The sequence below is a fragment of the Xiphophorus maculatus genome, chromosome 20 (genome assembly GCF_002775205.1).
Source record: "Xiphophorus maculatus strain JP 163 A chromosome 20, X_maculatus-5.0-male, whole genome shotgun sequence".
Taxonomy (NCBI): domain Eukaryota; kingdom Metazoa; phylum Chordata; class Actinopteri; order Cyprinodontiformes; family Poeciliidae; genus Xiphophorus; species Xiphophorus maculatus.
The window spans coordinates 30,308,372-30,547,869 of NC_036462.1; the positions used below are offsets into that span (position 1 = coordinate 30,308,372).

Here is a 239,498-nt window from a genome sequence, read left to right on the forward strand (position 1 = left end):
GTCGATATTCTGCTGTTGTCAAAGAAACACAATTTTGCAATTGCGGTGTTTCCGTTAAATAAGAAACGCAACTAAAATCACCTGTGAATATGTTTGTTCACAAGACAAGTCACTAACATTCTGCGCCATGATCCTCCAACTGCTTCCTGTCGTCTTCATGGTTTGTACCAGTGGCAACATGCAGTTGTTGATCATGTGACTCATGTGACACAAAGTCTTTCCATTGCAGTTTTGCAAGCTAAACCAATTTTGATATGACCAAAAAAAGGCCACCTGATCCTAATACCAAAACTTTATTGACAAGTTTTTCCAAAATTGGTGTTTCCAAGACGCGAGTTTATTTCCAAAATGTCATACGGTCCAAATGTTATACGGTCAATGGAAATGCAACTAGTGATATGACGTAACAAAGCTCTTTTTAAACGGGTTTGACCAGAGGTTGAACTTCATCAGTAGTTCTATAAATACTGCTTTATATAAATTTCACAATTTTGTTGTATTTACTGTTGACCTTAACTTTAACCAACTGTTAAAGGTCCTAGTGACGTGTGTTGCAAATTAGCCAAAGCTGCACACATTGTGGTGCAGGCATTGCATATTTTGTGTATCTGTCCTTACCAAAGAAACAATAAAATAAAAAATCACAAGTCACAAATCATAAATTGGAAAAATAATTTTTTCGCCATGCAGAAAGTGCAATGGAAGAACCGTCCTATCTCATTAGGATGTCGACATCGATTTGAAATGATCTGCGCAGTATTTGAAGGCCTCCCTGTAGTGGGGTTTTGGTGTCAGACCCTCACAGAGTCTCGCTTTGCCTGCCTGATTAATGATGGGAAAGGTCAGCTAAACAAGCTGCGCAGCTCTCCATTTCCAGACAACAAGCCGAGGTGTAGGGTTCGCTGCTTTCAATCAGATTTATCAGGACCATGTTATCGCCTCCGCCTGCTGCTTGCAGGTCAATGAAGTGGCTCCAAATGGAAACCATAAATGGGCCTTTAACGTAGAGCAAAACGGCTGGCTTGACATTGAAAGAGCTGGCCTTAGTGTCCAGTCCATATAATGTGATGCCAAGTGTTGAATAAATTTTATATGGTTTGCTTCTGACCTGAAGGAAAAGGTTTTCTGTGACTTGTGTTAAAATATTTAAAATCCAACTTGGAACCTGGAAAGCAGGAACAGTTAAGTATTTGTGAATTTTAAGCCAGGTGAATAAAAACTGTCTTCAGCATTTTCTAATGTTTTTATAAATCAGGTATTCATGTTATAATGTGTCCTTTGGAACGTCCCAGGCGGGTCGCAAAATGAGACCATGTGCATCTGTGGCATTTACACCGACTATGAACCGGATCTGGTCGTCTTGTAAAGACGCATTCAGATGACGTTTGTTGTAAATTGGCGCTATATAAATAAACTGAAGCGATTTGGCAGTAATTCTCCTGGTGCATTTAGAATATGGGGTGTTTTAAATATTTCAACTTCCTATTTTTTCTAACATCACAAACTTCCTAATCCCTACTTAAACAACTATCTGAAAAGATTCACCTCTGACTGGTTCAGTTGGTGTTTTTATGAACAAATATGGTATGTTTCCAACTAAAATGACTGGAATGCTATGAAATGTCATAGAAATGCATATAAAAAAACATGTTAAAACCACAATACACGATCCTCTATCAATAGCAACAATTTCAGGTATTCCTGTCTTGAAATCTGCCGTCTTCTAATTTCTAGAGCAAGCTCTATTTAAAGTGTTCAGTAGCGCTTTTAATTAGTTTTCCATTTCTTTGAAAGACAAACTAAGCTATGAAAAAGTCATTTTGAATCCCAGCCAGTTCCATTTTCACCTTATTTGTTAGGTAAATGTCAGGGGGTGGAGGGAAACCAGCGCAGATAGCAGTCTAATAGGAAACAGGTGTAATGAAAATATAAAAGGTGAGCTCTAAAGATGATATACTGTGTAGCAAAACCCTGGTGAATCCATCGGACTCACAGATCTGGTTTCTCAGGCACATAACGGATTGGCTGTGATGAGGCCTGCAGCCTGATCAGGGCTTTGGTCAGTCAGGCTTCATCAAGACGCGGAGCTCTCCCAGTACCAGGCAGGAGAGCAGATATCATTAGGATCCTACCATAATGATTCACGATACATGTACCTGCAACTGTATACAGTGTAATGTACATGTATTCATGTCGTTGGAACTTTTTCACATGTCGTGTACGTCCACAAACATTACTGCATTTGTGGGTTTTTATTCTTTAGCTTTTTTCCCTTTTCTTCAGTAGCAAGTTTACATCAGCAACATACGGCATCATGAAACTGTTAGATTACATTTACATGGACTATGTTTGAAAATTTGTTGAAATGTAAAGGTAATTGGTTGCCCATGATTTTATGTAGGGGTTTTATGCACTTTGTTTTCTGATTTATATTGGTAGAAAGTGTTAAAAATTACACTTGCTCAACATCAGTGATCATCTAATTTGTGTTTGTCTGTCTGGTATGTGAAATCTCAATAAATCCAAGTGAATGTTGTATTTATATGACAAAATGTAAAGAAAATAAATAAAAACAACAACAACAAAAAAGTTTAGATATGAATGCTTTTGCAAACTTAAGACAAATCACGTAAATTCACTTGTTTCAACAAAAACTAACCCCAAAGCTCTTCAGAAATTGTTTTTGGAGAATAGGAAATAAATACATTTCTTTGAGTTTACATTTTGAGGTCACTCTAGCCACATTTTCACATCTCTTATTTTACGCTTTGCAGAGAAATTCTTAATGGCAATGCTGAAAGCACAGCAATTCTTCTGCAAAAGGCAATTGAGCGCCGCAGCCACAACCCACAAGTTATCGAGAAGATCTAACTTAAATACCCCTATTCACCGTCACGGAACAACAAAGGGCTTTCCCATCAGTCACTTGTTCTTCCATGCAGAGGACTCGCGTGAAAACGCCTCGGCCCACAGCGGGACCGCGCCGTTGTTTTTACATACGTCTCCCTGTTGTGTGTTTTTATTTTTTATTTCTTTGAAAGTCTAGAGATTAAAGCTGGTCCTGAACAAAGCCGGTAATGCTCACAGCGATAAAGGCAATTAAGGCAATTTAGTGATAAGATCAATGAATCCATGAAATATGGTTGTTCAGCGCGAGTCATCGCTGGGGGACGAAACCAAAGAACTCCTGAGACATGCAGGTAATTAACAGGCCAAGATGGATGTAAACACGGAGCTCTCGCAGGGGAGTCATGCTCAGATGGAGTCTTGTTGTTTTTCCTTTCTTTCTTTTTGCTTTTTTTTTAAAAATTCATTCTCACGAGCAAAAATTGCGCTCCGACGCTGGGCAAACTCCAGACACAGAAGATCACCACCAAGATGCTGCACAAACATTCACGCAACTGCCAGGAAAGACGTCTTCTGATTCAGAGGAACAAAATTTTTAGATTCATGTCGCGTTTGTCAGATTTACCAATTTATGAACCCTTGACACATCTGCTCTGAGAAAAGACTCTTCCCTTGATCAGATGAAATGATGAGACTTCACCAGATCTTCATGTTTCACATTACGTTGGTTCTAGTTCCTCTCTCCCAAGATTTCATCTAATTTAAACTCCCTTCTCCCTTCTTCAGAATTCTTCGTCCTCCAATAAACGTACATCATAACACAAAGCAGGGCTTGGCACAGGGAAGCTTAGTTAATAGGACTCTGGATGGAGCAAAATACGGGACAATACTGGAGGAAAACCTGCTACACTCTGCAAAACAGAGGGAGAGGTTCACTTTCCAGAAGAACCCTGAACACACACCAAGATCTACAGTAGACTGGTTTAGATCAAAGCATGTGCTCAGTCAGTAGCTGTTTCCTTTGACCTTATAATTGCACAATTTGACATTTCAAAAATAAATTTCCTTAATGGAAACATGCAAAATTCGAAAAAAAACGTTTCTTTTTTTTTATAAGATGTTTTGCCACTATATGAGCTGGGTTTTTTGGCCTCATTGAAATGGGTTTATTTCACAAAACTGCAATGGAAACACTTTTTTCACACCGCACGAGTCACATGATCAACAACCAGGTGTTTCCACTGGCGCAAACCACGAAGAAGACGGCAGTAGGAAGTAGTTGGAGGCTCATGGCAGGGCATGTTTTCAATGACTTGTTGTGTGGCAAACAGTTATTCATATGATTTTAATCGTTTCTTATGTAATGGGAATGTTGCAAATGTGAAATTGTTTTTTTTTTTAGTCCATTATTGACAAAGTTTTACACACATTTGCAATGGAAACACAGGTAGTTTCTAGACCAAAATTTGATGGACAATCTGTGGGAAGTGAAATTCAGAAACTTAACTCTCTAGCTAAGATTATGTCTATTTAAAGAGGAATTGACAAAAATGTAATTCCTTTCAATTACATTCTACAGTGTAATGCACAATGTGAAGGACTTGCAGCTATAGTTGCACACATCATGCTAGAATACACCTGCAGTTTTCAGATTTCTGTTTGTAAAACCATACAAATGGTTCTTTCACGTCAGTATTACACACTGTCGTGTTAATGTCTCGCATAAAACTCCAATGTAAAGGTCACTCACTGACTTTGTATCCAATCTGTTACGTATAAAAAAAATTAAAAAACACTAATGAATATGTCAACCAGTGGGTCTGAGTGATCGTTGCATGCTAGATGGGGTAAACATATAGTAGCGTGCCTTGGATTCAGAATGAAATTGTTTTGCCTTCAGGACATGGCTGACTGATAAGAGCTGAGAGATGACAGCGGCGATAGCTGGCGACTTCACAAGAGCCGCAGGGAGTCATCTGGAAACGGTGCGCTCACTGACTGTCCTGCCAAATGTGTTTCCAAAATGGCATCAGAGGTCAGTTGAAACCAGAAGCTTGCATACACCGAGTAAAAAGACACGTTCATGTGTTGTTGGGGTTTTTTTTGTTTTGTTTTTTCTCGCTGTCTGAAGTTGAATCTGACCAAATTTCTCTCGTTTTAGGTCAGATGGAATAAACAGAAATATTTCTATTTGCTAAAAGGTGGCGAGAAAATGTTTTTGAGATTGAGAAGTTGTGTCTTTAAAAACCTCAGACACACTGACTGTCAGATTTGTGTCAATCGGAGGGTTTTCCTATAGATGTATTTTAAGGCATCTACATGATGGGGAAAGTCAGTGGACATTAGGAAGAGAATTGTGCAGCTGGTTCGCCCAAATACGTGAAGATGCCACAGTAATCTATCAAACACTTATATGCAAGCATAGACAAAATGGAAATGTCCAATCATACTGCTCAGGAACTAGACACTGCTGTGTCCCTGACCGTGGACGCATGTCAATCAGTGGGTCTGAGTGATTGTATGGACAGCAGCCGACATCAATTCAGTCATGTTTTAAGAGGCAGTATTATGTAAAAATCGATTTACATAATTTTAGAGCTTTACATTGTGTTCTAATGTTATTCCCTCATTAAAAACATACCTGCAGTAAGAAAGAGAATCACCAAAATTGCAATATTTGTTTTATTGAAATAAATATTTCAATGAAAATGAAGCAAATATTGCAACTTTCGCCCCCAATCGAACAAAGTCTGCCAGTCTATCAGGTGCGAAAACGCCCTAAATGTATGCGACAGTCAAACCAAACCAGATTTTAGTCTGGACTTGAAGTGTGCGGCTTAAAAGCAACAAAAAAACTCTCCGAAGGCTACAGCCAAGTGTCAGTAAACTGTAATATGATTAACTGAAACCTTCTCTGAACATAACACCGTTTGCGTCTTCTGTTGGGCAATGAAAGTCGTCCAAATGCCAGGTCAGACCTTTGCCATCAGTCTTGTTTTTCCACTTGTCCCATTAACTTGGCTCAATTTCCTAAATTTCCCTCCTTAAAGTAATTGCGTTGACCTTCTGGTAGCGTGAGTCTATTGAGACTGCTTCAGGTGGCACAGTGCAGGCCGCATCACACGTTTTACTCGACTCATCAGAGACTCCTGAATGCTAACTATCCTTTAAAAGGTTCCAAAAAGCCCTCATGTTCTCATTTATTCCCTCTGGTTGAACACGTCTGCCATTAATGTTTCCTACATCTGTTACTGATTCCCTGGGGAGAAGAGGGGTAATAAATTATTTTCTTTCAGGAAAGATTTCGAGGGACATTGTATTTGAGAGATGAAGGGTTTAGTATCAGATCAGTCCCGTTAAAGCATTTCTCAGTGAGAGTAAAAGAATAATGTCTCACTTTCAACCATTACTTCATTTTTCTGGTCCAGAACCAGAAGTTTCAAAGAAAGTTTCAACGTTTTAAATTATTTTGTCGTCTTACTGAAATGCAATGTCATGACATCATAAGCGATATTCATATACAAAAAAAGGCTCAGGTTTATTTATTTATTTTTATCGGGCATTTATCGTATAGTTCATTTATCGCGATAATTTTATCATTGTGATAGGAATTTTGATTTATCGGCGTCACCATAAATCCCAATAAATGTTTAAAACCTCCCAAAACTGTCCATGTTGCTGGGCTTGTTTTCTATTGTCTCCCGTGTTTGTTCAGTGAGAGTACCAATAAATATCAATAAGTTAGAAAATAATGGCAGACATTGTTCGTAGTTGGTGATGCAAATCACACTTTATTTTTTTATTTCTTTTATGGGTCTGGTGTCCTAAAGAAGAATTGATATGTTTAGTTAACTATTATTGGTAATGTAGGCAATAAAAACGTAAGATTCTGTTTCACTTTTCCACACTGTAACATGTTTACTGAAGAATGTTGGGTGGTGCTTTGTTAATAAAGGCAGTTTAATGAGATTCAAATTATCCCAAGTGCAAAGAAATTTATAAAGTATCCTTAACTACCCCTGGAAAATAAAACATCTAAAGCTGTACACAAGTTCAAATTTATAATCCACAGAGTCAAAGATATACACATAAACTCATAATTCAATCCCCACTTAAATTAGATACAATCCACGACTTTTACATGGGGTTTAGATCAGGGTAAGCCTGATCGCCGAGCCACCATAACAAACTAGTTAGCCTACTTACATTTTCCCAGGACCTGCATTTTTATGACGGCTAAAAATGACCCAAATTCATACTGTCTTGCGCAGTAAAGGCTAACATGTCACCAGAGCTTATTTGACATTGACGTCAAATAAGCTCTGAGATCTTAATGATCTGAGATCATTTTGAGTTTACAGGCAGCAGGCCTGTAAAGAGTTACACTACATTGTTCCAATTAAGACTAAAGCAAACAGTCTGTGGGAGTAAATTGCAGGCGGTAAGTCGGTTCTTGTTTTTGGAACTTGATCCGGCAAAGGGCATAAAGCATTTTCGACAAATCTTTTGTGCATGCGCACACACAGCCTAAATCCCTGCTGACAATGCAAGCTTCTTCATAATGAGGCGATTACAGATAATTAAAACATTCAGTTTCCATTCAGACTTGGCTAAGCGGTGTCAAGTGGATTTGATCTCCCAAACCTGAGTCATTGTAACTTTGGCAGAGAAATATGAAATGTAAATAAACAAAAAGTAAAAGAGTAGATAAACTACATCCCACGCCTAGCTTAGCCCAGGATTATCCACCTTTCTCTCTACGCACTTTCAACTGAATTCGTGGTGCATCAACTTTAGCTTTGAAGTGGTAAATTAAGTTTGCTCTCGTTTTGTGAATTGGAATCAGAACTGAGGCGGTGAGACAACTAGTAATGCTGAACCTCTGGAGAACAATGCACAATATGCGACACCTAACTGTAACGGGGGAAAAGTCATGTAAAAAGGCTTTGTTGTTTTTTTTTTGTTTTTGTTTAGTTTTTTACTACTGGATGAAACTATTAGCGTCTACATCTGGAAATGTAACATTTATGGATATTGATCTGGAAATGTCAAGATCTACATTTCCATATCTACATCTGGAAATGTAGATTCCAGATTCTACATCTGTAGATACAAATACTCCAGCACAATGCTGGAGAAAATACTTCTTTTTTTTTTTCTTTTTTACTTGCCGTCCATAGCCTCGCTGCAACGGTAGAACAATTCCACTCACAGAATGAAACCTGGAAATGTAGGAATTATTACGTTAATTCCTTGTTGCTGAAAGGTGCTATGCAAATAAAATTTGATTTGATATTAATTTAGTCCAGTGTGCCACAGCAAAGAAAACAATAACGCAGAGAAAAACCATCAAAGAACAACTCAAAACCTCTTGTATTCTTCTTTTGTCACGCTCTGTGTCAGCTACGCTACACACCGACCCGTTGCCAAAGCAACTGACCGACACCACTACTCAGACACCATACGTAACGCACGTATGTTGCAGCAATGACCTGGTAATAGACGCTACTTAACCTCATTCTACGCCACGCATTTGCTTGCTTTGTCTGCACTTATGTCCTCAAATCAGCAGGTCCAATTCTCAGAGGAACTCCAACTGACGGCAGCCTGACTTACATTCTCATTATTCCTGCTCCATAGTTTTCAGCTGCTTCAGCCACTCGGTGTGTGAAGTAGATGAACTTCCATCCCTGGATGGTCAAATAATCAGTAAGCATGATGCAAAATTGTTTAAATATATTTGCTTCTAGTGAACACAGATGCAGCATTCAGCTTCTATGCACCACAAATATGGAACAAACTTCCAGCTGAGTTCCTTTAAATCAAAACTTAAGAACCCAACTGTTTCTAGAACTACCTTTGATTAATGAAACATTTATCAACATATTTCTGTATGATCATTTTAATGATGGCATTTGACAAAATGTAATGTTGACTGCTTGTGTCATGATTGGTGACTGTATGATGGTTTTATGATGTAAAGCACTTAGCACTGCCTTGTTGGCTTGTTTATATCCTACTGCAGTATAACACCAAATTTTACAGCCTTTGTGCCTGTTTGCATGCAGTACATGGTCAGAAACGACTTGTACTACTTATATGTGACAGGATTACATAAAACATGTTAGTTGCTATGTGAGCGTACAACTTTGTAGTAAGTCATACAGCAGCTTTAGAGTGACTTTCGTGCATTCCTGGTCTGTGCCGCTATCGGACCAAGTGGTCAGACTTACAAAACCAAAATCCAGTTTCCACCTGATCGCGTCCGCGTCTCTAAACGTTAGAGACGGTTGAGGAAGATGTCTGTTATCGATTCTAAAGAGGAAGAACGTTCTCACAGTTTAGTGGAAAGCATGTGCTGACCTACACAAGGCGTTTCCAGATGTGACACTAATGGCTGCATTCATCCTCTGGGCGAACACGTGAGAGATGCTCCCCTTGTTTTGAAGTGTTGGTGGTAGAGTCGTTCAGTCACTGAAGGTCAAAGTAATTACAGAGTGGCGGGAGGAGAGAGGTCAGAGAGAAGTGTCTGGATTGGTTTCAGATTACTACCTGCTGCTACAGCGTGAATGTCACTGTGAATGCTGAAAAGGCCTCCGTATCAGACAACAAACACTTGAATACAATATTATGCATGCTGACGAGGTGAAAAGCCAATTTTATTTTTACGTCTTGCGTTACCCATTTGCTTAATTATTACTTTTTCTGTTCTTTTTCAGTAATAAATCCCTGGTTTGTGAAGTTCCAGTCTCGACATTAAGCCTCCCCTTTATTACACAGTGCACACCAACTTGGTCAAAATTACGCTAACGTTTTCCTGCTTTGCAGTTAGCTGAGGTGCTGGGCTAACATTAGCATGTTTGCCCCATTTTGTTGACTCATTAATAGTGTGGCTTATGTACTTTTATTGCGGTTTCAGTTCATTATTCTTGCTCAAAAATCTGTTCCGCTCCATAAACGTTGTGCTTTATGCGTCATAAAGTGCTACGACTAGTGTTCCTGTTGCCCGAACAGCCTCTGCTTCACTGTGATTCTCATCGTAGATGGTTAAAAACTTTTCAGCTCGGCTGAAAACTAAGATTTATCACATAAAATATATAAAGTTCACAGCTTTTATGGTACAGTTTTGTAAACTCCTTACTCAAAATGTACTGCTACCTGACTGGCGCTATGGTTACGAGATGAAATCACAAACAAGATTTTGTAGGGACTAAACTCAAAAAAAGGCTGAAAACCTATTTAAAAACACAGTTTTGGCTTTAATGTATGAACAAAAACAGCTCATTACAAAACTGTACAGCCTATAATCTGATTAAAAATCCACAAAAAGGCAGATCGGATTTTTTTTCAAATGCAAATGTTGATTCTAGGATAAACAAAAACAAACATTGTCAAGCGGTATGAAGAACAAATTGAAGATGCTGAAAATAACATCTTCTTGTCCAATAAATTAAACATTGCTGCAACTACAAAAACATCTCATTTTCCTGCATCGTTTGCTTTTTTTCTTGGTGTCCAAGCTAACGGGATTTCAGAAATTGATAACGAGACATAATATGGGGGAATAAAAGGGAATTCTATTGACTTTTATTATTCAGACTGCTTATTATGACACAGGGCATGCTTATTTAGGAAGGTATGCACATTTTTTCCCACTACGATGTGCATGGAAAGCTGGATGTAAGCGTGTGGGCCCGCATGTCAGTTGTCCATGTTACAGTCCTGCTGAGCGTGACGGAGCCGCTGCTCCACAGCTGTCCTCTGACTCACTCATTTATGAAGACGTCGTCATAAATGACCTCAGCGTGCAGCGCTGTGGGAAAGCACGGGAGCTTCAGCGAAGCAGTATTAGTAATGTTCTCTTTGTTGCATTTAATATTGGCATGCTAAAAATTCTTTTAGAAATTCCTCTAAAAAATTGTTTGCGTGACATGTCAGCAATGAGAGAAGCGACCGACTCATTTATTTATTTTTTTCCCCTTCCAGTTCTCCGTGTGAGGTGGAGGTACGTTGAATGAAAGAGCCGTAGATAAAAGGAGATGTCAGTCACCATCTGTAGCGAGGCTGCCCACCTGCTCTGAATACCACACAGCCCGGCGGCTAATGAGATACCCGGGTGGATAGGCGGAGGGATGCGGGGATACAGTATTTCATTATGAGCCGCCGCCAGTTGGTTGATTCCTGCTCGGCTCTGATAAAGAGTGATGGCAGGACGAGGCTGCAGGAACAATGAGGTGATTATCTGAAGCTGCCAAATACCGGCAATGCCACGAAGACCCGACTGATATCAATTACTGGGATCTGGGGCTCAACTTGACCCAGGTGGAAAATGCATACCAAGCTCCTGTTGGACATTTTCAGAAATATATATATATATATATATATATATATATATATATATATATATATATACATGTGTATATATGCTCTGCATATAAGCATGCTCTGTGTCATAATAAGCAGTCTGAATAATAAAAATCAATAGAATTCCCTTTTATTCCCCCACATTTTGTCTCATTATCAATTTCTGAAATCCCGTTAGCTTGGACACCAAGAAAAAAAACAACCAAAACAAACAATGCAGGAAAATGAGATGTTTTTGTAGTCGTAGCAATTTTTAATTTATTGGGCATGAAAAAACCCCCAGTTATTTTCAATATCTTCAATTTATTCTTCATACCGCTTGATAATGTTTGTTTTTGTTTATCCTAGAACCAACATTTGCATTAAAAAAAAATCTGATCTGCTTTAATGTGGATTTTTAATCAGATAATAGACTGTACAGTGTTGTAATTTTATCTCCAAGTTAAAATATTGTGAAAAGTACATTAGTGTTCACATCCTACTTCACTAATGAACCACACAGTCATGGGGAAGACGACTGTCACTGAGGGGAAGCCACAGGAGGACATTACTAAAGAAGCTGCTTGTTCAGAGTACCACATCCAGGCATGTTCATGGGAAGTTGAGTGGAAGGAAAAAGTGAACCGGCAACTTCCGTTCAAACATTTATGGGAGCTTTGCGAAGAATTCTGTGAACACTATTTTTAATGATGAGCCTTAACTAACTTGTAAAGACAAGAAATAGTTAATTTTCTCCTGTTTATTGTCATTTGTTGTGAAAATTAGGAACAGTTGCTCATGGCAGCATTTTTCCCACAGCAGAGAAAATCGTATTTTATTTTTCAGGGATTTAAAAAAAAAAATTATTATTTCTCTACTTTGGATTATTTGATTCGTACATCTATAATCTATTTAAATCTCTCAAAAAATTAAGATTCAAATGAGTGCTGCTGTATTATTTAGTGGTAACAGCAACCCTGTCACCACTAAATAACTGGCACATGGACTAGCAGTCAACATTACATATTCCATTAAATAGCTGGTGGACAAAAATATTCACTGTAATATTACACCTTCATATTTAAATATTGCAAAAATAGAGTGGAGGTTCTTTGGTAGATGCTTCAGATCATTTTGTCAAATACCACGAGAGATGGTTTTAAATTCTTTTAACTTCCTTTGTTCTGACAAAAAAAACCCATCTCTACAGTCCGTTTGATTTTGGTCTCATTTATGCCAAACATCAACAAAAGAAGCCCGCTGTTCCTCGTACGCTGGTTGCTGTGGCAACCGCACAATTAAAAGGGAGGCAGAGTTCGAGTGCTGCTAAGACTAGCATTAGCATGGCTCTGATCTCGCACATGAAAGCGAGACGCGCCAGACTCGCCTCGGTCGACTGCTGGTTCCTCCTGAGTCTAGACACACACAATGCTTGGCGGAGAGTCCCTCCGCTTAAGTACGGGATGGTCGCCATGGATACCACACACTAAACACCGTCTTCTATTCGTCTGCGCGTGAAGGCCACGCCACCTCAGGAATCCAATACAAAAAGCATCAGAAATAAAAGCTGTGAATCTTCCTGGCAGGTAAAAAAAAAAAAAAAAAAAAAGACAGCGGGGGGACGAGAGCAAACTGACTTTTTATTAACCTTCTCTTATCAAACATAAGCCACACCTATGGTTTCAAACGTGGAGAAAGCTGAAGGTTTTATGAAAGTGTTTTAATTTTGGCTTGATTGGGAACAGGCTAACATTTTCATTTCTGAGGAATGTGCTATTAATTGAAATTTGAAGGCAACCCCCAAACCTTTGGATATTCTTTTTTGCTTCAGTCTAATTGCTGCAGCTTTATGCGTTTTCCTCCCTTTCCATCAAACGGTCTGATCTCTTCAGCTGGAAGCTCCAAATTACCTCCTCACCTACGGCCGACGTTTGCGTTCTCATTTCAAAAGTTGGATTGGTGTGTTATTTATTTATTTATTTATTTTTTTTGAAAATGTCAGATAATAGGTTAATTCCAAAAACACTTAAATTGGAGGCTTTTCACAAGGCGAAAAGTTAAGTAGCGTGGCAGCCACCTTATCAGTAACTGGGGAGAAAAACGGCCTTCCCTCCCAGAAAGACTATTGAAAGGATCATTTTTGAAGTGAGGTTGTGCTAACTTATATGGAGTTACTGTACCTGCAGTAAATACTGCTGCTGGTGTCTTAATTTAGCATTTTGTTTAGTAAATTAGCTGGTTCTGGAGATCGAAGCCAACGAATGATCCAAGAGGAGCCATGACCAAAGCAGACTTGAATAGTCTTAAAACTCTGTCCACATAAAAAGAAAAAGAAAAAAGAAATTGTTTTATGCCGTTTTATCTGTAAACAGCTGTCATGTCGGCATTTAACTAGCCTGGTTAGAAACTAGTTCCTTGATCTACGCGTTGCTTCATACAGAGGGTTTCAGCCACTGGCAATTGAAACTTTAAGGTTCAAATAACTGGATCTAATTTCGGCCAATCGCTAATGTTTAGTTGTGACGGTAATGAGCTAGCTTCATCATAGCGAAGGAAGCTACCTTATGAGACTTACCAGAAATGGCGTGCGCTGTAAACAACCACTCCCCACTGCGAAGAGATAAAACTTCCAGCAATAAAACGTCCTAAGCGTTCCTCTTGGTCTGACTTTGATCGCTTAATATTTGCCAACACAACCTGAATGGCTCCATTCACTTCCTCTGCTGGCATAGCTGAAACTACAGGCAGACTACAGTTCAAAAACAGTGCAGAAAATTAACATCGTTCACAACTTCTCCTTCTGTTTGCTGATTGGCCTGGATGAAATTAATCCTGAGAAATCAAGCTCAATGGGAGAAATTCCAGAGGGAGCACCAAAGGGAGATGAGAATCGAGAGGCATTGCGTAGGAAGGGAATTATTATAAGTCACAAAAAAAACGTGATCATTTCATGCTAACTGGTGCTAAGCTATAATGGTAACATATAAGCTGTTGGTATAAAAATGCTGAAAACCAAATTAATTAATTATGAGTAACTTGATATTTTTCCCTTTTCACACAACTCTTACAACAATCAAGGCAGTTTTTTTTCTTTTTGCCCTAATTTCCCATTAGACAAAAACTCTGATCAGAAAAGTTTTGTGTAATTTTTCACACAGAATTATGTGATTTCGTGTGAATATCAACTCAATGCAAACATGATGGAAGTTTAAAGGTTCATAAAATGGTTTTAAATTGTAAAAAAATGAGATTTTGAGAGTGAAGTAATTCTACAATGCCAGCAGTCTTTTTTTTCTGCTGGCCACTGCAACGTTGGAAAAAAGAAATGAAAAGTAAGAAATGAACCTCTTTTGAGATTTGTCTTCTGCTGACAAACTTACAACCTTTTTAACAAAACCTCAGTTCAAAAATCATTAACTAAGCATAATTTATGTATGCTGCTCCAATAACACATCACTTCCTACTGCCGGGTATGTATCCTTGTGAACGGATTACCACCACCCTCTGGTTTGTGGTGTAAATAGCCGCAGTGGGAAGCCCTGGGGCCGGGATGCAAGTTGTGCTCCTTTGTGTTTGTGTGTGCTGTAAAAAGGGCCGATGTGGGATTTGAGAGCATGTGTTTGCATAAATGTACATTTAAAAAAAAAAAAAAAAGCAAAGACAGACACCACAATAACCATCAGAAAGATTGGGCAACAGGTTCACTGAGCAGCCCACACACTACAGCCTCGGAGGAAGTCTACTGGCTTCGGTTCAAAAGGCAAATGTAAACTGTAGCGAAGCTTTGCTTTCTATTTTTTTCCCTGACTCATAAAGCCTAATCTCTTCAGGCATTGTTGGATGTAATTACGTGTTGCAGACATTGCCTAAAGGACCATTTATCTGCTGTCTGAAACCTTGATTTCTTTAATTTTCTGTCACTGCTTTGCGTTCAGTCAACAATACTTTAGTATCAGTTTGAATTCAGTCTGACTGGAGTCTCTGTTTCAGTTGTAAACGAGCAATGATATTTAATGTTCTGCTGGTATTTTTTTTATAAAGGAGGGTTGGAAAAACTGTCCCGAAATAGGAAAACATTTTAAAGGACAAATAAATGTCTTGGCACAGATACATTTAAAATGGGATTTTATACACTTTATAAACACCGATATACTGGAAAAACTGATGGAATATTCAGATTTTTCCTTTTTGACTGATGAGGAGTACTTTGTCATTTTTTAAAATTATGAACAAATATCACACATGGGGTTCCTTGAGGCTCCATTCTCATCCCACTTTTATTCCCTATCTATAAACTTCCTCATGTCAGATTAGGGTGTAAAATATATTTTTCCGTACAGCAACATACAGTTTTATTTTTATGTCGCCACATGACCACAGTCCCTGAGACTCTAAATAGTTGTGTTCTTAATATAGGAGGTTAGACTGGTCAGATTTTCCTCTGGTCACAGAAAATGCAGAATTTATTGATTTTTGAAAAAAAATGTTTTGGTTCCAAAAATGCATCAGGACTCGACTCGATTCAACAACTTCTGAGAGCAGCAGAAGAATAAATGTTGTTCCACTTTGATCTTAAAAATTTTGTCAAAATAAAAGTTTCTTTTTTAAAACCAGACACATACACACGCCCACAAAGAAAAACTACAACATGCTTTTATTTTCCGAAGGTTAGACGACTGTGATGAGATCTTTGCAGTTGATCCAACATGCTTAGTCACACTCAGTGGTATGATGTAATTACAATGCATCCTCCTGAATCCTACAAATGGATCGGAGTCTCTTTGGTTTAGAGGGATTTCTGTGCGTACCTTCATTGATATGTTTATGTAGGCTTTTAAAAACACGTGACAAGTGCCTATGTTCACATTCATCCTTCAAAATATTCTAAGGAAGTCAGAGCCAGGATTTCAGAGCGAGAAGAAAGCTGACATGCCCACTGCGTCTGCTTGCCAGGGTGGTCGAGTTAGGTGGACGCACATGTGCCATACATTAACATTTGACTCTAGGCGTGCCAGGAATCCTATTAGCAAACCTTACAATGAGTCATTGGTGCCTGCTCTGCTACTTTAACTTCAACTTATGTCGACTTCCTACCACAAATAAAAATGAAGTCATAGGAACAGTTCCGAAACATTTAATTTCAAGTGAACGACGAATGAGACCCGACGAGGTGAGATGTCATTTCTGTGTGTTTTATCAAGATTTCATCTGATAGACTAAAATTGTATTTGCATTTACTTGAGTGACTTTTTTTTCCAAACAAATGTACTTTAAAGAGTAGTTTTGCAATACTGTACTTTTAACCTTTACTTGCAGAACAACAAATCTAACCAAATTTGTGAGACACAGACTTGCAGTTTGTGTTAAAGAGACTTATTGTTTCTGCTTTGTTGTTGTAATGTTGTTTTCCATCTGTTGATCCCATTTGGAGATCACTAAGATACAGTAAATTACTATCTAACATATACATCTTACCTACTGTAAGTATTAATTTTATGCTTCTATTTGAATGTGTTTTGTATTTTAGTAATTTTGTGTTATTTAGTCTTCAAATTGCCAGAATTTTCACAAAACTTTACACCCTTGTTTGATTACAAAATTGTCAGATATTAAATCAGATTTTAGGATCAGTCACTCAGTACTTTAGTAGCCAATTTGTTTTACTCTTATGTGATTATTATTGATTTTATTTTATTTTTTTGGATGGCTATGTTTTATTTGTGTAAAAATATGTTTGAGTGCTACCTCTACAGAACTGCAAGGGCTCGACGACAACAGCGTTTAGTTAGGAAAGCAGTCAAAGAATCCTAGTGTGACCTTGGAGGAGGAGCAAAGATTTTGGAATTGCAAGATGCTTTACCATGTTTATTTACAAACAAAAAAACAAAAAAAAAAACCCATCAAAATTCATTTATTATATTTCCCTGTTATTTCTGACTTTGTGTTGGTCTTTCACACAAAATCCCAGTAAAACGCATTTAGATTTGTGGTTGTGACAAAATGAGAAATGTTTAAAATCTTGCAATGCTAGATTAGAAAAATCCACCAGCTCAACAGGTGTTCAGTGTTTAATGCTTACAAAGTAAATGCTATTCAGCAACTTAGATGGTTAATATGATTCACGTTATCACCAAAACATCCTCTCAAGATAACATCAGCAGCCAAAGCGGGCTTCGCCAACGGCTGCTTGTTTTGTTTTCAAGCCAGCCATGCTGGATGTACAAAATGCAAAATCTGATGCATACTCAGATGTACCATTCTTGTTCCGGATTATTCTGATTTATTTGTTAATCATTTATACAGAGCGTGTCACAATGATTTAAAAGAAAAGTCGTAGTTCCTAATGCCAACGCCCCTCCCGCCCCGAGTCTTTTGTCGTGACAGAGTATGTTTAATCTCCATCTGTCCCGTCTCATCGCTGCGCTGTGTGTTGCTATCCGGACCTCCATCAAAGCGATGCTTGCTTGATACCTGAGTGTGCAGCTGGGGCCGCCTGCTGGGATACGGGGATTATCTGATCGCCTGTTCCACGTTGCATTCCCTCGCTCCGGCTAGTCGACCCGCAGGAATTAGCATCAGGTGCTGCTTTCCTTCTCTGTCCTTTTGTGTATATGTATATTTAGTTTTGGTCACCTGACTACAATTCGGCACAATATCCAGAGAGTCACCATTGCAGCCTGCCGTTGTAAATTTTAACGGCTTTTTTTTTTTTTACGTAAAGGGAAGATGTCCCTATATGTGGTCCTATAACCAAACAGATCCCATAATTCTTTCTAATTCACAAGGAAAGCCATATATGCTATACATATGCTAACATGCTGCCACAATGCATCACTTCCTGCTGTTTTACGTGCCATAAAAACCCAGATTTAGGCCAGATGGCGCTTTGTCTTGACACTCTGAGTCCTGTCCTTTATTTCCATTTAAAATGTTCTTATACATTTCTCATTCTGAGATTTGGACAAAAGAGGGTTTTTGGTCTTTTCAGTTATTGAATTTGAAGAACAATATAAACATTCCCGTACACCGCAGAAAATGATAAACACTTGATGGAATTGCACGGACATATTTTTCTCTGAATTTTTTGCAGTCATTGAATGTTGGCAAGTAAAATTACCCCGATATTGAGCAACCAAATTAGTTTATAAATTTACCGACCTGTAATGGTCACATTTTAATAACCTAAGTCTGTCGACTTCAGGGGCAAATTTTACCAAAAACATTTAAATTGGAACTTAAATGAAGATGTTAGTCAACTTTATTCACTTTTGACTTTAAACATTTAATGTGTTTTTTTCCCATAAGAGCCCGAAATATGGAGTAAGTGGAGCAACTTATTTGATCTATAAAAAAAAACCTGAACCATCTCTCTGTGTTACAAACTTCTCATTAAGGAAAGCAGCTATTGGCCTCCAGAATAAACCTGTCAGAGTATTCAAACATAATTTAGCTTTAAACTCTTTAAATGATTTTAAGAAATACTTAGTTTTTTTTCCAAAAGTTATCTCACATTTCATACCATAATCGGGCATCCTTGGTTGAACTTAAGTGTCACTTGACAAAGCAGTTTTTACGTCTTGGCGCTTCTCCAGTTTGTAGCTACTTTAGCCACAATGCTAATGCTAAATTCAAACTTGCTACCAAGATTCTAACACTTGATAACAGTTGTGGGACTTGTTAGCTTTTGTTTCCAGGGTGAAATGTTTGCATGCCACTTGGACTATATTTAAAACTTAATGACTTCTTCAAAAAAATTTATTTTTAAATAGACGACACAATAAATGACGGCAAAAGGTCTTAGTGACGCGTTATGGAGGGTCAGGAAACAGATTAGCAGGTCAGAAATAATTTTTAAAAAATTAACATCTAAGTTGGAAAGTAATCTCTGTAAGTCACTGTACAACAGAATAGCTGCGACATAAGTATTTATCTTGTACAAACTGAGTGAAGTTGTTTAAAAAAAAAGTTAAATCTAATAATTTAAGTTTTAAAAAATGGTTGTAGTTCCTAGTGTCTTCAACTAGTTACAATTTCTTCTTTGGATTTTTAATTCTTCTCTTGACCCCTCTATGGGTCATATGAGCCGAGAAAGAAGTAGAAATCCAGCCAGTCCTGAGAACCAAAACAGTTCAGAAGGTTCATGCAGACGGCAGTTTAATGAAGCCTTCGGCGTTTAGGTGTAGTGGGATTGGAAGCCATCATAACTTTTCAGCACTTTTTTTTGCTAACAAGACTGCAGTGCTAATGCTAAGCTGAAGCCTATTGAAGATCATGACACATGGTATTTAGGAGAGTCTGTCCAACGCAGGCATTAGCATAACCTGCTCATATAACCATCTGTAGGGCGCGTTATGCATTGGCACCCATCACCATTAATTATTAGAAGTGTGTGAAACTTAATGGTTTGTTCATGGCTTTAACATGTGTACCATGCAAACAGGGGATGATACCTGATCACCATGGCTTCTCCAGCTGTCTGCTTAGTCCTCAGATCACAGCTCAACACGTTTTTTCACACTGGCTCTTTGTTATTGCAGCTGATAAAAGCTATATATTTATTTCTGTCTGGAGAAGCCTGCTTAAATATGGAGATCCTTTTCATTCAAAATTAAAAAAGTACTGTTTTTAATAAATTATTAAATATTTAACACAATGAATGCATTTTTCTATGAAATAAAACAAAATAAATATTTAGAAAATAAAATTTGACAGTCTCATTCGTTTCATTTATTTCAAGATGTATTTATAATAAGATTTATTGATTTCACTTTCATTTCATAATGTTTTTTTGTGACATTTTAATGTTGTAAAGCTACTTTACGTGTTTCATGGACGTTTTATTTGAGAAAAGAAGTCAAGATTTGCACAGATTGGTCATCAGCAAAAAATAAATAAATAAATAGTTGATTTGGGGGCGAGTTTCACTTTAACCAGACTATTATTGTTACTACTTTGTGTAATCCTGCCATCACTTTAATGCAGCCGATGCATTCAAATCTTTTTAGAGTACAATTAATTAGAATCTTGGTAGACTTCACAATCAGTGCATGTCTTTCGTTTAAAATGTAAAATCATTGTGATCCTCAAAAAATTGAGGGAATAACGTTAGACACCTTTATATGAAAGGAGCATGTAGTGAACTGACAAAATTAACGTTGGTTTAGAAGAAATTGGCTCAGATATTTTGTAACTTGCAGTGTGAAAACGTGTAGCTCCTCTGCCTTCTCTCAGTACTAACTAGAAACAACCAATCAGAGCCTGGAGGCTTACAGCTGTCATTCCCCCTCCCCTAGCGCTACTCATCACCTCCCTTGTTCTGGGCTACGCTACAACTTCCTAGCAAAGCCTAGGAAGTTGCAAAGCCTGCTATTAATGCTAATGCTAGTTTGCACAGCTACCGATGACGGCGGCCAAACAGTTTTCCTGTAACGGTGAGTCATTTCTCCACCATTATCACATTTAGTAGCGTGTTCATGAGGTTGATAGACAGCGCTAAGACCCGCCTCCTCGCTCTGATTGGTTGCTTTTCGGGGTTAGCGGTGCATTTAAGACGGCAATAGCAGCACAGGGAGGTGGAGGAGACCGATGTTTTCACAGATTATCTCTCATATTCAACACTGTCATGATGTTACCATTTAACAAACATGCAAAAAAATATTTTTCCTTTTAATAAAAGTTACATACTGCACCTTTAAGCTAATACAGTTCTGACCTATAGGTAGTCTGCACAGATTGACACGTAAAAAAGTGGAAACTGTTAAGTGATTTGTTCCATGTGGTTTCACTGGGTTTCCCCAGAATGACCCCAGTGTTTGTTTTATCCACTGACCTTGTTAAATTATTTTACATAATTCATTGAATCAGATTTCCAACCCGTCAGGTTGATTGCACAGAGAAAAGGAGACAAATTTTCCATTTCCTCTGCCAAATTAAAGTCTCTCTTGGTAATTTGGTCAACAGAAACATCATCCAGTTCATTTTTATGTCGTGGTTAGTAACCCTAACACAGGCAACTCTGTGTTTATTTTTGACATTTCTTGCCTCAAGATCACTTGGCACATTTGACATCACCACAGACCGGCGTTCACTGAAAACATCCCAGAGGCACTGGGTGTTCACAGCCCAGCAGCCGCTCCCTTCACATCATGCAATCCCTTCGGTTTAGTTCACACCCAAACGCAGCAACGGATTGGCGAAGACGTCGAGAGGAAAATGTTCCAAAAGTCTGCTTTACGAGTTGGTGATGAACACAAATATGAATTTTCACGCAAAGGTGTTTTGTGTGGCGCTTCGCTCATTTACCAGTTATTCAGTTCCCAATGCAAGCCAACACGTTTTAGTGTTCCTGCTGTCGAGTCTAAAAAAATAATAAAGAATGTGAGCAGCCTGGGCATGCAGAGGACCCACAGGCCCTGAAGCATTACGGCAGACAACACAAGACTCGCATAGAGGCCAGGAGTTGTAACACAAGGTTACCAAGTCTCCAGTCGGCCTCAGAACTGCCATGCAGGCATGTAGCTCCACTTTGTTGTACACTTCAGGGGAATGGGGGGTTATTGTGCTGAAGGACATCAAAGTGTTCGCACATCCTGATATGCCACAGTTGCAGATGGCTCTGCGATAGTATTGAGCGCAACCTTGCACATCCGTTTGTTCAATCTATATTGGAATCTTGCTAAGATATTTGAAGGAGATACCAAAGTGCAGGTATGTGTGAGTTTCCTCTGGTTCACGCCTACAGAGCAGCAATCACAGAAGCTCACTAGCAGAAACATGAGTCAGTCATGGAGGAGATGAACACCAGCTTCTGAAACGTTGCGTCTGATCCTGTGCGAAGTAAAAAGTTACTTCACTTCCTGGTTGGGTGGTTTGTATGGAGGTTTCACCCACGAGTGTTTCGTTACACACACAGCCTTTACACCTGAAACTGACACAAAAATCTCAATGAAAAATCCCCTGCTTCTTTGCTATTTCGGTGCTTATCTTAAGGAGTTAACTCTCATACTGTAAAAATCCTAACACTGTGGGTACAAGCATAAAAATTAGCATGTTCACTCCTCAGGTTGTATGTTTTTCATATTTCATGGCAGCCATTTTCCAAGATGGCCACTATTTTTTTTTTAAACCAGTTACTGACACAACTTGTTACCCAGTTTTATGTTTGCATCTTTGATCATTCTATTCATACAACTTTAAAGTAATGATAAGTCGCAAAATCACAGGACTTTGCTGTTTGCGAGTTTTATGCCAGTCGTAAAACGGAAGGAGATGAACATGGGTGGCAGACTGAGAGCCACTCGTCTTAATATTTAGTGGTGGCGTCTGCTAATTCTTTTGTGTGTTTAGCGGCTTAGTGCTAGCTTCTGCTGATTTATGTGTTTAGCATTAGCGGAGCTAAGATTCTTGTTTAGTTATTTAGTGGTTAATGAACCTCACTTTTTGGTTATCTGTGGCGATAGTTAGCCATTTTTCATTACAACCATGGCAACCATTTTAAAAATGTCCACCAGAAAAAGGAAACACAAGAGCAAGAAAATAGACTGGTTTGTCACCAAATTCATTCATCTAATTTTCTATGAGAACTATAGTGGTCAACTTGAAAAATCAAAAAATTATCAGTACCCGTGATTGCTGTGGGTCCAATTATGTATGATTTGACACCAACAGTGTTCATTTGTGATAAATATAGGCAGTTCTAGTGCAATAATAAGCTTTTCTTGTTGACCATATGCCCTGCGACAGACTGGCGACCTGTCCAGGGTGAACCTGGCCTCTCGCCCGGAACGTTAGCTGGAGATAGACACCAGCAACCCTCCCGATACCATTAGGGACAAGGGTGTTAGAAAATGGATGGATGGATGTTGACCATGGTGGCCATCTTGAATTTTTCAGTGGATGGCATTTATTTTATTTTATTTTCTTCCAATAAATCAAACCTCTGAGAAAATCTGTGCCATGTTAGGTTTTTGTATTTGCATGTGAAAGATTTAGCTAAAATATTCAATTATCTGCTGCACTATTAAGTGGAGTGGAAACAAAATGGACTCAGGTTATTTTCTTCCCATGGTGATGTGACCTCAACAATCACATTTCACCATACCAAGACCATTCGGAGTCTTGCTGTGGTTGAGACTCCACACCACTCTAGCTGAACTCTAGAGTGGCTTGTTTGTTGTGCGAACATCAACCCGGCACAGCGACCAGATGTATGCTGCAAGCCAGAGTACCCAGAGAGAACTTGTGGATGCGTGGGGTTGCCGTGGACAGACTTTCACTGGACTGATTGGGTTGGGGGAGAGGAAGTAAGCGTGTTATCCCTACTGATAAAAATAACGGTTGCCGGCCACTTCATGATTACTCTAGAGTCTGGGCTGTTGTACCTCATACATATTGTGTACATCATGTATTGACACAGAAATGTCTGCTCAAAAGGAAACGAGTGGATTGCAGACGGTTATGCTCAATACTGTTGCAGTAGTTACTGTTTTCACATGGAACTAGTTTTAAAACTCAGTTGAAACATTGTTTAGGTTAAAACATGTTTTTCCAACTTGTGTGCTTAAAGTTCTTGTTAAGCATCGTCTGTATGCGTTTCAGTTCAATCTGACACATTCTTGGAGGCTTACCTGTCTTCACTCACTGTATCCAAGATCAACAAGACGGGAAACAGAGGTTAAAGTCACCCAACAGGTTTTAAAAGTTATGTTTACCTCAACTGAACACGGCGACCGGCGCTTAGGCGAACCTGAGAACGGGTTCAACAGATGAGGTCAGCGCCTCATTGTCCCGTTGCAATGCAGGAAGTGAACAAGATTCCAGGGGAAGTGTTGCACTTTTACCCTTCACAAGTCTCATGACATTCTCAGGAAGCATCCATTGCACAGCGTTAGGGCCACCACAGATAGCAAGTGAGCCGCAGAGAGTGCAAAGTTTAGATTGTCCCTCATATCTCGCCTCCCACCAGCATCTGTGTACACTTTAGCATTTCCACTATTGGCATCGATGTCGGAAACTTTCTGCTTCTGAGATCTTTTTGAGCCGACTTTCGCTTTGAACTGGAGGGGTTTTTTGTTGTTGTTTAGAAATAAAGCTGTTGTATTTCCAGAGAATGTTTTTAGGGAAATAAAAGTTTTTATGGAGAAAGATGTTGATTGGGGTTTTGGTAGATGAATGGGTTTTTGGAAAACCAACTGCTGGAATAGGAAGGATCAATGTCACATGGTTTGCTTTTCGATTGAAGTAGTCAAGCAGACCCAGCACAAACAATGCAGAACACAACTTTGACTTAGTATGTCAGACTTAATCAAACAACCTGGAGTGCAACAAAAAGCACAGAACAGATTGAACTACTTGCTAAGTTGTTGAGTCTAGGTCTCCCTGTCATGACATGATTTTGTCATGTTACACCTACAATGTATATTATTGGGATTTGTTGTCATTTTAAAATTTTTTGAGTCAGTACCTTGATTTACACCATGCCACTACAAACTGTATGTTGGAGGTGATTGTCCTTCTGGGAAGTCTCAAGTCTTCTGCAGCCTTTATCAGATTACCTTCCATGATTGCCCATTTATTTCCCTCCATCTTCCCATTAGCTACTTCTATAAGTTTGCTGTGTCTCCTACATGGATTTTGTCAAACTGCAAATGGGACTTCTCATGGTTTTCTTTCAGAAGTAGCTTTTTTTTTTTTCTTTCACTGCCTTGTTTGGGCTGACGAAGTCCAGCTGTTGGTGTGAAGGACAACAAGGACAGAGAATCAATGAGACTACTGAGACAGGATGCACAGTGAAGTGGGGGATTTGTTTTTGGAAGACGGTCACCTACAGCCAAACTACAGGCTTTGCCTGGAGGAGATTCCACCTTTTTAATAAATAAGCTAAACTGAAAGTATGTTAATGTGCTGACTGCCCAAGGAGGGATGAACTGAGCTGTTTGGGTTACAGGAGAGAAGCAGCTAAAAGAAAAATGGAAGTCCAGCTGACCATGCCATTGTTTCACAACCCTGCTGAAACCAAGCCTTTGTTTCCTTGCCTGTTTCCATACAAGATTTTTGGCATCATCCTTCTTTCCATTAATCTGTAACGATCTCTCTTGTCCCATTTGACTTGCTGTCTCCCAGTTGTTCTCACATACAGTTGAATTTTCATAAAAAGTACTAAATAAAATGCATTCATTGCTGCAACAATAATAGGACAGCATGTGGGGAAACACATTTATATGGTTGGCGCAGTGTTGGCTACAGTCATGCTGTGACTCTATGTAGGTCAGCTTGACCTATACATATCTTTTGTGGGTCAGTCAATAGTGATTGGCTTTCCACTCATTCATGTTACTAAAGATATTGAAAACACTGACCTGCACCATGTGTAACATGAACTGTGTGTATTTTCACACATAATTGTCTAAAATTATTTTACAGTTTTCATCTGGTGGAGTTCACTGTCACACTGCACTGTGTCAAAGGAACCAAACCGTTTGGAAAAACATGTTAACCCCCCTCACCTGTGGTGGCGCTGGATCAAGAACTACTGAATTGGAAATGACACAAAAAGCCTCAGAAGGCAACATGAGACAAGGAAACAACAAGGAAGTTGTTTTGCGAACAACTTCCTTGTTTGCAAAATGGAACGCTGTCAGACATTATGGATTTCTCTTTTGTATTCAGCGAAAGACCAGGAGTAATTTCTCCTGCTAGCGCTAAACTAGTGTGTTTGTTTGGTTGTATTTACCCAGAATTCTCTGCACGATGGTTCGCTTCCTGCTTTTGGGGCGGTTTCTGGTCCGCTTGGCATTCACATATGCATTCAAACCGCGCTAGACTTCACTTCAACCAAACTGAGGCCCAGGTTTTTAGGCAAAACAGAGTTAAGTTTTTTTGGTCCACATCAGATTTTGGTTGTTCGCTCTCACCTCCCCAAGCGACCCGGATTTTCTAGACAAACTAAAACTACGTTAAAGTGGCCTGAGCAGAGCTGGTTTGAATGCACACTTGGTCTTATCTACTGTTCTCTTGAAGACCTGACTCCCAATATTCCTCAGACTTTTATTTTTATGTTCTTGAGGAAAGCTTTGGATAATGCTTAAGCAAAGTATTTTTTCTATTTAACTTCACGCACTATTCTTCAAACTGTCTGAGATGCATGTTCCTCAGCTGCATCACATGAATTCAACATTTGCTGACTTATGCTCTGCACCTTCAGCGCGGTCAAACACACAACCGAAGCAGTGTGTGAATGAAAATTATTCCGACTGCATGCACAACAAAATGTACTGGTGTGGTTGTTGAGTGATGTCATCACACTTTAATTCTCCGATGGATCGCAGCAACACAAAATCAACTTTGTCCTAGCCTGGTACCTCCCAGAAAGTTGGTGTGAAAAGGAAGCATGACGCACACTACTAGAGCGTGACTCAAACGCGACCCACCTCAAGGACTTGGCCGCTGGTGTTTCGTATGTATATAATCAGATCGACTCGTTCCTCCGCTGAATAAAATCACCATTCAGACTTTGTTAGACTGATTATTTGTCAAGATCCTCTTGCTCAGGTTTACGGTGACAGCTGAAAAAACTCCAGGCCGCCTTCGTTGGAGAACAGAGGTGTATTGAAAATCTGAAAGCGGACCAGTTTCTTTTCTTTTCCTTCTGGACTGATGTCTGGGCTGGGATTTTATTCAGTTACAGACTATTTGCCTTTCACATTAAGTCAACACTGATGTAGAGCAGTGGCTGGAAAACGTACTCGCCTGTTAACGCGGCACGAGCGTAAGATGCTGTTTAGCACACAGGCTCACGCGGCGTTCGTTTCTTTTCGCGGCTCAGTCGAGACTTATGGAAGGTCGTCGTTCCTTTGGCCACATGACGTGTGAAAAGTGGCAGAAAATCAAGGCGGTTTCTCTGCTGTGGGTAGTGGTTCCTTCAGGCAACTGGGCCGATACTGGCAGTTAAGTATTGTTGGGCCTTTAGAGACTAAGAAATTTATGGAGCTCCACGTTTGGCCAAAAACAACAGAGGAAACTTTTGCTCAAGGGCCCCAAACGCAGGTGGGGGCAAAGAAAGGTGGTCCAAGCGCTTGATTGCTTCGAGAAGGCATTCAATGTGAAAAGTATTCATATATGTATATAGTTGGTGCTTTATTCTTAATGTCCTATTATTTCTTCCTCTTTTCCTTTCGGCTTTTTCCCTTTAGGGGTCGCCACAGCGAGTCGTCTGTCAAATATTATTTCTTCACCCTTTTATTACGCCCTGTAAAGTTTTATCTAGCATCTGAAATCACCTCCCCATTCCCTCTCTCCTTATTTCCTTTCTAATCTACTACAAATAAAGTTCACAAAGGCCAGAAAACCTTTAAAGAAGATGATTGAGTCTTTCTTTTCAATTGTTGCCACATGCATGCTTACTCTCAATTTGGACTGCTTGCGTCTCCGCTCTGCTCCGTCACGAAATGGACTCTGCAGTAAATTTGCAGCCATTATCGTCAATGAGAGCGTTTAAACCGTCACCGCAGCACCTCAATATGTCAGGTCTGCTTTTCCCGGACGCCAGAGCAAAGATCATATTGCAGCAACTGCAAAATGAATGAGAAATACATTTTATCCAAAATCCTGGTTATATTAATAAAGATATAGTTTTATATACATGTATACTGTAAAAGTGTGTTATGTATAGCTATATAGAGACACATAATGCAAATAAAACATGGATTTTTTTTCTGAAACCAAAGTGGACTCATTATGCAGAGTTGACATTTTTTGTACTTTCATTTGGATTTCTACTGCCTCTAAAGGCATCCCCAGTGCTTAAAAGAACCACCCAGCCATTTTTTGGTCAATAAGTTAATGTTTTTTGGTGTCTAGAAAAGGAGCCATTACAAAAAGGTTCTGATTTAGTCACATTTGACAGGCACTGCGCCGTAACCTGGCAACCCTAATGCCATAACCTGACGCAAGCTAAGACCTTGCCTGTTTGGTCACTGTATAATGGTAAAGCCATTCTACAGTTATACATTACTTTGTTTTTGACTTACCATTCAGAAACCACTTTCTGCATCCTCGTTGTTTGTGGAGGAGACTCCACTTCTGCTCTTCAGAGATGTACGGTTGGGTAGCTGTGCATCATTTTGCAGCCATTTTTATGACTCAACTCAACCAGTGCAAACGTTGAGTTGTTGGGCCGTGGCCAGCAGTAGCTTATTTGGATTTAAAGTGAGAAGACTTTAAATCTTCTCTCTAAAACGGCTCAAAATAGGCACAACTGACCAGACTTAACTCCCATTATCAAAGAATGATTTTGTATACAATATAACAAACTTGTTTTGTATAGACCTATACTTTTATGTACAAGAAACCATAATGGGTCACCTTGATGTTGCACTGAGCACTCCTTTCCTGAGCTGAGACGTGTGCTGGTGTTATCATGCTGTGGGGATGCTCTTCTTATCCAGGGACAGGAGAGCTTGTCAGGGCTGATGGAGAGATAAAAATACAAAATAGCTAATTATAGATACCTGCCACCCTTTCCAGAGTTTATTTATAAAAAGGTCCTCCATCATTTTCCTACCTGTTCACATTTAGACTTGGTCTAATACTTTATGTTTGTGATTGTGAAGTGAGAACATGCGGGGGGGGGGGGGGGGGGGGGGGGGGGGTTGAAGGGGGCACACACTCATGTAAGGCCCTGTAATGCGCTTGTTGAACTGACTGCACTCAATCAGGACGAGAAGAAAGTTTGTTCTGAACAGATGAGAAGTGTTGAACAAGTTCTCCACTCGTAAAGACTTTTTCTTTTTCTTTGCAATCTAGATGGGACACTTTTCTTTTCTCATTTAAATGCTAATAGCTTTGAGAACACCATTGACGGAGAGAGTGCTGGGAGCGAAGCTTTGCTCCTATCTGTCTGCGACACAAGGTGAGCACCTGCCTGCTCAATTCAAAATTCAGCTAAATCTTTATTGGAAAAGCGAAGCGGTCGCAGCTTTGTTTAAAGGACTTGTGTGCGTTTGTGCCCACGAGCATTTGATTTTGTTTATCGGCATGTTTGGAAGCGGCAGAATTAAACCTTTCCGGGATCAAAGTTATTCCTGGCAGTGAGATGAGGTGAAACAAAGAACTTTATAGCCAACAGATTATATATATATATATATATATATATATATATATATATATATATATATATATATATATATATATATATATATATATATATATATATATTTTTTTTTTTTTTGTCTTGCAAAAAAATGTTAGTAAGAACATTTTTACTGATTTTATCTAATGAGAATGTACATATGAAATATTAGAGGGCAATAAGGGATCTAAATATAGTTTTAACTTGTTTTAAAAAATATTTCTGGGTTTTTAGATCCGTTTCCAAACAGATCTGACATAAATATTATCACAATGCGAATTAGCTAAAGTTTATAACCCTCTAAAAGCGGTAAAAATAACAGGTTAGTATAAAACTACTATTTATTCTATATTTATATTGTTAGAAATAGATTTGGAATAATCTTGTATTCAGAATTCAGATCCCACTGAAGCAGACTGTAGACTGAATTGTACATTTTCATGTAAACTTTTAAAGGAATTTATTTTTATGTTTTCTATTCAGTTTCCTAATTATATATTGCAGTGTCTTTAGGTGAATGCTAACATTTCATCTTTGCTAAATGATGTTCGCAAGAAAGAATTCAGTTGTTCCTTTCGAGCCAAAGTTGACGTATGATTTGTAGCATCTGAAGAGGTGTTTCAGCTTTTTAACCATAGAGTTGGAAGCTTCAGATCAGATGCTAACTTCAGTGTTTGCCACTTAAAACAGATTGTTTGTTGCCAAATACAAGATACTGTCCCGAATGCTTATTTGACAGCATTTCCTCTGTAAATGAACCAAAGAGAAACGTTGACAGGTCAAAAAATTAAGAATTGTTTTCAAAAAGCACATAAAAGCTGTTATCACTATTTCACAATCCTATTTATGTATTGTGTTCTTTAGACGCCAGAAATGGCAGTATTACATCTCAATAGTTAAGCATTTTAAACCTGAGTCATCCTTTCCTCAAAGTATATATTTTTTATCTTGTTAAACAAGATTTCAGTCACTTCACTGAAATTCAATGTGATGGCAAAAATCTAAAGCGAGTAACATCTGAACACTTCTTGTGTGCGGCAACACAGCCGTGCGCTTGATGGGTTCTAAAAAGAGGTGAGAAAAGCAGATGAAGACTTGTGAAATAAGCGTAACGGGGTGCAAGTTCATCACTTCGTCTTGAACCGAGAAAGAATCTCGGCTACGTTTCACGGTTCAGCGCAACGCGACAACCATGAAGCACGGAGTTCGGCGCGTCTCTCTGCAACTGAAACTGGGATTGTATTTGCAGGTGATCTCTTGAACTGTATAAGAATCCCAAATGCAGTTCAACACCTGGCATTCATTCACGCCCTGGAGGCAGAGCCAGAAGATAGCAAAGTTCACACTTCAGCTGGAATGCAGGCTCGTTTTGCAGAATGTTACAAGTTCATACACCACTTGGATAGATGTCGGTGACAGTGTGGTATCATGCACTCGCAAGATTTTATCAGAGATAATGGTTCCGGCTCACTAAAAGACCAAGAGATCCACCTCTAATATAACATGTCTTTAGATTCCCATCAAGCAGAAGAGTGTTTAAATAGAAATGCGCTCTTGGCTGATAGCAAAATATTTAGTTATTTTACTAAATACTGGGCAGGAGAAAGTACAAAGCTGTGAAAAGCTATACACCGCCTCACAGATTTTGTTTTATGTCTAGATTATCACACAAATTTTAACATCAAATATAACTTCATTCAATTTAACATATGATTTTCAAATGACCTTATTTAGAAGAAAAATTTATCTGAAGCAAAATGGCCTCCTTGTTAAATCATAAATTGATTATAATTACTATGTTTTTGGGGAGGTGAGTTCAATGTCAGCAGCGTGGTTAGTATCTGGCCGGTAGAATTAAGAAGTGCCTGTCTGGCAACATGAAGTAGACTAAATCAGTGTTCAAAGTGGAGGCCAACAGGGGGCGCTCAGGGAGTCTTAAAGCTGGAAAATTAAAAAAAAAAAAAGTATAAATGAAATTAAAAGTTATAACCATGAATTTTTAATCGTATATATTTTTTTGTATCATAAAATCTGTTTCTTAATCTGTAATCTCAAATAATGTATTGAAATTTTATCTGCCGTGCTCATTTTTCTGATTGGCAGATTAATCAAGCTGCTATGCTCCACAAGCTAGAGCAGCAAGGTAAAATGGACTGAATGACCCGGCGGACACTGCTCCGAGAAAAAACCCGCCGAAGAACTCCTGGCCAAATAAAATCAGAAGATATGAAGCAGCATTTATGGTAGACAAATGTAGTAATTATTGAATAAAAGTGAGAATAATCATTCTAAAATACCTTGATTTTCCAATTCCAACAGAGTCTAATTTCTTTTAAGTCATACTTAAATAGCATTTTTATAACAACTGAAGATGACATAGTTACCGAAGTATTCAATGAAATGCCTGTAAAACACATATTTCTGCCCCTTTAAAACATTATTTTACAACCTGAAAGGTGTAAGCAAGACAAAAACGTTTTAAAGGAAAAGATCTCCAAAGCGACACTGAGAATCTGCTGTATCTTCATTGAATAGAAAGATGACCACTTGAAATCAAGTTGAAGCTATTCGACCTCTGCCAAGTCCCTTTGTGCTGAATCAGGCTGCAGAGTGCTGTATACGTTTGGAGGAAAAGTGAAACCTGGCAGCTCCTTTTGACCTCATTGAGCCGACAGCCAAACACATCACGAACTTTCCCTCCACTTCTCCCTGACGGGCTTAATGGTGTTTCGCCACCAAGACTCCAGAATGAATGAAAGGCAGATAATGTAGGTGCAAAGGGAAATTGAATGGAAAATGATTAAAATTGAGGGGAAATGTTTAATTTTCTCAATGAGCTTTAGAAATTCTGCCTGGGCCCCAACTCTGACTCTCAAGCATCCAATCAGTGTTTGAATAGCTGAACAAATTAGGAATTTTCATGTCATTTCCTGCGTGCCATCGAACGAATGATGTTTCTGCTCCATTTTTCCCAAATCACCGGGGCACAAATAAGATAAGAGTTTTAATTTGTGATAACTCTGACCTAGCAATTGTTGCATTGTCTGCACTCCAAGTCATTAAACTAAACCTGACAAGTCAAACATTCAATAGAAAGAGAAGTCGATGTAATGCTGCGCAGACCTTGTTATGCATGAAACTCTTAGGTTAATGGAAGTTCTTTTTATCTTTTTTAATACACACCTTTTTGAAAGTCTAATTAATGCACTGCCACTCACTTGGTGGGGTTGGGGAGGGGGGACTCATGTCAGCACCAGTTAGGCCTGTTCTTGTAGGAGTATGTTCAATCCTCACCTTGAGTGTGGGTGGCAGATGGTAATGCATTGGTTGTCACGGAAATAGACGGTGAAAATACAGGCGAGTGATTTAAAGTAAACGGCTCTCCTGTCAAAGACGATAGCAGAGGGAGGAAGGAGAACTAACAGAAAATTAATGAATCCAATAACTACTGTAACATGTTGGTGTTTGTATTCTCATCAGCATAATGCATAATTGTGAAGTGAAAGAAAAAGAACACAAAATTTGTTGAAGGTAGTCACTGTACAAAAAGGTTTGGTGTGCGTCTGTGTTCTCTCTGCTCTGACGCCTCTAAATAAAACCCAGTAACAGAGGTGGTGGAGTTTAAAGCCAGCCTGGTAACAGCCAGACCCTGGTTCTACACTTTGCTTCGTCCGGAGGGTCTGGACACTCGGCTATTGAAAAACAGTTGCTTGCTGGAGGCGTGGACTCTGAAGTTTTAAATTTCACCCAGTCGCTAATGCACTAGTTCGATGTTATGAAGCTTCCCGGAAATCGCCTGCGCTGTAAACAACCATCCTCCACTGCAAAGAGATGAGTGCCAAGCCAAACAAGATGGCTGTTAATGTTGATTCAATATTTGGAAGCGTGGCCAACATGCTTTGTTCGCTTCCTCTGCTGCCACTGCCAAACTACAAGCAGACTACGATTCTAAAACAGCGCAGAAAATCAACATTGCCGTTCACAACTTCTCTTTCTGTTTGTTCATTGGCACAGTTGAATTTCTACTAGAAAAATCCAGTTCAATGGGAGAAAGCCCAGACAGGGCACTGAAGGGAAATGAGAATCGAGTTGAATTCCGTAGGAAGGCAATAGCCAGGATAATTCAATCTAGAATTAAAGTAACCACCATTATAAAAAGAACACGTTTTCTTACCCAATAAACTTTATGCTCACAAACAGCTGCAACCAAACTCAACTAAGTGCACTTAAACATAAACAAAGTAAATCTAATGTGTTTATTACTGGGATGTATGAAGACTTTATTTCTTTAGAGTTCCCAGATGTGCACCTCACATGGTAAAGAACTCTCCAGCTAAAAGACTGGCATTGCATTTCATCCCATCTGGGTTTTAACATTTTTTAAAAATTATTTTAACATTGACTGCACTAGTAAAATAGCAACAGAAAACAACTTCAGGGTGCAACAGACAGTAAAGTAAGTTACATTTCTCTTATCAACAAAAAATGTCTTCCTCCAGGGTGGCATTTTTTCCCGTTAAATCCAAGACTTCAATACTTAAACTTCAGTCAAAACGTGTTTTCAACAGAGACTCCTTTTCCATGGAGTTTGCATCCAAAACTGCAATTCCCAATCATCAGCCATCTTGCAAATATGGTACTCGCTTCCTGTTACGTGTTTAGTTTCAATCACTTTTATTAAGATTAACGATGGAGAGGCTGATCATTATTTGTGTTTCATATGTTCAATACTAGTTGGTCAAAATGTGATATTTGCCTTTTAAGAAATTACGGTTTTCAACCCATTTCTAATGATCAGTATCTGCTGCCTAGTGGAGCAGATAACCTGACTAGTTAATGTGGTAGTAGTTTAACAGGGCAGCAAAAAGTATTGTTTTGCTTAAATGCACTTGATACTACAGCATTTAACATGTTCATATTTTATGCTAGCCAAGCACCGAATGTACCTAAAAGTAATGTTCTACTAAATAAAAACAATTCATATTTTTATAACTAAAATAATGAAGAAGTCCATTCTTCAAAAGCGTTTAAAAATAAAATTGGGACATTTTATTGTAAATACTCTGAAAGTAAAGCACTTCTATTTAAAGGTAACAAAGCGAGAATCATTGAGCCAGTATTCATTTATTTAGCCTTCATCAATGTGAGATACACGTGAGGCTCAACATGATTGGATCCCTCAGGTGAAGATGACTTTGACTTCTTCTCTGCTGCTCTCGGCTCGCACGCGCTGCTCTAAAGCCTGCGGCGGTGAATCGCGTAGCTCCCCGGCAGACCGAGACCGAGGGGCGGCTCGGTACGCTCCAGCCCGCCCCGTGGGTGTGTTCACAGGCAAATGGGCCTCCGCATCCACCTGCTAGCGCCCTGCCTCTCCCCCACAGGCACACAGGAGCTTCCAACTTTCCAGCGCGCCACGCACAGCGCGCTGTCGGACCTTATCTCTCACCGCGGGGACTTTTTTTCTTTTACCTTTTCTGCTCGCTTTCCTCTTTTCCACTTCTCCCACGAGATGTTGGCTGCGCTCGTGCGAGGAGAGCATGTATTCGCCTCGCGCTCTCGGACAATGATGAATTAGAGAAACATTTTATGTTCTCTCTCCCTGACTGCTCGCGGACAACTCCGGGGCCAACGCGCGCGCGCTCTGCGCAGGTACACAGACGGCCCCGCCACCGCACCCCTGAACGCAACACGGGCCGCTGAAGAGCCGCGCAGGGATTTTCTATTATTATTGATTTCAGCTTAGAGAAAGAGAGAGAGAGTGTGTGTGTGATCGATCTGTTGGGATTGGCTTTTTCAGTGGCTTGCAGGGTTGGATCTGAACTTGTATTACAAGAAAGCTGTGAGGTAAGACTGATTTTACTTCTATTCACTTATTGTTGTAATTATTCTCTTTTGGTATGGATTATATATAATATGAATTAAAAATCAATAAATGCGTATAAAACACCGACTTGATTAAAAAATATATTTGTTTTATGTTTTCCAATATGTCATAATCTCATTCCATAAAATAAATAAATAAATAAATAAATAAATAAGAGTATGGATTCTGATCAATTTCTGAATGGATTCCCACAAGATAATTTGAGAGTATTTGTTGAATCGCTCTGCAGTCTATTGTGCGCTCTAATACCACACCAGACTGTTTACAGTTCTGCCTCCCATGTGTGGCCAAGGCTGCCAGTCTGTCACACTCTGATTTCAGTCTACAGCTCTTATTTCTCAGGAACACTGAAACATCCCGCCTGGTTTTCTCTGTGTTTTTCCTATTTTAGTTGCAAGTGAAGTGCTGTGAATTGTCTCTAAAATTGGAAGCAACTCTACCCACCGAGCATTGACCAACCAACATGTTATTTGTCTCAAAATAACTTAAACAGGCAAAATGAAACGATATGAAACATTGATATGACAAATGTGGTTTTTAATGTGCTTTGTAAATTTGATGGTATATTTTCTGAATGCATGGTACTTTCTGAGGGAGGAGATACGGTTGGCTTTGTGGTATGATGTACAAGTGCACCAATCAGCCTTTTACCGGCTGATACCGATTTCTGATTACCTTTAGGTCTGACCTTCTGATTTCATTGTTTTTTTCTTAGGACTATGATAAATAGACTCAGAGTTAGAGGCGATAGTCTTAGAGAACTGCTCTACAGAGCAGATGTTATGTCTTTTCTGCAAATATTATATATTTTTCCTATTAATATCAAAAAAGTGTATAAAAACTATATGGTTGCAGACGTGTTTAGAAACTGGAAATTGTGTGAGTTCTTACTTTTGATGCATTTAACAAGCAAAACAGAAATCCTAATTTTCAGTGTTTGCCCTGCCCATCGGAGTCGATACGGAAACAAAATTGGTCGATACCAATCTCTGGTGCATCTCTACTAAAATGCAAGTGTGTGTGTCCTTTACACAGTCCACGGTGTCGTTTTGGGGTGCAGCGCCCCGTTTGATGTTGTGTGCTTGTGTGAATAAGGACTTGGCCTCTGTCTCCGAATAAACAGCTGGACGGTTAACAAATTGTCGGTAAACAGTTGAGGTTTAAACAGCTGCAGCATGCTCATAAATCGACCCACGTCTCTGAGGCCCACGCAGATCTGCCAGGGTCTATGAAAGTGGCTCCAAACACTGGAGACTGGATGAACCCAATTAGCCCTAACCCCAAGAAGTTTAATCAAGGACAGGAATGGAGTCTTTTTGTTGATCTATGAGTTATGAATCAGCAATCATCCCTCGTGTCCATTAGTCATTCCCTGAAGATTAATTGATGCTCCCTTCTGAGTTGTTTTCAAGACTATTGAGGCGCGCCGGTCAGTTCTTTCATCATTTATAACCCAGCTATCCAGTTCTTTCTGCAACAAGTAATATTTATTGTCTTGATTGCACCAATCAGAACATTTTAGAACAAAAATTCTATCTTTCTAGTAATCTCAGTTGTAACCTGGCATTAGGTAAACCTGTAATCACAGGGCAGGAGCGGCAGAGCACGTGTGCTGTCATGAGGCAGGAATGCGTTCTGGACGGAGCGGGGAGGAGAAGGCTTCTCCCAGGAGAGTCGGCGCGCTCTCTCTCCACTGGTTTGTCACACTCTGGGAAACAAACATAATTTTTCCCAAATGGAAGTGCAAGCACATCGCTAAAAGCTTGGCTCCCCTTTGTCAGGGCTCATCAGTTTTTATGGTGCCTCCAAGAAAATCTGGGCGTCATTCCTGCACCTCAGCTCTCTCGCTCTCTTTCTGCCGCCCAAAGCAACAGTCGATGGGGCCCCTGGGAGCCGCTGGTTTGACACATCGCATAAATTGATAAACAAAACCAGACTTTCTGTGGGAGATTTTATGGAGCACTTGGTTGCGCCAGCATCTCCGCTTCTCACATGTTTGTGTTTGTCTTTGCAGATTTAAAGAGAGAGCGTGCTGTTGGAGGTTTGTCCACCATGAGGCCGGATGACATGTGGACGGTGCTCGTCCTCCTGGTGCTGTCCAGCTTGACTTCGGGGAATCAAATCAGCAGTAATGAAGTAGTTGCCGCACCCAGAGTCTTTATCTCCTTCAAAGGTAGGAATCCAATCTTCTTCCTTCTCTGTCCTCAACTTTGCTTGCTTCAGGTATGCCTTATAAAAGTATTTATACCCCTTAGGCCTTGTACCTTGCTACCATACGACCACAAATTAATGCACTCATAAAATAAAAACCAATAAATGCTTTTGAAGTGGAAGTAAATGCAAGATTTGTGATCTTTCAGCTTCTGACAGGTTTTCCCTACAGCGTGATTCTGCTCACATCAGGTTTCAAAGTTGGGGTTGTGTGCATTGTTTTTCTGCAAAAAAGCCTCTATTTCTGTCTATTTCTCTCTATTACCTTCTTCTTTTGCTTTCTTTCAACACGATGGTCTTGTAACCACACCAAGGTTCACATGATAGTTGTACTTCGACAGACCTTCCCACCTGAGTTGTGGATCTCTGCAGCTTCTCCAGGGTTACCGTGTCATTCTTGTTCTGTCTGTGATTAATGCTCTCCTTGCCCAATCTTTCACTGCAGAGGAACAGCCGTGCCTTTGGGCTTAGCAGTTATACCATACACTTTCCATGTCCACATGATGGATTGAAACTGTTCTGTGAGGTGTTTCAAAGCTTGAGATATTGTTTTTTTTTTTAAAATCTAAACTTGCTTTAAACTATCCTGACCATTGCCTTCTGACACACTGCCTTCTCATCTCCCATCAGTGCTATGTATGGAATTTGTCCCGTTGATCTCGAATTTCTCAAGTTACACTTTATCCTGGCCAATCAGTGAACAAAAGGAGTTTTTGAACAAGAATTTCTGCGTTCCTTTAGATTTGTAGTCTGCCTAAGGTTGTAGTTTGGCAATGGAGAGAAGCCGCGCAGTCCGTGTTGATCACGCTTCCAAATGTTGAGCGAATCAAGTTGGAGCAAGAGGAATGTTTAAGACATGTTAATGCTGGCCAAGATGTCACAGTCCTACTTAGGACTCTGGACTTCTTTCTTTTCAGTGAGGGATGGCTGATTACAGTGCACGCAATTTCCAGCAAGCTTTATAGTGTAGCTTCCTTCGCAATGAAGTTTGCGCATTACATACAGTACAGACCAAAAGTTTGGACACACCTTTTAATTCAATGAGTTTCCTTTATTTTCATGACTATTGACATTGTAGATTCACACTGAAGGCATCAAAACTATGAACAACACATGTGGAAATATGCACTAAACAAAAAAGTGTAAAACAACTGAAAATACCCCTTATATTCTAGTTTCCTCAAAGTAGCAACCTTTAGCTGTGATTACTGCTTTGCACACACTCTGCATTTTCTTGATGAGCTTCAAGAGGTCGTCACCTGAAATGGTTTTCACTTCATAGGTCAACCTGCCCTGTCAGGTTAATAAGTGGGATTTCTTGCCTTATAAATAGTCATGAAAATAAAGAAAACCCATTGAATTAGAAGGTGTGTCCAAACTTTTGGTCTGTACTGTATGTCATGGTCAACCATTGGCAATTGGAAAAAATCTGATCCAATCGTTTGATGCGTCAACAGAGTGCAGCAAACAATCATTTCTCAATAGCCGATGGTTCACACGCTCTGGGTGAAGCAAAGCTTGGAACAAGAGGCTGGTTTTTACCAGGCCAGCTGTAAACTTTGCCACAATTTTCTCCGTCGTTGTGAAGCCAACAACCTTTATTTGGGTTTTATTTAGAGGCACGCATGTCAAACTTCTTTTTTTTTTTCCAGAGTAACCATCTTCTACAAATTTTGCATTCTTTTTCTTTCACTGCACAACTATGCACTGCTTAGTTTGTGTCTCTTGAATAAAATCCCAATTAAATACATAAAAGTGACAAAATGTGAAAAAGTTCAATGGATTGTGAATATTTTCAAATGTTTTTCAAGCGTTTCCATCTGTTTGCTGCTTGAATGAGTGACGATACACATTGCCTAACTGCAGAGTCTGTGGCTCCAAGTTGTGATGGGTTTTGCGTGGGAATAGCTTGTACAGCCTCGTCGGAGCAACACTGAGCAGACCGCAAACAAATCATTAGATTCCTGTAAGGCCCCCATCGTCACCACCGTCCCCCTACTACCCAGACCTCAGGCTCTGTAATAACCACCAGATGCTTCCTCTGGCTTATAATCCACAAACAATTAAAAAACACAATGACCAAGTAGACACAAAGGCGATTGTGTATGACTCCTTAAGATTGTGAATATTCTCTCTTAGAGAATATTTGTGACGATTATTGTTATTGTTGTAAGTGCAGCAGCCTTGCACAAACCAGTACTTGCACCGCCAAGGTTGGCGAGTCAGCAAGGAGCGTGCGGCGACCCGCTGGGCCTTTATGTGTTCCCTCCGTCAGGCTGAGGCAAATGTGTATTTCACGTGTCTGCGTGGGTGTGTGTGCATTTCAGCGGCGGAGCAGATTAGAAGAGACACATCGCTGGGGGGGTTCTCCGGAGGTTCTCCAGGGATCCTCCGGGGGTTCGCCGTGACGCGCGGGTGAGGGTTGGCATTACTGAGAGCATATTGCAGGGATCCGTCATGCAGAGTGTTGTCCCCAGGACACCGATCGAGTCTTTGATTAGCATCCAGAGAAAAGGCAGGAGCGCCCTGTTTGCTTTGCTCTCCGTTTCCCAGAGCTCCCTTGGTGTAGTGCAAGTTGACTTAATTAAGTGGACTGGCACAGCTCATTGTTAAAGGTGTTTTCCTGCTTTAATCAAGTGGGATTTAACACTTCAGTGAGCACATGTCCAGAGCTCAGCAGATTTCAAACAAACCAAAAAAAAAAAACAGATATCATTTCTGCCTAATGCAGTGTTTATCTTACAGAGATGGGTTCTATTGCCCTTTTTTTTCTTTAATCTTTGAGCCATCTGATTAAAGGAGCTGCAATTTTGGTTGATGTCCAAAATCATTCTGAATATACCTGAAAGCAGCAGACTATAGTGGTGGACTAAAGAAGGGGGAAATAAAGCTCCACTCTGCTGCTTACCTGTGTGTGTTTGCCTCTCTAGTCAATATGAATTTCACAGTCTACTGCTGCTGCTTCTCTCAGAGGAATACTCCCTGCTCTCCATTCAATAAAATGGCTCTCTCTGCCTTAATTGCTTTTTGAGAGGCCCGTGTTGTCCTTAGCTTGGCAAGCTTGCTGCACTTCCCCTGATGCAACTGCGAGGTGTTAAGTTTAGTTTATTTTTTCCTCTTTGCTTGAGCTGTTTGGGGGAAAAAAGGCGGTCTGAGGTGGAGCTTCAATGCAGTACAACATGAAGACGAGCATAGCACTGTAAATGTGGTGGCATTTACACAAAAACAGAAGAAAAATGTAAAACAGGAGCTACCGTTAATTTATTACTGAATAATTGGTAGCCAAGTAAACAAATATTGCTTTAGATTCAAGCAAAAACATATAGAATTGATATCTAATTTTACAGTTTGTTCTTATTGCGTGGAATATTATAACCTTTTACTGCTCAGCTCATTGTAGGATAATTGCTGCACAATGCTGGTCAGCTTGCTGAAAGAGGGCTTCTACATTTTTCATTTCTTTACAAAAAAATATAAATTCAGCTATATAGAAATATTTTAGGTTGAGATAGATGTGGAAATGCATGGTGTGGAAGCCAAATGAGCGGCACCCATCACTGGTAAAGCAACAGTTGGCGAGCTGTGAGCAGCATGTTCGTTAAGTGGCCATCTGCAGGTTGGCAGGGCTCGTTACGCTGCGAATATCAGCAAAATGTATATGTTACTTTATAAAGAGCAGATCAGCTAAAAGGGTGAGTTAGCACTTGAAAGGTAGTATTTCATTCAGATGGTGTTAGTTCTGCATTTCTGCTAAGGTTTATGGATCAAAACAACAACAAAAAAAGCAATTTATGTTAAAATATTTTTGAATAATACAATTGTAAACGTGATAGAATATATCAATAGCGGGAGGAAGATGTGTGTCTTTAAATGATCCGCATCACTCTTTAAATTTTTTTTAAATGAGGTGTTAATAACGTATCGTAAGTATTTTTCACTCAAGGTTGTTGCATAGAGTCTAGATCAGGCCTACAAATAGAATAAAATAGAATATAAAAGGTCGACCCGAACCGACCTGAGGCTATTGGCTTTGTGTCTGAGCCCGATCCGACTAATTAAGATTAATAATAGGCCCAAGTCTGAAGTAAACCCGACATATTATTTTAAGTGACGTTTCACTGCTTTTGTTTTTAGACCATTATTTAAATAAGCGGTGTAACTTCTAAGCTGCACGCTCCTCTATTTAGACTTGTGTTAACCAAGTAGATGACTTTGTTGCACATTCTCGTTTCGGTTTCTATGCGCTGGATGTACTGTATGCTTATTAGACGAACCACAGAAGCTCAAGCCAATCATCAAGCAAACAATTTGGCCCAACTCATCCTGAATTTCATTTTGAGTTTGCGTCGTACTCGTACCATAAATGTAAACTTTATCATATCCTGAGAATCTCAGACCAGCTGATCCCTAAAGCTGTTTTTGAACCTATTATTATTATTATTATTATTATTATTATTATTATTATTATTATTATTATTATTATTATTATTATTATGTTTTTAAGCTCGTATACTGGATCTTGGTTATCGGTTCACAAGTTTTCAGTCAGTCAAGATTGATTGCTCTGGATAGAAAAGGCAACAGTTGTCATTGTGAAAGTTGCTTGTGCCACTCAGGGTTGTTTTGAACACATGTTCCAAACTGATTAACTCGGTAGCTGAGGGATGAGGTTAAGAACCGTGACCTCCATCTGGGAAGCCCTCACTTTCCTATTAAAAGCAGGCAAAGTAAATCATGAAGCCTAATTGCTTTGCTTTAACTGCGCAGGCTTTGTTTTATGACAGGAAAACACCTTTTATTATTTACATAGAACCACCACCCATAAAAACCCTCAGCGAACATAGGAACCGCAATAAAAATTTGCCTGTTTACGCTCATTTTAATGAGATTACGTGTTTAAAAAGTGACAGATGAATCTTGGAACTGGACTTTGTTCAGGCTTATCACGTCTTCTGTCCCAATAAGCTGAGGGGAGAGAGAACAGGCTTCCTCGGTTTTAAACAGTGTTTCCAATAAGCCGAGGGAGCGGAGCAAACTCACAGAGAGGTCCGCTGTCGCCAGGGACCTGCAGGCCTCTCATATTAAAGAAAAAAACCTACCTGGACCCTGCAGAGGGCTAACTAGTTTTTCCCCTTCAAAAAGACAGTTTAGACTAGAGCAAACTCGATGACCCTCCATAAAGCTTTGTGCCTTTAAAATCTTTTTTTTTCCTCTTTAAACAAGCCAATTAAATCCGTTCCCAGTGTCAGCCATGATGTGTTTACCGTCGGCATGCTGGGGGCTAAAACAAACACGGGGATTACCCTGTAAGCTCCGGCGCCAACGGATGGCATTACGCTGCTTCCTGTTGGCTTTAACAGACCTCGGTTTCTGAAAGTGAACCAGTTATCTCACACAGGTAAAATTGATCAGCCCTGTTGTTTTTCTTTGTTGTTGTAAATATTAGGTAGTTAGTTAATTAATGATTATTGAGCTGTGCCCAGTCTTGCAGCTAATACATATCCACAACTTCTGCAAAGTCAAAGTAATGCAGGACCATCAGTTCAATGCTGCTCAAGCGCTTTTCTGCTGCACTCCGTCGTCAAAACGCTGCAGAAGGTGAAAGCTGTTTCATTGATCAGAGTAAAAAAAAAAAAAAGCAACTTTCTAGAGAAACCATTTGGGCGAAAAACAAAAAATGCAGTTTTAAAGGCTTTAAAAAGTATTTATATCCGTGGAGAAGTTTTCCATTTTATAAAGCGAGTCTCAAACATCAGTGGATTTTATTGCGATTTCATGAAATAGACCAACACAAAGTAGTGCATAATTGTGCAGTAAAAAGAAAAGTCAGCATTGTTTCTGAAAACGATTTTGGTAATAAAATCCTAAATGTGTGGTGCGCATTTGTTCTCTGCCCTTTGGAGTCATTGCTTTTGTAGAACCACATGTCGCTGCTGTTAAGCGTTGCGAGTCTTTTGGGCGCGTGTTCCTACCAGGTTTGTGCATCTTCAGACGAATGTGGTAGACAGTTCTGCTTTTAAAACAGACGAATCTCAGTCAGACTGGCTGCGGAGTGTCTGTGAGCAGCAATTTTAGTGTGTCACAGCAAATTCTCAATTTGACTTTGGTCCATTGGATATGGATATGCTTTGATGTAAGCCAGTGGTGTGCAGACTTACTAAATTAAGTTTTGTTTTGTTTTTTTTACCTGCGCAACAACTGAGCTTGTAATCATTTAATTAAACAAATAAAGTAGTCAGTAGTTTGTTTGGAAAGGACTGATTGAATCATTGCAGATCTGAAGTTTAAATTGATTTTGCATGTTTTCCTTATTAAACAGAGGCATCCAGTTTGCAAATTATTTTGGACTCGACTGAAAAAAAAATAGAAAAATGATTGTAAGGACTGCTTTGGGTCAGTCTTTCTTTGAATTAGAAGCAGTGACACACTTTGGCGATCCCAAGTCATTCCACTGCAGCTCTGGTTGTACGTTTATGGTCATTATTCTGCTAAACGTTGAACCTCTGTACCAGTCTATAATCTTTTGCAACCTCTAATAGTTTTTTTTTTGTTTCTTTTCAAAATGCCCATATTTACCTCCATCCATCTTCTCTGATGAGCCCCATTGTACCTTCAGAAAACCATCCCTATATCATGATGCTACCACCATGTCTTAACTGTGGGGTAGGTATGTGCAGGGTAGTGTGGAGTCTTTCTTTTCTGCGTTTTGCATCCAGGCCATAAAGTTCAATACTGATCTGATATGACTAGAGATTGATAGTTTAATTTGTTGTAACCGGTTTCAGACAGAGAATGGTCACCGCTAGAAATGCACCAATCAGATATTAACATCTGTATCGGTCCCCATGCTGAAAAAAATTCTAGATCGGGTATCTGTGACGATGTGCCCATTACATAAGGACACATAAGATAAGATAAGATAAGATAAGATTTATTTGTCATTGTCATCAACAGATTACAATGAGATTGAGATTTGCTCGACTCGAGTTAAGATGCAGGTTATGTGTATATACATAAAATACAAAGATAAAGAAATGAATAGTACAAAATAAGAAATAAATAGATATCAGAAGATGGTTGCAGCGCCTGGAGGTGTCGCAACAGAATTTACATTTTTAACAAAGTGGTGTCAAGAGCAGAAGTTCTTATGCCTTTGAATTTAGTGCCATGATTGCCATCGGGTAAAAACTGTTTTTTAGGCGATTTATCCTGGTTTTTATTGCTCTGTATCTCTTGCCTGATGGCAGCAGCTGGAAGAGACCATGGCCAGGGTGTGAAGAGTCATTTAAAATGTCCAAAACTTTCTTGTGGAGCTTGGAAGTGTAAATCTGTTCCATAGTGGGGAGGGGGCAGCCTATGGTTCTCTCTGCTGCCCTAACAACCCTCTGGAGCGCCTTCTTGTCTGCGGATGTGCTACTGCCGTACCAGACACACAGACCGTACGTGAGCATGTTTTCCTCATTAGACATCTACTCAGTCTAATTCTATGCTTTGTGCTCTGAGCGATGTCATGTTTCATTATTATACATCGTATTTGGAATTCCTATCTACACTTTCTGAACCAGTTGGAAGTAGGTTTGTTGCATTTATTTTTGCATGTTTGATGAAGGCTGTTAACCTATTGTTTTTGTCAGCTTCAGTTTTTTTATGATCTATTTTTCATTGGCTTTTATACTCCTAATTGAGCTGACTGAACCAATTAAACATCTGTTGTTTTTGTTGTTTTACAAGTTTGACCAAGCTTGTGAAGGTATTGGTGTATTAAAGTGTGTTGTATGCAGAGATAAGAAATGAATTTGTAATTCCATACACTTATGTCTGTGTTTAAAAAAAAAAAGAAAGTCAATTCAGCGCTGTTATTCCATATCGGACCAGTATTGGCCAATACTACATCTCAGATATTGGTATCGGAAGTGAAAAGAGTGGATCGGTGCATCCCTTGTCACCACCAGTTTATACATAATATATTCATGTGTTGTAATGTTTTTTATGACTTTACCAGGTGCCTGGAAACGAGGTCAAAATTTCCTCTCAATTATGGTCATTCTTTCTGCTCTGTGCCCCGAAACAGAGCAGTAAAGACATCACTCTTGATTTAATTTGATACAAATTTAGAGCCACCAGATCGTCCCACTTTGTTTCGCCTCCCATCACCACAGTGAATCGCTGAATTAACATGAGAAAGGCACTCGCCTCTCTGGGACTCCCCAGTCATGCAGGGGTTGTTGTAGCATGGCTCCATTACGTGCTTGACTGATTTACATGTGCCACCTTTTCTTTTTCTGTTTTTTTATTCTCTTTTCACATTCCTCCTCATGGATCACACTGTGAGGCAAAGAAAACATGACATTTTCTAAATGGGAAAAAATAAAAAATCGCTCCCCGGGGGGAAGTTTTTGCCATGCCAGGTTGTGTGTAGAGTGTGACATCATTGCTCTTGGCCCACATTCCAGCTATGACATATGCGACTTCGTGCATTAAGCAGATTTGAATCTAAATCCACTATTATGCCTCTGCTATTGTAAGCTTTCTACCTCGCATGAACCCAGTGCCTCATCTGGACTGCCAGGAGTGCGATTCCACTCCCAGTGCATCCACTTTGTGCAGCTTAGCCTTTTGGAGCTGTTTACATAAATGCCTTCAGCGTGGAGCTTTTCACACTCCGCTTAGACAAACGGGCAACAGGTAAGCACCAGTTTAGAATAAACAGGCACAGGATCATGAATCTCAGCAAACATAAAATATCCACTCCGAAAAGCCACAAAGACTAGCTCTATAGCCGAGGGTGGAGCGGCGTCCTGCTCCACAAAGAGCACGGGAGAATTAACGCTGTGCTCTTCTCCCCTCCCTCTGGCTTGGTGTTAATAAAATTGGAAACGACTTCATTCACAACCACAACCATGAAATCATGGTTTTGTCAGTACAAAGGAAAAGTCCTTTAAATGCCATAACATCAGAAGGATTACTCACATCCTCTCCTCTTTCTCCTCCTCGTCCTCCGCCTGGTAACCAAGCACACGTGAGACCAAAATCCACTGGGATGACACATGTATGTGGGTCAGCACATGGCAGTGCAGGTGGCAGTAAGAGAAAGCAACCATGGCTTTATTGGTATTGCAAATATTTCTAATCCCATCCATGTTCCCTTTTTATGAATGGTTGCTTTCTATTTTTACCCATTGACAAAGTCTGCAGTTTATTGTCTTTTCCAAACCTACTGCAGCCAGTAGGTTTGGAAAGTCTTGTTTCTAGAAGGCTCTGCGTAAATTTTTAAATAAAAATAATCACTTAATTTTTAAGAAGTAGCTAAATGCCACAGAATAACCCAAATATGGGTCATTTGAAGCGCCATCTAGTTGATGTCAGGTCTGGTGAAGAAGTTTAAACATTTATTATGAGCCCTATATTGAGACTGGTGTGGGCCAGTTATCAAGGGGTTTAAAATTACAATTTCAAAAACTCAGTTTTTTTGTCATGCTTGTTTGAAAATCCTTGTGATGAGTGAGAAACCAGAAAGAGTTTTGTCTGGCCGTACCTGTTAGCTAGCTCGTCCCCACCTGTTGGTTAGCTTGTTCCTACCTGTTGGCTAGCTAAAATAAGGATGCGACAATAAACATTTCTCTCATAAGAAATAGGCCTTCGGGATAAACACACACTCTCATAGTGTCCCAACCATCGCTCCTTACGGATTTAACATCATCTTAAAGGCTATTCTTTTTTTAAAACTACAGTTGGCAAGCAAGTGGCAAACTGCAAGTTAGCTACCTCAAGCAGATAGCCTGACTAATTATCTAGCAGTGTTATTATTGTGCTACACGGAATGGCAAAAAGCTAAAATATTGTAAAATGACAAAATGATTCAAAAAAATGAAAGGAATTTTAAGTACTGTGAGAATACCACAACAAACCATGAGCATCTAATAGAGCGAAAGTTAGCATGTGCTTCAAAGCTTCCAAATGGTGTTAAGATTCAGATATTAAGACTTTTTATGAAACTGGCTGACAACACAAAAGCCTCCAGAGCTTTTAAAATATTTTTTTCTTAAAACAACCTTGCTATTTGCTAACTGTTAGCCACTAGTAGAGATTTGTTCAAGCTTTCTGTCTTTAAAAATGCTGTTTTATATTTTTATGAGCTTAGAATCCATTTGAGCATCTTTAGTTCATAATTTAAAACATCTATGAAATAATTATCCAGTTCAGGTTTGATTGAAGAGTATTTAATGTTCGGTATAAATTTTTTTTGCTAAATGTGAAACTATAAAAATTTGCCTTTGAAGTTTGTTTTTTGGCAGTAGGGTCACCTTAAAATTACATAATCTTAAGAGCTGCAATATGTAGAGAGAACAAATATCAACTGTTCTTAACAACGTTTACAGATTCTTTAAAATTAATTTGAGATTTACTAAAACTTTTTTTCTTTTTATGAAAACTAAAAAAAAGGGGGTTTCTAGGTTTTATCAAAAATTATAGAAATAAATGGATTTATAAATAGTACTGCTTAGTAAATAATTGTTGGTGAATTCAGCTTAGGGTTTGGCCTTTTTACTGCCGCTCTACGACATGCAGGTAAATGTTTAAACAGTTTTTACTGTTGTTTTCTCAGCATATATCCATGATGTCACTTTTGCCTTTGTTCGGAGGTTCACATTAGCCCCGAGCTGACCTTAACGGTGTTGACAGTATGCAGTTTTGAGGCTTAAGTCTTGAGTGTTTACTCTGTATTCACTGTCTGACTTCAGAGTGAGAAACACAATTGTGTGTATGTGTGTGTTTTGCATTCCTGTCGCAGCACTTAAAAGCAAATGCACTGTCATTAATGTGCACTCTTTAACCTCTGCTCACCATTTCTTGTGCAGATCTCACCACACTGAATCACTATTATTTTGGTTCTGTTATTCCTGTATTGTATGACCAAATGTAAAACCTGTCAAACCACCGCCCCGGCATTTTGGCATTACCGCTGGTGATTGGCTGTAATTTCTATTTGCAAGGTCAGAGACGGCGTCCGTACAATAGAGAAGAGTTACGACTGAAATCATTGAAAACCTCTATTACTCTGGCCATGTCCCAGACCTCAGTGTGTCTAGCAGCTAAGCTGACTTATTTTTAGCATTAAACTCTCTCCTCCCTCGGTGGGTCCACAGAAGTCATTCAGAGAACCGCGGTTAGCCACTGAAAGCAATCGGCAGGGTAGTGAGGGTGATTTAAGTGTAAACGCAGCTTGGTCCCCAGCAGCTTGCACTCTTCTGTGACCCATCTGTCTTAATTGGAAGGAGCTGGACGGCCAGAGGCCATTTTCAACTGCGAGACTGAAACATGTAGAATTTGAGTGGGTGTAGAGAGGAGTGTGCGTAAATCAAAAAAAGGCTGTGCTCCAATCTCCAGTCCGAAACGCACTCTATCTTCTGGTGTACACAACTTGAAAGATGCCTTTTGAAGAGTTTGGAGGTGTTTATGAGTCTTTATTCCAGTTTTAAACAAAGGTGTTTTGATCAAAACCTAAACGTTTTGAGGTTTTCATTAATTTTCCCTCAAATTTCCTTAAGATAAAGTGTGAGGTTAGCGAAGACCAGACGTGAGTGAATGTTCAGTCGAGCAGTCAGAGGCAATCTCCGAACAGCACACATTGTATGTCCAATAGCCACAGCGCGACAGGTCAGTAATCGGGGATTGATTATCTGTCTCCCTGTGAGGCCCTGTTTGCTTTCAACTCTGCCCCCTGCTTTGGTGGGAGACTGATAGGACCGTGATTACATTTTATTTCCAGACCAGTTAGCACCTTGTCCTGATTGGGATGAACTGAAAATTAAAAGTAGCATTGCATTCAAACTGCAAGTTCTTAAAACCTTGCGAAGCTATTCAAAGTCCTTCACCTCTAAAATAGGGAACTTCTGAATGCAAGTGGTTTCACTGGCTTTTATTTAGGAGCATCAGAGTAAAGGGAGGTTCACATTTGTCCAATTTTTTAATTATGAAATTCTGAAAACAAATATTTTCCTTTCACTTTCAAGGATTTTCTACTGTGTTAGTCACAAAGTGACTAAACTTTGTGTAGTCACATGAAAATTTATTAAAATCCATTCAAGTTTGGATTTTAATGACAGAATGGAAATATTTACATGATATAGATACTTATATGAGCTTCTGATTGTTGACTTGAAGGTTTTTCCATTATGTTTATTGTACAAGTTGCTCAACTACATTTCATCTTTTGCTTGACCTGATATAAAAACAATGACTTGCTTCTAACAGATGGATGAATTTAAACGAAGACAAACGATGATCTCCAATGAAAAATGATTCATCCCATCCAAAGGTGCCAGTTTTTCTTTGGAAATAAAACCACGGTCATCTCATTGCGATGTTGTCCAACCTTTACCTCCGCCTGCACCTCCCACCTGACGCGGTGAGGCTTTACTTTCTCCTCTCCGTGGTCGTTAAGCACACACAAGCCTTTCTTTATAGTGGTCCATGAATTGAGACATTGTTTTGCTGGTATAGAGTGCAGCCACTTGGCACTTTGCTCCGATTGCTTCCAATGCCATATGGCAGCAAGGTTGTAAAGTGTATCACAGCTTGCTTGGGTGGTCCTAATGTTTGATAAAAGAGGAAGTAGTATCAGTGCTTGGATTGCCTTTCCCCAACATACGGAGAATGGAGGCGTTATAGTTGTAAGCACGCAGGCTCTTATTCTCACTCATTGTGGAATGAAGAAAACTGAACCCAACAGATGAAATTACCAACCTTTTAATCAATATTAATTTCCTTCCTTAATGGATAAACAATTTCTCAATAACGGGTTCAAAAGTTCTAAGATGGGAACTTCCAAAAATGATGCAAACTTTGTGGTGACATAAATGTGTCCAAAACCGTGTTGAGTAAAGGTGTGTTTTCACCTACGGTCCCTTGACTGAGTGGTTTTATAAACTATCTGTTATTGATACATCTGACCCTCAGGGCATAGACCTTACCTACCCTTACATAAGTCAGTGTTTATAGTGCTGCCTCGGCAGGTTAACTTCATCGTCTCTTCTAGCTTCAGACCTATCGGAAATCACAAAGACGGTGAGAAGGCATCCGTTTTGTGAAAGAGGCTGACAAGACATATGCCTGCCTAATTTTTGCTCCTAAGGTAAATACTCCAACTGCAATTCTGTTTTCCACTTCCTAATGATTCTTCCTTTTCCTCTGGCATCGGCACATCAGTAACTATACAGAGATGTTGGTGTCTGGAATTCCTGGCAAAGGAAATCCGCGATCTCTCTCCGGACTCTGTAGATACAGGGTTATGTGGCGATGAGAGCAGGATCTTCCCTTTTAGATGATAGTTTCACCTGCTGAACAAACTCCTGAGTCAGGTTTCAGGGTGTCGGTGGCTCATCAGTGGAAACCGGAGTCCCCTCTCAAGGAGACACAGGACCCAGTGTTGTCTGTCCATGTAGACCTTCACAGGAATGTCGTTGCATCTGACCCACCCTCCCCCACCCTCAGTTGGAAAATACTAACCAAATGGCTCAAGATATATGTTTTCTATCCTCTGATCCGGCAACTTTTGATCCGTCATTTCTCATAGTCTATTGTACAGTTTTGTTCCAGTTCCGGCTCTTAAATAGGAAGCGAGAACTCATTGTGTACTACACACCTGCCATTCACTAAGGCGGGTCGGCTTTTATTTAGACTTCCTGCAGGACTTTCATCTTGTCTCACCTGTAAAGAAATGGGGCATTAGTGGAGACTGGCTGAACAGGTTGATGTCTCAGCCTGGCTTTGTGTCTGCTCTTCCCCTGCTGTTGGACATTGTGTATTCTTAGCACTCGAGTTTCTTTTGTGGCAGAGTAGGGTGTCAGAGTCAATAATAGACCAGATGGATTACGTGAACCATTGTATCCGGTTCATACCTGCACCCGTCCTCACAGAACATCTACGCTTCATAGACAGCAATGTCTTGTAAATTCTTATGCAAAGCTGCACCTTAGATAGTAGGAGAGAGTTAATTTTTCTTTTGTGTACTTAATGAAATGTGAAATTTTGGGATGTAACCATTCACCTACATTCTTCTTTACTGTACTTACAGCTCCGTCCACTCCCACTATCCTCCTTTAAGACTGGTTTTTAATCTTCATTATCCACGGAACTGTAAATTCTCTTGGCATCTAGTAGAAAAATTTACTACCTTGGAACCTCTCTACTTCCATGTATGGATGTATGCAGACCCTCGCTTTGAGGTTTCTAATTATTCACAGCAAACCACTCACACTCATTGCTAATAAAACAGAGACCTCAAGTCTTGACTGGAGTTGTTACAGTCAAATACCTACATTTTTCTGACCTACATATCAACCATGAACAGTTCAGAGCTTATAGCAAGTCATTTGTTGAACTGGCCCAGCAGGCTAAATCACAGCGCTAAACTTAGGTAACTAGAGGAGACCAGTCAAAATACACATCTCTATTCCTCTGTTAACCCACTTCTTGTAAAGAGTCACAGCGAACATTTTGCTTAACTTGTCAGTCCATTCCTGAGGGTTTTCTGAACGTTTTAGACCACTTATGGGAACGTGGTTTTAGCTTTGACTGAATGTTGCTGGTGGTGGTGCTGTTCATGTTTGTTTGGACCACACCAAGTGAATTTAAAAGATGTAGAATGTGAAACCACCACCATTTATTGCATTTGATATATTTCCAAATGCTCATCCTCTTTAAAAGACAAAACAATGTTCATCCATCCTTATTGATTCTGCCCCACCCTCTCCAAAATGTATTAAGAATCCTGGAGAGTAAAAAGTCAATGTCTGCCAACTCTAATGATGATGATCTATTGCACATAGGTTTAGAATTGCTTTGGACTTTTTGGCGCTTGAAAAAAAATTGCTCAGTCTTTATTACCTTTTTTGGTAAATTCATCTTCATTTTAAATAACGTCTTGTGCAACTTAGCTGGAATACATCACAAAACTTTAAGGAACTCCCCTCCTCCGTCTCCTTTAGCCATTAGTAATTTAAAGCTCGGTATTTAAGCTGCAGTTTAAGCTTGCCTTTGAACGTGTATGTCTGCCCTGCCTCCACCCCGCCCTTTACCTTCAGGCTCAGGGCCTACAAGGTGCTTGGCTCAGTCTCAACCACAAATAGCCAAGTTCTCACTTGTTTGCTTCTGTTACTTATTTTGAGTGTCAAAATGGTTGATTGGTAGAGGCACTCCCTTTCTGCAGCCGGAGGCCTTAAGGCCATCTATCTCACATCCCTCTTCACTCTTTCTGTACATATTTTGCCAACACGTTTAATCTATGAGATGACAATTCTTTATCACTTTTAATGGACCTTTTTAAAGCTTGTGAAAAGAACTCAGTGTCTTAGACACTGAGTTGTTCTGGTTAAGCGACTAAGTCAACCAGATGGGAGCCTTTCAATTAGAAGATATAGAACCTCAGATCTTTTGAGTTAGATACTAAAGAATTGTGAAATCCACTGCCCTTGTATACAAAAATACAGTTAGTGACACACTAAAGGAACATGTAATGGTCAGAAATTCAACTAATTATACTTAAAAGTCCATCACGGGTTGTGAATGGTTGTGACTTGTTGGCAAGTCACAATTATTGCAGAATTGTGATGAGTGCGTGTTACGCCTGAATGATGTACTCGCTGTCAAGCAGAAGTACTTGTAGTCGTTTGTTTAGGGCTTTTCTCCATATATGTGCTGATCCCTGCAGACATTAAGTATAGGGGAGTTCCTCAGAAAGGTCAAGTTAGGAGGTCAGGTGCCTGACTGAGGAGGTCAAGGCCACGGCCCCCCTCTGGTCTCTAACGTGAAGGTAATTTCTCACCCTCTGTCACTTGGGGATTGAGTTTCAGAGATGTCTCACTGCCTGCACCACTCACACTTGTGCACATTGACATGTATTTAAGGTCACCGGGAAATACACTTGGTTTAGTGGGGGGTGCGATGAGTTCATGGGAGGAAAATCATTACGTTTACGCACAATAAATCTATGAACAATAAATGCACTTGGCATGTCATAAATCTCGTCTGACAAAAATCCACACTCAGTTGTAACGCCATCATGCTATTGAATATCTGCCTTTAGTTTCAATGGTGTCTAGCATTGCCTTATTTTGCAATTTAGACTGTAGTATAAACGATTTGATTAGCACTTTGAGTTGCATTTGGCTGAAAGGCGCTATATAAATAAAGTTGCCTTGCCCAGCATATTAGAAAGACTGACCTGGATTTTTTGGACATCACAAAATTTCCTTTCATGATATGGAAGCTCTTACAGGCCATCTTTACATGCAAACACTACACTCACCTGGGATGCTAGATGCTTGAAACAGGCAGTCATTCAGGGTCTGATCAATTCAACTAATACTTTTTCATGACATTGTAAAAACTAACGTACCTGATCATGATGGAGCAGATGACTGTGAATTGGGGTATTATCGATACGGCTCAAAGTTGAAAAGCATACAAAAGTGACATATACTTCAAAAATGTGGCATAACTTTGTTCCAGAAAATCCCCTTCATTTTCTCATAATCAGACCCATACACCATTTTTTCAAATCACCATTATACATGGTAAGATAGGAATATTGTAGCAGCCTTTTGTTAGTTAAGAGTTTACTAAAAATGTATATAAGTCCTTTAATCAGGAAAAGCACTTTTATCAACAAAGAAAAAAAAATTTCAGGGCGTGCTGTGGTGGCGTAGGGGATAGCGCAACCCACGCTTGGAGGCCTTGAGTCCTCGACGCGGCTGTCGTGGGTTCAATTCCCGGACCCGCCGACATGTCTTTACCCCTCTACTTCCCCCTTTCCTGTCAGCCTACTTTCATATAAGGGACACTAGAGCCCACAAAAAAAAATCCAAACTTATTGGTGCAGTCTGTTTTATAAGACGCTTTTAGGCCTTGCCTGGGACATTTTTTTTGTTTGGAACCGTGGCATTTTTACCTCAGATCATCGTAGTGTAAGAATCTCATGCTGCCTTTGATAAATTTGGAAGATTTCATTGCCGCTTAATCTTTGTCATATTAATCTTGGTAAGATTACATTATTAAGCAAACACTATGTCAAGCTTGTGATGTTAATTTGCTGATATGTGGATGAAGTCACTGTTGGCAGGGCTGTGTGTGCTTAAAGCTTAGAGCAATAAATGGCTGCTGTACAACAGCAAAACCCCTAAAATGAATGAACTTCTCAGCTGGGGCTTGTTCTGCATGCATGGTGCACATGGCTGCTAACAGTCAGTGGTTAATGTGCACAGTGGGTTAGGCTGAACAACATGGGCCACTTAGAGACACTGGCACTGCTCAGAAGCAAACTATGTTGGCATTTAGCTTTTAAATACAGAGTACTATGACTTGTAAAATGACTCGAACTCCTTGAACTTTTCCTCAATTTGTCTTTGTTTACAAATTCCAATGTATCTATTGGGCCTTTGTTATAGACCGGCACTAAGTAGCACGTAACAGTTAAGTGAAAAGTAAAGGCTATATGTAAGTCCTTTATAAAATACAAAACTTAGTTTGGCATGCATCTTTATGGAGTCCCCTCTACTCTGACACCCCTAAATAAATCAAGTCCAAACAACTGACTTACTCAGTATGAATCCAGTTGTTCTTTAAAGGACTCAGAGGTTTGCTGGAGAACATTAGTGAGCAAACGGCATCATGAAGACCAAGGAGCAGACCACACAGGTCAGGGAGAAAGTTGTGGAGCAAAAGTTGTTCAAGTGAAGCTCAGACAATGGAAAGTGTATTTCACAACTCCAAACCTACCAAGACATGACTATCTACCTAAATTAGCAAACTGGAGAACAAGTGTATAAGCAGTCAAAACTTCCAAGGTAACTTTCCAGAGGACTTTTATCTTTTTGGAATGTACAATAAGAAAGTCTTTGTTGAAAGGAAGCCAATTTTTTTTTCCACATTCAGTTTGCCATATAGAGGCTACAGCAACTATGTGGAAGAAAGAGCTCTTGTTAGAGGAGAAGAAAATTTAGCTTTGTGGCCTACATGCAAAACACAGCGTATGTCGGAAAGCTAACGCTGTACATTACAAAATATCATTATGGCCTGGTCAAAGTTCAGATCAAAATCATCTGAAGAATCCTTAAGAATTGAAAGTTGTTGTTCACAGACGGCCGGCATCCAATCTGATTAAGTTTGACTAATTTTGGAAAGAACTGTGGGTGAAAATTAGAAAATTCAAGCCATAGCTGAAGTGAAACGATGGTTCTACTTTCCTTTGACGTCCCAATATGAAGATCAACCACATAAAGTCCCCATAAAGTTTATTGATTTTTGAGGTTATGCACTTTCTTCGGGGTAAAAGGAAACAAAGTTGTGTGAAAGAGGGACTGAAGAGTTCAGCCATCGTGAGCATTCAGCCTGTGAACAATGCACTTACTTTGATGTCTTTGTTGCGGTCCGGTTTTTATAAATGCTGATTTGAATTTTTCTCTTTCTGCTGCCTTCTGCATGTTTGGCGGAGTAGGTGTTAATTGCAATGTGTGACTTTTTACACCCACTGAAGGCCTGTGCAGGGTCAGTGGTGCCCTCCCAAACCCCCTACAGGGGCTGTTTTTGTCAACAGCCCATCCTTTCAGGCGCACTCCTGCGGTGGTGCTTCCTCCTGATTGGCGAAGGTGGGGGAAAAAAAAGAAAGAAAGAAGACGGGGGGAACCCTGGCATTCAGTGCGATTTCCCCCGTGTTGTTGTTGTTGTTTGCCGTTGCCCACACACTCCGTTAGAGTCCTATAGCCACAGGGGCGTTTGTGTAGGTTTGCCTCCTATTCACAGAAGTTCATTCACATTCTGGGAGATCTGGGGGTGGGCATCAAACTTGCATTAGGCCTTTTTTTTCTCTTCTTCTTCTTCTTCTTCTAATGAATGCAGGGCAGAGCATCCTGCTGGCCTTTCTATGCGCTGCCTATAGATTCCTCAGCGCAGGTCCAAGGAGCACGACAGAGGAGAAGGAAGACAGCGGTGGAGAGTAGAGGTGAAAAATTAGATTCTTGGATTGGGAAAATAAAAGTCCAATAGGAGCAAAGATGAATCATCCGTTCTGTTCTGGCATTCTGCCATCGCAGTGTATTGTAATATAGGAGGATTAGAGGCATGCGGGGTTTATTTGTGACACTATTTGCTAATGCCCCGATGTTGCTCATTATGTTCAATCACTTCCATCCCTTTGTTGGTTCTCTGATCGCTCTCTGCGTGTCTGAGCAAGATGTACACACTCTCGGGCTCTTTGTTTTCAAGTCCCCATTTAACTTCTTAGCTTAGCTGCTTGTTTTCCTGCTTATCCCCTCAATAAGAGGGTTAATGAATACTTTATTGCCAGTTTAAGGCGAGGATCTTAGCTGGCTTATTTAATTTCAGCCCCCCGCTCCTTGTCTCAGAGATGTCCCGTGGCGTTTCCCAGAGTTTCGAAGCAGCCTGCTTTGCATTTCCTTTCTGTTTCTGAGACAAACGGACCAAGAGTCCAAGGCCGAAGCGCTTCAAGAGAGGGAGGGTGAGACACAAGAGACGAGAGTGAGGCAAGGCTGCAGGTTAGGGTCTCATTCCTATTTTGGTCCCTCCAACCTGTGAATGAGCCGCTCTCACGGGCTACACTCTGCTTGACTTGTCCCTCCTCCTAAAGTCCTTAAATTGATTGTAATTACATCATCCAGGGTGGAAATAAATGTTTCTAAAAGTGAATGGAGATACGATTTGCTGAATAAACTTTTCAGTAGGAATGTAACAAGATATCTAGCTCACCAAACGAGAAAACAATCAAATGCTCTACATGCTGGAAAGTCGAGCAAGATGAGATTTTAACAACACTTTAGGAAAAATTTATAATCCGCCTTTTTTATTTTGTCAGGGAGCGAAGAGGTAAGACAACATATGCTATGTAATCAGTGTAGAGCAGGGGTGCCCAAAGTGGGTCCTCGAGGGCCGGGATCCTGCACGTTTTAGTTCTCTTCCTGGTGATAGTAACAACCTCTTCAGCATTAAATGTTCTTCTTAGGCCTTCTAACGAGCCATCATTTGATCCAGGTGCGTTAAACCAGGAAGAGAACTAAACCCTGCAGGATGCCGGGCCTCCAGGACCGACTTTGGGCACTGCTGGTGTAGAGGAATCTGGTTGTTCAGTTTTGACAAGTTCATATCATTGTGTTTTTATACTTATCTAATTTTAATAAGATAATAATTTTTTTTTGCCTTTTTAGTTTTCACAGAGAGATTAATGCTTTCATAGATTTGAAACAATATTTTATGCTATTTAAAAAAAAAGGATTATGACAAAATTGAAAAATGATTAGTGGAGAATTCAGCCCTCTTATTTTATTTTTCATTTGAATGTTTGACAAAACTGTAGACAAGGTAACTTAGTATAAGGTTCTTGCTCCTATTGAAGATTTTGTTTTTTATTGCCAATATGAAGGAACTAGTAAATTCTCCAAAAAACCATTTTGTGTTGAATGCTTGTTTACCTGGATACCCTACATACTTAGGTTTCCTCGTGAGACCTTGTTACACTCCTGTTCATGTTCGCCTGCAAAAATCTGCATTCTGCATTAGTAAATACTGGTTATTGAACGTCATTGCCAATCAAAAACAAACACTCTCATTTCCAGGGCCTATAACAGGCTGAACGTACTTCATCAGACAAAGTTACGCAGAGAAACTTTAATTTGACAAGAAATGTTGAGGCCTTTTAATGTTGTAGTATCCTCTGCCACACCCCTACTTTCCAGGAAAGAAAAAACCCAAACTTTCTCAAAGAAGTTTCTGTCTGCAGCTTTTCTCCATAACGCATGCACCGTTTTTCACTTAACTAGAGTAGTGCTCCAATGGTGCGCAATCAGGGACCCATCTGTGCATTTGTCATCATCGCGGTTGTATTTACGCTAGAATAAACTTGCCAGCCCCACCTCAGGTGGTTAATGACTTATACAGTCACCCACCTTTTTCAAGGGGTTCTTTTCCTATCCTCATAAGTCTGTCAGACACAACTCAGAACTGCAACTGGACTGTGACGATTGTTTGCTGTTTTAAAGCCTGTAATTAAGTCGGCCAGCCTCCCTGTTCTTTTTTTTTTTTTTTTTTCCATCAGATCTCCACAAAACACAGAGAGGTTCCAGAGGGTCCCGGTGCCCACCTCTGTCACACGCAGGACCCCCTGGTGAGCAATGGCTTTTTAATGGAAGCCTCCCCGCGGAAAAAAAAGGAGCTAGTGGAACCAACCCCAGGGAGTATTTAAAAAACTGGCAAAAAAAAAGAAAGAAAAAAAAAAGAGCAGTAATGAATAAGCAGTTCTTCCTGTTTTCTTAAACGTGGAAGCAGCATTGAGTAAAGGTAATTGATCGGAACTAATTAGCAGTGGAGAGATAAACGATGGTTAGGTGAGATGTGTGGCTTTTAATGGGCACCAGTGGGGAAGGAATGCTGGCTGGAATTAACTCTTGAGTGACTCTCCCAGCGTTTAGTCCCGTCATGTTTTGGGGTTTTCCCTCCGTGGTGCTTTGGTCTGTGCTTTAAGCAGCATACAGGATTTTTAAAGTTAGGTTCTGGTAAACAGTCAAAACCCTACTTACAGTGGATTATTCTTTTTGTCTCATTATTAAACTAACCAGGCCATGTTTGTTTTTGCCATCGCGTACCTGAATGATTTGGGTATGAAGAGTTTTGTGCTGACCTTGTGTAAGTTTGAACCTAATGAGGGACAATTCAGACTCACTTTGACATTTGATAAGTTAAAGTAATTTTTACAATCTCCTCATATTCTACAGTAAGGAAAAGAGGCTTATGCAAGAAGTAATACCGAGGGTTATTCTCTTTGATTATGGGCTATAAACTGTCATAATTCATTGGCATCAAGAGGACCGAACTGGATCAGAACCAAGATAAATGACAATGAGATCTAAAGCAATTATGATTGAAATTTGTGCATTTTATGACACTTAATCTCCAGTCATGAAGATAAGCTGGTTTGCAGTGATAATACCTGGGTTCAAATGCTTGGTTTACTGGTTTCAAATGGAAGTAGGAAAGCATAAAATGGTAAAGTGAAGACAGAAAATATTGGTACAAATTAGGATAAAATTTACTTTGATTCAGACAAATAGGACTTTTACCATTTCAATAACAACTCCGTCCTCAAGAATGTGCTAGCAGCTTTTGCAAACTGTTTCAGGAGCCTTAAACTGTTGTCATGTTTCCATTGGACGGTCCTAAGAAGCAAATGATTTGAAATGAAAATCTAAATCTGTCAAAACTAACAGCAAAGGGTGGTTAATAATTTTTTTTTTAGCTAAATGCTATTTTATGGTTTATTGCAGTGCCTTACATTTCTAATAAGTTGTTGCGTTTGCTGGAAAGTCTGTTCCATTCTCTGTATCATACCGGAAGACCATTTTCGATGCGTTGCCTCCAACCTCAATTTCTGTGTAAAAATGCAACGGTCATGCAAACACTGTCATGGTTTGAATGTTAATAAATTATCCTTAGGCTGACCTGAGTGAACCCAGGTAGTAAATACTCTTTTATCAGAGCACAAAGTTTACATTTTACTGTTCCGCCATGTGATGCTGTAGGTTTTGTTGTCAGTCTTGACTTGGGTCTTTCTCTCAACAGTATATATTTTTCTTTCTTTATTTTTCCATCACATAATCTGTAACACACACACAACCACAGCAAAGTTCGTCTGACTGCTTCATTTGATTTGATTTGTGTGGCTCCTGGAGAAGCTCGAGCTTGTTCTGATTGGAGCTGAACCAACAGTGTGCGTAAGCTTGGCGAATGACAGTCAATATCTCCGCAAGAGACCATGAGATTTTTCCCAAAAAATAACACCCACCTTAAGTACATAATCCCAGTTCATCGTTTCTGCCCTGACAAAACATGACAGGAAGGAAAGTGGAAGCAGCAGAAAAGAACATTGTGTAGAATCCAAAAAAAAACTAGGTTGCTTCAAGTTCTGGCAAAGTTTTTTTTTAGCATGCCGACTTCGGATTGGCTGAGAGATAAAAGCAGTGATGAGTCTTTTCACAGCTGGAAGCGACCCCTGCCTCCCTACACTCCCAGGTTTAACACGTCCGCAGTTCTTTCTCTCCAAGCAGTGTGCTGTAGCTGCCTGGAGGGCGGCGGCTGCCTCTCGAGATGTCAAGAAAATCCACTTTCATGTGTTAAATCAGGAGGGTGGAAGTCTAACACACACCTGAAAAGAGCTGTCATAACCCCAGACAATCACTGTTGCACCTGATGGTTTACTCGTCAAAGCATTCTCACCTCCAACTCTTTCTACTCTGAGGTGCTTTCATGGGATCTCATACCTGTGGATGTGTCTGAGCCTCAACACTGGTTGTCTCAAAGCTGAAAGGATGTCAATAATGTCCATTTAATTAACAAGAGTTATAGGTCTGTACCTGCACCTTTAATTACTCATTCTCTTTAATTTGTCCTGTTAATAAGCTGGAACATTTTAAGTGGTGAATGTAATGAGTGTAAAGATTTCTGCTAAAAGCTTTGATCCATTCATATGGGAATGTTTTTGTTACTAAATGATTTTGGTCCTTGTGTTCACAAGTAACTGGAATCTGAGGAACTCCGAAAAAAAGCTTTATTATTTTTATTAAAAAAACAGAAATGTCTATTTTTTCAATAATGTTTGTTACTTCATGTAACTAATGTTGCATAAATTAATATTTGCTACATATCAACATTGATATGTAACAAACATATCAACATTTGTCATATGTAAAAACAGATATGATGTTTGTTACACACGTAGCACATGTAACGCTTTTCTCGTGAAAAGTTTGTTGCAGTCACTATCTGACTGGATAACTAATAAAATTCTCTGTGTGTCCTCTAAGTTCAGTTTTAAACACTTCACTGATCCTGAAAATCGTTGACTTTGAGTTTGCTTCTCTCAGCAGCTGCATACACACCAAGATTATGGTTGTCGGCGCAACCTAATTGACAAAAGATAGGATTTTTGAGTTTTATTTCCTCGGTTGTGACCACGTCCATTTAAAACTTGCGTGGAAAAAGCAAAAACTCTTGAAGCTGATTCTTAATTCTGTCCCAGATATTGATGGTTAAGAAGCTGGGCATGCTCTGAATAGGTCAGCAGAGCATGCCCATTATTATTTAACCCAATATTTATGTTTTTGGATTATGTGAGAAAGCCACAGTGCTTTGAGAAAGATCTTGCGTGTAAAGAGAAAATATCCAGACTTCACACCAAAATAAAAACCGAGTCAATAGTAACAACCTAATCCACCATGCAGGCCAATTATATAAACAGTGAAAAGGAAAACATAGTTTTAGAGGGCAATTTAATGTGCAAGTCTGATAATTGCATGTTTTTTTTAGCTTTTTGTTGTAACTCCAAACTATTAAGGTATTATCTTTGTGAACAGCTGTTTTTACAAACTGTGATCTCCATTCAGAGGGCGTGTTTTTGAAGCCATTTTAGAAAAGGACTGTCCATAGTAACATGTCTAACATTCACAACATTTACATTTAGTTTCTTGTTGCGTGTTTTTGTTTCAAATGGCCCTAAAAGCAGCTCGACACCATAATTATGCGCACCAGACAATCTCCCATGCTCCTCTGTGTTGATATGCCGAGGCTAATCATCCATTATTCCCAAATATTTTCCCTGCTCTGAACTCCCTCTGGCTCAGGTACAAGCCATACATCTCTGATGAATTTTCCACATTCTCAGGATAGACTTGCCGCGGGAACTACAGTATTTTTCTCCTTTGCAAAGAGTCTCCAGGAGGGCTCTGTTTTGACTTGTCTTGCTTAATTGCCAAGCCAATTAAAATGTTCTTCAGTAACATGGCGCAGGAGGGGAGGCGGTCTGAACAACTGCAAGGTGCCGTGGCTTGTTCGCAGCTGCACGTTGCCTGCAGTGTTGGGGAGGAGAGTCTGAGAGAAAGTGTGTTTTGAGTTATCAAAGATCTGAAGGGCTGAGCAGCAGGAGAAAAGGTGGGAGCTTTTTTTTGTTTTTGTTTTGTATTTTTGCCATGGGAAAAGAAAACTTCAATGACTGTCAGAATAGTACACCTCTGCTGCTTCCATAAGATTTAAGAGGGAAGACGAAGTCAGGTATGGCTAACCAAATGCACTTACCAGATAAATAGCAACAGTGACCACCTCCAAAGCACCTGGAGTTTGCTGGCTTGCAAGTGTGTGTTTGCCAAAGAGAAAACAGCTCAGCAACAACAGTGTTTTCATTACAAATGCGCGCAAAATTGATGTCAATATTCTGCTAATGCCCAAAAAATAATAATTTCACAATTGCTGTGTTTCGACTTAATAAAAAATGAAACTAAAATCACACATGAATAAACTTGTTCACTCGATAGGTCACTAAAAAACATGCCACGATCCTCCCACTACTTGACCACACCAGAGTAGGTCTATAACAGAATAGAGGTGGAAGCAAAGAGTCAAGTTGTGTCAATAACCCAGTCAAAGTCCACACCTCAGCCTGACTAAAGTGATGTGGCGGGAGCTTAAGAGAGCAACTTTAGTGAACCTATGCAATGGTGTAAGATCGAGTTAATCAGAATTACTCTACATTCATCTGAGAGACTGACGGTCAGATAGAAAATCGCAACTGAAAGTTATTCCTGCTAAAAAATAACTTTAGCAGAAATAACTTTACAGTACCACAAGTATTAGCTCACTGGGATTACTGCCCAATTATTAGAGCAATAATGGGACAGTAATCCCAGTCCAGTTACTGGAAGCTAATAGACCAGTAAAGCTCTTCTTCTCCTTATGTTGTTCTGTGGAAGTTCACAAAGATTCATGCGTATAACATTTTGCCGACGGTGCCACCAGCAATGTTTCCATCAGTGTTTCCATTTTGGAAGATCGTATTAGCAAAGGTTGACGGAAATGGCCAGGTTTCAAATGACTTCCTCAATTTGGCCAAAACGTTTTTACACTTGTTTGAGGTGAGTTTTGGCTTTTCCAAAAAAAAAATTAAAATTTAAAAAAGAGAGATAGAAACACAAATGCCGAATACAGGATTTCTCCTGCTAGAGATCTTGCTAAGGCAGGTGGTAGGGGCAAACTACCAGCAGCCCAACATGTTTTTAAAAAAGGCTAATTACAAAAAGCTACAAAACGTCAGAGGCATCGTCATTTTTACAACCTCTACTTTCTGTTTATTACAGCTATTTGTTGCATCAACATCTGACAAAATAATGATTTGCGTTCCCTAGTTAACTTAGTTTCAAAAAAGAGGCCAAAACTATAAGTTGGCCATTTTTCAGCACATAACAAAAAACATTCTTACACAGAACACCAACATTTATTTTTCTCTTTTGGTCCCGTTTGTCTGTGCATATCTATACAAAATATATTTTCCCAAATACTTACTGCAAAACACACAACCTGTTGTGTGTTTTGCAGTAATAAATTGACTGCTTTCTCCCTAAAGGGAACAAATGGTAGTGCAGAGGTTTTCCGCCCTTCCTCTCATGTTTCTTGTCTTCAGCACCCAGGATTCCTTCTTGAACAGCGGCTGTTCTTCAGCCTCTTAGCAAAATATACTTCCGGCCACTCCTGCAGCTCGTTACCTTTATGCCCGAACTTTTCCAGAAGCGGGCTGCAGGGTCACAGAGCGAGGCATCCAGCCTGTCAGTCAAATGTCAGGACTGTCAGGTGTGTCGAATTTTAAAGCTAAAGTGAAGAGAGACTGACTGGTCATTAAATTCTCCCAGGGAGGTCGGGTTTTGGATTTTGCCCAGTCTTGCTGTATTTCCACAGCTGTCAAGCCGTCTGTATGTCTGCGGCCGTGTGTGGATGTCACCTCGGGCCTGACTGAGTGGAGAAGATACACAGGTCTCCTCTGGATTAATGAGGAACAATGACGGAGGGGTAGACATGTGGAACTGTGGGTTACGTTACTCTCTCTTCTGCTATTTCTTTTTTCTTGAGGTTAACTTGTGAATAGGTCCAAAAATATTGATTAACAGAGTTATCGCAGAATGGACGTACAAATTAGAGTGATTATAAAGTAAATACCAATCTGATATCTGATTCTGATGGTATAACAACCTTGAGTAAAAATACAAGTAATTATTTCTGCTGTTGCTCAGAAATACATCACATTGACTATTTCAGTAATTTATTTTTATACATATACTTAATTAAGAGTTAAGTATGTGTATATACAACACACACTTGCTAAATGTAGGTGTAGTTTTCGAGTCAGTGTACTCATTGCCATTACCACAAGTAATAGCTTAGAAGATTAGCTAGTCTCGCTATCAGCTCTGGCAGAGCAGATCCTGTTCGTAGCTTGCTAAGTGTTTGTAATAAATCGCCACACTATCAAAAGCAGTGACTGGTACGTCTTTAGTTTCCATGACAAGACACTGTGTTTTGCATTGCTCTAAATATTCCCAAACTATTTTTGTCTTTTTTGTAAAAAAAAAAAAATCAACAAAAAGTGTTGGAACCTTCTGGATTTTACAACCGCGCTAGATTAGACAGCCGTTACACTATTGCTCATCTGTTCTTTGTTTCAATGGCTTAGGAAGACATGATGAAAAATAATGCTGTGCCATCACCTTAGCTAGGATTAGCATACACAATTTGATCACCAGATTAACCCGACTGCCACCGATGTTTTAGGCATTCAGAAGAAACTCCATCCCACATCTTCTCCATCTAAATGTATGTCACACATGCAGACCACTGGTACAGCACCGACACAACTGAACAATTGCACCAATGAACCAGCAGCGACATTAGTCTCATACGATACACAGAGGATTTTCTCACCTCAGCATGCTAGATGTTTGAAATTTAATGTGAAACTATGACTTACTGTCTTTAGCTAACAATTATTTTACCACTTTGGGGAATAGTGCATTCACTCCAGGTGGGCCAGTTGATTACCAAATATGAAGCAGTCAGATTTATTTGTATAGGAAGTGCTTTACACCATAAAAACACAATACAGCAACCAATTATGAAACAAGCAATAAACATTTTGTCAAATGCCATCATCAAAATCAAGCAAATATTCATCAAATACATTGATCAGTGAGTTGCCTTTGATTACTAATCAAAGGCAACTCAAACAGGTGGCTCTTTAGCCACGATTTAAAGGAACTCATTGTTTCAGCATCTTTGCGGTTTTCTGTAAGTTTGTTTCAGATTTGTGGTACATAGGCACTGAATGCTGCTGCTCAGCATTTGGTTGTAGTAAACATACTGAAATAAAACAAGATATCTTCATACCAACATTATCCTGAATCCCGCAACATTGCTCCCAATGTAATTACACTTTTCAGAATAAAACTCACACACTGTACTTTTTAAAATCCCTGTATATTAAAAGTACATCATATTGTTCACCAGTGACGCCATGCAAGTTCCTTCTGGCAATGGACTTTCTCTGTTTGCATTCCCAAATGAACTATGATACTGTTTGGAAAAAATTAGCTGCATGCGCATGGATTTCTGTCTGTTGAACAGTTTTCGTACGATGTGCGAGTCTGAAAGTTCACATCATTTAGGCCGAAGTGTTTGTACTTGTGGTTCTTAAAAAATCTTTAATCTCTATAGTGTTAGCCATGGGGGAACCCCAGGCAAGCCGCGGCTGCCAGGGGACTTGTTGTTATGTATAGTGAACTTGTTTCCTCCCATTTAGACCTTTTATGTTCTCCCCTTCCATCTCCACCTACTCCCTGTTGCTTCCACTGTCATGCCAGCTTTCAACGTTATGAATCTCCTTTTCATGCTGCTGTCAGGAGGAATCCCTTTGTAAGGTTCAAATGTTCAGGGTCAAAGCCAGGTTATCATGGACCCAAAAGAACTGTGGATATGTGAAGTTTGTTATTGAATTGTCTTCTGAAAAGGCCTATGGGAAGAGTGTAACACGCAAAAAGCAGACAAATGTTTGATAAAGCGAGTGCGGGTTTGTTAAATAAGATGCGCAGGGGTCCAGTTAAAGCGTTTCTCTTGATTTTCTTTTTGTTTTTTGTTGGGCTTTTTGTATTTTTTAGTTGGTTAGTGTTTAAAAGCAGCTGGTTATCATCACGGTTGACCTTTAAGTGTCATGTTTTCTGGAGATTGCTGCCTGATCCCATCCCACTTTCTGAGATAAGATTGGTAGGGTTTGGGAAGCTCAAATCGATGCATTATTATGAGGAGTAGAGTGTTTTTTAATGCTTGGAGTTGTACACACACACACACAAAATTTAAAAAAATCCCTTAGTCGCTTTCCATTAGGCCACAGTGAGGCCCATCCTAATGAAAAAACCCAGCAGGATTTTCTGTGGATTAACTTTTGAGTCCATGTCAAATATGCTATCCAGGAGTAATGAGACGGGGCAGCAGCCTTTTCCTGACATTCACAGGTTTATTACCTTGGGTTGTTCTACTTTATTACCTATTTGTGGGTTTTGCTTTTCGGTGGAATGCAGTAGCTGTCCATGCGGATCAAGGCTCTCCTTTGCTCCACGGTCTCTTGTGCCAAACAGGATTTAGCTGTTAGTGAAAAGTAAACCAGCTTCTGAAAACAAGATACTTATCAGGTGTTTCCAACCAGCTGAGAATCCTCTTAACATTTTTATGGGTTAGCTCCCATTTACTGAATTTAAGTCTGGTTGTTGCAGGTTTTTGGTTCATACTTCCTTCAAAAGAGACATTTTTATGGATGAACTGCTGAAGTGCGAGTGTTTTTCTTTACTTGTGTAATATCCAACAAGGTTATATTTGGGCAGTTCAGGCAATAATTCTTACCTGTTGGCATGAATATAAGCCCATGTGAGATTTCGACTATGATAACCTTGAGAAAAAGCCACAACATCACAGCATTATGATGCAGCGATGAAAAAAGTGTGTAATATGATCTTATTGCTTTGATTTAAAACAGTTAAAACTTATTTTACTATCACCACCTAAATAAAAATACATTTTACCTTAAATGTAGTTATTATAGCTATGATATCTATAATAATTGATATCTGGATTTTGATACATGCAAATTTATGTGGATTGAAGGGGTTACATCTTGACAATTCCTCTTAATATCAGTCACTTCATAAACTATTACTGATTTGTCTTTCTGCTGTAATTTTGAAAGTCAAATTTAAAATTCTAAATCTGAGACTAACTTTAAAATTACCATTAAGAACCAGCAAAATCATTGCAAAACGTATTTCATGTGTTTTCTAACAGATACCACATGAAATAGGAAACGACAACAACAATTTCTGGATCGCATGCTAGCAAATACGTTTTGTGGTAAATATGTTTTTTAGTGTTCAGCTAATTTTTTTTTTCTATGGGAATTATTTTCCACTGACAAAGTTCCACCAAACTTTGTCTTTCATTTAGACCAGAGAAAATAGCTGGCTGGCATTCTTTTCAGTCATCTAGCTAGCTAGCTAGCATCAAGTAACCAGAACATTTCAGTCACACTTGCTGTTTTGTTGTGGTATCTTGTTAAAATGTTAGCTTTTTTTTAAAACATGACTTTTAAAACTATTGATATGCTACATTACGGTTCAAAATATGTGGTTTCCACTGCTAAAATTTAAACTTCAGTTTCTTTTTTTTGCTGTTGCTTTGAGGTGCTAACAACACCCCCTGCGGTGCCTCTAATTATTTGATAGATTTATCACCAGTCTGTGGTATCTAGGTGCAAAGGTATGCTTGACGGAGCATATACAAAGGCTTACGCATTGGATTTGATTGCAATGGGAAATTTTGTGGTGCAAGTTTAACAAGCTCAATCACAATAAAGAAAAGAAAGTATTTTTATTGTTCTGTGTCGGTCTGTGTGCATGCTTCAGCAGTGAAAGAGAGAGAGAAGCAATGTTGCATAACTCAAAGATGTCCTGTAGGCATCGGGCCAGTCATCGGTATCTGCCAAGGTTTTAAAAAGTAACCAATTTAAGAAAACAATAACATTTTGCAACACACCCTCCGAACAATTTAAACCTCTTTAAATGTGATGCCAAAGCGCGGTGGACTGTTTTATTCAGCTGTATGGAGCTTAAGAGTGGCAGCGTCTTGCCCATCCACCGCCTGTTGCTGCGCACAGATAGTCAGCTGGCTGTAAGAAGGTTCTTGTCAAGTTTCCTCACTTAGAACAAAGGTAATCTGTCTGGAAATTTCAGGTTGAATTATTTTTTCTTTTTTTTTCTTTTTACATAAAAGCAACACTGCAGAAACACAAAATCTTGCCAAGTATTATTTTGGTCTAGTTTCTAGTGCAAACCTCTTAGTCTGCTTGAAATAAGACAAAACTAACTTCCAAGTGACTTTTCAGAAAGAAATATGAGCTTCTTTTAAGGCAATTATCTCTTACTATTGATGAAAAAGTTCTAGTTCCATTAGCAGAATATTTTACTAATACCAAGACACATTTCATGTTATAAGTGAAATTATGTGCCAGTGGAACTATTGCTTTCTCAAAAATACTTGGAAAGATTTTGTGTTTTTGCAGTGAACTGTTTTTTGTTTGGGTTGTTTTAGATATTTGCATAAATACAGTTAAATCCTTACATATTTACACATAGTTGTCATACCATGAGAATCTCAGTCCAGCCCATGCCTACTCTCATATAAACTCGACCTTTTTCAACGCCAGTCTTTCCTAAGTCTAGAGTTCCCTTTAATGGCCACGCCTTGGTGAGAGTCTACAGCCACATTTCGGCTGATATTGATCAAACCTGAAAGGGGAGCCTCTAAGTGAATGTGTAAAAAGTCCTGGCAATCAATGATTGACAGTTATTATTTCCCTCATCGGGGTCACCTTGCCAATTTCAGCGTGTTGCAGAGCTGCAGGACAATCAAGTGATGAGGAGGAAAGAGGCTTTGTGGAGTCTCCTCAGTACCTGGGGGAGGTTAAGCTGTAGGAAGGACTTTCAATCAGAGCAGTACTTTAGGTCCTAGAGGACAACATCACATGGCTAACAGGAGAAGAGGAGAAATGGATCTTTGTTTCCCCCCTGGCGAGCGTAGTGCTGTTTTTGCCCTGAAACTCAAGCGATGGCCTGGGTTTATATTCTCTGGTAGTTAGCAGAGATTGGGTTGCTAGTTAAATCCTCTTTTGGGCTGAGGCTCTTTAAAACAAGCCTCATTTTGAACATTAGCCTCACTCATTTAATCTTTCATTTTATACATTTCCGCATACTACAGATATCCCAAAACAGGGAATATTCCTTTTTCTTTAACACAGACACCTTTTTTAAAATAATTTTTGTCTAACACAACAAATGCCTGTAAGTACCACGGCACAATACATCTAAATACAGAACTCCACCCAATTCTCAAATGTAACCTTTCATTTACCAAAATCAAACATCGCTTTTGACACTTCCAGACTGACGATCTGGAATTACATGAAAGCTTACCTTGTGAGGGCAGAATACTCCTTATAGAGCTAGAATAAAGAAAAAGACTAGAAGTTGCCTACAAAATGGATCAATATAAATGCGCCACAAATTCTGAGTTCACAGACTCTTTTTGTTTTCATATTTTGTCACAGCTACATGTTTCAGATCATTAGGCAAGCTTTATTGCCAGGGTAAGTACATAAATTAGTTTTCAAAAGATGATTTCATTCACTAAATCCTCTGACCTTGCGTGGGGAAAAAAGTAAACCTGACAAATGGCAGTCAGTTATCTTTACAAGTGTGTGTGTGTGTGTTTATCCTAGCCATTGGATTCCTGTAATGTGCTTTTATTGTTGAAAAGAAAACGCATGACTGTACAGTCAGAGGAGAGCCAAAGCAACCTCTGGGTCTGCATTTCTTCCTCCAGAACTTTCTCCGTGTCACACTTTAACCTGTTTGCACCTGAAGTTGGTAAATGCTTTCTGACACGCACATTTCCTCCCAACATCCATCAGTAAAAGCTGGCTGCTAAATGAGGTCCTGCCGGGCTCTGGGCGGAATGTGAAACCCATCAGCTTCACCGTTTTACGAGGTCTGTTTTGTTACGCGACATGTCGGTTGAGTTTTGTTCATAAACGTCCCACCTCTTAGGTTTAATTCTGTTTGGCTGGGAATGTGAGAGAATAACTGCGCAGCGCTCTGATGATTTAGAAAGCATATTTCCTGAGTTGGGGAAGAAATGAAGTGTTTATGGTGGGGCAAAAAGAGGCCAAACTAGAGGGGTGGAAGACATCAGAGATGCTTTGGCCGAACGTCTCTCTTTTTACTTTTTATTTTTCCCGTCGCTTGAGGTTTTGGTCGAGAGTGCCAAAGCAAACACCTCCATAGTGTGCCTCAGAAGAACAAATCTGAACTTTTCACACACTTCCTTATAGCATGTCTCTTCCTTCCAGGAATTGCTTCATCTCTGCACTGATTTCATTTACAGTGCTTTGCAAAAATACTCATACCTCTTCTTTTTTTTTTGCATTTTGTCACAGTAGAACAGCAAACAAATTAGCCAAGCCATGTCTTCTTCTGCTAAGAAGAAAAAACTAGGGGAGGGCAAAATGGACCTAAAGTTTTATCACGATACTTTGTAATATTGTGATATTGTAATCTAAAGACTATCTTTTTTTTCCTTTTTTTACATATGTGTATGGCTGTGACTGCATGGCACAGTAATCATAGTCCCTTCAGGACGCCAGTCACATGTGTGATTTGCATTACTGAGATGCACACATTTAATCTTATGTTTAATTTATTGATATTTACACCTTTATTAAACAGGGAAGAAAAATAGTAAAACTAAAATTTCCCACAATACAGCTTTTGAGCATGTAAAACATCATTCATTTGAATTTATTGTGACCATGATACATCAAAGTTGCATCGTGAAAAGAAATTTATCACAATAAATGATAAATTCCCACCCCTATAAGAATCATTGCCAAAAAGACTGACTGTGGAAAAAACTGGACTGTTTCCACTTGTGTCCATGGCAGCATCCCTGCTGGTGTTCAGCACCGTTTGAACCTTCACATTTTACACCTTCCTGCTAGGCACTTCTCTTCCTTGTGTATGTACGCAATGTGTATTATCAGCATGTGCATGAGAGAGAGGGTCGAGGTCTAAGAGGGCAAGCAAAAACATCTCACTCTCACCCACTCAGTCTGCCTCGTCCTGTCCATCTCCCGCGGTTATCGGGCTGATTTTATCACCCCGCTTTCTGCTGAGGAGATTACCAGTGACAAACTGGGATGGCTAAATCGGCTTGGTAAACCTGCTGACCCTGCAAAGCTCCAACCAGCGCCTCGGACACTATCTCCTTAACTCCACCTTCATCAGGCCGTTATGGCATGTGGTCGTCCAGAATAACAGTCTTAACGAGATAAAGCTCAGAGGAGCTGTTGAGGCGATAGCATATTTCAAAGCTCCGGTCGGGCCAAACTCTGAATTTATGCAGCACAACTCGAGCTGCAGAAAAGTGGAAAGCATAGTTGGGTACTGTTTCAAAACCTGCTTTATGAAAAATGCTGTTAATTTTCTACTTTTTTGTGTGTTTTTAAGGGTTTTAAACAGGTTTGTTTTGCGTTTATAGAAATGGAGCCTCAGGAATCGGGTCTCCTGAGGGAAAACCGATCCCGTCTGATTGATTCCGTGCTTCTTAAGGAAACCTGATTATCTCATTCTGACTCAGAGGATAAGATTGCGAAGCTTTCGAAGGTCCTTTTTAAAACGACCATAGTTTACGGACTCCGGGCTTACAGCTTCAGGATCAGTGTCATGGAATCAGTGAGGTTACCCTCTGTTGTACAGGTGGGCGTTTATCGTATCTTTTAGCATTGACCATGATCACTTTCTTATCACAGTAAAATTCTGATTTATTGCGGTCACAATAGATTCCAATTAATCATAGTTAAAACCCCTAAAACTGCCTGTCTTGCTAGGCTTGTTAGTTTAGCCATTTTCCTCCACTGTGTGTTCAGTAAAGGTGTATCAATAAATATCAATTAATTTGAAAATATGATTAAATGCCGTTACTGTGGGCAGTTTTGATAAAAGTCACACTTTTTGTGACTGGTGTTCTAAGGGAGATATAATTGCGGCCCCATGCATGAAAAAAAATGAATAGTTCTTATTGTCACTTTAATTGTTATCACAATAGTACCATGAAATATTGCAATAAAACTGTATTTGCATATTGCCCATCCCTACTCTGTGGTGCTTGTTGGATGCTGATGGGTTTCCCTTAGAGTCCGCATCAGTTGGGTTTGGAGGAAGTCGGCTATGTGAGCCTTGATTCCCCTGGGTGTTCATGGTGCAGGCCCAAAACACAATGCTGTTTGAAAAAGAATTGATCATCTTCATGTCAGAGGAACGCCCGGTTGTATAGAAAAAACGTGATGAGACAAAATAGACTAAAGCTGGTGTACACATGACAAAAAAACTGGGATTAGTTTCCTAATCCCACTTCCTATCCCCCAAAGCCTGGGATTCATGGACAGGTTTGAACCCAGCTGATTGTCTGCCTCTGTTCAAAACGCCCCACCAGCTTCCTGCTTCTGTCCACAACGTCAACCTTTTGACAAGCGTGACTGATGACCGCAGAGGCTCCAACGCAGCAAATTTTCCTTCCAACGTCTCACATCTTACTCTGCCCACCCAAGAAACAGGAAAAACGAGAGGCGAGGTGGGGCGCCGGTGAGGACGAGAGCGCAGTGGGAGACCGGTGGGAGGAAGAGGACTAGAGCCGGACCACAATAGCTGCTGTCACAATGTGTTGAGCATCGATGTCATTCTCAGGAAGGGCCTGGAACAACTGGCCTCCCTCACTTTGACCCCCTACACAAGTAAGGCATTCATTGCACCCCTCCGGTATAACAGTGGGCTACTGCTGTCGGCTGCATAGCTGCTGTGTCCTGTGTCTTTGCAACTGTAAATCTTCCTCTGGCACTTTGAGAAAACACCTGAGAAAGACGGAGATATACGGTGGAGAGGCTTGTTCACACAACTCAAGCAAGGCCCTCAAGAAATTAATGATTTTTACAACGAAGATGTTGGCTCAAAGGTACAAATATAATTTAAAGTCGCTCCACCTTAGTGAAGAGAAAAATTTTCTGCATTCCTTTTTAGACTTTTGAGAACAAGGATTTACTTTTCACAGAGCCAAAGATTGGGAAATAGTGACAACTGCAAAACTATCAAAGACAACTTTAATCCTTAGCAGAGCTTAAACTTGCTTTTTGATTCCCTTTGATGGAACTGGTTGCTTTTATCATGCCAGAAACATCAGAGATGTGTGTTTATCAGCGCTTATGACATTCTGCGTCATTTATAATAATAAAAAAAAATCCACCATCATTTCAGGAATACAGAAAATAAGAAATCACTTTGTTCTTGGCATTTGACAGCCTCAATGCAGTAGAAGGTGAAAACTTGAGTTTTAATGGGTTTCTCTCTCCCTGCAAAGCAGTGTGATTCTTGCGGTGAGATACATTCAGTCAATTGGTTTATGGCCAAGGCAAAGCATCCTGTACAGAGTACTTTAGCCATCACAAAGCTGAGAGATCAATACTCTATTTTCTGACCTCCCTTTTCTGAAACAAGTCAACATGCTGAAGAATCAGCTGTATTTGACTACTGCAGCGTTTTTCAGTTGCGTAAACACACTTAAAGATTTTCTGAAGATCAAACATTTCTTCTGCTGTAGTTTCTTTGTGTTGATCTGACCAGGATTTGAAGCAACACCAAAATCCATAATTTGTGCATCTTTCAAATAATTGGTTGACATTTGCATATTGTTTGTTCAACCAAACACATATAATTTATATTTCAATAAAAAAAACTATCTAGTACTTCCATTGGAACGACTATACATATATAATCCATTGGACTCTTTTAACCTCTCTGGTTCTGTTTGTTGTGGTGTAACAAGACTTCATGAATTGGACATCATGATGAATTTACTTCCAATAACCCAAAAGCTTGTTACACCTCTGTGATCTAGATGGATGTGATCGAATGATATTGACAAACTGATTCTTAGGGAGAGTTTGTTGTCGTGGGCATTGTGGAATAATGATCGATTAAGGGCCCTCGTTTGACTTGTTGAATTTTTTACTTTATTTTGAAAAGCTAAAATAGAAATTCCTAGTATTCCCCAAAATATTATTAGTTTATCTCATTTTTTCTTGTGAACCTGATGTTGGATATTGCCTCATCTGGGAAGCTGGATTGACCCATTGTTTTTGGTGAACTCGGGGAACCTCACTGACATTTAGCACCAGCTTAGGGTGGCAGCGAATCATCTTCCATAGTTTATATCGCTGTTCTGGCTGATGGTGTCCTCCGGGTTTATCCCAGTCTGGACTCAGACATCAGAGCCAGACATGGCAGCAATTTTTTCTCTGCCTCTAAATGTGTCCAGCATGCAGGGATTATTGTCTGACATTCAGCTGAGGCATGTCGAGTTAAGATAAGGGAGGCTGAAGGTATCACAGCTCTCTGAGCCAGGGTTTTAGGTTTAGTCTTAGCGGCGTCTGCTTCATGAAATATCAAGTTGTTGTTTTTTTCTACTTCTTTGGCCACTGTATGAAATCAGCTTGAAGATGAATTCACTTCACTAAATGTGCTCAGGAAACCTGAACGTACTACACACATTACTGTGGCTAGACGGAGTCACCGGGTCATGGGGCAACCCACACTTCCACACACTGTGGGCGTGTGTGTGAGGATCTCTGTCCCAGCTGGAGTTCTGTATTAAGATGAGTAACAGCAACGGCAGAAAGTTTACGACCTTGAGTCCATTGAGCCACATTTGACAGAATCGGCTCTCCCTGAAGCGGTTTACCCCACTGGGACGCTCTCGTTGTAATTCAGGACAGGCGGTGCAATAATGCTACTTTACCCCAGGCGATCCCTGTTTTCTGATTCTGCTTCAGTTGAGGAGGGATGACCCTGACCCTGAGTTAATCCGAGATTAAACCAGGACATAAATCGCCAACCGCCGCCAACAGATGACCCTTCACCTCCACCGTTTCTCCTGGCGGCTGTCCGAGCATCCCTGCTGACTGTCATTAGCCGAGGCGGGCGTTACCAAGGCGTCATCCAGAAGAGACGAGCAGCATGTCTGCCTTTTTTTTTCTGAAGACCCCCAGAATGATTCTCAGGAGTCACGAGGAAGAGGATTACCAAATTGGACGTGTGGGATGGAAACGTGTTATTTTTTTATGTGCGGACTATGAAAACCCTGTTTCCATTAAAACAGAGCTCTGCTATTGCAGATGGGTGTTATTAAACCGGGACACTCGAGGGATGATCTCTTTCATGACCGCATCTCCAAATTCCACATGCATCTGTTTTTATACGTTTCTACCAGACTGAGGGAGACGAACGTCCATTTGTTTGGTGAGACGCCATGAGCTCGACGGAGCTCGTCACCTTTTTTTGCGGCAGCGCTTTGTCACACTTTGTTGCACCAAAAGCACATCTGTCTGCTGTTAGGAGAGTTTACATGAAAAAGGAGACAAGGTGCCCCTCCTCCCGCCTCGCCGTCTCCCTCTGTCCGTCAGTGAGCGGGGCTTAGGTGACAGGAGCCAGAGGCCCCCGCGATAAGGCCATCTCTCCGCATGAGGGCTCATCGGACCTGACAGTGAATACAAATTGGTGCCATTAGCAAAGATGGGGGAAGGGTACGACAGTGGGTCCTAATTATAGAGTGAGTGAGCCCCCCCAGGTCGGCACAGAGCGCGTAAGGCCAAGAGGGGTGAGCGGGGCAGTAGCAGTGAGGTGGCAATGGGGCTGAACATCAAGGTGTCACGTCCCTTTACACCTCGCAGGGCATCGTAGTGCAACTTGTGGATGCAGGAAGGTTGAACGATCTGGTTAATGATGTGTGATGTGGGAGCGCCCTCGCTGTAGATCCATCATGCAGTTTACATTCAACACCAGTTGTGACAAGAGAGGGTCACACCCTTTCCCAGTGGGGCAGAAACTCATGAACAGCCTCATTTTTAGCATCATTTATAATATTAAAACACACACAGGATACACCTCACAATAGCATTCCTCTCCTCAGAGATTCAGGCTCTTTGTCATAATCAGTGGGTCAGATCATATCTCAGTCAGTTGCCCTTGCTTAGTTATTTACTAAGTGACACATCCCTTCTGATTTGGCACTGAGCGGCTGCTCACTTTTAATGTCCTCCCCCTTCTTCAAAAGGGTGACTAAGCCAAGGCAAGCAGCTGTTGCATTCTTATGCCGTTATCGTTCCTTCTCATTTAGCTAACCTCATGCCCACTCTCCACACACATTCTTTAGAAGCTCTGTCACCTCTATGTTAGCTTTGAAGCGTACAGCTTACACAAACCCAAATTACTCGTAACGTTTGACACGGAGACGAGTCGTGTTAAAAGTAGCCGCTGCTGAATGAGGCTGCGAGCCTCAAAACTGGCTGATTAGAAGTGGCTCCACTAACGAGATAGGAGTGCAGGTGGCCTATCAGGCATCCAGCGGGCAAACACTTGTCCAAGAGGAGATGGCACTTTAATCTCCATCTGCGTGTCACTATGCCCACTGATTGCCCCCATTTCAGGTGCTTCCTTATCCTGCGAACGCAGGAAGTCATTGTGAGAAAGTTGGCGCTAGATTAAGATAAGAGCGAAGAGGGAAAAAAAGCAGCGGCTGTCGGATATGGTCATCTGGATGTAAGCCAGGAACACTCTGTGTAAACACACCACCTTAATTTGCATGTAAATTGCCTTTCTTTGATTAAACTGTAATGAAAAACTCTCATGTGAAAACAAATTGTCACGTTGCATTAAAGAAACCGTTGCAGACGTTTTGTGACAGTTTCTTGTTTTTTGTTCAATTGCTAGTTTGCAGGAAAGTGAATAATCATTGACATGCAGCAGAGAAATACCACATGGCAGGTCAAAAGTTGAGCACTGAACTGTAAGACCTAGTGTTGCAATGTCACAACATCTTTATTTCAAACTTCTTATTTTTTAAATAAATCTGGACTTTTTAACTTGTCCATACTCAACTCTAGAGATTGAAGCCTATTCTTCAGTGTTGGAATGCTATTGGATAGGAGATTTGCATACAAGTTCCCCCAACAGGAAAACAACTTGAAAAACCTTGGCTAAGCAAGATCTCTGTGATTCACACTACCAAATGAACCAAAATGAAGTACATAGAATAGCCTTAAAATTATTTTAGGTGATCATCACAATGTCTAGAACTTGCATAATTTTTGTGCACCCCTTGTACAAAATCCAAAGTAGAGCATGTTTAATACTATATTTAAAGGGTTATTATTATGTAAGTTAGACTTTTTTTTTTAGCTTTACATCGTGTATCTCATTAAAACCATACATGGAGTGTATTGCTTTGATTCTTTCATGCATGTTTGAGTAATCCTTTAATCTCCTACGGCAACCATTCAACTGTGCACAACGCCTGTTTGGACCTAGCTCCGCCTTAGAGACACAGCTCCTCCTCACAGAGCAGGGATTTTTAAAGATAAAAATACACAATACTGCCCCTTAATATTTGGACATTTGTATAAAACTTTGTAAAAAAAATTATACTTTAATTTCCAAAATACTCCTGCAAAACCGTCTAAAAGGTTGAACTTTATTTTTCATGTTTTTCTATGTCTGGGTCTTCCAGGGTTAAAGCTCTACTTGCTCAAACAAAATGAGCCGTGCTTGTCTTTCGTCATTTTTTAAAAAACATATTCCCAAATTAGAACAAAGTATCATCTGCAGAGAATTAATCTGGAGCTCAGGAGGATTAGCTTGTTTGTACCAGAGAAGTAAACAGGAATCTACTTAAGAAACAACAGCAGGTTAGAGAAAGATAGACAGACCAAAACAGGTTTACTAGATCATGCAGCAGATTGCAGTTGTCTGTACGCTCAATCTAAATTTCAACAAACATACAAACCAGAGAATATCCACACAGGCCCGGAGGCAGCAGACAGCCAAGGCTCACCTGAATTAATGGAAATTATTCCATTGAGCAGGTCTCTAAAACCTGTGTCACTGTCGCCTGTGGCGTCTTGGCTCATTAATGCACCCTATTAAAAGTTGACCCAACTGCCTCCTTTGCAGCCCCCCCCCCACTCCCCACCACCTACAGGATTTCTCTGAAGTTGCCTTGTTATGTTCTATGAGTCCTGTTTGCGGAAGAAGCGGGTCTTCAGAGACTGTGAGGAATAATAACACCCTCTTAGCTGCAGTCTCGCTTCTTTGCATTGACAGCATTCAAAATATTTGCCGAGGATTCTTGACAAGGGCGGCCTTTGATGTGTGAGAGCATGTCACCTCTCCCGCCCTCTCTTAAACACCCTAATTATCACTCCTGCCACTCCGGTGTGTGTGAACTAACACACCTCTCTCTGACGGCTTGGAAAGCGCTTCAGGGCGCTGCGCAGGTAGAGCAGCTTGTTTGTGATGTGCCAGCGGCTCTTAGGGTATTTTTGTCACATTATGTCACCACCTAAAGAACAGTATACCCTTACTGAACACAACCATTTCTAATTTATACTTGTTTCAGTTTTGAGTGCAACTAACTTTTCTGTCTTTGAATATCTCAGAGATGGATGAGGTGCTGTTTGCCGATTATACTAATCATCAATGTGAGGACCGAACTTGCAAAAGCACCAAGCACCACATGCGACTTCATCTAACAACTGCTATATATATTTATGAGGCCTTGATATGAATGTGTGTGTTTTAAGTGTGGCATCCTATGAGACTCTTACTTTGAAGTAATTCAATTATCCTGTTGTGCTGATAGAGGCGACAAATGAAGAATTGTCATTGAAGCTGCCCAACAACACTTAAGTATCAAACAAGCCTCCAACTGGGGGGTTGTGGTAGCGCAGGGGCAAAGCACAACCCACGTATTGAGGCCTTAGTCCTCGTGGCGGTGGTTGCAGGTTCGATTCCCGGCCTGGCGACATTTACCGCATGTCTTCCCCCTCTCTCATTACCCTGTTTCCTGTTGAACTACTTTCAAATAAAGGCCACTAGAGCCAACAAAACCTTTAAAAAAAAACAGTCTCCAACTGTGTCAAATGGTTTTGGCAGAACTTTGGGTACCGAGTGTAGGAAAGACATTTAAATCATGGTGACCAAAATCAGAAAGGATTTGAAATGTTGAAAGACTGTGACTAGTTCACAGTTGGTTCATGTTAGTTTTTATCTAACATGGTATTAATTGATTAGATATTGCTTTATTGGGTCAGAACTGCAATATTTAAGTCACAGCTGATTCTGTAGCCTGCATGTCTGGGGCATCGCAACATAACTTTTTCACTTTTGATACAATACCAATATCAGCACGAATCATACATACTTTTATTAATTGTATTGTGGTGTGGAATGTTAGAAAAAACTTGATCAAGTGATATTATTCAGAGAACATTAGTGAACAACAATATGCATGAGAACAACTGACCAATGAATTATTAACTAATGGGTTCGTGGGCAGGATACAAGTGCTGCTGAATAGAAATCCTGGAGCGGACTAAATGCTGGAGCAGAGTGCTTGTATTGGAGATTTTAAATGCCGGCCGATATAATCCAACGCATTTTTTTTATTTATTGATATTGGACTGATTTCTGATACCAATGTCAGATCGAGACATATTTAAGAAACTGTGAAAACTTCTTTTATAACAAAATGGATGGACTAAATCCACTGGTGCACTTTCTCCTTTTCAGACTGAAAATCAAACAGCTGTAGACTGAGTTGATCCTTGCTACACATTTCGTATAAGGTTCCCTTGTTTTTTGAGGGTCAAGAATCAGACCGCAAACTTCTCATTCTCCCCTTTGCCCACACTTTATCCCCCCCTACTTATCACACTCCTCTGCAGGGAGTTCTGCAGGCAGAGACATGTCCTGCACTTGCAGAGGCATTGGCTCGCACTTTTAATTTCTCCCAATTTGAAACTTGAGAAATATGCAGCGTGGAGGAACACCCATCTCAGTGTCAAGTGGTGAGCACACACACCCCACTGTCAGGATCAAGGATGTGGATCTGAAGGATCTGTTTACTTGCATCAGTTCGGCTCCATGACTACATCCATGTCATATCGTCCTCTGTTGCAAATAAACAGAAGGGGGAGAAAATGAAACGGTGGTGTAAAAGCAGATTCTTTTTTTTGTCTAAAAAGTGGAAAATTACATTTTTCCCCTCAGTAACCTGATGTTTTGTTGAGAAATGGCCAGGAGCATTTTGAGTGGGATTACCTGTGTACTGCTAAGTCACTTTGGATTCAGTTATCCTTTCTTAATCGGAGGAAGTCCCGCCCGGTAACCGAAGCACACTGCGGGGTACGAAGCATGAACTGAACACGATACCTAAAATTCAGCCCCTTCTTTCCCTTGGATAATAGCATGGGGGAATAATTTCCTATAAAGCTGCAATGCGGTGCACCTCCTTATTTCTTATTTCGCTCATGAGAGCAAGTTCTGCCTGTGAACTTTTTCAGGCCGAACATATTTCCAAAGTAAACGTGGCCTGTCGGCTCTTAATTTAAGATGGAGAGATAGGCTGTAACATGCAGGCCTTGCAGCCCCGGAGATCACCATCAGCAGCCAAGTATTCTCCTAGACGGAGGGATGGAGCGGAGGGATCGGGGGGCTGACTCTGTCTGACAGAGTGCCATATCTCTTCTCCATGTTTGTACTCCTCATTTACACAAAGTTACTTGTTATGGTCTGAGGGAGCGCTTCTCAAACTTTTTCAAAGAGCACTACCTGCCTAGATACAGAAAGTCCTCTAAAGGTTTCTCGCTACCACCACACAGTTGAGGCATTTTTTAAAACTGCGAAACAGTTGTGTTTTGTCACAATAAAGAGAGAGAGAGAAAAAAAAAACACTTATCCATTTGCAAGTTTCAATTGAAATAAAAACATTCCCAAGCTGGAAATGCAAATGGGAAACTTGCTCCCTGAATAAAGATAAATGGATGTTTCTTCACAACACAAACACTTCAATCCAATATGGCTGCCGAGTTTGGTGCAAACGATAAACTGTCATTTATTAAATGTACTTAGAACCTAAATATGTGAACTTTTTTCATTAGTTTTTGGATGCATCTAATGATGAGACTTTAACATTAGCTTGTATTGCTAATATTCAGAGGTGTCTCCATCAAATATCGTTTTTGAAATCAGTCTATCGACCAGACAAACGGGTGTCGGATCATATTGCCCTGCATCTAAAATTTCCAATATAAACAGTTTGCCCCAGCATTTAGTCCGCTCCAGCATTTAGTCCGCTCCAGCATTTCAGTCCAGCACCACTTGTGTCCCGCACGCTAACATGCTAGTTAATAATAAATGGGTCGGTTGTTCTTATACCTATTGTTGTTAATATCACTTGATCAAACCTTCTCTAACATTACACACTGCAAAATAATAAAACTTTGTATGATTTGTAATTATATAGTACGGGTGAATTTCAGTATCCTTCAATACTCAAAGCTGTAATATCTGTATCGTATTGTAAGTTTTATCGGGAGACTTCTACTAATGGTAATCACCCTTCTAATGAAGTATAAAAACTGGCTATGATATGCTGTAAACTGGCACTTACTATCGGGTTTCCTGCTTAGTACAAGACACGCTTCACTGGTAGTCCTGAACGTAGGTCGTTTTTGCTAGCGTGCCATTCAAGGATCATCATTCATATTTTGCTAGGGCTGGACAATAAATCAATAACAATAGATATTCTGCATCTGACAGTAAGTATCTTTTATTCAATATATAAACTGTTCCTGTTCACTGAACTCCGATGCAGAAGCATTCTGGTGAATGTAGGCAGAGGAAAGAGTTTACCTGCTCAACGTCTCACGGCTAGCATCAACTAACTCACTCACTCACTCTTTGGTTACCTAGCAACAACCTGTTGAAAAACCTGGGCAACAGTAGTTTCAGGTTTTTACACTGTGCCTCACAGCTGCTTAAAAATAAAAATGACGGCATGGAAGGAAAACCTTCGATAAAACAGGAAAAGTCACACCACTGGTTTGGCTGTATTTTAGATATTTAAAACAAATAAATCAATAATTATCTATATCGACAGTTATCGATAGACTGATATGAAACGCTTATCATACGTTTTTTTTTTTCAACCATATCGTCCAGCCCTTTATTTTTGCAGATCTGTGTAGTTGCAGGCTAAGAAACAATTGAAATGCTCTTCACGTCCCTAATGGGTAGATTTAGACATATAAACCAGGTAGGACTGGTGTGTGTGGGGAGGGGGGGGATTAAGGGCTTTTTAAGGGTTTATGTGTTTAGAGAGGCTTTGGGGGTTTAGCTGAAGCATCTAATACTTGTATTTACATCAATGTAGTGTGACCAGGCTCTCAGCGGAAAACCAACAGAGTATCAGATCCTACTTGTTGAACAAAGGTCGCACTGTGGACCTGTAACTCTGACTTTGAGGTTAAGCTGCCTTGCATGTCTGGATGCAAATTGTAAGTTGCTTACCTTACAATTCATAAAGCTACTGTGTCTTGGTCAGTTTCCCACATCCTGTGCGATCAATCATCAGCTCTGCATTTATCATTTATCGGGCCTCTGATTCCAGCATTGAGCTTGAATGTCTGGAGGAGCCATTGAGCTCTGGCTCCCTGTCCTCCAACCCCAGTAATGACCTTCCTTACAGCCACGGTGGAGCGTTGAGTTATGGGAACAGCCAGTGGGCCGTGTCGGCCAACATCGCCACAAGATGCTCAGCGAGAGGCCTGGATTCAGCAGACTGAGGAGTGGAACCAGATCAGGACTCGCTCGTACCTCACTCTGTCCTCCTGTAGAACCACTACTTTAAGTGTTAATCTGGCTTCAATAGACACATTTATGCTCTACTTCCAGCCTTTAAATCTCACGGATAAGACTCTTGTGTTGCTCTAATGTGTCTGACAAAGAGCAAAGCAGCTCAGCTTGCCTGAGCCTTTCCTGTAATTGTAATTTGCAACTGCAAATTTTGTAGGCGAGTTTGGGGATTCAGGGTGCAATCTTATACGTCTGCTTCAATAATCTTATACGTTCTCTATGTTCCAATAACATTATTCTTCTGCATGTTCCACGCTTTCGAACTGAAAAAGGGAAGCAGGCATTCAGTGTGTTGGCCCCCACAGCGTGGGATCAGTTGCAGTCTGAACTTAAGATGTCAGAAATGATTTCACTGGACTTATTTCGAACAGTTCTTAAAGATAGGCAACAAGATTCTATGAAACAGTGTCATTGTTTTTAAATTGTTTTTATGGTTTTATACTTGTGCATATGTATTAATTGTTTTTATCTTGTAACCAGGTTGCTATGTATTGCAAATTTTTTTGCCCAGGTCCCTCTTGAAAATGAGATCTAGATCTCAACGGGGTTTACCTGGTTAAATAAAGGACTATATATAAATATATATATAAATGGCAAAGGGATCACTCGCAAATTTGATTTAGCTGCCAGCGTTTTAAATGATTCTGGCAGCAAAAGCGACTAATTTTGCCGCCCTCTGGGAATGACGGCTCACGTTAACACAGCGGCATGATTAACGGCTTCTTGACTGTGTTTTTCTTGAGCAGAGCAGTCTCTTTACACATCTCATTCAAGCAGATTGTGACACGCAGCTTGGCAGGCAACAGCCTCGGCCCGGAGACCTGCTGGGTGGCTGCCATTATACATCCTCGGTCAACATTTCAGTGGAGCACAATGCCGCGCGGCCCCGCCTGAGGCGAAGGTTGACTTTGAGGTTAAGCTGAGGAAAGTCTGACAGAACGGGGAATGATGTCTGATTGCTGGACCAACTTTTCCGAGAGAGTCCAACAGCTTTATTCTCATTCTTAGAAAGCAATCCAGTGTAAAATACTTTGCAAACTGTGAGTTACAAATGTATTGAAGTATCCACAAGTCAAAGTAGATTGTCATTCACAAACTTTAGGGTGTTTTATTGAGATTTTACGTGACAGACCCACAGAAAGTTACACCAGACAGGGAAGAGGAATGAGAATTTGTTGGGAGAAGTTTTGAGCCATTATCAAAGTCACTCTGATAGCCCTAAATGAAATCTGACTGCAGAACCCCCCAGATTAGTAAATAGCGTTTAGTTTAATATTAGTACAAATCCAGCTGTTCTGTGAAAGCCTCAGAAGTTGCATCATACTGACCAAGGAATACATCAAAACACAGGTGGTTCTCCAAAGATTGTTGTATTCAACCTCCATACTGTTGGTCTGTCTAAATAAAATGCATTGGAGTGTGCAGTTGTAATGTGATATTGTAAAACAGTTGAAAGGGTATACACGCTATACGAGACATTTTTTATCCAATTTGGCCATAATGAATGATCTACAAGGTTGGGTTTCTTCAGCGGTTAGTTTCTTCAACGGTTTGGGGAAAGACACGTCACTCAGAAGCCATCGCCGATGTTTGAGCTGGGGACTCGGGATTCAAACACGCTGCATTATAGATTTAAAGGAGCCTTTGCTCTTGTTATCCGATGGCTGTGGGATTAGATTACACGTTTGTTTCCTAATGCACAATTCTCTGTAGGGCGCACTGTTGCTTTGCGCTGCTCACATTCCCTCCTCAGCTGACAGATGGTCTTATCCAGCTTCTCTCTGACAACAAACACAAACCGAAGAGCTGCTGACAACCTGCTTCAGGAAGGACTTGAACTGGCCCTCGGGAAGTGTGTGCACTTGCGTGTGTGTGTGCAATCGCAGATACACACAGGGACTCATCATTCAGCTTAAGACTCCTACACAAATAATCGAGGGGTCCAACCTTGTGCGAGAGAACTCTGACAGATGCCAATCACCTGGCCAACCTGTAAACATTCCTTCGGCGGACACAGTTATTAAATCGAACTATACAAATATAGCCAATCTAATGCTATTAATCCTTGCTTATTGATGTAACCCCCATGGTAAATTTAGATCTGGCTGGAAAGACGGCTAAGATCAGATTCCTCGGGGGAGTCTGTTTGGAAAGGTCCAGAGATGGTGTTTATTTTAAGGCCTCATGCCGGACATGTTGATGGCTATGCATTCTTGGGTGTTCAGACCTCTAAAACGCCTCAAAGGAATGTTTCTTGACAGTTTTAGCCACACAGAACATGACTTACACATACATGGCTTGCAAAAAAATACAGCCCCGAAACCTTTTTAAGGTCTGGTAACCCCCTGTGTCCAAAAACTACTCTACAGGCCTGACGTCCCACATTTCCTCCTTGGCTTCTATTGTTATATCCTAGCAGACCTCTGTTTGGATCCCTGTGTAAAAGTCAAACACAGCTAACTGTATTTGACAGCTTATCCTTCTGGTCTCTCTCCACTGCAGCTTGGCCACACAATTAGTGTAAAAAAAACTCAAAATATTCCTCGAAGGTGGTTTGAGAGTAAATCTCACCACTGAAACAGGACGTTCCTGCTCCTTGAGCGAGCACTATTGTTTGCCCAGAAATATATGTGAATCCCATCCGTCCCTGCCTCTCATTATAGATGGCAGAGGAGTGTGTTTGTCTATGGTGGGGCGTGTGACCTCTGCGGTTGGAGCGGCAGCTTCTCCGCTCTGCCTGTAGTTGGTCGCTGAACCAAGGAGAACGTATCAAACAAACACTCAGCGGCGAGCTGACAGAAGAGATTGTACCTCTCGGCGTGCCAGTACATGTCCGCTACATTGTGTTGCCACGGGCTCGCTACACTTTTCTGACCTTCAGAGAATGGCGTTCTAGCAAGAACGTGAATGTTTAAACCCATCATGGACCCCCACTCTGTGGTACAGAAATCACTTGTTGACCTCATATCAAAGTGCTGCATCTGTTTTCTCTGACTTCCCACAGAAAGTCACAGGCAGTCTCTGGTGGGAGATTTCCCAGATCTTTTGATCCACTCAGCAGGTATTAACCCATCAACACAGTGTGACAGACCCTCGGTGGTACTTATCTCTAATGTGCGGTGTTAGGTTACCGTTGTGGTCATGGAAAACCATCAGATAAGTTCATGTTGCTATCCCGCAGTGGCATGAGGAGTATGCCAGTTGTGTGTATGAGAAAATGTGCATACATAAATGTGTTCGGCTGTCATAAACGAAACCGTTTCTGTCTCCATGCAGAGCTGAGGTCCACTGGTACAGCTCATCACTTTGCCTACCTGCTGAATGCGTCCGACTACCGGATCCTCCGTATGGATGAGGACCATGACCGCATGTATGTTGGCAGCAAGGACCACATCCTGTCCCTAGACCTCCATGACATCAACAAGAGTCCACATATTGTAAGACTTCTATTTGGCTTTCACTATGACCCTAATCTGGGATAAACATCTTCACCTCAGCAGCTGCTTCCAGGCCAAAAACACAACACAAAGAAGCACAATTGTGAGGTGGAATCAAAATAAAGGCTTTTTGGCATATTTTCCAAAATATATTCTTGCATTTACAAGTCTGCTAGGGTATGTCTCTATCAGGTTTGCACATCTGGAGACGTAATGTAGTTAGTTGCCTGTTCAACATCTTTAGCTCAGTATGATTGCATGAAGATCATGAGAGAAGATACATTTTCAAGTCTTGACTCAGATTTGAACTGGGTCTGAACTTTGACTAGGTCATTCTAAAACATAATTAGTCATGTCTTAAGATGGCCTAGTGAAAGTTCATTTGTTAGGTCTGAACATACAGTCAGAACTGGATCAGATTATACAATAGAACATTCATGTATGATGATGGCATAGTTGAAGTTTTTTAGATCTAAACTTTGACTAAGCCATTCTAAAACATAGAATATTCATGTTCAAAGTTTCCCTAGTGAAATTTCATTTGCTAGGTCTGAAATCAATAGTCTAGTCCAGGGGTGGGCGATCCTGGTCCTCGAGGGTCGGTGTCCTGCAACTCTTAGACGTCTCCCTGGTCCAACACACTTGAACCCAGCAGCTGAATCACCTCCTAAGTGCAGTCAAGTTCTCCAGAGTCCTGCTAATAACCTCATTATTTGACTCAGGTGTGTGGAAGTAGAGATACATCTAAAAGTTGCAGGAGACCGGCCCTCAAGGCCTGGAGTTGCCCACCCCTGGTCTAGTCAAAGTTTCAAGTGATTTCGCAACCTCCACCAGGTTTTCTTCCTGGGTTTTTTTTCCATGCTGAAGTAGAGCATCCCCCTCTTAACGTCTTTTCCACCATCAAATTAAGGGAATGTAATACATAGACATTCCTTAATTTTCAGAATTTTACTTTAATGTTTAAAACCGTTGATATTTTTCCTTCCACTTTACAATTATGTGCTACTTTGTCTTGGACTATCAATCTCAGTGAAATGCATCAACCTTTCTGGTTGTTTCGTTCCCCCAGCAGGAGCCTTATTGGTTGTTTTTATTTGACTGCACTTTTTATTTTACTTTGGTTTCTCTAATGTGATGTAAGACATATGTATTATTAAACTATGTCAACATTATAGCCATTTCAGCAGAACTCATATTGACATTTGTGGATTTGTCTTTGGACCTTTAACCTACTAATTCAATAAACGACACTGATGTGTAACAGGTTTGATCGTAGCAATGAAACACATTCTGGTCTCGCCTTTGCAGATCCATTGGCCAGTGTCCGAACGAAGGCGGACAGAATGCCTCGTGAGCGGGAAGGATGCCAGCGTAAGTATGCGTGAAGACGGCGCTTGTAAAAAATGCAGGGTCCTTCCGTTTGGGTGATTCCCACTCTTTCAAAAATATGGAGCATTGAAAGTATAAAATTCTCTCCATTGTTTTTTTTCCCCTTCTAATGTGGATGGCAAGTTCGAAAGGTTTTGAAATCAGCCGAGTAAAAAAGGATTTCCTCCTGCCTACCCAGTGATGGCATAGTTACTTTGAAAAAGTAACTTTAATCGGATTACTGATTACTCCTTGAAATAGTAACTTAGTTAGATTACTGATTACTTGATTTGGAAAGTAATTAAGTTACATTATAAGTAATTTGTTTAGTTACTTTCAGCAGCTGCTAACAACAACGCTGTGAAAATTACATTGATCTTTGCCAATACTTAATTGTAATCTATTTTATAATGGTAACATCAACAATGTGTCTCCACTTATAAGGTTGAACTGAAGAGGAGATTTTTTAATGGCTATAGCAGTACAAAAAAAAAAAACGTGAGTAATTTGTGTGGTCCACTGTTGTCTGGAAAACTCTAAGAAGGATTTTAAGCCCCCATATTTCCCCCCAGCCTCCAGGTTCTGCGTTACGGCCCTGCGTTTGGTGTCAAAGCGCAGCGCACTGCGCTCCTCCTGCAGCTCCACAACTCAGATGGCTGCTGCACAGATTTGTGACACTTATCTTAATATTAATAATTATAATGGCGTTAAGTTGCCATTATAATTATTGGCAACTATGGACACGTTTATTCGTGGCTGTTTTCACGTTTATTGCGCTGTTCAAATTACTCTCCATGTTTGCAGTTTTTTGGAGCGCAACGCAAAGCTCGACGTAATTCAGAGATAATGCATTAACTTGACATTAACAAAGACACAGCGGGACGGATCATCCGGGAAATGATGGACAGGGAGAGCCTGACTAAAACTACCTTAATGACGGACAAATTCTGGGATTTATTATGAGTCTCAGCTTATTTCCAAGCCCAAATGAGCAACTTCACTTTCAAAAACGAGCCAAAAAAAATGGCGGAGCAACCCGCCATTCATTAAATTTGCAAGCGACTTAAAAAAAAAAAAAAAAAGCCCAAAGCCGCTTCTAATAATCGGACTTGGCAACAGAAACTCAAAATAGTTCCTGTTTTTCTACCAACAAAATGTGCATCTCCCTCCATTGTTTACATTTCTGTCACATAGAGACGTCGGTCACGCGACAAGACGCGTAGAGGAAATACGATTAAATATCAAAAGAAGATAGTAAAGCACAGTAACGCAAAGTGATTTTGATAAGTAACTGTAGTCTGACTACTGGATTTGAAATAGCAACGCGTTAGATTACTCGTTACTGAAAAAAGACGTCCGACGTCAGTAAGTGTTACTAAGTAACGCGTTACTGACATCACTGTGCCTAGCCAAGCAGACATCAACAAATTACAGAGTGGCTTCCACTGAATGATAGTTTATCGAATATTTCTACATTTTGTACTGCTACATTTTGGTAAATCAGCAGATGGTTAATAAAATTACATGAATTGCTTTATATTTGGATTTCATTTCAGGAATAATTTTGCTGTATTTCCTGTTTCCAGGAGGAGTGTGCAAACTTCATCCGTCTAATTGAGCCATGGAACCGGACCCACCTGTACATCTGCGGGACAGGAGCCTACAATCCAGTCTGCACCTTCGTCAACCGGGGGCGTAAACCTCAGGTTAGAAATTGGAACCTGAACAATGCGGAGCCAAAAAAGGCAATCTCAGTAGATAGAAACCGTTTTCTCCACCATTAAGGATTCAGCTTGGCTTCCTTTGTTGCCTCACCTGTCAAACCTTTCCCTCCTACCGCCTTACATTGGCCCTGTCCCAAAACGCTCACCACACCATACGCTTTTCTATGAAGTGTGTACTCTACTCAGAGTGCACATAAGGGTTCAAGTGCACATGCAGGGGCGTACCGATCCACTTTTTTAACGTCCGAGACTGGTACAGACATCTGAGGTTCAGTTTCAGACGATACAGAAAAACGATGCTGAATTAAAATGTTGTTTTTAAGCACAGAGTAAATGTACTGAATTACAAATTTATTTGATAACTCTACACCAATACAGCACACTTTAATACGCCAATAGATTCACAAACATGTAAAAACAACACAATAGGAGTATAACAGCCAATGTAAAATAAATAATAGAGACTGAAACTGACTAAAACAATATGCTGACTTCCTTGGTCAAACGTAAAAAATAAACAATGACAAACCTTTTTTCAAATGGTTCAGAAAGTGTAATTAGGAATTCTAAAAACAAAATAAATAATAAAGTATGACATCACTCAGAGCACAGTGGATAAAATTAGATTGAATAAATCGGCCCTTTTGGATCAGGGACCTTGTCACCGATACCCGATATAGAATTTTTTTTCACTATCAGGACTGATGCAGATATGAATATCGGATTAGTGCATCTCTGCCACAATTCATCATGGAGCGATGAATTGTGGGTAACACACTTTGCTGAAGTCTGCTGTAATGCAGGCTTAAGCCAAAGTCTGGGTTGAATATCAAGATGACGTGGCAAAAGAGAACTGGGACACAACGCCCTCGAACCCTGCAGCAGGAATGCGTGTTAGAAGGACATAAGGGTGGAAGTGGGAGTATTGGGACCGGGCCAAAGTCTACCCATTATGATGGCTTTCCTCCATCATTTGGAAACCAGCTCTTGGTGCCATGTGTCTACATTCGGTAAAGCAACCAGCCTCTCAACACACAGCAGTTACTCCCTCTCTGGTTAGTCTCAGCATTTATTGGAAGCCTGAACTAATGACTTTGCCACACTCCCCAGCAACGCCTCACTGGTATTTTTTATTTATTTTTTTAAATATCACACTTGTTCCCAAACAGCAATTAAGGGAATATCCATTTTAAAAAGCACTAAATTGCTGCATTACTGCTTCCTCTAGAGATCACAGAGAGCACAGTTTGCATGAGTTCCCTTTAAAAACACACAGTTCGTCTGTACCCCTTCACCCTCAACACCACAGACTAATCAAGGACCTCCATCCAGTCGCTCGCATATCCATCCACCGCTTCATGCATTCATCCAGGCAGGCCACCTGCCAGACTCTACCATGTGGGACGTTTGGTAATTGGAAGTGGGAGCTCCCATTATGGGGTGCAAGTGGAATGTTCCATTAATGAGGCCTGTTGTTTTCTCTGGAACAGCAAACAGACGGCCCGAGTCATGGCCCCGACAGCACCTTTTCTGAGGCGGGCCAGCTCGTAAAACAAAAGTCAGGATTCAAGCAGTTTTTACACGTGCCTGGTTCTTATTAATTCAGACAGCCTGTTGTTCTCTGATTGGACCCTTTGAGGATAGCTTTGGAGCGGTGTGCGCACGTGGGTTTGGGGACTGTTTTTAGTGAAATATTTTTGCTTTTGCTGCAGATTTTAGCAGGTTGTAGGATAATTTGGCTGTCATTGATTAAATGGAGGATAGGAAGGCTGCTGTTGTTCAGCTTTTCTACAGATATGCAATTACAGCAACAACTACTTGTGGAACCAAGCACGACCATGTATAGTGTGCTAAAAGTCTCTTAAACTTTTTCACATTTTGTGACTGTATAACTACAAACTTTAATGTACTTTATTGGGATTTCATGTGAAATAATTAGGGGAAAAAATGAAGCAAGATATAATACATATATATATATATATATTTTACAAAAATAAAATTAGCATTCTCCATATTATTATGCTGCCTTTTATTGAAGAGATTAAATGAACATGCATGTCACATTTGTATTTTAACAACAAATTGTGGAATTTTCAGAAATAGATCTTTTTTAAAAATGTGATATTCCAGCTGCCATTTAAGCTGCGTTCGCAAAGCAGGTCTCAATCCTCTGTTGCAATTTTTTGCTGAAATCAGATTTTATTTTATTTGCGTGATCGTTCTTGCTGCTAGTTAACTGACTGCACTCAGACTTCTCTATGAACGGTCTACGACCCCAAAGCGACCTGTCTGCACAGAAGAAGAACACAGACATCACACAGCATTGCTCTGTTTACTGAGGTAATAATGGAATGAAAATAATGTTGCCGTCTTTGGATCGATTTTGAAGTTGTTGAGCAGTGGGAGCTGACAGTCTTTCCCACAAGATCATAACAAGGCAAAGGAAGCTAAGAAAAAGAATCCTAATTTATCACATCTGACTTCTTCTGGTGCAGAAGTCACTGCAATAATGTAAAAGTCTGAATAATGTGACATGACACTTTGGGAACTACTGCATACACATCTGATTTAGAACCACATATGAAAGTAGCACAAATCAGACTTTTTTTAGGGGGGATGATAGGATCTGAATTGGGCTGTTCAGACAATCATGAAAAAGTTGGATATGGATTGCATATGCCTAATGTGACTGTAGCCTTACTGTGTGTTAGCAGCATTATGATGTGTGGTTGCTAGTGAACAGAAATGGACCGTTTTTATTTGTAAGCAATTTTGAAAAACACGTTTTTGGCCTTTCACGTAAAATCCCAGCAAAACCCATTGAAGTTTCTACTTGTAACGAGACAAAAAGTGAAAAAGTTCAAGAGGCATGAACACTTTTCTCCAAGGCAGTGTGTCTACTTTTGCGGTAAATGTTTTACTTGAGGAGTTTCTCATCATGTTTTGCAATCAGAAGTGCCCCATGCAATTCACCCGACTGCACAAGGAGGGCCTTGATCCTCCCTCGTCAGCCGCGTAACATCCAGACTCTATTGCTGTTTCCTGTTTTAGACGTCCATGTATCTGCAGATGGCCCTGGCCGGGGGAAGGGCCAGCCGCGCGGCCGACCCCAGCGCGGTGCACGACACACTTGGACTGAAGGTGCGATGCGGGCCCCTGTTTGCGCCGCGGCCCCAGTGGACTGCCGGGGCTCGCGGTCACCAGCAGCATGCCCTCCATTCTTTGTGTCTGAGCACATCCTGTCAATGCCATTTTAAATCTAAAAGCCATCGTTCGTTTATCTTTGTAACATTTAGCATGCGCCTTTTTTTTTTTTCTTAAGTTTGTGCACCATCCTCAAAATTGAATTTCATGTTTCATTCGTACTTTCTTTGTGTCCTCCTCAATGTCGCAGCACACCGTCTCACTCGTCATCGTCCTTTGTTCGTTTTCGCTTTCTGTATCTGTGTTAAATGCCACATTTTGCATGAGAGCAGGGTTATCATGTGAAATGGGGCTGATCAGGCTGCTAAAAACACAGGGCACAAATTGAATTAAACAGGCTTTTTGTTCCCTTTCAGCGCATGGCATTTAGTTTCATTTACCACATATTAAGCCTCGTATCAGGAACGGTGGATATTCTAATCACTCACGTTGCTTGTTTGAGTGAATCCAGCTTGCCCCACCCGAGCAGCGCTACGCCCCACAGAGGCCGAGTCAGCATCTGACCCACTCCCACAGCAGGGCATGTTATCCCAGAGCAAACACCAGCCATCTGTATCCAACTGGCTGCGCTGTGAGGGAAAGAAAACAGCGACATACTTGAACATGTCTTCACTCGAAAGACTTTGGAACAGGCTTAACATGAAATAGTTCACTTAAAAATTAGTTCAGTTCCTTTTAAAATGTATTCAAGCCCCATTGGATTTGATTTTAATGTATTGCATTAGGATGTCTATGGTAGACCGACACAAAGTAATAGAGTATCTTTTCAAACATATTTCTAATTCAAATACCATACGCTTTTTTTTTCTTTTTTGCAAATTAAAATCTGAAAAGTGTGGCTTGCACTTGTATTCAGAGTCAATACTGTCCAAGTTTTTGTCAGCTTTCCACTTGAGGACACCAAATTTTTATGCTCGTTCTTTCCAAAACAGTTCAAGTTTAGTTAAACTGCATAGAAAGCATTTGTGAACAAAAATCGTCCTATAGTTGCTTCGTTGCCCAGGCTGCATCTTTAGGTGGTTGACTGTGTTTGGTTATGTTTGCTGTTGAACCACACTACCTGTGCTACCTTTAACCTTTTACTAGCGCTGGTTAGAATAATGAAAATAAATTTGCTTAACGGAAACAGTTTCAAAAAGTTCACATTTATTGAAAATGATGAGGTGGTTTTTCAGCTGTATCAGATTAATGAACTTCACAAAACTGCAATGGAAACAGTGTTTTTACGTTATGATTCATGTGACCAACAACCAGATACTACTACTGGTGGAAATGGTGAGGTAGGCGACAGGAAGTGGTGCGAGGATGATGGCATGGCGTATTTTTTAATGACATCTCACATGAACAAACTTATTCATGTGTGATTTTGTTTGAATTTCTTATTTAATGGAAACGTCATAATTTCAAAATTGTTTTTTTGACATTAGCAGAATTCTGACAAAGTTTTGTGCACATTTGCAATGGAAACAAATTGTATTCTCTTTATGCCATTTTTTGATAAAAGCAACTGTTTGCAGTCTGTTTACTTTTAGGCTATCAATGCAAAAGGTCCTGAATGCAAATATCCTCCACAGATTTCCTCCAAACATTTAAAACCATCCATCGTACACTTTCCACTTTAAGATTATGTGCCAAATTGTGTTGGTCTGTCATAAAATCCTAATAAAATACCATAAAGTTAGTTTATAATGTGACAAAAAAAAAACATTTTTTTAAGAGGATTGCATAGTTTTGCAGCGTTTGTAATTTGTAATGTGACAGAACTAAGCGGAGCTTTTGCGTGTGGAGGGTTGAGGTCCAGGATGGACTTTGGACAAAAAATGTATTCAATTTTTTGGGCTTGGAACCCGTAGATAACTGCCTTCAGCTCTAGTTTGATTTTTATTTTTTGACTTTTCTGCTTTTCTGCAGGATAATTATGTCAACTTTTTATACGAACCCATATGGACATATTTTTTCTTTGGGTGTACATAATTATATGGAACTTCTTTTTTTTTCTGCCCTTCACTTTATGGCATGGCTTTGAGTCAACTAGCCTGCACCTTCTCTCTCTTTTTTTTTTCGTTGTTTGCTCAAGCGGTGATTTTAATCAAAGAAGAATAGGTAATTGCAAGTGAAGTGGGTTTGGCGCAGAGCCGCAGTCTCTGTCCCTGATGGGAGTGGAAAAAAAAAAAAAAAAAGGCGATGCACTGTGGTCTGTGAGGCTCAGCCATAGGACATGTCATCACATGCCACTGCTTTCATTTTACCCTACTCATACACAAATTTTTGCCAATCACCCACACGCGCTTGTGTGCTGGGAAGCCACAAGCGTCGAGCATCAGTCATCCTGGCCTCCATGCGTGGCTTGTTTTTTTGGGGGGGGGGTTTCTCCCTCCTCTGGTGGATTACAGGTGTCAGCAGCCCGCGCTCCCACCCATACGTACGCACCGAGAAGCTGAGAGGTTTTCAGCTTACTGTGTAGCGTGGCGCGGCCCACGAGGCGTTTCTGAAGTTATACCCGGCACAGGGACGTTGATTAAAAATTCCTGGCTTTCACTGCATGCATTTTTCTGTATGAACTTACACTCATTATTCTAACACTTCATCCCCCCACCGGGCCCCGTGGGTCCCACAGGTGTCAGAGGCAGCGCACACGCTCCCTCCCTCATCCTTCCCCCTCCAGGGAATCACAGTGGCAAGACGAAGAGTGCTGAATTTATTGCCATATCTTTGTGATTTTTGTTTTATTTTTTTTACCGTTTTTTTCTGTTTCAGGAAGAAATTTTCCACTTGGAGCCGGGAAAAGTGGAATCTGGGAAGGGGAAGTGCTCCTACGACCCAAAGCTCAACAGCGTGTCAGCTTTGATTAGTGAGTATTACTGTATTATGCAGGTTCGGTCGGGTGAGGACTCAGTTAATGTCCTTTCAAAAATGACCTGTGGGATATTTTTGGTTTCATCCCCAGTTTGTAACATTCCTCTGTCATATATTGTCATTATTTCAGTACAGAAATGTTACTGTTCAAGTCTTCTTTATATCTTTTAGTGTACTGTGTGGTGGTGTTCATTTTAAAGCTCCGCATTACCTTTAGATCTTTCCAGACATTGAGGAATTTCAGTGTGAGGTCAATATTTACTGGAATGTATAACTAGGAAGGCACCAATATGAAAATTGGGGCCAATATGTTACGGCCCGGCTCGGATGGCCGCAACAAAAAATAGGGAGGACATGGCAACCAGAAACATTTTTAGTCCTTCGGAGGCATTTATTTTTTAAAAACGATTGTCTAGGGGAGCAATGGGCGGCAGCCCAAGACGTGATAAAACAACGCTCTCTCAGCCTGGTCCTTCCCCAGTCATGGACCCGGTTAGCCCCCACAGGATTCAGCTCCCACAATGTGTGAAGCAATCTGCTGGTGCCGATTGCTTCACCAGCAGATTGGTGAAGCAATCGGCTTCACCAATCTGCAGACTCGGACTCGGCCCAGCCGAGTCCGGATCTCGGCTGGGCCTGGATCTCCAGGTCGTCTGCGCCTGGTTCTTGCGTCGGCCATGATCTCATGAGTGGAACGGTGCTCCTTATATACAATCCAGGTGGCCACGTAATCAGAAGCGCCTCCCACAATCGAGGACCTTAATTGACAAACAATTTACTTGCCACATAGCCACACAGGACCGCAGAGCAGGGGCTGTCACAAATATCAATAACCAATATTGATTATTGATATTATATTTAATAACCAATATTTACTGATACAGTAAATATACAAGGCTGCACAGTGTAGCACTGTTGCCTTGCAGCAAGAAGGTCCTGGGTTCGATTCCTGGGGTCTTTCTGCATGGAGTTTGTATGTTCTCCCTGTGCATGGTGGGTTCTGTCCGGGTTCTCTGGCTTCCTCCCACAGTCCAAAAACATCAGGACTGTCAGGTTAATTGGTCTCTAAATTCTCCCTAGGTGTGAGTGTGTGTGTAAATGGTTGTTTGTCCCGTATGTCTCTGTGTTGCCCTGCGACAGACTGGCGACCTGTCCAGGGTGAACCCGCCTCTCACCCGGAACGTCAGGCTGGAGGTAGGCACCAGCACCTCCTGACCCCATAGAAAATTGATGGATACTGATACTATGTATATTTCACTATCATTTTATCACCTTTTGAGGGAAAAAGAACCAGAAACAAGGCAACAAGTTAAAAATAAATATTGGTCGGTCGTATCAGATTTGTTTTATTTATCATACCAGTGTGATAAAACATAAACATAAAGGTATGTTTTAGACCAGGGAATATTCTCTTTCCCTGGTCATGACATGACATGACATAAAGCTCAAAAACGTCTTTTCCGTCAGACTGCCCCTTTAACAGTTTATCAGGAAGAATGGAGTAAAACTACAGCTGATTGAGACCTATCCAATCAGATGCCACGCTGTGATTGCAGCCAAAGGTGCATTTAGTTAAAAGAGATTAATATTTATGCACTTTATGTTAACTAATTGCCACTAGTTTGTAAAAAAAAAAATCTGTTGTCATGTTGACATTAAAAGTTTTTTGTAAAATTTTCTCAGTCATGATTGATTTTTAAAAAATAAATAAAAATGGTAAAACATCCAAAGGGGCGAATACTTTTAATAGGCACTGTACAGCTGACTGACAGCTTTCAGCAACAAGTTGAGGAGGAGGGACAGGATTGCTCCTCCTCCTTCATAAAATCTTATTTATTTTGTATAAGGAGCAATATAGCTTAATGATTTTGACTGAGTCACATTTTTATAGACTGAATTTTTGTTGGTTATATTTCAGACAGTACACAATGATTATATGTTGTTATTATTATTCTACTTCCACTAATCGACATTTAACCTAAATTGCAGTGTTTTTTGATAATAAGGTTCAATGTGGATGCAGTAATTGATCACGATGCAGCTCCATAAGAAGCCACCGTCCTCCTTTGTCCTTTGGGTCAAGGTCTCTGAACCAGTTGCCACCAGTGGAAGGGGCTCTTCTTTCTGCGGGGTGTAAATCACTGGCACCCCAATCCCACATTAGCGCAATACCAGCTGACCAGCACGGCACCAGGACCGTCGTCTAAGATGGATTAACCTCCTACTGCCATCAGTTAGCTCCATACAAGGGACACCGTTGTTAGTGTTGATAAGGATTAAGAACCCTGCGCCACAACAGAAGATTTACCATTGACCACCAACTGCTCAGCTCGCCGCTACATTAGACACGCAATCATCTGTGGGCATTTTAATGATACATCATCAATCTCCCCACAGCGCCGCTTGGGACCATGACATTGTGTATAACGGGGGTAGAAAAGTATCTGGTTTCTCCTGCTGTCTGCGTCCGCAGAGCCGTACACCTGCTTTTCACAGCGGCGCCATCAGAGCAGATGGAAGAACCAACACACTCAGCTAAGCAGGCTCAACAAACTTACAGCTTGGATTCTTCAATCAGCTACTTTTCTGTGTTTTTGCCAACTGTAAAATTAAAGTTCATTTCAAAAGTACAAACTTTTTATTTTTTTACATTTCTATTCCGACTACTTTCAGGGGATTACATTTTAAGTTGCATAGTGCAGCTTTAATGAAAAAGATGGACTTTCCTGAACACAGACTCCGCTTCACACCCAGATATTTTGCTGTGTATTGTATAGTGTATATATGTGATATTTTGCTATTTTGCAGTGTAGACATATGCGCTTTATCAGAGTGTTAACCTGAACTGGGCTGGTCTGTTTTCTCTCCTTGTCAGATGGAGAGCTGTATGCCGGCGTCTACGTCGACTTCATGGGAACGGACTCGGCCATTTTTCGTACTTTGGGGACCAAAACTGCAATGCGAACAGACCAGTACAACTCCAGATGGTTGAATGGTAACGATCCTCTTTCATTATGTTTTCCTCCATGACTTCCTAATATACAACACAAACAGGTTTACAAATGTGCGGCATGGTTAAAGTCTATTATGGTGGTTACGTGTGTTTTGAATCAACCAGCAGCTTGATTTTAAACAGATGTGTTCCTCCCTTTTTTCTTTTTCTTTCATGACATAGATCCCACCTTCGTTCATGTGCACCTCATCCCGGACAGCGCGGAGAGGAACGACGACAAGCTGTATTTCTTCTTCAGGGAGAAATCCTCCGACATGGGTCAGAGTCCCGTGACCCAGTCCCGCATTGGACGCATCTGCCTGGTGTGTACACACACGCAGTATGGAGTGGTTTCGGTTAGCTTGATGAAAAGAAAACCTGGAGCGTTTAAACGAAGAGCTTGCGCTCTCCTGTGGCGAGTCGCCCGCTGTGTTGGAACAGCTACAAGGTTTGGCTAACGCTAATGTGCTGGAATCCGCATGTGTCTTTATCCTTCCTGTCTACAATGCATCCTTCTGTTTTTGAGACTGCTCTCTGACCTATGACCTCATGGTCTCCCTGGCCTCTTCTCCCTGGTAGTTCTGATATTTCTAGGTGATTTTTGTCTGGAAGGGGAAAAAACGCCGGAAGACTGCTTTATTTCAATTTAACTGAACTTCCTGCGTAGACGCTGGAAACTGAAAGCAAACTGAGGCAGAAAAATAAATCGCAACAGAAAGCTGGTCGAACGTCATTGCAGAAAAACTAAATCTTACCAAGTATTTTTGGTCTAGTTATCAAATATCTTTGTACATTTGAACTAAGACAAGAAAGAAGCTTTTCAGCAAGAAATAGGAGCTTGTATAAAGTCAGTAATACCTAGTTCTGCTGGCGGCTATTTAACTTTTTTTTTCATGTTCTAAGTGAAGTAATCTTTTTTCAATCGTATTAAGGAATCACTTACTTAAAACAAGCTTGTATATCTTTCCTAAAAGTTATATTGTAACTTATAAGTTAGTTTTGTGTTATTTCAAGTGTACTTAGATATTTGCAGTATAAACTACACTAAAAATACTTGGTAAGATTTGGTATTTTTGCAGTGATCTTGGTGAACTTAATGTTTGTGTTTGTACGGCTTATTTTAAGTGTGTGTGTGAGTGTGTGTGTTTCCATCTCCATGAGGTTTATATTGTTGCGTGATCATAATGGCTGGGATATGTACTTGCTTGCTTGTCGTCTCAGCTGTTCTCTCTTGTATTTGTTTAGAAGGGAGGGTGTGGGGGTCGGGCAGTGACCCAACACACAAACTCTCCCAGTGGCCACTGCGCCGGCGCCCTCCAGAGGCACGGCCATGTCACTGCTCGTTCACATCACGTCTGGATGCTCTTGCCATTATTCTTCACACTGATCTTAACCAGATGCGTAAACGCAATCAGTTTTGTTGAAACACTTTCACTTCTTACACCGTAGATGGTTGGAAAAAGAATGTGAACCAACAGATATAGCTGAACTCGTCCTCACCAGGACGAATTCTGTCTTCACTTGGTAACAGCTGGAGGAGATAATTGTTTGTTGACCCAGTCATCTACCCCTTTCTACCTTCCAGACCTTACAACCAGCCCTGTGTGTGGGTGTGTGTGTGTGAGAGCTTCTGCATGGTGGTTTTTCTATGTGAAGAACAGTCAGAGGGATGTAGCTGATGGAGAAACTGTGTTTTGTGCTCATCCCCTCCCTCAATCTCTCGTAACAGAACGACGATGGAGGTCACTGCTGTCTGGTCAACAAGTGGAGCACCTTCCTGAAGGCCAGGCTCATCTGCTCAGTGCCCGGGACCGACGGCATGGAAACACACTTTGATGAGCTCCGTGAGTGTATACGCATTTCCATCTGCAAAGTAGCATCCTTAATATTTTAGATGTGATCACACATGATAGAACTAAAAGTACAAACACTTTTTTTTTCCTTTATGAGAAGAAACAAAGAGGGGCAGCATCACCCCTCATGAGTTCAAACACACATCCTGTACACCCCCATGTGAAGCTCAAGTCATTAATACTGAGTGTAAACAGCACAAAGAATCCCACTACTGTAGGTCTTTAAAATGTTTGTGGGAATATACATTCTTGTGTGTTTGCAAGAAAGTAGGTTGATGTTGGTGAGTTCAGATCAATGACCTGGAACTTCAGTCCATTCTCCAGGGGCGTGGCTTCAACCCGTTTCTCCCCAATCGGCCGTTGCCAGATTTGTCTCCATTTGCAGATCCTCTGTTGTTCCTCTGTGTTTTCTGGAACCTCTACAAGGGGATTACAAGCCAGCTATTGTGTTCAAGATTACATTTGATTGGCGGCAGACTGCATTCGCTGATTGGACTGTGGATTTACACCATTGGATGAGCGAAGGCGGTACTTGCGGAAGAGCACATACAGCATCCACTGGAATGGGCAACCCGCAACACACAAATATACCGAGAGATTTCGGCGGAAATTGGCCGGCCAAGCGCAGATGGGCAAAATTACATGATCAGTTTGTTGACGCCTACTCCTGTGCACCCACATTTCCACACCCTTGCCCATATTTACGCCCACATAGCGAGGAAGAAACTGCCAATGGTGATTAACCCGCTAGAGAGAAACTTGACTATGGAGAATCATCTATTGACTATGGACCATAGTCAATCATCCATTGACTATGGCCAATGTATGATTGTCAGACTGTGGAGGTAACCTTGGAAAACCCTTCTTCTTCATCTGTCTGCAATGGTTTATAGAACCAACAAGTTAACCTAGGAACAATACGTGAGGCTGCGGTACCTCTAACTAATCTAAAAGAATAAAAAGCACCTTACCAGGATTGTTTCTGTAATGGCAACTCGTTGGAAGAATGCACACTGGTTCTATGCCTGTCTAGACTCATAAAAACACCATTGCGGTTTTATAGGTGGGGTCTTGGTAGTCCATAAACTTCATAAAGTGTAAAATGTTCATGTGTGGAGTCAGTTGACATAAATGACCAAGTGCGGAAAAAGTTCTGGCTCTTCCTTTTCCAAACGAGGGTTCTGCCTCCACTGGTTCGTTCAGTGTTGACTCAGACACAGCAGTGCAGAATGATTCTGTGAGATGGATGGTGATCACTGTCGGGCACCCATGATTAATTGTAGGATATTGTAGTTAAAGGCCATAAATGTGGAGCAAAGTGGTGCGGTGAAGGAACAAGGACAGACATGCCAGGGTACTGAGTGGGCGAGGGCGCACGCGTCAGATTTCAGAGCCGCCGTTCCTGCCAAGGACTCGAAGAAGGAAAGGTAGAGAGGAAATGATGGAGTTTTGTATTTACTGTCTGGCTTGAGTGGGTTTTTTTTATTCTGGTCCTGGAAATTTGTGGTTATGGAGGAAAAATCTGTGTCATGTGATGCACAAAGACAAATAGGTAGTTTATAGTTTATAGCAAAAGTATTTGCATAACTTTTACACGTTGTGTTACGAACGTATTCAACTTTGAGTTTTGGTGCTAGACTAATACAAGCTGGTGCATAAATACAGACTGGGATGGAAGTCTGGACCTAAACACAATTGAAACAGTACACTAAACCAGTTGCAAGACTTGAATATTAAAACTGAATGAACCTGAAATATTTGGGAAAGAAAAATATCTATTTCTTTGTCGATCGGGTTTTTAAGTGATATTAATTGCCACTTTATTGTTATTGCAGTAAATACCACAAAGTATACAAAGGAATTTTCAGTCTATCTCACCCCTCCCTAATCTAGATCTGCGGCTTAGAGATTTGAAGCCATAATTGCCAAAAATATCTTCCTTGTTTCCTATATCCTACAAAGAAACATGGATGTTGGTGGCTGTAATGTTCAGAGATATGAATATGTTTGCCGGGAATATCACATTTCTGAGATCTCAGTGAAGTGGCATCATCTACCCTGCATGGCACAGATGCGGAGCAGTTGCTGCTGTATGAGTCAGATCTGGGAGGAATCGCAAGTTTCCACCGATTCTATAAGAGTCATTGTAAAATGTCTCGTAGTCTTGTTGCCAAAGGAAAGCCAGCAACCTGGAATTCTCCTTTATATTTACTTCTGATTTGAAATAAACCTTTTCAGAAAAAGCATGTTATTTAGTGACATGTGAGACTTTTTCTTTCAGGGATATGCTGAGAAACAAATTGGTCGAACAGAAAAGAAGTGGACCTGAGTGATCAAAACCCAAAGGCTGATCAAATTTTAAAGGGGCGGTATCATGTGTTTTCCAGGCACAAAGTGCCATTTTATAGCATAATCACTAAGCTATGTGAACTTCAGTTGCTATAAAAATTCTAGATACATATCAAACATGACTTAAAGGAAGTTTGGCTTTGTAATTTAACACCTTGAAATTGGACCTCTGTCTTTTTAAGAAGCTCCACCTACAGGAAGTCATCACAACATGGCTCCTCTATTAAACCTTTAACAATGTTTTTATCAGCGTTCTACTAAGAAGTAGCTACTATAATGAGCAGAAAAACACTGTTCCATCTGTTTCAGCAGCTGTGCAGTTCCATGAGGTGTTAGCTAATTGTTGCTGGCTAGTTTGAAGGAGCTGCGTGGGGGCGTCGCGATTTGCAAAGCAGAATGTTTGCCGTGGGAGATTGAAGGACTTCTCAAACATGCATGAATCAAGACAGCACTCCAGATATTGAGTAACATGCGCGCTCCATAGCGAACACATCACCGACGCATCAGAAGAGCTTTTCAGTCTCCTCCCTTTGAAGCCGCGATCTGTTTCTCTTCTCAGACGTATCTCTCTTTCGAGTGTGCGCTTGTGTTTCCTTCCATGCAGATCCACAATTTCTGGGACAGCTGTATGTCATGACGAGGATCAGGTGTTGCGTGACGCCCGTGGCAGCTCGTTGGTCTCAACCCATGACGGTTCCGCTGCTGTGTTTTTTGGAGGGGGGGGGTTTCTGGGGCAGCTGTGGGAGAGATTGGGTGGATGGGAAGATGTTTCTGAGCTCCGTGGTTTTCTCCAGAGAGGAGCTCCGGACTGCAGACGGTCCCTGGAGGACGCCCGTGCAGCCTCAGTACTGTTGACAGTCAAAGACAATCCTCACACCAGCCGTGTATCACAGCATCTACACAGGAAGCTGACAGCTAATTCCTCATGCTGCTCTACATGAGACAGCGAGCGCATAAATCTGGATTGGAATACGTATTCTTTTCCAGCGTGCGATCGGTTCCTCGCTTTCGGAGCGCTAACGCTGTATTTTTAGCCTGACTTCTTTTTTTTCTTTCTTTTTTTTTACCAAACAGGGTGTTTTTTTCCAACTAGGTTATAGCAGCTCGTGTTCATGGCCTTTGTCCTGTCGCAGGCAGCGAACACGGCTGTCTCCTGGGAGCAGTATTTAGGTCAGGTTCTGAGACAGCAGGAAGACTTATCACCTGTACTTGGCATCAAACAAAGGATGAGCTAAATCAGGCAGTGCCGGCGTCAGAGCTCTGCGGGACAACTAGTGGGAATGTTTGGGATTCAGGGACCTAAAGACCAGGCTTCAGTCGTTATGATGCTGCTGTCCTATGAGATGAGAGATTCAGAACCTCCTAAAGTTTTTTAATACCCTTTGAAATGCTTTTGATTTTGTTTCATTACAGCCACAACTTTTAAGTCGAGTTTATTTGTATAGCACATTTTATCGACAAAGCACTTCACAGTGTTTTTACAATATCGAAACAACAATCACCAATCACGAAATAAGCAATAAACATTACATTTTGTCCAAATCATCAAGGAAATGCACATCAAATATGTTGATCAAAACTCCAGTTATTATGAATCAAAGACAACTGGTTTCAGCCTTGATTTAAAGGAACTAAGGGTTTCGGTTGTTTTGCAGTTTTCTGGACGTTTGTTCCAGATCACCACAGTTCCAGATCTGTGGTGCATAGAAGCTGAATGCTGCTTCTCCATGTTTGGTTCAGGGGCTGCAGAGCTGAACCAGAACCAGAACCTGAGAGGTCTGGAAGGTTGATACAGCAACAGATCTTTAATGTATCTTTGTGCTAAGCTGTTGAGAGATTTATAAACTAATGGGAGTATTTTAAAGTCTTTAGTGGTTTTGACAAACATAAACTTAAAAAGCGTTGCATATATATGTCTCAGCTTCTTAGTCAACTCTAGAGACTGAAAAGTTTTTTTCATCATTATTTATTTGCAAAATACCTCAATCTCTGTTGGTTTGGATGAAAAACATATGTGAAGAGCAGGTTTTTTGGGGCGGGTTCAAATATGCAACAGATTCTCAATTGGTTGTAGGTCTGCCGGACTTTGACTAGGTCATTCTACACTAGTTAAAATTGTTCAATCAAAATAAATTCTACCTTTCATAGGTCTAGGTTGATTTAACTTTGTACTGCAGGAAGGCAAACCTTTTATCCCAGTTTCAAGTTGTTTGCAGTTTACAAGATTATTTTTTTCTGTTATATCCTGTATTTACATGGCAAAAACACAAATCCCACCAAGTAGTTGTGGTTTCTGTAAATATCTTGGTACACTTGAAATGAGACAAAACTAACTTCTCAGCCTAGATATGGAGCTTGTGAGGGTCAATAATTCCTTAATATTGATAATAAGTACTAGTTCCACTGGCAGATTATTTCACTTATACCAGATTTTTCCCACGTTATTTATACGTTCAGCACTGTTGAGCTTCATTACTGGAAATCGAAACAAACCAGGTTTCAGCAACTCAAATTTACGACTTTTGTTCTAAGATTTTTCTAAGACTACGAATGAAATTTAAGACCTGTAGCGTGACAGAAATGAGTAGAAGAAAGTCACATTTTATACACTAGTTTTTTCACAGAATGCACATAGGACACTCAGGTGTTATTATTTTCCAATATCCTCTGATTATCCAAAAAGAAACATGGATCTGTGAATATTCTTCCAGCTGAACAAACAAAGGGAATTGCCGTATGGCTGGAAATGTTTACTAGCCTGTCTTTATGTAAAGCAAAACCTTTATCTTTATCAATGCATTAATCTGACTGCTGCTGTTCTTCCTTATAGGAGATGTTTACATCCAGCCAACACAGGACACAAAGAACCCCGTCATCTACGGCGTCTTCACCGTCTCTGGGTTTGTTCCCTTCCATGAAAACGAATCCTGCTGTGTTTCCGTCGCCGTCACCTGCGAGGCGAACTTAACCCGCTCTGACGTTTGCACCACAGGTCCGTGTTCAAAGGCTCGGCCGTTTGCGTTTACTCCATGGCCGACATCCGTATGGTCTTCAACGGGCCCTTCGCCCACAAAGAGGGTCCCAATTACCAGTGGGTGGCGTACACAGGGAAGATCCCCTACCCTCGCCCCGGCACTGTAAGCCCCTCCTCTTCCACCTCAAACCAGCTGAGCAACACCCAGGCATCAGCATATCCAAACTGAAGTTATAACTATTCATTTTGAGCAGCAATTCTTGTGGGGGGGAGACCTTTAAAAAAAAAAAAGTTGCTCAGGTTGTTGTTGTTTTTTCCCCCCAGTGCCCTGGAGGAACATTTACGCCCAGCATGAAGTCCACAAAGGACTACCCAGATGAAGTGATCAACTTCATGAGGAATCACCCTGCCATGCACAACGCAGTCTACCCAGTGCACAAGCGCCCCCTGGTGGTCCGAACCAACGTGGACTATGAGTTCACCACCATCTCAGTGGACCAGGTGACAGCTGCAGACGGCAATTATGAAGTGCTCTTCTTAGGAACTGGTGAGTTGTTGTTTCTTAACTTAAGATGTGATTTGATTGGCTCAGTCCAAAATTAAACTACATGATGACAGAAAAACTGCATCATTTTCACCATTTATTGTTTAATTCATTTATTTACATATTCTTACTTTGATTAACATGCATTCCATTATGTAGTTGTACCTGTTACTTACCAAAAACTAAACTATTTAACAACCATCATGAAAGTCAGTTTAAATGAACCGACAAAAAATGTCAGATTTATTGAGATGATTTTTACTTCTGATTGTCTTTGTGTCACATTTGGGCTAGAAAGCAGTTTTTGTGAGTAAAAGGTGAAAAGCCGAAGGTTGGTTCATGCTACATGAATGTAAATGTGATTTGAGGGAATATTTGCCCGAAACAATGGACAGAACCAGCGTTCCTCACGTTTAGTTTCTAGCTGATTAAGATGAACCCCTGAACCCTTTGACCCGAGTCGACACACCGAGTGACACTGTGGAGAACAGGATCCCCCCTCTGTGGAAACAAACCCCATGTAAATGAGGGGCTGTCGTCTCCACAGCAATCCCTTGTCTTTTAAACAAAAGCATTCTTTCCTTTTTGTGCTTGAGTGGAAATTTAACCAATCAAAGGGTTTTTCTCACCTCTCTCCGCTCACATGGCATAAACAACAAGATTTGTACCTGGAGGGCAGAGGAGGATGAGCAGCGGGAGGGAAAAGAACAGTGTGGGAGGAAAGAGGGTCAGAGTTAGCGTACCCATCACCCTGATCTGCCCTGCTGCTGGGAGGCTGATCACCGGTTTGCCTGCGTAGGCTGAGCGTCTGATGAGGCCGCGGCTTCCACCGCGCAGCTTGCTGCCCTCACATGCCGCGGGTGGCGCTTCCCGACTCTTTTGTGCTTCTGAGCGCCACCGGGTGGCGGAAGAATGCGTGTCGGGGTTCAGAGGACATCATAAATCTCGGGTATCAAACTCGCTGGAATTCTCCACAGAAAGCAAACGGAGCAGAGAAAGCCGCCCAAACCGGTGAGAGACGCAGTCAGCAAGAAGAGAACTTTACGTCATTGGAAAAAATAAAAGGTTAACCTGGTGAGAGTTATGTCTACAGCGTGTTGATGCTGGGATTATCCTCACTGATGACTGCTGAGAGAGTCAAACACGCCTCTGAGGGGCTGCAGAGAGACGGGCAGTGGGGGCGGCAGCCGCATGGCTGATGGGTGTGTCTTGTGCTCCACAGACAAGGGAACAGTTCAGAAAGTCATCGTCCTGCCCAGGGACGACCTGCAGACCGAGGAGCTGGTTCTGGAGGAGGTTGAAGTCTTTAAGGTGAACCCTCTGCACACTGCATCACACTTTCACTTGTTGCTTGTTCTCAAAGGGAAAAGCTAACAGAGTTTTCTTGCTTCTTTGCTTCTACGTCAAGGTTCCCACTCCTATAACGACGATGAAGATCTCATCCAAAAGGGTAAGCGAGCGCAAACGCAGATTTGCTTCTGGTTTTCTAAACTGAGCTGGAAATAACGACTGACGAACTTGGTTTGCTCCACATGATAACAGTTGGTAGATGCAGAGTTGTGGTCAAGCGCAATCTGCCAGGTGGATGTACTTCAAACCCCTGATCATAAAACAAATTATGCCTGCAATAATCTTCAAAATAATTGACCCCTTCTTCTACGCTCTGGGTGGTCAGTAACTCTTAGTTCCATCCTTTTTTGCGTCCACAGCAACAGCTGTACGTGTCTTCTGCGGTCGGCCTGACCCAGTTGGCCCTCCACCGGTGCGACGTGTACGGCGAGGCGTGCGCCGACTGCTGCCTGGCCAGAGATCCGTACTGCGCCTGGGACGGCAAGTCCTGCTCCCGGTACTCGGCCTCACAGAAGAGGTAAGCACCAGCTGCAGCCGCACGGTCAGCGAGCTCACTAACCGAATAATTAGATCAGTTGGTTCAGCGATACTGAAATCAACCTGCCTGTATGGCTGACTGGCTGTTTTGGTGACGGGTCAATTTGTTATGATCTCTAGGTACACTTAGCTTAACAAGACTAATATGTATATATCTGTATAAGAAATGTAAAGTCATATGTCGAAAAGGTGGAGATTCGTTGTTATCTGTTTGTATTTTCCTCTTCATTTGGTTTTTATGTGTTACTGAATGGCTTTGAATGGCTTGCGGTTGCTTTATGATGTTTTTCTCTCCTTATTTGGCAATACTGGTCTGACCCATTTAGACGTAGCCGGAGGCAGGACGTCCGGTACGGGAATCCCATCCGACAGTGCAGAGGCTTCAACTCCAACGGTAAGCAGGCTTCTGCTTGGTCACAACCCCATCGTCTCCCTGTCGAGATGTAGTGACTGCACTATGGCAGGTCAATGGTTACCGGAGAAAAGCAAAAGAAACCATTAGAAAAGTCGTAAACATGAGTTTGCTGTCTCCACTCTGCAGCCAATAAGAACACTCTGGAGATGGTGCAGTACGGGGTGGAGGGAAGCAGCACCTTCCTGGAGTGCCAGGCCCGATCTCCGCATGCCGTCATTAAATGGCACCTGCAGAGAGACAACAGTGACCGCAGGAAAGAGGTTGGTCTCACACACACACACACACACACACACGGACACATCTGTCTTGTCTTGAACTTTTGTGTACCGTTTGCTTGGCCTGTTATAACTTCTTTTTTTTTGTGCGATGAACGATAATATGGTTGTTTTCAGAACATTTAAGTATTATCATGGTATTAATGCAAGTACAACGTCTCAAAGATCGACAAACTTACATTTTTAGTGAATATTCAACACTGGAACTGGAAGACAGTTTAAATATCCAAAGTAAATTAAGAAAACGACCGAAACAAAAGAAAATGGATACTGAAGTCTCTGTAAACAAAATTGTTCTTCAATGAAGGAGGGAGTTTAGACCAAAGCACCAGACTGAAGACTTTTATCATCTAGAAAGAGAGAGAGAGACAGGAGAAAAACAATCATGCAAATGGAAATTATGGAGCTCGTTTAAATTTATCACGTGATAAATTGATTTATCTCTTATTGTGACAGGCTCACTGTTTGCCACAGGAAGTGTAAGAGACAAAAACCTGTCAGAAGCTCAGAAAGACTGAAGATTGTGGTGAATTTCAAGCCACAAGGCACAAAAATTTCATTTCAAAACATTTCCTCTTATTAAAAGTCTTTGCCACATTTTTAGATTTTTATTTAAACAGCAATAAAATACATTGAAGTTTGCATGAAACATGCCAAAGCATTCTGTTAAATACTTTTTGCCAAGCGCTGTGAATTTCCCATTGAACTCATGTGGCTCCACTGCCCTGTTACCTTTTTATTTTTGAAAGCGTTACCCAAATTCCTCCTTTTGCTTCCATAAGTGGAAGACGAAGAAATGAGCGTTTCCTCTGGGCATTCGCACCCCACATACATTTACAGATTTATTCACTATGCGACACGTTTGGGAAAAATAACCCCAGTATAACGTGTTGTTGATTGTCAGTTAACTCAATGAAGTGCTTTTTGTTCAGATCAGCTAACGCTACGACGACTTGTCCTCAGGCCAGGGGGAAGGACAGACTGTAAAGGTTAGCTGTGAACATGCTTTAATACACAACCCTGAGGCAGCAGCTTTTATTGTGAGACCATCTGTGAACAAATGCTTCTCTTTTATTGACTCTCCTGTTGGATGTAGTCTCTCCTCACACAGGATGAGACAACACTAGGTTTGTTGGACAAAAACAAAACGCAGGCACTAATTAGATTTCTGGGTGTAGGTGGAAAAACAGTGGCAAGCTGAGTGTACATAAGAGATCACATCAGTATTACTGTTGTTTGTTTTTTGTTTGTTTTTCTTGTATCTTTGACGTGAGGCAACTGTCAGAGGTTTGCTGCAGGTCAGCAGAACCTTTAAATGAAGCTGTTGTTTCAGCATACTGCAGGGAACAGTGATCATGATTAATCTGGGTTGTGTATTTTGGGCGTTATTGGTGCTAGTTGAATCCAAATGCTCCCACACTTTTCAGATTTTTTGTCAATACTTTGAAAATCCTGCTGTTTTATTTTTTTTTCCTTCTTCGTTATGCGCCCCTTTGTGTTTATCAAACTCCTGCTAAACGTTCCGACGCTCGTCATTTGACCTCTCGCTGTCCTCCTCCCTGCGTAGATGCGCTCCGACGGGCGGATTCTGAAGACCGAACAGGGCCTGCTGCTGCGCTCCCTGCAGCCGTCGGACTCCGGCATGTACCAGTGCACCGCCACCGAGAAGAACTTCAAACACACGCTGGTCAAGCTGCAGCTGGTCGTGCTGTCGGGCCGCGCCGTCAACAACGCGCTGGTGGACGGCGGCGGCGGCGGGCTGGTGCCGTCGTCCCTTCACTCGGCCGGCGCCCAGTGGACCCCCAGCGCGGGCCAGTACAAGGACCTGCTGACCATTCTGAGCCAGCCCGAGATGAGCCTGATCAACCAGTACTGCCAGGACTACTGGCAGTTCGGAGACCCGCTGCTGGGAGCGCTCAAGGCGAAAGACCTGAAAGAGCTCAAGGAGCAGAAGAAACCCCGCAACCGTCGGCATCACAGGGAGCGACATGAGGAGGAGGAGGAGGAGGAAGAGGAAGAGGAGCAGCAGGGAGTAGAGACATGAGGAAGCTGACTGTGTGTTTGAAACACAACCTCCCCCCCCACCGACCCTCCTCCACCCCCGAGAAAACTGGGAAAGACTCGATGAGATGAGAGAGTAGCAGCTTCAAAGAAAAAGATGAAAAAAATCTGCAAACTGAATGAAAACGGCTCCCAAACGAAACCCCAGACACACACACACACACACCCCAACACACACACCTCCCTCAAGCAGTAACATATATAATACACAGTATTTATTGTAGGTTGTAAATAGTACCATTCTGTGGATTTCTTTGTACTTGCAGTAAAAAAAAATAGAAAGAAAAGAAGACAAGCTCTTTGTGTATAGGTACCACTTTGGGGCGGGAGGGCGGGGAGAATATTATTGTCGTTGATTTCAATGTTGCTGTTACTGTCGGTAGGAAAATCCCCATTCATCAGCATCGTGTGAACGCGTTGTTGGAGCGCGAGCTGTTCGGACTCAGAGCGGACTACGACGAGGAGCTGCTGAGAACAAGGTGACGGGAGAATTATTTTTTTTTTTTACTGTTATTATTATTATTGTTATTGTTATTTGTGGATACTCCAGAAGAGCCTGTGTTGCAGCCTCCCTGTGGCTGCATGCAGAGAGAGAGACTTCATGTTGGAAGAGGGACCACTGGACCTTGGTCCCAGTTATCTGTGGGGGGTCAGGGGTCAGGGGGGACACACTGCTTTTCTCAGTGGGAATCTTTGTGTTTCTTTTCTGTCATGTCTGTGTAGATCAGAGGGACTGATTGTAAAAACGATGTGGACCGTCGCTGCATCCCGCACCAGCTACTAATCGGGATCCAAGAGATTTATTTAAAAACAAAACTAAATAAATAAATAAAATGTTTACTTTCAAAAAGTATGAGACTTACTTTCACTGTGCGGTGCCTGGCTCAAGTGTTCACACAGGTGTGAGTTATTTCACATTAACGCTACAACTAAAGGCTTGAATGTATTTTATTGGGAGTCAGTGTGACAGGCCAACATAAAGCGGTGCTTAATTAGAGTGGATGGAAAAGATTTTGAAACTATTTTATGAATATAAAAGTGCGGAGTGCATTTATGTCCATCCTGTTGCTTAAAACAGAAATTTTTTCAATGTAATTAATAATCTGCCAATGGAACTAGGAGGTTTTCATCAATATTAAATAATTATTTCCTTATAACAAGCTCCTATAACTTGCTAAAAATTTACTTGTGAATTACTTTTGTCTTATTTCAAATGTACTAAGATATTTACATTAGAAACTACAGTAGACCAAAAATACTTGGAAGATTTTGTGTTTTCGTAGCGAACCACCTTTTTTTTTTAACTATGGTTTTGGGGGAACGTTGAGTATTGACTTACGGAAAGTTTCTTTGCTAAATACTTGAAACTGAGATACATCTATGAACAACAATTTTTGAGTCTTGCAACAGATTCTAAACTTGAGTCAAGTTTGTTTGTACAGCACATTTAAGGAACAAGGCAGTTCAGAGTGCTCCACACCATAAAAACTTATATTATTTTAATTAACCTGGATTTAACCAGGTAATTTGATGAAGGACAAATTCTTATCTTCAAAAATACATTCAAAAAAATCATACACCAGAATATCATACATGCAAAAACAAAATATCAAAAAATCTGAGAAAGAAAATAAAAAAACCAACCATATTCATATTGACTAAATGTACTATAATACACAAAGTCCCCTGTTTTCAAAAGCAATTATATTGATCATTTATTATTGTTTTTACTGAGTTGATAAAGGTTGATATTGAAGATGGCTTATTGAGCTTTAGTGGTTTTTGCAAGTGGTTGCAGCAAAATGAAATGAGGTTTTGCCTAATTATGTACATAATACAGTTACCAATTATGAAACGTGTAATAAACACTAAACTTTGTCAAATGTTATCATCAAAATCAAGCAAATACACATAAAATATATTGACCAATGTTCCAGTGAACTCTAAGCAGGTGGTTCTACAGCATTGGTTTAAAAGGACCTCAGTGTTTCGACTGTTTTGCAGTTTTCTAGAAGCTTGTTCCAGATTTGTGGAGAATAGAAGCTGAATGCTGCTTCATAGACTAGAACCAGAAGACCAGAGTGGTTTGTGAGGTTGGTACAATAACAACTGATCTTTACTTTAGTCCATTCAACCATTTAGTTTAGGTTAATGTTTTCTGGAAAGTGAACCTTCACTTTAGCTCCATCTATTCTGAAGACATTTTCTTGCACTGGATTTTATTAAATCAGACTAAAAAAATTTAGGAAGCATACTTTTCCTTCCATATCACAGTTATGCACTGCTTTGACGCCGTCTGCCACGTAAAATACCAATAAAATACATGAACGTTTGTAGCTACATGGTGACAAAGTGTGCAAAAATTCAAGCTTTTTGAACACTTTTTCGAGGGACGGTACCCAAGCTGCTGCTCTACGTTCAGACACGCCAGCTGTCTAAATCGGTAACCATGACATCACTTTCTTCAAACGTCCTTTGGACGGATTTTGAGGCGTACAAGCTATAAGGATTTGCACACAAGGGCATTATTTAGTTTTATTTTTCAAGGGACATTGGCAGGGGCCAAAAAAAACACACCAAACAAGCACAAGGTGGGCAAGATAAGGTGGAAGAACAAAAACCGGCTCGCAGTGAAAGTTGTTCCAGTCAGGTAGCAAATGTTTGCAGTGAGCAGTTCTGAGCACAAAATAGATTTTTTTTTTTTTCAATTCATTTCCTCTTGAGACTTTTGATGTGTGGAAAAAAAAAAACAACCTTATATACACACAACAGAGCTTTGTAAAAATAAAAAGAAAGAAAAAAAAAAGAAAATATTGTGACACCAACCAAAATACCCGGAAGCTGGCTTTCATCGTGTGCATGAACCTGTGTTTGTCCTGTAATCGCCATCAGGCAGCGCGCGGTCGGGCTTCTTGTCTGTTTCTCATCTCTGTGATGTACAGCGCGACGGTTCTCAGTGCAAAAGCCGGGGGGGGGGAAGAAATGCTTTAAAACGTTGGGATTTTAAAATGTTTCCGGTGTAAAGCACAGTACAACTGTTCATTGACATCAATTCCAGTAATATTATTTGGTAAATCACTTTATAATTACTGAATGAAATTATTGTTTTGAATTTACACTCTCGTGGGCATGGGTCTGTTTTAAATACCAGGGTCTGAAAATATGTTACTGGTTTTCTCCTGTCACCTGTTGGCACTCTCACTTATTACAACGAGCTAGCAGCTAGCTGTGTATGCTTTCCAAGCATTACTGGATATTACCAATGGAAAAAATCAGTCAGCTGTGTCATTATTTTGGATATAAAAACAAAGACATAATTATGAACAACCCCATCCATCATGCCTTTTTTTTTTCCCCCTCAGAGAAGGTTTGAATTTTTTTGTAGGACTGCACCGATTGCAGTTTTCTGGACGTTCACCGATTTTTAAAAAGCCTGACCTGCTGATTAAGATTGAAAAGTCTGAAAAGTCACCAAGTGTAGCATGAAAGTTGCTGAGCTGGCGATAGTGGGGTAACCGCGCGCATGCAGACGGCGGAGCTGTCAGTCAGTGATATGATACCAGGGCAGAAGGGGACAGAGGCTGATTTTTAGGCCTTTGCAGAAACAGAGGAGAACTTTAGATAAGATCGGTTTGCTATGAAAGAGATTCCCGATTGGAATCGGAGCCGATTTATCTTTTTTGGAATTGGGACACTGAATCAGACAGATTTCATATCGGAACACTTTGTTTTCAAAAAGGCAAAGGATAATAATAATAATCTCAATTGATTTTAAAGCAACTCGAACCAAAAATATTCACACAATGCTACATTAGTGGATATTAAATATCTCCACTTTTACAGGAGGGTATTGTTCAGTTTGCCTCCTGTCCAGGCTGCTAGCCGCATCAGGTGGACTGATGCGGCTAGCAGCGTAGCTCAGAAACACGAACACATTGTTGTGAAATGACCAGGACATTCTGTGTTTCACTACAGGCAAGGTTATTGTTACTGATGCAGCTTTGCAGAACCTCTCTTCAAAAAGTTTAATCTGTGTCTTCAAGCTAATCGTGTTTTGAAACAAACAGTTGCAAAAGACTAACATGTCTGTTAGTAAAATAAACAGCCTATCACAGGTGAGCTATCAGAAGCTACATCCCAGTGTTGCTTTATAAAGAGCTGAACAGAGGACAACTTTTCAGCCAAAAGTATTTTGCATTTGCATTTTTTTATGTGATATAGTTGAACATTTTCTTCAGAATTCCCGTTTTGACATCATATTACTGTGAAATGATGTTTTTACGTGATTCTGTTGTCTCAATCATACTGGCCCATGCCTGCACTTTAGAGAACCATGCTACCGAAAAGTTGCTTTAGCCGATCTACCCGGAGTGAAATTCTTGTCGTTTTTATGTGCAAGATTATTCTACAGAAAAGAAAAATAATTTAGAAGGAGCTAAACACACATATTTGAGACGGAAAAAGTTTTGAAAGTGTCTTTCCAGGCTTGTTTACAGTCTGAATGAAAGTCGCCATGGATCCATCGATAATTCGTCCATGACGTTTGCATCTGCTTTCACTGTGGTATTTGTCTTCATCACCAGAATCGAATAAAATCCTAAAAACTGAAACCAGAGTCCTAAGATTAAGTCTTTATCAAAAAGCACAATGGTTGTAAAATTCCTTTTTTTTTTTTTTTTTTTTTTTACAAATATTTCTTTTGTTTGTTTTTTTAAGTCTGTGTTTTTGATTGTTGTTTTATTTTATGTCACACTTTCTGATAAGAGAACACAACATGCACAGAGGTGATATTATGATTTATGTAGATCTTCCTTTTCCATTGTTGTTGCTGACTAATAAATTAAAGCTCTATATTTTATAAGAATGGTATGCTCCAACTTGTTCATTGTGAATTGCTTGATGCTGAACGTTTTTGGGTTTTTTTCCATGTTCTGCCCGGAAACCTCTTGATCCTTGGAATAAAGTTGTACTTGTCAAAATGATGATGTATGCACATTTGTGTAAAATAAAAACACTGCATTTGCAGATTGCAATGAAACTTCTCTAATGAGTGTGTAGTGGAATAACACGGACTGGGACTTTTTCAGTTCATTTCAGTGGCCTGACTGGTGCAGCGTAGCTCCGTTGTGTGACTCTTGCCTTCAGTTATAAAAATGCTGCATATATCATGTACATTTTTCTTTTCAGTGACAGAGGATAAACTTCTTGATTTGAAACTGGGCCTCTGTCTCTTCCTGAAACTCAGGAAGCCATCACAACATCGCTCCTCTATTAACCCTTTAACAGTGTTTTTACTGGGAAGCAGCTCATATAATGAGCTCAGCAGATGTGCAGTTCCACCAGGTGTTTGCTAATTGCTGCTGGCTAGTCTGAAGGAGTGGTGGGAGGGCTGCTTCAAGGAGGACAAGAACTTCTCAAACATACATGAAAGAATCAAAGCAACACTTCAGGTATGATTTTGATAAAATGTAAAGCTCAAAAAGATCAATTTTACATAATACTGCTCATTTAAAATATATTTACAAATTGCATTGTTTACACCCCTCGGCTCCCTTCTTTCATAGGTTATTTTCATGTCTTAAAAAACAATACAATACATCCAGATTTAAAACGAAAGTTACGTATGTAACTACGGTTCTATGAACCCTGGATGACCGCCAGAGGGCGGTGCTGAAAGCACTAAATGTTCCCTTTGCGCATGCGCTGTTCGAGTAATAATATCAACAAAGTCATATCAAATGTGACATCAAATGATCAATCAGAGGCTATATAGCATGACTTCATCCGAGGCTCTGTTCCCACAGAATCTTCTCGCGAAATGCAAGGATTCTGAGTGACAGAGAATCCTCTTAGCTGAGACAATAGCCAACAAAAAAAGCAGTCTTGCATGACAACCATTTGAGATCCGTCTGAACCAAAGGCTCAAATGGAGGATGGCATAGAGCACTGAGGACCAAGGACAGGTCCCAAACTGGTGCTCACGGAACCATTGGCAGGTGCAGTCTACAAGCACCACGCAAAAAAAGAGAAACCAGATTATGGCTCCCCACTGTACAGCCATCAATGTCAGCATGACTAGATGATAGAGCCTCAACATATACGTTAAGCTTCGAAGGAGAGCGGCCCTTATCAAGAAGAGCCTGAAGAAACTCCAAAATAGTGGGTGCCTCATAGGTGACCGGATCATCATTATGGGCAGAACACCACCGGGAAAACAGACGCCATCTGTTTTCATATTGCTGAAGAGTGGAGAATGTCCTGGCACTCAAAATAGTGTGCCTGATGGGACCTGAATACCGAGTCAGCTGCAGGTCAAGCCTCCCAGTGGCCACATCCACAGCCGGAGGCGTTGGGGATCGGGATGCCCTATATGACCCCCCAAATGAGACAGGAAATCCCTCCTGGCCAGAAGACACCATGAGACCCCGTGACACAGACCCCATAGAAGTGGGAACCATGGCCGTGCCGGCCAATACGGAGCTACCAGCAACATCCTGTGGCCCTCCTCGAGAACTCTCTGAAGAGTCAGCCAAATCAGGAAAAGGGGCGGAAAGGCATATAGGAGGACACTGGGCCAAGGATGGCCAGAGTAACCAATGTTAGAGGTTACTAACCTCACTCATGTTTCATTCACTCATTTGAGTGAATGAAACAAAAACCTGTTTCATTCGTAGATTCAGATACACCTGCTGCGCTCAGTAGCGTTGAAAGTAAGTCAGACCATGTGTTGGATTTAAAAGCGAATGTAACGTGTTTTTATTGTAAAAAGAGAGGACACATTGTGGCCAATTGTCCAGTTTTACAGAAGCAGAACACTAAGCATCACGTTACCCAGTCACATTCAAATAAAAAGTCTTGTGGTTATGCTGATTTTAAGCCTTTCGTTATGGACGGATTTGTTTCTGTGTCTCTTACTGGTGAGAAAATCCCTGTAAAGATATTGCGGGATACTGCTGCTTCTCAATCCTTTATTTTGGAGGGGATTTTGCCGTTAAATGATGACACTGCAATTGTGCCGGTTCGTGGTTTTGGCATGCAAGACATTGGTGTTCCTCTGCACAGAGTCGTGATCCAGTCTGAGCTGTGGTCTGGTGACGCTGTGGTTGCAGTGCGCCCTAGTTTTCCCATACCGGGCGTCTCCATGATCCTGGGCAACGACTTGGCTGGGGGTCGAGTGTTAGTTACTCCAGACGTTACACCCGTCCCGGTGTTGCGCACCTGTCCAGATGAGCTTGCTCGTACCTTCCCGGATGTGTTCACGTCGTGCGCAGTTACGCGCGTGGCACTTAAGCGTCAACAAGAGGAAGATAATGATGACCTGGATTTGAGTGAAACTTTTCTATGCGACGCTGAACCCGAACGTGTCCCATTAAAGAACAGTGTGGAGGAGGACATGTTTGATGTCCAGGCTCTGTCATTGTCCAGACAGCAGCTGATGGCGCTCCAAAAACCTGACAAAAGCTTAGCACCTTTATTTAACGATGCATTAATTGATAAGTCTGACTTCATGTCTTCTGGTTATTTTTTAAATGATGGGGTTTTGATGCGTAAATGGACGCCTTTGAATGTCTCCCCTGTTGAAGAATGGAGTGTTGTAAAACAAATTGTTGTCCCAGGTCCATATCGACCAGAGATTTTGCGACTAGCACATGACAGTCCACTAGCTGGTCACCTTGGCATAAAGGAAACTTATGATCGCATTTTGCGTCATTTCTTTTGGCCAGGGTTGAAGAGTGATGTCGTGCGCTACTGTAATTCGTGTCATTTCTGTCAAGTATCTGGAAAACCCAATCAGATAGTTCCTCCTGCTCCGTTGTATCCCATTCCGGCCATCTCTGAACCATTTGAGCGAGTATTGGTTGACTGTGTGGGTCCGTTGCCTCGAACCAAAGCGGGGAATAAGTTCTTGGTAACAGTGATGTGTACCTCCACGCGTTTTCCGGAGGTTTTTCCGGTGCGAAAAATATCTACGCCAGTAGTGGTTAAAGCATTAACGAAGTTTTTGTCATTGTTTGGTTTACCTCGGGTTGTGCAGACTGACCAAGGGTCTAACTTTATGTCTAAAGTATTTGCGCGGGTTTTAAATCAACTTGACATAAAGCACTGTCATTCTAGCGCCTATCACCCGGAAAGTCAGGGCGCACTCGAGCGTTTCCATCAAACGTTGAAAACGATGCTTCGCACTTACTGTTTGGAGTTCGAAATGGACTGGGATGAAGGGGTACATTTACAACTGTTTGCTATACGGGAAGTGGTTCAGGAGTCTCTGGGGTTTAGCCCGCTGGACTTGGTTTTTGCTCACACTGTTCATGGTCCTTTAAAACTATTGAAAAATTTGACCAAAATTTATTGGACTACGTCAGTAATTTTAGACTGAAGCTGAGCCGTGCGTGCGAGATAGCCAAAGAAAATCTTCAAACTGCACAGGCTAAAATGAAGTCGTTATTCGACAGAAAGGCGGCCATGAGGGTTTTTGAGCCTGGTGACAAAGTGTTGGTGTTACTTCCGGTTCCTGGTTCCAGCTTACAAGCACGCTACAGTGGTCCTTATGTGATCAAGAGTAAGGTCAGCGATAGAGATTATATGGTCTCTACTCCTGATCGGAGGCGGGCGTCACGCCTATGTCATATTAATATGCTGAAGCCTTACATCGAGCGTGCGCCCTCTCTGACCAAAGCGGTGAGTTGCGTTTCCAGTGAACGAGCTGACTCATGAGTCGGTGCAGGTGCGGACGCACGGGAGGAGCTGTCCAGTGCTGAATCTGAAGGTGACGTCTTTTTCCCGGATGTCTCAAAAGGACAGTTTCCAAATTCGGAGGTGTTGGAAAACTTACCTCTCTCGTTGTCTCACCTTGATTTTTCCAAGCAGGCTGATGTCATTAATTTGATCCAGCTGTTTGCAGACATTCCAACTCAGACTCGTGTGCTCAGCCATAATATTGATGTTGGTGATTCCAGGCCTATTAAACAGCATCCGTACAGAGTGAACCCGGACAAGAGACGCCGTTTGAAAACACAGGTGGAGTACATGGCGAAACATGGACTTGCTGTTCCAGGCAATGCTTCCTTGCTATTAAAGCCAATGGAGAGGACCGTTTCTGTACGGACTTCAGGAAGGTAAATGGGGTGACTAAGCCGGATTGTTATCCTCTACCGCGTATGGAGGACTGTGTGGACCATGTGGGGGCTGCCCAGTTTGTGACCAAGCTAGATTTGCTGAAGGGATACTGGCAGGTGCCCTTAACAGCACGAGCCCAGGAAATTTCCGCTTTTGTCACTCCCGATGATTTCCTTCAGTACACGGTGATGGCTTTTGGGATGCGTAACGCCCCAGCAACGTTTCAACGGCTTATGAATGTGGTTTTGTCCGGTTTACCATTCTCTGAGGCTTACTTGGATGATTTGGTAATTTGTTCTGCTACATGGGCTGAGCACATTGAACATTTGAGATCTGTTTTTACGCATCTGAGTGAGGCTAATTTGACGATTAATCTTTCCAAATGCCAATTTAGCCAAGCGACAGTGATCTATCTTGGAAAAAGGGTGGGGGAGGTCAAGTTCGCCCAGTGGAGGCTAAAGTAGAGGCTATTTTGTCTGTTCCTGTACCCACCAGTCGTACTGAGTTACGCCGCAATTTAGCGATGGTTGGGTTCTGTAAAAACTGTAAAAACTTTTCCTCTGTAGCTGCCCCTTTAACGGACCTACTTAGCTCTAAAGTAGCTTTTATTTGGTCTGACCGGTGTCAAGCTGCTTTTGAGCAAACTAAACAGTTACTGGTTAATGCTCCTGTGTTGTCTGCCCCTCGTTTTGATGTACCGTTTAAGTTGGCTGTGGACGCGTGTGATTCAGGCGTCGGAGCTGTCCTTCTGCAGGATGGTTCTGATGGGGTGGAACATCCGGTTTCTTATTTCTCGAAGAAACTCAATAAGTATCAAAGATGGTATTCCACCATCGAAAAGGAGGCACTAGCGTTGGTCCTGGCTTCAGAACATTTCGAGGTGTACGTAGGCGGTTCCAGCGGATCTGTGGTTGTTTTTACGGACCATAATCCTTTAGTCTTTCTGGACCGCATGTGTAATAAAAATCGCCGTTTGATGGGCTGGTCTCTGCGGCTTCAGGCTTTTAATATCGCTATCCAACATGTTCGAGGTAAGGACAACGTAGTAGCCGACGCACTTTCACGACTTTAGTCTGTTTACCTTTCTTTCTCTGAGTGGGTTGAGTTTTTTTTTTACAGGTTACATCAATCCCCATTCTGAGTCTTTGGGTGGGGGTGTTATGTGCTTCGGCACATTGTATTTATTTCTGTCTATTTTTTTTTTCACTTGGATCATTTTGTATAGAAGTTAGTTGTATGATTTTTTTTGTTGTTGTTTATTATACTTTGGAGTTTTGATAATTCTTTCTTGTAATTTGGTCCGTTAATTTGTCACGCTGTTGGACCGCCTATAAATAGGCTGGGTTGCGCCAGGTAAAGGGCGACGCCCAGGATTCCCAGGATTCGTTCTGCCACACGGTAGTTTTTGTTAGCCGTTTGTTTGGTTGATGTTTCTTTTTGTTGTGATTTTTGACCTGGTGGGACCGGTTGTCCTGTTTTCGATTTTTCTTTAGCAGTAGTTTCTTTTTTCTTGTAGTCCGATACTAGCAGGGGCTTCGACAGCCCTGTATAGGGTTGGCCCCCTGCTGTACCGTTTTGTTCTTTTTGATTGGCTCATCAGGTCCAACTTTCTGTTTATACTTTGGGATTTTTCTTTTCTTTTTTTTTTGGGACACGGGGTAATTCTGGTACCTACTTGTTGTATCTACCTCCGGTACCTACCTCAGGTATCTACGTGTCGTTTCTACATCCAGTTCTTTCCTCGGGTAAATACCTGTCATATCCACCTCTTGTAAATACCTAGTGTATCTACCTCTGGTACCTACCTCCGGTGCCTACCTGTTGTATCTACCTCCGGTGCCTACCTGTCGTATCCACCTCTGGTACCTACCTGTCGTACTCACCTCTGGCACCTACCTGTAATATCTACCTCTGGTACCTACCTACGGTACCTACCTATTGTATCCACCTCTGGTACCTGCCCGTCGTATCCACCTACAGTGCCTACCTGTCGTATCCACCTCCGGTACCTGCCTGTCGTATCCACCTCCGGTACCTTCCTCCCGTGCCTACCTGTTGTATTTACCTCTGGTACCTGCCTGTCGTTTCCACCGCCGGTACCTGCCTGTCATATCCAGCTTCGGTGCCTACCTGTCATAAACACCTCTGGTACCTGCCTGTCGTATCCCCCTCCGGTGCCTACCTGTCGTATTCACCTCCGGTACCTGCCTGTCGTATCGGCCTTCGGTACCTGCCTGTCGTATCTACCTCTGGTACCTACCTGTCGTATCTACTACCTATGGTACCTACCTGTCTTATCTACCTTAGGTACCTACTTCCGGTATCAATCTCAGATACCTGCCTTCGGTACCTACTTGTCGCATCAACCTCTGCTATCTACATCCAGTACCTGTCTATCGTATCTACTTCCGGAATCTATTTCCAGTACTTACCTCGGTACCTACCTATCTTATCTACCTCCGGTACCTACCTATCTGATCTACCTCCGGTACCTACTTATCGTACTCTAAACAGGCCTAGTGACAAGCCATTCATTTGATTCACGTCTGTTGGAGCAGCGATGTATGTTAAAGTTGCAGGATGGTAGCTCTCGAGGACTGGAGATCTGCCTATGGTATCTACATATCTGAACGATAAATGGATACAATAGATAGCAACTATTGTGATTGATCAGCCGAGCTATTAATGGATGGATGGATAGATTATTGCTATCCATCCATCCTAGCTATGTAGCTAGCTAGTTATCATAGATTGTCACATCATAGCTATCTGCCGTGATAGCTATGATGAACAATAAACATCAAAACCAGTTAGAATGCATATCTATCTGATAACACTATTAATCGATCCATCCATCTATTGAGTTAGTCAGCTAGCTTGCTTTAGGTGACTATCTAGCTATCTATAAAACTGCAAGTTTACACTAACAGCTGAACTATTTGTTTTTCTTCTGTTTAATGTTCTTCATTGGGTGTTTTTTCTTCTCATTTTTGGGATTTTTTCTGCTTTTGGGGAAAAGGTGGGTGCATCCTGGACAGGATATAGTCCATCACAGAGCAACCCAGAGACATACCAAACAAACATATATACCTAAAGGGACTCTAGAGAGACCAATTAATTTATCATGTGTGACCTTCATATTTTAGGACTGTGGGGGAAAGCTGGAGTACCCGGAGAGAACCCACATATGCACGGGGAGAACATGTAAAGTCCTTGCAGAAAGAACCCTGGTTGGTTTTCGAGCCTGGAACCTTTTTGCTTTAAGGCAACATTGCTGACCACTGTGCCAACGTGCAGCCTGCAGCTTACCTAGATGACTTTGAAAAGTAGTTGCAGGTTTACCATACTTTTTAGCATGATGTACATGTTACATGTTTTAAGGGATACTGTGTTAGTCTGAAAAGCTTATTTAGGACAGTTGTGACATAGGACAATAAAATATAGACGAATCTTGAGTGTGTATGTGTTCTTAGTGTTTTTTTCTGTGATGTTCATTATTGTGTATTTGCACCTCACAGGTTTTTATTTAGTTCTATTTAGTGGGATGTCTTCTGTTTTTATTGAAGCCTGTATTTGGGTTTAGGCCCGGGTTTGCATATGGGCCTGAGTTTGGATACCGCCGTGGGTTTGGATAATGGCCTGGTTTTAGATGATAGCCTGGGTTTGAATAGTGGCTTGGGTTTGGATAGAAACCTTGGTTTGTGTTAAACACTGGGCTTCCCTGGGGGCCTCTGTAAGGTGGAATTCTTTTGTTTCCATTCAAGTTTCCATTTGAGTGGTGACCTTTGTGTTGCTGGGAGCCATTAATTGTATGAAGTCTTGTGTTTGCATGGTGGCTTGTTACGATAGACTCCTGTAATTGTGTAGAGGCCTCTGATGGCACAGAGACCTCTAATGGGGTGGAGATGTGTGATTTTGTGGAGATCAGTGATTTCGTGGAAACCTCTGATCGATTAGAGAAGTCTTTTTGAGAGGGGACTTCATAATCGTCATTTTTTAAAGCAAGGTTAAGCTCTACAGTCAGATTTACAATGTAACTTTGCATAGATTGGATTTTTTTCTCCTGTTCCTTGCATTTGGTGTCAAGTCCAAGGTAAGTCTTGAGGTTGTCTTCACATTTCAGTCTTAACTGACGTTCTTCTACCAAAGCTTCTTCCAGCGTTGCTTTGTTCAAGTCATGTTTTTCAGCTTGCGTCTTTAGGATATTGAGCTCATTAAGAAGGTCCTCATAAACTGCTGCTTTGGGCATGTCCTCTGCAACTGATCTTTCTTGCTCCTCCTCTTTCTGTTCACATTTGGCTTTCATTTGGCGTTCATTCTCTAAAGTTTCCTCTAGTTCCATGATCTTTTTCAGGTGGGCTGTACATTCTACTTGAACTCTGATTCTTTGTTCTCTCTCCTCATCAAGATCAAAAGTTTTAAGTTGGAGGTGCTTCTTAAGGTCGTACACCTGCTTCGTGAGACTGCTGATATGCTTGTTAGCCTGTTCAACGTACATAGAGTAGTGGTTAAACGCAGAGATATTATGGGGGTTTCTACTCTGCTTGGGATGTTGACAGTGGGGGGCTTCATATCTAGAAAAGGCCTCTGTCAACTCCCTGTTTGAGTAACCATACTGGAAATCCTGGTTTGGGTGGTCTGAGCCTGGCGCCAGACTGGTTGAAGGAGGAATAGGAAGAAAAACTGGAAATGGGTTGCATGCTTGGTGGATTTGCACTGAGTTGACCAACAATGGGTCAGCAAAGGAATTTGAATCCTGCTGGTCTTCTACTGAGAGACAACTCTCTAATTCTCTCTCAGTAGATGTTACCTGTTGTGCTTCCTCTGACGGAGAGATCTTTAATCCGTCAGATGTTACCTGTTGTGCTTCCCCTGATGGGGAAATCTCTAGTCCGGCAGATGTTACCTGTTGTGCTTCCCCTGATGGGGAAATCTCTAGTCTGGCAGATGTTACCTGTTGTGCTTCCTCTGACGGAGAGATCTTTAATCCGTCAGATGTTACCTGTTGTGCTTCCCCTGACGGGGAAATCTCTAGTCTGGCAGATGTTACCTGTTGTGCTTCCCCTGATGGGGAAATCTCTAGTCCGGCAGATGTTACCTGTTGTGCTTCCCCTGATGGGGAAATCTCTAGTCTGGCAGATGTTACCTGTTGTGCTTCCTCTGACGGAGAGATCTTTAATCCGTCAGATGTTACCTGTTGTGCTTCCCCTGACGGGGAAATCTCTAGTCTGGCAGATGTTACCCGTTGTGCTTCCCCTGATGGGGAAATCTCTAGTCTGGCAAAAGATGTTCCTGCGCCACTATCCGCGGGGAAAATAACGGCTTCATAGTCAACTTGGATGTTAAGTTCGACCATGTCTTCCCATGAAAGTTTTGCTTCAAAAGCTTCAAAATCAGTCCTAATCTCCTGTTGCTGCATGTTTAATTCTTGGCTGTGTTCAAGGTGTATGTCGATTCAGTGGAAATTCAACAAACTCTCTCAAAAGGAATCTCTCTCAGAATGTGGGAACAGTTATGACAGGTCTGTTTGTCAAAGAGGCCTATGATGTATTAGAGTGATGTCATCACCTCTGTTAGTTTCTTTTTATGGTCAAACGTTCCATTTCCACTCTGTGCAAACGGAACAGCACACAACAAAGATTTTCATATAATGCAAACCACATTTTTGAGAAAAATCAAGAAATGTTTTGTGTTTGTGAATGTGTCCAGAGGCAGCTGAAGGCTCACTGACTTAAATCTTGACTTGATTTTTCTTGAGAAAAATCAAGAAATGGAAATATCCATGTCTCTTGGTAATGCACATGTTATATATTATATATATAACATGCAAATATATATGTAAAAAAATATAAAAAGATATATATTTAAAAATATATTTAAAAAATTACGTTTTGAAAAATTTTATGGGTTGTTGAAGCGTAGAGGTCAGCCAAATGAGCATGTCCCCACTGACCAATGTTAATTTTTCACTAAATATAAAACAAATAAAAATAGCCAGTAACTGCAAGTTATTTCTACTATTATAAAAAATTTTTTAGTATACTTTAACCTAAATAAAAGAAATATGAGAAAAATACATTAATTATTTATAAAATTGCACTTTTTAATAATGTCCCTCCAGTTTTGTTCAACCCCATAACAGCATACCAATCCCCCTTTTTATAAATAATGGTTCAGTCCAATTTCCTCGGCACCCTGGAAGTGACATCACTTAAGTCTTTTCTCGCTCACACTGTAAAAGAGATTTAAGTGTTAGGGAAATTTCTTACCTATATTTAATTATTTTTTATTCAAAGATCGTCATCGTCAAGCTCAACTTTTCAACACTGTTACGCATGTAAATTATATTTATTGTTGTTTGGGAAAAAGTAAAGAATTGTCTTTGAAACATATATTAATTTCCTGTTTTCATCATAACATATGTTGCTCCATACCCTAGCTGATGTGGACTTATGGCAACTTTTAGTGAAAATCTTCAACCCCGTAACGTTCAACCTGTTTCTGTTACAGGGTTGAAGGTTGGACTGTTAAGCCAGTCAGCGGGTTCAACCCTGTTACAGTCTGGTCAACTTTTACACTGGGTTTAACCCAGTTACTTGATACATTGTTATAATTTTTTTTTATAATAACAGCAAATATATGACTAATATTAGTTGGACTGTATGCAAAGTTTAAAGGATGAGTCAAAAACATAACAAAGCCTGATTTACTGTTTATTTTAAAGTGTGTTTTCATGATTTATGAAGAACCCTTTTACATCACGTTGCCATATTCCACTTTGTCCTCCTGCCAGATTCCAGTGACCACATCTGGGGTTATGGAAGAAACGCCACAGTGACATCTAGTGGTACGAAATCTATTCTAGTACGTTTGAATCTGTTCACAATTCGTTTTAGGGTTTTTAACAAGACGTGGGGTGATAACTAATAACATTTACTAGTTATATTTACTTGAAAGCATTTAGACTTCTTATCTAGTCTCCTCAAGATCTTTCTCTTTTTATGCAGTCCCAATCCATTTAGAGCCACTTTTGACACTAAATGTATCAGTCAGTGAATGGAAAATGGCAAAATAGACTTTTAGATAATAAAGACTGGAAATCCAGAATTATATCTATACTATTTTTATTTCCAAGGCGCCTCCAGATCTGGGAACTCCTTGTCTAGTTGGATGTGTAGAGCCTCCGCTTTGAGTTGACGGCCTTCCAGAGAGAGAATTGACTTCCTGTTTGTGGAGACATATTTCCTGTCGGAAGTTCACCTGCAGCAACTCATTGGTTGCGGTGAAACTGCACTGGAAGTGAATGATACTTTCAAAAAAGAAATCTGATCATTATTTTAGGAATATTTTATTATATCTGTGGACTTTTTGTTTCAATCAACAGGTTAAATCGCTATGGTTACATTTCGGATCAATATGTACAACAACAGCAACACAAAATGTGAAACATTAAAACTGCTCCTTGCAGAGCCTGCTCTACATCGCCGAATGTGTCTAATAGTTAGTCCTCCATCGGGTCGGTACCGGTGAGCTTCACTCCGTCTGAACAGTGATAAACAGAAGTTTGTCTGGGAATGTCACTAGAGACCTGCAGGCTGCTTGTCTGATGAAATCAGTCGTAGTACAAAGTTTTGCAAAGTACAGAGATGAATGAGCCATCTGGGAAAAACCTCCAAAAAAACAATGCTGTCCATTCACTTTATTTTGGATTCTGGCGGAAGGTGTCGGCCATTAAACATCGGCTTCTTTCCGATCCAGCTGTGATCAGATCAGCAGTGAAGTTGGCATCTTGTTGAATAAATATTTTAATGAGTATTCTGTACAGCAGCTGCCATTAACTAAGAACAACAAATCTAACCCCTACTGATCTGAGTATTTGTTGAAAATATAAAACGTCAGCGTATGAAAAAGTGCCGCTCAATACAGGAAATGCACAGACAGGATCTATAGAGTAGTCCTGCCTCCGATAGAAACGATCCAGTCAAACAAAGTGAGTCACAATTTAAAACTAAAGTTAAACCGTAAAAAAGAACACCTAGAGGTGTACAAACAAACAAAAACATTTTTTTAATGATTCTACAAAACTTAAAAAAAAGAAACCAGAAATGTCTAGAATGTGTGTGTGTTTGAAGCTGGTTCTGAGGGCACAACAGGGCAGAGCTGCTGCACTTAGTAGATGGAAGCAGCTGAAAAGCACAAAGCAAACATCACTGATGCAGCTCAGAGGGCTGAGGTAGAGCGGTAGCAACTTATTCTACTGATGTTTGATTATGTGGGATGTCAGACCGAGGCTTTGTTTTCACTTCTAGATATAAAATACAACTTAAGGTCAGTTCTCAAAGTAAAGTAGCCTTTATATTAAGATCCAATGTGTTGCTTCCAGCACTAAATACCATTAAACTCGAAATGAGACAGCTTACAAACAGGAAAACATGCCCACACACACACTCGACCATACAGCAGCAACAAGCACACAAAGAATAAGAGCTGTGTCCTTAAACTGACACTGGAGAAAGTAACAACAGATCCCACATGATCAATCTTCAGATCCGCTCAGGTTCTCCTCTTCATGGCTTGACCTCAGCAGAATGAAAAACGTAAAAACCTCAGTGGAGTGACAGCAGACCGCTCCTGCTTCCATCTGTCCAGGTGTCTTCTGTTGTCCGTTTTTTTTTGTTGTTGTTGTCCCGTCTCTACTCAGGACTCCTGGAGTAGCCGGAGTGAAGATGCTGCAGAGAGCACCAACACCATCACGTCTCTTCTGTCACAAGTCGGTGACTTTGTTTTCCACAGCAGCAGCTATCTGCTGCAGCCGGTAGCCCAGCTGCATCTTCTGGGCTGTCGTGTCCTCCTCCAGAGCTGTGATGATCTGCCGAGATTATGACAAGAGGGCAAACGGTTAGCGACACTTCATTCGGAAGCAGGGCGACCTCAGACTAGGCTGGTCAGCTCAGTGGAATAACTTAAAATCTCTGGATTCTCAACCCGCTGGACGAAGAACAAACATGTTTTAATCCAAAATTCACCAGACACAGACACACAGCTGTAGTTTTTGTTAAAGTTTCATAAGTTTCTCTATTGAAGGAAATTGATTTGGAAAAAAAAATATATTTTTGGTTTGATTTTTTTGTGTGTGTTATTTATATGAATTATCATTTTCATCCTTAAAATACCTAAATTTCCACTTAAGTTTTATATTTTGGTCCATCTGATGATGTCATTTTTAAATACTAAATGATTGATCATTTGATCAGTTACTTGCATAGACTTTTTTACCAAATGCCAAATACTTGAATAATTTCTTGGACGGCTACATTTTACTTTTACTCGAGTAAAGATATGTTGAAGTAGTGCTACTCTTTCTTGAGCTCAATTTTTGGCTACTCTGCCTGCCTCTGGTCTCTGTCCACTAACAGTGACATGCAAGGCAACAGTGCAGTAGCGGTTAGCCTAAAAGAACCACTACGCCTAAACGCATCGTTTCAGTAACTCTTGCTAAAGGAGCACATTGATGAGTCGTTGCAGAAACTGTTTTTAAATTGACTTTATGCTATATTATAACTTTGAGACTATATAATAATTTTAGGTTTTCATTATCTGCAAGTTGTAATCGACAGAAATAAATCCGTAAGACACATAACTCTCTGAGTTTCAACTGTGGGAATGAAATCACCTAAATAACTCAATTTTTTTAATAATATTTGATTTTAAAGTATTTCATGAATAATCTGGACATCTGGACATACTTTGGGTTCAAGCTTTTTCTGCCTAGAGAAACATGTTCTGATATTGGAGGTGAAATGGAGCATTTATCTGAGCAGGCTGTGGTCGGGCAACAAGATGTCCGTCTGGAAAGGAGTTCGGTTCTATTCCACTGCGGATGTTCAATAACAAAAAGTCACGAGTGTTTCTGTTCACTCCTTGTTATTCTTGTCTGATATTCTTTTCTTTGACGATTTGAAACATGTAGACGTGACAGAAGCAGAAACGGAGTCAGATGGGAGGAATTACAATCTCTGGTTCTGATGAGATTTGTTTTGTCAAGTGAAAGTAGCTTTTGAAAAAAATTTTTAAAAAATCTGAGCTAAGTATTAAACATACTTTTCATTAAGCCCACGTTTCTGTATTTTAAAAATAAAAATGTTCTAATCTTAAATGAAGCGTTTTGCTGAGCAGAAACTCATTCTCAGCGGTGTGGGATGCACCTGGTCGTAGTACTTGTTGATGTATTTGTAGAGCTCGTGCAGTGCCACCAGGTAGTTCAGCTCTCCGGAGTAATTCTGAAACACAAAGCCTTCAGGTGAGTCGGCGCCGAGCCGCTTGCCGTCCTGCGGGAGAGGAAGTGAGGCTCCACTCACCCTGGACAGCTCGGCCAGCGCCGAGTTCATCTCCTGGTCGCTGGCTGATATAGTCTGCCTGATGTCAGCGTAGTACCTGCAAATGTCATGACATCGACTCAAACTACGTACGAAATCCGAGTTTGACTGGAGTAGTTTAGAATTTCATTCATAAGAAGTATTCCTTTCCATCCTGATCTATCTGAAGCAGCTTTTAACCAAGGAGATGCGAGCTAAAGCGGAGCAAACCTTTCCACCATCTGTTTGTAGCGGGGAATGTCTCTGGCATAAAGCAGCTTGTTGATGGGAGAATCCTGTTCCACAAGAGAGCCAGAGCGAGAGAGAAACAATCACGTCCACATCCAGGAAGCATCTGAAGTGGAAGAGTGAAAGAGGAGCGACGCCTCACCCGCCCCAGTTTGTGGTCAGCGATGGTGCAGGAGTCCATGAAGGTCTGAGCGATGACCGAGAGGACGGCGTCCACGTGGTCCGACACCTGGACATCAAAGATGAACTGAGGGTTCTTAATGATGTTGATCCAGAAACGCAGAGGGAGGCTGGAGACAAACAGAACGGCACACAGATCGGTTTACTGCAGGTGCAGCTGAGAGCCTGGGGCTGACCTCTTTCTTCTTGACCTTCGTCTGTACAGGGGAAGTAAACTCTCATTTCCAAAAAGGGAATTATTCCAACATTATACCAAACGATGAACGTTACTTACAAAACACCAGCATAGTGAATATTAGGGTAAAGTGTCAAAATGTGTTGAGTAGTGATTTAACTTATATTGATGGTCCAGGTGCAGCTGGTTCAAATTCAAAAATACTTTATTGATCACAAAGGGAAATTAAATGTTGTTGTAACTAATATTAATTCAAATACTTCAAAGAGTTATTATATATTGCGATGGCTGTTGGCAGGAAAGATTTCCTGTAGCAGAAATACTGTCTGTACTACAGTGAATCTGAAGAAGCCTGTGAGTGAAGAGACCCGTTTGGTCATATTGGCCATAATTTTATTGATTTTATGAAGAATCCATCTTTGCACCATCAGCTGATGTTGCAACTGATTGTACAGCTAATGGTGCTAACATGTGGCTCTGCTAAAGTTCAGACCTGTAGTTAAAAAGGGCTTCAAAACAAACACCAGATGATCATGGAGATAAAATGTCAAACTGTTTTTATTGTCATATGTTAGCCGTTATCGTGGTTCGGATCGGTAAGTAGTCGGTGTTGTGCGTCTCCTTTGTCACTGGGAGGCTTGAGCCCATTTCCTAAGCTAGCAGGTTAAACTCTGGGGTCAGCTGAGTTCAGCTCCAATCTAAATCAACAGCCGATAACACAACCAGGTTCCATCTCTGACTTCACTTTTAAGATGAGCTTTCTTTTCTCTGCAACAACTTCAGCACCACAGAATGTTCCGGTCAGCAGAACCTGTTGGCTCGGGTTTTTAGACCCCCGCCTGGTCCTTTCCCCCCCCCCGCCTACCTGTTAGTCTTCCATATGTGGATGGTCTCCGGGTCGGTGATGCTGTGCTGTCCCGCCTGGTCGTCCAGCAGGTCAAAGAAATATTTGACGGCTAGCGGGACAGGACGGCTGGTGCTGAGGATCACTGTGAACAGATCGTCCACAAACTTCTGTAACGTCCCCTGACAGACACAAAGGAGGGACAAACGGATTCAAAATCAAACCAGATCATCGTATTTAAGGACAACAATGGATCACAGGATCACGTGGTGTTCTGGAAGATTATGCTGACAGTTTACATCGCCTGACATCAACATGTTGGTGGCCGTGTTACCTGGTGTTACTTGCCGACTAACAGGCTAATAAGAGAGAGTCAACAGAAAACAAGCAGCAGCCATTCTAAGGATCAAGTCACCATATCGGATTACGAAGGTACAGGCATAACCAACGCTACCAGAACCAGGATCAGAGTTGGTTCTGCTGCTGATGCAGAACACAGTTTTCTTTGTTCTACAGTTACTGTCCCATCTGACTTCATGTCTGTACATGCTGGAGCATGTTGCAGATCTACCACCCTGCAACATTCAGATGTATCCCCACTTCTACTCGCCTGAATCAAATGAATGCCAGCGGCTTCTGCACGCCGAAAAGATGCTGGTGAGCTGCTTGGTTCAGGCGTGTTGGAGAGGGAGGAACCTGAAAGCTGGCTGCTAGGGAGACTTAAAGGTTTGCACCTGTTCAACTGTGTAGCATAATAAAGTAGCTTCCATCTTTATGTGTGGCCTTGTACTTTCTAACAAATGCTACATTGTGGAGAGCGACTGATTCTTATGGGGCCCAAAGCCGAGGCTCCATAAGAAGCAGTGCTGTTTTTGGGTTAGTGGTTTCGATTGAGACTAGAGTACAGAGTTTAAGTTAGGCTTAGGCATGTACTGGTAATGGTTAGGTTTACGGTAAGGATTACGGTTAGGCTGTAGAAATAAATGACAAATGAAAGCAAGTCAATGCAAAGAAATGAAATGAAATGAAATCTGACTTATACAGCGATTGTCAACCCTCAGTGGATGCTCTACAATGAAATCAGTCATTCACATTCACACAGTGATGGTGGTAAACTACTAGATTGTAGCCACAGCTACCAGAAGTGAGGTTGCCATTTCACTTCCACCACCAGCAGGCAAGGAAGGTGAGGTGTTCTGCCCAAGGACACAACGACAGAGGCGGATGGAGCAGGAATTGAAGCAGTGATCCCACAGACTGCAGGACGAAATACCACCACTGCCCCAAAGAGTGTGTGTGTGTGTGTGTGTGTGTGTGTACCTTCATGGAGAGCAGGCGGGTGAGGTAGATCTCAGGGATGGCCTTGGCCCGCTCCCGCTCCCTTAAGCTCCCTCGGCGGTGTTTAGGAAGCTCTGGCTCCTCGCTGGCCTTCACCAGGTGCCACAGCTTCACGCCGCCCTCGTCTGCATCCTCCAGCATGGGAGTCTCTGTTCGCACAACGGGATGCCAGCGATGAGCAGCGCGCCGCTGCAGCAGCTGCTGCTCCATCACCCAAATGATTTCTGCAAGGGAACTCACTCTCTCCGGCGATGTAATCATGGTTGTCATGGTGAATGTTTTTGGTGTGTCGCGGCACCAGTGCCACAGTTGCACCATCGGGGACCTGGAACGACACACAGCGGCGGTTAGGGCCTCCGTTCGGGCAGCCCAACAGGGCGGCTCTGGCCGAGGGGGGCGTCACCTTGTAGTGCTGCAGGGTGTTGAGGCGCTTCCAGCTGCCCTGCACCACAGACGTCAGGTCCTCGTCCGACAGGATGAGGTGGCCCGCAACACCAGACCTCCACTCTGAACAGGAGCAGCAGGGTGTCGTTATACTCAACTCTCCCTCAAATGCAATATCAGCAGAAACATTGTTTAATTTCTATTCATGAATAAAGGTGCCATCAAATACGCAAAGATGAACCAAGTTCACCAGTGAACCGCTGAGTGTGTTTGGAGTGACGGGACGCCTTTTTGCGTATTGCTGCCAGTTTTTTCACTCAGACTGACACTGAATCAGTTAAAGGTGAATTAAAGACACCAGAAGAGAAAAAAAAAACATGGCAGCACCCAGAGTTACTGATGCAGATATCAGAAGACTCTTTCATTAGGCTTTTTATCATGAAATGTATCATATTAATAAAACTCCTCAGCCAGTTCTCAGTGTGATTGAGGTCAGAGGACGAACACTGAGATCTCACTGCTGCCTTGTGCTGCGTCCTGCTGGTGTCCTGCTGCTACTCAGCTGCAGGGGGCGAAATTGGGGCGGCGGTACAGGGAACAATTCAGGTCAGCAGGTAAACGTGAACCATATCCGACTTTCTCCTGGGCTGTTCAGACGTGGTTCTGAACAGCCCAGGTCAGATTTTTTCAGACTTGTGCCACTTCCAGATGTGCAACTAAATTGTTTCCGAACGGCACTTGCCTTTGAGATCCGGACAGTAAATTTTATTTGCTCACTTTTCATAGCAAACTGGAATCAATAAAAACTCCTTGAGAGAACAGGAGCAGCAGGAGAAATAGGGGGCGCAGGAAAAGATAGACTGGACAGGCACTGATCATGTAACGCAGTTATGTTTCTTTTGATGTAGGGGGCGCCACAGCTCAACAGTTTGAAATTGTGTGAACATTGAAGTTGAACTTATACTTATCCTTCCCCAGATACTGTTGGAGGGAAGCAGCAGATGTGTTCAGGGAGAAGGGGCCAGCTGTGTGTGTAGGGGTGTGCGTGGGTGTGTGTGTGTGGATACTCACCTAGGTCCAGGGAGTCGGCGTGTGGCCGATGGGAGAAGGAGGTGCTCTTGTACACCTGATCCAGGAGCTTTTCCTTCACCTGGGTGATGGTATCACAGTCCAGAACTTTGGAAGGCAGCGGTTGGGTCTCGCTCACTCCTCCACCCTGCACCAACACGTTCAGCGTCTGGAGGCCAAGAAGCAATGGGGGAGGGGAGGAGAAGGAGTGGGGAAGAATCCTTCAATCTGCTGAAGGTCATGGGAATGTTCCCCAGGATGACAGAGCTCGTTCTCACCAGGGTCTTGTACTCCACGTCCTCCCGCAGCAGACGGTTATCATTCAGAGTGTACTTGGCCTTGCGAGTTACGGCGTCCACCGGCCCTTTATCTACCTGGTGTTTTATGGCCTTGAACAGCATGTACAGAGACTCGCCGGCAGAGTCCTACACACACACACACACCCACACCAAGATATTAGTATTGGCCAAACAAACTCTGGAGGAGAGAGTGAAGGGCCCAGACAAGGACAAGCTGTTAAGGTTCTGGTTTGTTTTCAGCCGCTCCCTGAATACAAGCTCAGAGAGAAACCTGAACTAAACGTCCGAGTGAGTCGATGTCTAAAGCTGCTGCTGCTCACAGGGTCCTGGGATCCTGTGTCCATGTGTTCGCCAGGGCAACACATGGACACCAAAAGGCATTTAGGTCTTCATCAGATGAAGAATACAGTGCCTTGCAAAGCCCTTCCTGCCAATTAAAAAAAGTTGGGGTTGAATGTGACAGACAAGCACAAAGCAGTGAATCACTGTAAAGTGAAAGGAGGATACATGACTGGTTTTTCCCCAAGCATGTAACTCAAAATCCTGCTGAGTTTTTTATTCATCACTCCCTAAAAAAATATGTTTAAATGTTTGATTAAAAAATGTATTGGATTCCGTTGATGAATCTTTCTGGGTTTTATCCTCTTGGATAGTCTCCGGTAGATTTCCTACCAATCAGTGGACAGAAGGCAAAGTTGTTAACGATGACGTCGATTTATGTTGTTTTAGAATTGCAGTCTGCCTGTAGTTTTAGCAGGAAGTGAACGAAGCTGTTTAGTCTGTGTTGGCCATGCTTACAAATATTAAGTTAACTTTAACAGCCGCGTCGTTCGGCTCGGCACTTCTCTCTTCGTAGTGGAGGATGGTTGTTTACAACGCAGGCAACTTCAGGTAAGCTTCATAGCGTCAAACTGGCGCATTACACCTGTCACGGACTGGGGGAAAATTTAAAACCTCAACACAGTCCACGCCTCCATGAACTAATTGTTTCTCAACAGCCAAGAGTCCAGACCCTCCAGATCAAGTGAAGCGTAGAACAAGGGACTGGTTTTTAAACCTGAAGTAATTTTCTTATTATATACATAAAAATCATGTGTTGACTTTGATCAAGTCTGACGTCAGACATTAGAGAAGCAAAAAGAAAAGATCTAAACTTCTAAGTTGCTCTTCAGCTACGGTCTTCTTGAGATACCCTTGAAACAATCCATCAATTCATTCATCCATCTAAGATGTTCGATGGATCTGCAATTATAAATCAAACTTCTTTGATCAAAGGATGAACCAGCCAGTTTGACCTCCAGCATAACAACCAGCTGGTCATAAACTGACTCCCTGTCTCTTCTTTATAACAAGGAATTTGAAAGTTATTAAAATGAAACGAGTTGGACGTTCTAAGGTTCAGGAATGTCTAGCCAAGTCATCGGGTCTGCAGGGTCTTCAGAGAAGACTAACTATTTCTACTAAATCAACAACAATAAATAATAATTTCTGACAGCTTCAAATTAATTCAAACAATTCAAACTATTTTCATAAATGTAACAACCCGGCACAAAAACATAAAAGTTGATGATTTTCTCATTTCTGTAAGACAGCCTTCCTTTGGAGAAAAACTGGTCTGAAATTTGTGGTCTGAACGGCGTAAAATCGCGCAGTTAGTCTCAAGATCCCAACAAATTTCTCACCAACAATTTGAACAGAAACCTCTCTTCCTGCTCTTACTGACCCTGAGGAATGTGTAGAGACAGATGGACATCCAGTTGGTCAGCAGTTTCTCCACCACCGTCTCTGTCCTGCAGACACACACGGCCAAGATCTCAGAACCGCTTTAAAGGCTCAGGGTACTATGATGTTCTCCCCCCTCTCCTCACCTTCGCAGCATGAGTTTGGGGTTCTTGGCCACGTACTGCTCCACCAGGTCGTTCAGCAGAGTTTTGAGGATGTCTGTGAAATACTCCAGCTTGCCATGAAGAGCCACGGTCAGCAGCGAGGCCACGTAGGCCCGGTCTCTGGGGGAGAAGGTCCGCTGGCTCTCCAGAGTATGAATGAACTGAAGGGCAGAAAGCAAAGGTAGTTAAAGAAAGAGGTTATTCATGGAACAATTCAGCTGTAAAGATGGGATAGTTTAATAAATTCTCAGACTTGATTAGACATCATTCCTTGTTGTGTGAAGAGTTTCTTCTGCTGGTGGTCTGAATTCATTCTTTCACGAGTGACTGAGCTTGGCTTATGCTCAGACTAAAGAATTTTTACGTTATTAATAATTACATGAGCCACATATCGACACGAGTTCACATTCCCAACAATTTTGATCCCACCTTGTGAGGTTAGTACAATATTTTTGGCTTCCAGAATTCCAATTCCCAACACCGGCACTGGGACCTGGCGTTGGGACCCGGCGTTGGGACCTGGCATTGGGACCTGGCCATGGTTTTTAGAAGGGATGCTAACAGTGAGGATGAGTACCTTGGTGAGGAAGAGTTTGCTGTTGAGCAGGTTGGACAGCTGGACGAGGCCCTGCTCCACCGTCTGCCGCCGACACTCCTGCATGTCTAGGCCTCGCCTCAAGGGCGACTCCCGGTGGCCGGGGAAGAAAATGCGCTCTGCATACATGCGGTAGTCGAGGAAAGGGATACCTGAGCCCACCAGGTCGCTGGACATGTCCATCATCTCTGTCATCAGGTCTGGGTGGAGGCAGAAAGGTGGAGGTCGGCTCTATCACCAGCTTCTCATATTTTTTAAACACTCATGTTTTCATTCTTATACAGAAACAAGGAATTAGAAGATTATCCTTGTTTAAGCATTAGGCCCAGAAAATGTATCTGATCTTTGTTGAACTCCAAAAACTCCATCGTACCAACATGTTGTTTGTTGATGTGTTTGTAAGTGAAGTTCTTAGTTTTGAACGTTACCTGTGAACTCCTTCTTGCATCGGTCCCTGACGCTGGTCTCCAGGTTCTCCAGCTGGATCTGGACCTTCTTGTAATCCCTGAGAGCCTGTTTACTCTTCCTCCTGACAGCCAGCAAACGGAGAGCGAGGCAGAACGGTTAGCACCACGTTTCTGAGACGGTTCTTCAGATGAAGCCTGGATACGGGTTGGATCGGATCGCATGCATGATCTCAGAAATCAGCGGAGCTTCAAGTGGGTCGGCACCGGGACGCCACACCAGCACTTCAACAATTTCCCCTCACCATACTGCCAGGAATAGTAATATTAATAATAATAAAAATAGATATTGATGGTAGATCAATATACCTTTGATATATTATCTTGTCTTAGATAATATATCAAAGGTAAGATAATATTGGTAAAATGCTGCAGATTTGAGATGCCAGACCAGATAACAAGAAGAAATGTGTTCTACAAACTGTAATATTAATAAGGAATTTATCACTTTTATTTTCATTTAAGCTTGATTGATAGGGACAGATACACATCGACATAGACAAACTGAACTGAGCAGCAGTCCAATGTTTGCATCATAGTGCTTACAGCAAAAGCTAGAATTTTCAGCCCCTAGATGGGCTTTTTAAACAGTACATCTAAAAACTAGTAGAAAGTGAAATAATAATGACTTAAAGTTACGCAACATGATGTTCACAACATATATATAAAACAATGAAACATAAAAACACAAATCACCAATGTTTCTGTATGGCAGTTAGAGGAGTACTGGCCGTTTTAAAGTACTGGAAACACAAAGAGCCAGGATCAGCATGAAATGGATGAACCCAACAAAAGGACACAAAACAGACGACATGGAAACACCTGGTTTAACAAAAACTACACATTTACCAGCTAAGTCGCAATAATAGAAATGTCCACCTTCCAGGGTTAGTTCTTCTACTGGGTTCACTGGTGCACAGCTGGTCCAGTGCTGCCCCTCCATTAGAGCCACATACTGTACATAGCAGGAAGCCTCACAGCTCAAGACTACAGGTTGCTTTACTGTAGTCTGTTTGAAATGGCTCACTCTTGAGACCTTAAGTCTCAAGAAATATTCAGGCATAAATAAAGGTCAAAGCAATGGAATATTCACTGCAGTTGTATATATAAAGGCGAGATTCCCGCTCTGTTTGCTGCATGTCGTCCCCTCCTACCATTCCTAACCCGACTAACAAATTAAGACCACAGAAATCCAACTGGAGCACCTGGAAGGGGTAATAGGGTTAGGATTATTTTAGGGTTGTGGGTGTTTTAGGGTTGGGTGAGCTGACAGTACTAACCTGTAGATGAGGACAATCATGAGGACAATGAGGGCGACTATAGACGCCCCAACACCCACTCCGATCTGGGCCTCCAGTGGGAAGGTGGGCGAGCTGAGGTTGTCGTACTGAACCTTACCAAGAGAGATGTTCAGGTGGCCCATCTGAACCTGAAACACACACACACACACACTCTCTCCTTTAAGCAGACGGTACTGAGGATAGAACGACCAGCTGAAGGAGCGTCTCCTCAGTAGGAGCTGAATGTACGACGGACTCACAGTGAACTCTGGGAGATTGTCGGAACCCTCACACTTCCTGCAGCTCGGCTGCTGAGGCGGCGGCTCACAGTACAGATGGTTTCTGGTCAGGGTCTTCACAGCACACACACCCTCCCCTATCAGCACAACCACTTCTTCTTTGGTGATGGCCAGGTCCAGGTTGTCCCCCTGAAAACACACACAGACCCATCGCTTATCTTCAGGTTCTAGCTATGTTTGGGTCCAGTTCTGTTCACTAAGCAGGTTTCCTCAGGGGTCTGCAATTGAGCTTTCCAGTCTCGTGCTAGACATTCCAGTAACGGCTTTAGAAAGCAGTTTCCTGGTTCCTGATGCTGGAACACGAAGCCTGAGGTGAGGAAAGAGGACTAGTTCTGACCTCCAGCTGGATGAAGCTGCCGGGGTTGTAACGGTACGCCTTCAGCGGATCCTGTTGGTTCAGAGGCTTCAGGACCGGGTTGGGTTGGTAGGTGAAGGCCTGGGAGCTCACACTGCTGAAGTTAAAGCACAGGCTGTCCAGCAGGAACTGGACAGAGACGCTGGAATCCAAAATGGAGGAGTTGACGATGGGGGAGCGGCAGAGGATCAGGGAGGAGTTGGTCACCTCACAGAGCTCCAAGATCTGCGGAAGAGAGAAACAAGGTCGTTTCAGGAATGGTGCTGAAGATAAGAGGTGATAGAGCATTTGCTGTTGTTGCTCCCAAGTTATGGAACAAATTACTTTTGAGTGTCAGACAGGCCTCCTCTCTTCCTGGTTTTAAATTTCTTTTAAAGACACGCTATTATTCCCTGACTTTCAACACACTGATCTTTGTCTTGTAGGAACCTCAAGATACACCTGCAGTGTTCGATGTTTGTGTACGTTTCGTATGTCTCTTACATATTTCTGTTTTAATGTAAAGCACTTCGGTTACCCTACCATTTTTGAAATGTGCTACAGAAATAAAGTTGTTAAATTGAGAACTCGCACGTTTGTATTTCTACCCATACCATGACTTTGTATTGACTTCCATTCATTTTTGTAACAGCATTTATGCATAGTCCAGACATTTTCCCTAACCAGTGCTAGTCTACTCCTAACCTTAATCTTGACTAAAAGCTGATTCACATCACACCTCTAAATCTAACCCCTAACCCTATACAAGGGGCTCCACCGTATTAGGACCAGGCTTTGGTAAGACAAAAAGATTAGTAAATATGCCAGAAATGGTGTTAAAGAGGACAGGTAGACAAGTACACACACACAAACACGCCTACACACCTGTGCAATGGGGCAGTGTGGCTCTCTACAACAGACTGGGTCCTGAAGCTTCCTGGGAGCCTGCCCCGGCCCTGCTGTCCTCCTCTTCCTCCTGCTCTGGCTGATGGATGTGGTTGAGAAGACGTTCACCACCATGTGTGGCTTCTGCACCACATCCAGGTTGTGGCCGGACACACTGACGAGGCGGCCGCCGCTAACGGAGGGAGAACAAGAACTTTAGAGCAGGTCTCAGGTTGAGCTGGGGGGCCACAGTGAGGCGTGGTCAGGCTTACTCCAGGAAGCTCTTGGCTGGCCAGGCGCTGCTGATGCTGGGGTTGTGTGTGTAGTTGTAGAGGGGTGTGTGGAGGTGCCGGGGGGTGCTGCCGTAATGCAGCGTAACCCGGAACCTTCGTGCCTCACTGCTGCTGCCGGTCACACACTGAACACTGGAGCTCTGCACCGCTGACACACTGAGGACGAGACACAACCAGCAAGGAGTGGACTTTCCTTCTATTGCCTTACTAATAGAGGAAGGTCAAAAGTCAGTCGGGATTCAGACCACAGTATGACTTACTAATAACTTAATAACTAATAACTAATAACTTTCTTACTAATAAGTGACAAATATGATCCAATGAGAAATGGGGCCGACAACAAAATCTAAAATACTAAACTAATCACTGAAACCTCCTTTTGTCCTGCAGTGCCTGGTTTGGCGTGGCAGGAGCTCAAACCGGAGTCAGGAGATTTTGCATTAGACAGGGCAGCCACTGATTGGTGCATTGGCTGCAACAATCAGGATGCAGGATGGGGGCCGATCTTCCAGATCTCAGTAAGAGAAGTGTTAGAACAGCAACATTTCGTTTGGACAAGCCAACGGCAACAATAACCAGCAGCCAAAGCTAACAGTTCAGACTTTAAGCAATGAAAACTGGGCATCTCCTCACATTTTACAGGGGACCTGCCCCACTGTGATGGTGAGGTCAGAGGGCAGGCCTGTCAGCAGCTTCCGGCCGCTGATGGTCAGAGTGGTTCCTCCGGCCTTTGGACCTCTTTCAGGTGAGACGGCGGTGACAGACGGGTCCTGAAGAGGACAGGGGGACAGATCAGAGGAGGAACAGCAGAACTTCCACCTCCATGAAGACCAAGCACAGAGCAGCGGGAGGAAACAATGACAGAGAATTATAGATAAAGCATTGTTTTTCCTAGTATAGATAGCCTTCTTTTTGAAAATGAAATAATTTTTTATGATGATGAAAAATGATTTCACTAGCTGCACTAACTGGTGGAGCTAGTGTTGCACCAGTTGCAGTTTTCTGGCCAATTGCCAATCTTTAAAAAGCCTGACCTGCCGATTCCCTTTTGTTTTGACTGAAATGTCGCTAAATAAAGCAAGAAAGTTGATGAGTCGGCAACAGCGGGGTGACAAACGTGCAAACATGACTTGGTGAGCCGGTCTGTCAGTCAGACCTCTCTTATAGCGGTGCAGAACAGAACAGTGGTTGATTTTTAGACCTTTGCTGAGGTAGATAAGATCGGCTTCACATGTAAGTATCGACCAATCACAGATCTCCCAAAATTAAAGAAACTGGCTGTGATAAATCGGCTGGCCGATAAATCGGTGCAACCCCTATTTTTAGCCCCAAAAAACGAAAACTGCCACTGCCGTATTTTCCCAGAGGAATATTTACTTGAGTGTTCCTCAGACGTATCCATAATAATATCGAACAATGTGAAACAAGAGCAAAGCATAAATCTAGAATCCTGTGTAACATGTTGAGAGAAAGATTTCTGACAGGACAGAAAGACATGAATGCATCACTATCCGAGCTACCATTTCTGCTGGGAGCTTGGACAATAAACCGTCTGGATCCTTAGAATATGGGTGAGAGATCCCAACAGTACGGACAGCTTTGGGGAGATTTAAACCTCATTTAATTGCAACTTATTGTGGCAACAATAAATCCAAATTCTTATAATAAGTAATTTATCATGATAAATCAGTAACACTTTCTACGGGGTTAGCAGAAAAACTTACTCTGTCTGTATCTGGCTGGAAAGTGACTACAAGCTGACTGAACTTTGACCTATTCCACTAGTAGTTTTTATTTTATGTGAAAGAAATTTTATTTGAAAATTTATATATTTATTGTTTGCACAATAAAGCAAAAAAAAAAAAAAGCAGCTAGCTGACTGTACCTGGTAGCTGAAGAGCTGGCTGGAGCTGCGCTGGGCCCCTCCACTGACCGTCACAGACACGGGGCCGTCCTTCTCTCCGCCGCTGCTGCCGGTCCGGCACACTATCCTGGAGGACAGGCATCACACACAGCTCACACACATCCTCAGCATCAGAACGTCCTGTTAGAGAGCAGCAGGCTGTGTGTAGAGCACCTGGAGGAGACCTCGTACAGGTCCAGCAGGACAGCACACGGCACCCCGGCTACCGTCACCGAGTGGACGATGTCCTCAGCCTTCTGGCCCAGGTTGGACCCAGAAATGGTCACCAGGGTGCCCCCCTCTAGCAGTCCGGACAGCGGCTCAATCTGGAGGAAACACGGCAGAGCTGCTCACCACCATCATCACCGTGGAGACAGCTGATGGTTTTTAAAGACAGCTGACGCTATGCTACAGGTTAGTTGAGGTTGGGAGATGAAAGAATCCAAAATCAACACTGGGATGGTTTTGAGGAAAAAAGAGATCCAGATTCTTCCCCGGAAGGATGTTCTGTCAGGATGCTGTTGGTCTGCCACAGCTACAGGTTCAAGCAGTAACAGATGGACTCACTGAGTGGATGACGGGAGCCGGACACGTCTGCTGGACTTGTTCACTGCAGGAGTCTGAGTACAGGCATCTGGCGGTGTGGCCACTACACCACACACAGCCGTAGCGCTGGTCAGCGGTGTGGCAGCGGCTGCAGTCCGACCGGCCCACGGAGCAGTTGTACAGGGTCACTGACGGCAGAAGAACAGAGTGGTGTCACACCAACGCAGGGTCTGCAGAACTCTCTAGAAAACTTGGATCTGAACCGCCCGCAGATAGACGTGCCAAAGGGTCTCTGCTGTAACCCAACCACGGCTCCACGGTTTCATTTAAACCTACAAAGCAACAAACGTTCCTGGCGCTGCTGCCAACATGCTAACTATTGCTTCTGTATTAGCAGCAGCGAGCTAAGGCTGGCATGAATCAACACCAAGTACACTGCTCAAAAAAATAAAGGGAACACTTAAACAGGTGTTTAACACTTAAAGTGTTCCCTTTATTTTTTTGAGCAGTATAGTTTCTAGGTGTTTTAGCTGCTCTGTTGTTTTTCTGCCTTCAGGCAGATAATCAGTCAGGCTGTCTGCTCAGGTAGCCAGCCTGCACAAATGCAGCTGTAACCATGACAACTGTAGTTTTAGCTCAGTGGTCGGTGGCTCTCTTGGTTTCCATGCTAGGACTGGGATGCTTTTGAAGTGCAAATATTTCCAGATTTTTAACCTATCTGTAACACTTTATTTGAAGTGGTGTACATATTGTCATAAAAATGACATAAAACCAGTTATGAAAATGAAGGAGTCTTCATGAATATTTATGAATCTTGTCAACATGTGTTAGTCGGTAAATAATGATACTTTTTATTGACTTTTACTGCATGTTTTAATGCAACTTTGCATTAAAAGTGTCATTATTTACAGACTGACAACAGTCGCAAATATTTGTGAAGACTCCTTCATGTTTACAACAGGTGTTATGTTACGTTTATGACAGAGTCAGTCTTATGCACAATGCTTCAAATAAAGTGTTTCCAAGATTTTTGTCTTTTTTGTTAGTGAGGAAATGTTGTTCCTTTCAGCCAGCTGACTGGCAGGATGCGGCAGGCTGAGAAAACTCTCCTCCCATCACATCGAACATAATTGAAACAGAACCGACCTCAACACGCTGTGCCGTCTGAACACGGAGCAGAGCAGGCGGGTCTCACCGTGTAGATTAGGAGCAGTGTCCACATGAAACGTGTTCCTCCTCTTCACATACACCATGGCGCTGTAGTCTTCCACCGCTACCGAGTACGAGTACTGACAACACAGCAGGGTTGGGTTCAAAGAAAAGCATTCCACACGTTCATTGTGCCTCAGGTGAGGCTGGCATCACGTCCTCTGGGCTCAATCTGACTGGAACAATCGGAGCTCCGTGTTCTTTACCCACACCAGAGCCTCCTGCAGCTGCCAGGACCCAGTGATCCATCCTCTCACAGAGCTCAGTTAAAGTTCATCTGAAATGTTGGAGGGTGACTGAATCTTTTTGGGGCATATTAAAAAAACAAAACAACACTACCGTCTAGATCAGGGGTGTCTAAATCTTGTTGTCACATGGACTAAAATTACAAAGTCAACAGGACTTTGTTTATCTCCTCAACAATAAACGAAGCATTTGATACTTTAATGAAACCAATAAAGTAATCAGAATTGTTGCTGGAAAGTAAGGGTGCTGCGATTTATTGGCCAGTCAATTTATTTTTCTGCCGACATTTCAGACAAGAGAATTGGTATTTTCCAAAATCAGAATCGGCAGGTCAGGCTTTCTAAAGATGGGGAATAGGCGATCAGCCATAAAACTGCAATTTGTGCACTGCTACTGGGAAGGGAAGTGTAAATTATCTTAGAACATTAAAATGGTTTTGCAGGTTTGGTTTTTTAAAGATAAATGTAGCACGTTTTCTAGGTATCAATTGGAAAAAATAAAAACACAATTTTGTCGACAAAATCATGATTTAGGCCAACCTGTCTTTGAAAATTGTTGCTATATTTAGCCAAAAAAAGAAAAAAGAAAAACAAAGGAACTCTTATATGCTAAATAAAAAAAGGACTCATCTGTAGGAACCCTGCTGCACAAAAACAGTGGAATGTGTTTCTAACCTTGTGTAGCTGACAGGTGATGTAGAAGCTGGATGGATTCATGTCATCAGACTCCACAAAGGCTTCCACCACCACCGTCTGGCCCTCGATAACCAGCACACACTCATAGTCCAGCTCTGCATCCTGAACACACACACACACACACAGAAGTTTAACAAATGCATTTGGGTCCAGCCTGGTTGCACCGACGGATCGGGAGCGCTGCTCTGCACCTGATACAGGTGGAGGTTGCGTGCCAGTAGCGTGATCTTCCTCTCCACCTGGACGGGCAGCAGGGAGGAGCCCTGGACCTTTTCCACACAGGGACAAGCGGAGGAGCCCCAGCTGATGTAGGGGCCCTCATCGCCCTGCAGTGAGACACAGTCACACAATGTAACGACCCCGTAGGCCCCGAGCTCTCGCCTGCAGCACGAACCAACAGCTACGTGAGGACAGAGGTGGGTAGAGCAGCCAAACATTTTACTCAAGTAAGAGTAAAACTGTATTTGGTGAAAAAGTCTACTCAAGTACTGAGTAAGTGATCACATTATCAAACATTTAAATCATTAAAAATTACATGATCAGATGACTCAGAGTATTAAATTATGTCGTTATTTTGGTATTTTAAAGATCAGAATGGAAATAATTCATATAGACACCACAATTATGAAATTACACAATCAGGCAATAGAAACATTGTTCCAAGTCCCCCCCCCCCCCCCCCCCCCAATTCAAAATGTATGAAACTTTAGTGAAAACTCCTGATGTGTGTCTGTCAATTTTTTAGTGCAAACATTTTGGTTTTCATTCGGTGGGCTGAGAATCTAAAAATCTTACTCAAGTAAGAGCAGCGATACTTCATACTAAAATTACTCAAGCAAAAGTAAAAAGTTTCCAAAAAGCTACTGAAGTGACTCAAGTAATTGAGTAAATGTAGCTAGCTACTACCCAACTCTGTGTGAGGATGAGTGCTTTGAAAAAAAGGTTTTAATAAAGTTTTAGACCAACTAATCCTCCTCCCACCATCATATGTCGGACTTGTCTCCAGGCACACAAAGATCTTAAAAACTCTCTGATCTCCAGAGAATATTTCTTTGTTTTTCCTTTTTCTAACGTTGATCTTATAAGCTAACCATGCTAACTCCTAACTTGAAAACCTAAGCCCAATTTAAAATGTTAACTACGTCATTATTTTTTCTTTGTTTTGAAATAATAGTAACACATATAAATGACAGCTCATATCTTCGTTAATTTTAATTCCTGGTGGGAAATCTGGATTAAAAGGCCGGACAGAACCTCGGTCATCAGAGGATCGTTGGGAACCGGCTCAGAGGCAGACAGGAGCTCAGATTACTATGTTTACTGTCCTGGTCAGTGGCATCGTCTTTTCATTCAGCCATGTTCTGTGTGTGAGTGTCAGGACGGACTGTGTGGCTAAGTTGCTACAGAAACCGACTGATCTACAGCATCAGGTAGGAAAGAAAGTGATGAGAAAAGGTCCAGAGTGAAGCAGAGCAGCTGGTGTTGTGTCGTCTAGACACAGCAGACAGAAAGAAAGAGCAGCGGCAGAGGAGACGACTGGAGCGTTTCAGTGGGATGTACAGTTTCCAGTTTGAATTCCAGTTAGACGCTGGGAGTAAAGGGAAGGACTGGTGAGCAGGTTAAGGAGGCACAGCGGGCGGACCGAGCGTCAACTCACCGGTAGGAAGGCATCAGCTGGATCATCCTGGTAATCCAGTTCAGGGTTTGAGTCTGTTTCCCTCAGCTGGGCGTATGAGGGGGGGTCACGGTCTTCGCCGTCACCTGACAGCCTGGCTGTGTCCTCTTCTGTGCCCTCAGGCAGCACATCTGCTTGATTTGACTTCCAGGTCGGGTCAGGGTCAAGGTCGAGGTCATGGTCTGGTTCGGTGCCTTCTTCTGGGCTCAGTGAGGGACTGGGGGTCAGGTCCAGGCTGGGGGAGGGGTCAGTAATAGCAGCTCCACCCACAGAGGTGGTTGTGGGCTGGGGGTCATCGTCAGGTGAGGTCACGCTCAATGTTTCTTCACTAGGGGGCGACTGTGTGACCCCGCTCAGGGTGGAGGTGTCCGAGACGACCAGAGGCATCACGGCTTCCTGATCCCCACTAAGGCCGTCGGCCCCGGTGACGGGCAGCACCTCAGCCGCCGCCATGGCAACTTGGTCAGATTCGCTCCGGGTGACGACGACGAGCCCCCCCACTGCAGTGGACCTCTCCGCCCTGCTGGGCGGGGCGGGGGGCGGAGCTGAGCTGGAGGGCTGTGGGGGCTCAGTGCTGGGCGCGGGGGAGGTGGCTAACGCCCCACTGGTTACTATGGCAACAGGAACAAAGCTTGTCGTGGCGGCAGTGGTAGCTGATGGCGTTATGAAAGGAGCGGAGGTTGTCATGGTGACTGTAGCCGCTGTGGTAGTAGAGGTTGGGATGGTTTTCATGGGTTTGGCGGTGGGGGGGGGAGATGTGGGGAGTTTAAACTGAGGAGGGGGGGAGACACACGAAGGAAGGGGGGGAGACAAATCAAAAACTTACAGAAAAATGGAAAACAGAACTGAATTTGCTGTGCTAAACGCATGCATGGACACATTAGCTGCGACAAACATCCAGGTTAGCTTAGCCTGGAGGAACGCTGCCTTAAAATGAGCTCATTACATCACAAAAGCACAAAATGGCTGCCAGTGAAATGGACCTCGTACGTCATTTTCACGACTTGCGGAGCTGCAAAGCGTTAAGGTGGAGTGTTTGTGGAGCGCTGGCTGTGAGCTGAGAAAGGTCCCCTCATGACGGAGCGAGCGGCCACAGAGTGCCGCGCTCTCCTCTAGTGTTACTGCGACTTACGTGCTGGTTGTAGATGATGGCGCCCTCCTCACACACGGCCTTGTGGGTACAGGAGTGCTGGTGAACGCACCAGTTACAGCCCCATTTGCTCAGCACGCATCCACGGCAGCTGCACACAAGACATAATACCAGAGACATTGAGGGAACCATCAGCACACAGCAGGAAATATGGCAAGAAAGAGCTCTTAGTGAAGCTGCACAGCCTATAAAACACTTTAACATCCTCGTTAACACCAGGAAGTGTAGAAAAGTAGAATCTGAAGACGAAACCAGGCTGGATATTTCAGCAAGACAATAACCCTAAACACACCGCCACAGCCTGGTGGGGCTCACTTCTCCATACAGGAGTAATGTTGAAGTCTCCAGTACCAAAAGGTTCCACAACCAGTTTCTTCCTGTGGCGTTCTACATTATTTTACATCAGCTAATTGTGAACTCAGCTGTATCGACTACTTGTGCTGTTATTCAAATCCGGCCTAGATTTCAGGTTCATTGTAAATGTGTTTACACTGAAAAATGCCAACATGCTTAAAAGACATGAAGTTACATAAAAACAGGACAGTGTTAAGATCAGCAGCAGACAGAGGAGACGAGCGCTTAGCGCTGACTTACGGAGAGCTCCCAGACTGCTGCTTCACTGCCATGCAGTCGTAAAAGGTGAAGTCCCTGGCTGTTACCGTGACGTCCCCGAAATGGACAGACAAGGTGAGAGTGATGAAATCTGATGGCAGAACACACACACACACACACGCACATCCCCCCACCCCACACACACACACACACAGAGATACAGACAGACAGAGTGATCATCATCTCTTAACCAGGAAACCAGGAAACATTTAGCCAGGCTTATCAACCCTGAGTCACAGAGTTTACATATATCAGTACTATGATGGGAACATCATCATCATCATCGTCATCATCATTGTCATCATCAACTTCATAAAGCGCTTTAACACCAGCTACAGCTGAAACAAAATGCTGAACATCAGTAATAAATAAATAAACAAGATAAAGGAAAGCATAAAAATAAAGCAACAAAACTAAACACACAATAATGAATAAAAAACTCAATTCAAAACACAATAAGATGACACAGATAAAATCAATATCAATAAATAGCGGTGAACTGATTGCTGATTTTTTGGCCCATTTTTAAAAAGCTTGACCTGCCGATTCTGATTTTGGCTGATTTTGATAAAGTAGCACAAAAGCTCAAATCCAACATCTTTATGACTAAAACAAAAAAATATCTTCATGTCTGTGTGACAGATTTTGGAAATATGTCCTGATTTATTGGACCTTCTTTATGTGGAGCTGTTTGTGTTGCTACGATGTTTTTATCACAGCCTCACAGGCTGAATGAACAAATACGACACAAACAGAAATAAAAGCATACATGTGATTATGCAGTAGACAGTACATACACAGATTTAAGCAGAACTGTGCATATTAGGATGCAGATTAGTGGCCACTGTCCTAGCTGGTTTAGGTAAGATGGAGTGGGTTCGATTTGATTTAGCTGTGTGTGAACATGCAGCGGTGTCGATACAAACACAGCTACACACACACACACACACACGCCCACGCACCCCTACACATACACACACACACACAGAGGTTAATCCCATCCCAGCGGGGCTCCAAATCCCTTAGTCACAAAACCAAAAAGCTCATACCAGTAATTAAAATCCCTCAGTCGGAGGTTCAAAGCGATCAGACTCAACAAGCAGCGAATGCTGGTGAATTAAAGCAAACAACCTCAGGACTCTAAACAGAACAAGCTGGACCCACCCTGTCCAGGAGGCACCATGGGTATTCTGCTGGAGTCCGGAGAGTGGCAGGTGACTCCGGCCTCGGTGACGGCAGCAGGACTGCGGCTGTCCTGGAACAGGCAGGAGTACGACTCGCCCTGTTCCAACACGGGGAGTCCTGGGACGGACAGGGTCACCTGAGGACAGGGGAGCAGCGGCACCGCAATTAGATTGTTACACATGGTTCAAAAGATGCAGAGGAGGAGGCTCGGTCGCTTTTCCACATGGAAATTACAAACAAATATCTGGAGAGACAAAACTCAGCACCTGCGCTTCACTAAGCAAATAGCTGGGAGCCTCCATTTGGAAAGCTGCAGCTGTGTAAGCCTGGACAGGCGGGTGTGATGTTCCAGCTACCGACAGCAGAACAAAGAGCAGATGACTCTATCAGAATCAGCCGGACTGGCCTGACTGTGTGCATAAACACAAATACTACACTGCAAAAAACACAAAACCTTAAGTACTTTTGGTCTAGTTTCTAGTGAAAATGTCTTTAGTACACTTGAAATAAGACAATAAACTAACTTACAAGCAAGTTGTCAGCAAGAAATATGAGCATGTTTTAAGCAAACGATTCCTTAATATAATTTTTTTTTTGAAGACATTTGCAGTAGAAACTAGAGAAAAATTACTTGGAAAGTTTTTGTGTTTTAGCAGTGAACACTGAGAGAACTGACTGATCCTCATGGGGCCAAAAGCCTGGGCCCCATGAGAGGAGGCGCCGTTTTGGGGTTACCAGTTAGGTTTAGGATTAAGCTGCGATTGAATTTAGATTCAGGGCTACATATGTTCTGCTAATGGTTAGTCTGCAGAAATGAATGCAAAGTCCCTGTGAAGATACAAAACATACTGTGTGTGTTTGTGTTGTGTGTAAGAATGTTTAATAGCTCCCTGTTGGACCTGAGGACGACATGAGGACATCCAGAGCCAGAAAGAGTCCACATGTTCCAAACGAGCCAACCAATCAGAGCGGGCCCAGGACGGAGCAGCTCCAACCCCCCAGTGAGCTCTAATCTCATCTCTACAGACCTCCATGGAGTGTAGACTGCGGCTGGACGGAGGTCTAGGTCACGACTCCCAGCGATTATCTCCCAGATAAAATGACTTTTCCCTGGGCTGGTTAACTAAACAGCAACGTTAAAATGGGCCCACTAGAACTGGCTCTGTTCACAGAGTCTCTACTTTGACAGAAAAAAAAAGTTTTACCGTGTAACTAAACGTAGTTAGTTACATTGCTTTGTTAAAGTAAGTGAACCTACCATCCTGCTCTCCTCCCGGCTGATATTGAACGGGTTCAGCTCCTGAACACTCAGGCACTGCTGCTCGATGTCGAAGCTCCACAGCCACTGGCCGGCTCGGTCCCCACGACCGCACTGGGACCTCAGCACACACCTGCAGAGGAAGGACAAACACACACACAGTGTCACACTATCGCCACAACTCACTCTGGAGTCAGCCTCTCCCTCACCGCACTGGTAAAAGAGCTACAGTAAACTGGACCCCTTTAACGCATAAAATGAAGAAAAAAAAAATGAGGTGGAAAAAAATAAGAGGTACGAGGAAATATAAAACATTACAATCCATCTGAGGGACAGAAATCTGTTTCCATGTCTTCAATGTTCTTCTTCCAGCTCTTTAAGGGCAGGAGTTCCCCCAAACACAAAATATGTCAAAAGAAAAATGAAGACCTAGATTACATCGAGATAATAAATAGGCTATTCATGCAAGAAAATTCTCCAACGTGGTTGAATTAAAACAGCATCATTCACTCCGCCTGAAAGAGCATGAAGCAACACACTGCAAAATCACAAAATCTTACCAAGTATTTTTGTCTAGTTTCTAGTACAAATATCTTAGTACAAGACAAAAATAACTTCTGAGAAACTTTTCAGGAAGATATAGAAGCTTGTTTTAAGTAAATAATTCTTCAATATTGTTCTAGTTCCATTGGCAAATTATGTTATTTGTAAAAAGGGGGAAAATGTCTTGGTATAAGTGAAAAAATCTAGAACTTATTCATCAATATTAAGGAATTATTGACTTAAAACAAACCCCTATATCTTGCTGAAAAAATACTTGTAAGTCTTATTTCAAGTTTCTAAGACGTTTGCTGTAGAAATTGGACCAAAATTACTTGGTAAGATTTTGTATTTTTGTAGTGCAGCTGAAAGGAATGTATGAACAAATGAATGAAGGACTCCCGATTGTTGTTTTCCCTTCATAAATAAAAACATTGTTTGAAAACGGATTTTTAGTATTTATTGAGGTCATCGCTCTCTGATGTTCATATTAGTTCAATCATCTGAAATATTACATGTAAAGGGGGGGGAGGAAGTAAAAATAGGGAGAATTCTCCATTGTCTCTTTTCATAAGAGTGAGACGGAAAAAGACCCGCTTCCAAAATGTTTTGTGAAGAACACTAAAGTTGTGGATGATGAAGAGGAGGAAATGTCAAACATCAGACATGCTTCGACATGGAGCCTCACAGAGTAACAGAAGTTTGGGATTGGTTGTGTAACGATCAGTCTGGAGCTGACTGAACTGCATTCATGTTAAAAAGACAAAAGAAAAAAACATCTGAGTTGTGGTGTAATCAGGCTGCTCTTTCTGGATGAACATAATCACATCAAATGAGTGACTAATTACTGGGTGATTATCGTTTCCTCGTCTTGCTAGCTGCTAGCGGCTCTCTCACCTTCCCTCCAGGACGCACCAGCCGCAGTAGGGGTCGTGGGCCAGCAGACAGGAGTGGCAGTCTGGGTGCTGGTGGCATTCGGCCACCGGCCTCTTCTGCAGCTGCAGCCAGGATAAAACAATCACGCTCGTTTGTACAAATCAGCCACACTAAGCTCCTAAAAAAAATCTGATTACAAACAATAGATGGCCCACATTCCCCTGCGCAACAATGAAAAATCGAGAATACGGACGCCGGAATAATCCCAACTGCACGCACATCGCTGGAATAACTGGAGCAGAAAGCAAAGAGTCATTTCCCGCTTTGCTTTGTGCCCGCAGCGCGGCCGAGGGGCGGTGTGGGACGAGAGCGCGGCCGAGGGGCGGTGTGGGACGAGAGCGCGGCCGAGGGGCGGTGTGGGACGAGAGCGCGGCCGGCATTTGTACCATGTCGCGGGTCATGATGAAGAGGTGCTCCTCCTCCTGGTCCAGAACCAGGTCCGAGCTGATAGGCGTGTTCTTCTGGATGGAGACCACCGAGTACTCCACCACCTCGCCGTTTGGCCCCAGGAAAACCTGAGGAGAGCCACAAGAGACCAGTCTGATCCATCTGTGGAGCAGCAACCTGTCTGCAAGTTACAGAAGGCATGACTGGCCCAAACAGCATCAGAGCTTTGAGAGACAGAAAAAAAACCTACAAAGCAGGACAAGAAGGATTTCAGGCATGTGGCTGAGGAATGTACTTTCATCACTCATAACTGCTAAATAGGGTTCCACCGATTTATCAGAGCCGATTTCCTCAATTTTGGGAGATCAGTGATCGGCCGATACTTACATGTGAAGCCGATCTTATCCACCTCAGCAAAAGTCTAAAAATTAACGACGGTTCTCTTCTAGTCACCAATGAGAGAGGTTTGACTGATAGACCGGCCTACCAGGTCATGTCTGCATGTTTCCAGTTAACAATAGTCACTCCTCTGTTGACAACTCAGTAACTTTCTTGCTATATTTAGCGACATTTCAGACACAAAAATTGGTATTGGGCAAATTCGGAATCAGCAGGTTAGACTTTTTAAAGATTGGTAATTGGTGAACGGCCAGAAAACTGCAATCAGTGCATCTGTACAACTTCCCTATAAATTTTAATGCCATTTCCCCACAGTAAAATTAAAACCATCTGAAAAAGACAGATTCACAATCTCTTGATGAAATGAGAGAATCTTTTCCACCTCTCAGTTTTCTTGTTTTTACCGAACACAACCAAATTAAACGTCCAGAAGAATGAATGTGTGTGTGTGTGGAGGGGGGGGGGGGGGGGGGGGGGGGGGGGGGGGGGGGATTCTTATATCCTTGTGGGGACCTAGTTCTGTCTACAATGTGGGGTTGTGGGGACCACTGCTTCTTGTGGGGAAATGCTGTTTGTGGGTTATGATTAGGTTTCGGACTAAGGTGTGAGTTGACCTTTGGTTAAAGTTAGGGGTAGGGTAAGGGTTAGGCTGTAGAAAATGAAAGGAAGTCAATGTAAAGTTCCTACAAATACAAAAACACGACTGCGTGTGAAGGTGTGCAGCAATAACGGCGCACAACCCCAAGTACAGTATGCTGCTATGTACAAGAGATAAAGTCTCATACACGCTGAATCTGACGTAACTGCATAGAAACATATTAATGGAATCAGTGTTCCTTTTGTAATGCTCCTTCACTATGGCTAGCCACCAAGGACAAAGACTCCAGTGTGTACAGGAGGTTTCTCAGCCTGTAAAATCCTCATGTCATCACTGGTACCCAGGTCCTTCCCTGACCTCCAAGCTGACGTTATTGAGGGAAGTTTCAGACACAGACTCATAGATTTATTGATGGCCCAAGGGGGAACTGTCCAGTCACAGCAGCTGAGCAAAACATAATCTGTATGAACTCATTATCTAAAAACAACTAAACACGATAAATTCATCATGGCTAAGTAGAGTGTTGTGCATGTTCATGTGCTGTGCCTCTGGAAACGGATCACAAAGTCACTGATTTGACTTTTCCACATTTTGTCATGTTCCAACCTGAATCCTAATTGGATTTAACTAATTTCTTGCCTCAAAATTCTGCACACAAGTGCCCCATAAATGCCAATGTAGAAATCTTTTTGTGTACTTTTCACATTTATTAAAAATAGAAAATGAGAAAATCACATACAATCACGGTGCTGGAAGCATGTAATGTACTCCACCAAGACTCAGTCTGATTTCATCCAGAGTGTGAAGAATGTGTCTTCAGATATGTGGTGGTCGTTTCAGGTGATGTTTTGTTCAGCCATGTCTCTGAGCTCTGAACATCTTCAGCTATAGTCATGGAATATGACAGAACTGGAGGATAATGGCTTCCTGGTAGCTTCAAGCATCATTCTTACCAAATCCCTGGCAGATAGTTTGTGTCTTTTTTTCCTCAAGTTTCTTGCAACCCTGTTGACAATTGGCAACAAAAACCTTTTATGGTTCTGTGATGATGCCCCAATACCTTCTAGAGCGCTGCATCCCTCTGGAAGACTTTTGGTACATTTTGACAATCCAGAGTCAATTAAATCTCTTTTGGGCCCATTTTGACAAAAGAAAAAAATGTAAGGTTGCAGTGATTGCAGTTTTCCAACCGATTGTCAATTATGATCTATAAAAAGCCTGACCTGCCAATTCCAGTTTTGGCCGATAAAATTATTTTGTCTGAAATGTTGCTAAATATAGGAAGAAAGTCACTGGTTTGACTTTCTTGTTATATTTGCTATCTATCTGGATGAAGGTTAGTTGGGTCTCAAATCAGCATATAAACGTTCCCCATAAGAACCCGAATTCCAGTAAGAGACGTCTGTATGCTTCTTAGATGGACATTATTTTGGCTATTGATGCCACAGTTCTTTGCTTCATATCCAACATAATCATTCTTCTGCAGGACTATGCAGCGTTATTGGCTGGACTGTCACCTTGTGGAGTTTCCCCTTGGAGTCTCCAAGGAAGGCGATGGTATATCCCTCCCTCATGCTCACAGCCACAGCAGTGAGCCGGGCAGACGGGCTGTCCAGAATGGTGTCCACTAGCACCGGGATCCGGCTGGCCATGGGGCTGGGAGTGTGGTCAGATCCACAGGGGTAAGCATCCAAAGTGTTCTGAAATTCAGAACAGAGCTATAAGAAGACAGTCGCATCGACAAGTCACTTATCCAAGGCTGAAGACTGAAATAAGAGAATTCACTTAAACACAAAATACCTTGATACCTAACTACCTACCTGCCTACCTAAATACCTACCTATGTATCTACCTACGTAACTATTTATATGTCCATCTACCCACCTGCCTTCCTACCTCTTTCCATCTCTCTCTCCCTCTTTTTCCCAGCTCATTTGGCTCCAAATAAAATCTTTGAACTAATTTGTCTTGAATTCCTCTGCAGCAACACCAAAAGCCAAAATGATTCCCAAAGTGTTCCTGATGGGGCCCATAAAACTCTGGCAGGACTTCTTGGGAACAGTTTGTGGTTTGAGGACAAAATAAAACTGGACACAGTCACTATGAAGCTGAAATAGGATTTGATTTTGCCTTCCCAGTTTGGGAAGAGGGAGACTTGACCCTTCTTTTTGCAGAAACTGTATTATTAAACGAGACCACTCCACATTGGGTTCATTGCCTCATCATTACAGATGAAGGCAATGAACCCAAGGACTCTGGCTTCTGGCAGCAACTTGTTTTGATGGATTATATATTAAAATGGTGACAGGAACAGCTTTTGTGGTAGCAATACTCAACTTTCATCCACAAAACAAATGTAGTTTGAGTGCTTTACAGGAAAATTAGATTCCTGCTCTTTCCTGCACAACTGTAGAGCACATTCAGTAAAGCAGAATAGATCTCCAAAAACAGCAGGGCAGACATCATGAAAGGAAAATGTATTGTGGGATGTAAAAAAATAAAGAGCCAGGTCTGGGAATATGTCATAGCAGCTGAAGCGGTGCCTGGACACTAGCTGGTTTGGCTGATGGAAGCCTGTGACTACGCTGCAACGACTAATGAGTTCTGAGTAAATCCGGAGTACCTATACCCATAAATATCAAGGCCAGACCAGAGCCAAGATGCATCTTGGTTATTCATTATCACTGTGAAACTTCACATTTCATCACCAGGAACAAATCTGCACTCTTAATGGCTTAAACCTTTTGTCCAAATCCACCCATGGTGCAGATGGACCTTCCTGGCAAATGCGGAAAGTTGAGACAGATTGTTTATTTGCAGGGATCAAGTAAAGATTTAACATTGTAATCATGTCGTAAATCTGCTTTTTGGCTTTAATTCTCAGAGGTTTCCTCCTTTCTGCAGTTTGCTATGGTTTTTCTATTATGATCTCTCTATTATGACAGAAACAATATTCTTCTCTATTCTCATCAAATGGTGATCTGATGCCAAACAATACACATTTATCTTTGAAGAGAAAACAAGCAAAGAGAAAGAAAACCACAAGTAGTCAACCAAGTAAGAGTCGACTCAAGTTCAACTGTACAACAGTTATCTCAATCCCAAAGGTCGCTACACCGAACCCCCAGGTATTCATGGGGATTAGGAACTATAAGTAACTTCCTATTTTTATAGTTCAAACACCAAATATACCTTACAATGCTTTAATACACACAGAGGAAACCACATTAGCGCTCTTGCAGTAACTAGCATCCAAAGATCTTCCTTATCTCTGAATTTGGGTGTACAGCCAATCAGCACCATGGAATGTGAATGGTGCTTCTGGATTGGCTGCTGTCAGTCAGCCAATAGCGTTTGAAGTGGCATTACATTCAGATATTTCAGCTGATAAAGCTGGCTTTTCTTTAGGATATTTTTACACATGCTCTCCGAAAAAAACAACAACAATGAGACAATAGGTGAGTTCTCTGAAAAATTACAAATTTCAAGAAAACTGTCGATATGAAACTTCAGTTGGACCTAAAGTGATTTGGTTTGCGTGTACAGAAGAAGCCCACTTTCCCCTCAGACATTCCCCTTAATAGTTGAGTGTAGTCACAGAACAGATTTATAGTGCATTGTGCTTACCTCTGGAAGGTTGGCACAGTTGGACTTGACTTCATATTCAATGTATGCTGCCTCCACTAGTCCTTCTCTACCCATTTGTGTATAGCACAGGTCTCTAGTTGAGTTAATCCTGCGGTCCACATCTTCAAGGTTGAACATGCACAGAGCGGAGTCCTCGCTCGGCCGAGACGATGAGGTCAGATGAGTTGAGAAGACTCCGAGAAGGATTTCTGAATCTTGACCCTTAGCCCTGTTCTTGGAGAACCCGAGCTGGACAGCTTGGAGGAGGTTGTACATTTTACCGGCCCTGGAGCGACACGTCAGAGGCACCTCTACATACGAGTAATAGGCCTGGTCATCCAAACAGACACGCGAGACGTATGTGCGGTACTCCCTTGACTGTGACTTCAGGTCCCGCCTGTAGAAGAAGAAGTACACATGGTGCTGGTGGGCGAACGAGGCCACAAAGTGGTGATCGTATTCTGAGAGACGGCCGGCGACGGCCAGCTTGGCGGTCTCCTCGTAGGAAAAGATGGGGGCTTGGGCTAAGTTCCGGGTGGAGATAGGTGGATGGCTGCTGGTATAACCTCGTCCCACAAACAGAACTGGCTGTCTGCCAGGATGAGAGCGAACAACAAGCCCGACGGTGCTAACATTGGGGTGGTTGGCTGCTACATACTGAGTGTCCACTGGCTTGTCTGTGGAAAAAAGCACTACATTGATTGATGTCAGGTTACGCTTCTGGCATATTCCTTGGTTGACACTCCCACAGGTAATAAGTTCCATAGAGTAAGGGTCAACCAGCAGGAGCTTGTTGTGGTTGCTGGTTTCCTTCGCTTGGGGGCAGTTGGTTTCTGTCACAGGGGGCAAACAGTCCGGGCTGTCAATAACGGGCCCAGTGTCGTTCCGGAGCTTAAGCTGAAGTAACGGATCTAGCTGGAACAGCTGATCTCGCGCCCCAATGTAGACCCATCCTACACTGGGGTCAGGATGCAGGGCCAGGTGCTCGAATATCGTGTTGTTCCATGTAAAAGTAGGATAAAGGCCAGAGTGGGAAGACACCGATCCCTGTGCAACACCTCTGGATGGGGAACTAAATGGCCGTGCAAAGATGGCAACAAGCAGGAGGCACCGCAGAGCGTGGAGCATTAACGCTGAAGCAGAACACGCTGTCCCAGGAAGCATGGCAGTAGAGCTGAGGGAAAGAAACGATTTCACATATCAGAAAGCATGTCTACTTCCAGAACAACAGGAATGCTAAAGGTTTTTCCATCGTTTCCTGTGCACCTCTGGAATATTGGCAGTGCTGCTCATACAGCAGGTCAGGCATGAAACGTTTGCTATAATAGCACATTACTGTAACAAGACACATTACGACTTGAAAAGATATTTGATCTGACTGAAATTCTGATGGTCTCCAAGACACAAGGACCTATTACAGACTTGGATCTACAGTATGTTCAGTAAGATGTGAGTTGTACTTATACTTTGTTCTTTGCTTATAGTTATATTCTATAACCTACTCAAAGTCTACATTTTTCGACAACGTTTTCTGTTAATCTAAAAGCAAAATGTTTTAGGGGTTCGCCAAGGATGTGACCTCTGACACTACAGGACTTATGGCTTGTCCTTTAGCATTTTATTGGTTCTGGTTTAAAACTCTGCATGTAATTATGTTAGTAGTTGAAGGTATGCCCGGTTCACTGCAAAAACACAAATTCTCATTGATCAGTTTCTAGTGCAAATATTTTAGTGCACTTGAACTAAGATAAAATTAACTTACAATTAACTTTTTGGCAAGAAATATGAGCTTGTTTTAGGTAAATAATTCCTTAATATTGATGAAAAACTTGTTCCATTGGCAGATTATTTCACTTACAACAAGACTTTTTCCCCCATGTTTTTAGTGAAATAATCTGCCAATGGAACTAGAACTTTTCCAAAAATATTAAGAAATTATTGACTTAAAACAAGCTCATATATCTAGCTGAGAAGTTATTTGCAAGTTAATTGTGTGTTATTTCAAGTGTACTAAGATATTTACTTCAGAAACTGGGCCAAAAATACTTGGTAAGATGTGTTTTTTGCAGTGTTTGATGGTTTCAGTTTGTTAAATAGATTAATCACACATTGATCATCAACAGGAAAGTAAACCTTTTGATCTTTAATCAGGAAAATAATTAAGAAAAATTAGACTTTAATCAGTTAAACAGCATCGGATAAACTTTGCAAACTTAAAATTCCCTCTTTCTACACAACAATCTCACCATTTGTTTCCAGTGGTGCTTTACAGAGGTATGTTACCTCTTGACCTCCCAGATGCTCAGGCTCGGGTCATAAACGCATCCTTCTGGATAGCACCTGCAGCACAAGGAAAAACAAGATGAATCAGAGGTCTCAGTTCATAAACAAGCTGTGATTCACAACCAAAACCCAGAGTTATGTCAGCCTACACTGGGGGTGCGAGCCCTGAGCTCATCATGTTTAAACTACTTCAGGTTTTTTTTCCCCCTGGACTTCATTCATAGAATTTTCATACCCTGTTCAGACAGGATTTTAAGTCGAGAAGGGGCAGGACACTACAACAACCAAAAACACAGTTTCCCATGATACTTCTTCAAGCACATCAGCTCTGGATGAGATTATCTGGAGCCATCTTTGTAGTCGTTCATGCTGCTATAGGCTTAGACTACTGGAGAGGAAGGAAAACTAACCACTTTCCTCAATCTTCCTCTTCCTTCTCTCCAACCTGTATTATTTGCTGTTATTTCAGCTGTTGTTGAAGTTTCTCGAGGCATTAATTGTAAAACTGCTGCTCTAGAAAAAGACTGAATTGAATTTAACACACATCTGTCTTACATGTGGAACTCATCCAAAGCAAACAATGAGGGATGTCTCCCTTATTCACAAACGAGAGTATAAAGAGACATGGACACTCACATTACGAAGCAGGATTATAAGAAATGACTGCAAGATTTTATAGTCGTCTAAAACTTGAGAGACCACACACACATGCTGCTAAAGAAGCCATTAAGACAAGAGGTTTGGTAAAGCCAAACAGCAAAGACGACACATCACACAGAGATTTCAATCAAGAATGTTCAGTTGTCAGATGGGAAATCTCGCTAAGCTGCTTGAGATCAAACGTGAGTTCAGAGTAAGTAAAAAAAAAAAAACAAGGAAGAAGCCAACAGATAGTTTGTGGACTATTGTTAGCAAAAAAACTGCACATTGGCAGTGCAGTTTTTTTATCTTCTGTACTATTTCTGTGGTCCCGTCTCCTCGCTTTCTGATTGCCCACATGTCACATTCAACAGGCTGCGTTCCCATTCGTCCTCATGGGGGAACACCACACACGATATCAGGCCAAGACGATCCAACATGTTGAATGTCCCTGATTGAGATGGGAGCAGTCCCATCTCAGATCTGGTCTGAGCATGCTAGGTCACTCTGAACACAAGTCAATGGAAGATCTCTTACGATTATTTTTAGAGCCATCACCATAATGGGGGGGGGGGGTCCTTCAGATTGTCAGATGGGGGAGATCGGGTCAAAAAGTCAGCATAACTATCTAGTTGTGTGAACCAAGCTTAACACACTTCACTCTGACGGTTCAAAGCATTGCATTTCCAGCTCTCTGCAGAGGAACTGCATGGTGGGAAGGTGACCCTTTAGACAGGGCCTGGGATGTGTTAAAGCACACACACTCAGATCATGAACATGCAGCTGCTCGGCAAATGACAAACTATCTAGTACACACATTTCTTTTGTGATATAAGTATTAAATGTCATTCATAATAGTCTTAAAAAAAAATTGGTGCACCGGTTGCAGTTTTCTGGCTGATCGCCAATTACGCCGCTGTTGTGCGCCGTTATTGCTGCACACCTTCACACGCACATGCAGTCGTGTTTTTGTATTTGTAGGAACTTTACATTGACTTCCTTTCATTTTCTACAGCCTAACCCTTACCCTACCCCTAACTTTAACCAAAGGTCAACTCACACCTTAGTCCTAAACCTAATCATAACCCACAAACAGCATTTCCCCACAAGGAGCAGTGGTCCCCACAACCCCACATTGTAGACAGAAATAGGTCCCAACAAGGATATAAGAATCCCCACACCCTCACACACACACCCACGCCCCCCCTCACACACACATTCTTCTGGATGTTTAATTTGGTTGTGTTCGGTAAAAACAAGAAAACTGAGAGGTGGAAAAGATTCTCTCATTTCATCAAGAGATTATGAATCTGTCTTTTTCAGATGGTTTTAATTTTACTGTGGAGAAATGGCATTAAAATTTATAGGGAAGTTGTACAGATGCACCGGTTGCAGTTTTCTGGCCGTTCACCAATTGCCAATCTTTAAAAAGTCTGACCTGCTGATTCTGAATTTGCCCAATACCAATTTTTGTGTCTGAAATGTCGCTAAATACAGCAAGAAAGTTACTGAGTTGTCAACAGAGGAGTGACTATTGTTAAGTGGAAACATGCAGACATGACCTGGTGGGCTGGTGTGTCAGTCAAACCTTTCTCACGGGAGAACAGAAGAGGACAGTGGCTGATTTTTAGACCTTTGTGGAGGTAGATAAGATCAGGGTATAAGATAGGCTCCTCTTATTTTGGGAGCTAATCACCGATCTCCCAAAATAAAGGAAATCGGCACCAATAAATCGGCTGGCCGATAAATCGGTGCACCCCTATTAAAAAGGTCATAAATTTCAGTTGATATGACCTGCAGAAACTGTGTGAAATGCTCCCACTGAATGGGTATTAGTTGCAAACTAAATTATAGCCTTGGTATCCCTGGAAAAGAAGAAGAAGTAAATTAGAAGATTAGGAAGGGAAGCTGAGGAGATCCTCTCTGTTTTGACACGTAAGTGTGCGGTTTCATGTTCACGCAGGGAAACGGCTCAGAATGGTGAATGGCTGTGACAGCTAAATTGCACTAAATTCTCCTTTTCTATCTAAACTAGACACATAGAGCACATCATTCCCCACCCCCAGTTTCCAACTTTCCCAACGTGATTTCCTTTGCCTTTCAGCATTCCATCACTTGCAACATGGATCTCTTACAAGTTCAGGCAGATCTGCTGGGAGCTCATAGGATGAGGAGCTGGACAAAAGTTGAAAAAAATGTCTGAAAAGGACACCATTCATTCCAGCAGTGGAGAGCTCACTCATTCAACACACACACACGCACACGCACGCACCCAGACACACATGCACAGAGCCCTTTCTCTGCCACACAGGGCATTAGAATGCCTGCTTTGTTGGGGTAAATCTTCTGAATGTGGGAATCAGGGTAACAGCTCGGCAAGAGGCCAAAGGCCCCCGTCTCCCCAAACCCCGTCCAAAAAACCCCTGAAAAGTACATGAGCGTCCAATCGCTGCATGAGCAAAGACAGGGAGCTGGAGCCTCTTGATTACTAGACAACATTCCAAAATAATGAAATCTAAACAGGAAGGTTCCTTTGATCCTTTTGGAAGAGGTATTAACATCTGTCGTCAGAGGATGCCTCTTCTGACAGCAGGGTCCAAACTCCGGAGACTCACAGGATTGGCTGTTTGATTGCAAGAAAGAGTAGAAGCTGAGAAAGCAGAGAGGAGCCTGACTGGAAAGTTAATTTACACGAGGACTTTCCCCAAACAATCAAACCAAGTAGTTTGGAATGAAAGGAAGTTGGAAAGGATTTTCAAAAGAATGAAAAACAAATATTCAGGTACTAATTACCTGAATATTATGGAGCTGTAGAACTGTAACCCAGCATCAGGAGCATGGATCTTTAAAAAGGATTTTAACTTTCAGAGGGCATTCTTTCAACTTTGCCCCCAAACTTCAACAAAGGTCTTGCTTGCAGATGTGCTCTACTTCACACATCTACTGCCCGTTTCAACAACTGAGCTAAAACTTTCTTTTCGTGCGTGAAAAAAAAAAGATCTATTGTCCTTCTTGAGGTCAGGGGTCAGAAACAGCCTGCGGTGGCCTCTATTAGTTGTGGAGTAAAATCTACGAACAAAACGGGTGAAGGCATCACAGTGATCACGCACTGTTTTTATGACAGATTACCACAGGTTAAAGCAGAAAACACCAGCAAGCAGAGAGAGGTTCGGTTAGGAGAGCGCTGGTTTTACTTCTGTCCAAAGACAGAGACTCAAACGGGAGCAGTCTGTTCGATCAAGAGAGAACAGAAACAATCGCCCTGAAGGAGGCAGGATCTTGTTAGCTACAAGCTAACAAGCTCAAGCTAACAAGATACCTTCAAGTTAAAGAGAACAGTATCTAAGCATCTCTCTGTATTTTAAAACTATTCTTCTATAACCTCCTTTTACAGCCCACAGAATACAAACTTAAGACATATACATATTTCAGTGCAGCTCAGGGGAAAAAATAGCAGCGACTTAACCAAAGTGCTTGGTTACGGCACATAATTCCACCTCAAACAGAAACTCAAAACTACTGATGACACTCTGACACTAAGCTCAGCATCCCGTTTGAAGCCCCACCATGGCACGGTGCTGTTAATCACTTGCTAAGTGTCACCTGGGCCTCTTGATGTCAAAACATGAACAGCAGGATCGTCGAAAGACTGGTTTTGATTAAAACAGAACATTTACTGGTGGATCCAGGAGTCAATCTGTTGGACATGTCTGTTCAAAAGTTTAGAGAAGGTGACGTTAAGCCACCTGGAAAGGTGAGAATGCATTTTCAGGTCATTTTGACATTTAACAGGATAAATGCCACATTGTATTTAGAAAGACTTCCAAAAGTACTTATATTGGCTTCCCTTTTTAAAGTGACAAAAACCTGAAATTAAAAAATAAACAAAAAACTTTTCAGTGCCACTGAACGCATGTATGTTGTTGAAACGGGATCTGGGAATTTTAGAGAAACACTAGACACACAGTACATCCTGGGGGACATGTCCCTGTAAAATGACTCCAGTTTCAGACGCCTTCCCTTCAAGCTTCCAGCTGTAAAGTGTAGCTCCATGCACTCGGTGGCAGACAGGTTTGACCAGCAGCGTAATGTCGAGCAGAAATCTGCCAAACGACACTAACAAGCATTCCTGGGAGGCACATTAAACCGAGGCATCATCCACTTCACCGACTCCACCGGGTCAGGCTCTTTCAGCTTTCCCTCAAATTGACAGACAAACGAGAACATCTTCGGGGAGGGTGACCGACAACGGCCAAAGAGCCAAACACTCGGCAGAGTAATGGTCATAAAGACATTAAGAACTTTTTCAGAACCCATAGAAACAAGTGGCAGCAGGATCCAGAGGTCACCGAGCACTGATGGAATGTGACTCCTGAAAAGGAACCACAGAGAGGGAGAGGTAGTGAAGGAAGAGGAGGATGAGGGAGCCATTAATTACCCACAATTCAACACCCACTCAGAATGAGTGGGGGGGAATTTCTAATTAGCAACATTACAGGGTACATATATAATCCCATGAAGGGCCCTAGTCCTTGTTGTAGAGGGAAAGCTGCCACACACACACCCACACACACAATGTGGCCATAAGTAAACACAGACATTTCCAATCAGTCCTTTTATCAACAAACAGAGTTTATGCTTCAGTAGCTGTGACAGCCCATGGTGTACAGTTACACAGACACTAGTAATCACCCTCCTGCGCTTTCTGCTCCACATAGACGTGCTGAACCGCAGCAGCTGTTAGCGTCACTACTTAACCATTAGACACAACGCCACTCAGCTGACGGCGGTGGCTACATGCCGGTCCAAGAGGAGAAAAGGCCGCAAGTCAGGACTTTGTGCAATCTGCAGGGTTTCCTCAGACAGAACCCCTGTTTAACCCGACTGCCCAGTTTGATAACTGATCAGCTGGAACATATGCAAGATGGAATTGAACTGACTATTTGTTGCAAATTGCTCTAAATGAGCTGAATTGAATTAGGCAGTCACAGGGGACCTGTCACTGCTACAGTAGTATCTGGGCTAACACTGTGTGCTTAAGCTAAGGCTCTGCAACGACAAAAACAATAGCTACAAGCTTGGGTTGAAGTTTTATGGAGTTGGAGAGAAGGAGGGAGGACCCCGAGATGACAGCTGCTGCGCTAGTATGGAAAGCTACCAGTCGTGGTTCCAACAAGCATGCAGGTTCTTCTGATTGGTAGTAAACGAGGTGAAAAACAACAACGGCATTAAAATCCGTCCTGAGCCATCATATTACAGCTCCCACGGTCAGCACAGCAGGAGGCCTCAATGCCGGACTTTACCTGAAGTGCTGCGATGAGCGTCAAGAACTGCTCAAATGTTAAAGGACAATACAATGCACTCTGAAATTGAGAGTGCCACTTTTCCATAGAAATAGAAAAAAACAATGTTTCAAGAAAAACTGAATGAGCAAGGTAGATGCAGATACAATCAGTGCGATGCTGTAGAGAACCAGAGAATCCATGGTCTTCAGCACAGACTCTGGGAACTGAAACCATCCTCCATGGCTGCACTGTACATTGTTGGAGCACCAGTGTGTGCAATAGAATTAGAAATAGTTTTTGTGTAAGATATTTAAAGGGCTGAGAACTTGCATTATAGCATTACAGTATATTTAGCCAATCAGAGTCTCATGACAGCAGAAGCTTAAACACAAATGACATCGCTCAAAATGCTACAGGTAAGAAGAGCTAGGGGTTTTTTTGTAGAACAAACTCAAATCTTGATTGATCCTAAAGAAATTATTGGTAATTTATGGGACCATTATTGAAACAGACCACAATATTTGAAATATGCTCAGTCTCTGTATTATTGTTCATTTAGGCTTGCTATGGTGAAACATAGATGCAAAACAGCCTTTAATACCAGAACTGATTGATATTTGGGTCACCGAACAACAAAGCTTTGAGTGTGAGAATGCTTAAAATGTTACTTCAATCCCTCCAGTCCCTCTCCTGAAGCGGCACTGAAAACACTGCTGCTTCACAGCAGGAACGGCACCAGAATGAGAGGTGCACCAGAGGAACAGTCCTCAAGCACAAAGGTACACAGCTTCAAGTTACAGCTCCAAAGCCACGTCAGAGGAGTAAAGATGGCATTAAAGCAATAGTTAGTATTTTTGAGCTGCTCAGCCCGACATTTGACCCCAGAGCAGAGATATATAAAAACAATTAGGTTAGTGTTCAAGGATCCAAAACCAATCACTTAATGATAAAGAAATGATCCACTAGTGGATTAGTGAGGTATCAATTTCTGACATCTGCATATGAGAACACATGGGAAGTTTACAGTGCAGCGTATAGTTAGGAGCTAGAGATAAACTTTTTACGCCACCCGGCCCCATTGCCATGTTTAAAGGTATTAGCAGGCGTTGCCATGCCAACGCTGAGCTGGTGCGGCTGCAGCATCAGTCAATCTGTTGGAGCTGGACAGGCGCTGCTGGATGGCTGACAACGACTTATTTATAGAGCCATGCTGAACAACTGCTGCTCATCTGAACGGCAACCGTTTTTACCCAGCTGATGAAGAGGAGGAGGAGGAGGAAGTGGAAAACAGCCATCCTGGGATCTGTTCAGAAAACATGACCAAAACACAAGGAGAACCAAGTGTTAGCCGTGCCGCTGTCATGCCTGTGAGCTGCTCCTTCACAAGTTTCAGAGGTTTGAGGAGAGCCGCTCACCTCCGAGTGGGTAGGAAATTCCCACATCTCTTAAACTTTATGGTCCTAAAGCGATCGCGCTGGTGTGGCCGGCTGGGCCTGGACTCCTGACAGAACAGATCCACAGGACTTGTGGTCCGTCTCTGTCTTCTGACTTCCGACCAGCAGAGCTCATGTGTTTCCTCCCTCTGCAGCATCTTTATTCCCTGCTCACTTCCTGGATTGTTCAGACCAGAACGGGGTAAAAGGCAGGTTGGTACTTTTGAAGAAGTTTGGCTGCAGGATTTTGTTGTTATTGCTGCTCTTTGGGTTAACATTACTTTTAAGAAAGAAATACAATAATACAGTTGAAAAATGATTGAAATTAGATTTAGGTTCTATAGTATCCTGCTTGCAATATTGCTTCTATTTGAGGTAAGGGGACAAGATGAAAGGTATATAACATTTTCCATTCACAGTCAACCCAAAGGCTTCCAGCTTTACTCTCTTCTGGCACCGTCTCCATCTCCTCTCCACCATCTGCACAATGCTGCACCTGTGTAGGCTACGTCTACTGGGTTGAGCAGGCAGCCCAGTGTAATCACTTGAGCATTGCTGCGTCCTAGCGACTGGAGGCTTCCTTATCGTTGAAACATAAACACAATGAAGATACTAAAAAGTCCCTGTGCCTCTCGCAGGGGGTTACCTTATTCCCCTAGGGAGATGTGCTCCAATATTTCAATAGTACTGGTATAATCAAAGCAAAGAATATCAGGTGAAGCTCAATAAGAATGCTTAATCATAATGGAGGGGTCAGTGGAGTCATGCCATCATGAAACTATAAGGCCGTAATTTAACAAAAATCAGATTTACAACTCTGGAACAGGTTCAATTTATGGCAAAGCTGTAATCGGTATGAAAAAAATAAATAAATAGTTCACGTCAGGAAGGTTCAAACTGAAATTATGTCAAAGTTTGTGTCGCTATGACATGATGTTACAAAGAAAGTTTTACTGAGCGTCTTTTCTCACTTACAATATAGCGTCCTATTTCCAATGTGGCCCGATTTGCAAGAAAACTGCAAGTCCCACATCTATGAGCGTTACATTTTCTGAATCCACACATGAATTCCTATGTTTTGATGTAAAATATGTGAAGAGCCAATAAAAATTGAGCACATGAGCAGAAGCTGTTTAGGGAGAAGCATAATTTTCAAAAAGTTTGAGTTGTACACTGTAGCAGTCCCGTACATCCTTCATTGAAATCCATCATAAAGATAAATTATGAGCCAGATGTGACCAAAAAGTTCAAAAAGAATTTTATGTTTATATGTTTGTGAAGCCCTACTAGCTGCTACCTCATTTGAGAGGCCTGGGCTATACGATTAAAAAGCCAAATACTTCTATCCGAAGCACAGGAAGGGCCTGTAGGGTTCTCCTACAAGGCTCAGTAAGTGGTGACTGCGCCAGCCAGACCTGGCAGAAAGCATAGACAAGTGAGAACAGCATATGTCCAAGCTCCCTGGTCAAAAGATCAAAGGCCTACAGAGACAGATGAACCAGGCCTTTGTGGTCAAGTGGAACAAATTCCAAAGAGGAGGACAAGGCCAGCATCAGATGGGAGAGGAAATTCCCAGTCTGATCATTGCAGGCTCCGGAGTCTCATGGCAGAGAAGGTCATCCGTAATACAATGCTAAGGCCACGGACAACAGGCATTAGGCCACAAAGCCTCATCCGGCGGGATAAGAAGAGAGGTAATGCCTGGTTCCACAGCTGGCATCTGCCCCAAGCCAACTCTGGGAAGCTCCTGCATGGCAGACAGGGCCCTGCCATCTGTCATCAAATGTGAAAAAGCCTTGGTGTCCGACCAACGGGCATGCAGTTCCCGTATGTACTCCTCTGAGGGAGGATCCACAAAAGCAGAGTCAGACTTACTGTACAGAAAGAAAGAGCTAGAAACTGAGACTGGGCCCGCCAAACATCTAGCTGCAAAAGAGCAAGACCAATTCTGATTGTGGCTGTAACTGACCCCCCAGCATCCTCCTGGGGGGCATTGAAGTCAGAACCAGGGGCCCTGGAGTCCATCTCCGGAAGGTTCTCAAAGAAATAGGTACCAGAGGCTGCCACTGAAACGAAATCGTCACCGTTGACCGATGCTCCATCGTGCTCAGAAAGGAGAGCCACACTGCGACCACCATCAGCCTGACATCAGCTTGGAGGAGGGCCTTCATTGGGGCAAGTTAGTAGTGAGATGATCCACTCTTATGGATAACTTCCTCAAACTGGTTCGTCTGGCCCGCTTTGCCGTGACCGAAGATGCAGCCCCAGTAGGCCGCTTTCCACACGTTGTCTGTTCCGGTGGCAACTGGCTTTGCTGTGCAGCTCCTACTCAATCACGAGGCTACTAGTAACCAGCAGATAAAAAAACGGTGGTAAACACAGATGCTACCAGCTTTGCATTACCACACCTGCAGTCAATACATCTGCATGTGAGAAGAATAAAAGGGATTGAGAGCCAAGGATCATGTGACTACACAGAGTCAGATGGGTCACCGACAGGTCACAGGTGACTGTTATGATTAAAACTCAACTAGCACATGCACAAGAACGATCATTCAGTGCTTGAAGCACCGCCTCTGATGGTCAGTAGGAATGAAGTAGAACTGTGGTTAAATGTTTGGATTTCTGATCAGAACACGTTGAATGGATCTTGACATAGATCCAGTCCTAGGTTGAGTGAGAGACAATCACATCGGATTTTTTCTCGGATTGCATCTGCGCCAGAAATATAGATTCTGACAGCAACTATCATTAAACTTGAAACTTTGGCTGTCAGTTTTCCTTCTGAATGTGGTCAAGTACACCTATTACTCAATGACGATTGTTAAAAATTGTCAGTACATTAAACAAGAAGAACATAAAGGAATAAATAGGACTGGTCTTTGAAGTCAAAAGCTCTTCTGATCCCCCATTGGCCCCAGTAGGCGTGTTGGCAGTTATCCTGTGGCAAATTGACTAAACACAACCTCCGACACTGGTTCGCTGTGTTCCACCAGCTCTTGTACTGCCCACAGGAGATCTTAGAATAGTTGTGGCCACAGCTGTATGCTTCTAGCCTTGTTGGACCAAATGTGTTTCCAGATTGTTGGCCATCTTGTGCCCATGCAGCGTGGGATTAAAGAAGACTTGGAGGACTAGCTGGCTGGTGCAGGCTGTCAGTTCCTGCATTTATGGGCGGTTCAGTTGGTAGGACACTCATCCAGATCCGAGTTAATTTCACTGTTTCTAATAAACCATCTACAGAGTAAATTCTGGTAGATGTTTAAATATTTTTGACATTTTTTACTTAACAAAATTAGAGAGACTAAGTCAGACAAGGCCTGAAGGCAAACTTTAGTCCAGCCAGAGTGGAAAGCTTTCTGATCAAACAAGAAAAGTTAAAGTCTGAGAACTTTTCTGGACCTTCAAGCTCATGAAAACAGTGAAGTGATGGGATGGGAGTGGGAGAATAAGTGTGTCTGAATGTGTGTGCATCCACACACACACACACACACACACACCCACTTATCCTGGTGCATATTTAGGCTTTCATGAGGCAATGTCCTCACAGGCAAATTATAGCCTGTGTTTTGACATGCTCATTATGGGAAGCAGAACTATGCACACATTATCAGAATAAAGCCAGAGGTTTTTCACAGACAAAGTACAAGGAGAAAGCTCAGATGCAGTTTTTATTTTATTGCTTCCCTTTTCCATCTGTGCAGTGAATAACAGTATTATATTACTTTTGGTATCAGTATACAAAAAGTTTTCACTTTTTCCAGGTATTTCAGACAACGAAAGCTAACAGGCACTTTGTGTCGCTGAGAATAAAAATTCCCCTTTTGGAAATGGGACAAGAAAGTATCTGGAAGTGTGGGACAGTGGCCAGTCACCCTGATGGACTTACGGCCCTTCCATAATTCACCCGAAGATGAACCGTTGACTCACGGTCAAACATATTCACACCCACGGCGCAGACCACCCGGGGACACGCCTCCTGCTTCAGTGTACGTCACGCCCAAAGCAGCAGGAAGCGGCCGCAAAGAGAGAGCCACACCTTTATGCAGACAACTGCAAAATTTCCATCCAGGAGTTTTTTTGTCCTTTGACAATCTTTTAAGTACAAATGTACATGATAAACACTCATCAAAAGTATTCATGTCATCAAGACACAATAACTAGCAAGTGGAGGCAGACTAATTGAAGTGAAAGATCGACATGGCTATCCAATGCCATTTCTGCATAAAGCATATCAGTAAACTTCTGACTAATCAAACAAGTCATCGGACAGAGTTCTGTCCAAATACTTCAGCCAGTGACTAAGGGGAGGAATGACGCCTCCCTGTGAACATAATGAAGTAACTTTTGTTACATGACTACGTTAAGAAGAGCCAATTTCGACACCTTAGATAAAGAAAGTTAGTGTGGAACTGGTAGAAAGAAAGCAAAGACAGAGAGAGAAAACTCAAACAAACAGAAAGTGGTGGGTGTCTAAGGACCAAGTGTGGTGCTTGAAAGGTTTTAAATTCAGGGTTTGATCTTGTGTGAAGCACAAAGAAAAACTGGAGGATCTCGCTGGTGTTAGTTCATTTTGGGTTAGCTAAAAGCATTCCAGTTTGCCTCTTGTGCATTTTGATAGGGGAAAACTGCTAATCATTGTTGAGCAGAGGTTTAGTGTGGCCTAGTCAAGGCATCCTTTGAAGATGCCGTGGTACGACCTTAAGGAACTCATTTCTAGTTGATGTCACAACCAGTTCCTCTCTCACACACAGCCAGGTTGGTCTAGTTAGCTCTTTCCTCTTAAACATCACCATTTGAAAACATTATTATTCCAGTCATCTTTATTTCAATTTGAAAATGACATTTGACAAAAAGTAAAAACGCTGAATCTGCAAGGTGGTGAATAATTGCCCCCAGTACTATGTAGTATAAATTTCCACTCAGCATATGAATGTCCTGCACTCATTGTACAGTTCAGGAATGTAAAGCCACGCTTTCTGTCTTTCACCTGCAGAAGCTCGGAGCTCTAATCCTCTTTTCCCTCACAACACCGGCCTCTTTCTGATAAATGGTCAGCTGCTGCTGCAAACGTACGACCGGACCAAAGCTCCTTTCCGCCGTTCAGTCCGGAATAGGTAATTTTAACACAATGGAGATAGCAGCATGCTCTCGTGAAAAGCCTGCCCGAGAGTACACACACTTACAGAAGACGCATACGCATATAGACGTAAATAAAGGCTCCTTTCTGTGTCTGCCAGGGCAATAACAAGGGCAGTGCAGGGAGTGAAGGGTAAATGTTAGTCTGGCGTTGCTGTGTTGTCTGCCCCTCTCTGAAGGGTGTGTGTAAAAACCCACGGGAGCACAAAGAGTCCCTTTGTGGTCCGGCCAGCTTAATGCTGCTTTTCCATAGAGTTGCTTTCATAAAACATCAGGGGTGTGTTGCTTATGGAAGCAGGTTTGTTTCTGAACATGCAGAGGCGATACAAGTAAGCCGAAAAAGTATACGAAGGAGCTCGGCTGGAGTTCTTTTAACAGGGCGGCAAAGACGAATAAAAAACTAACGAGATTCTGGAATAAAAACTTCAATCATAAAAATAATTACCTCCAAACAACAGCATGCATGACCCAGGATCAAAGTAGTACAACACATAGATAATAGCATGACAAGCACAGAATAAAATCAGTGTATCAGTAGAAGGGTTGAGTTATGTTCCTCAAAAAAATCCTCGAATTGGCAGTGGTCTTCTGTAGGATTATTTAACATAATTAAATAAGTGACAATGATGAATCAGGGGTGGAGTGGAGTTTTTGGAAACCTCCAAGCGGACCTTCCTCTGGGCACATACAGATGATGGAACCCACTGGGTTCTTTGGGACCTCCAAAGCAGCTGAAACTTTTCCCAGAGTTGCGCCTTGAAACAATCCTGTCTGCAGTTACAGACGATTCCTGTGACTTAATGCTTACTTTGTGTTCTGGCCTCATATAGACAGATGTTAGCTTTTCAATAGCCTGTCCAATCAGCTGGATTCACCACAGATGGAAAGAAAACGATGAGACGATGAACCTCAGCTCAATTTTAACCTTAATGGCAGATACTGTGAATACTTCTGCAGATGGGATTTTTAAAAACATTTGTATTATATTTGTAGAAAACAATAAAAATAAAAAATGAATGTGTTCACTTGGTCTTTATGGGTTGCTGTGTGGGGAGTTTTGAGTGAAAAGAATGAGGCTAGAACATGAGACGATGTGCCGTGAATACCTCCCCACAGGAGAGAATGAAATGGTGACAAACATGCATTTCTGGTGGATGTATTTGGGACATAATCAGGAGATCGGAGGTTTGACTTACAACCGTTGTGGAGCAATCGAAACGCATCAGTGGTTCCATTTGACGTGGACCCCATACCTGAACCAGCAGGAAAAGGTAGGCTGGGAAGACGCTGTGTGCGCCAGAGTTTGATAGTAACTAGTTACATTTACTCAATTACATTTACTTGAGAAACATTTTTGAAATTTTTACTATGAAAAATTTTATAGTAAAATTACTTGAATAATTTTAGTATAAAGTATCACTTGTCTTATTTGAGTAAAATTTCTGGATTCTCGACCCACTGAATGAAGAGCAAACATGTTTTAACCAAAGATTCACCAGACACAGACACACAGCTGCAGTTTTTGTTAAAGTTTCATAAATTAGTTTTATTGAAAACAAAAACTGATTTGGATTTTATGTCACTTATATGAATTATTGTTATTTTCGTCCTTAACACACCAAAAGTTCCACTTAACTTTATTTTGGTCCATCTGATGATGCATTGTTTAAACATACTACTACTTTTTCCTTTTCTTTGAGTAAAAGTATGTAAGCAGTGCTCCTCTTAAGTACTCTGCCCACATCTGGTGCGTGCTGAGGTTGCTTTAATTAAACAGTGTGAACATTTCTCCGCACGATCTTTTCAAGTTTCAAAGGAAGAACAGCTACATTAAGAAACAGCGGACTCTCCCTGCCCCCATTCGCTGCTTGCTGGTTCAGTTAGTGACGCATCAGGTGGTTCGTTACACCAGGTGGGGGTGGAGGACACTTCTGGGAAAGGCGGCAATACATTTGTGAATAAATTTGGATTTTTGCGTACCGCTGTGCCTTTTAGCTGAAATCCGAGCTTCGCACAATTTCTAACAACTCCTTTTTTTTTTTTTTAAAGAGGATCAGTCTCTGTTTATTCAGGCAAATTAATGTTTAGCTGCCAGTTGGTTAAGCACAGGTGCAGAAACTACAAAGGGGAATGTTTTCCTATTGCCTGCAGCGACATGTTAACCGTCAGCAAGCTGAAGGCTCAGAACCTCACTTTTATCCAGAGAAAGGAAAATAAAGCATGTTAGCAGCAAGAAGAGCATTCCCCGTTTTCTTCTGCCCTTGTTGTGTTTCAGAGAATTGACCAGAAAGGAGAGCTGGCGTATCACAATAGGATCAGGACAGAAGAAAAAACATCTATTGTAGAAGGTGATACACTGAGATCCTGAACAACTCAGGCAGCAAAACAAGGACATCAAGGGTCATGAACATTTTGTTCATAGAATGCATCGACGTTCCTAGAAAGATGGCCTGGAGGCATGTGAATCAGTCCATCTCTACTAGAAACCATCTCAAGTTCTCAGGCTGAAGAACCAACATCCGTTTTCATCCAAACTTATCTTCTACTGAATAGTTTTGCATGCAACATGGGGTAAATAAAAACAGTGTGTTTTGTTTAGCAATCCTGAAAGCAAGATGGAAATTGTGACATGGAACGTCAGAAATCAGAGATCCCACTTCGACGATGTTTTCCTGAAACGACAAACCCACAGGATCATGATGTGGGGCTGCTTGGTCTTTATGACAGAATTAGGCCTGTCACAATAAGTAAGCATTAAATCAAGTAATCGCATGATAAATTAAAACGAGCTCAATAATTTCCATTTGCTTGATTTATCTTTCTTCTATCAAAAACTGGATGAAAAAAGTCTTCAGTCTGGTGTTTTGGTCTCAACTGGCCATTTTTTGATGGACAATATTGTTTACATAGACTTCATAATTCATTTTATTTGTTGCTTTGTTTATTTATTTGGGATATTTTAAATGTCTTCCAGTTCCAGTAGTAAAATGTACAACAGAATTTAAAGTTTTATATGTTTTATTATAAATGTAAGAACACGTTCGTGCATCATTCTGCCGTTACTATTATATGACTTGAAAATGGTCTCAAAGCAATAATATCGTCGCTTATCGCAATAACTTCTGGGACAGTTTATTGTCCAGCAAAATTTGTTATAGTGACAGGCCTAGACAGAATACCTTCAAACTGAAAAGTGTGTGTGTGAGTGGTGTGTGTGTGAAGCTCCAGTCACAGAACCCAACCACACCCTGACCCTTCCAGAGACTATCAACAAACATCACTGTACTTTATAAACCTAACATTACTCCCCAGAAGCTTTGTTTGATTATATATAAAACAGCTGTAGCATCTCCGTGCTCCATTTTAAATGTGCTGGCATCCAGAAATAGAAAACTTATATTTCCTGTTGGAAAAACAAATTCTCTTCCCAGTGAGCTACACGTTACATCTCTCAAGGCAAGTAAGGGTTCAAAAACATCGCTATTTATATTCCCTAAGTTCACTACTTATTATTTCGATTCTTTTCTTACGAGTAGACAGTATAGGAGCCACCACTTTATCGCCCCCTGTGGCGCTTTACTGGAATGGAGTGTGTTCAGCTGAGCTAATAATAGTGAGGACGGGAACGCTTGCTTGTCTGCAATTCCCAAGTAGCTTTTGCATGCAGCCCCATACACAGAGAGGTACGGCGAGACTTTAAGAGGCAGGGTGAGGACTTGTGTCCTCTGAGGCAGAGCTGCTGTTTCTTCACACTGGAAAAGGTCAGAGGAGTTGGTTCAACTGACCACAATTAGAGCTCCTCAATTTCTTTTAGAAATTCAGGGCAGAGGAAGGGTTTCCCCTTTCATTGTGTGCTCACCACTTTTCCGCCTCATATGATGTCATTTTTCGGTTTTCTGCACTCCCATTTATTTAATTTCATCGGCTCCAGTAGACAGTGTGAGATCCTGTAATCTAACTGTGGCCTCGGACATTGTTTTTCTCAGTCAGAGACATATTGCCGCTCTGTGATGCCAACTCGCATACCAGAGTTTTTGAGAACTAAATCTTCACCAGCACAAACAGAGGGCATGCACAACGCAGCATGAGAAGGATATTGTTGGGTCATTGCTGTGACATTTGATTAGCACTTTTGTGTTGATTCAGCAGGAGGAGCGCAAATGTAAATAACCCACAGCATCTCTAGGGGAGCTGGGACTTAGCGGGAAGAGAGGTCATCTTAAAATTTGAAAGTTGTGGTTTGCACTCTACACATGTGTGCTCATGTACCACAAGGCAAGACAAATACACAAGTTTCAGTATCAGCCCAAATCTGAATTGGCAGGTCAGGCTTTTTAAAGAGCTTAATTGCCAATTGGCCAGAAAACTGCAATCAGTGCATTAAGTTATCATTATGAGCAGAATAACACTATAGAAGCTCATTCCATAAACTTTATGTCTCAGATTTGTAACGGTCATGTCAGATGTCCAAAAAAACAAAACACAACCCAATGGAGTTTTGGCTTATACTGGTGTATTAGACACGTAGCAAGACGATGCTAACTTAATAAAGCCAGATTTTTTTTTTCACCATGGTGAGGAGGGGATAAAACAATGACTCTCTCAGATATGCTTTCATCAAAGAGCCAGGAAAGTGAAGGTCAGACAGCAACTGAGATACCAGACTCTACAAAGGTTGTCATAAACGAATGTCTTCTTTGACACGGAAACGAGGACACAGACCGTCGTCTCTCAGATGGTTGCTTTTGTGGAAGTCATGTGTAGTTCAGCCATTGCTCGTGCAGTTCAGACACAGAAAGGCAGTTCTAAAAGGATCAACGGTACAGAGAGCTAAACGACATGATTTGATTACATTGTTCTGCTTGCTGTGAGCGTAGCGGCTGTCTAGCTCCGTGAAGAGTCACCTTGTCTCAATGTGCATCCAGAGATAAGGAAGGTCGACCGCTCCGGGCTGTTCACGTATCTCATTTGGGTAATGTTCTGATGTAATGTTAGACACTGGGAGGGAGGGAGTAAAGAGAAATGGTGAATGTTAAGGGATACCTCTAAAAGTAAATTTGAAACCGTTTCAGACAATGACTCAGGCTGAAACTCAGATAAATTAAGCAGCGTTTTACAGCATAAGAAGTTATCTTTGACTTTTACTATTTCAAATAAGTGTACCCTTGTAGAAGATCCGCTCTCATCCTTTGCAAAATGCTACCTTGTACAAGAATCTTACATCCCCCGCCCCATACAGACTTCACATTGATCTCATGATAAATCCTCAAAGTGTTGTTCGTAGGAGACGGGTGCGTGTTTTGTCTGCGTCAGGTGGAGCGTGGTCACCTCACAGAGCAGCCAACGGCTTTCTCACACACATCTTACTTCCAGACACTACCTAGTCTACAGTTCAAGTCTACAACCATCGTTAAGGAAAGCAACCAAGCCGATGCCATTGTAAAACTCTCTCTACAATCTGCTTCTGTCTAATCTGCACTTTGACACCAGACTGGTGATAGTGGTATAAAGTGATGAAGGGAGATAACCGGTTTAAACTTGTCGACAGAAATTCAACATACAGCAGGAGGAGGATTAAACATTTGCCAGAGGAGACCTTAAGGTTGCCGTGAGATGGTGCCATGGCGACGGTTTGGGTGCGAGAGGAAGCAAATCAGCTCTTTTTTTAAAATAGACCAACTCAGAACCAGCTCAGACGTCGTACGAAAACCATTCCAAGTGCTTCTGCACGGCAAAACACATCCACTGGTGCACACAAACAATCACACACCAATTCACCAACATTCAAATCCACACTAGTAATTAGCGGATTTAAGGAAGTTGCACTTCCTTAAATTCATTTCTAAGCAATCCTGATGTTTCCCTGGATCTCTCGTCTCAGTTTTGCCTCTTTTTTTTTTACGATCAGTTATTTTGATTTTTATTGTTGATTTACATCCACAAAAATATGTGCAACACATCTCAATTTGTATAAGTCAAATTAAAACTAGAAACATAAAATTACTGGTGTGTGTGCTGCTTTCATAAGTTCATAATAATCATTTTCATTTGCTTGCATCTAGATGTACTCCGTCTGGCTTCTTGTGCTGCAGAATTACGACTTAACATCAGTGAATTAAAAGTCGTACAAAATTCGACATGATCGTTCAGGCAGCAGACTCTTTGAAAACAATCGGATATGCATCTGATTTAATTCCACATACAGAAGTGGCACAGATTGGGTTTTATTGTTTTGGGGGGGGGCAGAGGGATGAAAAGATCAGAATTGGGTCATTCAGCTTGCCTTGAAAAAAAAAAATCAGATATGGGGCGCATTTGCCTACTGTGGGAACGCAGCCACATATTATATTGAAATCATATCTTCCCCTGAAATAAAGGTTATGAAAAGGCAGAACCTTCACACCAGCCACTCTAAGCTCCAGCAGCCTGGGAATAAATCACCCAGACTGAACTTTCACAGCATAATCAAAATTCTCCACTTTGTGGGGAGCTCTGAAAGGATAGCAGGCTGGCGAAGTGGTGGATTAGGAAAGAGAGGGGAGGGCGAGAGCAGAGAGAAGAAACATGGAAGGGGGGATCAAGTGTTAGTTTATGTAACCAAGGTCAGCTAAAAGGAAAAACACTATCCACACAGCGAAGGCAAAAAATAAAAAAAGCAAGACCACAAAAGGCAGAGGGACTGATCCTGGGAAGGCAAGCATGAAAACAATCAGCTCCACGTCACAGCAGGGAGGCTTCGGTTCGCCCGGCCTCAGCTCCTGGTTTGGCACAGGCGCAGCAGTATGGAACAGCCGCAGCCACTTTAAATAGCAAGCTGAGTGTGGTGGGAAGTGGGCAGGCTGGGCGTGAGGGTGGGTGGGGGTATTCGACTGTGCAGAAGAAGAAAACTAAACTCCTTTATGACAACAGAAGAATAAAAGGCTTCTGGTTGTTGTTTGGGTGTTTTTTTGCAAATCGTTTTTGCAAATATTCCATTTAGCAGTCCAAAAATTTGGCAACACTTTACTTGAAGCGTTGAGCACAAGCCTGACATGACACAGTTGTAAACATGACATAACACCTGTCGTCAACATGAAGGAGTCTTCATAAATGTTTACAACTGTTGTCATGACGTGTCGTTCGGTAAGTAATGACACTTTTAATGCAAAGTTGCATTTAAAAAATTACTTTAAAAGTGTCATTATTTACCGAATGACACTTATTAACAACAGTTTTTATGTAACTCCATGTTTACAACAGGTGTTATGTCAGTATTATACACACCCCTTCCAAATGAAATGCTACCAAAAATCTGACCTGCAATTGTACAGCATTCCACACATAAGACTTCAAGTATTTACTTCGCGAGTTCGACAAATGGTTGTGAACACAGCGCTGAGGTTGGCCCCTGATTCACTAGAGCGTTTAAGGAACGGTTCATAGATTTTGGCAACGGAAGACAAATCGAAATATTTGACATCTAAACTCTAGATGAGTCCAATCCTTCTGTGAGCGCAGACTGTTTAAAGCTCAGTTTGTGATTTCTGACACCTGATTTCTCACTCAGTTAGAAAAATATTTTTTTTGACGTTTTGGCTTTTTGGGGGGTTTGAACCTCGGATCTTAGAGGACCTATGAGGTTGAAAAGCAGCACAGATGGCCCCAGCAATCCCTTTTAGTGTGTGCTATCTGTGATAAAAAACAAACAAAGAAAGAAACTGTATGCAAATTTAGAGAAATACTCAAGTTGGGGTATTCCAATCAAAGACTAAAACATGCAATTAAAGCATAATATTAAAAAAGATCTTTTACTATTCAGGAAGTCGCATTGTTATTTTTATATATTGGAGTAAAACTCTTGCGTTTCATATTCAACTTTCTTTTTTCCCACAACAATAATAAAGCAAAGCCCACGTTTTACAGGCTGGAGTTGGGTTTCCTACCTCTGGACGCTCAGTGTCCCTTTCCTGCCATTCCAGATCCATCCATCGCTGCCATTTTGTTTTGTCAAAGCCTGCGAAAATGCAGAGTTAGATAATTGAACAAACATGTCTTTAAAAGCTACTGTGGCCATTTATCCCCCCCCACACACACACACACAAACACGCACACACACAATGTTAAGAAGACCAGTTCAGTTCAGGCTCAAACTTTTTTGCTCCATCCAAAATGAGTTTGAATTTCCTGTGAAGAAAGTGTGCGTGATAAAACATGATATAGTTTATCTGCAGAAACTTTTTTTTTTCTTTTTTTTTGTGAGTCGTGCCAAAGCTTTAGGTGGAAGACAGAGTGGAGGAAGCCTCCTCACAGCTGTTCTCCCATCTAAAAATCCTCTCTCCCCGCTGCGAGGCGGATTGAGCGGAGCTTATCCGAGCTTGATGCGGCAGCAGGTGATTGAGTTTGCTTGTTTGTTCGGAGGTTATCCCTCCAATCTTATTAAGATGCTGAGAAAGAGCTACGGTTTGTCCAGGAAGCGCCGGTTTTAGGGATGAGTTTGCACAATCCACCGTGTTCGGGTTTACAAGTGACCTCAAACAGATGCAAAGGAGCTCTGCTGTGTTTTTTTCAGTTTCGTTTTAAAACTGCAAAACGTTACAGTTCCTGTCTTAATCAACGCAATGCTGTTTCACCAATCAGTCTAAAATGCATCTCAGAAAACAGTAACTTTATTTGAAGGCGTGTGCATTAGACTGACATGACACTGTTATAAACATGAAGGAGTCTTCATGAATGTTTATGACTGTTGTCATGAAGTGTTAGTCAGTAAATAATGACATTTTTAATGCAAAGTGGCATTGAAAGTTGTATTAAAAGGCCATTAAAAGTGCATTAGCATTATTTGGTAAATAACATGTAAAGTTGCATTAAAACTTTCATTAAAAGAGTCAACTATTAATTGAGTAAAGTGTCATTATTTACTGAATGAAACTTCATGACTACAGTCATAGACATTTATGAAGACTCCTTCATGTTCATGACAGTGTTATGTCATGTTTTCTGCAATTCTGACCTCAAGATGTAATATGATGCCAAAAGGCAACTGTAGGACTCTTAATGCAGAAAAAAGGAAATTCCCTGTGTGAATATTAAAATGGCTGAACTCTTCATTGGGTGAATACAGTGAAGCACAGCGGTGGCAGCATCACGCTGTTGAAATGGTTTTCAGTGACAGGACCTGTCGCTGGTGGACTAGTCAGGATAGCATAAAGGTAAAGATGGAAGCAGTGATGTACAGAGACATCCTGGGTGAAAACCGGCTCTAGCAAATTCAATCAGCAGAGACTGTACTTGGTGCCAAAGGGGCATCAACAAAGGATTTAGCAAAAGGTTGTGAATACTTATATGCATGTCTTCTTTTTATTGGAATTGCAAAAATCTATAAATAAATAAAATGAACAACCATTATGGGATGTTAGGTTTATAGTCTGGAGGAGAAATGAGGCAGAAAGACAATATGAGGGAAAAGTGAGCGGCTGTGAACACTTTCCAAATGCACTGTACCTTTAAAAACAACATGCAGCAACAACAACAACTACTAGTACTAGTACTACTACTACTACTCCCAGATTTCAGTTTAATCTCTGCAAGAACTAAATCACTTCCGGTCACATTAATAAGCATATGAAGCTCGCATATTCAGCGACTGGACTTCATATTTTATATTAATCAAATGACCCAAACTAGGCTCAGAACCAATCAGTGGAATTATGACAAAAAGTCATAGCAATATGTGATTGCCTGTAGATGTGCATGTATCCTAAACTTCTTTTAAAATATAACTATATTTAACATTTATCACAAATGCTTTGACTAACAAGAAAAAAGCACTGATGTGAACCGATTCATGCAAATGGCATATATGATGTTTTCTTAACCAATCAGTTGTTTCTAACAAAGGTTAAAAACCACATCACATGATGGTCCATCTGGTGGAACCAAACAAGGTTGAAGATGATTATCCAATAGATTAAAAAGCACTTTATTTGAAAACATGAGAAAATTCCATCAGAAGTATTGAAGTGGTGTCCCTTAACCCAGGACTTTTTACACATAGCTACATGTAGAAAGCAGATGTGATTCACCCATAGGTGTGAAAGACAGATCAATCAAATCATGGTTTACTCTTGATTTCCTCAGCACCACCTCCGCAACCTCGAGTGCCTTTTTCATTTTTACTGAAATATTTTTTCTGTCTGCCCAGTGGCTTTGGAACCCTCACACGCCCGAGGCCACGCATACCAACAACGCCACAGTTTCCTTGCTTACCAAGCCGTCCTTTTTGAAATCGACAGCGAGAGTGTGCCTTCGGGCAAAGCTGCTCTGTAATTAAACTGCAGAAATGTCAAGTTTTCCTTTCTTCAGATACCTAAAATATACATTTGGTGGGAAGTGAATCTGGGTTTTCTGCTTCATCTTTTAACCCACTTCAGCCAAAAAGTTTGGCACCATATGAACCTGGGTTTAATTCAGTTCAGATCCCTCAAGCCTAAATTACCAATTTCCCCAAACACGTGTGTTGCTAAACTATAATGCCAATAGTATTTTGCCACATGAACTTGAATGACATCCCATTCTTAATTAAAAGACATTAATGCGGCTACAACAGCTTCGCTTCCTTTAGGAAGAAGCTCATGAAGTGTGTCTAAGACAATCTCACTCCTCCAGGAGAGTAGTATTGAGTTCTGGTACTGGACACGTTTTCACACTAATTCATCCCAACGATCTTCTACCAATTTGAGATCAGGACTCAGCCCAGGCAAGTTCTACCAAACCAAACCTGCTCAATCATGTTTCTGAGGTGTTCTCCTCTATAGGCTCTTTTTCTGCTTGCATCTTCTTAGCAGTGACATGTGGTATTTAAAATGAAGCATGCATAACTTTTAAAGATGGATAGTAGATGTGAAGTTGGTGTGGTGACTGGTGGGATCAGTAAAAATCCCACAAAAATAAACAAAAACATATTAATGCCTTCAGCTGCATAAACCGTGCTTGTTCACTGGGTACAAATGTAAATCAGGCCAGTTTTAATTATCCTCTACTATGTTGGGTATTAGGTCATGGGATTACTGTAGTAATCAATATTGAGCGCAATAAGCCTGTGCTGGTGTGGGGGTAGATGTAGGCCGTTCTGATGATACTGCTGGCATAGGGCATAAACAATAACATAAGCAGACATTTAGAGTTTGCCTAGTTTAGCATAAAGCTTTAGTATCAGTCAGTCATGTTCATTTGTGTAGCGGCGAGGCGGTTCAAGGTGCTTCACATAATGAAAGCAGGAAATTACAAAATTATAAAGAAAACACCATACAGTCAACAATTGAACAAACATCACATTTTGACGAGTGCCATCACCAAAAATCATACACACAGAATATGTTGGTCAGCGTTTCATTTATCATGGTTCAAAAGCAGCTCTGAACAGGTGGGTTTATAGTCTAGATGTAAAGAAACTCTGTGTTTCGACTGTTTTGCAGATTTCTGGAAGTTTGTATGTTACGCCAAACAAAACACACATTGTCTGTTCACACTCCTGTTTCCATAAGTTAATATGGTTAAACTGCAGGCAGAACTCTGATGTAGGACGATCTAATGGTTTATACCCAATGTAACTGCAGAGTTTCATTTTAGCTGTTTGCAGGTGGATGTGGTCCTCTGTAGCCATTAAATATCAGTGTAAACAAAAATGTACATTTTATTTTACTGGGGTATAAAGAGTGAACAATGCATGGAGCAGAATAAACTATTTACCAAGTAAAAACTCTCTCAAAGAAAAGATTTTCTCAAGGAAATGAAAGAAACCGTAAGCTTATTAACAAAATTATCAACCTTTTTTTTTAAACAGATCTTATCCCATACTGTGACAGTTGTAACAAGTATGTAAAAATAAAAAACAGAATTATTGTAAAATTTATAGACTGCAGCTTTGAGTATTGTCAACAATGTGTCACCATAAAATATAATTACCTTGTCATATTTTTTTATTTTCTGTCAAGTTTTAACTTTCTTTTTTTTAACAAAAACCCATTGGGACGCTGGTGGACCCCCACAGGGCTTAGCAGGTTTTCTGTGGGAAACCCTGGTTCTTCAGGGCGAGGTCCAAACATGGTGAACTGTATCTGACCCAGTCTGTTCTCTGTGTTCTGGCACCGTTCAAACTGGCAGCCCGTTTCAGCAGCTCTCAGCTTTCAGCATGCATTTTGTTTGTGTTTTTAAATCTATTTTGTCATGTGTTTCTGTGCTCACTACTATTCTGTTCAAAATTCAGATGACTATCCTCTGGACAGCTCTGTTTTGTTTTTTAACCTCTTTTTTTATTTTATTCACAGTGACCGTTGTTTACACCAGGTATGCTAGCTCTCAGTAGCTCCACTGTACCGCCTCCCACCGAGCGACCCGATATTCCCCGTGAGCTGAGGAGGAAGACGTACAGGCATCCGCACCATGACCAGGGTATGGACCCGTCATCCAGTCCATCATCATGGAAAATGTGAGATCGCTTCCCAACAAAGTAGTGGAGCTAGCGGCTCCAACAGGCCATCAAAGGAACTGCCAGGAGATCAGCTTTGATGGCCCATGGGAGCCGCTAGCTCCAACTCTGGATACAAAGTACAAAGATATTTAATATTGCAAGCCACTAGTTCAGTAAAGTTTATTTTCACTACTTCATGACATTAGTACAGGTTGAAAAAAATTCATAACAGACATATGTAGTTTTTTCCCCACAACCAAAAGCAGAGCTGAGTATCCAATTGAGTATAAAATTGAGCTCAAGTAAGAGTAGCGCTACTTCAACATATTTTTATTCAAGTAAATGTAAAAGGTAGCCGTCCAAGAAATTACTCAAGAGTAAAAAAGGTATTTAGTAAAAAAAGTCGCACAAGTACTGAGTAACTGATCAAATGACCAAATATTTAAATGGACCTAAATATAGAGTTAAGTGGAAATTTTGGCATTATACTGATGGAAATGACAATAATTCATAAACAAAACAAACAAACAAAAAAAATTAGGCACAAAATTATTTTTTTTCCAAATCTGTTTCTTTCAGTATCAAACTTTAACAAAAACTGCAGGTGTGTGTCTGTGTCTGATACATTTTTGGTTAAAACATGTTTGTTCTTCATTCAGTGGGTAGAGAATCCAGAAATTTTACTCAAGTAAGAGCAGAAATACTTCATAATAAAATTCAAGTAAAAGTGAAAAGTACAGCATAGTAAAAACACTCCTAAAAGTGCCTTTTTTCCCCCCAAAAAGTTACTGAAATGAACGTAATTGAGTAAAAGTAACTACTACCCAACTCTGACCAAAAGGCTGCATACTTTAAGTTAGGTAGGGCAGTCTTAGTAGGCTAACTGCTGGGTCATTGGGGAGCCCACCAGCTGGTCTACACTTATATGCCTTTCAAACATTCGGTTTTTTGCCCTCCATAGAAACTTTCCTCTTTTCCTTATAAAAGGAGTCCTCCCCCCAAAGCATTTAAAGGAAAGGGGTGGAGGGTGTGTGAGGGGAGTCAAATTAGAGTGTGCTGTCTAGAGAAAAAGGGCGTTTCTAGGGAAACTGAGTGTTCACTCTTCTCCAGGAGCTTTCATGGTTGCCACTGGACGACATCTAACTGGCTGCATTTCAAAATGCTGCTTTTCATGCCTCTCCTCTGGCCATGAAAAGCCACACACATTCATGCTTGCATGACCAAGAGGGAAAAAAAACACCTTCCCGGTGTCACCACAGTACACTGCTACCTCTCATATCACCGCCTCTGGGTGCAAAAGCCAGAACCAGCGAGCAGATGTCAGCTAGAGACGATTTAGTTTCCAGAAAGGCCTCCCAAAACCATTCTCAGAAATTCAAATCCAGGATTAATGGCAATCGTGCCGTCAACAATCAGCGAGATACGTCGCTGTAATTACAATGATCCAAATCCAATAACAAACCCTCAGGTTGCAGCATTGGTTTCGCTAAGTTGACAGGGATTGGATGATGCCGCCTGGGAAACAAATAGACGGTGAACATTACCTCTGCAGCCACACCCACTCACCTGTGCTTTCTCTGAGGAGACTGAAGGAAACACCAGCCGTTTTCCCACCGACTGACAGTTTTCCGTCCTCACCCCACCCATCCTCCACCCCGTACCCCTGCCTGTCAGGATCCTGAGTTGTTGCAGGGTTTGTTTATTTCTGCTTTCCTCAGTTTCTTATTTTCATCAGACCAGTCCTGTTTCTGTATTTACTTTAGTTCAGTTCTTTCTTGGTGATTCTAGTTGAAATATTTCTTATGTCTAGTTATTCTTTGTTGCTCTAGTTTAATTATGTTTCTTGTTTTTTTTTATTTTGGATATTTATAATGTTTTCCGGTTCCAGTTGTTAAATGCTCATAAAGAATTTAAAGAATGTGTTCTCTCATTATTATAGCATTATTATTATTATTGTTATTATTATTATTATATAACTTGAAAATGGTCTCAAAACAACGACATTATCGCGAAAACTTCTGGGACAATTTATCGCTCAGCAAAACTTGTCATCATGACAGGCCTATTAAATACTTCAACATCAGCTCCATGCCTCAACCTCTCTGCACACGGATCCATAACCTCCAGCTAACGTGGCGCTCCTTCAGCGGCCGGTTCTTTTCAGCCTCCTCCACAACAAAAGAAACAAAGGAGAAGGGGCTGCTTTTCCTCGTCATCTCCCCACACCCACTCCCTTGTAAAGTTGACGGTGCACAGACAATGTAGCCTCTGGTGAGAAAGTTCAAAAATAAACCCAGCCGAAAACATCCAAACAGTATTATCTACATTCTCTGTGGAGGTTGCAGAGCTACATGCAGGTGCACGAAGGCAAAACACACACCAGTAAAAATGTGCTGACTTCAGTTTGCATGTCTGTAGTTTAAATTTGTCTAGACAAAAAAATTGAGGGTTGAATACAATCGCTTCTGAATTTTGAATTTCCTCCTAAAATCTTCAATTTTATACGATTTTGTTACCACGTGTTCCATGGCGTGTTTTTTTTTTTTTTCTTTTTCACCTTTTTCACTTTGTTCGGTAAACGTCATCCTGTTTTCTGCTCAGTTTTATTGACAAAAAGGATTATGGTTCAACACATTATGTATATTCTGCATTTTTTCCTCAGCATTTATTTAATAAAATAAAATAAAATAAAAAACTTGTTCATCCTGAATGAACTTTATGTAAAATTTAACAATGTGTGAAAGCTTCTCCAAACATCTATAATCCCCATTTCCTCCAAAGATAAATTCAAGAACTTTGTCAGATGAATTGTATTCTTTTTTTAAGCTGGTTTTATCCATTTTATGATTTCTAATAATATCCAATTTGCCTAAACATGTTAAAATATCCTTTGTCTCTGTTACTATTAAATACGATTTAATTAAACATGATTTTGGGGGGGGGAGGGGGGGGTGTACATACTTATTAGTGCTACTGGTTCATTCTCTATTCTTGTTTTTACCACAATGTATCTTTTTTTTATCCTTAAAATCCTTCTCAATATCAAGTTGGGTTCTATTTGCTATCAAATAGCCCTGGCACAATAACACAAATTACAGTACGATAAATTGTTCCAGAAGTTATTGCGATAAACAATAACAATGTTGATTTGAGACCAGTTTTAAGTAATATAATGGTAACAGAATAATTATGAAAGAACATATTCTTAAAGATCAATAAACTTTAAATTCTAAAGAAGATTCAACACTGGAACTGGAAGACATTTTAAATATCCAACATAAATAAACAACAAATAAAAAAAATTATGAAGACTCGTTACTATTAAATACGATTATGATGAAAATTGTCCTTCAAAATAAAGGACAAGCTGATACCAAAGCACCAAACTAACGGCCATCTGTAAATGGAAATTATTGAGCTCGTTTTAATTTATCATACAATTAATTGATTTATTGTTTATTGTGACAGGTCTAGTATCAATATTAAACCAGTCTTCTACTTCCTCATCCAAGAGAACTATAGTGTAGGTTCCTGTAGCCATATTTCTTTAGACTTAGACTTAGACTGACTTTATTGTCATTTTGCATGCACAGGGTGTATACAGAACAAAATTTCGTTGCATACGGCTCAGGACAATGTTTTGAGCTTCCAATTGTGAGGTTACTCCAGAATAAAATAAAATACAGTATAAAATATGAATATAAATCTAAAAATAAAATATAGAGTGCAGGACTGACAGTAAAATAGAAGTTATTTAGCTCTGTACATGTGCAAGGTATAAAGTGGAGACCAGTTTTTGAGTGCAGTCCAGTTAAGAGTTCAGCAGTCTGATGGCAAGTGGGAAAAAGCTGTTTCAGAACCTGGTGGACCTGCACCGGATGCTGCGGAACCTCTTTAGAGGGCAGCAGGGAGAACAGTCCATGGTGGGGGTGTGAGGGGTCACTGATGATGTTTCGGCCTCGGGACACGCAGCGCTGGGATGAAATGTCCTGAATGGAGGGAAGGGGGGCCCCGATGATCCTCTCTGCTGTCCGCACCACTCTCCTCACGTTCTTCCAGTCGGAGGCGCTGCAGCCTCCACACCACACAGAGAGGCAGCTGGTCAGAATGCTCTCTATGGTGCTTCTGTAGAACGTCTTGAGGATGGGCGGGGGCAGGTGTGCTCTTCTCATCCTCCGCAGGAAATACAAACGTTTCTGTGCCCTCTTGACCAGAGACGTGGTGTTCCCAGTCCAGGTCAGGTCGTTAGTGATGTGCACCCCCAGGAATTTGGTGCTGCTGACCACCTCCACAGCCGAGCTCTTGATGAGCAGTGGAGCGTGGCTGGGCCGGTTCTTCCTGAAGTCAACGATCATCTCCTTCGTCTTGTCAACGTTCAGGATCAGGTTGTTGTCTCTGCACCAGTCCACCAGCTGCTCCACGACAACGACTCTGTAGTCCAGGTCGTTGTCGTCTCAGATGAGGCCCACCACCGTTGTGTCGTCCGCGAACTTCACGATGTGGTTGGTGGCGAACCTGGGGACGCAGTCGTGTGTCATCAGAGTGAACAGCAGAGGGCTCAGGGCGCAGCCCTGAGGGGAGCCTGTGCTGAGGGTGATGACATCGGAGGTGTGTTGTCCGATCCGGACTGACTGAGGTCTGTCGGTGAGGAAGTCTAGCAGCCCAGGTGTCCCAGTTTTCCTGCCAGATGCTGTGGGATGATTGTGTTGAACGCTGAGCTGAAGTCCAGGAACAACATCCGCACATGAGTGTTCTTCTCCTCCAGGTGAGCCAGGCTCAGGTGTAGGGTGGAGGAGATAGCGTCTCAGTGGAGCGGTTTCGGCGGTAGGCAAACTGGAACGGGTCGAATGTGGAGGGGAGTCTGGAGACGATGTGTATCTTATCGTGTTGTGACTGTGGTAGATGAAGAAAAATAATTTGTGCTTTTTTAATTTTTGAGTTTTGTCATGACTTCCTGTCTTATAATGGGATTGTTTAACCAGTTGACTTTACGTTGATCATGAACTCTTCCTGTGCTTTTAAGTACTCTCCCAAACATATCTGAACCAAACCATTACAAACAATCGCAACAAGTCCAACACTTAATAACTTCAAACTTTGGGGAAGACTGTCTCCCCAAAACCCAGCTGGTGGGTGAAGGTGAAATCAATCACCATCCCCAAAGAGGGACTGTGCCTAGACTCGCTATCAGTTCCAGAACTGGAATATGTCGAACACTCGGTCAGGTTAAACAGGATAACCATTTAAGAACTATATTTACTGTAAGTCTGTAATGTTACCTCTCATCTCCATTTATATATATTGTTCTGAGAAACTTCAAGAGTCTCTCTCTGGCTCGCTGCATTTTTAGTGGTGATGCAGTCATAATCAGTTAGTATTGTCATCAACAGTGCTTAACGTGCATGTTGGATTAAAATAGGTTGCCATTACCATTATATTACTTGAAAATTACTTTAAATTGAACAATATCATAATTTATTGCAATAACCTACCCATTGCCAATTTAAAAAAAAAACAGTGGTTGAGGAGTTCTTTGGAATATTACAAAAAAAGTAAAATGTCAAATGGTAAATGGTGCTTCCCCAGCTTTGCTCCAGCTTACATGGAGATGGATTCCATGTAAGATGTAAAGCGGAAGATAACATCAGCTTTCATCTTGTCCTAATCCGAGGTCTAATTAGGCTCAATTAAAACTGGATTAAGATTAGACCCTACTGTAAAACAGAAGAGTGGATTAGAGCTCAACTTGAAGGATTCTGCCTTAAAACCGTGTTCAAAACAACCCAGAGAACAGGGTCTGCAACTTTGTGTAGGTAGGCCTGTCACGATAAACAATAAATCAATTAATCGCACGATAAATTAAAACTATCAACCTTATTTTAATTGTCGGCTTTATCGTTTCTTCCGGCCTTTTTTTTTTGTTGATGACACTGAATGAAAAAAAGGCTCAACTCCGGTGCTCTCCACTGACTCCTCCCTTCCTCATTTCCTTAGTGTAAAGCCCAGCACACATGACACGATCTTAGAGCTGTCGGATTGTCGGCCCATTTTCAAAACCTGAGACCACACTTTAGCCAACAGAAATCCTAGGCATAACGATTCGCTTGGGTTTGATTGTGCCTGTGGTGTCCAACAATGGGCACAAAATAATGGCTACAAGTTCAGTGAACTCATTTTAAAACCAGGCATTAATCAATGCTTTACTACAATCTACCTGCAATGCATGTGGCTAGTGTCAGCGTAAAGTCCTGACTGAATGAAAATCATTAGAACCTATTTATGTCACGTTAACGAAGAACAGCTGAAAAGTTACCGGGTTTATCAACTGTGGTACCAATTTCGCTCCAACTCCTCCTCTTGTCATTTCTATATTCTTTAACGAAATGTTGAATAAACATTAATGTTGTTTCCACATATCATCTCCGATGTCCGCTGAACTTCGGGTAATTCCCCTCAGAAAGCTCGGAGGAGAATCTGCGCTTTCTGATTGGCTACCTGTCACATTCAACAGGCTGCGTTAGATCCCAGTCGGGGAAAACTCCTGATTTGGATCGGAGCGGCAACGACGATCTACCGTAACACACCAAACACTACAGGATGATCGGTTAGGAAATCGCAAGGGGAAAATTGGGGCAAAAAGAATCGTGTAGTGTGAACTATTGCATCAGGTAGTCGATGTGCCCATTTTCTCTATTTAAATCTAATGATTACTGAAGGGCAACATAATATACAGACTTTATAATCTGCACTCTTTAGGTTGAATGCAGTGTTTATTTCCACTTTGGCTTTATGTTGTTTAGTTTTTATTCAAGTAAATATTTTGTTACTGGAGACTGAGAATCCATTTTATTTTTGTTTTTGGTTGTTTTGTTTATCAGTTCCAGTGTTTAGTGTTCTTTTGAATATAAAGTGTATCTTTCTTTGGCAGGAAATCACATGCATTATTACGTCATTTCCATTAAATCAGTGTAAAAAGGTCTTCATCAATATTATCGTTTATCGCAATAATTTTTGAGACAATTAATCGCTCAGCAAAATTTGTTATCGTGACAGGCCTATGTGTAGGTTTCATCAGGAAGGCAGTTAGGTCACCTAATCATTGGTGTCAGTTTTTCTCATTGGCTGGCTCTCTTTCTCAAAGAGAAAGCAGCAGAACAACTGCTTCACAAACAAAAAAATAAAACGGTAAGCAGGAGCATGCAAGGATGCAGGCACAAGGAAAGGTTGATACTGGGTTCTAATAAGTGTCCAACATTGAGTCCATAACAATAAAGTGAGGAATTAATCTAGCAAGTGACAATAAGTAAATTATCTCATGAACCAGAGCAAAAAGGAAGAAAGCGATGCTCAACTCCAAGTTACAGACAAAACAAGATGACAAACTTCTAGCGAGCAAGCGTGAGCGGCCATTTATTGTGCGACAAAACAACGCTAGAGGCAGAGTGTAATGAAGGTCTTCATTACTGGAATGAAAACACTTAAAAGGGTGTGTTGAATAAGAGACAGATACAGATTAAAGTATTTTATTGTTTGTGTGTTTTTGTGCAGTGGCATCTCAGCTGGAACTGATGGAGTCCTGTTAAAATAAAACAAACGAATGGATGGGTCTTGTAACTGTTTGAAATACACTGAAATGCTGTGTAGATGTGGCTTACCTCTGTCTCTTCCTCTGCAGGGTGTTCAGGCTAAAAGATTCCCCAGGGGCCTGAGCACCTTATAAAGGTTCCGGAAGAGACCAATGCAGATGGAAGAGGGGGAGCGATAGAACGATGCATTTTAGAAGTTTAATGATTGGACTTATATTTATAGAAAGGTATTTTTAGAAATGAAATGGCTGCTTAAAAATGAACGTTTGTTAATATTGTGTTGAAGATTTGGTTGTTTTGTCAAGATTGTATGTGTACATGTATTTTGTCCTACCCTGTTTCTTGGTGGGGTTGTTAATTGGAGCAGCCAGGAACTATAAAAACCTGCATGTTGGCCACATTGCAGGTTGGTAGGTGTGGTTGCTGCTGGGACCCAGGGCCGTTGTAAGCAGGATTGTCTAAATGTTAAATGTTGGAGAATAAACACCTGGTTGGTCTGCACTATGTCTCTGCCTCAAGACTCCTCTGTAAACCAGCCGCTAAGGGCCATTCTAACACAGAGTAATAATAACAAAACAGAAAGACGCCTGTCAATTGTGAGGTTCTCAATAGTGGTGGATAAGACTGTCCAAATGGACCGCATATTTCTCTTCAAGAACTTCCGAAAGTGTTCTGCTACGTGGCGGTTTGAATTTTAAGCCAATATGCTAGGTCGCAAGTTTTTCCTGAAGCTTCTTGGTTTACCATATCTGGCAGTGCACTGCAAAAAAACTGAATCTAACCAAGTAGTTTTGGTCTAGCTTTTAGTGTGAATATCTTAGTAAACTTGAAAGGAAAACTAACTAGTACATTTTCAGCAAGACATAGGAGCTTGTTTTAAGTAACTCCTCAATATTGATGAAAAAGTACTAGTTCCTCTGGCAGATTATTTAACTTATAACAAGACATTTTTTCCAATGTTATAAGTGAAATAATCTGCTAATGGAATTAAAACTTTTCCCGTCTATATTAAGGAGTTATTTACTTAAAACAAGCTCTATATGTCTTGCTGAAAAGTAGCTTCTAAGTTAGCTTTTCTTATTTCAACTGTACTAAGAAATTTGCACTAGAAACTAGAACAATAATACTCTAAGGTTTAATGATTTTGCAGCGTGAATATCTTGCAGGTCACTGTTCTGCTACACCAGAGCAGCTGTCCCGCCAATGGTGGCAAAACACGTAATTGTCTACGTAACTCTTATGATGAACCTATGTTTCGTCAGACAGAACTTGCTGCTTTACCTGCTTCATGTCGGACTAATTAACGTGTTGCGTAGTTCTAAACTAAGTTCTCAGCACCTCGCTACAAACCAAGTGTCTCTCATTGCTACAAACACACTGACTTTGCAACAGGGAGACTTAGAGAGCGTTTGCACTGCAAAGTGAAGATGCGGATTCTACCAAAGACTGAATGCTTAAATTCAGTCAAAACATTTGCAACAAAGTAGCTCAACTCCGGTACTGCACTTTTTGAATTTTTCTCCTTCCAACAGATTTGTTTGGTTTTCAGTGTGGAACAAGTTTCTAAATGATTCATCGCGGTGTCGTTTTTTATTTCATCCTGAGTGCCTGGCAGAGGTGTGGACACTTTTCAGAACCATTGCATGACTTGAACTATGTACCCTGTTCTCAGAGCAGAAAGGGTTTGGTGTTTAAGTCACTTTCACAGTTCCACCAGTTTCAGTTTTGTCCAGGGCTATTCATACACCAGTAAAGGTCTATTTACCTTTATCATTTCAGGAAATTTCACCATCAGTTTTGGATTTCACACCAACACAGAGCAGCACAGAGAGTGGTGAATGAAGTCTAAGAGGAGAAAACCTTTGAGGCGACAAAAGGCATCCTTCAGGCCCAAACAGCTGAGCTCAAAAAAGCAACTCACTGCAAAACCACAAAATCTTACCAAGTATTTTTGTCTAGTTTCTACTGCAAATGTCTTAGCACACTTGAAATAAGACAAACATAACTTAGAAGTAACTTTTCGGGAAGATATAGCCGCTTGTTTTAAGTCAATAATTCTTTAATATTGATGAAAAAGTTCCAGTTTCACTGGCAAATTATTTTACTTACAGGAAAAATGTCTTGTTATAAGTGAAATAATCTGTCAGTGGAACTAGAATCTTTTCAGCAATATTTAGGAATTATTGACAGAAAAATTACTTGCAAGTTAGTTTTGTCTTAAGTTTACTAAGATATTTGCACTAAAAACTAGACAAAAATTAGCTGGTAAGATTTTGAGTTTTTGCAGTGTTTACAGCAGTGTTGACTGTTCTTCAAAGTGATCAAAAACATCAAACAAACCGCTTCTTGGAACCAAAAGCACACCCACCTAGTTTAGTACATACACTCTGAAACATTTATTCATGCCCTCTCAACCCCTAACACGTGCACACAAGCCTTCTTCAGGTTCTAAGCGGTTCACTTCTTCCCGAGCCGAAGCTCTTCAAACCCGTTTCAGCGCCGGCTTCACGCGACCGCACCTGCTGCTTTCCGGAGAACGCGCTGCCAACACTTAAACGCCAGGACCGTCAAGGCGTGGGAGCATACAGCGAGTTAATAATTCACATGCTCACAGAGCACTTGATCTTTCAAAGATCTCAAATCTCCTCCACATTCCACAGCAGCGGTGCGTGCGTCTGGGTCGCTTTGTTTTCACTGGGAGAGTTATCATCAGTCTCCCTGATTTCAAAGGAAATTCCCAACACCTCCACTGCCGGTCTGGCAACCTAAACATTAGGTGAAAAAAAAATTTTTTTTTAAAACTACACTAAACAGAGTAATAAATACCAGTAGTAAGACTGTGGGAGTTGAGCAGAGCACACTTACTGTTTGATTATTTCTTATTATTAGGCCATTATTGTCACAGCAGGGCTTCCATTACCTGGCATATGGCCTGTTTTGGTTAGGCAGGTGTCTTGGAGATTAATGGCCGTCTACTAGGTTGAGTTTCCAGTTTCTGCAAAGGCCCAGTGGCAGGGATTATGTCTGAATAGCGCCGAATATCTGCGTCTCATTTTATGGCACAAAAGAGCAGGAAGAGTTCAGTTATGCTGCTTTAGTCCAAAGAATGGTGAACTTTAAGGCGTTAGCAAATTTTCACACCTGCTACCCGGATCCCACGGACTCTTCTGACAACGCCGGAAAAAGTAGCTCCGGGTACGGTCGTTGCTAAGCAACATCTAATTCAGATCATTTTTGGAAACCTGACGAGGTTAAAGACCTCAACACAGGCTATGCAGTGAACAAGAAAAGACTTTCCACTGATCTTCTTTACCCATTCACTCTATAGAGCGTTGCAAGGCGGAAGGTGCCCTTCTTATTTTCGATTCTAGAATTGCTGATGGTGGCAGCATGTTGGAGCAGAATTTGCTACGCGAGTTTTGATTTGTTCTTTTTAAGACTATATACATTTTTTTTATTGAGAAATCGAATTGGACAGTTATTCACTGGTTCTGGACGGATTTTTGTTACTGCTTTTTTACTTTCAGACAGTTGCTACGGTGCATAATCATGGCAACAAGGTTATTTTTTGGGCTTTTCTTTTTACAACTGGGAGCAGCTAATTAGCATCTCGAAAGCTCAACTGATATCTGAACTATGACCCCAAATCCAAGAGGAGGTAGATGTAGAGCAGGACCAGAGAGCAGAGAGACAAGGAGGAAGTTCACACCATCTCTTCCATCCATCAGAATGGTCAGGGATCATATCCCCTACTCCAACATCTTCTGCTCAGCTTCCTGTTAACCAAACTGCCAGACAGATATTTGAAGAGAAACGTGTTTCTACTTGAGTTACTTCATTTCAGAGCTGAGACTTCATCTGTGTAAAATCTTAGCTCTAAAGATTTCCAGACACTTTGTCTTGAACCCATATGAACAAAAAATGTCTTCATGAAATCCCTGGTCACACATCAACGTCTGAGAAGCAGAGTCATTTTCCAATAACGAAGATATCGGCACACTGGTGGTCAGAGGGTGGCGACGCTGGCTTAGCTGAAGCAGGCACAAACATGGCGCCGCCATCACCATGTTCTCTTACACTCTCAAATAACGTGTGGCCTTGCTTGTGTTGGAGAGACCAGGTGAGTACATTTTGCATATAGGCTGGTTTGTTTGTGGAAAGCAGCGCGGTGATGAAAAGGCTCTGTGGCATCCGTGCAGCTGCCGACACCCTTCATCACATTTCGCACCTTCACTGACAATTCATGAGCTGGCTATTGTTTAGTGTAGACAGAGGTGGGCTGAGTAGCCAAAGATTGTACTCCAGTAAGAGCAGCACTACTTCAACATATTTTTACTCAAGTTATAGTAAAAGGTAGCCGTCCAAGAAGTTAGTCAAGTAAGAGTAAAAAAGTACTTGGTAAAAAGTCTGCTAAAGTACTGAGTAACTGATCAAATTATCATTTAATATTGAAAAATTACAAAAATCAGATGGACCAAAAAATAAAGTTAAGTGGAAGTTTTGGCATTTTACAGACCAAAATGACAATAATTCATACAAGTAACAAAAAATAAAAAATAACTAAATTTTTTCCAAATCAGTTTCTTTCAATAAATAAACTAATGAAACTTTAAAAGCTGCAGGTGTGTGTCTGGTGAATTTCTGATTAAAACATGTTCTTCATCCAGTGAAGTTACAGTGGGTAGAGGAACCACTTGCTCAAGTAAAACTAACGGTACTTCATAATACTTCATAATAAAGTTACCCAAGTTCACGTAAAAAGCACACTTTTTCAAAAAAAAGTTACTCAAGTAAATGGAAGTGAGTAAATGTAACTAGTTACAAACCAACTAGTCATTGCCTTTTCACGTAGTCTACGACTACTTGTGGTAGAAAAACCACAAGAAGTCGTTTACACACAAAATCATATTTGGAAAAACAATATTTGTTTGATATTGACATATTAAAAAATTGTATACAAGTGCAAACAAGAAAATGTAGTAAAGCATTACAGGTCAATTTAAACATAAACTTAAATGTTTTTTTTTATACTTTGAATAGAAATGTACTTTTTAAATTTACTGGTCTTCTCATAATGAGTATTACTTTTGTCTTCAAATGTTTTCTTTTAAAGTTAAAAGGCAAAAAGCAACCATATTTTCTGTTTATCTTGATGCATTTAAGATGATAGGAACATCTTTTTTGTTGTTAAGTGTAAAAAGTTTGTGTCTGTATTGAATTTCAACAATAAAATGCAGTTAGTCTGTCTGACCCGCAAGCAGCTTACAAGTGTTAATTAATTCTATAAGCATTATTACTAAATGTCTATGTGGATCACCTATTGAATAATAAAACTATGGGCCCCAACTGTTCCAGTCAGTGCACTCATGTTTTATTATTCCGTGTTTTTAAAGGACCAACTGACTCGTACATGTAAAAAAAAAAAAAAAAAATGTATATTACCTTCATAATTCCTAAATATTTTTGATGGAGTAAATAATGGAACTACAGGAGGAAACTGCTGGACAATAGAGCTGAATCTTCCTTAAATTCGGGTTTTCATTATTGAATTCCTGAACAATACCTTTGGCATGTGGAGCTCAGGCACGGTCAGCAGATATAACCACATAGCTCACTCTGGCTATTAAAGACAAACAAACAAACAAAAAAACAGGTGCCCGAAATCACATCTATGGCTATTTGGAGATTATTGTAATGGAGGCCTTCATCATTCGCTTTGTATTTTAATAAGTGGTTTAGAACCAGAACCACCAGAGTGGTTTGTTCACCCAAAAGCAACAACTGCCAGCTGAAAGTAGTCTCTTCACCCAATCACAGAGGACGATGCACATCCTCATAATACCCGTCTCAAAGAAAGAAAGAAAGAAAGAAAGAAAGAAAGAAAGAAAGACTGATTCTGGTTGAAGACATCCTGTTCTCAAGGGACGCTGCCTGTGTTTAAACATCCCAAACAGGTTTCGCCATGGGCTTTATCGTCAAAAGATCACGCCGTTTCACCAGACGAATTTCATCTCCCTCTTTACAGAGAAACCTTTGGAAATTTGTGATCAATAAAATCACAAAAAATTGCTTCATTTAAAAAAAAAAACCCAACATTTTTTAAAACTAGCTGACTTCTGACTTTTAGTGGTTACTTGACAGACATGTCGTGGTTCTTCTCATTCAGTTGAAAGGTATTGTTTGTGATTGAAATATGCTATTTTCCCTATCAAAATAGCAACAAATAATAATAATAATGTGTCTTAAAATGAAACAATGATCTAATTCAGAGGTTTCCAAAGTGTGGTCCGAGGACCACTCGTGTCTCTTGGAACCATTTTGTGTGGCCCCCAACTGGAGCTACAGATTGATACAAATTTGTCATTTTTAGCATCCGAATTTAAATGACAGATGGAATTCTTCTTTAGGCACAACGTATTTTTCTTTAATAGCCGTGCTTTAAGGTCCCAGCAGTTTATAAATTAAAGTGAGCTGAAACGCTAAAGCAAGCTGACATACTAATGATAGCATCCAGGCTATCATTAGCAAGTTGACCAACAGTAAAATACCCCACGCAGGGTGAAGAAATCTCATGTGAAAGCTATAATTAGCTAAAAAGCTAAAACTAGCTGAAATAGTAAGGATAGCATCTAGGCTAGCACTAACCCAAAATAGCTGTCTGTTATTGTAGGACTCACAACAGTCTACTCCATGTATCATGCTTACAACAGCCTACATGATGATGTCTATGAAGAGACCCTTAAAAACAAAGATTATTAATATCTGATTAATGATAAGTGGGGCGTTGATTAATTCTGATCTGGATAACAACTTTTCATTACTTTTTCATTATTTCAGCTTTTTCTGCCACTGTAATGTAACGTTTCTGTTTTGCTTATTTATTGATTTGTGTTTTTCTCACGTAAAGCACTTTGAATTACCAAGTTGCATAAAATGCTCCACACTAATAAACTTGACTTTAATTACAACATATTAAAAATTAAAGTATATAAAGCATATTGATGTACAAAAGTAACATATTTATTTGAGGAAAAGATTCATCTATCCTCCCTGTGGTAGTAAACTCAGACCTGTTTGTTGGGTTTTGATGGTTTGCATCAAACATGTGAAATCGGAACAAAAATAAGTCATATTCTAACATCACTATACAGGATGGGTCCTACTTCTGTGTCACACTCCCCATTGCTACGGTTCATTCAGTAGACTTTATTTGTTTCCTCGTTTTAATACCACTTTAAGTCTTTGTGAGTCTTTTATTTTTCCACCACCAAATGGTTCCACATGAGCGGCACCACAAAGCATTTGCGCTTTGGGCACCCAACTGGCTAGCACCGGCCCTGCATTGGGTGCTCAGCAGACGTTCTGCTGTAAAAACACAAACCAAAGAAAGGCCAACATCTTCAACGAAAATATGAAAAAAAAAAAAACAGCAAGTGGTTCATGCTGGGAAACAAGTGGGAAAACACAGGAGGTTGTTTTGTTAATTGATGCCTAAAATACACACAGTTGAGAGAAGCGCGGGGTTAATTCAACACACACACACACACACACACACACACACACACACACACACACACACACAGCCACTCACCTTACTCTGAGTTCAACTTTCTCCTCACTAATAATGCGTCTTTATTCCAGCTCAGGTCAAGTTCCAGTAGTTTCCTTCAAACTGTCCAGTGTGGCTGCAGCTCTGTGCAGAGACCAGCAGCGGGGTTTTTTTTGCCTCCCCCCCCACCCCCCGACGTAACAACAGAATATCCCAGAGTCCGGGTCCAACACCGACCACTTTCTGTGCTTCACACACCAAAGCGCTTCATGAAGAAAACACCCGCTTTCCTTCTCTGTGTAGCGCTTAGAGGAAAGTCTGACGAAGTGAAGCGGGCTCCCTCCGGCTCCCCCTACCAGCAAGCTTCGACCCCCTACCGCAGCCGGTGAATGGTGCCTGAAATGCTCGGAGTCGCTCCGAGTTGCCCAGATTTCCACCGGCGTCAAAAGGGGGACGGGCAAGCTGAGGGGAAGGGACAATGGTGCCTTCAGGTACCCGTGGGATTCCCTACAACAAGCTGCTACTAAATTCATCCCAGGGGAAAGAAATATTACCCGTACTGCTAGCAAAACAAATTAAGAGATACTTTTTCAGAACCAGAACAAAGACTATTATCAGAAAAAGTTGTTTGCTGCAGATTCAGCCCGGTTTGTAAATATAATCTAATATCGAAAGCTAGCGCTTAAATAACAATAAAAACAGGTAACAATGATGATAATAAGCACATTATCATATTGATCACTTGGAAGAAAGATGTCCCGGTCCTGTGGTTTAACATTGAAGGTGTTAAATCGAATAAGCACCTGTGAGCAGAGTACAGAAAATTGTACTCAAGTCAGAGTAGCACTAGGCCAACATATTATTGCTGAAGTAAGTGTAAAAAGTATCCATCCAAGAAATTACTCTAGTAAGAGTAAAAAAGCATTTGGTAAAGAGTCTACTCAAATACTGAATAATGGATCAAATTATCAATCATTTAAGATTTATAAAAATACATTAATTGGACGGACCAAAGATATAAAGCTAAGTGGAAATTTTGGTATTTTAAGAATAAAGATGACAATAATTCATATATTAACCAAAAACAGCAAAATCAGGCAAAAGACAAGCTTTCCAAATCAGTGTCTTTCAATAAAAAATTAAAAAACGTATGAAATTTTAACAAAACCTGCAGCTGTGTGTCTGTGTCTGGTGAATTTTTGGTTAAAACATGTTTGTTCATCATTAAAGAACCCAGAAATTTCACTTAAGCAAATGTACCAATACTTCATAATAAAATTACTCAAGTAAAAGTAAAAAGTACAGCGTGGTAAAAGAATACTCCTAAAAATACTCTCTTTTTTTTTTCTTTTTTTCCCCCACAAAAGTTACTCGGGTAAATCTAATTGAGTAAATGTAACTAGTTACTTTCCAACTCTGCGAATGAGTTTGATCATCTTTACCTTAGAGTCATTTTTCACCACACTGAAAGGTTTTCAAGCAGCAGCTTGAAAAAAAACATAACAGCATCATGTATGCGCTCTCACAGAGGTTCAATATGAAATAGTGAAATGCAGCAGCAGATGGTGGTGGAGAACTGGCTGAAGCGGCTTCCCCCTAGTGGCCGACTGGGAACATGCATCTGATTACTGGGCCATGGTTTGACCTCCCAGTCAAGATTGTTTGGACAAATGTAGCAAAGGATGAGTGTAGATCAGGGATCCACCGCCTGTGGCTCTTTGGACCTTCCACAATGGCTCTGAATTACTTTGATTAAAACGTAAAAGGAACCAGTTAATTATTTACAGATATAATAACAAATGCTTTTTATGAAAAATATTTAACTGCAATATTTGAACTAACTGTTCGCAAAGAATGACACTAAAAATGCCAGTAGTACGTTTTCATATCTGTTTTTCTTGTCATTAGGTTGGCATCTATGTGATTTTTTTTTTGTCTAATTAACTATCCTTTTTTATATTTCTCTTTATTTTGAATCCTAAAAATAGAAATAAAATGTTGGTTCTTTAAAAATTACAAGAAATTTCCTAAATACATTTTTATTTGCGTAGAATGTCTCTAAGCCCGTAACCTTTAGATTGTAGAGGTTGCAAGGTCCAAATGAACGAGAACAATAAACACCAGGGAGGGGTAATGCATATCTTAGTCAAAGCTTTTTATTTTTACTCTGAATTCACACAGCAGTCTAGAAACGGTGATTCTGGGAAACAAGAGGGAGGAGGGGTGGAGGGGGAACGCAAGCATTCATAGCAGGGTGGCAGGGAGAAGTTGGAGAAAGTAAAAAACGTCGTGTGAATGAGTGAGCCTGTCTGTCAGAGGGCAACGCTCTGCATTCACATCCCTGTGAAAAACACTGAGCCATTCATCGTCAAGCGCTCGGCAAAGAGAGAGGCCGGCCGGTGATTGGAAGTGATGGGGGATGGAGGGTCAGGAGGCTGGCTTCCAGAGGGATGGGAGCGTGCATGGGGGGAGGTGTGGAGCAGAGGGGAACCTCTTTCCTCTGCCTTGTTGTCTCATAACCACGGACAAAACTCTGTCAAACACGAGTCTGAGAAGGAGAGTGATTCAAGGTCACCTCTAACCTGCAGCCGTCGTCTGTTCCTGCTTGTATTTGCAAGGTTGGTAGCAGGTTGAATATCATATAAAAAATAAAATGTGAGGTGGTTATATTAATATTTTCCAGCACCTGACTCTGACATCTGATGGATTTTGACTAATAGCCTAGTAATAACTAACAATAACCTACTAATAACACCTGGATAAAACCTGGATTTGAATTATAACTGCAAATTATACAGTTATAATTCAAATCCAGATTCAAATATACTTAATTCAAAAAAATTTTTTTAAGTTATTGTAGATAGTGATGGCTATTAGACGGAAAGATCTTCTGTAGCGGTCTGTATTACAGCACTCTATTTTTCTAAGACAGACTCAAGAAGAGGATGGTCAAGGTTGTCCATAATTGTATTAATTTTGAGTCATCATGTCCAGAGAATCCTGAGTCGTCCCCAGAACAGAACCAGAATCAGAACAGAACCAGCCTTCTCTATCAGGTTGCTTCTCCCCACAGCATATGATGGCAGAAGAGACGACTCGCTCAACAATGGACTTATAGAAGAAATGCAGCATCTGAAGTCACATCCAGCTCATGGTAACAAACTATGTGTAAAGTCTTGAAACATTACAGTGCATAACTGTGGCATAACTACTCTGTCCTCGGATATCAGTTCAGACAGAAACTTCTACCTGAGAACTGTGTTGCTAAAATGATGAAATATCTCCAAATGGTTTTGAAATGTTCCAGGTATGCATTGGCTTTCCATATAAGGAAAATTTCTCTAAGTAAATTTGGAAACTTAAGACTAAATTCAAGATTAAATCAAATTTACCAAATGAAAACCTTTTTTTTTTTTTTTTACTTTGGAATAATACCTCATTAACAAAACGTTGAGGTCCCAGGACATGTTGGGCAATAAGTTGAGTTAAGCAAGTAGAACAATGAATGTACCCACTCAATTCAATTCAGTTTATTTATGTAGCGCCAATTCAGAACAAATGTCGCCGCAAGGCACTTTACAAAAAAAAAATCATTTCCATTCAATCATATATTCCAATGGATCCTAGTTATCAAACAGTACAGGATGCTCAATTAATTATTCAAAATAGGTTGAATAGTTTTGAAGAAAAGAACATATTTCCTCAAATTAAGTTAGTATTTGAAGAAATACTAACTTAGGATTATTTTTTGATGTTCATGAAAATAAAAAGTTATAAGCAAGAGAGGGAGAACAGTTAGGTGATGGCAGCATTATCTCCGCCGATGTCCTCCGGGATGGAATCACAGATCAATCAGATCACCAGACCAGGTGAGAGAAAACAAAAAGTTAACAGTTGAAATAACAGCAAACAATGCAAATTGGAGAGGAGTAGAAAAAGAAAAATGAGAGAAAAGTGGTGAGTTTGTCCTCCAGTAGCATAAGAATATGGCAGTACAACGACACAAATTGCTCAATGCCAGTTTAACTGTAAGTTTTATCAAAAAGGAAAGTTTGAAGAAATAAAGGAAGACAGTGTGTAGAACTGGGAGCTGGTTATAAAGCTCCCAGTTCTTTATAACCCGCCGAAAGACAAGTGTAAAAGAACGTAAAACCACTTCTGTTCTGCGTTTCCTCGCTCTATTTTAGGTTTTTCTCCACGCAGACACGTTGTCATGGCAACAGACAGGCGTTCAAGCGCCTCGGGAGGAATGAACGCCGAATAAACACAAACATGTTTCCAATCAACGCAAAACAAAAGACGTACGTAACGACACCAAAACCGGAGCGTTCAACCCGTTACCATTTTGTAACATTTGTGTTCAGACGTTTAATTGATCTGTCGGAGTGTACAGTAGGTGTGTGTTATTTTAACTGAACCGCAACACGGAACTGTGCCGCACAGGACAGGTACATGTTACAGATTTCAGTCATGTTGTAGAATAACTGACCTACTTCCCATTTTACTGACCTGTGAAATGTGATAGTCTTGGACCTTTGTGACCTTTGTTATCTAGCTGTCGTAGTTTTGACAACTAATAACAAATCATTGCATCCTTCTTTTAGATATATATATATATATTTTTGCCTGACCCGAATTCCGAGTCAATGCATAGCGGGAGCGCATGTTGGGCGCACTATAGGTCACGTGACGTCCAATTCAGTAAATATCAATGGTGCTGCTTGCCTTCTGTCCTCGCAGCTCCTCTCGCGCTTCCCGCTACACTCTGAACGTACCCGGCAGGAGTCAGGTTACATCGAGTTGCATTCAATGTTATCGGAAAAAAGAGGTTCACGTTCTTAATGTCTAATTTGCCTAAACTATTTCCTGAATTCAGTCACCAGCGACGGTGGCAAATCAATAGGGTTGCAAGGCTTTATGTTAGTTGAGCAACTGTTACCCCAGTAGTCCCGTCCTTGCGGTAATGCATTTACATTAACTTGCCAACCGCCAATAAAGTCAAAACAGGGGGGTATAGCGTAAGCGGGAACGAGCATTGTACGTGCGCGCTATCACGGCACAGTGACAAATATGGCGGCCGCCGCCGGATCAGGTAGTCATTCTTTCTGTCTTTACCGACAGTTTTTAATAGTACGTTGGCAAATATTTTCCTCCCCGGTGCAGTTTATAACGCGCACCGGTTATCTCTTCATTGGTTATCGGCTTTGTTAAGAGTCCAGCAGCCCTTAAAAGTTAGATTTCCTTCGTGATTGAATGTGGCAGGATGCTGTCACCAAGGGTGCTATAGCTAGCTAGCAGGTCGAACCGGTCCCGGGTTTCAGCAGCTGTTTCATAGCTCCGTTAGACTCATTGTCCTGGTCTATCTAAGCGCTCGGGGGGAAGGCTGAAATATTCCACCGTTTAAATCAGGGCCGGCATGAGCCAGGGATTTTTGCGGCTTATGTGGTCTCTTAGTGGTGACGCCCCCTGTTATCTGAGGCGGCAGCTGCATCAGTGGACTCCTCTGAGATGAGCTTACTGGAGCCACGACATTCCTGATAAATCCTCGTAAAACTTTATGCTTTTTAAAGCTCTAACAATATCAGTACCTGAGTTAAAACTTTCGTTTATCCCAGTTGGACAACTTGAAAGTGTGTATAAACATTGAGCCTCTGTTGCGGTTTAGATACGTCTGTGTACCTCTTCGCGTTTAAAATATTTATTAAATTCTACCACCTGTGCAGCTTATGTCCTTGCCAGCAGAGGGCGCACTCACCATTAAACGAAGGAAGTCTATTGAAGCTCAACCAGGAAGAACATGTCTGGTGCAAACCGGTCAAACAAGGAAGAAGATAACAATAATAATAATAATAATAATAGAGATATGGTTTTAATGAGTCGCCGAATCTGTGGCGTTCTAATTGAAAAGTTATGAACTTAAAAATTAAAAAAAGAAAACGGGAAGTCTTTTGTGAATAAAGACGAGTACATCTTTATCCACACACAGCACCAAGTAACACTTTTAGACCGCGGTTACATCGGATTAGCATATATTAAAAATGTTTTCAGCTATTCTGCTCTCTGACATTAAAACACATCGAAGATGTATTAAAATAAAATGGAAAACCAGAAAATAAGCCACACAAACATAACATTTGACACATGAGGATTTGTGTTACTTTCTCTTTGTATTTTTTGAGCCTAGTAAACGAGCCTCATTTTATACATAGTTCCTTAGTAAAGGAAGGAAATGTGGAAACCACTAGTTGAGACTAGGACTACATAACATCAGAACATCATGTGGTTCAAACATTATTATTCAATATTGGTATTAGTGTGGACACTGGCGGTAAAGTGATGCATTTTCAACACATTGTGCAGCTGTGGTTTGAGACAAACGTAGCTTCCTTCTCTAAAGGCTCTGAAAAGGCGTCACCTACAGGTATTATCTACAGAAACGTTTCTCTCCATCGAAGACTTGTTTGTGTAAGCCAGGGTTTATCGTTTCACGTTCATGTTTTAGAAGTTTTTCTGCTTTGACACGCCTGACTCAGATGATTGCGGTACAGCCATCAATTTTTATCAGGTGTGCTGAAGTTGTAAAACAAAACATCGAAAACATGCAGGTTTGTGTGCATCAAGGACTGGGGTTGAAAAGTAGTGATGTATTTACTTTTCAATGTGTTTCTTTTTCTCTCACTGTGTGTGTGTGTGTGCGTATAAAAGGCGTTGTTGTTCCTCGCAGCTTTCGGCTGCTGGAGGAGCTGGAAGAAGGTCAGAAAGGTGGTGGAGACGGTACGGTGAGCTGGGGCCTTGCTGATGATGACGACATGATGCTAACTCACTGGAACGGCATGATTATCGGCCCTGCTAAGGTGAGCCCCCTCCCTGCACACACACACACACACACACACACACACACACACACACAGAGAACATGTTTGTAAAATGGAACAAAGTGTTTTAGCTCTGAATAAATAGGTGATCAAACCAATGCCGTAGCTAAAGAGTTACCACACCTAAAGGTTTTTGGCTGCCAGCACATTTTTGTCTGGACATAAACTTAATGCTAGTGAACTTGTAACTTGTATCAGCTGACCCCACTTGGCTGAAAATCTAAGCAATGGACCAATCAGAAACATTTTCACCGTCCCTGCACCGAAGGTTCCTCAAAATAACTTTGGGGAACAAAAGTTCAGGCTGGTTCTGGTAGAAACCCAACTACAGAAATTCCTGCCCTCTCTCATTTTTTGCTCTGCTGGACCATGCTATGGCGTGAAACTTTGTGAATAATCACGTGAAGAACCAACATATAAGTGTGATCACGTTTTGGCAACTCTGAGTCTTAATGTCAGGAATGAGACTCTTAAGTTCAAAGGCTTCTGACACCAGAAGCGTTTGAACGCGGTCCAAAGCAAAGCTGGACCCAGTCAGAGGTTCATGTCGGGGGGGTTTCTCCCCGTTTTATACATGTGTACTTTTTTTTTTATTACCTGTTTTCATTTCAGACTGTTTATGAAGGCAGAATATACAGTCTGAAAGTAGACTGCGGTCACAGATACCCAGAGTACCCGCCAATGGTCCGCTTTGTTAACAAAATCAACTTGACTGGTGTTAACAGTTCAACTGGTGCGGTGAGTGTCTTTTTTTTTTCACACATTTTTGCTTTTCTGATTGCATAATAATCTTCTATGCTAGCCCATGTGACTTACGGATAGTGTTTTGTGAAAAGTTACTTATTTGAAAGGCTTTCAGTAATGGAAAAGCACGTCTTCCCTCATTTGTAAGGTGTTGCATGTCGGCAGGCACAATATTATCAGCATCGGACAATATTGGCTGTAAATTTTAATATCGAACATAGGTCATTCTGTCAAAATAACTCACTGGTGTAAAAAGAGTTGTTTGTATGACAAACCAATGACGATATCGGCAGCACAGCACAACGTCATGAGAAACTGTTAAGTATTAATCCACGACTGATGTGCTTGTGAGCAGGTTCAGTTTAGTTTTGTGAAGATTTACAAATTTGCACTACTTGTGTGTTGTCATTTTCTTGGAGAGAGCAGATGTCATAAATAAATTTGTCATTAAATATAATGCAAATTGAAAGTGTGGCATCGTTTTCAGCTTCCTTTTTAGCTTTTGCATTTGGTATCAGATGCAAAAATAATGCTGTTTAGAAAAGCCATATAGTTTCAGTAAGTATAAGAAAAAATATCAGTATTGGTATTGGTTATTGGCCAAATGAGTTTTAGTATATTGGCATATCGACCAAAAATTCAATATCGTGCATCCCCAGTTGCATGTATTTAAAAAGAAAGAACTAAATAAGTAAACAAAGAGTATTTAAAAACATGAACACCACCAAACAAAACCATCATTCTTTTTATTTTTTTGAAATGTCAAGACATGATTTATTTTTCATTCCCATCTAATGGAAATTAAATGAAATTTCCGCGACATCAGTTGTAACAACAAACCCCAAGTAAATTGAGTTGTAACATATATTTGACGCTGAAGTGAGACAGATGACACGAAGGGAGCGTTTCTTTCCTCAGGTGGACCTAAAGTCTGTGTCGGCGCTGTCCCGGTGGAAGAACTCCTACAACATCAAGATGGTGCTGCAGGAGCTCAGGCAGCACATGATGATGAAAGAGAACAGCAGGCTCTCCCAGCCGCCTGAGGGCCAGGTCTACAGCAACTGAAGCTGCTGCTACTGTCAACACTCTCACTCACACACAAATACAGATATATATATGCACACACTCTCTCTCTGAAGGTGTTCAACCATCATGTTATCCAAGACTGTCAGCCCCAACTTCTTCCTTTCAGAGCCTTCCGTTGCCCGGAGGACCCAGCCGCCTCACCCGCTGCCCAGCCGTCTGTCATGCTGGCCAGCGGTATAAAAATAAAAGAAACAAAAGTCTTAGTCAGCTTTTATTTTTTTCCTCTTTGCATCCAGATCGCTACCTATCAAATGGTCTGGCGGAATGTATCGGCGTATTCTGGGATCATGTGAGGCTGTTGACATTTTGTGCATGACGAACCACAATCTGCTGCAAATGATCCCCAGCAAAAACGGAAAAAAAAAAAAAAAAAAACCCCAGACGATTTACCACTTCGCATAAGTTACCTTCACATTTCCAATCGTTCCCGTTTCTTCCTGGTGTAAACTTCTCGGGACCTTTCTTCAACTAAGCATGTCCAATACAAGGAGATGAACATCTTCTTGACGTTGTGTATCAGAGTGTTGCTGCTTTGTTTTAACTTGTTTTAATTTCTTTCTTTTTTTTTTTGTGCCAAACTTCTGTGCCATATGTTTCATAGTGCTTTGTGCTAATTGTTAGCAACCACTGGGAAGAGGGCCAAATGGGGGCTTTGAAGGGGTGTGTGGGGGGGCGGGGGGGGGTTTCTGTGAGGATCACCACTGGAGAACGTTTTTGTTCAGCTTTGTTGTTTTTGTTTATTTTTTTTCCTGTGTATTCCATGGAATTGTCTCTTCTTTCCGTCGTTCAGCGAACGCTCACTGAAGACGACGTACGGCTTTGGATGTTTATTTTGTAATGGGGTAGAGCCTAATCAGGGTGACTGTCACCTGTTGCATGGTTTTATTTGAATTAAACATTATTACTTTTGCACACAGTTGTATTTTGTATTACTGTCTATACACTTTGTGTGATTAAAAATACTTTATATATATATATATAGAGAGAGAGATAATGAACAGAAAAGAGGTAATGCTATCAAAGCGCATTCTGTTAATACTTTTATTGTTCAAAAATGGTGGAGATTCTTAATTTTGGTTCAGGTAAAAAAAGCATTTCTTAGTTAGGTTCACTGTTGTGATGTCTCTAAATTGCCTTTAGGTTATAAAGCTTCCATTACACAGCAGGTCTTGGTGTTCAATTCCAATTTATTGTTTTTTTATTGGCTTGATCGTATTGCCGCAGTGAGACTTCTATGTCCGCATGCGCAGAAGATGAACTTTGCTATGATAATGGAGAAATGATTGGAGGCAAAAACGGAGGAAAAAAAAAAGTGACTGGAATAAATCTTAGTGGTTTCAGTATCATCATCAAAATGAACTGACCTAACTTGGATTAATAGCAGAACTAAGTGATGTTGGACGTCACATCCTGAGCAAAATTGAACAAGTTGAGAAAATATTAAAGCAGTCGTTTACACAAAGTGTTAGACTTCCACACAATATGACCAGGTTTCCCATAGTGACGCCCCCTCATTTTGCTCTCGGGGTCTGGCCCGGACCGGGTCAGATCAATATGAATGTTCTCAATGGCCAGTTGTACCACAATGTGTTGCTAAATCACATTCAACAGTTAAAATATTAATAAATAGCTATTTCTGCATTCAACAAATAAAATTAAATAATAATGAACGTCTTTTAATATTAATTACTCCCTTCAATAGTTAGTCATTTTATATATATATATATATATTTATATATATATATATATCTACAGTCAAAATCACAGATTTGTGGAGCTAATTTATAAATATTAGCAAGGAATCTTTAATATGTGCGTTTATGTATGACAGTAAATGTGACATTTTGTTCCCCCACATCGATCACTAAGGATAACTTGACCTCAAGTAAGTAGCATAAGAAAGTAAAAATGTATTCCTATAGCACCTTTCACACACACACACACACACACACACACACACACACACACACACACACACACACACACGCACACACACGCACACACACACACATAGATCACAAAGTGATTAACAAAAGCAAAAAAAAAAAAAAAAAAAACTAATTTAAAAAATACCTTTAGTTGTTTCCTAAGAGTGGCCGCAGTGTGGGGACAGTGGGAGGGCGTCCCCGAAAAGCACGGCGTCCACTGGTTTTGAAACGGGTTCAGGATGCAGCCAATAACATCTGACTCGAAGATCTCAACCATGAAAGTTCAAACCAGAATTTCAAAATAAATCCAAAAGTGCAGGAAGCCGGTACAGTGAAAGAAAGAACAAGAGTTATCAGAATCACTTTTGCTATTGAAAGTCAAAAGGTTTACAGGCTAGGAAAATATTTTTGATGTAGTGATGAAAAAAAAAAAAGAAAAGAAAATCTGAATATGAATATATATCAAAAGAAAAACATTTATGCACTTGTAGAGTAGCAGGTGGATGAAGTGGCAGTGTAATGTCTTAGTGCTGGGCAACGTGGCTGAGAAACATGTCACGAAACAAGCTTTTCATATCCGTCGGTTTTAACGAGACTCTTAATAGTTGATCGCCTACTTTTGTTTTGATGAAAAGCTGAAATTGCTTTTCCACGAGTCAGCAGGTCTCAGGACGCCTACGGCAGCGCGACGCTCTACGCAGATGAGGTGTTTAACCCACAAGCCAATCAAACTGAACTGCAGCGTTTCAGAGTCGGACCGGACAGCAGCTTCAGTCCACGGCTCAAAGGAAAACCTTCCTGCGAGGCAGAGTGAGAATGTGACTGGGACAAGGCTGCTGTAACGGAGCACGCCGGTTATGGGGGCTCTCCAGGGGATCTTCACCTTCACAAGCTGTGTGAGTATTCACACATTTTCTTCCTTTCCTCTTAGATGGCATTGGGGACTTTTATGGTTAGCAATGGTGCTGGAGTCAGTGTTTTACTGTAAAAGAAAATGTTTTAACTTAAGGAAAATATGATTTAAAAAAAAAAAAAAATCAAATGAATACGAAGGCAACCTACAAAATAAATGCAAAATGTACAAACTACTGTTTAATTTTTCAACAGTTTTAAATTGTTTTCTAGTTTAGAGTCGTTTCCTGTCAATTTTCACTGTTAAATATGCAGCTTTTTCTTTTCTTTTTTAATGTACCATCACCTTCTTATGTGGACTTTCATGTGACAAATGAAAAGCAAATGTTTTTTGTCTGAGACTTTTTGGCCAGCGGGATTATGTTTCAGTGCCAAGGCATATGATAAACTGAGTAATTCAATAGTCCATTGAGAACAACTGGAGATGCGGAGGCACTAGATCTAACACAGAGAACCTTACATAAGTGTAGGTCACAGTACAGAATTTCCATATAGCTTAATCTATTTGTTTTATATAATTCTTTAACAACATTCTTCAAAAATTACAGCTATAGATCAAAGCAACCCATTGTATCCATAGCAAATATTCAAGCTAATGACAATAATAGCAGAAAGAGGAAGCCTTAGTACTCTAGATTACTGAACAACCTAATATAATAGCAGTAGCTCTCTGTGCTGAGTTTTCCACAGTGAAGGAGTTTCTTGCTTTGTGGTCAGAGAGGGATTAACTATCTTCCCAAAATGTCTTTCTGGTTCTGTCATGGTTGTTTGGGTGTGTCCTGTGATCTCCTTTAAATTGCCATGGCCCAGTTCGTAAGAAGATTAAACTGACTTTGTTTACCTGCCAGGGGTATTAACATGTTGACAATCCTCTGGTGCCTTCCTTCGACTCCGCTCAGCTGTTGCTGCATTGAAAACATAGAAATCCATGTGCAGAACATATGTTTGTTGGCTGCTAAGTTGTGCTACCTGCCTGGTATAAATCTGTCAGTTGTACCTGGTATTTATTGACATGATGCCGACAGACGCACAAAAATGAGTATCTACTTTTAAATTATTTGCAGCAACAGAGGCACAGATTTAGTTGTGTTTCAACTTTGTTTTAATATGAGCATCGTCTGGATTAAACATCCCGTGTGTTCCCAATGTAAGCAAGTGTTTTTGTCTGATGCAACTTTCAACGCCATGGCGATCAGGGCTTGGTCACTGTGTCAATATATTCTCTGATAGTGTCTCTTAAAACAGAGAAATCTTCCAAAGATAATTGGCCTGCTGGGTCCAGCTGGCTGGTTCGTGTGTTGGTGGTGGACCCCAATGCAGCAGGCATTAAGGTTGGGCGATATGCGAGATTTTCCCAGTCCAACAAATGGCAGTAGGCGATATATTCGCGCAGGTGATGTTTGAACCTTTTTCAATAAGAAATTACAAATGATATTGAGAAGCCACCCTTTTAAATGGTGTAGTAAAATGTTCTTGTTAAATAATAGCAAAACACTGAGTCAATCAAAGAAATGCGCGTTTATCTTTAGATATTTCATTTAGAAAATCAGAGTAAAAGAAAACCAATGAGATTCTTGGAAGATCAAACCCAGAGAATGAAACTTAAAAAAGCAAACATTTCTGTATGTTTTTGCTTACGTGGCCAAGGGAAATATAGTCAATTGGTCATATTAGTATGGAATTTTCCATCAGCTTCCCTCCTTGGGGATTTTCCCATCAGAGAAAAAACAAAGGAACTTAGTTTTCTTTCCACATCTCCGGCTTGCACCTATGTCCTTGGACAGAGCGGATTCAGTAAGTTAAAAAAACAAGAACAACTTCTCAGAAATCTTTTATCGGGTCCCGCTTCCCCAGTAAATAAAACAAAGTTTTCTTTTCCCACCACAATTGTCATATATCTCCAGTAAATAATTTCGAGATAGTCCCGTGGAATTGCATGAACTCCAACGACTTCAAAAGATTAAAATGAATGAGTAGACTAAAAGACACTGATTGCAAAATTGTACTTTAGAAAGTAGATGACGATGAAAAAAGAAATGTTTTCACAACAATCATCCTCTGGTCTGCCAAGTTTTAATCTACGGTAAAGTTTCACTCCCAATCTTATATCATTAGGAAGGACCCCCTATAATCTCAGTGGGAGGGATCCGGAGTAAAAGACCTAGACTGGGTGAAATAGTTACATTACTTTTGAATAAAATCCATTCGGTTTTCTCATTATTTAGGTGGAGAAATTTTTGAGAGAGCCATTCCTTTATATCCCTTGAGTTGCATCTGTCAGTTTAAACTGAGTGACATTGAGGGTCAGGATGCACACTTGTTTAGGAAGGGAAATTGTGGTTCCTAGAAATTAAACAAATCTGTCTTCAGACATATGTAGAGAGTCCTCCTGTCCTTATAAAAAAATATATTTGTACATTACAGATAACCACGTTTACCCGCAACTTCTAGGCTCCTTCCTATTCGGTACAATTCGTTTGTTTCCCCAGATGTGCAGCAATGCTACGTGTCCAGTTTGCGGCTGCTGTCCAAGCAGCAGGAACTCCACAGTGACCAGAATCATCTACGCTTCCATCCTGTTGTTGGGTACCATTGTTGCCTGCATAATGCTCTCACCAGGAATGGAGCAGCAACTCAGAAGGGTACGAATAAATTATGCAATCACGGCGTAGACGGAGTGTTTATGTTTCTGAATAAAAAGGTGACAACCCCCCGCCCCCACCTCCACAAAGATAGGTAGACTGCAGAAAATATACTAAATTTCCACACAATGGATCCAGAGTATTCGTAAGTGTTAAGAGAACACAACCGTGCGTGAATAGCTGTAATCTGCAAATACTGAAGATTTTCTCTAAGAATGCTTACAACTGGGCGTGCCGTGGTGGCGTAGGGGATAGCGCGACCCATGTTTGGAGGTTCGACTCCCGGACCCAGCGACATTTCCGGCGACATTTGCCGCATGTCTTCCCCCCTCTCCTTCCCCCTTTCCTGTCAGCCTACTGTCATATAAGGGACACTAGAGGCCACAAAAGACACCCTGGAGGGGAGAAAACAAAGAAAAAAGAATGCTTAGAATTATTCTAACAGTTCAAACACCAAGTACAACTTAAGGTGCTTTAATATTCACAGTGGAAACTTTCTTAGCCCCATCTTCCTTATCTCTACCTCTAAGGGTTTCAGAGTGTCAACGAAACTAAATGCCGCTCTGGGTGAGCTGCTTTGCAGACGCCACCCAATAGCATTTCAAGCAGCATGGCACCCAGGTTTTTCAGCTTCCCAAGCTGCCTTTTCTTTGGAATATTTATGAAGAATCCGTGGATTTTTAGCTAATAATAGAGTTATGTTCCACACAAAAAAAACCAGTGAATAGGTGAATCTACAAATACTGAACCACGACGAGGTGCATGTCCACTGTTATCGTTCCTCTGAATTGATCTATTTAAGGAAACCCCTGGCAAGACCTAAATTAGTTTTAGATACTGTGTAGGGTCAGGTGTCAGTCTGGTTTAAATGTGAAGTGCAATGCTCAGATTGTTCCTCTTTTTTTTGTCAGGTTCCAGGCTTCTGTGATGACACGGAAGGCTTCTTTATTCCAGCCCATCAGGCATACTTGAAGTGTGAGATGTTGGTGGGCTACAAAGCAGTGTACCGCTTCTGCTTCGGCATGAGCATGTGGTTCCTGAGCTTCTCCATTTTTACACTTAACATCAAGACCAGCAGAGACCCTCGTGCTTCCATACACAATGGGTAAGGACTGAAATAGTGGCAGGAATATTTAGCCTATCGTGAAACAAACAACAAATCCTCAGGTTAGCCTCACAGGGGCTGGAATCATCCAGCACCTCTTACATTATTCAAAAAAAAGGGAAAAAAAAGGTGAAATAAAGAATTAAATTGTAAATGCAGTTGCTATGAGCTTTGAAAGCTAAAGAAGAAACATGGCAAGATTGGTTCACAACTTATTTAGTAAGGAAGACTGTTTGAGTCTTTTTTAATTTTAGTGACACTGGTTCAGGAAAAAAAAGTAAATTCATCACATTAGAGCTGTCCTATCTGCGTTTAGAGATTCTGGAACTTGCTTTTGAGCTTTGGGACGTCTGTGTCTGTGAAATATCTCTGTGGGATTCCATGTCAAGAAGAGAATGCTCCAAGGCTCTAAATCTTGATTCTCAAACACTATGGATTCAAGGTATAGGTATTTTACTGTCAGTCTACAAATGACAATATAATAAATGGTGGGTTCTCTCCTCCCCCAGTCCAGTAATGGTGAAATGGCCTCTACATTGTCCTTAGGTGTGAGTATGTGAGTCTATGCTTGTCTGTCTTTTGTGTCTGTTTCCCTCTCCTCTCATGGACTTTTGACTTAAGATATTTCCACCTTGTATTAGGAACCACTCCCCTCGTGACATTGCAAGGAAAGCAGTCCTTAGACTTGGGGGTGCCCAAAGTGGGTCCTCGAGGGCCCCGGCATCCTGCATGTTTTAGTTCTCTCCCTGGTTTAACGCACCTAGATCCAATGATGGCTCATTAGAAGGCCTGAGAAGAACATTGACATGGTGAAAAGGTTGTTACTACCACCAGGGAGAGAACTAAAACGTGCAGGATGCCGGCCCTCGAGGACCCACTTTGGGCACCCCCTGCCTTAGACGGATGCATGGATGTTACTATAGAAGTGAGATTATGGATGTTTGTCAAGTTTCAATATTTTTCAGCTTTTCACAGCCCAATATGGCATGGCTTTTATCCACTTCGCCTTGGGTCATGTGACATTGCATGTTCTCCATGAACTGTTGGGGTGCCACAGTTCTGTGCTGCTGAGTTCCTCAAAATTGTGTCGTCAAATAATGTTAAGATAATAGTTTATAAAAATTACTTGTCCGCTAATCTATTCCTAGCTGGAGAAATTAAAACATACAAGAGAATACTCAAGAGAAACATCTTCAAATCCGAAGTAGAAAAAGGTTCAGTATAGATGATCATTAAGCCTTGACTGGCTGAAGGTTAAGAACAGAGACACAGGCTAACATGGAAGGATTTGGTTCCATCATCTGGTAACAGCATGAAATGTTTCTGCAACAGGTCCTTGCTTATTTCAAATTTCCACACTTGGGATTCATAACAATTTTTCTTAGGTATGAGTGTGTGTGTGCGCATGGTTTCGTTTTGCTCTAGGACAAAATATTTCTTATTATAAGAGCTGGTGAATTCACAAATACAGGTAGGCTTTGTATGAATCAATCAGCAATATCAGATGTGGTGTGTCAAAAAAACAACAACAAATCAAGCTTAGGTTGTTTTCATGCCTAATAGTCGTAGATTTGGTTCAATTTGGAACTAAAATTGCAACATTTGTTAAATTTTCAGCTGGTGTGTTTTCACACCGTACTGCGTCTACTGAACTAAACCCTTTGAAAACCTATAGAGTTGTGCTTTTGTTTTGGTTGTATTTACCCAGAATGCCCGGTGCTGTAGTTCACTTCAGCTGGACTAGGTTTGTAGGCAGACAAGAGTTTTATATTTTTGGAGTTCGATTGTACTTTCGTACCTCCCCAAATGAACCGAACTTTCAAGACAAACAAACTAGAGTTTGTTTGTCTTGCGAAATAAAGCGAAATAAACAGGGATGATGAGAGCGCAGCTTTGATTTTGGTGAATTTACCACACAATTATGACCGTCTTATTATCTAACTGAAACTCATCGTATTTATTTTCAGATACTGGTTTTATAAGTTTGTTGCCTTGGTGGCAAGTACAGTTGGTGCCTTTTATATTCCAGATGGGCCTTTCACCTACAGTAAGACCTTTATATTTTTGCTCATTACAGCGTCTGTCAGAGGAGTAACTGAATGACCTGTGTGGCTTTGTGTTGTTGCAGCGTTGTTTGTCATAGGCTCTGGAGGAGCTTTCTTTTTCATTCTCATCCAACTGGTGCTGCTGGTGGACTTTGCTCACTCATGGAATGAGTCTTGGGTGGAAAATATGGAGAAAGGCAATTCCAGGGGCTGGTACACAGGTCTGTGTCTACAACTGCAACTATGTGTTTAATAGTGTCTTTTCAAAGACGTAAATTGTTTCCGCCACATAATTTGTTTTGTGCTGTCTGTTTTTAGCTTTGCTGGCCGTCATGACCCTTAACTACGTCACTGCGTTTACTGCGGCTGTGTTGTGCTTCATCTTCTACGCCAAGCCTGATGCTTGCTTCATCAACAAGTTCTTCATCAGCTTCAATGTGATGCTGTGCATCGTGGCCTCTGTTGTTTCTGTGCTACGCAAAGTGCAGGTACAAGAGATTTGGGCCTGGTCAAACATATTTCAGTATCACTGAAGCCCTGATAGAGGAGGTTCTTAAAATGTACAAACAAAATTTAAATATTGCGTCCTTACTTAAATAATTAGAAACATTAAAATTTATATAATTATGTAATAATTATGTCCTTAAATCAGCATAATGCAAAATTACAATATGGTTAACTGTGGACTGGTTAACCATATTAACCAGTCTATATTGTTAATGGACTGGTTAATGGACTTTGGGGTGGGGCTCAAATGGCCATCCCTCTTGATACTGGCGGACTTTGCTGAAGCAGTGGTCCATTAAGTTCTCCAAAAATTGACATTCCCCATTGATGTGGGTACATTCCTGAGAAAAAACAATTCAATTTAACCAGACACTTCGAAGAGGCTCTGATGCTGGGAGACGATGTAAGGAATACTGTGCGTTAATACACGCTAGAACCGAACATTTGGACTTGTTTATTTGTACCTTCTGTTGGAGCCGGTTGGGCCTGAAGGCTTTGGGTCATTCCCAAAATCACTGGCTCCAGGGCCAGTTGTGACTTGTGATGTTTTTGAGCAGGTCCTCCTTGACTGTTATATAATAAAATAATAATGATAAAATCATAATAAAAATAATAGATTTTGTAATAACGAGGCTTTAGGAAAAAACAAGAGATATTATATCATAAATGTAAACTACAAGTCCATCTGGGGCCCCTCAACAAAGTGGGTGCCAATCTTGCGAAGCAGTCCAAAGTCAACTAGCAAGTGCAGGATTAATAGATTCATATTCTTTCCATTTGTATTCACAGGAATTTCAGCCACATTCAGGACTACTACAGTCATCTTTCATCACCCTGTACACAGTGTTCTTGACCTGGTCTGCTATGACGAATGAGCCTGGTGAGAATATATATATATTTATATACATGTTTTATTTGGCAAGGAGATTGCTCCAGATATTGATTTGTAGATTCTAGACTTTAACAAAGCTGACACTATTTCTTGAATTTTACAGAAAGCATGTGTCACAATTGAGTTGTGTTGGGTTTATAGTTTTTTTTTTTACATTTAACTTTTTATTGAAATTTTTACATTTATTTACATATACAGTGAACTTGAACACAACACATCCACCTCTACCCAAAATAAAAAGAAACCAAAACTGTTGCTCGGGGGCTTGTACTCATTATTACCTTATTGTCTCTCATTTTCATAGGCCTTTATCCTCTTTTGTCGCTCTCTGATGTCCTGAATATAGTCCATTTTGTCCATTTTTTTTCCATTTGTGCTTGTTGCAGTCTCAATCTGTGTGTCAGTTTTTCCATAATATAAATTTCTTCCACAATTTCAGTCCAATGTTCTTGGCATGGGGGGTCCTCTTTCCCCCACTTCCTCGTGATCGCTTTCTTACCCGCTATTAACAGAATCTTAATCAGGTATCTATCTTTTACCCTAATCTTGGTGTTATTAAAATTACATAGATAGAATACCATGCTACTCATAGGGATATCATACCCCAGTATCCTCTTCACAGATACATAAACATTTTTCCAGAATGCAACAATTTTTGGACAGTTCCAAAATATGTGCGAGTGATCAGCATTCATCATTCCGCATTTTCTCCAACACTCTGCGCTTGTATCACTATATTTATTCTTAATTTTAGGCGTGATGAAAAAACGTATAAGGTTCTTCCATGCAAACTCCCTCCATATCCGCGAATTAGTAGATGTCTGTTGTGTTTTCCACATATCTATCCAGTCTTTATCCGTAATTGTCATATTAAACTCTGATTCCCATTTCTCTTTAATATACTTTGTAGAATGCCTATTCATTAGTTTTTGATATAGTGTAGAGATGGTTTTCATTTTAGTTCCATTAATAGAGTTAAGTACCACTCCAATCACACTATTCCTTTCCATCTTAGTGTCCCGTTTGATGTCTGTCCTATAGTAGTCTCTCATTTGCAAATACCTGTAGAACTCATGTTTATCTAGATTATACTTGTCCTTCATTTGTTGAAAGCTCAACAGCTCATTATTTTCCTGGAGGGTATACCATCCCGTAATCCCTTTCCCTATCCATTGCTTGAATCCTTTATCATATTTTAATGGTTTAAAATCCGTGTCGTATGCTATCCACCTAAGCACTTTCATTTCTTTCTTTATTTTGTGTTTTTTCAATGTTTTGAACCATGTTTCCAATGTAAAATTAGTGATCGGATCTTTATAATTCTTGATCTTCTCATATCTATCTTCATCTCCAATAACACTCTGAATTGGACATCCTCCAAACTCTTTCTCCATGTCTTTCCACCTTGCTGAATAGTCCGGCGAGCACCAACACACCACATGCCTGAGCTGTGCTGCCCAGAAGTACTCTCTCAGTCTTGGTAGGCCCAAACCCCCTTCGTCTTTCGGTAGCTGTAACGTTTTATATTTAACTCTTGGTTTTTTGCCCCCCCAGATGAATCTTGATAATATCTTGTCCCAGATATCAAATTGAGTTTGACTCACCTCTATCGGTAATGCCTGGAACAGATATAGAAGTTTCGCTTGCACATTCATTTTGATAATTTCGACTCTCGAGTTCAAATCCAATGGTAAAGTATTCCATCTATCTATATCTTTTTGTATTTCTTGGGTTATTTTACTATAATTCGCTTTAAACAATGTAGATATTTCTTTAGTAATATTGACTCCTAGATATTTTATTTCTTTCGTGTTCCATTTAATGGGAAATGCTTCCTGTATTTCTTTTGATGGGTTATAGTTGAGTGTTAGTGTCTGTGTTTTGCTTACATTAATTTTGTATCCTGAAAGATATTCATACTTTCCAAACAAGTCCATCAAAACTGGCAACGATCTATTTGGCTGTTCAAGGAAGGTTATTATATCGGGTTTATAGTTTTGATTTATTTGCTATCTGTTCTCCATATTATTTTATTTTGATCAGATCAACCTTGTTGGGACCTGCCGTAGCAAAGCATAGGAGGTATTTCAGCAGACTGTTCAGGTTCAAAGTTGTTGCTTTTAGAAAAATATGGCCGTGTTCCTTAAGGTCTTTTTGTTATTTAGTTTTATTACTTTTGCATGCTTCTTGTGACGAACTCAAACAGGATGGTATTTACAGCAGTGTGTACAGGCATATCAGTTCAGTGATTTGTTTTGTTTATAATTTGTCATCAATGACAAAAAAAATCACTTTTCTGCCAAATGCACAATTCTCTTAAGATAAATAGTTATTTCAAAAGAGCAGAAGAAATCGTATGTTTTTTGAACAATAATAATATTTGTTGTAAATCTGCTGCAAAGAGATGAGCGCCTTTTCTGGTAACCAAGTGCCACGAAGTAAATATCTGATTTACTTTTGTAAAATTTACCAACTGTAGACTCCGTGTGTCTAAGCAGATAAGCTGTATTTCAAAAGAGCTTATGTTTTATAAACAATAATAATATCAAGTAAGAGATGAGGGGTTTTTTTCTGGCAACGAACTGCCACGAAGTATAAATCAGATTTTTACTTTTTGTTGAATGTCTTGTTTTATAATTTATTTATCATCAATGACAAAAAAGAAAATCAAAGAACATTTTCACTTTTCTGCCAAATTCACCGACTGCACAATTCTGGTTAAGTAGTATGTAGTGTGAGTTATAGTATTTCAAAAGAGCAGAAGAAATCTTATGTTGTTTGAACGATAACAGTATTTGTTGTTAATCTGTTGCTAAGAGACTAAGGCGTTTTCTGGTAGCCAAGTGCCACAAAGTTAACGTAATTTTTCCTTTTCAAATATAAAAATCAGAAGGCAGTGCATTAGCACAAACATTGCTAATGTAGCTACTGCCCTCATTAGCCGTATCCTTTCCCTAAAATAAGCTGTTTAGCTATTTTGTTTGTTAGCCATGTTTAGCACATGCCACTGCCAGAATGTAGGCTAATATTAGCAGTTTGGCTAATTTAACTTATACGCTAATTTTAACATACTGAGTGGTGTAAGTCCATGTTACTCCACATGCTTGTGACGCTCCACATGCTATCGAGTACATTGTATCTTATTACTTCATGCTAATTTTTAGCAGCAGAACGCTGGGTTCCAACGGATGGGCAAATTTTTCAGGCCCCGTTTAAATTTCTTCAGAGATGTTCTAGTTTCTGTTCTGTTTTAGTTCAGTCTGTTAGTTTTTTTTAACACTTAGATTATTTTTATTCATATTTACTTCTTGTGCTTAGTGTTTTATCTTGGTTAGATTTGAACTCCCAGGTCCCGTTTGTGTTTGCCTGTCCTCGCTCACAGGCACGTGGTTTTGTTTAGCACCATTTGTTTTGAATCACTTGGGGCAAAATTGTAAGTGCAATATTTTTTCTCAACGTGTGACTCAAAAATAAATTGTGTCCACTTGTTCTGGAGAAGCGTGACTGTTGTTCAGTGTTTGTGAAAGACTGGGAAAAATCTCTTCAAAGTTCCGATAAAATTTTCTTTCAGACTTCAACTTCACAGTTACGAGGCATAAATACTTTTGCACCATAAATACCTCCATAAACGTAACCCCGTTTTGTTCACCTTATAGCCACAACTGTTAAACTGCTAGCTTCGTAATTTGAATAATTTGATTGCTAGCCGTTTATAAATGTCATCCTTGTATTGAGTCTGGACCTAAAATGCAACATCTCACTTCCCACACTCCATCTCGAATCGCGTCACCTTTGTGCCTCATTTAAAGTCATGTGACTGAAACCCATGAAACATTTCCATGGTTTGTATTAATACTTGCTTGGCAGGATTTGGATTGTCATCAGTATTGGAACCACTGATTTCCACTTTGTTTAATTCCTCCCAAAAAATATCTTTCAGCGATTGTTTTTGCTTTAGCAGTTTCCTCTTCTTGGTGCAGGCTGAACATTTTTGTGTTGCTGTGTACAGATCGAGAATGCAACCCCAATCTGCTCAGCATCTTCCAGCAGATCACTGCTCCCACAGTTTGGCCCCCGGAAACAGAAAACCAGACGGCCGTGGTGATCATCGGAGCCGAGGAACCTGATCAGACGTCCCCCTACTTACAGTGGTGGGATGCCCAGAGCATCGTGGGGCTGATCATATTCGTTCTGTGCATTCTTTACTCAAGGTAAAAAAATACAAATTTAAACCAATTCATTTCCATGAGAATTTGCCAAGGGGTCATTAATCTTCCTATTAAGGGTAGAAAGCTGTACTTGTCCAGATTGGGGAAAATCAGCTTAACTGTGAAATAAAAAGCATATTGTGTCCTGAGTAAGTCTGGATGAAATCTGACTTCCTGGTTTGTCAATGTAGGAAGTTTAGTTTTGTAAACTTCACTCAGTACAATTTATGAAACTGGGCGGACTGGACAGATCGCCTAAAAACTTTGTGACAAATAATAAGGTGAAGGAAATCTAAATCGAAGTAAAACAAACAAAACATTTGCTATCCAGAAATGATTCATTTTATCCCTTGAAATGTGAAATAAAGAACAGTCTAGAAAATCAAACATCTGTCCAGACTCACTTCTCATTTTCCATACTTACATGAAGATTTTGATTGGCCTGTTTTGGACTCAAATGACTGTAAACATAAAAACATTAGACACAGAGGTTATAGAAACTGATGAAGTTATATATATTATATAGCTGTTTTCTGTCCTGGCCTGTTTAGTTAGGTTAGGCCTGTTGAGGTTACTTTAGGTTGTTTTTTTTTTAAGGAAAACATGAAAATATCTCACCTCTGCAGCAAACAAATTGCTATTAAGAATGTGTATCAATCAATGTTGTTGCTTTTAAACTGTTTCGTAGTTTGTTTTAAACTTTTGCTTTGGTGTGACCAGGTTGTCGTGTGTTGCATATTTCTGCCCAGGTCCCTTTTGAAAATGAGATCCAGCTCTCAATGGGTTAAATAGAGGAAATAAAAAAATAATAATTCCAGTTTCACTGTTATCATAATTTATTGTGTCCACGCACCTTAAGCACCTTATTTGGCCGTGTGGCAGTTTGACGCCAAACAACGCGAACAGTCTACGAGAAAACTGGAACATAATACGTCGTCGTGCCGTTATGTTACAAATAATCGTGGTCATGTGAAATATTTCGTATATATACGATATATACCGATCGTCACCGATATCTCTTGTCCGCAGCATACGCTCCTCCAACACGAATCAGGTGAACAAGTTGACCATGGCCTCCAAGCAGTCGACTGTCCTCATTCAGGGGTCCGGCAGCAGCGGCAGCGACATGTTGGAGGGCCCCAGGGGGCCCCGGCGGGCGGAGGACAACGAGCAAGACATGGTCCAGTACAGCTACTCCTTCTTCCACTTCATGCTCTTCTTAGCTTCCCTCTACATAATGATGACACTCACCAACTGGTACAGGTCAGTGACCCCTGCACTCTTAAACATTTAGCTCGACTTTAAAGTTTTCATTGGGGACAATTTGTTCACCTGTTGTAGAAATGTCTCATTAGAAAACTTATGTCTTTGTGTGTGATTTTCCATTTCACAGCCCAGACGCAGACTACACCATAACAAGCAAGTGGCCAACAGTGTGGGTAAAGGTCTCCTCGAGCTGGTTGTGTTTGGCCCTTTACATTTGGACCCTTGTGGCCCCTATGATTTTCCCCAACCGAGACTTCAGCTGATGCTGTGACGAGGGACAGAATAATTTCTTGTGGAGATGGACCTGGAACGGCGGATCTGTCTGACCAGGATTTGTTTGTAGAGAATTGGCGATCAGGTTAAGTGTGCCAAAAGATGAGCAATCCACGGAAACATCTGTTGTGTCATATACAGCTTGGGGTTCTCCTTATGTACCATTTAAAGGGTGTATCTCTGCACTATGCATTTATTTATTTATATATATATCTCGTTTGTGTTTTTGACCTTAAAATAAGAAGTACGCTGCTCTTAGGGAAGACAAAACCAGAAATATGACATGTATTTTTGAAGAGCTTTACATACACCTAAGAGAGAATAGAGTCTAACAAGAGAATAATAACCCAGAAGTCAACATGAGAGCCTAGTGGCTTCCTGTAGTCAAGAAGGGGAAGTGGAGAACTACAGCCAGATTAAGTTAGGATTTTTATCAAGATTTGACAGCTAATAATCAGAAGGATAATGTTACTTGGACACGTGGTGATGGGCTACTGCTGCACGTAGGCAACGCCTGATACTTTCACGGCCTTGAGATGTTGCTCAAGGCCGTCGGACTGAGTCTATTCCCTCGCTCCCTTCCTTCCAGACTGCTTTCAAACTAGTTTATGAAATCAGAAACACATGGCAGTTTCTGAGTTCAGAAACATGCAGCTTACAAAATATTCTATCCCAGACATGATAACGAGTCTTATCGGCCGCCTGGTGCATTCCACAGAGCTATCACTCCTAAACTGCCTGAGACTGGCCGCACAGAGCTCTCCCCACCTGTCTTATGACCCTGCACAGAGTTAAAATAGCAGGTTTAATGACCCGAGATTAACACACATCCCATACAATATTTTCAGACTCAAACATGCTCAGTTGGAAGATTAATACTTGAGCACCAACTATAAAGCCTTAAAAATGCAAACATTTTAAAAAGATTTCAAAAAATAAGCATTACTTAGCCTGGTAGGGGCACAAGTAAAGCCTGGTGACCCGCCAGGCTTATAATAGACTGGGGGAAACCCTGTTATGCTCAAGATTTTTCTGATTAGTTTTCATGTTTTTTATATAGTGATCTACAAACATTTTCAAATGAGTGTATGTGGCCTACACACTTTTAAGAATAGAATAGAAGTACTTTATTCATCCCAGCAGGGAATGTGATCTAACATGAAACGCCACTAATTATACTAATTTTGGTTAAATTGTGGAATATTGCATTTAATTTAAAATGCTCTAATAATTAGACTATGCGTTGATTAAATCGTTTTAATCAAAAGATTTAATTTAATCAAAACAATTTAATGTTTTGTTGTAGGCGAAAGCATTAAATTGAAGCCTACTAGAAACAACGATAACTCAATCTAATATTTCCACTAAACAGAGTCTGGAATGTTCAGAGTCAGCTGCTGTATTTTTTGTTTTGTGAGATGAGAAAACCGTTTGTGTACATGTTGAGAAGAGAAATATATTTTAATTAACAGCTTTATGTTTTTCCAGGGTTCATCATTTAAATGACTCATTAATGTACCCAATGCCCGTGTAAACAGACATGGGGTCTTATGGAGAAACCCTCACAGGAGTGATATTTACAATTTGTATGATTATTATCAATAATAATAATAGAAATGATGGTGATATACATTTTTTGTCAACTGCCTGTGAATGATAATTTGACAATTGTTTGTTAACCTAAAACACAAGAATAATGCTTCATTAAAAAGTGTTTTTGATATTCCGATTATCGAGTGATCTTTGATCAATAATTTTGTCTTTTCAGTGGTTGGACTGTCAGTTATTTGACTTGAAGCAGTCAAAAGATCCTATATATCCCTGTAGATATGATAAAGTTTAACTAGTAATAAATGCCAAGGGCAACTATTAATAAGTAAAGTTTATTTATGAAGCACCTTTCACAGATATAAAATCACAAAGTGCTGTACAATAAAAATCCATTTTAATTTGTTATTTTTAATCTTTATTTTACAAGGATAAAAAACCCAAGAAAGCAACAAGAATGGGAAATCTCTCTAACACAATGACCAAAATTAGTAATTCAGATCCTGCATTGGAAAATTACATGGTAATATTATTACCATGTAATGACATGGTTATTACCATGTAGTTACTTTTCAGTTTTATTTTCAATAATTTTTTTATGAGACTGAAATCAATAAATGAAGGGTTTTCGTGCAATGCTAAATTAGAAATCAATTACCTTTTGGATTGATTAACCTATTGGAGTGATAGATCTAATAGTATTTTGTACTACCAAGATGGCAGCCTAAAACCCATCACCCTCACTGGTTGTTGGCTTAAAATGGACATGCAGAAGCTAGCAATTCTTTGGTTTAAAACCCTCTTTAAAGTCCACGTGTACTTTAAACACCTTAACAGCAAAGTTAATTGTTTATTAGCATCAACATTAGCAGAGATTTTGGCTTCTACCGTTAGCGGATAATGGACTCAACTGAGGTTAGTTAAGGGTTATTTTATGTAACCGAGTAATAAGAATAAAAAGCTCATGTTGGATGATTAAAATAAGTCAATAACCATCTAAAGTGCTTAACACTACAGACACTTCAGACACTCAAAACAATATTCAAATAATTTATCATATCTGCAGTAATTCCTTCAGTGTTGATATCTGTATTCCTGACAAGTTCCTGTTTTGCATTAAATTATGGAAAATAATATCACTGCTGCTGCGTCGTTTCTCAACCTCATTCCATTACGGTTTTCCGTGGTTTCTGTGGGAAATTTGAACACTTCTGTAAGAATAACAGAACAAATAGTTTTCGATGCTGTTGAAGCTCTCTGCAAACCAGGAATTTGACTTTAAGACTCCTGCTTGTTGACCACCCAGCCTCTATTCCATGTTAATCAAATTTATGCTCTTTGGGGATGAGTCTGATCTATACACTGTAATTGGATCAAAAGGTGTGGGAACTTTTATCCACACCTTTCTTAACACACAGATCCTATCAATTTCTATGGAACAATAAACAGAGGGAACCTCAATTTGCAATGTAACATTCAGTACGGATAAAAAGAAGCATTAATAACTTGCAACATTTTATTAACAAGTGTGTTTGTTTCATTTATAGCACAGCATCATACAGATTAATAACTTCACCCTGTCCAATCGTTGACCACTCGTCTGAACCTCAAAGTAAGTGTTCGTCCGTCCACCTCATGATCACCCCACCATGGACCTCTTCCTCCCTCTCAGCCGTACCTCGTCAAGCTTTTTGATGACTGACGCCGACATCTTGGAAGTGGCAGCGTAGCTCTTTAGCAGCTTCTCAAACAGCACGTCTGTGTCGGGGTGAGTACTGAGAAAAGCCTTCTCCAGGACAAACAGATCCACGCCCTTGTCCTCGGGCAAAGCCGAAATGTAACTCAGGCCGAAGTCGATGAAGACGAGCTCCGGTTCCGTGGCCTCTGGCCGGTGCCTCAGCAGCATGTTGGAGGTGGTCAGGTCGCCGTGGATGACGTTCTCGTCGTGCATTTTGGCTAAGATCCGACCGACTCTCTCGGCTAGCTCGTGCAGACCTCGGTCTGCGCAGGAGTCGCGCCGCTGAACGGAGTTGATGTGGTCACGCAGAGTCGAGGAGCCAACGATTTCCTCCAAGAAGATGCAGTGGTACTTGTAGTCCACGAAGTAGACAGCTGGAGCCGGAATACCTGATGAGGAAAAATAAAACATGGTCAAGTACATTACATCAGTCTGTAAAAAAAAAAAAAAAAAAAGAGTTTTGTTTGTTTTGTTTTTTGTAAAACTATTTAAAAAAAAAAAATTAATTCAATCTGAATATAGAACTCAAAATATTGGGACAAAATTGGGCAAACAAAAACTGACAGTGAATTTTCTTAAGAAAAGTTTATTTATGAAAGACAGCAACCTAAGAGGTTTATGTGTTGCTATATTTCACACATGTTTAAGTTTAATAAGGTGAGAGAAGAAATTAAATTCTGTTTTTTTTAATTGAGCATATAAAACATAGCCTTTCATGTTATGAAAAGACGGTCGGCCATCTTGATGCAATAGAAAACTCGGGTTTATAGGAGAATGGCCGCTTATCAATTAATCGTTAGTCAATTGATAAGATCAATCAACTGCAGATTAACTACATGGATGTTTACTTGGAAGTTTTGTTGTTGTTGTTGTTTGTCTACTTGTTTCGACTAACTGTAACGCTATTTATTTATCTATTTGGGCAGAGACCACGTACAACATTTCATCAACCTTTTAAAAGAAGAGATGCCTGATACCAGGCTATAGGGAAAACACTAAAATATGATTTAACAGATCATGGTTTAAAGCCAGTCTACACACACACACACACACACACACAAATGTGTGTGATCAGTTACGTACATACTTGATAAGTCATTCAGATCTCACTAAAATCAAGCACACCAAACTACAGACCAATTCATGAAATAATTGATTTGCCTTCATCAATAATGAATACAAATCTGCTTATTTATCAGACATATTTTTGCCAAATTACTAGAACTTTGTTGATGGTCCTTAAGGGAAATACTGCGTTACGGAGGCACTTAAACACATGATATGAAAACATCGCTGCATGTTCTTTTGTTGTTGTTGTTTTTTTGTTATATATATGGGCTGAAGTCCATATATATATATATATATATATATATATATATATATATATATATATATACAGTACAGACCAAAAGTTTGGACACACCTTTTAATTCAATGAGTTTCCTTTATTTTCATGACTATTGACATTGTAGATTCACACTGAAGGCATCAAAACTATGAATAACACATGTGGAAATATGCACTAAACAAAAAAGTGTAAAACAACTGAAAATAGCCCTTATATTCTAGTTTCTTCAAAGTAGCAACCTTTAGCTGTGATTACTGCTTTGCTCACACTCTGCATTTTCTTGATGAGCTTCAAGAGGTCGTCACCTGAAATGGTTTTCACTTCATAGGTCAACCTGCCCTGTTAGGTTAATAAGTGGGATTTCTTGCCTTATAAATAGTCATGAAAATAAAGAAAACCCATTGAATTAGAAGGTGTGTCCAAACCTTTGGTCTGTACTGTATATATAAACACTGGGTGAACGTCTGCCGAACTTCACCGAGGACCCACCTGCTTTTCTGCAGCGCAGGATGGAGCGGACCTCATGAGCTGTTCTGCGAGAGTTCAGCTTGTCGTGCAGCTCTGGATGTCGGTAGAGTTTAGGAAACCTTTCTTTGATTATTGTCGGCTTTCCTAAGAACGCTGCCCGATACAAGCGAGCTTCCGCTCCTTGTTTGACCAACTCCGCCGTAGAGAGAAACTGAGGGACCGCCATGACGCTCCGACGGGTCCACTCGGAGAATGTTCCTCCTTCTTCTTCTTCTTCTTCTTCTTCTCCTTCTTCTTCTTCTTCTTCTTCTTGGATTTATTGGCGGTTGGCAACAAACTTTTAGTAGCATTACCGCCACTTACTGGTATGGAGTGTGGTTCGTGATGGTCTATCTATTTATATATATATATATAAACTCCTACTACTACTACTACTAATAATAAATGAAATAAATTAAATAAATCCTACCTATACATATAAATATAAATAATTTGTAATGACACTTGTTCTCTGAGCTACTGCTGTAAGTTTCATATCAACAGGACAATAGACAGGGGATGCAAATATTGGCTGGCTCAGAAATTAAAATGCATCCTCCTACATTAATAGACTAGACAGTAAAGGATGATATAAAATGTTCTATATAACGGGCTTCTGTTTTGTAATGCTTTAAGCTATTATGGTGTTAAAAGAAAAAATCGGGGGAATTTCAAACCATCTGCGGAGAACATTTTCATCAGACACTGAAAAACCTTCGACTCATACAGTGTGTCTCAATAAAGGTGTAAAAACCGTATTTATTTCAAATAATCTGCGAAATAAAAACCCACCGTTTTAGGGCTTACATGGTTAAGAAACGTGATAATGTTACGAATATCTTTAAAAGTTTCGTCTTCGGTCATATTTCAGAAATAATAACGCCTCGAATCAGAAACGAGGTAAAACAAGAAACTTTTTTTCTTCGCCGTTAGGCACTTTTAACAGCAAACCAAACGCGACGTTTCGGTGAGGATCAACCTTCTTCAGGCCGTTTGCTGCTCCAACTGAGGAACTCAGTGCAACAACAACTATTTATAAACAAAAACTCCAAACTTCGAATTTACAAAGTATTTACAGTCAGCCGGGCTCTGATTGGCCCTTAGGATTCATATTGTAACGTCATCTGTATCCATGAGGGAGGATGAGGATGATGATGTCATCATTCTGGGGAGGACAGAGCTGCAGACACACACTCTTCTGTTTCTGAATCTGTTGTGGGTAAAATGTGTTTTTCCTCTAAACCCTCCACTAGAAACAAAAATATAAGATCCTTATTTCAGAAGAACATTGCTACTACACCTTATGTGACCCACTACTGGAGACAGTTTTTGTTTCTGATATCAAATGGTCAACGGTTTGGACTCTCCCCTCCAAATACTTCGTTAGGAACAAACCTTGTGATGTGTGCTTCAAACTTCTCCACTGGTGCTACCCTGCAAAACAAAACCTGCCCCAGGATATAGACCGTAGCTGCTCTTTCTGTAATTTGGACAATGAGACAATAGTCCACTTATTCTGGAGGTGACCCTTCGCTGTCTCATTCTGGAAAGACTTTGTTTATTATATTCAATCTCATATTCTCAATAGTTTTTCACTTTTATACACAGATGTACTTTTTGGTTTCTACAATGTCTGTCCTGCTAATAAGAATCATTTTTATGTAATTAATCTATTGTTAATTCTAGTTAAATTTCATATTCATAAATGCAAATTTTCTGGCACAAAGCCTCTATTTGATCTGTTTTTATCTGAATTACAACACTATGCAGGGTCTATATGGACCTCTACCAATCCCAGGGCTGTGGGGAATCTGGAAGCCCTGAAGTTCGTTGGTTGTATTCCCTGAAGCGATGCCTTGTGTTTGTTTCTGTTTTGGCTCCTTGTGTTATGCTTTCTGTTGTTTTTTTTCCCTTGTATCCCCTGGCACTTTGTTTTTCTCGTTTTCCCCTTTTGTATACATTGTATTAACATTTTGATGCAATAAATAAAAAATAAAAAAACTCCAGTAGCAGCACGGGTCAGCACGACGTTGGATTTCCATATTGGATTTAACATTGCATTTCTTTCATAGCTTTTCTGATACATTGGTTGGACAGTCAAAATGTCGCCATTTAAAACTGATTTTTTTTAACAATATCCCAAATTAAACAAATGCTTATCTTGGCTCTGGATTGGCTAAACACAGTCAGAAAATACAGGAGTTCTTCCACGAGACCAGCAACACCAGAAGTATGTGGCAAGGCATAAAGGCGATCACAGATTACAATCCATCCTCCCCCCAGTGGGTGAAGTTGATGCTGACTTTCTAAATGGACTCAATAACTTTGTTGGGAGGTTCGAGGCACTGAACAGTACTCCAGCAAAGAAAACTGTTCCCCACCAGGAAGAGGAGGCACTCTGCCTGGACACAGCCGATGTGTTGAAGGCCCCACGGAAGGCCCCAGGCCCCGACAACATACCTGGGCGGGTGTTCAGGGAATGCGCAGGTCAGCTGGCTGGTGTCCTAACAGACATTTTAACACCTCACTGGACCAAGCCAAACTGGACCAAGCCACAGTGCCAGCCTGTCTCAACACTGCCTCCATCATTCCGGTGCCAAAGAAACCTCAAGTCACCTCTTTCAACGATTACCGGCCTGTGGCACTGACTCCCATCATGATGAAGTGCTTTGAAAGGCTGGTAAAAGAACACATCGTCTCCAGACTCCCCTCCACATTCGACCCGTTCCAGTTTGCCTACCGCCGAAACCGCTCCACTGAGGACGCCATCTCCTCCGCCCTACCTGAGCCTGGCTCACCTGGAGGAGAAGAACACTCATGTGCGGATGTTGTTCCTGGACTTCAGCTCAGCGTTCAACACAATCATCCCACAGCATCTGGCAGGAAAACTGGGACACCTGGGCTTCAGCACCCCCCCTGCGCAACTGGCTGCTAGACTTCCTCACCGACAGATCTCAGTCAGTCCGGATCGGACAACACACCTCCGATGTCATCGGGGTCAGTGCGACGTGTTCTCATCCGTCTCTTCCTGACCCAGGACCATCCCACCAGAGCAGCAGGCCGAGGCAGATGAGCTGGCTGCCGCTCTCTCTGAGCTGCAGGCCACCACCGTGCATGAATACCAGGAAGTGGTAGGCGCCGACACGGACACACACGGTCGAAGTTGTGGTGTGTAATTGTGTGTTCAGTTGAAGTCTGACACTGTCGTTTTCCTTTCAGAACGTCAAAAACGAAAACATTGCAGAGTGGAAAACCAAAATAGCAGAGAAGACGCAGAAGCTGGTATGTGATCCAGACTCGTATGTCTAAGCTCGCCGAGTCTCTGCTGTGTCTATAAACGTGTACATGTGTGTCTATTTGTGTTTCAGTCCCAAGTGAAGGTGGACGTCATTAACCTGAAAGAGGACATCACCAAACTCAAGTCTCAGATCGTGGAGTCTCCAGAGGAACTGAAGAGCCAGAAGGAGAAGATGAAGGAAGCTGTGAAGAAAATCAAGAACTCCATAGTAAGTAGGAAAATGTTTGGTCTGCAGATGTAACTCGATCTTTCCTGCGTTGCACTAGTTACTAGGATTAAACCGTCTGTTATATAAAAGTATATAACAATCTAAGGTCAACTCTATAAATCTATAAACTGGATGTATTTGGGTGAAAAATAACCAACTTCTGTAGGACAACATTACAAAAGGTTTGGGCCTAAGAGCACAAATGACTGGACAAAACCATGGCACAGATGAAGAAAAGATAAAGACGGGGAGCGCCTGATCTTAATGTCACATCATAGCAGTTTCTGAAGTGTTTAGTCAAGCATAAGAACAATCTGAGTAACAGAAGACATTTTGTGTAATTAGAATAACATAGAAATACAACCCTGTTACAGAATAGAGCCAATATGTTGGGATTTCTCGCACACCCGTTTAATTTTTTAAATTTTTAATTTTTTTTACTTTAAGGCAGAAACAGACGAGTATGTGGTGGAGATGCAGAACAGGGTGCAGAGCGTGGCCCACGCTGAGGCCGAGCTCCAGCAGATGAACAGCCTGCTGCAGGACCTGGAGAGCAGCATGAACAACACCAGGCTGCGTCAGGAAGAGGTACGCTCCGCTCTTACATCCACCTGGGTGTCGGGTTTCAAATTCCTAAGCTTCCATCTTTTTCAGAGACGATCCCTCTGACTGAGCTATCGTTCGGTGTTTAGATGTTCGAAGCTAGAAGAGACATGCCTGCAGCCAGAAGACGATTCTACAAAATAAACGCCACACGTTTCCTATTTTTATTTGTAAAAACATTTTTCCATTCACATAACAGTTATTCAGTCACTTGTGTTGCTCTGCTGGGTGAAACCCCAACAAAACGGTTTGTGGTTGTGGTATGACAAAATATGAACAGAACAGCTGTCAGAGTGGGGAAATGTGACCTAATGTTCACTGTAGAACGCACACAGTAGAAGTTGGTAAAGGGAAAACAATATTTAAAGGTTGTTTTTTTTGTTTCTAATGTTGCATGTTAACAGTACCAGGAGCTGTTGATTCAAAGCTAGAAGATGCAAAAGGAGCTGAAAAGTCTGTGCAGCGAGGAGGTCCAGCTGAAGCGGGCTCTGGGCATGAAGCTGGATAAGGAGTGCAAACAGAACATCCGCAGGCAGAAGAAGAGAGAGACGAAGGAACACCATGTCCAGGAAGTGCTGGGGTACCGACTCAAACGTCTCGACCCGTAGAGTTAACCTGAGCAATGCGTTCGTTTGGCAACCTAACACCAGCTGTTCTCCAGGCAGTGCAACCAAATCCACCAGAAACGCGAGGAGATGGCGGATAAGATCCAAGCGATCATCGGAGAGACCCGTCAGCTGAAGGCCAAGATCAAGAGCCTGAGAGACGTCTGCAGCAAAGAGACGGAGAAGGCCCAGGTACGTTGATGATAGGCCCAGGTACAGCCTCTGACGTTTAAGGGCGAAAGCTTTGCGGGGCTCTAGAGGTAGGTAATTTTAAAGACACACGTGAAAGTGTGACGTCTAAAACAAAGTTTTGACATTAAAGCATTTCTATCAACAGGACTGAAGTAAGGAAGAGAGAACATCCAGAAACATTCAAAGAAAAGAAATCCGAAAGCCTAGAGAACTGTTCAACTAAAGAAGCAACATTAACGTACAGTACTGAAACGAAACAAAATGACAAGCACAAGATCTTGTATTCTTCATTGATGACCCTTCCTTCCACTGCATCATCGTACACCTCCTTTTCAGCCATGTCCCAAACCTCACAATGACACAATGGACAAAAACAAAGGAAGTCGCAAACTGCTACTTCTTAGCAGATCCGTGGCTAGTTGTCAGAGCTGAGCGTCATCACTCACTCTAAATTTTGCTCACTCTAAATTGCGTGTCAATCATATGAAAACCTTAAAAATCATAAATAGGCCACCCATTCCCTTCGTAGCTATGTGCTTTTAAAATGTATGGTGATTGCGCCCTCTACTGGTGATTACGGAGCACTGGGATCAGTCAGACTGTTGGTATTGGAATAATAGAAGCAGCTGGGCTGCAGTACACTGCCGGTATCTCTGGCCCTCTCTGTTACTCATTGCTTCTTCAGTTGAATTGAATTGAATTCAAAAATACTTTGTTGATCCCAAAGTAGAGGAATAAAGCATTCTATCCCTGAAATTGTGATTCCTTAAAACCTGATGCTTCCAGTGTTCAGGTTCATTTTCTGTCTGAACACATAGGAAATCTTAAAAACTAAGTTTCTAGTTGTTTCCATCATTTATGTGTCTGTTAGGAGTGTTGAAATGGAGTTACAACAATGTGGGAAAAATAAACGTTTTCTCACCGAGAGAAGCTTAAAATGGCCATTTCTTAAAATCTGATGCCTGTTTTGAATGTTCAGATTGATTTAGTGTCTGAGCACACCACGAAGCTTAAAATGGAAGTTTCTAGTTATTTTTGAACAGACACATGTTTGTATGGGGTTAGTGCCAGTGGACGCCTTATTTCCATTTCCATCTGCCTCCTACAAACGAATTTGGAGTTGCTCTTTATTTCCCAAAGTTATGGGGGGAGGAAAGGAGAGAATCGATATTTCAGCTGCCAGAAATAATCCGTTCCCCCTCCCTAACATGGGAACAAATTAATTTTCCAGAAAGTCTTTAACGGTGCTTATTCCTCTCTTCATCAACAACGAATCCTGTGAATTTGGTGACATTTTATCATTATTTGCCAAAGTTATGAGGGGGGAATTGTATATTTTAGCCATCTGAAATAATCCGTTCCCCCTCCCTAACATGGGAACAAATTAATTTTCCAGAAAGTCTTTAACGGTGCTTATTCCTCTCTTCATCAACAACGAATCCTGTGAATTTGGTGACATTTTATCATTATTTGCCAAAGTTATGAGGGGGGAATTGTATATTTTAGCCATCTGAAATAATCCGTTTCCCCTCTATAACATGGGAACAAATGTTAAACAAGTCTTTAACTCTGTTTATTCCTCTCTTCATCAACAATAAATTATGTAAGTTTGAAAACATTTGCTCATTATTTGCCAAAGTTAAAAGGGGGAACCACATATTTTAGCTGCCTGAAATAACCTGTTCCCCAGACATAACATGGGAGATAATTGTTTTTCTCACAATCTCCTTTAACTGTTCTTAGTCTCCTCTTCATCAGTAACAAATCCTGTGAATTTGGTAATATATACCCTTTATTTACCAAACTTACTTGGGGGGGAACCATATATTTTAGCCACTTGAAAAAATTTGTTCCCCCTCCATGACATGGGACCTTATTATTTTTTCACAAACTCTTTAACTATGTCGATTCCTCTCTTCATCAACAACAAATCCTGTGGATTTGGTGACATTTGATTATTATTTTCCAAAGTTAAAGGAGGAGAACCAAATACTTTAGCCACCTGATATAATCCGTTCCCACTCTATAACATGGGAATAAATTAATTTACCAGCAACTCTTTAACTGTTGCTTTGGAAACATTTGCTCTTCATTTCACAAAGGTAAGAGGCTTTGGGGTTTAAACTATCTTTCCATAGCTACCTTATATTAAAGTCCTGTAAGGATAAATACCAAACATAGTTTTCAAAATGTCACTTATTAACCATTATACAACATACATAAACCAACACACCACAGCAAACTCAGGAACCTAAGGCAAACATGCAAAGTACTGATTTTACTGGTTTTAGTTTTTGCCTAATTGATGATATTGTTTGTTTTTTTGCCCCTGTTTTATTTATTTTTCTGCAGGCTGAGGTTGATGCTGCTGTCCAGCTGCTACTGAAGCTGAAAATGGGCTACAAACAGATGACTGGTCAGGACTACAAAGCAGGACGTCAGTGAACGATGCTGCGCCGAACAACAGAACGGCAGCAGATTTGGCCGGTGAGGACGACACGGTGGATCCATGGACCGTTTCAACCACCAACGCCAAGGGAGCCGATTATGACAAATTAATAGGTGAGAGTCCAGTTAGCTTTAAGTCTGAGGGGAGGGATAATCCACCGTGGCGGATTGATAAACAATGCTTTCTCTTATTTCATTTTATTTTGTATTTTTAGTGAGGTTTGGGAGCAGTAAAATCGACCAGGAGCTGGTGGATAAAGAAGGTTTGTGGACAGAAGCCCCATCACTTCCTACGAAGAGGAGTTTTCTTCTCACACACATGTTTGTTCTTCCAATTAATAACTGACAGATTAATCATATTAATGCAAAACTTTTCACATTATAACTATGAACTTCAGTGTGCTTTATTTTAGTGCATAATTTAGCATAATGTTTTACATCTTTTGGAAATAAAAATGATTTCCGATTGTTTTCAGCTCCCTCACTGCAAAAACACTAAACCTCACCACGTAGTTTTGGTCCAGTTTATTGTGCAAACATCTTAGTACATTTAGGATAAGACACAACTAACTTATGAGTAACTTTTCAGGAAGATATAGGAGCTTGTTTTACGTCAGTGATTCCTTAATATTGATGGAAAAAATACTAGATTATTTCACTTATAACTGGGGAAGAATGTTTTGTTTTAAGTATCATATTCTGTGAATGGAACTAATAATTCTTCAGCAATTTTAAGGAATTATTTACTTAAACAAGCTTCTATATCTTGCTGAAAAGTTTAGTCATTTTTGTCTTATTTTAAGTGTACTAAAATATTTTCACTAGAAACTGGACAAAAAGAAAAAAAAAACTTGGTAAAGTGTTGTCTTCAAAATTCAACTTTACTGATCCCAAAGGGAAATTAAATGTTGTTGTGAGTCATATAGATTTGGTTTATGATAACATTACCCAAACCACGAATTTCAGTAATTACATTCAAACTAATCAAACTCAATTTCTCAGAAAATAATCCTAAATAATAACTAATTAAAATGGATTTTAAACACAGAAATAGTCTAATTATGGTAAGGCTGAACAATATTACAATATCATGAAATAAGTGTCTTATATCTGTATCAATAATGTTTTTGTTAGTTTTTCTGTTTTCAATATTTGGAATACATTCTTGTTTAATCCATAGTTTTCACATCACAATGCTTTTTAATTTCTTTTTTTTATTTCTAAGCAATTATGAGGAATGGAGGTGAAACCAGAAACTGCTGCTGCGCAAGTGACTCAACAGGCTGTTGCTAGGTAACCAAAGAGCGAGAACATTATTTGATTCCACCAACCTTGCTTAGCTAGAGAGAGGTTGAGTTGGCGTCAGCTGGGTCAACAGGCCCGTTTCCCCTTTTTCTGTTTTCGGACACAATGTTTCCTTTTGACCTGTGGTCCTCGCACCCTGCTGTGCCAGTCCATTGTCTCCCCAGTGTGGATTTCAGCCTTGGTGACATATTACCAGCTGAACTGTCTCCAATAGCCATCAGCTAAGCCGAGCAGCGTTCAGCCGTAAAGTTTGTTTTTATTCAAACTTCAGCAGTTTTCTAGTTGTTCTGCTGAGGCAGTGACATCAATGTGTGACATCACGCAAATTGATGTCACAAAGAGCGATGCACACTTTGTGGAGCTAGAGGGCATCACAGAGCTGCACGCTTGAATTCTACGGTCATAACCATTGAAGAAGAGAGACAGAGAGCACGTAGTAGTATCTTAACAAGAGATTGAAAATGAAAGCTTTTCGAGATAAAGAGGCAAATTCTAACACACAAGTAAAGAAAATCATTGAGAAGTTTTTGGATTTGTCCAGAGAAACGGGATCAACAATGAGTCGCAGCAGTAAGACATCATCTTGTGATTCTGGAAAGGAAAAAGTACAACAGACATTAGCTGAAGAGACACAGAAGCCCCATGGAATATTGAACGAAGTTGGCATGATGTCCATTGTAAAACAGTCTCTGATTGAAAGAAATGAGGAGCTGAA

The 239,498-nt window shown here is 41.1% G+C and overlaps 5 protein-coding genes and 1 pseudogene across 12 annotated transcripts; 4 read left to right on the top strand and 2 right to left on the bottom strand.

The window, feature by feature from the left end:
• The first annotated feature begins 34,671 nt into the window (after window positions 1-34,671).
• Window positions 34,672-116,165, top strand: LOC102222696 (semaphorin-3F-like). 5 transcript variants are annotated; one of them, XM_023324831.1, is made up of 19 exons: window positions 34,672-35,161; window positions 37,216-37,374; window positions 86,465-86,625; window positions 87,934-87,996; window positions 89,580-89,699; window positions 92,769-92,858; window positions 95,679-95,772; window positions 98,653-98,772; window positions 98,953-99,092; window positions 100,499-100,613; window positions 105,802-105,871; window positions 105,964-106,108; window positions 106,270-106,492; window positions 107,712-107,800; window positions 107,898-107,939; window positions 108,199-108,356; window positions 108,679-108,770; window positions 108,918-109,051; window positions 110,634-116,165. In XM_023324831.1, the coding sequence occupies exons 2-19, from the start codon at window positions 37,254-37,256 to the stop codon at window positions 111,108-111,110; spliced, it is 2,454 nt and encodes an 817-aa protein (XP_023180599.1). In that variant the 5' UTR covers window positions 34,672-35,161; window positions 37,216-37,253; the 3' UTR covers window positions 111,111-116,165. The 5 variants fall into 5 exon arrangements, with proteins under 5 accessions (XP_023180599.1, XP_023180600.1, XP_023180602.1 ...); XM_023324832.1 differs by having other exon boundaries at window positions 34,673-35,161; window positions 108,688-108,770; XM_023324834.1 differs by having other exon boundaries at window positions 34,673-35,161; window positions 108,703-108,770.
• An 11,411-nt stretch (window positions 116,166-127,576) lies between these two features.
• Window positions 127,577-200,930, bottom strand: LOC102226319 (plexin-B1-like). Of its 4 annotated transcripts, none has more exons than XM_023324739.1 (39): window positions 200,548-200,930; window positions 180,840-180,910; window positions 160,385-160,478; window positions 158,139-159,312; window positions 156,029-156,211; window positions 153,514-153,642; window positions 153,089-153,189; window positions 151,652-151,784; window positions 150,373-150,529; window positions 149,191-149,299; window positions 148,579-148,687; window positions 147,429-148,217; window positions 145,963-146,097; window positions 145,751-145,873; window positions 144,817-144,910; window positions 143,643-143,809; window positions 143,250-143,401; window positions 143,058-143,163; window positions 141,806-141,942; window positions 141,152-141,328; window positions 140,880-141,072; window positions 139,998-140,240; window positions 139,622-139,789; window positions 139,362-139,510; window positions 138,046-138,146; window positions 137,600-137,817; window positions 137,005-137,183; window positions 136,860-136,926; window positions 135,116-135,262; window positions 134,841-135,006; window positions 133,789-133,892; window positions 133,626-133,710; window positions 133,368-133,534; window positions 132,069-132,229; window positions 130,991-131,138; window positions 130,831-130,895; window positions 130,603-130,678; window positions 130,450-130,524; window positions 127,577-129,113 (listed from the first exon to the last, which is right to left on the bottom strand). In XM_023324739.1, the coding sequence occupies exons 4-39, from the start codon at window positions 159,300-159,302 to the stop codon at window positions 129,009-129,011; spliced, it is 6,582 nt and encodes a 2,193-aa protein (XP_023180507.1). In that variant the 5' UTR covers window positions 159,303-159,312; window positions 160,385-160,478; window positions 180,840-180,910; window positions 200,548-200,930; the 3' UTR covers window positions 127,577-129,008. The 4 variants fall into 4 exon arrangements, with proteins under 4 accessions (XP_023180507.1, XP_014325977.2, XP_023180508.1 ...); XM_014470491.2 differs by having other exon boundaries at window positions 200,543-200,930; XM_023324740.1 differs by lacking the exon at window positions 180,840-180,910 and having other exon boundaries at window positions 200,543-200,930.
• Window positions 200,931-205,545: 4,615 nt separating this feature from the next.
• On the top strand, window positions 205,546-209,588 carry LOC102222270 (ubiquitin-conjugating enzyme E2 variant 1-like). The gene is made up of 4 exons (XM_005803707.3): window positions 205,546-205,592; window positions 207,206-207,354; window positions 207,988-208,113; window positions 209,038-209,588. The coding sequence occupies exons 1-4, from the start codon at window positions 205,571-205,573 to the stop codon at window positions 209,182-209,184; spliced, it is 444 nt and encodes a 147-aa protein (XP_005803764.1). The 5' UTR covers window positions 205,546-205,570; the 3' UTR covers window positions 209,185-209,588.
• Window positions 209,589-211,892: 2,304 nt separating this feature from the next.
• Window positions 211,893-225,999, top strand: LOC102226065 (serine incorporator 1-like). Its single transcript, XM_023325611.1, has 10 exons — window positions 211,893-212,029; window positions 214,535-214,687; window positions 215,599-215,792; window positions 217,760-217,839; window positions 217,921-218,058; window positions 218,156-218,325; window positions 219,134-219,224; window positions 223,246-223,447; window positions 224,474-224,707; window positions 224,838-225,999. Exons 1-10 carry the CDS (start codon window positions 211,991-211,993, stop codon window positions 224,971-224,973), a joined length of 1,437 nt encoding a protein of 478 aa, XP_023181379.1. The 5' UTR covers window positions 211,893-211,990; the 3' UTR covers window positions 224,974-225,999.
• Window positions 226,000-226,922: 923 nt separating this feature from the next.
• LOC111605912 (TP53-regulating kinase-like) lies at window positions 226,923-230,377 on the bottom strand. Its single transcript, XM_023325612.1, has 2 exons — window positions 230,107-230,377; window positions 226,923-228,658 (listed from the first exon to the last, which is right to left on the bottom strand). Exons 1-2 carry the CDS (start codon window positions 230,309-230,311, stop codon window positions 228,171-228,173), a joined length of 693 nt encoding a protein of 230 aa, XP_023181380.1. The 5' UTR covers window positions 230,312-230,377; the 3' UTR covers window positions 226,923-228,170.
• A 1,524-nt stretch (window positions 230,378-231,901) lies between these two features.
• Window positions 231,902-235,039, top strand: LOC102220765 (annotated as a pseudogene).
• Window positions 235,040-239,498: the final 4,459 nt, after the last annotated feature.

Excerpts from the sequence above, each read along its gene's own strand:
- LOC102222696 (XM_023324831.1), top strand. The coding sequence starts at position 37,254 with ATGAGGCCGGATGACATGTGGACGGTGCTCGTCCTCCTGGTGCTGTCC. Across the intron at positions 99,093-100,498 it reads GCATTGGACGCATCTGCCTG|AACGACGATGGAGGTCACTG; the intron begins GTGTGTACACAC and ends CTCTCGTAACAG. Across the intron at positions 108,771-108,917 it reads CAGAGGCTTCAACTCCAACG|CCAATAAGAACACTCTGGAG; the intron begins GTAAGCAGGCTT and ends TCCACTCTGCAG.
- LOC102226319 (XM_023324739.1), bottom strand. The coding sequence starts at position 159,302 with ATGCTTCCTGGGACAGCGTGTTCTGCTTCAGCGTTAATGCTCCACGCT. Across the intron at positions 156,212-158,138 it reads ACTGTGCCAACCTTCCAGAG|AACACTTTGGATGCTTACCC; the intron begins GTAAGCACAATG and ends TCTGAATTTCAG. Across the intron at positions 140,241-140,879 it reads CACACTGCCCCATTGCACAG|ATCTTGGAGCTCTGTGAGGT; the intron begins GTGTGTAGGCGT and ends TCTCTTCCGCAG.
- LOC102222270 (XM_005803707.3), top strand. The coding sequence starts at position 205,571 with ATGGCGGCCGCCGCCGGATCAG. Across the intron at positions 205,593-207,205 it reads GGCGGCCGCCGCCGGATCAG|GCGTTGTTGTTCCTCGCAGC; the intron begins GTAGTCATTCTT and ends TGCGTATAAAAG. Across the intron at positions 207,355-207,987 it reads TGATTATCGGCCCTGCTAAG|ACTGTTTATGAAGGCAGAAT; the intron begins GTGAGCCCCCTC and ends TTTTCATTTCAG.
- LOC102226065 (XM_023325611.1), top strand. The coding sequence starts at position 211,991 with ATGGGGGCTCTCCAGGGGATCTTCACCTTCACAAGCTGT. Across the intron at positions 223,448-224,473 it reads CTGTGCATTCTTTACTCAAG|CATACGCTCCTCCAACACGA; the intron begins GTAAAAAAATAC and ends TCTTGTCCGCAG. Across the intron at positions 224,708-224,837 it reads ACACTCACCAACTGGTACAG|CCCAGACGCAGACTACACCA; the intron begins GTCAGTGACCCC and ends TCCATTTCACAG.
- LOC111605912 (XM_023325612.1), bottom strand. The coding sequence starts at position 230,311 with ATGGCGGTCCCTCAGTTTCTCTCTACGGCGGAGTTGGTCAAACAAGGA. Across the intron at positions 228,659-230,106 it reads CCTGCGCTGCAGAAAAGCAG|GTATTCCGGCTCCAGCTGTC; the intron begins GTGGGTCCTCGG and ends TTTCCTCATCAG.